Raw genomic sequence first — 219,199 nt, forward strand, 5'->3', positions numbered from 1 at the left:
AGGCCACCCAAGATGAAAACTACACCATGGAAGAGTCCTACAACCCGGTATTTGAGGCCAATCCCTTTATCAATGGACTCCTCAACCAAAATGTGAGGAAGGAGAAGAGTACACCCTCGAACTTTTGACAATAATTCAAGGTCAGCCAGCCACCAAGAAGACCAGCACCATTCATATTCTGGTTTTGGATAAAACACCCGATCTTGCCTACGTCATAGAACCCTTCCTCCCTCCAAGCCCACACCCCACTACACCCTTTAGCAATAACGTAATCATTAACCAAGTTCCGAATCAGTAATCTTTCTTCCCAATTTAGTTTTAACAAAAAAAGCTGTGACGTAAGTAGCTATGGGAGATAACAGTGCAACTACGAGGTACCGGTGGGGGAAAAGTGTACTAGTAATGTAGTAATGTCCTGGATATACTGGTCTGTTAAGTGTTATTGCTTTTCATATGCTCATGCAAACACTGTAATAGAGTATTAATGTCCCAATGTACTGTAGCTTGTTTTAACTTACCGTAATACTAGAAGTGGTGCATGTGACGCTCTCTTAAAAGCTGACGCTGCAGCAGTGATGTTCCCAAGCCAGCGTGCGTAGGGCTGGGGGTGGGGAAGGGGAGTGCATCTAGGTATAAGTAACATCTCTCACACCAAACAGGAACTTTCCCACAGTTCACTGCAACCGGCTCTTTGAGCTCTGGTCAAGTGAAAAATTCTCTAAGTTATACCTTGTCTTACAAACACCAAACGCCATTACATATGCACAAGGTCAATAATTCCTCTCCCCCCCCCCCCCATATACAGAGTTGTGCTTCTGCATATAGTATCTATCTGAGATGAATATTGAGCTCAACAGAATTGATCCAACAGAATAAACATCTGCTCTAAAACTGAGAAGAAAAAATTAGAATAAAAAATTCAGGGAATCCCAGCAGCAGATAAGACAACTTGGGAAACTGCTCAGAGACTCTATGCATTCATAAACAGTGATAAGGGATTTTTTTGTTTCTGATGGGAATATATGTAAAATGTTTCACCGAATTAAGTCTCAGGGATTATCTACACTGGCAAGTGAAAGCGCTATAACTTGCTGGCTCAGGGGTGTGAAAAATCACTCTTGTCCCCCTCCTCCAGCGCAGCAAGTTGGAGTGATTTAAAGCGCTAGTGTGGACAGGCTCGTCTCCCAGTGCTCAGAGCTAATCCCCTCGCCGAGGTGGATTACCAGGAGCACAGCGCTTTGAAATTTGTAGTGTAGACATAGCCTCAGTAGGTTAGATCAGACAAAGAGAAGCTGCCTGGATGTGCCTGTGCCTTTAAGAACCCAGCCCTGGGACGCCGATGCTGAGAGGTGCTGTCTGTGAGAGGGGAAATAAAAAAGCCCCTCTGCCCCCGCACCGTTTTTGCAAACGCTGGTGTCTCAGTCACACTGGGGTAATTGCTACCCTCTCTGCCCCTGACTGTGGTGGGTTTTGCCCTTGGTCACCCTCTGCCAGCGCCTCACCCCAAACTTAACTCCTGCTCCTCCACCCCCAGCCCTGATTTTGCCCTTTAGCCCCTCTCCTAACCTTGCCTCCAGCTGCCTGATCCCCCCGACCAGCCAATTTCCACCCCCTGCTCAGACTCTGCCCCCCCATCCGATTCACCCCCTTTGCCACTTTTTAAGCCCTGTCAAAAGCAGTCAGCAGAATCCTATGGGTATAAGGGCAGGGTGAAGGGCAGTGGCTTCAGCAGCTGTACTGAGCATGCTCAGTACGCCGTAAGTCGCACATTTCTACCGGAGCAGTGTCCTTCGCTACACCGGGGACCAACGGGGCTGCTGCTCCTCAGCCCCCCACCACGCTGGGGGGTTGCGCTGCCGCCCCTTCCCCTCCCGGCAAAGCCCACCCCGGCTTAGGGAGCCCTCCTCCTCCTCATCCCCGGGGAGCCAGGCAACCAGCCGATGCTGCAGCCCCGGAGCGAGAGAGCAGGGATGGGGATGGGGGAGGGCGGTGCGGAGCCCAGAGCCAGCCGGCGGCCGCATGCAAAACCCAGCTCCAGACTTAGAGTCCGGAGCCCAGTGCTGGCTGCCTGGAAAGGCGCAACTTTTGGAAAATGTGCTCGGAGGGAGCGGCCGCGCCCCCTGCTCCCCCCCAGCTACGCTCCTGGCTGGAGCGCCCCAGTGTCAGTGTGAACGAGGTGTTGCGTTACTGCGCTCTGATCAGCCTCCGGAAACGTCCCATAATCCCCTTAAGTCAAGTGGCCACTCTTGTCATTGTTTTGGAATCACTGCAGGCATGCAGATATGCCCTTTGACAGCTTCGTTTGACAGCCGGCTGCTTATCTGCTCCGAGACAAAGCAACCATTCCTGTGGAATGCTCAAAAACAACAAGGAGTCTGGTGGCACCTTAAAGACTAACATTTATTTGGGCGTAAGCTTTTGTGGGTAAAAACCTCACTTCTTCGGATGCATGTGGAATGCTGTGTGAGAGAGAGAGGCGGGGGGGGGGAGAGAGAGGGTCTGCTGTTGTCTGAACTTACAATACAGCATGCTGACATGCTCTCAGCCCCCCAAAACCCCACTCTTTCTCCCCCCACATACACACAACACACTCCCTGTCACACTCCACCCCCCATTTGAAAAGCACATTGCAGTCACTTGCATGCTGGGATAGCTGCCCATAATGCACCGCTCCCAATGCTGCTGCAAGTGCCGCAAATGTGGCCACGCCAGTGCACAAGCAGCTGTCAGTGTGGACAGACTGCAGCGCTTTCCCTACTGCGCTCTACAAAGGCGGGTTTAACTCACAGCGCTCTACATCTGCAAGTGTCGCCATGCCCTAGATCTCTTCCCGGATGGGTCTGCAAATCAAACAGGGCCTGGCTGACCTCAGACCCAAAGGGACAAACCACCCTGTTACAGAGAGACCAGAAAGAAAGGAAAGGAGACAAACAAGAGGGGAGATGATAAAAGGATACAAAATTACACCCCAAAATACAACTGTTACGGGTTGGGCTAAACCTTGTAATGAGTCGGCTGTGGCTGTTGCCTTCCATTCAGAATAGATGTAAAGGTGCCATTGTAATCAGGTGGCTAGCACCCAAAATCACAGGCACAGGAAAACGGTGAGTCGAAGCTGAATCCTGGGGTTTTAAAAGAGGGGACACCTGGGCTGCAGTTGATAGAGATGATGGAAAATTATTTCTTTAAAAACCAAGGAAATTCAATGCCCCAAACCACTGTTAATGCAGAGTTCTGGTTGCCCAGCGCTGCCCCGTGCCCATCCAGACTGCAGAGAGTGGCTAAACATAGCCCTGTGTAAACCAGGGAATATGAAGTTATGGTGCATGCCACCCCGGCAACACCATGAGCCCGGCTGTAGCACAAGCAGTTAGTGACACTGGGGCATGGTACTTTCACCACACGTCACAGACAGGAAGGCGTCCCCGTCTTGCTGTAGGGGGCAGCAGGAGATCGACAGCCATTTGCTGAGGCGTGAGAAGTTAAGGGAATTCCAAAACTGCTTTTCAGGAGAGGACAGAGCGGCGTTTTGCAGAATCCCCACTGAAACCGGATGCACCTGGCACTCCTTCACAGCGCTATTGCTGGGCATAAGAAACCAGGAGCAGCGGAAGTGCCCTAAAAGTGTGGGGAGGGGGCCCACATGTGTCTGAGCCATGGTCCTGCCCCCACCCCACCCCCCCTCCCTTGAGGCCCTGCCCTCACACCTCCCCTTCCCCAAAGATCCCGCCCCTGCACCGCCTCTTTCCCCGAGGCCCCACCCTCAAGCCACCTCTCCCCCCTAAGACCCTGCCCCCCCACTCACTCCTCTCCAACCCTCCACCCGTCACTCATCCTTATGGCTGGTAAAAAGTGGGAGTGCCATGGCCCCCTTGCCACCCTGTTCCAGCGCCCCTGTAAGAAACAGCAACAAATCGCCAGCAAAGAGAGTTCCTCTGTAGCCAGAAGATACCTGGGAAGTCTTGCATGCGTATGCACACACGCCGGCAGGGCCGTCCTTACCCATATACAAAGTATGCAGCTGCGTAGGGCACCAGGAAATTTGCTCCAGCAGCCAGCCCGATCTCCCGCCCAGCTGAGCCAACCAGGAAAGCTGCCCTCACCCACACCCCACCTCTTCCCACCCCTGCTCAGCCCCGCCCCCACTCCACCCCTTCCCCTGAGCTACATCCTGGGGGACTGCAGCAAGGGTCGGGTCCAACCCCACACTTACCAGGTGGCAGGAAGTGGAGCAACCCAGCTCCGGCCCAGTCCACACCGCCGGCTCACAGCTGCACCACCGGTGAGTGCTGGGGGGTGGTTCCCCCTTGCCCCCCAAGTCCCAAGGCTGGGAGCCAGGCGAGCAGAGCGGAGCGGGCCGGGTCGCTCCACTTCCCACCACCCCATGAGTGCGGGGTCGGGCCTGCCCTACAATCACCGGGCGGCAGGAAGTGGAGTGACCCGGCCCCAACCTGCTCCGCTCCGCTGGCTTGTGTTGGGGGGTGGTTCCCCGCCCCCCAATCCTGCTCCTGCCCCCCCACAGACCTTGGGCACAGCCGCCCCCCCCCCCCCCGTGGAGGCCTGGGGCCAGCCCTCCTCCCCCCCACAGGGGGGGCTGCGTAGGGCACCCCCAATGTCTAGGGACAGCCCTGCACGCAGGTAGTGAGAGCTACAGACAAGCCCTCTCCATTCAGCCAGGCAGGAGGATGTACAAATAATGTTGATGCTGAGAGGCCTAATTAAGAGAAAAGAAAAAAAAAGTGATAAACAAAGCAGCCTTCCCCAGCCCAGAACAAAGGAGGAACCGGAAGGAGAGAGATGTACAAATCCAGAGCCATACACCCTCCCCAATCCGGAGAGCAGCCACGCAAATGCATACCCCGACACGCACGCACACCTGGAGACAGCTGCACACGTTCTTTGGGACTGACGTAACAGGGCACGTTCACTGGACTAAAATAACCGTCGGCGGGTGGCCATCTGGCCTCCCGCAGCCCCTTGCTAACAGAAGAGATCTGAGGAACAGGAAACATCTCTGTATAGGTGGCTGTGGCACACTGATTGCATCATCTTCAGTGCTGTGCATTACCGTCCCTGCGGTGGGGCGAAGGCTGAGCAGAATTGGGCTTTGCTCCCGAGAGTCAAATTATCGGTCGTCCCACCCTGGAGGGTTCGGCGTGCAGCAGGTTCTGGGGATTCAGTGAGGCCTGCAGAAACTCAGCTACTGTGCCAGCCGAACCCACCCCCGCAGCTAATGTGACGGCAGCGCCTGCGAGGGGTTGGGCTGGGTGCCAGCCTGGGTGAGATGCAGCAAATCGCAGCTCCGGGGGAAAGCTGGGGACAGGGCCGACAGCAAGAGAAGTAACTGGCTGGGTGTAGGCGGCTCGTGGCTGTGTGAACTGACTGGCCCTGGCTTAGTGCTGAGTCACTGTCTGTCCTCAGCCCAGACACCGTGTGGGCAGGAACCAGCGTTTACAGGCCTACAGAGCCTCAGCTTTCCTAAATGTCTCCTCCTCCTTCCTTCGCCCTCTGGGAACTAGCTAGCCCTCAGCTGGACGTCGGCCGATGGCTGGCGAATTGCCTGAGGATTTGGACCATGCAGCATGGGGACACCAGGCCAGGAGGAGGGAGATTTCAAGATGCTGGGTGGCAGGGCTGGGTCGGGAATCTGGCCTGCATGCCAACCTCGTCTCCTAGCCGTGCCCTAAGACATATTTCCTGTCAACTCCCTGTGCTGCGCCCTCCGTCTTGAGCCAAGGAGCAATAGGGGGCTGGTAGTCCATATCAGCAGCAGATGCTGAGAGGAGGGAGAATCTATCTAGTCGCCTGTCACTGTGGTATCTGGGCATCTTCTGGCACAGAGCCCTCAGTGGATTCTATCTGTTCTATTTGTACGGTGCCTAGCACCATCGTATCTAGGCACCGAATACAACATTCCAGTGAGATGAATGGGTGGGAAGGCGGCAGGGAGGCGTTCATGTCTCATGAAGCCATTGTTTCAGGCTATCTGCAGACTCAGTGTATGCCTTCACCCCAAGGCCTATCCCAGCCTAGTTATGGGCTGGTGTTACATGGTGGATAATCCGCTGAATGTGAGCTCCCACTGTGATGCTGTGGCCAAAAGAGCTAATGAGATCCTGGGAGGCATCAACAGGCGAATCTGGAGTAGGAGCAGAGAGATTATTTTACCTTTGTATTTGGCAGTGGTGCGACCGCTGCTGGAATCCTGGGTCAGTTCTGGTGTCCACAATTCAAGAAGGATGTAGAAACATTGGAGGGGGATCAGAGAAGAGCCAGGAGAATGATTAAAGGATTGGAAAACATGCTTTATAGTGATGGACTCAAAGAGCTCAATCTATTTAGCTTAACAAAGAGAAGGTTAAAAGGTGACTTGATCACATTCTATAAGTACATAAAAGGTTGTTACAAGGAGGAGGGAGAAAAATTTTTCTTGTTAACCCCTGAGGATAGGACAAGAAGCAATGGGCTTAAATTCCAGCAAGGGCGGACAGTAGGAAAAACTTCCTAACTGCCAGGGTGGTTAGGCACTGGAATAAATTGCTTACGGAGCCAGGTTGTAAAATCTCCGTCATTGGAGATTTTTAAGAGCAGGTTGGACAAACACCTGTCAGGGATGGTCTAGATAATACTTAGCCTTGTGTGCAGGGGACTGGACTAGATGACCTCTTGAGGTCCCTTCCAATTCTATGATTGTATGATTCTAATTATCCACAAATATTTAATAATGGGCTTTTCAGTCTAGCAGAGAACGGTCTTACACAATCCAATGGCTGGAAGGTGAAGCTAGACAAATTCAGAGTGGAAATAAGGTGTAAATTTTTAACGGTGAGAGTATTTAACCATTGGAATAATTTATCAAGGGCCATGGTGGATTCTCCATCCCTGATAATTTTTCAATGAGGCTGGATGTCTTTCTAAAAGCTCTGCTCTACGAATTATTGTGGGGCAGGTCTCTGGCCTGTGATAGCCAGGAGGTCAGACTACATGATCACAATGGTCCCTTCTGGGCTTGGAATCCATGAAACTACGAGCTACACACCTAAAACTTAAACTGACCTAGCTTCGTCGCTCATGGTTGTTGAAAACCTGTGCACCCCCTGCACCAGAGTTAGGTTGACCTAACCCCTGGTGTAGATGTGGCTAGGATGGAAGGCTTCTTCTGTCGTCCTAGCTACCGCCTCCCAGAGAAGAGGATTAACTATAGAGATGGGACAACCCCTTCTGCTGAGGCAGGAAGCATCTCCATTGTGCCACTGTAGCGGTGGCAGTGTAGAGATGCCCTGTGGTGCCATAGCTACACCAGCAAAACCCTGCAGTGTAGACAAAGCGTACACCGACTGAAGGGGTTTTTCTGTTGCTGCGGGAACACCACCTCCCTGACCAATGGTAGCTAGGTCAACAAAAGCATTCTTCCATCAACATAACATGGGGGTGAGGTTGGCATAGGACGTCACTCGGGGGCGGAGGTGTTTCCCATCCCTGAGCCACGTAGCTACGTGAACCGGGCCTGGGGAAGACGACACGGCATCGGTTCACGTTTGGGAGGTTGTTTCGCAGCCTTGAGGGCTAGGAACAGTTTTAACCACTTGTTGTTAAGGTGAAAGCTGAGATTCTACACAATCCGGATCGGCCACATAAGGACCCCAAGGAGGCAGGATCTGTCCCATGGGCCCCGGGTTGGATACTCGTTTTAGAGGGGAATTGTCAGTTTACTTTCTGACAATATATTTTAGATGAAGATTCCCAGCACATCGAGCTCTTCCCTCAGGCAGGGGAGTTTATAAATGGAACGATAGTTGTTATTTTCTTACGATAATTGCAGCACCTTATATCACGTCGCTGTTCTGAGACCGGAACCACTTGAGCTTATTTTTCAAAAGCTCGGCTCTGACCTTAGAAACAGGAGAGGAGAGAGGAGGCCAGGCGGTGGCACAAAAGGAAGGTGTTAGCTACAGAGGAGGAGCCTGGCCTGTTAAAGTGCCCTTTTGCTGTAGTGGGAGCTCTTTGAATTTAGCCAATCACTGACTCATCCAGAGACCAAACCACAAAGGAATTTTGCTTTGGAAAGACACTAGTGATTGCACAGAATCTCAGGTGCAGATATGGTCAGACAAGGACCTTTAGAACTGGCCCCATCTGACTCCACATCTCTGCTTCCTGCGAGACTCCCTATCCCTCACACAAACCAGCCTTTATTCCCTCTTGCTCCGCAGAACTCCTGCAGCGAGCTAGAGTCCGGCTTGCTCAGACACCACTGACGCGTTGGAGACGTTCTGGTGGCTGTGGGAGTTCGTGGCAAAAGCAGGGGGCCTGGCTGGATTTCCAGATCTCCCCGTGAAGGCTGAGGTGCCAGAAGTGGAGCGATTTAGATCTGGACTCGTTGAAAGAGAAGAAAGCTGCACGGTAAGTTTCTTCATTTGCAGAGAGATTTGCATCTCTTTTTATTGCGGAAGGCTCTGCTCCTGGATTCGCTGCCCGTCCCACACCCGCTTCAGTCCCTGGCAGTTTTGTATGCACAAGGAATGCAGGGTTGACTCAGAAATGGATCCAGTTGGAAACAGCCACATTGGCACCTTCCCTGATGATGATAAAGTGAAATTCCCCCTCCGCTGCCAGCGAGATCAGGGTCTATGCCGCCCTTCAGTTGGGGACTTACTGGTTGCATAGGCTTTGTGCTGGCCCTGTCCGGAGGGGTGAATTTCCCCCTGAAAGAAATGCAAGAGCTAGAGCTTTGGTGAGGTTGTGATGTTGTATGATTAAAATATGACCCTCGATATTATTGTTGCTACCACTGTTATATAATCTTATCTGGGGTACATCACGTAAGGTATCAATGGAAAAGTTACAACCTATCACATATGATTATCCAGTTTGGATGCATGTACCACTTTTGTATCTAGAGTTATGAATATTGACTCTATACCTGTATTTCAAAACACAAGGTAGTTTGCATCCGGTCTAGGCAGCACATTGTGAATGGGCCGTTCAAGGTGATGGCTATTAACAAACACAATGGGCCATGGAAGCAGCTTCCTGCCTGGTGAGCCTTCCTGTGGCTGTTTTAGCCAGTCTATGGGTATTGGCTGCTCCTATGACTCACCGAAACGTGCAAGGGCATGTGCCTAGCTCGTGTGACTCAACTCTTGTGCCTGTACTTTCCCACAAACTGTGCTAGGAGCTTTGTTTGGGACAGTGACGTTCCCTCCACCTGGGAGAAGGTATAAAAAACCCTGGAAGCATCTCCAGTTTGCCTTTTTCCTGCTCTGATCTCTGGACTAAGGACTTACGCTAACAGGAGCATTACAACTAGTGGACTGAAGACTTTCCAAGTTCTTTTGGAAGTTACCAGAGACATTACAAGCCAGCAGTGTTGTACAAACTTGATCCAAGAATTTTGCAAGGAGTGTATGTATTTGTTTTCCTTGACCATTTTAACCAGGGGGTCGGGACCCCTGAGGGGGTTGCGAGGTTATTACATAGGGGGTCGCAAGCTGTCAGCCTCCACCCCAAACCCCGCTTTGCCTCCAGCATTTATAATGGTGTTAAATATATAAACAAGTGTTTTTAATTTATAAGGGGGGTCGCACTCAGAGACTTGCTGTGTGAAAGGGGTCACCAGTACAAAAGTTTGAGAACCACTGATTTTAACTCTCTCCTCTATCTTTTCTCTTATTAATAAACCTTTAAATATTAGCTACTAAAGGATTGGCAACAGCATGATCATTGGGTACGATCTGATTTATATATTGACCTGGCTATGTGGCTGATCTCTTCGGATTAGAAGAACCCTTTGTTTGATGAAATTGGTTTTAAATAACCACTCATCGTGAAGTCTAGTCTGCGGGTGGTGAAACAAGGGCTGGAACGCCTAAGGAGACTGCACGTCTGACTTCTTGTTGATCAATGGGGTGAAACAGAAGTTGACTCTTGTTACTGGCTTGGCGTAGCTTATGGAAGAATAACCCCCCGTTTGGGGTGGGTCTGCCCCATTTCTCAGCAGACAGAGAAGTGCTGTGATGCTGCTGGAGGGTGGCGGCTCAACCTCTCTCTCTCCGCTGCTCGCACACCCTGTCCACGCTACACAGCATAGGAGGTCATGGCTCCGAGCTGATACTGACGAATGCCCCAGCCATGGTGTAACAGGGTTTGGACATGCCTGTGTGGATGGGACAATGTTAAGGAGCTGTGCCCTGGGCCCAGCGGCGTAGCCAGGGTTGCAGCCGAGGAGGAGCGGTGGAGAAAAAAGGCACCGGTGGCATGCGCAGGGGCGCCCTGCTTCCCCATCTGGAGTGCTGTCCAGGGCACCGAGACCCCCGGCCACGCTCTCAGGGCCAGAGTCCCGGCTGGAGCGCCGGGAACCTGCGGCCCCGCTGCGCCGGCCAGAGCACCGGGAGTCCGCGGTCCCGTTCCGCCGGCCGCCCAGAGCACCGGGAGCCAGTAGGCCAGCCCGCAAAAGAAAGAAAAGAAAAACCCGGAAGCAGCCGAGGGGGGTGGGGGTGGGCAGGGGGTCAGTGCACCGCTGCTGTTGCTACTCACTGACAACAACAAAAGAAGTCTCCTCCCCCGACTGGAACTCGTCCATCTTTCCTCTGGCTCGGACCGCAGCCGCTCATGCCGCCAGCCTGTAGCGAATGCCCCATCCCCTGATAATGGCGGAGGAGTTATCAGGGGACGGGGATGGGGCGTTTGCTACAGGCTGGCGGCGTGAGCAGCTGCAGTCCGAGCCGGAGGAAAGATGAACGAGTTCCAATCGGGGGAGGAGACTATTTTTTGGTGTTGATGAAGTGAATAGCAACAGGGAGGAGACAGCGGAAGGACCCGGAAGCGGCACTGAGTGAGGCCCGGAAGCGGAAGGACCCAGAAGAGACGCCGAGTAATTATGAAAATTAAAAAGGCGCCACTTTTGGGGAATGTGGTCAGGGGAAACCCCCCAGCTACGCTACTGCCTGGGCCTGCTTCCAGGGTCCTTACTGGGATTACAGAGCAGCTCCTTTCAGAGGGTGCGGTCCTGTCTACACAGGCAAGACCAGTCCATGTTACAACAGAATCATGCTGTCCCTGCTCCCTTCTCACCCCGAGAATTATCCCAAGCAGAGCTTCCTAGAAGCAGGGAGGCGAGAAGAGCAGGAGATTCACTTGAGTTCACTATGGACCCTGCTGTGTCCATCTGTTAACCAGGGAGGTGCTCAGAGGCCATGGTGACGGGCACCAGTACAACCCCCATGGACACAACACTGCTGGGGAAGGTGCTGAAACATAGTAATAGCTGTAGCGTAGCTGGGGAATATAGGTCTGCATCCATACAGGCGTAGGGGTCAGCGGGGCACCTGAACTGGAGACCTTCTGCTCCAAGAGAACAAGTCCCTATCGCTACAGCAGAGGAGGAGTTCCATTCACTCCATTCACTGCCACTTATCCTCGCTGCAGCCAACTACTAGCGCTATCCAATGCAACACGGCAGTATGTGACACTGACACCCATATAACAGCTGATACCCACTGCAGAGAGCTATCTATCCTCATCTACTGAGGCGCTGCCGTAAGAAGTTACCAAATAGCGTTTCAGCAGAGGACTGGGTAGAAACTAGACAAACTCTTCCATCCGCTTAACAAAACAGGTGAAACAGGGATCGGTGGGGCCAGCCTGGTTCCCAGGAAGTCTTGCTTTACTTCCGTCTCTCTCTGGCATTTCCCCTTCTCTTCTGTCCTGCCCACTGCTCTTGGTTTGTAGTCTAAACCACTGAGGATCCTACTCCTGGCATGTCAGAGGAGCGACTCTGTGACCAACACTTATGTCATGAAACTCACAGGCCTCCTCAGGTCTCACTCAGGCAATGCTCCATGTGCGGGCTTCATGGAGTAATTTGGTCCATTGACTCCAATGGGGGCGTTATTGGCCTGAGGTCTGTGTCGCAGAGGGGGGTGGTCCTTTATGGGAGCTGGATTTAGCTCCCCACCCTCGCCTGGCACTAGCCAGCTGTCTCCCAGGTGGTGGATACAAGACCAAAAAGCAGCCTATGTGAGAGCTAGATGGTTGGTGGGGAGGTAGGAGATTCTGGGTCAGTGGGCTTGCACACCACCTGGGCAGGGGCGGCTCCAGGCACCAGTGCACCAAGCGCGTGCTTGGGGTGGCAAGCCACGGGGGGCGACCTGCTGATCGCCATGAGGACGTCAATTAGGCTGCCTTCGGCGGCATGCCTGCGGGAGGTCCGCCGCTCCCGCGGTTTCGGCGGCAATTTGGCGGCGGGTACGCCGAAGCCGCGGGATCGGTGGACCTCCTGCAGGCATGCTGCCGAAAGCCGCCTGACTGCCGTGCTTGGGGCAGCAAAATACACAGAGCCGCCCCTGCATCTGGGGGGAGGACCTTGCTGGGGATATGTGCTATATAGAGAACAACAGATGCCTGGTCTACACTGCAAAGTTTGACTGGTAAAACCTGATTTACTTTGGCACATTTTTGCATACGCGCCCCCTCAGTTTTGAGTCCTGTCAGGGAAGCCCTGACCTTTTGCCAGGGAGCTTCTCCCCGACGCCCGCACACCCTCGGTCGGCACTGGTCTACCAGTGGATCGTCTGTCTGGACGCTGCATTACCCGTACCGGTCAAAACTGTCCTCCAGGAACAGCCCCACAATGCCCCTGTCCTTGCAACGAAGACCACTCTGGCCACAGTTCTGAACTCTGCGGGCCAGGGGCCACCGAGAGAAGAAGCCCAAGCCCGTTTTAAAGTCCCCAGGTACTGTTGAAATGTTTCTCTTCTTGCCAGCCCACCTTGGCAAGCACGCAGGGCTGGCTCCATGCAACATTCTGGCTAAACCTCGTAGTGCCTCCTGGCCCAGGAAAGAAGTCCTGGATCTCCTCAGTCTTTGGGGAGAAGGGGAAGTACAAGCATAGCTGCCGAACCACAGAAACAAAGGTGTCCATTCAGACGTGTGCAGAGAAGGGATGCAGCAGCGGGGGTATGGTCAGATGAGCACCGATGCTGGGCGAAGGGGAAGGAGTTGTGGCAGGCCTACCAAAAGGCAAAGGAGGCCAATAGAAAAGCTGGGGCTGCCCCCCAGATCTGCCGTTTCTATGCGGAGCTGGACGCCTTACTTGGTGGGACCCAGAGGAAGGAACCCCAGAAGTGCCCAACGATGAAGAGCTCGTCAAGGAGGGGGCGCGATGGCTGCAGACCCCCTGGAGAGCTGAACCTGGCCCAGATGAGCCCAGAGGAGGAACCCATTGCAGAAGGGGAAAGGAGCTGAGTTTGGGTGTTTAATTCATGGCTTTTTTCAAACTACAGTATGGCCACATAGGGTGACCAGATGTCCCGATTTTATAGGGACTGTCCCGATATTTGGGGTTTTGTCTTATATCGGCGCCTATTACCCTCCCACCCCCGTCCCTATTTTTCACACTTGCTGTCTGGTCACCCTATGTTCACAGGCTGCCTTGAAGTTCCTCCCCCTCTCAAAACGGGTGCTGAATGCATGTGGCCAGGGAACAAAGGAATCATCTTTTGCATAGCTGGTTTCTTAGAACATGCATTGCCAGTCATAGGTGTTGTACTTAAAGTACTGCACAGGATCTTTTCAGGGGGAATAAGGCAAAACGCCACATTTATTAGTAATACATGTATTCATTAACACTGTATCATATGCATATAATATATTACACTTACACTCACACACACACACACAAACCCATTCCGTCTTGTTGTTACCAATTATTTGCTCCCCTTAACTTCACTGGCCAGGTGAGTTAGATGGGGGAGGGGGTGGAGCCGGGCTTCTGCCGATCCAGATCGATGCTCCCATGTTGACAAGACGAGACCCGGGGTCCTCTGCAAGACACCTCACTTTTATAGCAGCTTTTCTCTTATGCAAATCTATACCAGATTCAAACTCTGTGTCTGTGTCCATTGGTCCTTTGTGCTGCTTTCTTTTGAGTGTTGTCCCAATACTGCAAAGAGGGTGTTTCCAAAAGAAGGTGCTTGCTTCTAACCCCCAAGGCCGTCAGTATGTCTGCTTGTCTTTAATGAGCCCACTTGACACGTTTTATTGTTCTTGGGTCTGGCTCCCAGCCCCTCTCCAACAGTTGAGGCTGTCTGGAGGTGCTGCCTTCCATGCCTTGCTCATCCACACCTCATTCATTCAACAGGGCAATTGATTAAGAGTGGGGGGGGGGGGGGAGAGCTCTTGTTCTACTGCTAGCAAAAAGAAATTTTTCTTCTATCTTATTCTATCCTTAGGGGCTATAATATTATACCAAGGGCAATGCAAAGTTTCTAAATGAGGCTTTGATACAAAGTTCCATGAAAACAGAGGTCACACGTGGGTAGACCCACCACAAGGTTATATGAAGAGGCACAATGTAAAGTCATATGAAAATTATCAGAGATTGATCTACATAGGCAAAACAGGAGAGCAAATATTGCAAGCAACGCATCAACATTTACAGCTGCATGCTTCAGGCAGGGACAGCAAAGAGAATTCCTGGCCACTTAAATCGACGCATCGCCAGGAGAAAGAGAACCATACTGAGCATTCACGGAAAATACATAGGAAATTAAAAAGAATTCTTGCAAGCAGTCCAGTAGCTGTTCACTCAGACCATCTGATTGATTTAAAGCTAAAAGTACACAGCAAACACATATTGCAAGTATCAAAACGTGCAGTACATTGGTTCAAGTCCAAAACAAACTCCTCGCATGCTGGGCTTGAAATCAGGAGTAGAAGGAAGCAGAGGGGGTTTGTGGCTGACTCAGGGCATTTGGCTCTGAAGTGGCCTGCAGGGCTAGGCAGTGGTAACCTCCCTTCTTTTCCGGAGTACAGCGCTGATCTTGCCAGGGATCTCCCATTAGTCATCTGACACCATTTTGATGAAGTTTGCAAGCAGGCAATCTTTGGCCTTGGCTACACGTGAGAATTCACAGCGCTGCCGCTGTGTAGTCGCGCCGCCAGCGCTGCGAGAGAGCAAGCAAGTATTCCACTTCTCCGAGGGGAATAGCTTGCAGCGCTGCGAGCGAGCATGCAGCGCTGCAAGCGTTGATTACACTGGTGCTTTACAGCGCTGCACTCGCTGCGCTCGGGGGGGGGGGCGTTTTCACACCCCTGAGCGAAGCAAGTTGCAGTGCTGTACAGCGCCAGTGTAGCCAAGGCCTTTGAGATTTGCCTGAACGTTTCTCGGCAGGGCTGCTTTGTTTCTTCCACCCCCATAGGCAACTTTCTCACACCGCCCTGCAAGGAGTTCCACCAGCGCTAGGAGGAGTGCGGCCGCCTATGGCACCCACAGGAGTGTGTACTGGCCAGAATCACCACTGCCTGTAATACGTTTGGCAATATTTACCGCGCTGTCCCTCCAGTTATTAGCTGGGATGCCTAGCCGCCCCGCCCCCCCCCCACACTCCTCAGGGTTACAGGTTTTGAAAAGTGCCCCCTATGCACTCACCAGGCTGGGAACTGCTGACCTGTCCTAAAGTCAGCGGCTCTGAAGCTAGCCTGATGCTGTTCATTGTTTTATTAAGATCTTTATGGGAGCCTTTTAGGAAGATTTTTCTCTCTCTTTTCCTATCTGCCAACTCTTTAAATCTAACAATGTCTGTCTGGCCTGTTGTTAGCAGTGGCCTCAACGGAGGTACCCCTTCTGCACCTGCTGAAAAACTGACCTTGAGCAGAAGGAAGAAGACAAGGTCAAGGAAGGGCATGTTCGCCGGTCACCTCTGGAGCTCTGAGTCGGGGACAATCAAGATGTATTTATTTGGTCTTGCAAGACAGCCACGCAACCTCCAAAACCGTTAATCGACAATTCAGATGCCAGCAAACTACCGTTGAATCACGAAAGGATACAAATTAACACAAAGCAGCACACTGCCTGAGGATGGGGCACGGTCAAAGCACAAGGCCTTCTTCAACTGCCCAGCGCCACAATGGGCCCTTGAGTCACGGCTGTTCAAAGTCAGCAGACGGCCTTTCCACTTCCCCCCACCCTGCCAGCGACGGTTTCCCCCTTTGCTTTACGGATATTATGTAAAACACACCGTGCAGCGACAACCATCGGGATATTTGCCTTGGTGAGATCCAGCCTGGTTAACATCCTTACCATCTACCAAATGCACAGTACACTGTCATCCTGAACCTGCTCGGACGCCGATTAAATCTCTCCTTGTTGCTGGCCCAGTGCCCACTGCAGTTTCAGGAGCTAGGGAAGCAAAGGGCGGGTTAGGTTCCAGGATCACTACTGGTGTTTCAACCCCCTGACCAATGCAAATGTGCCACCAGCGAAGGGAGCCAAGTGTGCACATGCTCTCGTGATATTGCAATGCTGGCAGTGGTAAAACATCCTGGCGTAGACGTGGCTTTGATCGATGTGGAACTGTGTCTATGGCTGAACAATAAACGCATCCCTTGGGAAAGGCAATGAAGTGCCTGAACTGAGCAACCGCATCATTACAAGAGGGTAACCCGTGTCCTCACTTGTCTGTCAAATCCGCCGTTTAGCTGTTGAGCGTGTCAGGGCAAGATCTATTCTTTTCAGGGAAGTGCCGAGAACTGTTGTGGGACCTGTAAAATAGTTCTACACTGAAATCATGCTTGTGCCGTGAACCCACAAAAGCAAAGAAGCTTCCCTCAAGCTTCTCTGTATGGTAGGTGAAATAAGCCAAACCATGCCAATGAGTATGGAGGACACTGGAGGCCCTACCACCAAATGTCCTTGCTCTTGTAGGTTTACATTATAGTGAACATCAGCTCCTCTGTATTCAATTTCCCTTTATTTAAACTTTCAGCAATGTCATTGAGTAAAACTATAACAAGTAAAGAGCATGTCTTGGAATAAATAGAAGTATTACAGAGCCCCTGAATGTATCACAGCTCCCCAACTGCATTCCACCAATGCTGGAGACAGTCACATGGAACTAGGTGTGACAGATATTGCAACACCAAGCCGTCTCTCTAGATTAAACTGATGATTGGGTTGATGTCAGACTGTGTTCTCCTCCATGGGGGAGGGTAACCACAACTTCTACAGGAGCTAAAAACAGTCGAGGGTGGCTACCCCTGAGTCTGTAATTGACTCCTGAGAAACTCCAGCCCTGGGGTGGTTTGCATAGACTGATTCAAGCTGTGTTTTCCGGAGACTAGGAGACGAAGAAAGGGGTTTGGTATAAAAGTACGAGCTTGAACTAACTCGAGGTCTTCTTTCTGCACAGCAAACGGACAGGACCAGGTTTTTAAGGTCAGGCTTGACAAAGCCCTGGCTGGGATGATTGAGTTGGGGGGATTGGTCCTGCTTTGAGCAGGGGGTTGGACTAGATGACCTCCTGAGGTCCCTTCCGACCCTGATATTCTATGAGGACCTTCTGTCCAAGGGGGGCCCAAGTCTTGCAGAAGGGCTGGAAAGACTTTACCAGGGCACCATAAAACTGATGGTGACTCCTGGTATGCTTAGTGTGTGTTTAAATCTGTTTATTGTTTTTGTTAGGGTTAGAATGTGCTTGCTTAGAAAGAGCTGTGTGGTGACTCATCACTGCTCTTCATAGCCCTTGGAGAGAGAACAAAGTACAGGCGCTGGACGTTGAGCAGACTGGCTTGCTGGGGATATCAGTGTAAGGCCAGGAGCTGTGTGGCCTTAAAATCCCTGGTCAGAAGGGTGTGGAACAAGGGTCCCTTCCCAGAGACAGGTGATGGCTGGAGACCTGAGACCTGACCGGGCTTTCCTGGAGTGGACCACTGAGGGGTGGATTCAGTTACCCTGAAACTGTGACACTAGGTTTTAGCGTTCTCCTTCATAATGGAAATAAATGGTAACTAAACCAAACCAGAGGGGTAGCCGTGTTAGTCTGGATCTGTAAAAAGCGACAAAGAGTCCTGTGGCACCTTATAGACTAACAGACGTATTGGAGCATGAGCTTTGTCGCTTTAAACCAAACCAGTTGAACTGCATTTGTGAGAATACAAAGAACAACCCGTGTTATATAAAATCCAGCGGAACTCTCAAGTAATCCATCTGAAGTGGGACTGAAGCATGAGCTCAAAGATCAGCTACCTGGACGGCTGTCAGTACTCAAACTTCTCATCCAGAAAATCCGAGTATTAGCGGTTTTCACTGACTTTGTGTAGACAGCAAATACAGAACACTTGAAGTTTGTATTCAGTATTGGGTTACTCGCATTGCTCCTCAGCCCTCAGGAGAAGGCAAATCTCACCCTGGTGATCTAAGTTACTCAAAGACCTTTTCTGTTTATCCGGGCAAAGAGCATCACATATAGCAGTGTGTTTACAGCTCTAGTGCTGACGCATATGATGGGTCAGAACCCACCCACCTGTTCCTCCTCCATTTCCTTGACAGAATTAAATGTTCTCATGTTACTTTTATTTATATATGTGAAATTTACTAGCGTGTAAATTTATTGCATTAAATTTACTAGCCAAGAAGGAAGGGCCTGACTTTTGTCTTGCTCTAAGAGCTTGTCTATAAATTCACCAATGAAGTCCCCAAAGCATTTATATTTGTTACATGACCAGATCATGTGCAAGGGTATCAGCCTGGGGCTAGAACATTCCAGACAGGCAGGTGGCTCCCATCCCATGTGCTTAGGCTATTTATATGTCATGTATGCTATGTTTCAGAAAGCACTAACGGCATTAGAGGAGGGTTTTGCATTTTGCACCCGCATGACCCTTTGCATCTTGAAAATCTTTTTCTGATGAAAAAGTCTGCTTAGAATTGAATAGCAAAGGTCCTGAGGAAGGACACCTGGATTTGTCCTGTCATGATTAACATGTAGCAAGTAAACTGAAGAAATGTGGGCTTGGCTAAACTACCATTAAGTGGATACATAACTGGTTAAACAACCGCAAACTAAGAGTAACTATGAATGGAATGATGCAGGATTGGAGGGAGGTCTCAAGTGGGGTTCCACAGGGATCTGTTCTGGGTCTGGTGTTATTTATCATCTTTATTAATGATCTGGATGTAGGTATAGAGAGCAGACTGATCAGATTTGCAGATGACACAAAGCTTGGGGGGGTTGCCAACACTTTGGAGGATAGAGTTAAAATTCAAAGGGATCTTGATAAATTGGAGATCTGGATTACCGACAACAAAATGAAATTCAATAAAGACAAATATAAGATGCTCCACTTAGGGAAGAAAAACCAAATGCACAAATACAGAACGGGGGATAACTGGCTTGGTAGCAGCTCTGCTGAGAAGGATCTGGGAGTTGTGGTGCATCAAAACCTCAACGTGAGTCAGCAATGCGATGCAGTTGCAAAAAAGGCAACTGCAATTTTAGGTTGCATTAACAGAGGCATAACATGTAAATCACGGGAGGGGATAGTATCGCTCTACTCGGCACTGGGTAGGCCACAGCTGGAGAACTGTGTCCAATTTTGGTCACCAGTGTATGGAAAGGATGTAGAGAAATTGGAAAGGATTGAAAGCAAGCAACAAAGGGATGGAATGCAGCCGTATGGGGAAAGGCTGAAGAAACTGGGTACGGTTAGTTTGGAACAGCAGAGATTAAGTGGGGACATGATACTGGTCTTCAAATACCCAAAAGGCTGCCATAAAAAAAATGGAGAAAAGTTGTTCTCTCTTGCCACAGAGGGCAGGTCAAGGGGCGATGGGTTCAAACTACAGCACAGCAGATTAAGAAAAACTTCCTAACTGTACGGCGACATTCTGATCTCACATCAGTGTAAATCCAGAGCAGTTTCACTTATGTCAGTGGTGTCATTCCAGAGTTATGCCTATGTAGCAGGTCAGCATCTGGCCCTAAACGAGACAGAGCACAGCAAAGGCTGACAATAAATAATTGGAGGTATGGGAGACTGAGAATTATAAAAGTGAAACAAGAGTGAAGGTTATTGCTACTTCCTGTTTTATGTGGAGCCAGATTCTGCCATCTTTCCTCTGAGTAGTCACTGTTGACTTGAGGAATAAGGTCTACTTATATGGTAGAATAGGATACACTATAGGATATACTAAAGAATATTCCACATGAAATCTATCCCTTTGTATTTATAAGGAAAGGGGCCAACATTTTCAAAGTTAGGCACTTAAATCCCGATGTGATTTAGGACACTTAACATGGGGAAATAGATTCAATGTGTGTAATGACCCAGCCACTCCCAGTCTCTATTCAAGCCCAAGTTAATGGTATCTAGTTTGCAAATTAATTCTAGTTCAGCAGTTTCTCGTTGGAGCCTGTTTTTGAAGCTTTTCTGTTGCAAAACTGCCACCTTTAAGTCTGTTACTGAGTGACCAGAGAGGCTGAAGTGTTCTCCTACTGGTTTTTGAATGTTATGATTCCTGATGTCAGATGTAAGTATCCTCACACCTTCTTGTCAACTGTCTGGAATGGGCCATATTGATTATCACTACAAACGTTTTTTTTCTCCTGCTGATAGCTCATCTAAATTAATTAGCCTCTTAGAGTTGGTATGGCAACTCCCACCTTTTCATGTTCTCTGTATGTATATACATCTTCTTACTATATGTTCCATTTGATGCATCCGAAGAAGTGGGCTGTAGCCCACAATAGCTTATGCTCAAATAAATTTGTTAGTCTCTAAGGTGCCACAAGGACTCCTGTTCTTTTTGTGGATACAGACTAACACGGCTGCTACTCTGAAACCTGTCTATATGTAGCTAGGCTCACATGTTTGTGTACATTTTGTAAACCCAGTTATTTGGAACCCTCTCTGCCTTGGTAGTGTCTACCTATTATTTTGTTGTGCAAAGAGCAATAGACACAACAGTTATTTAGCTGGAACACGGTATGGCTGTCCCTGAAGAAAAGGGCCGCCTCTGAAAATTGGCTGCAAAACCTTTGACATCATCCCGCTAGTCATGACTATGGGAGTTTCCTTCCATCTGTTTAAGTCTGAACTTTAGCTGTGTCTGCTCTTCTCTAGTTTGGGTTCTACGGATAAGACGCCTCCGAAGTACAATTTTTATTCCTTAGTACGGTTTGTGAAACCGAGACGGATCCACTGACGAGCCCAGCCTTGATCTGAGGGTTATTCAAATTATTTTTATACTCTGAAAATGTTGAAAAAGCTTTTATTGTTTGGATGATCTCTAGTGTGTACGTTTACTGTGTTTAACAATATATCTGGTGCATGCAGGATTATTTCATGAACAGTGTAGCACAATGCGATTCTCTGAAACGTATTACTGCCACTCCCAGTGAGTCCAATGAAAGCATGAACAGAAAGAGTGAAACAGAGGACATACTTTTCCATAGCCCGGGGGGGGATGAAGAGGATCAGAAAGAGACAACAACCCCATCTAATGTGTAACTGAGGAGAATATCCAGACAATACATTCCATTCCCAGCCCATTACAAAGGTTTTTCCTCATGGACTGGGCCACTCCACAGACAAATATTATTTTTCCGTCTCTAGTCACTCTGGAGGTGTGGAACAACATGAGAGATCCCACCAAATAGCTAGTGGAGATTTGTGGCTCATGTCTTCTTAGCATGAAACCTGCCTGAAATTCATGGATAGTCATGAATCTCCCCTTTGCTAACAGAGGAAAATCCTATCCAGCTGAAACGCTGGCTTGTTGATGGATTGGCAGAATTGTACCTGTTGTTCCCATCCAGTAACTGACTGACCCCTAAATGTCCTCTAATTCTGCCTCACCCACACGGAACACCTGCAATCACCAATGACGTCTAAGACAAATGCCGTACAAGGGTGGTAAGATTAGAATATCCGCGGTGTAAGACTAAATTTGATCGCGGCATGAGAAGTTTAAGCAACTCTATGCCACAGCTCTCAAGGAGACCAAGAGAACCTTTTTCTCCGCAGCCACAGCTGCTGCAAAATGTCAATCAGTGGAAATGTTTAGGATACTGCCCCACTTAAACAATGCAGATTGCCTTCCATCAGTCTCCGATTCAAGGAGACTCCTGCTGCAAAATGCTCTCACCCTACTGGGGGATGGGGGGGAGATAAAAATCTGAGATAGTTTTTCCAGGCCTGAGGAAACAACATCAGAACAGTGGGCTGTGAACATGACATCTACCTTGAGCTTCTGGGATGGATCCAGGAATAGAAGGCTGTCCACAGAGCCCCAGATGGAACATGATGCTTCTCAGAATTCAGCCCGTTCATTCTCACAGCAGGAAGTTGCTGAAACACAGAAGGAGATCCAAACTACCACAAACTGACCCATGTTCTTCCGGGCTGGTGAAGGCCCTGGTGCTCTGGATTGCCTTTCTACCACAGACAGTCAATGTCTCCTCTTAAGAAACAACCTATTACCCACCCTAAGACACGCAGTAGTCGCAAGGACCATCACTCACCAGCTATCACCCATGATCTAAACTCCATTTCTAAGCAACGTAATTGAGAAAGCGGCAAAGAGCTGGTTCCTTCTGCTTAAGTGGACCCCATCTAATCAAAATAGTCTCACATCACAGAAAGCACTCTGTTGCTTCGTTAATCAAAACAATCTTTTTATCTACAATGCTGGCATCTCCCTTTGTTGGTCCCCACTATCAATGTGCTCCTTTCTTGCCACCAGAAAGATGTCTTAGCTCATAAGCACTGACCTCATCGTAAGTTCTCTTTACAGGCCTCGCAAGTGATTTCTGAGTCCACATCTTCTAATTTTAGTTAGCAATTGCCACCTTTCCTCTCATCTCTAGATTACTGATTCAGTCTTCTGCCAGGCTCATAGTGCTGAAGGACTGTTACCAGTTGGTTGGTTGGTGGTCTCAGTGCATTATCTAGCAGATCGTTTCTGTGATGTGGACACCTGTGAACACAGATGGGTCTGCTGTTGGCAGTTTCAGTAGAGATGTAAGGACGGAATAGGTGAGAAAGACTGAGCTATTCTCTCAGTTCATACAGTGGTCTTTCCAGGTCACATTTGAAACTCATAGATGGGGGAGTGAGGGAAGCTTACACTGTCTATGCTCTACCTGTTCTGTAGTAAATGGGAAGCTTCAGGCTCCAGAACTTCCAATCCAGCATCTTTCATGTCTCAGCCGAAGGTCACATAATTCAGCACCATTCACGAGCACTAAATTCACCTAAACAGTTGTAATAGAATAATTTTTAGGAAGGAAATAGGTTTAGATTATAAACTTCTCAAGGTAGACAAGAAACCTGTCCTGTGTTCCGTACAGCATGGAGCATGTTGTGAATTCTCAACAAATACATTAATTTATGGAATTATCTTCCCCAGGGGCTTTTCCTCTAAGTTCCCAAAGAGGAAATTCTCGATTTCAACCCCTTTTTGTTTGTTTCCCCGGTTCTTTTTTTTCTGCTTTCTTTGTAATTTTGTATTCATTGATTTTTGTCTTTGATGCAGTGCAGCGAGCCTGCAAAACTTCAATGCAAGCAGGAACGAACAAGCTACTACCCTGGTAGTACCCCAACCTAGACCCCTCAACAAAATTAAAACACTGGCAGCTGCTCTAAGATCATTACAATGAATAAAGGTTACAAAAAACTACTGTAGCTACCAAAGGAATTTCACAACCCTTTCATAACTCAATTTTGGTTATGGGTTATTTCTTTCTTTCTTTACTTGATTATTTACTCTTCATGGACCAAGACTCCATGTACTAGGTCAGTAGCTAGACCACCTCAGCCCACTATCTAATTAACTCTCACAACAAAAGCTGGATCGGGCCTGGTCAGTACTTGAATGTGTTCTTTTTTTTTTTAAAAGTCAGGTACTGCATGACATGGAAGTTGTAAACATGCTCTTCCTTCTAAGAGTATTAAACGACATGGCATCAGGGCCACCGTGACACAAAGCCGAATTCCTGAACACTCATGCTAAAGGTCAGACTAGACTTTTCACAAGAGGAGGTTTGTTAGCCTCATAGACTGGGCAAAATATGAGCGTGTATAATTACATTTTACTTTTCTCCATTCCCACTGCAAGTTCAATTGGACATTCGAGTCTTCTTTCAATTGTTGTGCAGCATTGCAATGCATTGTTAAACAGCCGCCACCTTTAATGTCAGAGGTGGTTCCATTTTAGTGGCGGGTGAAGTGATTTTGCTGTGTGTATCATCTCTAAAGCAGTGGTTTTCAAACTGTTGGTCGCGACCCAGTACTGGGTCGGAAATGTAAGACACTGGATCGCAGCGGCTCTGGTCAGCATCATTGACCGGGCCGTTAAAAGTCCTGTTGGCAGTGCTGCCCGGCTAAGGCAGGCTAGTCCCCACCTGTTCTGACACTGCGCTGCGTCCCGGAAATGGCCAGCAGCAAGTCTGGCTCCTAGATGGGGGGGGTCACGGGGCACCACACGCTGCCACCGCCCTGAGCACCGGCTCTGCACTCCCATTGGCCAGGAACCGGCCAATGGGAGCTGGGGGGGGGAACAAGTGTCTGCAGGCGAGAGCCACACAGAGCCGCTTGCGCGCCGCCATCTAGGAGCCGGACCTGATGCTGGCCGCTTCTGTGGCACAGTGCAGTCTGCAGTGCTAGGACAGGCAGGAAGCCTGCCTTAGCACCCCCGCTGCACTGCTGATTGGGAGCTGCCTGAGGTAAGTCTGCACCCCAACCCCCTGCCCCGAGCCCCCCCAAACCCAGAGCCCCCTCCTGCACCCCAAACCCCTCATCCCCAGCCTGAGCCCAGAGCCTGCACCTCCAGCCCAGAGCCCCTCCCACACCCCAAACCCCTCATCCCCAGCTCCGTTGGGTCACAGGCATCAAACAATTTTCTTCAACTGGGTCGCTAGAAAAAAAGTTTGAAAACCACTGCTCTAAAGGATTTTATAGAGAGAGAATATATTATGCTAAGTATATAGATAATAGAATATATTATGCTAATAAGGGCTGACTTTCACCTTATTTAAATCTCAATTTTTAGCCATATCGGGGGGGGGGGGGGGGAGGAGAATCATGAAAAGCGTAGCCTTTATGGTGCCACAAGCCATAAACCGTAAGAAATATCATTTTAGTGCTCATCTTGCCATGCGCTATGGGTGAGACATTTTTGCCCAATTCTATAAATGCACTCCAGTATACGGCCCCCACTGCTCCCAGAAATCCACTGAGTAGCCCCTAGAAAGCCTCAGCTGTACTGAACCGGTAAATAAATTATCCAACTAGCAGTGTAGAAACAATGGCTAAAAAGTGTTACCACTTTCCCCAGTAATCCGGAAAGCGCCATCTTATCAGGCAGCAGGCAGATAAGATGCCCTTTATCTGTGGTGATGGGAGCAAGGACAAAGCGCCTTGTTATTCAGAAAGTGACTTTTAAAATTGGGTCACTCGTCTGAGCTGGGACAAGAAGGGTGTCATAAGGAGGAGGGAGAAAACTTGTTCACCTTAGCCTCTAAGGATAGAACCAGAAGCAATGGGTTTAAACTGCAGCAAGGGAGGTCTAGGTTGGACATTAGGAAAAACTTCCTAACTGTCAGGGTGGTTAAACACTGGAATAAATTGCCCAGGGAGGTTGTGGAATCTCCATCTCTGGAGATATTTAAGAGTAGGTTAGATAAATGTCTATCAGGGATGGTCTAGACAGTATTTGGTCCTGCCATGCGGGCAGGGGACTGGACTCGATGACCTCTCGAGGTCCCTTCCAGTCCTAGAATCTATGAATCTATGAAGAACAAGACACTCCTTGGAATGTGGATAAGGAGCAGTCCCAGATGAGTGTCAGGCAAGGCCTAACAGCTGGCAGAGATTGTTTTTTGACTAATAGAGCAGACAACGCCCAAGGGGGGGGGAGCAGTCCCCAGGTATGTATATGTGTGTGTTTCAGGGGATTGTTGGGCAGGACTTGGCTGAAGGTACAGCCAGGTAGTGTGAGTTGAGCAGGGCAGCCCCCAGGGGTGCGTGTTTGGGGCATGGGAGCTGGGCAGAAGGCACAGCTAGGTGGGGTTGTTCCAGTGGTGGTGATGGAGGAGGACTGCCCCCAGTTACGTGTGTGTTTGGAAGGTAGGGGGCTGGGCAGCAGTGAACTGAGGGCACAGCCAGCTAGGGGGATTGAGCAGCGCCAGAACAGCCCCCAGGTGTGTTTGGGGATGGGGGGGCACAGCCAGGTGGGATGAGCAGGGCTGGGGAAGAGGGCAACCCCTAGAGGTGTTTGGGGGTGTGGAGCTGGGCAGGTGGGTTTTAGCAGGGCAGGAGGGCCAGGGCAGCCCCCTGGAGCGTTTGGGGGGTACAGGGTACAGCCAGGTGGGAGGAGCAAGGGAAGGAAGGGTAGCCCCAGATGTGTTTGCGGAGCAGGGCCAGGGGTGTGGGGAGGGCAGGCTGAGCAGGGGAGGAGCTCCCAGGTGTGTTTGGTGGTGGAAAAGCTAGGGGGGTGGGACGGGAAAGGTCAGAGGGATGGCAGTCCTCAGGAGTGTTTGGAGTGGGAGCTGGGAGGATGGGATGAGCAGGGCTGGAGAGGCTGGGCAGGCCCTAGGTGTGGTTAAGCAGGGCTGGAGGGGCTGGGCAGACCCCAGGTGTGGTGGGGGAGGGAGGGTTTTGAGCAGGGCTGGAGGGGCTGGGCAGGCCCCAGGTATGGTTGGGGATGGGGGGGTGGGGTTGAGCACGGCTGGGCAGGCACCAGGTGTGGTTGGGGTTGAGCGGGGCTGGGAGGCCCCAGGTGTGGTGGAGAGGGGAGGGTTGAGCAGGGCTTGAGGGGGAGGTTGAGTAGGGCTGGAGGGGCTAGGCAGGCCCCGGGTGTAGTTGGGGAGCGGGGGAGGGTTGAGCAGGGCTGGACGGGGAGGGGGGGTTGAGCAGGGTTGGACAGGCCCTAGGTGTGGTTGGGGATGGGAGGGCTGAGCAGGACTGGATGGGGAGCGGGGGTTGAGCAGGGTTGGACAGGCCCCAGGTGTGGTTGGGGATGGGAGGGCTGAGCAGGACTGGACAGGGAGGGGGGGTTGAGGAGGGCTAGAGGGGCTGGGCAGGCCCCAGGTGTGGTTCGGGATCGGGGGAGGGTTGAGCAGGGCTGGACGGGGAGGGGGGGTTGAGCAGGGTTGGACAGGCCCTAGGTGTGGTTGGGGAGGAGGAGGACTGGATGGGGAGTGGGGGTTGAGCGGGGCTGGGCAGGCCCCAGGTGTGGTTGGGGAGGAGGAGGACTGGATGGGGAGTGGGGGTTGAGCGGGGCTGGGCAGGCCTCAGGTGTGGTTGGGGATGGGAGGGCTAAGCAGGACTGGACGGGGAGGGGGGGTTGAGCAGGGCTAGAGGGGCTGGGCAGGCCCCAGGTGTGGTTGGGGAGGGGGGGAGGAGGAGGACTGGACGGGGAGGGGGGGTTGAGCAGGGTTGGACAGGCCCAGGTGTGGTTGGGGAGGAGGAGCAGGACTGGACGGGGAGGGGGGATTGAGCAGGATTAGAGGGGCTGGGCAGGCCCCAGGTGTGGTTGGGGATCGGGGGAGGGTTGAGCAGGACTGGACGGGGAGGGGGGGTTGAGCAGGGTTGGACAGGCCCAGGTGTGGTTGGGGAGGAGGAGCACTGGATGGGGGGGGGGGGGGTTGAGCGGGGCTGGGCAGGCCCCAGGTGTGGTTGGGGATTGGGGCTGAGCTGGACGGGGAGTGGGGATTAGCAGGGTTAGAGGGGCTGGGCAGGCCCCAGGTGTGGTTGGGGATCGGGGCTGAGCTGGACGGGGAGGGGGGATTGAGCGGGGCTGGGCAGGCCCCAGGTGTGGTTGGGGATCGGGGCTGAGCTGGACGGGGAGTGGGGATTAGCAGGGTTAGAGGGGCTGGGCAGGCCCCAGGTGTGGTTGGGGATCGGGGCTGAGCTGGACGGGGAGGGGGGATTGAGCGGGGCTGGGCAGGCCCCAGGTGTGGTTGGGGATCGGGGCTGAGCTGGACGGGGAGGGGGGATTAGCAGGGTTAGAGGGGCTGGGCAGGCCCCAGGTGTGGTTGGGGATCGGGGCTGAGCTGGATGGGGAGGGGGGATTGAGCGGGGCTGGGCAGGCCCCAGGTGTGGTTGGGGATCGGGGCTGAGCTGGACGGGGAGGGGGGATTAGCAGGGTTAGAGGGGCTGGGCAGGCCCCAGGTGTGGTTGGGGATCGGGGCTGAGCTGGACGGGGAGGGGGGATTGAGCGGGGCTGGGCAGGCCCCAGGTGTGGTTGGGGATCGGGGCTGAGCTGGACGGGGAGGGGGGATTAGCAGGGTTAGAGGGGCTGGGCAGGCCCAGGTGTGGTTGGGGAGGGAAGGGGGGGGGGGGCACAGGCAGGTGGGATGAGCAGGGCCGGCTGGGCGTGGGGGCGGCTCTAGGCCGGCTGCCCGCCCGGGGAGGTGGCAGGCCCGGTCGGGGGGAGCCGCAGGGCCCGGGGAGGGGGGTTATTCGGAGGACCGGGCCGTGGCGGGAGGGATGCCGGGGCTCGGCAGGGCCTGGCCCTGCGGAAGGGGGCCCGAGCAGGAGGGGGAGCCTCCTTCCCGCCTCTCAGAGCGGGTCACTTCCGGGTGCGGGGGACAGGTGTGGCGGTGGCACCGGCCGGAAGTGCGCTGGGGGCAGCCGGGGGCGGTGCCGGAGGGGGGGGGGGCTGCGCCCTGGCTGCGCAGCCGCGTATCCGCGCGCTAGGCTGGCCGGGCCTGCAGGCTCCGCGGCGGCCGGGCGGGAGCGCTGTGCGGGCGGAACGCGGTGCGCGGGCTGCGCGCTTCCGGGGGGCCGCGTTCTGGGTGACACCGCCCCTCCCGGTAACGGACACGGCCGGGCGAGGAGATGGCGGCGGCCTGGAGCGGCGGCTGCTGAGGGGCTGGAGCCGGGCGCGGAGCGGCCTGTGCGGGACCCGGAGCCATGGAGGGCGGCGGAGGCAGCGCGGGGAAGCCGAGCCTGCAGCTCGTGTACCAGGCGGTACAGGCGCTTTACCACGACCCGGACCCGAGCGGCAAGGAGCGGGCGAGCTGCTGGCTGGGGGAGCTGCAGAGATCGGTGAGCGGCGCGGGCCGGGCCGGGCGGGAGCGGCGGGGAGCGGGCCGGGCGCGGGGAGAGCTGCGGGGAGCGGGCCGGGCGCGGGGGGAGCTGCGGGGAGCGGGCCGGGCGCGGGGAGAGCTGCGGGGAGCCGGGCGGGCCGGGGGGGGAGCTGCGGGGAGCGGGCCGGGCGGCGGGGCAGAGGTCGGGGAGCGGGCCGGCTGGGCCGGGTGGGGGGGCGGCAGAGATCGGGGAACGGGCCGGGCGCGGGGGGGGGGGAGCGGCGGGGAACGGGCCGGAGGGGAGCGGGGAACGGGCCGGGCGCGTGGGGAGCGCTGCGGGGAGCTGGGCGGGAGCTGCGGGGAGCGGGCCGGGTCGGGAGGAGCTGCGTGGAGCCGGCCGGGCAGAGAGCGGGGAACGGGCCGGAGGGGAGCGGCGGGGAGCCGGGCGGGACGGGCGCGGAGGGAGCCGGGCGGGACGGGGGTTTGGAGAGAGCGGTTGCCCGAACCGATCGGCTGGGAGCGGGGCCTGGGGAGATCGGGCTGGGCCATGGCGCCGGGTGATCTCGCCCAGGGGGATCGGGCGGGGCCTGGGGAACGGGGCGATCGGGGGGAGCCCGGCAGCGGGGCCGGGCCGGGCATAGCGCTGGGGGAGCTCGGCGAGGGGGACCCGGGCGGCGGCGCTTGGGCGGCCCCGGCGGAGGGCTCGGGGCGGCGAGTTCGGCCTTGGCGCTCCCCGAGCCTCAGCGCGGAGCCGGCTGGTGTTGGGGGCGGAGCTGGGGCCGGGCCCCGTGCGCTGGAGGCGGCCTGGCAGCAGGGCTAGGCCCGTGCGGAGGCCTGTAGTGCGGCCGGCTGGAGGCCGCGTGTTGCGGGGAGGCCGGGATCGGAGACTCACCGCCTTTCCCCGGGGTCTGGCTCCCGCAGCGGGCGCCGGGCCGGGGGCGGGACGGTTACTGGGACTGGGTTTCTCGGGTCCACACCACGCGAGTGCGGAGGGCAGCAGGCCGGGACTGAGTGTCTCTGCCGGGCGGGGACAGATCCGGGGCTCGGTCTCTCCCCACTCCCAGAGAGAGGGAGGGGGCTCCGGGCCCTCTCAGTGGTGGGGTGGGGGCGAGCTGGCTCCACGTGGGAGCCTTGGGCACTTGTTCTCCGGTGAGATTCCCGGCTGGCAGCCTGTCCCGGGGCTCCGGGTGCCGAACCTCCTGCTCGCCAGCCTGGACTAAGAGCAGTCTCGTGTTTTCTGGTGCGTCCCCGGATCCGAAAGGGCTTTATGGAGTCACAGGGATCGCTGCAGCCATCTGGGGTGGCGCTAGACCGCAAACAACCCTGAGCTCACGCCTGCCGATCTGTGCCTTAATACCAGCTCTTTGGGCATGGACATGGCACTATACCCTGGCCAGTGCGGACAAGTCCTCACAGTCTGGCGACTGTAACTTATATGATCGGAGTCCAGGCTTCTTGTTGTTGCCTTCAGGAGTCCCAAATATTTGGAAGGAAAGAATCTCTTTGTTCCAGAAAGAACGGTGCATATTTTCTCCTCTTTTCTGTGTTGTCTGAAGTGAAATCAGGGATTTGGTGTTGATACTGCTTGTTCTGTAATAATGCTAGTATTTGTGACACATTGTACATTTTTGTAACAGGAGTTAAGAACGTCATGTTAAAGTATTATACTGACACACAAGCATTTTTATTACATTATGTCATACCAGTTAAAATCTGATATTCAGGAGCAGTTAATAAAAAGTTTTGCTAATATGCAGGTTGTGGTTAAAAACAGATAAAATGTATAGTTGAAGACATACAGTAAAGCAAACTAATGTTTGCTTTGTATTCTAACAGTTCGGATTATCTTACAATTGTAAGAAAGATTTGATTTTTGCATCTGTCACTACAGGCAATTTTCCCTGCCCTGATAGCAAGATAAACAGACATGGGTCACAGCATATTACTTTAGGAGTCCACCCCAGTACTTTTCCAATTCGAAACTCCAGTGTAGCTTGGCCCTGTTGAGCTGCTGTGAATTGTGGCAGTAGGGGGAGACTTCATTTCCTCTATTGATTGCTGTTGTGGTTTTGTCTTAATTATAATAGTTTACTCAGTAGCAGAGATGTCGTCTTTTGTAATGGCTTTTTTTAATCTATTAACAGATCTGTTCTTTATAACATATAAAAATTGCTTTGTAACTTAAATAGAGAGAAACTTAATATACACAATTATAAATTGGCCCATGGAAGTCCCTAAAAATGTAAAAAGAACGGGAGTACTTGTGGCACCTTGAGACCTGCTACCAATACCTGTGGTATTGATCATGTATTGTATTGTATTGTGGTTGATGCTTTTCTACTCTGACTTCCTCTTCTGTCTTGTCAGTTTATAGTGTTGGTTAAAGTCTTTCATTATCTCCTGTCTAGATCCAAACTTCTGCTTTTCTTACATTTAGATGCATAACCTTTTATTAGTTCTATTGAAACTCTGTGCAATATTGTGATTTTTTTTCTCCTATTTTCCCAATTTTAATATCTTGTTGTTTAATTGTAAGTATTGTTGAAGGGATTCCTCTCCCTCCCTCAGTATTCGGAGAAAGTTCTCAAACTATCCAGTTTGATGGTGAGTGGTGACCTTCTTCCAGCAACCCCCAGAAAGTTCCACTAGGTTTCTAAATAGGGTTTTGTTTTTTGTTTTGTTTTTTTTCCCCCCTTCTCCCCTGTAAAATTCCGACTTGGTGAGTAAATTTTTCTAGGCTTTCTTTTCTTTCAAAAACGCTCTGTTGAAACAGAAAGGCCTGCTCTTCCTCCCCGAGCATTCACAGGGAAGCATACTTCCTTAACGGGGGACAGGAAAGGCAGACTTTCCTTCTTTTGCACAATCTTTGCAATGTCTGAAAAGGAGGAAATGTGAATGACAAATTCTTGAGTTTACATTTTTGCTGGGATTATAAACAGCCCTTCTTTTGTGTTGTGTGATAAGATGCATCAATTTGACACTGCTTATTTGAGTCCCTTCTCCCCTTCCGAGAAGTATTTGTCTGGGCTTTCTTTCTGGCAACTTCTTGGAACGTGTCTCTGTATCTAACATGGCAGATCTAATGGCAATTACAGGCCACATTTAAGGACCTTGTAAGTGACATGTTGGGCAACTCTCAGCTAATCAATAAGTTTGGAGAACTATTTCCTGGCTTCTGAATCTTCAAGGTCATTGATGCTAGACAGGGCCGGACAGTGTTACAAGACATTAGTCAGAGGTCTAGAAGCCAATATAAAATGTTGCCAGTCTTGTCGTGGTTTAAAGATATTGTCTTGTATGCACCCAATGCTTCTTCCTGGTTTGCGAGGGCTGGGAATGGGTTAGAACCATAGAAATATAGGGCTAGAAGGGACCACCAGAGGTGATCAGGTCTAGCCCCTGGAGCTGAGGCAGGAACAAATTAAACCTAGGCCATCTGTGAGGGGTGTTTGGAGGTTTTTAAGAACAGATTGACCAATGATGGTGAGTCCACAGTCTCCTTTGGAAGCCTATTCTAGTGTTTAACTATCCTTATAGTTAGAAAGTTTCTCCTAATATCTAATGAATCTCTTTTGCTGCAGCTTAAGCTGATGACATTTTGTCCTACCTTCAATGGACTTTTGAGTTTTGCATGATCTTACACAGAAAGGCCACTTCCAGTTCACTCAGCTGCAAAATGGGTACCTGATCCATCGGGTTAGGGCAGTCATAGGCAGTCGGATGTGATGCTGGCCACATTGTACTTGTGTCGTTGTGTACTGTTGGCTATGAGACTGATGTTCCTTAAACGCATCAGCCCAATGAGCCATTGGCTTGGGGAAACTTTGACTTGACTCTATTACAGCATGTGACACATTTGAAGACTTGTTACCAGGTCCCCCCTCAGTCATCTTTTTTCAAGACTAAATGTGCCCAGTTTTTTTTTAACCTTTCCTCCTAGATCAGGTTTTCTAGGCCTTTAATCATTTTTGTTGCTTTCCTCTGGAGTCTCTCCAGTTTGTCCACATTTTTCCTAAAGTGTGGCACCCAGAACTGGGGACACACTACTCCAGCTGAGGCCTCACCAGTGCTGAATAGAGTGGGCCAGTTACCTCCTGTGTCTTATATAGAACACGTCTGTTAAAACGCCACAGAATATTAGCTTTTTTCTGAACAGCGCCACATTGTTGGGTCATATTCACTTTGTGATCCGCTATGCCCTCCACCAGATCTTTATCAGCAGTGTTACCCCCTGGCCAGTTATTCCCCATTTTGTAGTTATGCATTTGATTTTTTCCTTCCTAAGTGCTTATCTTTATTGAATTTCATCTTGTTGATATCAGTCCAATTCTCCCATTTCTCAAGGTCGTTTTGAATTCTAATCCTGTTCTCCAAAGTGCTTGCAACCCCTCCCAGCTTGGTGTTATCTGCGGATTTTTATAAGCAGACTCTCCACTCCATTATTGAAGTAATTAAAGAACATATTGAATAGTATCGGGCCTAGGACTGACCTCCTAAGTAACCCCACTAGATAAATCCTCCCAGTTTGACAGCGAACATTGATAACTACTCTTTGAGTACCGTCTTTCAACCAGTTGTACACCCACCTTATAGCAATTTCATCTCACCCACATTTACCTAATTTGCTTATGATAATGTCACATGGATCTGTGTTAAAACTCTTATCACATCTACTGCTTTCCCATATCCGCTTGGCCCATTTTGTAATCTTTTAATAGCCCCATGTCTCTGCTGGGGCCTGTTGTAGTGAGGTGATATTTTTAACTCAACAGACCAATATTCTAATTCAGTGGCAAAAAAGCTATATTCATAAAGAGGTGGTATGTTGACCTGTTACAGAGCGTTCAGTAAATCTCAAACTTCTGAAAATCAGGAACTTCACAGTTAAGGATGCCCATGCAACCTTAACCCTACCCTTTTTCAGCAATGCTCTAATGCATCCCAGTAACACACACACCTTTACTCTGCCAATGCCAGTTGCTGAAATGTGCAAGCTCTTCACCTCCTTCTACAACCCATTCACTCACCCTCAGGATTCCTTCTATCCCCCGGAGCTGACAGTAGCCGATGGGGAATTATTTAGATATGCTCCAGGTGCGGTCTGCGTGGTACGTGTACCCACACTAAATGGTGGAGGCATTGAAATGATGCATACTGGATCCTGAAGGTATACATGCTGCTCTTTCCCTTGCCCACTCACATCAGAGGGTACAAAACATACATCTTTTTGTATCAAGCAATGTAGGTTATTACATATTTATTACGGTCTCCATTGCATAATATTTGTATCCCATAATTTTTGTACCTTTTTTCAAAATCCCATAAACCCGCGGCACACTCCTCACTCTCTGTCGTCTGACAGAAGCATGGAGCCTGCACAACTCTGCACTATTGTCATGAGTGTAACAAGCAGAGGACGCACAATCCTGAAGTATTTGCAGAGCCGCGAGAAGAACTGAGTGGGTGGGGAAGGTAACTATTTTTTTGGAGGACAGGTTGCCATGGGACATAACAAGAACCAAGTCTAGGTTGTTAGTGTCATTCATGGAGCAGCTGCAGATGGCGCGCCCCTTCTGGGCCTGAGAAACAAGCACTGACTAGTGGGATCGCATCATAATGCAGGTTTGGGCTGATGAGCAGTGGCTGCAGAACTTTCGAATGCATAAGGCCACATTCCTGGATCTGTGTGCCAAGCTTGCCCCAGGGCAGGGCCACCAAAATGAGAACTGCCCTGACAGTGGAGAAGTGAGTGGCAATTGCACTGTGGAAACTTGCAATGCCAGACTGTTACTCGTCAGTCAGGAGCCAATTAGGAGTTGGGGAATCCATTGCGGTGGTTGCTGTTTTGTAAGTGTGGTGGGCCATTAAACGCCTCCTGCTATGCAGGACTGTGACTCTGAGCAGAGTGCAGGATATAGTGGATGGATTTGCAGCAGTGGGGATCCCGAACTGCAGGAGGGGTGATAGACAGCACACACGTCCCTCTGTTGTCACCAGACCACCTTACCACAGCATACATAAACAGAAAGGGCTATTTTTCTATGGTTATGCAACCTGGTGGATTACCAGGGATGTTTCACCGGCATCAATGTGGGCTGGTCAAGGAAGGCATATGATATTCACATCTTGAAGAATACAGGATTTTTTCAGAAAGCTGCAAACAGGTACTTCCTTTCCTGACTGGCGGATTACCACTGGCAATGTTGAAAAGCCAATAGTGATTCTGGAGGACTCAGCGTTCCCCTTTCTCCCTTGGCTCATGAAGCCATACTCTGGTCACCTTGACAGCACCAAGGAAGGATTCAACTACCAGTTCAGCAGGTGCAGTATAACAGTTGAAAGTGCTTTTGGTCATTTGAAGGGACGCTGGCGTTGTTTACTCACAAGATTGGACCTTGGTGAGAAAAATATCCCAGTGGTTATAGCTGCCTGCTGTGTCCTGCATAATATCTGAGAAGCAAAGAGGGAAAAGTTTCCGCTGGCAGAGGAAGTGAAGTGGCTGTTTGCTGAATTTGAATAGCCAAATACAGAGGCTATTAGAACTCAACGTGGAGCTATGCGGCTCAGGGAGGCTGTGAAAGACTATTTTTAACAGTGAGCCATGGTAACAGGTATTGTATACTGTACCTGGCCCTGCTCTTTTTATGGTCTGGTAGGAATTGTGTGGTGTTGCTGTGCATGTAGGAATATAACATTGTCAAAGCACCTATTAATTTTGTTTGCGACTGATCCTATGAGTTGTGTGCAGTAACAGGTAATTGGTCGCTTTCGGAACTGCCGAGCACTCAGCAGCGTATGTTGTGAACTAATAAAGATGCATTATGTTCCAAATAATAGAATTTTATTCTGTAAAACAATCTGCACAAAAAAACCCCAAACCCCATGCTGTTTTAAAACAAATACATTAAAAGCTTTATAAATGTTGAGAACCGAACCTATGAAGGGGAAAGAACACTCATGTTCATGTAGCTACACAACTGTGGCTTTCATGGGTCAGTGTATGTGAAGCTGTGATTGTCTTTAATGTCCCCCAGGGTGGAGTGGTGGGAGAAGGTCAGTGACCCCTGATGCCACATGGAATATGGAGGGAGGTTTAGGGTGGTCCCGATACTGAGTTTTTACAGTGGGCTGCAGAGGGACATGAGCCTGGGGTTGTTGAACGTACAGGTCCCCCAGAGCCTGCAGCATCTGTGGTTTGCTGCCTGAGAAGCCCTGTTATGTCCTGGTGCATCTCCCTCGGCTTTTCATGCTGGGACTTCTGGGTCTGTCTTCTCTCCATTCTTGCCTTCTCCAGGCTGTCCACGATGTTCATCCTCCAGGCCCTGTGCTCACAGTCCAGTGCAGCACTGGCTTGCAAGATTTCGTTGAACATGACATCCCAAGTCCTCTTCTATCTCTTCCTTATCTGGCTTGGGTGCTCCATGGGTGTGGAGAACCCCTGAAGGCCACAATGGCAGCTGGTGCAGATAAAACATACAGAGGTACCATTGTCACTCTGTTCACTGCCAAACTCACTCCTCAGTGCTGAAAACTTTAGGCGAGCCAATGTTCTCACTTCTGCTTGGGATTGCTTGTATATAGCACCTGTTGCAGCACCAGCCATGTTGAGTATGGCCCCCTCGGGGTTGGGGCGATGAGGAGGGTATTCCCTGGTTGCATGAATCTACTAGTATAGGACATTGACACTGAATACTGGTGCCATTTTCCACAGGTGGGGTTGATTTTAGCTGCTATCTCACTGCTGAGGGTAACACAGGCAGAGCTATTGCTGGTGTCCAGAAGCTGTCTGGGCCCATATGCTGTTAGCCTGTGTATAGAAATGGTGCCTGCTGACGTTATTGCAGAGTGGTGTGGGAGGAAGAAATAAATAAAGCAGCCCTCCCTAGAAACCTTTGGCAGAGGATTGCAGAGTGCCTTCAGCAAAGTTTCATCAGTCTCACAGGAGGATTCAAGGGACGTCCCTGTATCCATAGACAAACTGTTCCAAATGCCCTTTTCTCTCCCGCCTAATTCTCTAGCAGATATCAGCTCTCCCTCTTGGTCGTACCACTACCTCTCGAGTAAAATTATTGAGTCAGAAATGTGTCCTGCTACTTTGGGGGCACCACCCCTGCAATTGAAAATTTACACTTACCCAGGGTTCTTTTGCCTGCATCAGGCTCGCCCGTGCCCGACTGGCTGGACTGCGGCGGAGTCAAAAATAGGTCCTGGCTCGCTGCACAGCTGGATTCCCCCAGTCATCTGTCCCCAAACTCCTCTTCTCATCCTCCACCACATTAACGAAAAGACACTCTTAAGATGACGGGTGAGAGCTTCTCCTATTGGCTTAGTTAATCCACCTCCGCAAGAGGCTGTCTACACTGGCGCTTAGGTTGGTAACTATGTTCAGGGGTGTGACTTATTCACACCCTTGAGCGATGTAGTTATACCGGAGTAATTCTGTAGTGTAGACGTCAGTCAGTTTAATGGGGCAATTTGCAGTTACATCGATGGGAGACCAACTGAGTGTAGACACATGCACAGGTAGGTCGCTATAAACTGCTTTGCATTGATCTAGCTTTATAGTGTAGACCTGGCCACAGGATGATGGAGAGAGTCCTCCTTTACACATCCATCTGCAGCATTGGAGGCTCTGAAAGGTGCGAAATGGTCTATTCACCTCAATGTGCTGTTCTCAGCTCAATGAGAACACCCTATGGAGGTGAACACAATAGCTCTGAGACTGTGACCTGCTCCATTACTCTCAGTGGGTGTTCCCGTCCCCGTCCTGAGTGCTTGAGTGCCTGTGATATGCATGAAGTATACCCGTTCTCAGCTCCTCATCCAAAGGGGCAGGACTACCCCAGATCCTGACTCACATGGGGGGCAGGGAGGGGGTCTCAGACCCTCCCAAAAGGGTGAGCCTTCCCCCAGAACCTGGCTGGCTCACATGAAGTGGGTCCAACCCTGGTAGGTTCTGGCACATACATGGGGGGCAGTGAGGGGACTCAGACTCCCAGAGAGTCAGATCTGAGCGCAACATGAGATGGCAGACTGGGGCTGATAGGTGCCGCTGCCTCTATTCTCCCCGCCACTGACTTCCATGTCTCTCTTCCCAGTGTCCCACCCCTCCACTGTCTCTAGCCCTAGCCCCTCCTTCACCTGAGCCCCCAGCCCCTCTCCTCTCCCCTACCACCCTTCCCATTTCTCCCTATTCCCCCACTCCGCCCCGTAATATCACTCCCCTCTCAGCAAGCAGTTGTGTCCAATTTCCCCCCCCCATAAATACTCCGATTCCTCACAATAAAATTGCCACCCATGACTCAGATCATAGCAACATCCCGCCAATCAGTCTAAAACTCCTTTTGTCTTGGGTGGGGGCTTATGATTAATTTATGTTTAGTTTTGTTAATTGAAGGGTGAGTTCATGCCCATCAGTCTCAGAGGTCTGATTCATCCGGTGATTAGCACCTTCAGTTTAACAGGACCAGGCAGAAGCAGGAAACTGTTATTGGGGAGGGGGTCTGTAACTTGGGAACCCCCTCGGTCAAATGACCCCACATTTGGATCACTAATGCTACCCAGGCCCCCTATAAGGCATGCCAAATTTCAGAGCAATCTGGGTAACTGATTGGATTTTAGAGAATTTACAAGAGTTAATCTTTAAAACATAAAATGGCGGGAATGGAAATCCTGTAACCAATTTTCTGTATTGGCGCTTGCACAGACAAAAATTTACATTTGTCTTAAATACCATTCTCAGTTTGAGTCCCTCATAGATTTAGTGAGTGCCATGGGTAAAACTCAATTGACAGACTGATCTCTGGCTCGGGGGGGAGATGGGGACCCACCTAGAAACTTTTTGAAAAATGGCTAATTTTGTGGGGGGAGGATGTAATCTCCGCAACCCCTAGTTCACATAACCTCAAAATTGGGTCATTAAGTTTACCCTGCACCTTTCTGATACACACAAGATTTCAAAGGACTCCAACTAAGGACGTTGATTGCAGAGGACTTGGAAAGGTGGATCTTTACGCAGAAGTCGTGACACAACCTTACCTACAGTGGTACTGCTGCATTGACTTTGGCTTGTAGTTGGTTCTTCTCTCCTGTGTGGTCCTTCCTCCCCCAAAGTCCTTGGCTGCTGCTCAGAGTTTCCAAGGAATAGCCGTGCAACTTGAGTTTCTGGTAAGTTTTACAGAATTCCAGTCCGTTTTTACCACTTCTTATGACCTAGGCAGCAGTTGTAGACTTGACCAGTCTAATAAATCTTGCTGCTCCAGATTTTCCATGGGCTAGTACGTTCTCAAGCTTTTGTGACAGAGAACAAATATTTTCCTTGTTAACTTCCTGGGAAGTAGTGGGACGAAGCCGAGTTCCTAGTTATCTCAGAGACATTCCAAGCTATGACTATTTCCACAGGTGCTGATAAGTGGAACATTCAAGTAAAAGGATTAATCAAATTTGTGGAGTTTGGGGTAACTAGTAACTCTCCAGCTGAAGATCAAATGGGCTACTTTCCAAGCGTCTGAGGACTTGCACTTAATTACCACAAAATTGAGTGCAGCCTCTCGCCGGTATTGTAACAGTTGCAGCCTATGGAGACAACAGGTCCCAGTATGCACAGTGCCTCTACTTGGATTGAAATGTAGTGTTGTATACCTGTCATCTTTGCAGGCTGCACCTCCTCACTAACGAGAGGATGGCAGCACCCAATGCGCTTAACAGTGAGAGTAACTAACAGGGTGGATTTGATTTAAATCACTAGTCAGGAAGACTCTATTTAATTATGGTTTTCTACATAAAAGTGCATTCTTGTTGGTTGTTATAATCTTAATACATATTCCTCACAACTCAGAGATAGATGTAGGTTTGTAGAAGGTACACCCTATACATTTTTAAACAGTGATTTATTTTGAAAACTTTTCAGATTAGTTTTACAGCTATATCAGAAAATGAAAGATTGGTTATTTCATTTACCAAAGGTAATTGAAGCAGATATTTATGAAGTCATTGGGAGGTGAACTATCTCCAATTTAACAGGTTAATCATTAATATTTGGAGGATTTTCTTGCCATGCTGTATTAGGAGGAGAATGTCACCAGACAGACATTTAAATTGTTTTATTTAACTAAAACAACGTTAAGTATTCTGGATTTTTTTCTTCAACAGCAAACATATAATATTTTAACAAAACAAGCATATGTCCCTTGCTTCTCACATGTATCTCCAGGCCTATTCCACCCCCAACAATCTTCTATTCATTGAACTTTTTGAAACTTTGCACTTTTTAGAGAGAGGTAAGAGATTGATTCTATGTACACAAATTGGCAGAGGGACAATAGAGTTGAGGTCTGTTATTTCTCACCTCTATAATTTATTAAAAAACATTTTTGTTGTTAACAAGCATGTTACTTCTGGAGAGACAAATCCACAGTTTGAGAACTGCAAAACTAAGCGTCTCTGAGCACTTTCTATCTATCCATTGGGTAGATAGATTATTTAGGTTAATCTTTCTATGCAGAGGCCCCTGGAACCCCATAAAATTGGGTCCCTAATCCATGAACTATTGGAACTCATTTACAAAACTTTTCTTAAACATGACATGAATATATTGTCTCATATTATATAATTAGAATTTCTAATCCCTATTCCATGATGAGATATCTTTCAGCCATAATGTATCTTAATTAAAACCATCTTTAGATAGTTTTTTCCTCCAAAAAGCATTTTATTAAAAAAAATGGATTTTTTTTTTAAATAATTGTTTTTTATCCACCCTGGTAATTAATCATTGTAATCACTTACCAAGGGCTTTGGTGGCTTCTTTGTCAGTGATAATTTTAATATCAAGATTGGATGTTCTCCTAAAAGATCTGCTCTAGAAATGATTTGGGGGATGTTCAAACATCAGCCAGAGAAGTGTTTAGATTTGCTAAACTTGTAAGTACACAATCAGATGCTTTTGTCGGGTGAGCTGTATTAAACTACTACATCTCTACCCTAGAGGGCTGCGAACAATCGGAGGGCACAGGCTGGCATGTTATGGTACAGTACAAACAGAACAAGTACGGTGTGTGTGATGATCATTACAGATGGATTTTTGACCTGTGTTGAATAAGGCTCATTCAGGCGTTGGAGCAAAATGGGAAACCGTACAAAACCAGAGTGGGCATGCGTGACTAAAAACAGTTGAGAGAAGCCCATGGAGAGCTGCCTTCTCTCAAGATGACTTATTGAATTTTGGGACCGGAAGTCCCTGAGGGCTGCACCACTGCACTAAAGATAACGACATCAGCCGGCTGACTGCTTTGTAGGCTCTGTAGACTATACTATATTTGCCCCCGAATTTACAGAAACTCTCATCGAGAAGTGCAGGGAGGGCTGTCAAATCTCCTACTCAAGGCTTCTCCCTTCAGGATGGGCGTTATCATCTGGTCCCATCCCTGTTGTAAATTTGTGATTTCGGCCCCAGCCTTGTTCCAATTGGTTATGGTTCAGATGTGCGTTTATCTGGGTTTGCCAGGTTGCCTGGTGTAATAAATTAGTGGACCACAGTTTTCCTTTTTAGCCTTTGTTGTCTTCCTTCTCTTGCTTAATTTATCGCTCTGTAACTATTCCCTCTGCACTACTCCCCCGCCCCCAACCTAAGTTACAGTCACTAAAAAACAATCCATAGTGACTGAACAAGCAATTTCTCTATGAAACATACTGCTCAGACAGTGGGGCAGATAGGATTTCTAGCAAGACGATTGATCTACTTCAAAGAATCCCTTTTTGGTTTATAGAGAAATAACTCTTCCCATCTCATCTCGTGAGAGCTCTTGTTTCATTGATTTCAGAAATCTTTTTTTCCAGCTTTGGACTATGCTCTCTGTTTCGCGTGTTGTTGTGCAAATGTTTTCTTTAAGAACCTAGCCCGTCTGCAGGTTAACAGCACTGCTGGCTCTGTCGCTTTTTATTAATGCAACCAGGCTTGATGCTTTCAGAGAGAGAGCGCACACACGCGCGCGCGCGCACACACACACACACACACCCCTCCCGTGGAAAAAGTTTGTAGGAGACACCTAAGCTGTTCCTCAACACGGTAAGGTCTTGGTCCGGTGAATGGATTGGGGTGGAATTAGTTTCCATTCAGAACATAGCGTGTCATTAGTCTAAACTAGGGGTTCTCAACCTTTTTTTATTCTCCCCCTTTCCCCCCCAACATGCAATAAAAATTCCACAGCCCACCTGTGCCACAACAACTACTCTGCATACAAAAGCCAGGGTCAGCATCAGGGGGTAGCAAGCAGGGCAGTTGCCTTCAGTCCCATGCCACAGGGGCCCCCACAAAGCTACATTGCTCAGGCTTCGGCTTCAGGCCTGGGTGGCAGGACTCCAGGCTTCAGCCCCAGGCGGTGGCCTTCTGCTTTCTGCCCTGGACCCCAGTGAGTCTAATTCTGGCTCTGCTTGGCCAACCCCCTGAAATCTGCTCATGGCCACCTAGGGGGCCCCGGACATCTGGCTGAGAACCACTGGTCTAAACCATTCTTTACAGCACTCCTCTTAACTGCCAGTTTGAGAGAGGTGAACTTTGTAGCAGGGTGGATTTGATTTAAATCAAATTGATTTAAATCACTAGTCAGGAAGACTCTATTCAATCATGGATTTCTACGTAAAAGTGCATTCTTGTTGGTTGTTATAACTTGATACATATTCTTCACAACTCAGAGGTAGATGTAGGTTTCATTTTTAGAAGGTACACCCAATACATTTTTTAAGTGACTTATTTTGAAAACTTTTCAGGTGAGTTTTACAGCTATATCAGAAAATGAATGATTGGTTATTTCATTTACCAAAGGTAATTGGGAGGTGAACTATCTGCTTCAATGACTTCATAAATATCTCCAATTCAACAGGCTAATTATTAATATTTGGAGGATGTTCTTGCCATGCTGTATTAGGAGGAGAACATCACTAGACAGACATTTAAATTGTTTTATTTAACTAAAACAACAATGTTAAGTATTCTGGATTTTTTTCTTCAACAGCAAACACATAATATTTTAACAAAACAAGCATATGAATTTTTGAATTTAGTTAAACATTCAAGTTTTTTAAAATCAGGTTTGTTTTTATTAAAATTGTTTTTAACTAAAATAGTTAAAATATTTTAAAAAACCCACAAAAATTAAATCGACTAGATCAGCCAGGTCAACATGAGAAACTTAAAATATTGGCTTCTGCTGCTAATTCAGTCGTCTTCACCTTTATTTTCCTGTTTGTTCATAATCTGGAAAAGAAAAACCAACTTTCCTGCTTTTTCAGGTCCCAAACGATTTCTCAATTTGGAATGAATTAGTCCAAAGGAAGAAAATATTCTTTCTACACCGGCAGAAGGAGCCACTTCTGTTAAAAGCGAGATTAGCACTTCAGCAGTCTCTGAATCCAAGTGCTTAAATGACTTCCACCAGTTCACTGGTGTGACTTTCTTTAAAACACCATCAGCAAACATCTATTTCTTGAATGGTTCTTATTCCCAAACTGGGTCTCTCTTACAGACTGCTGCCATTGTAGGTTTTTGCAGAGGGACAATAGGGTTGAGGTCTGTTATTTCTCACCTCTATACATTATTTTATTTATTTATTTTAAATCATTTTTGCTGTTAACAAGCATGTTATCTCTGGAAAGACACATCCACGGTTTGAGAACTGCAAAACTAAGCATCTCTGATGGTATCTTCTAGACTGAGCACTGAGTCCCATTTGGTAGATAGAAAGATTAACCTAAATAATCTATACAGAGGCCTATGGAACCCCATAAGATTGTGTCCCTAATCCATGAACTATTACAACTCACAAAACTTTTCTTAAACGTTACATGAATATATTGTCTCATACTATAGAATTAGAATTTATCATCCCTATTCCATGATGAGATATCTTTGAGCTATAATGTATCTTAATTAAAACTATCTTTAGATAGGTTTTTCCTCAGAAAGCATTTTATCAAAAAAATCGGATTTCAATCAAAAAAATCATTGATTTTTATCCACCCTGCTTTGTAGTTAGATAGATCTACTTTGTTCTGACATGTGACTTGTCCAGGCCACAGAGGGAATCTCACTGCTTTAGTCTTCATTTCCTCTGTGTTAAAAGGGAAATAATAATGTCCCCCTCAAAGGGGCAGGATGGTGTTGAAAGTTAATTAATCCTCTGTTAACAGTAGTAGTATGACCTCCTCCAGCTGCCAATTTGTGGCTTGAGGAATAATACGTCGCACTCTTCAGCACCTCCATCCAGACTTCCCAAGTGCTTGATAGATGTGAATGAATTAAATCCTATAATAGCCCTATGAAGTCAAGTGCTATTGCCACGTAACAGAGACACTGAGACACAGGCAAAATGACTCCCCAAAGTCACAAGAGGTCAGTGGTGGCGCTGGACTAGATCTCTCATCTGATTTAACGGGCCTCCTTCTCAGAAGAGGGGAGGTAGGTTTTAACTAGCTATGGACTGTCTGGGGTGGGGGTTGTTTGTGTTTAATAAGCAGTACTAATCCCTGGCATAATTATTGGTGGGTTACACACACTCAGCTCTTATCAGGCTGTGTTGTAAAAGAGGGTTTAGTCGATTTCAGTGGTGTTGGCAGTTTCAGAGCTGTGTATAGCAGTGAGTCATGCAGCGGCAAAACACTTTCAAATGGATGGTTCATCTCGCATGGGTTGCGGAGTGTAATAGGAGGGTTTAGAACACGCTAATGAAAAGCTTGCTGAGCTGTGGCTGCAGAACATTGACCACCGTGAGCATCCTTTTGAAAATACCAGCATAAAGGTCTCTCTTTGGCCTCTTCTGTACAATTCACCTAGAATTAGGTGGTTAGACGGCAAATGTTCCTCCACCATCTCCAGACTAACTGCAACCTGTTGCAGCTCTTCCAAAAGTCCCATTAGGAGTTCACCTGCCTTCCATCAAGTTGCAGTGATGATCTTCCTGAAACCAGAACCTTGTTTTCCCATGCGTGAGCCATTCTTTTCAGGTGACGGATCTGAGGAACTGCTCCAGATTGAGGTGTCAATAGAAGTTTTGAAACACGTTGATAAATTAAACAGTAATAAGTTGCCAGGACAAGCTGATCTTCACCCAAGAGTTCTGAAGGAACTCAAATGTGAAATTGCAGAACTACTGACTGTGGTATGTAACCTATCGCTTAGTAAAGCCTCTGTACCAGATGACTGATGGATAGCTAATGTGATGCCATTTTTTTAAGAAAAGCTCTGGAGGCGATCCTGGCAATTACGGACCAGTAAGCCTAATTTCAGTACCAAGCGAACTGATTGAAACTATAGTAAAGAAAAGTATTATTAGATACACATGAACATGGTATGTTGTGGAAGAGTCAGCATGGCATTTGTAAAGGGAAATCATGTCTCACCAATCTACTAGAATTCATTGAGCATGTGAACGAACGTGGACAAGGATAATCCAGTGGATATAGTGTACTTGAAATTTCAGAAAGCCATTGACAAGGTCTCTCACCAAAGGTTCTTGAGTGTTTTTTCACTCCCCTGAGCAAGAAAGTTGCAGCGCTGTAAAGTGGCAGTGTAGGCAAGGCCTTGGCTGTAACCACTCAAGAAAGAGATCTTGCAGTCATTGTGGATAGTTCTCTGAAAACATCTGCTCAATGTACAGCAGCAGTCAAAAAAGCTGACAATGTTAGGAACCATTAGGAAAGGGTTAGATAATACAGAAAATATAATACCACTATATACATCCATGATATGCCCATACCTTGAATACATGTACAGTTCTGGTCACCCCATTTCAAAAAGATATATTAGAATTAGGGCTGTCAAGCGATTAAAAAAAATTAATCACGATTAAACGCACAATATAAAAAAATCGTGATTAATAACAGTTAATAATACCATTTATTTAAATATTTTGAATGTTTCTACATTTTCAAATATATTGATTGCAATTACAGAATAAAAAGTGTACAATGCTCACTTTGTTTATTTTTGATTGAGTATTTGCACTGTAAAAAAACAAAAGAAATAGTATTTTTCAGTTCACCTAATACAAGTACTGTAGTGCAGTCTCTTTATCCTGAAAGTTGAACTTACAAATGTAGAATTAGGTAGAAAAAAACTGCATTCAAAATTAAAACAACGTAAAATTTTAGAGTCTGCAAGTCCACTCAGTCCTACTTCTTATTCAGCCAATTGCTAAGACAAACAAGTTTGGTTACATTTGCAGGAGATAATGCTGCCTGCGTTTTGTTTACAATGTCATCTGAAAGTGAGAATAGGTGTTCACATGGCACTGTTGTAGCCGGCGTTGCAGGATATTTATGTGCCAAAGATTCATATGTCCCTTCATGCTTCAACCACCATTCCAGGGGATATGTGTCCATGCTGATGATGGGTTCTGCTCGATAACAATCCAAAACAGTGCGGACCAGCACATACTCATTTTTATCATCTGAGTCAGATGCCACAGCAGAAGGTTGATTTTCTGTTTTTGGTGATTCTGTTTCTTTAGTTTCCGCATCAGAGTGTTACTCTTTTAAGACCTCTGAAAGCAGGCTCCACACTCTGTCCTGATCAGATTTTGGAAGGCACTTCAGATTCTTAAAACTTGGGTTGGTTAGAAATCTCACACTGGTACCTTCTTTGCGTTTTGTGAAATCTACAGTGAAATTGTTCTTAAAACGAACATGTGCTGGGTTGTCATCCAAGACTGCTATAACATGAAATATATGGCAGAATGCGGGTAAAACAGAGCAGGGGACATACAGTTGTCCCCCAAGGAGTTCAGAGACAAATTTAAATTAATGCATTATTTTTTTAACGAGGGCCATCAGCATGTCCTCTGGAATGGTAGCCGAAGCACGAAGGGCCATACAATTGTTTAGCATATCTGGCAAGTAAATACCTTGCAATGCAAGCTACAAAAGTGCCATGCAAATGTCTGTTCTCACTTTCTGATGACATTGTAAATAAGTGGGCAGCATTATCTCCTGTAAATGCAAACAAACTTGTTTGTCTTAGCGATTGGCTGAATAAGAAGTAGGACTGGGTGGACTTGTAGGCTCTGAAGTTTTACATTGTTTAGTTTTTGACTGCAGATATGTAACCAAAAAAAATCTACATTTGTAAGTTGCACTTTCACAACAGAGATTGCACTATGGTACTTGTATGAGGTGAATTGAAAAATACTATTTCTTTTATCATTTTTACAGTGCAAATATTTGTAATCAACAATAATATACACTTTGATTTCAATTATAACACAGAATACAATATATATGAAAATGTAGAAAAACATCCAAAATATTTAATAAATTTCAATTGTTGTTCTATTGTTTAACAGTGCATTTAAAACTGCGATTAATCGCAAATAATTTTTTTGATTTAATCGCGTGAGTTAACTGCGATTCATCGACAGCCCTAATTAGAATTGGAAAGAGTACAGAAAGGGCAACACAAATGATTGAGTCTGGAACAGCTTCCATGTGAGGAGAGACTAAAAAGATTGGGACTGTTTAGCTTATGGGAATTTTTAAGAGCAGGTTGGACAAACACCTATCAGGGATGGTCTAGATCAGGGGTCGGCAACCTTTCAGAAGTGATGTGCCGAGTCTTCATTTATTCACTCTAATTTCAGATTTCGTGTGCCAGTAATACAGTTTAACGTTTTTAGAAGGTCTCTTTCAATAAGTCTATAATATAGAAATAAACTATTGTATGTAAAGCAAATAAGGTTTTTAAAATGTTTAAGAAGCTTCATTTAAAACTAAATTAAAATGCAGAGCCCCCCAGACCGGTGGCCAGGACTCAGGCAGTGTGAGTGCCACTGAAAATCAGCTCGCGTGCCGCCTTCGGCACCCGTGTCATAGGTTGCCTACCCCTGGTCTAGATAATACTTAGTCCTGCATTGAGTGCAGGGGACTGGAATAGATGACTCTCAAGGTCCCTTCCAGTTCTATGATTCTATGAAAGAGATGACTGGGTGTGTGTGTGAGGGGTATGATAGAAGTCTATAAAATCATTAATGGTGTGGAGAGAGTGAGTAGGGAAGTGTTATTTACCCCTTCACATAACGCACGAACTAGGGATCACCCAATGAAGTTAATAGGCAGCAGGTTTAAAACAAACAAAAGGAAGTACTTCTTCACACAACATACAATTAACTTGTGGAACTCGTTGCCTTGGGATGTTGTGAAGGCCAAAAGTATAACTGGGTTCAAAAAAGGAGGATAGCAATTGATGGACTTGTAAGCCAAGATGGTCAGGGATGCAAGCCATGCTCTGGGTGTCCCTAAACTTCTGACTGCCAGAAGCTGCAACTGGGTGACGGGGATCACTTGAGAAATTGCCCTGTTCTGTTCATTCCCTCTGAAGCACCTGGCCCCGGCCACGCCTCAGAAGACCGGATAGTGGGCTAGATGGACTGTTGGTCTGACCCAGTCTTACTGTTCTTATGTTCTCAATCTTCCCTCTGAGTTGAATTTCATGATATAAACTCTTAACCCAGCCAGCAAACACCTCTGAAATGCAAGCACTGTACCTCTGAGTTTATAGTAAAGAGCAGCGTCTCTTTACTGGCCCTTTTTTATTAATACCATCAAGCAGTTCTATGGGAATCTCCATCCATAGAGCTCAGAGTACTTGACGCTGAGACATAGAGAAGTTGTCTTGCCTACGGTTGCACAATGAGTGAACGGCAGGGGAAGGAATAGAATCCTGACTCCTAGGTGTACATCATTATACATTGGGTAATTATGACTTTGTGGGAAGAACTCATTGAGGGAGAGAAAAAACAGAAAATCCTTTATGGTCTCCCCTGCCTACCTCACTCCCTTTCTTGTGACCATTTGAGAACTTAACTCTCTATTGCAGTCACTTAGGGTACGTCGACACTGGGGGAAAGCGAGTCTCAGAGCTCAGGTCAACTGACTCGGTGCTTCAGGGCTAAACATAGCAGTGTAAATGTTCCATTTTTAGCCCCATAGTGCAAGCTCGAGTCTGTTGACCCAGGCTCTGAGACTCGCTGATGTGGGATTTGGTTGGTTTGTTTTTTCCCTGTGTAGGGCATCAGCTTGTGTTGAAGCTGCAACATAGTTTATGAACCTGGAATAAGAGGCTTGTTTCGTGTCCGATGGACTATGTAAAACAACAAATCCAATCCCCCGGGTGTAATCTGATTTGTTCTGTTGGTTCAATAATAAAAATAACTGGCTCTTAGCTGTGAGCCACTTCAACTTTTTGTTGACCATCAGCCGCCAACACCCTGCGAGCAACTTTTAGAGTTTCAGCAACATCCTGTATATACTCAAAGCAGCACTTACACTGATCAAGTGCTTGCCTATCGGGAGGAATTTTTTTTTAATAATGCCGGGTTGTAACACTAACTGGGGAAATAATTTGCAGTGAATAATTTGAGTTTTTAAAATCTTTTCCATTCACAAATTGTCTTTGAGCAAATTAAAGGTTTCTTGGTATTCATTATTCTAAATGATCCTGAATAACTTTTATAGTTCTTGGTTAGCTTATGCATGAGTATTGGATATTTGACTTGTGTTGGTTGGTTCCAATGGGTGCACAGGCCCTGCTGGTTAAGTGCAACTGAGAAGTCAGGATGAGTGCTTGTTTGTGAATTCAAGCTTATTGGCTTACTTTCTGCCATCTACTGAGAGACGTGATCACCGGCTTATTGACTAGAATCCTTATGGGAAGCAAATTTGTTTAATATTTTAATCTGTTTATTTTGGCAATTTCCCAGGGAAAAACTCATTTAGGACAGGGTACTGGTAAATACTGGCTTAAACCCGGTTTAAATCAGGAAGCTGGGAAAAATAATTGCATCAGTGTCCAGCAAGCGTAGAACAAATCTTTTCAAGCTTTGGGTACATCCATTCAAAACTGAAGAATAGGCCGGTCTATCCGTTACATGAGAGAGTTGGTCTTCTGCTTCAAAATGCTGTATGGCCAATGGATCTGGACTGCTATCTGCTACTCGGGGTGCTTCTGATTGCTTAATGCTGTCAAGCCTACAACGCTGCATTATTTGTCATTTTCCTATGATCAAATGTTTTGACTTTGTTTATATAATTTTGAAAACTGTCATTACTCATATTACATGTATAACTTTCTTGAGAAGATACTGAACCAAAATATATAGAGACTTTCTCATGTTTAATATTCTATTTACATACTAGTATTACACCCACTGCAGTTTTACTTTTTATTGGCACAACCTTAAATCAATTTATTATTTGAATATGTAATTAAAATGAAGTGTAATGTGTGCATTAATGAAACCGTTTTTAAAATAGAAAATGCCGTAAACTGGGACTAACTAGTTTTTCCCAGGGTGGTAAAAACCACCTCTGGTAAATACTATGCCATCCCCGATTTGCCTGGTTCTGTGTCTAGTGAAAATAGTCGTCCGTCCGTCCCCCAAAAGGTATTTTAGTCAGCATTGTGCTTCTCTGGTTATTTATTTGAGCTGTTCAAATTTGTCCACCTGCTCCTTCCTTCAGAAGTCACTGGTTTGCTTTTTCTTTCAAACTACAACTACCACTTATTCCAGAATGTGGGTAGGCAATTAGCTAAGGAGTGTCTTATAAGAAGTTTGCTTTCCACAACCCTCAAGACTTCCTGTGCATGGCCTTGATTTGCTCACCTCTAAGGAGTATTCCAACGTCTTTAAACCACAGAATGCAGAAGCCACTGGGCCAAAAAATCTGCATCACATGTTTTGAGTTAAATAAAAGATTATATCTCCTGGAGGTTTTGAGTTTATTTTTATCTATATAATGCAGATGTTATGTGTACTCGATCATTACTTATTTGATAAATGTGTATTTCAGAATAGGAACTCCACCTTGGAGGAGTCTGTTTTATTGCTACTTGGCTAGCTTCCAATATGCGAAAACAAGTTCATTAAAATAGTGTGCAATATATACCAGCAGCAGAGAACTGTGTTTCCAGGTATCCGATGTTCAGAAGATAGTGTGGATTGGTTTGTGATTAATGCTGGTTAACGAACACTTTTTTTTAAAAGGGTGACATTAAACGTGGGTTATAGCAGTATAGTTTGATTTACTTTATTCTTTCTAGGCTAACTCCAGTGTAGACTTCCCCTCTCCCTCCTCCACGTTTTCCTTCCAATCAACTAAAAAGATAGTGATGTATGAAATTTAGGCTTTGTAAACACAAGCATTTTACAAAACCGATGCCATTGGAAATGATTCCATGACTATTTTTCAAAATTCCAGTAGAAAGCTTTTTGAAGGGGGGGGGGGGGAATTCCCCTGTAGGTTTTTGCAACCCGAACACTAGGAAACCTATGAAATATACTGGAAACAGACTGTCAACAAAAGTGAAACTGGCTAGTTTCTTTTCAGTGTCTAAACAGAGAGAAATGGAGAATGTAAACCGTATAAAGTGTGGGAAATAAATATTGAAAATGCTTCTATTGTAATATGCTGCTAGTGGAAGTAAATACAGGGGGGTTAACCTGATAGTACCCCTTTAAGATTTTAATTGGAGAGGAAGGCTTCTGTGTTTTCAATCACTCACTCTGAGCTCAGTGCAGATTGGAGCCAATGTGCCAGTCTGTCTCTTTCTGCGTGTGGGAGGCTTTGTCCAGCAGAAAACAAGGCTGCACTTCCGTTCCTTACCCAGCCAATCAGTGGGTTCCTCAAAGATGTGAATGTAGAAATAGATGCGTGGGGGTTATTTGTGCATTTTAGAAATGAAATTCACATATGTCCGTGGCACAATGCGGATACCTGTTTCACGCTTATCTTTGTGCTAATGCAGTTACAAGTGTATTAGGGTTTTAAAGGGTTGTATCTCTGATGTTTATTGGTTTGTTGTTTTTTTGGACAGAAGAGGAAAATACGGTTCACTGATGATATCTTTAGACGTTGCGTCGTGTGTAGGTGGCTTTGAGGAGCCACAAGAATTTTTCCTCTTATTGTTTTCAATCTCTTACCTAAGGCAGCCTTTTTAGATGTGGCTCCTCTAAGAATTAATTCTAAATCACACAGCTCTTATATATACCGCTGCGTCTGCCCCCTAGAGCTGTGGATTGTACCAGTCCAGGGAGCGAGGCCTTGTTGGAAGATTGAATCTGTTTAGGCACTTACATCATATCATAATGTCTAAGTGCTTCCCAAGTATTTAAAAATAGACCTCACAGTACCTCCCTCTCTCCCTCCCTCCCCAATCTCTCGGAGAAATAACCTGATCAGTTTATAGGCTGTTATGTGGAGGCAAGAGTGGGCATGTTGTGTTTTTATAACGCACGGAGGGAAAGCAGAGTTGAAGCGAGTTCTGAAAGCAGCGAGGTCTCTGTTTTTCTCTCTCGTGGGAGTGAGTGCAGTAGTAGAGGGCCAATTCCTGTGGAGTCTCAACTCTTGTGGCATCCTTCTAATAGACACCTTTGTTCTGGTGGAATGAAGCTCTCCTGGGAGGCCATGAATATGGAGGGAGAGGCCATCTCTGGCAGTTAGGACCGATCTCCTAGATCAGGGGTGGCCAACCTGAGCCTGAGAAGGAGCCAGAATTTACCAATGTACGTTGCCAAAGACCCACAGTAATACGTCAGCAGCCCCCCATCAGCTCCTGCCCCCCAGCGCCTCCCGCCCACTGGCAGCCCTGCTAGTCATAGAATCATAGAATCATAGAATATCAGAGTTGGAAGGGACCTCAAGAGGTCATCTAGTCCAACCCCCTGCTCAAAGCAGGACCAATTCCCAGCTAAATCATCCCAGCCAGGGCTTTGTCAAGCCGGGCCTTAAAAACCTCCAAGGAAGGAGACTCCACCACCTCCCTAGGTAATGCATTCCAGTGTTTCACCACCCTCCTAGTGAAATAGTTTTTCCTGATATCCAACCTGGACTTCCCCCACCGCAACTTGAGACCATTGCTCCTTGTTCTGTCATCTGCCACCACTGAGAACAGCCGAGCTCCATCCTCTTTGGAACCCCCCTTCAGGTAGTTGAAGGCTGCTATCAAATCCCCCCTCATTCTTCTCTTCTGGAGACTAAACAATCCTAGTTCTCTCAGCCTCTCCTCATAAGTCATATGCTCCAGACCCCTAATCATTTTTGTTGCCCTCTGCTGGACTCTTTCCAATTTTTCCACATCCTTCTTGTAGTGTGGGGCCCAAAACTGGACACAGTATTCCAGATGAGGCCTCACCTAGTCAGCGCCTCCTGCCTGCCACAATCAGCTGTTTCTCATGCTCAGGAGGCTCTGTGGGGGAGGAGGAGGAGCGAGGGCATGGCAGGCTCGGGAGAAGGGGGGCAGGGGCCTTGGGGGAAAGGGGTAGAGTGGAGGCAGGGCCTGGGGCAGAGCAGGGGGTTGAGCAGTGAGCACACCCCGGCACACTGGAAAGTTGGCATCTGTAGCTCCAGCCCCGGAGTCGGCGCCCATGCAAGGAGCCAAGAGCCGCATGCGGCTCCGGAGCCACAGGTTGGCACCCCTGTCCTAGATGGCTTTGAATATCAGGCCTTGGACTGGATGTGTATGCAACAGGGAGCCAGTGCAGTGTGACGCACCAGGGTGGTAATGTTATGGCAACCTGTGTGTCTAAGCAGACAAATGATTGCCAACAAGTTGGCACTTCTGTGGGTGGATGTGGCTTCATTCCTAGCTATTGGTTGGAATAATACTGCCTGGAGGTCATGAATGCGAATCACCATCGCCAGATCTGTGCGTGATTAGACAGGGTGCTATTTTTCTGACCAGTTAGAGAGAGAGGATGGCACTTTTTTTTGCCACCTTGGCTATTTAGGCCTCGCTGTGGTGTGTGGCAGAAGGGGTTACTAATCTTCTGTAGAGTTTGCAATCTGATATTGCATTGTCCTGCTCATGTATTTCCAAACTAGAAAGTGAAACTACACGGCTGACTACTAGTAACCAGTTGAAAAGTAAATTTAGATTTTACTGTTTGAAGGTGTTAAGGTTGCAGGTAGTCTTTTTAACTTTATGTATTTTAATCTGGCAGCTCATTAAAATTGAGAGATGGTATTGCCTCTTTGCGAGCAGTATTATGTCTTTGTATGAATATGGTCTCTTGGTTCTCCAGTCCCCTTATTTACCCTTCTCTTGTTGTTACAGCCACGTAAATCTCGTATTTCACGTTGTTGCTAAATGTCACGCTTCAAATGGTTTGGTTTTTTATCTGTCTTCGGAAGCTGGTTCTTTGAGACAAAGCCTGTTGGGTGTGGATCTTCAGAACCTACTGGTGAGGCGGCTGAAGCGTAAAGGCTGCACTTACTCCCTTAGTTCTCAACTCTTACTATGTCTGTTGTGAAATACTGACCCAACTATGATGGAGGTACTTGCAGGGACCAAACAAAAATCTTTTACACAAGCAAGATTATGTATAACTCTTAAAAGATTTATTGAAGAAACCAGACCTGTAGCCTGACCAGTCTTAACCTTGATAGGTGCAGATTTAACCAATTATTTGAGCTTTGCGTGTAAGACTAAAGAACATTATCTTAACCCCTTTCCTCTCTGTTTTGATAAGACTATTTTAGACTCTTACATTATGAAGCCACTTTATTTTTTTAATGTACTTCCTTTCATTTAAAGTAATCCCAAAGGGTGTTCTAAATAGTTCAAACACAATGCTGGGCTTGGTTTCCAACCTGAATAGAACAAGAAAAATCTCTCTCTCTCTCTGGTGATGAAGACTGCCTCTGAGGTGGGATACGACAGATGTTAAACAACAATTTTATAGAATAGTTTGGGCCAGGGAATATTACCTGTTTGAAACTCAGTGGGAATGTATGGAGTCAGAATGTAACTTCCCACGTTATTTGGTTAGGATACCTGGGTTACCATGATCGTGATAGTGGGAGAACCCAGCACTTCTCATCTAATCCTATGTACTGGCCCGTTCATTCCTACAGCTGGACCCATCCTTGGGAATCTAGTCAGGAGCAGAGCGTACGTGTAGGTGAGAGGGAATGCTGAGTCTTTATCATCACAGCTTCAAAGCAGGCTGCATCTGTGACTTGCTACATGGTCCCGCCTAGGGGTGCGTCTTCATCCTTCCTGAAACCCACGCCAGAGAGCATCCACCGTCTGCAGACAGGCGCTAGGACCACTTAGGAGAATCCTGCTTCCACTTAGTAATGACTCCATTGCATTGATATGCCAGCCTCTGTCCCCAGACCGACTGTAACCTATAGGAAGCTCCCAGTTCCCGTGACCTGAGAGATGGAATGGTTAAAGTTGGAACCCAAACATCCACTGCAGTTTGGTGATTTCAGCCATCTCCCCTGGAACGACTTCGGCTGCCACGTGCCAGGGAACATTGTCAACTCACATTTTTTCAGACTGACTAAATTTTAAAAATTCCGGTTCCTGAAACAGCATCCTCTGTGCCCCCAAGTTATTGATTTAAAAAAAAAAATCCATTACAGTTTTTATACAAGGATTTCCTGCTCTTTTGTTTATACGGGCCTGTGACAGAGTGGCAGTAGCCTAGGGCTGGCTCCCCACTCTGCAAGCTTCCCTGCAGGGGCCAGATTGGGGGATAATTGATTAGGACTGGGTGATTAACCAGTTAACAAGGAGATTCAGCGCCTCAGCTGGGGATGGATATAAAGGGTTGGGGTAGGGGCGCGGATGGACGGAAGGACAAAGAAGCCCAAGACCCTCAGCAAGGTGAGATCTCTCACCCTCTGTCTATAGCAGACATTGAAGCTTGGGAAAAGCCTTGTGGTGATGGGACACAAAGCTATGACATTGTAAATACATCTGAAGAAGTGAGGGTTTTACCCACAAAAGCTTATGCCCAAATAAATCTGTTAGTCTTTAAGGTGCCACCAGACTCCTTGTTGTTGTTAATAAAGTACACTGTGGTGAGCTTCCGTAAGAGTGTGTGAGGACTGCTTGCAAAGGGTGGGAGGGCACGCCCTGTGACAGGGTCTCCTTAGTGAAATCTCTTTCTCCCTAGCACTCACTATACAGTTGGTTTAGTGCAATTCACAAAGTAAACAAGTGGAGGTGGACGCTTTCGCTGATTGCAGCATTCTGAAATGTTTGCGGCTATTGTAGGTAGAAAATTGTGACACACACACACACACACACCCCCAGTTGCTGGGGGTCTTTAAGGTCTTTCCTCACCCCTTTTGCTGTTGCATAGTTACATTTCAGTTTTGTTTCTGTTCTTGCTACAGTGTTTCCAAAAGTCTCTGTGTTAAAATATTGCCTGGGAATCCAAGGAAACCTGCTGAGATCTGTCTCCCCGATGGAGCCTACTGTGGAGGGTTTATATAATTTCTAGATGTACTGGAGTTAATTCAGGTCATGATGATGCCTCATTTTAGCCCATGTCTGAACTCGTCTGTACAGTTAACTGTCAATCATGCAGTAGGTTCTCCAGCCTTTGTGCAATGGGTCCTGAGGTAAGACCTTCTTGTGATCCCTCCCAGCATCCCAACCCCTCTCACTACGCAGTTCTCAATATATTTAATTCTGCAGATGACCGAGAAGGGTTCTGCTGACCATTGGTGATCCATGGACTGCAGTTGGTAGATCTCTTCTTATAGGTTACCCTGGCATGATTAGTCTAAAATTATTTAAACTCTCCTTGTCCAAACTGGGCTGGGGGGCCACGCTATCTTACAGCTGTGTCTATAAACACTGGTCAAGCATGATTCTATTAGAATCATTTTGGAACATGTTTTGCTGGTTCAAACAGTGGGCAAGGCCTTTCGTATACTGAGGCTTTGGTGATAGCTGGGTTTATGAGAGAGAATGCCTGTAGCAGATTTTTGTCACAGATGTACATAGCAGCTGGAAAAGAGGGCCTGAAAGATCAAGAACCTGCAGACAGCAACGACATCTGGTTTAAGGGAGGCAGCATGTGAGAGGGCCATAAATCTCCTCCAAAATCACTAGTAATTGATTCAGGCCTGTTCAGTTCCCTTTGAAAATGAGCCTCTGTGGGCTGCATGAGCATGTCCACCTGTGGAAGCAGTCTGCCTTCTGAAGGAGCAATGGACTTTGGTCTCGGCGGCTTGCCACGACTGCAGTGGGACTGCGCATTAAAGCCTCTAGAGCAAATGCCAGTTTTGTGTTTGAGACAAAGCTCTTTGGGCAAGTGCACTACCCATGGAAAGGGAGGGGAGACCTGCATTTAGAATGAAATTCAAGTCCTACAGAGTAACGTTTCTTAAATCTACAAAATCCAGAGAAGTCAAAGCAAAGGATGAAACTGTCCTTAACTCAAGTTGTGTGTAGATATTGCAGCTAATCAGGGCATGTAAGATTCCACCCGCTGTCCCCCTTAGGCACAAAGGGGTGAATTTGAAGAAGTTTCAGTATTAACTCCTGATTTCCAGGTGCTTCTGGGTTTAAATCTTTATTTTATTTTTGATGCAAATTTCCTTTGTTCTGGTATTTAAAGCAACGGGGAAATAGGTGCTGAACAGAACCCTGTTTGTTCGTAACTGTGCCCAAAGTAATATTTTCAGGCTCCTTTATCAAGCTGATTTTGATTTGCCATTAGTCTCATGTCTGTGTATTGTTGTGAATATTCAGAAAGATGCAGCTGCTGCATGTGTACTGCTTTCTGGGCCAAAATGCCTTTGAAATATATCAACATGTTTTAATATTTAGGTTATAGACTCGGGGGCTGGTGGCTTGTAAAGCACCCAGAATGATCCTTGCTGTATTCAAATCTTGCTTTGCGCAAGAGTACAGAACTGTGTGTCAACCAGTTGAGTTCTAATCTCAGCCCAAACATTGATTTGTGGCCTTGGGAAAGTCACTCCATTTGTTTTCTCACCTATGAAATATACTGGCCTGCCCTCATTTGGTATCTGCAACAGATCACTGAATCACACGAGGGAACAGGATGACCGGCAACTGAAGCTCCTATCTGTAATGTATAGGAAGAAAAGGTATGTTTCCCTACGGGACTTCAATCTGGAGTGCCAGTACTAAAACATTCTAGGGATTTCTAAACCTTATACATGATGGTTTTCTGAGTCAAAAAGTTTTGCATCCAACCAAGGGAATTCTGTATTAGACTTCAGCTTGACAGTAAAGAAAAACTGATCAGACCTAAAAGTTAGTGGTAGTTTATGTACAAATGATCATTTTTCATTAATGGCTTGGATAATGGAGTGGAGAGTATGCTTTTAAAATTTGCAGATGACACCAAGCAGCGAAGGGTTGTTAGCTCCTTGGAAGACAGGATTAGAATTGAAAATAACCTTGAAAAATTAGAGAATTGGTCTGAAGTCAACAAGAGGAAATTCAATCAAGACCAGTCCAAAGTGCTACACGTAGGAAGGAAATATCAAATGCACAACTACAACCAGGGATATGCAGAGGTCTTCCAGGGGGTACAACAACTCATCTAGAGATTTGCCTAGTTTTACAACCGGCTACATAAAAAGCACTAGCAAAGTCAGTACAAACTAAAATTTCATACAGACAACGACTTGTTTATACTGCTCTGTATATGATATACTGAAATGTAAGTACAAAATTTTATTCCAGTTGATTTATTTTATAATCCTATGGTAAAATGAGAAGGTAAGCAATTTTTCAGGACTATTATGTGCTGAGAGACATTTCTGTATTTTTAGGTCTGATTTTCTAAGCATGTAATTTTTAAGCAAAGTGAAACTTGTGGTACACGAGACACATCAGACTCCTGAAAGGGGTACAGTCATCTGGAAAGGTTGGGAGCCACTGGGCGAGGTGACAGGACCGCAGAAAAGGATTGGGGGAGGGGTTATAGCGGATCACAAATTGAATTTGAGTCAACCACGTGGCGCAGTTACGCAAAAAGCTAAGATCCTTCTGGGCTGCATTAACAGGAGTGTTCCATGCAAGACCCAGGAGGCAATTGACCTATTCTACTTGGTGCTGGTGAGCTTCAGCTGGAGTAGTGTGTCCAGTTCGGGTGCCACACTTTAAGAAAAACGTGGACCAATTGGAGAGAGTCCAGAGCAGAGCAACAAAAAGTTTAAAAAATCTGACCTATGAGGGAAGGTTAAAAAGACTGGACATGTTTAGTCTTGAGAAATGAAGGCTCAGGGGGGACCAGATAAGTGGGTTTTTTGTTTGTTTGTTTGTTTTCCAAATATGTCAAAAGGCTGCTACAAAGAGGACAGGGATCAGTTGTAGGACAAGAAGTAATGGGCTTGATCTGCAGCAAGGAGATTTAGCTTCGATATTAGGACAAACTTTCTCCCTATAAGGATGTTAAGCTCTGGAACAGGCTTCCAAGGGAGGTTATGGAACCCCCATCACTGGAGGTTTTTAAGAACAGGTTAGAAAAATACTTGTTTGGAAATACAGGAATGGTCTAAGCTAGGTGTACTTGGTCCTGCCTTAGCTCAGGCACTGGACTGGCTGACCTCTGGAGGTCCCTTCCATCCTACATTTCTGTGATTGTGTCTTGTAATGTGCGAATAGAATAATATCCAAACTGGCTGTATATATACTTAGTGCATTAAAAGGGCCAGTTTCACAAAACTGAAAACAATTGAGCCAGATCAGTTGTTGGAAAGAATTTAAACAGAAAAATGTGAATGATAACTGGGCACTGTATAAGAACATTTTAATGGATGCCTAAAAAGCCACAATTGAGAGAGAAGGCCTCTCTGGTTAAACAACCAATCTGGTTTATGGGGAAGTGAAAGCAACTACAAACAGAACATATCAAAATGGAAGAAAGGGGAAGTTGATAGTGATGATGAATATAAATCCGAAACTAGTGATTGTAGAAAATTGATAAGGGAAACCAGGAGAAATGCATGGCCAGCAGAGTTAAGGAAAATCAGTTTTCTTAAAAAGTATATTAGGAACAAAAGGAATAAACACAATAACAACCAGGAGTCCGGTGGCACCTTAAAGACTAACTGATTTATTTGGGCATAAGCTTTCATGGGTAAAAAATCTCACTTCTTCAGATGCATAGAGTGAAAGTTACAGATGCAGGCATTATATACTGACCCATGGAGAGCAGGGAGTTACTTCGCAAGTGGAGAACCAGTGTTGACAGGGCCAATTCAGTCAGGGTGGATGTAGTCCACTCCCAATAATAGATGAGGAGGTGTCAATTCCAGGAGAGGAAAAGCTGCTTCTGTAATGAGCCAGCCACTCCCAGTCCCTAGTCAAGCCCAGATTAATGGTGTTAAATTTGCAAATAAATTTTAGTTCTGCTGTTTCTCTTTGAAGTCTGTTTCTGAAGGGTTTTTTTGTTCAATGATAGTGACTTTTAAATCTGTAATAGAATGACCAGGGAGATTGAAGTGTTCACTTACTGGCTTGTGTATGTTACCATTCCTGATGTCCGATTTGTGTCCATTTATTCTTTTGCGGAGGGACTGTCCGGTTTGGCCAATGTACATGGCAGAGGGGCATTGCTGGCACATGATGGCATATATAACATTAGTAGATGTGCAGGTGAATGAGCCCCTGATGGTGTGGCTGATGTGGTTGAGTCCTCTGATGCTGTTGCCAGAGTAGATATGGGGACAGAGTAGGCAGCGAGGTTTGCTACAGAGATTGGTTCCTGGGTTGGTGTTTCTGTGGTGTGGTGTGTAGTTACTGGTGAGTATTTGCTTCAGGTTGGGGGGTTGTCTGTAAGCGAGGACTGGCCTGCCTCCCAAGGTCTGTGAGAGTGAGGGATCATTTTCCAGGATAGGTTGTAGATCGTGGATAATGCGCCGGAAAGGTTTTAGCTGGGGGCTGTATGTGATGGCCAGTGGTGTTCTGTTATTGTCCTTGTTGGGCCTGTCCTGTAGTAGGTGATTTCTGGTTACCCGTCTTGCTCTGTCAATCTGTTTCCTCGCTTCCCCAGGTGGGTATTGTAGTTTTAAGAATGCTTGATAAAGATCTTGTAGGTGTTTGTCTCTGTCTGAGGAGTTGGAGCAAATTCGGTTGTATCTTAGGGCTTGGCTGTAGACAATGGATCGTGTGATGTGTCTTGGATGGAAGCTGGAGGCATGTAGGTAAGTATAGCGGTCAGTAGGTTTCCAGTATAGGGTGGTGTTTATGTGACCATCACTTATTTGCACGGTAGTGTCCAGGAAGTGGATCTCTTGTGTGGACTTAAAAATTATATCGACCTAGCTATATGTCACTCAGGGCTGTGAAAGATTTTGCTCCCTGAGCACCATAGTTAGGTCAACCTAACCCCTGGTGTAGACATGGCTAGGTCCATCGAAGTGTGGGGCGCTTGGAAGGGAAAAGGATTCAGCTCTCAGGTGTAGGCGTTACTGTAGCGTAGTCCTGTAAGCGAACATAAACAGTGCGGTAAAACAGAACCATGCCAAGCAATAGGCATTCTGCTGCTGATAATGTAGAGCTACAACGCACAGTATTCTGGGCACAGAGCTGGAATGCTTTCTGGGCCGTGTGGCTCCTCGGATGGGATGGCTGGGTGAGCAGTCTGCCGAGGGCATAGTTAGCAGCAATGGCTCGTGCAGTGTGCAAAATGAGAATGGGGTTTGGGGGGAAAGGGGGAAAGAGTTGGCCTTCTACCTTGTGCCAATTTTAGCACACTGGATTTATTATAGGGATGTAGGGAGAAGAGGCAGTTCTATTGTTACTGCATGCTGGCAAAGAACGATCTCGCTGTGTTAAAGGAGAGAGTGCATTTTGAGCTCCTACACCAAGCTAACTACGTAGACAAAGTTGTAGGTCTGATTTCCATGACTCACTCTGGAATGATCATAACCTAGCCTAGGTTTCCTATACTTTGAGGCTTGACGGGACCATTAGATCATCTAGTCTGACCTCTTGTACATCACAGGTCATTTATATTTCACCCAGTTTCCTCCATACTGAGCCCAATCACTTGTTTGGCCAAAACACATCTTCTAGACAGGCGTATCCTGTCTTGATTTAAAGACCTCAAGAAGTGGAAAATCCAGCACTTCCCTAGGAGGTTTGTCCCAATGGTCAATCAACCTCGGTAAAAAATTTGGCTTTTGTTCTGCCTTTCTCCACTAGATCACAGAACCCTTTTGGCACCTGGTATTTTCTCCTGGTGGAGGTACTTATTCACTGTAATCAAGTCACCTTTTAATCTTTTTGATAAGCTGAACAGATTGAGCACGATACCGTCATTTTCTTTGGCCCTCAAATAATTTTTGTGGCACCCTTTCCAGTTTTTCAACATCCTTTTTAAAATGTGGGCCCCAGAACTGTACACAGTATTCTGGTATCGGCCTCTCCAGTGCCACAGAGAGAGGTATTATCCCCTCGCTAGTCCTGCTTACTGCTTCTCTGCTTATACATCCAAGCGTCACACTGGCCCTTTGCACCACAGCATTGCACCTGGAGCGCGTGTTGAGTTGCTTGTCTGTTATGATTCCAAGACCCTTTTCCTATTGGTTCCTCCCCGGGGTCCAGTCCCCCATTCTGTAGCTGTGGCTTATGTTCCTTGTTCCTAGATGCGTCGCTTTGCACTTGGCTCAGCTGTATTAGAACGCGTGTTGTCGGAGAGGGCCGAGCTTACTGGGACGTCCGGATCGCTCTGTAAGACTGCCCTGGCCGCCTCATTGTTTACCAAGATGGCAGCTTTTGTCATTGGAGTGTGAGCTGCATTCCAGTCTCGTTTGCAGATCTAAGAGCTAATATTACTAAAATATTTTCATATCCTTTCTGTTCCCTCTCTTCCTCCCCTAACCCCGTGACATGGCTTCATTTAGCTAGCAACAGCTCAGGTGCAGTTCTTAGTCGTTTGTGAAAGTTAAGGAAATGTGTTGTAAGGCCCAGCTGGGATCCTGAAGCTGTAGTCTGGAAAGTCCCAGGTGACTGCAGCTTCAGGCGGTACAGTGAATGGTGGTGATGGTGGATGGCCAGCATTGCCTTTAGCAGCTGAACTGTAATTTAGCCCCTTTACAAGAAATTGTCTCACATCTGGCAATGAACGCAGCTTTAAGAACAGGAGTGGAAGTGCAGTAAGCATTGCATGTTTAAACCAAGGTCCATTGGAAAAGCTGATTCTCCATTTAATCCCCAAAGTAGCCTTCTAACTGGAAATACTGACGTATTCCCATGTCAGATGTATGATCTGTTCTTTCACCTTGAGGTGAAGTTGGTTGATGTTGTCCTTGAGCCTGGCATCTTTGTGTAACCAGCCTCTGCTAGGTGACTGATGCTTTGACAGCAACATATTCAGAAGGGAGTCCCCAGTTCAACACTTCTGGCGATAGTCTTGCTAAGAACAAGGGAGTTGTAATTGCAGGAATTCTGGGTTCTTCTTTTTGCAAGCTTGATGCTTAAACTTGTGGAAAGTCCATTTTGTTTAAAAAGCCCTGCCGATAAATGTTTAGCTAATCTGAGTTCTATTCCATGTCTTTCTCTGCTTGATTGCAATGTTCCAATTCGCCTTTAGGTTCATGCGTGGGAGATCTCAGACCAGTTGCTACAGATCCGACAGGATGTAGAATCATGCTACTTTGCAGCACAGACCATGAAGATGAAGATTCAAACCTCGTTCTATGAACTCCCCACAGATTCGCATGCTTCGTTGCGGGACTCTTTACTGTCCCACATTCAGAACTTGAAAGACCTGTCACCCGTCATTGTAACTCAGGTAAGCCTTGTGTTACTCCTGGTGGGGGGAGGAAAAGGAGCATTTCTCAAGGCAGTCGCATACCACCTTTCCGTAATAAAGGATGAATAATTCGGTGTCTTAATTAGATATGCATTGTGGACATGTTGTAACATTAGCACCGCTGCCCCATCAAATCCTCTGTACAATAATTGCTGCCTTCTTTAGGAGAAAGGGCAAGAAACAGATGCTGCAAGTAACGTTTAATCATGACTAAAGTTTTTCACTGCTGGCTTTCAGAAATCCAGCATTCGTGCTCCCTGGCTGTTCCTCGTTTAGCGTGGTGCAGGAAAATCGGAGAAAAGGAAAATCAATGTCCTTTAGACCCAGTCGGAGCAGTTTCTCCATTTATAGGCTCAGCTTAGTTTATTTCTTGTCCCATGGTCAATTCGGCAGTGATTCAGCACGTTAATACATTATTTTACCCCTTTCTGTGCTGCGTTGGGAGAGTGATGGGTGGAGCAGCTATGCAAGGATCTTTTCCCTGCTCAGCTCCAAAAACAACATTGAATTACCCATCAAATCGCCCTCAGCGACTGGAAGCTCTCTGACGTGAGGTGCTACCATTTCCCCAGGGCTGTGTTCATCTCAGATATTGAAGAACTAATTATTCCTTTGTGCCGTCAACTTAGCTCTCCTGCGTGACACTGCAGAGCACTTGTCACCACATCCCTGTGAAGTCCAAATCAGCCTCGCTACCTGTTGGTCCTCGATCAGCCTGCAGAGTCTCATCCTGCACTGGTTGAAGTCAATGGGAATTTTGCATTTGACTTCTGTGCGGGCAAGGTTGGGCCTGAATGAAAATTGTTTATAGCCGAGGAACTGTACATTGCTTCTGATTCAAATGAAATGCAAATAACCTCGCAGTGCTAGTGAGGAGACTGGCTACGTTTCTAGGGAGCAGTGGGTATGATGCAGCCTCCGCTAGCCAACCTGAGAGAAGGTTTGCAGCCATGGACAAGACACTGCAGTTTGCAAGTGGGTGGGAGAGTTCTGGCCAGTCTGACAGGTGAGTTGCAGGCCTATGACCCCTCAGCCTGAGGAAATGACTGTTACCTGTGACTAAATGATGTGCCCAGCAAAAGTTATGTAGCCCCTTCCTTCCTGATGGACTGGTGCATTGGGTCATGAGTATTCTATTGCTGCTTACACACCAGAGAAATAGTCCTCTGGCTCCTGGATACTGAGTCCTGTGGGATTACCATGAGATCTGAGGGGTCTGGCTTTACTTCACAGAGGGTTTGACTTCTCCCATCTTCTCCTGGTGGTGTTGAACAGAATCTGGACGTTTTTCTCCCTGTCTAGCAGTACAAATTGGCCATTTCATGTTTTTAGCACTGGTCTTAGTCTTGTTCCTTTTTTTTTTTCCCTCCCCCACGTTTTAGCTTGCATTAGCAATAGCAGATCTCGCCCTACAAATGGCTTCTTGGAAGGGCTGTGTACAGACACTGGTGGAAAAGTAAGTATTTGTTTTATATCATTACGCTTTATTGAAATATTAAACGTACAAATCACTCCACTCCTACAAGACTTCGCCTACAAGAATGCGAAAAGAAAGGTAATGATCTGAAAGCACAACTGCACTTGTGTGCACTGATACAAAAGAGTTGGAAAAGTGCTAGAAAAGAACCTTTTCGTGACTGAAAATTTAAGTGGCTCCTGATTCTAACTGAATTATCGTAGTGAAGTGTTCTAGGTGAAGTGAGTGGCAAGTCGGTTTATAGACATATCTGTGATTGAAGCTGTGCATGCTTTTTTAGGGCTCCGGTCTAAGCCTTCCTCAGCTCCATTTCTATATTGCTTTACAATCCCTTTCTCACATGCGTAGCTGGCTTATCCTTCTGGTTTAGGGTTGATCAGGAGTCTCCAGCCAGTCAATGCTGCATCTTAACTGGTTGCAGGGGTAGCTGGTTAGTGTCGTGAGACATTCCTTTCACTTCCTGCTAGGGCTGAGTACTGTCACTGAGCAACTGGAGCTCAAAGCAGGAGCCCCGTCCAGCAACACTTGTCACTGCATGAGGCCAGCACATACACATTGCGCTGTCCTGAAATGTTGCAGGTGCCGTGCGAAGCTTCTACTCGACAAGGCCCCTGCAATGTGAAATGGAGATTGCATGATGCCATTGTTGGCTCTGTGCGTGCGTGTGTGTGTGTGTGCGTGCGCACGTGTGATAGGACTTGAGTTGTTGTATTTGTAGAACAAGAGATTTTTGTCATCCTCCTTGACAGGCACTTCCGACTACGGTAGGAGAACTAAACCCCAAACCTGGGTCAGTAATGCTCATTTATTTCGTAGCCTAATGTTTGCTTTTGACGTGCATCCAGATGATGTGTTTTCGGACAACTCTGTCCGGAATCTCTTTCAGCGAGATTCCTCTCCTCTCCCGCTGTGGTGTTAAAGGTGCTTAGACACTCCCGGAGTTGGATATTGTGCACGTTGGCAAGCCCCTTTCTTCTCCGTGCCGTTTCACTTCTTTGCCCCTCCGTCTGTTTCAGGTACAGTAACGACGTGACATCACTGCCCTTTCTGCTGGAGATCCTCACAGTGCTGCCAGAGGAGGTTAATAGCCGATCTTTGCGCATTGGCGCCAACCGCCGGACCGAAATCATTGAAGACCTGGCTTATTACTCCAGTACAGTGATCTCCCTTCTAGTAAGTAGATCGCCTGGAATGCAGGCATGTGACACATCAGTCTGCTCGGGTGGCATAGGACACAGTCTGAGACTATTTTAGATCTAGCCCAGATTGGAAGTGATCAGGCAGCGATCAGGCCTCCTAACAGCTGCCAGTGTGAAACTAGTTGCTCTCTTCCATCCCTAGTGGATGAGTCCAACAAAAAACCACAGCTGGCCCCCAACTGTAAGCAGTAGGCCAAGGATTGAGTTTGGTCATGGAGCCTTAACTACCCCTCCAGCTAGTCAGGATTTGAGACACAGAGAGGGGCCGTTTGGGGAGGAAACTGGCACAGAACAAAGAGTGGCAGTGCTTAAAGGCCTTCAGTCTCCTGGGCTGTCAGTCCAGCAGCCCTCACTGGCACTAAATGCATTTAGACATCAGGCCCTACTTGAATCGCGGCTGGGCTGTGGACAAGCTCTGGAAAATCAGGGACAAGTCATCATTATTATTATTTGCTGTAATAAGGCCCGTTGTTGTTTTTCCACGGTCAGCCGCCCGTGGCTGAGAGTGGGGACTCCTGCTGTCGAAATTGTGGTGGAAGCCTAATATTGCGGGGTCTGCAATATCGTGAATTAAGTAGGACCTTCTTTGTAGATCAAAACAGATGAGGGATCCCAGACCATTCGCTTATCTTATTTTAATATACAAGGAGACTGTGGCAGAGAGAACCTTTAACGTAATTCTAGAATGAGAGGTATTGATTTGTCAGAATAAGAACCTGGGGATTTACGGCTACCTAAAGGCCATCTTTTTTATCTTATTTTTACCACGAGTTCTTTCTTGACTTACCCACGCCCTTCGTGCAATGTAGTGTCCCGTAGAGTTCACCCAAAGGATGAGATATGGTGGCAGATGGAAAAATCAGCACCCACAGGTGAATTTCTAGTTGCTTTCCCACTGGTGTGCCGCTGAGGAGAGTTGGGGCTCACCAGGGAGCTAACTGCTTGAGGACATTGGTGCTCAACAAGGCTTGTGACTTGGGTTTGAGGGTGAAATGAATCAACCCGTCTCCAAAGCAGTTCACAGAGATTGAAAGGAGCTGACTAGAATATATCCAGCCCCACTCCACTCGGTCAGTGTTTTCCCAAGGATGCTTTACTCATTTCCGACTAAATTATTTGAACTAAATACTCAGGAGAGACCAATCTGGACCCCCCTCCTCCCCCCTCCAGGCTGTACTGAAGTACAGCCCCCATACACATTAATGCAGAGCTCCTCATTACTTTTTACCATTTCACATTGCTTATTTAAATGGGAAATACAACGTGCCCCCCAGCTGTGCATAATAAGGCTGTTAATATCCTAGAACCCCAGATGGAATTGCATTTTGATGTATTATAATTATAATAGATGGTAACAGAAATGATTTTTTTGCTTTGCAGCCCACGCTTTCTCTGCTTCTCTCCTTTCGCTGCCCTGCGCATCTGTGTGTGCTTTGCTCTCTGTTGCCCAAGCTTTTCCTCCAGCTGCTTTCCTTTTGCTTCAGCTCTGCTGGCCATCATTTTTCTCATTTTCATAGCTGCTGGAGTTGGAACCGATCTGTTAAGTTGCATAGCTCTCTTCTTCTCCACCCTCAAAACCACCTCTCGCTTAATGCAGGTTCATTCCCCAGGGTGCCTTCAGCGCTCGTCGAATCCAGTTTTGAATGACACCAGTGATGTGGGTCGCCACTTCCTGTGAGGGAATTATCCCATCACCTGACCAAGCTCACCCTAAATTTTCCACTACTCCTAGTTACAGAACTTCATAAGATGTCAAATTCAGGAGTGGCAGAAGCGCCCTAAAAGTGAGGGGGACACTGAACCATGGTCCTGCCCCCAATGCCACCCACTGCCCCCCAAGGCCCCGCCTTCCCTCTTTTAAAAGTGCTAAGGCCCTGGCCCCTCCCCCACCCCATTCCGGCGCCCCGGATCAAATTCCCTTCTCAGTTTGATGCTACACCCTTGGTTATTTGCAGACAGTTATGGTCCCTTCTAGCCATTGTTTAGCTGTGCCATATGTAGAATATTTAACCTTACTTTGTGAATCAACACTCTTGCCCATTTCTAATTCCTTTTGTTCTCTGGATCCCCTCTAGCTTGTTTGTATCTTTCTGATTGCTCAGAATTGGGCATAGTATTCTGGGTTGTGCTCTCAAGCCGTAAAGAGGCTTCCTGCAATGTGATGGGGTACTTCTGCCCAAAAGCATCTCCAAATCATATGAAGCATATTGCCCTTTTTTGCTATCCTGTAACAAGCACCTCCAATTCATTGTCCAATATCGTCTTGTGTTTGTCTTGACTCCCCTGCTTTCCATATCTCTCCTTTGTTAAATCTCACTTTATTTTCAGCTCATATGTCTTCAGTCTAGGTCCTTGTATTTGTGTCCTTGTTGCTGCTTGTAACTTCTCCCCCACACTCTTCATCCCCAACTGTTTAGTTTCATGTTTGGTTAACATGCTGGTTGCTTCCTTTTTCCAGATCATCAGTGAAGATGCTAAATAATTACTCCTGGGGGAATTCTACATCACTGCACATGCGCAGAATTCATGTCCCCTGCAGATTTTTGTTTCCATATAGAAAAATGACTTCTGATGGGGAAGCAAAGGGAAGCTGCAAGAGTGGTCACACGCCCCTCCCTGGCAGCATAGGCAGGTCGATTTGAGCTCCTGGAGCAGCTGGTAGAGACGTAAATCTCTGCAGGGACGGCTTGGCAGTCATGCATGTGAGAGAGAGAGAGACTCTGTCCCTCTCACTTGCTATGGCAGCATGCTTGGCATGGAAGAGCAGGGCATTGGGGTGTTTCTGAGGAGGTAGGCGTGGGGCAGGCTCTGTCCCCTCAGGCAGAGCAGAATGTAGCAGCCTGCCTGCTTAGTGAATTGTTCCCATTGTCTTTGTGAATTCCCCAGGAGTATAAAACAGGTGTAAAAGTTTTAAGTCTCCTTTACATTGCCAGAGTGGTGTAAAGGACAGTGTGGCCTTAGAAATGCTTATGGTGCTTTAGTGATTAGAACTGAACTAAATTTTTGGACTGAAAACAATTCCTATCAAAATGTGCTCCACGAACTGTTTGCTGCTGACCTATTTGGAGATGGTCAGTAGCCCATATAAATCATGAGTTGGAGTCCCCAGCCCACCCTTGCTCTTCAGTTGCCTGTGATGTAACACTGAGCATATGGCTGCATATATTTGTTGTCTAATAACTAGAAATAAAAGGTCAAACCTAGCTACATTACTGGGTGGGGGAGCGGTGTTGGGGATTTTCTCCAATGCTCCCCACAGCCATTCTCCATCCATTGTATTGTAGTTTAAATAAATTACCAAAACAATTTAAACCAGCATGATTGTATTGAATTATTTTGACAAATAAAATATGCACCAGGAGTATAAATAATATTGGTGTTAACCTGGTTCTGTGGTATGACCCGGTACCGCACTCAACTCCAGTTTATTACCTTGCTGTCCAGAATTCCTCATTTTCATGTGTTCAAATGGCTTCTGAAGTTTAATTCTTTTCTCTTAAAATTTAACGGGGAGCTTAACGCTTAGTTTAAAAGTTCAAAAAGGCTGCCTCCATACAAACGTATTGCCGAGAACAGGAGCAGGGGAGGTTAGGAACATGGGGTCAGACCACACTGTTCCAATCAGTTAGGTATCCCGTGTCCAGTGGTGGCCAATATCTAATGCTTCAGAGGCAGATCGATTATGTGTCTGCTCTTCCTCTCTACCCTTCCCCCACCCCAAAAACAAACAAAAAAACCCAAAAACCCCACAGCATACAGTGCACCTGCATGTATAAGGATGGCCATGGAGAACATGTTCCTAATTTTGCCAGTTGCTTTAATCCAGATTCTGAAAGTCTTTCAGACTTTAAGGTCAGAAGGGACCATCGTGATCAGCTAGTCTGACCTTCTGCACCTTGAAGGCCACAGAACCTCACCCTGGAGCCTGTACCAGACTTAGCTGGTTTAAGTTCCAACCTAGTTTAAAGCCTAGGTTCTATCTTTATGGGTCTGCAGAGATGTTACCCCTAAAACGTTGTGCTGCTTTTTCGCTCTAGCCACCCCGGGCACTTTCTCTGTGAAGAGAGAGAAGCCGGCTGTCTGACTGGTTAATTGGTTAGATGAGCAAGCTCATGTCTCTCTGATTGCTGATTAGTAGAGATGATGTGGGAAGCCGGGGTTAGTCAAAAGCTGATGGTGGATCATGACCAGGCCAGCTGGACCCACTGGTAGAATCTCTGAACATGTTCCACCACCACGACCCTCCCGAAGTCTGAAAGGAAAAGTGGCTTTTGGCAGCACAGTGGCAAGTCTCTGGTGATAGCTGCTGATGGTCCGTCTGCAGATACGTCTGCTGAGAGGAGATCGTGGCCAGTGATTTCTTGGGCCAGCCTGTCATTTGTTGGCTTTGCCAGGCAGACTGCACCCATGTGTTTGGTTTGCCTGGCGTGTTTAATGGAACTTTGGGGGCCATGATACGTAAATTCATAAATGAGCACTCCAGTGATTGGGACTTAGTGTTGCAGCAGTTGCTCTTTGCTTACAGGGCTGTACCACATCCCAGTTTAGGGTTTTCACCATTTGAACTTGTATATGGCCGTGAGGTTAAGGGACTATTACAGTTGGTAAAGCAGCAATGGGAGGGGTTTGTGCCTTCTCCAGGATCTAACATTCTGGATTTTGTAAACAACCTACAAAACCTCCTCCGAACCTCGTTAGCCCTCGCTAGAGAAAACCTAAACGATGCTCAGGAAGAGCAAAAAGCCTGGTATAATAAACATGCCAAAGAGCGTTCCTTCAAAGTAGGGGACCAGGTCAGACAACGCAAGTTTCCTTTGCAAAGTCTAGAGTGGGCATTTTAATGGGCTGCCTGAAGAGCAAAAAGAAATCGGGTGTCTGTCTAGGATTTAACTTGTATATAGAACTCGCGTAGGATTTAGCTCAGATATTTTTTTTTAAGTTACTTATATTTAGGGGTCTACCAAATTCTTCGCAGCTGTGAAAATTGCATTATGGACCATGAAATCTGGTCTCCGGCCACCCAGCTCTGAAGGCAGAGCAGAGAGCGGCGGGCGCTGCCCTGGCGCCAAGCTCTCAAGTCAGCCCGGCCAGCAGCCGCTGCTTTCCGCTGTGCCTTCCGAGCTAGGTGCCCGGGCAGCGCAACCCCCAGCATCAGCACAGAAGTAAGGGTAGCAATACTGCGGCCCCCTAATAGGCTTGTGACCCCCTTTTGGATCTGGGCCCCTAGTTTGAGAAATGCTATAGGAGAAGTCGCACAATTTTCTTCAGGGATATGTAACACCTCTGCAACATTTTCTATTTATGCCGTGACCAACCCATGAAATTTGTGTGATTTCTCCACGATCTAAGTAGACCCCCTACTGTCTAATAAAACCTCTGTCTAATAAGAGTCCTCGAGAGGCTGTAATAATGTACAGAGCTACTAGCCTTCTGGACTAGACTGTCAAGTGAACAGTAAGCATGACGCTCTTGATATGGAAAGCTGTGAAACTTGTAGGCTCCATTCTCCCTGGAGATGGGATGGGCCAGGGTCCGCTCAAGCCCTGACTCGGCAAAACATGAGGCTGTTTTTCTAGCTTAGCACAGCAAGGGCCCCCTTTGGATGGGTCCTGGCAAACCTTGTCAGTGGGGTTGCTGATGGACAACAGAAGGCCCCCTCCCCCAGGGCTGAGGGCTCCGAGCCACAGTCAGAAATAACTCCCCAGTTTCTTACCGCATGATAGTGTAACGAGTGTCCTCAAGTGGGCCCGAACGCTGCCTTTTACCTTTCAAAGCCCTCCCCGCGAAGCTAGCGATGCGAGTGTATTTTGCAGCAGTGAGCGTAAGGAAATCTTAACTTGAGACTTGGCAAACATGAAGCTCATTAGGGCCGGGCTTCAGCTATCTTTGAGACAGGACCCTGCAGGAAATTGATGTGCCGTGGACGGGTGAACAGATTCCAGGCTGCTTTTCTCACCATGCGCTGTCACTGCAGTTGAAGTCAATTGACGTGCTTGGCTCAGTCCCTAGATCACGTGGGGGGGCTTGTCTATTTAAGCAGGGCGGAGGTGGGGGGCGATGTCTGAAGTCATCTCCTATCTCGTGCTTGCTTCACTTGTCCTGCCAGACTGACGTTCTGGGTATGGTACGTGGCTCGTGTTTCTTGCCATGCGCTTTTCTCGAGAGGCTGATTTTAGGCGTGGGGGTGTCATTTAGTGATATAGATGAGTCTCTTCATGTTGACACTGATGGGGGCGGGAATTGTGGTTTTAAATACAGTTCGTCCCTCAACGATCACGTCATGGATGCTGCGTACCATGAAATGCTGATCCTCTCTGTTCACGGCTTCCAGAAACATGTTGTACACAGGAGGGCGTCAGTTTCATGCTTGTGGAAACGAACTGGTAACTTTGGGTCTCTAACCAATTCTCCATCCCTGCCCTTTCTCCCCTAGATGACCTGTGTGGAGAAAGCAGGTAACGATGAGAAGATGCTGATGAAAATTTTCCGCTGCCTGGGGAGCTGGTTCAACCTGGGAGTTCTGGATAGTAACTTCATGGCCAACAGCAAGTTACTGTCCCTCCTCTTCGAGGTGCTGGTGAGTATTCGCTCAGGCCATTGAACGAGCTTCTCTCTGCCCGGGAAGAACGATGGTCACTTTTTACCAGGAGAGGAACAGCAAAACTTTGAAATCAGTTTGGAATCCCTGTGCAGATTTGTTGTAAACATTGGCGCACTAGGATGATCGCTCATTGGTGGCCTGCATGCAGGTCATAAAGAGAAGTTTACTCCCCTTCCTGGGCCCTTTCCTCTGTCTTGAGTATGATGCCCGACCCATCTCTTAGCCCACTGTGCTGCTCGCTGTGCACTAGGTCGTCCCCTGTGCCCCAAATAGCACTGCTTGGTGCCCCCCAGATTTCTAGCCTGAAGGCTGTCAAGAACTGGCAACTTGGAGAAGTGGGTGTCAACAGGAGCACAGGAATCTCTTAAGAGCAAGAGTCCAGTTCTGGCCAAGCCTCCCAGCAGCCAGGAACTCCCCGTCTTCCCTTGCTCGTTGCCTTCTAGTGGCACTTGGAAAATCGGGTAGGTCCCAGATGACTAACACTTGGTAACATCGAATTTCCTCAGCTAAAGAAAAAAATACTTTTTAAGTGCTTCCTCTGCCCTCATGTCAGGTCCCGAGTTCAGGATTCCAGTTCTCTGGAACCAGCTGCTGCTATTGCTGACCTGAGATGTGCAGAGAACGTGGGGAAACGTTCTTGACCAGAATGCTGAATCCTGAACTCGGGACTGGACAGGGAAGTGGAGGAGGGGGTGATGCTTATGTTCTCTGTGAATTTCCAATCTAATCCTATTCTGTTCTGCGTCAGGGACCGTGAAGGCGAATGACGAAGGTTCTTTGTGAACAGACTGGGATGAAGTTAGCCCCAAGCACAGCATGTTGAAGGGGAGGGTTGAAGATGTCATTTTTAGCCTTAACTGAGCAAAGGGCTGTGGCTCATGGAGTTGGGGAGGAAACCTCACTCCATTTCTCTAGAGTGAAATAGGCAGGGAAAAGAGCAACTCAAACAAAATCCTGGTTTTCTGAGCTGCAAAGGGATTATTGGGGGATTGGTAGGTGACGGCCCCTGGGCCCAAAACACAACAGACGTAGAATGCGAATGTAAGATCTGTTCTCCAGTTTGGCTGCATACCATAGGGGAGGGAGAAACCTGCACCACCTTCAGGGTCATCATCCGTCTCAATCTCTAGCTATTCAGATAGTGAAAAGAACCATGAATTTCTTGTCCTGCTGCATTTGAAAGTCCTTGATCTGAGCGGCATGAACATTTTCAAGGACACCTTCTCGCCCCCTGGACTCCATTATTCCCTACAGCTGCATTTCTGTCGTAAGCCCTACTGCCACAATCCTTCCTCTGTGTAGCTTGGGATTCAGCAGTTCTATCCCCAGATGGGTCACGAAATGGCTCACTGTACTGTTCCCAGTTATAGTACATTGGGACAGGACAGGACTGGCATGGGAGTGGGGTGGCATTGGATTGCAGAAACCTTGTTGGTCATGCCGGATCCTGTAATCTTGGCAAACCCAGTGGTTCTACTTTCTGGCAGACAATACTTCTGAAAAGACGTTCACAAAGTTCTAGTAGATCTGGTCTCCTATTCGCACAGTCTGGCCCATTCATCATCAGTTTTCTCAACTTCTATTAAGAGGCTACTTTGTCTAGTTCACTGGTGTGTCAACTTTTCCTGTCATGCCCCACCCCCCTTTCCAGTAATGGAATCTGTCTGTGCTTCCCCCTCCATTACTAGCACAGGAGTTTGGGCTGACCGAGGAGCTGGGGCTAGAGGCAGAGTTGGGCTGGGGGCAGGGTGACCAGAGGGAAAGTGTGTGAAAAAAGAGCCTATGTAAGAGAGAGCCTCCAAAATCGGGACTGCCCCTATAAAATCGGGACATCTGGTCACCCTAGCTGGGGGTGGAGCGGAGCTGGGGTGGGTGGCAGGGGGCCGGGCAGGGAGTGTGGGGGCTGGCCTGGACCTCGCCACCGAACGCCCCTCCCCCCCAAACGTTCCTCTGTGCCCCTCTAGGGGGGTGCACCCACAGTTTGGGGACCACTGGTCGAGTTGTTAGAGCACGAGGCTGGGAGCCAGGGCTCCTGGATTCCATTCCAGCTTCTGTCACTGATGTTCTTTGTGACCTGAAGTAAGTTTGACTTCAACTTCTGTCTGTTTTCCCCATCTGCGAAATGAACATTGCTAGCAGTTGCTGTTACTGAACACTTCAATTAAGGCTGAGTTCAAGGTTTTATACTAATCTCATTTTTAGGTGCTCATAACTTTCTCCATCATATACAAGGTGGGCGAGATAATCTCTTTTGTTGGATCAACTTCAGTTGGTGAGAGAGAGAGAAGCTTTCGAGCCACACAGAGCTCTTCTCCAGGTGTGGGAAAGGTACTCCCAGTGTCTCAGCTAAATGCAAGGTGGAGCACATTGTTTAGCATAAGTAGTTATGCTGGTCCCTTAGAATATGCTAAACAATCTGTTCCACCTTGCATTTTAGCTGTGATGTTCAGAGTACCTTTCCCAGACCTGAAGAATCGATGGCTTGAAAGCTTGTCTCTCTCTCACCAACAGAAGTTGGTCCAATAAAAGAGATTACCTTCCCCACCTGGCACCTTTAATATCCTGGTATTGACATGGCTACAACACTGCATCCATCATATACAGGTCTTCCAGGCTGAAATTTACCATGCTTAAAGGTGAATTGTTTCGTAAGGCTTTGAGCAAGGTGCCTTTAACACTTGTTTGCATTATGCAAGTGTTGGAATAAAGTTCTCTCCAGCCGCACGGGATTTAAAATATTCGAACGTTGTTAACTTTCCAGGCTAGAAGCATAAAACTTGGCTTGGTTTGTAATCCTCATCAAAGAAACAAAATTGGCTGTAGATTTTCCAAGTTCTGAACATGTAAGTTAATATTTTGCTCGTGCACAGTACAGCGTTTTTATCTCTCCTTTTTCTGACACCTTTAACTTAGAACAGCTAACTCAGGAAAGTCTTTCTCCATATGTGTGGAAACCCCAAAGTGCTCCAGTAAAACAGGAAAATTAAATGCAAAAACTCGCATTAATACAACATGAAGGTTGAAGAGCTGAGCTAAGCACACACAAGTGGTACAGGTTTCTCCTGCATTGTTTGCTCAGACCCAGAGGTGAAAGTATAAGCCGGTCCGGTATGGTGTACCGGCAAGAGCCAGTACGCCGTGCCGGACTGGACCGGCTTCCGCGGTGGTGATTTAAAGGGCCCAGGGCTCCAGCCGCTGCAAGGAGCCCTGGGCCCTTTAAAGCGCCGCCGGAGCTCCAGCAGCCGGGCTCCCGCAGTGATTTAAAGGACCTGGAGCTCCGTGGCAGCCGGAACCCCGGGCCCTTTAATTCATCCCTGAGCCCCGGGGCTCCCAGCCGCCTCTGCGGCTGGTAACTCAGGGTGATTTAAAGGCCACACCTCTTCTGGAAGAGGCCATGCCTCTTCCGGTTGAGACCACACCCCTGCTCAGGACTCCGGCATACAGGTAAGTCCTTTAGGTTACTTTCACCCCTGCTCAGACCTGTTGCATGGATGAGGTATTGTCTCATGTTTTATTATTGTGCCATTATTAAATGGGTAACTTGCTTTGCATTTGTTGCACGATACAGTCGAAGCAAACAAAAATGCAAATCAAGGTTCCCATTTAACACTGGAAAGAGGAATAGACAGCACTTAATGCAGGAAACAAGTCTGAGTTAATGTTGCAGTAGAAACTGTTCTCCTCTGGGGTTTTCTGACTTCTGAGTGCTCAGCTTTTCAGCCTGCATGTGACATTCATGCTAGTTTTTGCAGTTAATTCCTCCCTCCCCTTCCTTGTTCACCAGGGATTGTGCTGCTTAATTATTTAACGTTTGCAAAATGCTTAAGGATCCCCTTATGAAAAGGCATCTATAGGTGTGCACCAGATTACTGCTATTCCTTTGTTTCCTCTCCTCTTCGCTGTCTCCTCTCTCCTTCTTTGTACACCAGCCCTGTCTCCTTTCCTAATTGCTCTGTGCCCTATGGGAGCTATTAAAGCTTCTGTGAAATGAGCCTTGCACAATGGCCATGAATGTTTACCGGGCCGGGGCACCCTAAGGATAATAAAAGCAGTATTTTATTCGCACTTCAGAGGGGTGTGTCCCCGTTCTCCCCCACCCAAGGAGAAAGGGGCTAGTACAATTTTTCCATGGTGCTGAGATTTCAGTCATTCTGTTCCACCTCTTTGTGCCGTGTAGGGAAGCCAGAAGGGTTCAATGGAGGCAAAGGTCCTTTGCCCTCTGGGTATAGCAGCAGGCTATGCAGGGCTGGCAAAGGAGGTGGTGTGGGGAGAGCTGTGTACTAAGAAACGTGCCTTGGTATTTGGGACCAAACAAAAGCTTCGTTAGGTGCAGCCTCATTTATCGCTCCTTAGTCACCTGGCTCCTTTCCTCCCCTCCTGTCCCGCAGCGACAAGACAAGACGTCCTCAAACCTGCACGAGGCCGCCTCTGACTGCGTGTGCTCGGCGCTCTACGCCATTGAAAACGTGGAGACCAACCTGCCCCTCGCGCTGCAGCTCTTCCAGGGAGTCCTGACGCTGGAGGCCGCCTATCACATGGCTGTGGCCCGGGAGGATTTAGACAAGTAAGCAAATGAGCCTCGCCGATAATTAACTGTCAACGTGTCTGTTGAGCGCTATTCTTGGCCTCGGCCGTGTTTGTGCAGCGCTCTGGAGTGTCGTGTGCAAATGATGGCTTACGGAACAGAGACAGCTGAGTTAATGACGCTTTCCTTTGCCGGCAGTCCGCCAGCCTGGAATTGCCGGGGGCGAGCAGCCCGAGCTTGGGCAGGCAGGAGGGAGCGTTGCATGCGCGCTGGTGCTTTCCCAGCTCTTCTTTGCTCTTATCAAAGGGCAGCAGAAGACGTGCCGCTATGCGGCTCTCGTTGAGGGATGAGAGAGAGTGGAACGGCTGAGCCTTGGAGCACTACAGCCTGGCACTTGTCATGCCTTCCATCTCCGGAGTTCTGTACCGACGTCAAGGAGCCCCTCTTGTTGGTTTTATTATGTTAGCATCTAGCTGCTCCAGCCAAGATCGAGGCCTCGCTCGGCTTGTACAGTGCCTAGCACAATAAGAGGGTTTACAGTGCAGATGGACAAGACAGAATAAAGGGTAAAAGGAGAAACAAAGGCAAGAGAAGGGAAGTGAGTTGGCAGATCTCTTGTGGCAGTACTCGCCCCCCCCCCCCCCCCCGGGGGGGGCGGCCAGTGTTCCTTGCTACCTCCCTCTGAAGTCAGCACTATCAGAGGGGGAAATGGAGGTGAAGAGGGTAGTGGCTTTCCATGGATCACATCCCAAATCACTCCTAGAACTAGCATTATAACTCCAGAGCGAAACTCCCAGTCCTGTGCTCAGCCCACTAGGCCATGCTGTCAGTTACACAATGCTGTGCTGTCGGCCCTCGGGACCTGAGAGAGGGCAAACAGGGAGACTTTACGTTCTGCAATCAGCCCTCACTGTCTCTATGGTCTTGGTTTTGATCTTCCTCCTTCAAACAGAATAGCAAAGCTGGTTAGTTTGAGGACAGGTTTTTATTTTTCAGCTCAGCCCCTCAAATTGTTTTCTAAAGATATTTTAAGCACAGCAATCCTGTCTTCTAACACAAATTGCCTCGCTGTCTGAAACATGCTGCTGTAAAATTCAAGGCTGATAAAGCTGGTTCACGTACTTGTGTATCATATGATGTCGCACAGTCCCTCCATTCTGGTACTGTATGTCCTGTTCTTGTGCTGAATGCATCTGAGGCTGATTTTGGTCGACTTCTTGGGATCTGTTTGCAGCTGTGGAGATGGTTTTCATAAACTTTCTCCTGAGCCACAGTCTCGTCGTTGTCCTGGGTACGTATTAAATTTTCACTCTGAGGAACCTTATTTAGACCAGCAGTGGTCTTCACTTTCATCAGAACATCCTGGAATCCATAAAGGGAGAGGCAATTCTTGATGTAGTCCTAAGTGGAGCACAGGATCTGGTCCAAGAGGTGAATATAGCTGGACCACTTGGTAATAGCAACCATAGTGTAATTAAATTTAACATCTGTGTAGAGGGGAAAATACTAAAACCCACCGCAGTACCATTTGACTGCACAAAGGGTTAACTACACAAAAACGAGCAGGCTAATTAAACGGAAATTAAAAGGAGCAGGCACAAGTGAAATGCCTGCAAGCTGCAGGGAAACTATTTAAAAACAGCATTATAGAGGCTCAAACTAAATGCATTCTCTCTTCCTCTCCCCCCCCCCCCCCCCCCGAACAGTAAAAGGACCAAAAAATGCCACCATGGCTAAACAGCCGAGTAAAAGTGGCAGTTAGAGGCAAAAAGGCAGCTTTAAAAATTGGAATCATAGAACCAAAGAATATCAGGGTTGGAAGGTCCTCAGGAGGTATCTAGTCCAACCCCCTGCTCAAAGCAGGACCAATCCCCAACTAAATCAAGCCACATCCTACTGAGGAAAATGGAAAGGAGCATAAACTCTGGCAAGTCAAGTGTAAAAGTGTCATAAGAATTGCAGAGCAACTAGCTAAAGACACAAACTAACAGCCGTTTTTTTTAAGTACATCAGAAGTGGGAAGCCTGCCAAACGCAGTGGGGCCACTGGATGATCAAGGTGCTAAAGGAGCACTCCTGGAACACAAGGCGGTGGCAGCGAAGCTAAATGAATTCTTTGCATTGGTCTTTTCTGCAGTGGATGTGAGGGAAATTCCCACACCTGAGCCATCCTAGGTGACAGATCTGAGGAACTGCCCTAAATTGAGGTGTTTTTGGAATAAATTGATAAATTAAACAGTAATAAGCCACCAGGACCAGATGGTATTCACCCAAGAGTTCTGAAGGAACTCAAATAGGAAATTGCAGAACTACTAACTGTGATATGTAACTTATCACTTAAATCAGACTCTGAACCAAATGATTGGAGGACAGCTAATGTAAACCCGATTTTTTATTTATTTAATTTTTAAAAAGCTCCAGCGGTGATCCCGGCAATTACAGGCCGGTAAGCCCAACTTCAGTACACGGGAAATTGGTTGAAACTAGAGTCAAGGATTAAATTATCAGACAACTAGATGAATACAATATGGTTGGGGAAGAGTCAACACGGCTTTTGTAAAGGGAAGTCATGTCCCCTCAATCTAGTATTGAGGGCTTCAACAAGCATGTGGACAAGGGGATCCAATGGATATAGAGTACTTAGACTGTCAGAAAGCCTTCGATGTTTCACATGCCAAAGGCTCTTAAGCAAAGTAAGCAGTCATGGGATAAAAGAAGGTCCTCTCCTAGATCAGTAACTGGTTAAAAGATAGGAAACAAAGGGGAGGAATAAATGGTCAGTTTTCACAATGGAGAGAGGTAAATAGTGGGGTCCCCCAGGGGTCTGTACCGGGACCTGTGCTATTTCACAAATTCATAAACTGTCTGGAAAAGGGAGTGAACAGTGAAGTGGCAAAGTTTGCAAAGGGATCTCACTAAACTGGGTGACTGGGTAACAAAATAGCAGATAAAATTCAATGTTGATAAGTATAAAGTAATTCACATTGGAAAACATAATCCCAGCTATGCATACAAAATGAGGGTCTAAATTAGGTTACCACTCAAAAAAGGGGTATTGGAATCATTGTGGATAGTTTTCTGAAAACATCCGCTCAATGTGCAGCAGCAGGAAAAACAAAAAGCTAACAACATAAGGAACCATGAGAAAGGGATAAATAATAACACAGAAAATATCATGTTGCCTCTATATAAATCCATGGTACGTCCGCATCTTGAATGCTGTGTGCAGGTCTGGTCGCCCCATCTCAAAAAAGATACATTAGAATTGGAAAAGGTACTACAGTGAAGGTCAACACAAATAATTAGGGGTCTGGAACAGCTTCTATATGAAGAGAGATTAAAAAGATTGAGATTGTTCAGCTTAAAAAAGAGATGACTAAGGCGGGAATGTGATAGAAGTCTGTACAGTCATGACTGGTGTGGAGAAAGTGAACAGGGAATTGTCATTTGTCCCTTCCCATAACACAAGACCCAGGGGTCACCTGATGAAATTAATAGGCGGTAGATTTAAAACAAACCTAACGAAGTACTTCTTCACACAAAGCACAGTCAACCTGTGGAACTCGTTACAGTGGGATGTTGCGAAGTCTGGAAGCATAACTGGATTAAAAAAAGAATTCGTTAAGTTCCTGGAGGATAAGTCCATCAGTGGTTATTAGTCAAGATGGTCAACAATGCAACCCCATAGTCTGATTATCCCTAAACCTCTGACTGCCTGAAGCTGGAAGTGGACAACAAGGGCTGGATCACTCGAGATTGCCTTGTTCTGTTCATTCCCTCTGAACATCTGGCTCTGGCCACTGTTGGAAGAAAGGATACTGGGCTCAGTGGACCGTTGGTCTTGACCCAGGAGGGCCATTCTTAGTTCAGATTTTGTTAAGCACATAACTCCCACAAATCTCATGTTCTTCAGCACATTGTAACCCCATTTCCCTGAATTTGGGGGGTGAATTAGAAACATCTCTGGATAAAAAGGCAGCTGAAATGGAAGGATTCAGTGTACTCCCGCCTCCGAGATGACTGCTTAGTTCAGTGGTTCTCAAACGTTTGTACTGGTGACCCCTTTCACATAGCAAGCCTCTGAGTGCGACCCCTCCTTCTAAATTAAAAACACATTTTTATATATTTAACACCATTCTAAATGCTGGAAGTGAAGCGGGGTTTGGGGTGGAGGCTGACAGTTCGCGACCCCCCATATAATAACCTCGTGACCCCCCCGAGGGGTCGCGACCCCCAGTTTGAGAACCCCTGGCTTAGTTCATGTTAGCTTCAGGAGGCTAATGCTGTACATAAGTAGGAGACACTTTCTCCCTGTGTGTGCGATATCACTGGGTATTTGCATGCGAAACATGACTTGCTTCACTTCCTTCCACAGGGTTCTCAATTACTGCCGCGTCTTCACTGAACTCTGCGAGACGTTTCTGGATAAAATTGTTTGTACGCCAGGCCATGGGCTGGGGGACCTGCGCACGCTGGAGTTGTTGCTGATCTGTGCAGGCCATCCACAGTATGAGGTAGGATTCAGTGGGTTACTCGCTCTTCTTTCTCAGTCAGATCTGCAGAAAGCTTTTCTTTATAGCCTAGCAAGCGTGGGCAGGTTTCAGATCCCATTCCCTAGTGGCCTTGAAAGCCTTGCTCCGAATTTGTGGTGCAAAAGGTATTGTTTAACTCGTCCGTGATGGGATAGACAGCCCCGAGGCAGCCTCTCCCGATGGAAGAGGTACGGGAAAGTCCCTTGTCCGTTTGCTTGAAAGCATTTTAAACCTCTCATGTGCTAGGAGCTGTATCTTGCTTCCTGCATCTCCTCTGTGCAACAGTCAGTCAGGGTCAGCCTTAGGGAAAATGGATTCCTAGGTGAACTTGTATTTTGGTGCCCCCTGCTGCCTCCCTGGGCTCCCCACTTCCTTTGCCCCCAGCTGTGCTGCCTGCTCCCTGACCCATTGCCCCAAGCTCCCTTCTGTGGCCTCACACCCCAGGCCTGCCTCACTCACCACGGCACCCTGGGCAGTTGCTCACCCATAAGACTAGCCCTTGTAACAGTCATGGGTTGGGTTTTTGGGTTTTTTTTTCAATGTTCCACGTAGCTAAATTTTCTCTGAGGCTTACGAGGTAGCGGCGATTTCTTGCATTTCCACCCAAATCAGATGAGCGATCTCCTCTCCCCTCACTTCCCCCCGGCACATTTCTGCACACCACCTGACACTCAGAATAGCAAAATATCACACGTAAGATGTGGGTTTTCCCCTTCATTTCCCCCGATCTCCCACTCTTGGGATATCCCCTGGGACAGTTTGATTAGCTAAAATCTTGCTGACCGCTCCCTAGTTGGATTTGCTGTGCCTCTTCTATTCAGATCTGTGTTCAGGAAATGTGCTCCCATCCAGAGGCACCGATTTACAGATTGGTGCTCGTTACATGTTGCACTAATACATGGTCACCAGCCAGCCCTGGTTTCAGAACTACCTAGACGCACGTCACTTTATTTGGCATGTAGAACTTTACTGATGGAAGAGTCAAGCCTTTAAAATTAGTCACTTCACGTAGAAAAGTTGAAACTGGGCTGACTGGGTTTTAAGTAGGCTAGGGTGCCGTTAACCTCTAGAGGTGCGGGTTTTGAAACGCACAGTAGTCCCTTCGGCCGTATCTGCACACAGACTGGGTACCAGGATAACGGTCAGTTGGAGGGTGCCTTTTTTTGGCTGATAATTATACTGACGCTGCCCCTAGTATGGACACGGTTATACCGACATAAAGCATGCGTCTACTCATACAACTGTGTCCACACTCAGGGTGCAGCGCTTTCACTAGATGCAGCTCCTGTGTGTGGACCAGGCCTTGGGATGCGAGTCACATTCTCTTTCCATGGTTATTGGTGTGAATCATGCCTGAGCGAGGAGGGGATGGAAGTTACTGTTTGACAGATGTTTGACCTACATGAAATGAGCTGATGACTTCAACTGAGCTCCTAGTGAACTCTATGCAGTGCTGCAGGACACACTAGCAGTATCTGCAGAGGTCTGAAGCCAGGAGGCTGAATTACTCTTTTCCTCGGGGATGGCTCCCTAGGCCAGAGTACACCCAGCGTGGGGACATCTTCACTGTTATCTGCAGGGTCACTCATCCAAACCCTGCCCCGGCACTGACTGGTTTGATTTTTAAATCAACTGCTTAAACAACAAGCAAAAAACGCAGGTTTGTGAAGCCGAAGGAGCTGCTCATGGCTTTGTTGAGGCTGCAGGTGTCAGCGTGGAGCTTCTCTGCTGCGATCTAGGCAGCCTTCTGACCGACTTTCCGCACTAGGAGGATGGGGGCAAAATCCTGTCTGTGAAAATGACGAATGGCTGTTTTTCCTCTCCCAACAGGTGGTCGAAATTTCCTTTAACTTCTGGTACAGACTGGGGGAGCATCTGTACAAAACGGACGATGCAGTCATACACAGCATCTTCAAAGCCTACATCCAGAGGCTCCTGCATGCTCTGGCCAGACACTGTCAGCTTGACCCAGACCACGTAAGGCTGCGTTCCGCTCTCTTCTGTTTCCTCCCCTGTTCCAGTAGGCTGCTGTGGGTATGGCGGGGGCTGGTGAAATGCAGTTCACCTTCCCCACGCGCTGATTGTCAGTAAGGAGCCAGGCAGGTAACTAACGGCTCTGCGGTTAGGGATGGAGATGAGGGCGTTGGGCGGTAACGAAAACTGCCATATACTTAGAGAGCCTAATCTGACATCCCCTCCCTTCAGCAAGCCAGCTTGTGTTCCAGCAGAGAGGTCTGGCGGCCGTGCTGCCCTTGAATGAATCTCGGGTGGGCAAGTGTGTGATGGGGGCGTGGCTGGCAGGTCTCATTTTTGCTTTTGCCATCCTTGTGTCCAGTGTTTGGAATTGCAGGCTGAGGACGTTCACCTGACCGTCCTCCCCTCTGGTCACTGTCTCCCTTCTTGAAGGAGCCCTGAGCGGCTTGGAATACTTTGTGCCATCCCCGGCTATATTCCCCCACCTCCTGGAGACTTTGCATTGGTCTGAGAGCTCCATTTGCGGAGCTCAGGATGGGGAGAGGATCCGGCCTGTTAACGCAGGATGTGTGGAGTGGGCCGGTGATGCAGCGGGGCATCGCTTGACATAATGTTGGTGCTCCTGCTTTCCATCCCTTGAAATCCCCTTTGCCCGAGATGGCGAAGAGGATCACATGGTTTAGGGTGGCTTAATGTAATAGCTTGTCTGGCCCTTCCCTTGCTCTGTGGGTGAATTAGGATCTGGAAGTCCCCTTTGGCTGCTGTAACCCCAATTCCTCCAACCCTAAATCTCTGCTAGGAGGGTGTCCCGGAGGAGACAGACGACTTCGGGGAGTTCCGGATGAGGGTCTCGGACCTGGTGAAGGACTTGATCTTCCTGGTTGGATCGGTGGAATGTTTTGCCCAGGTGAGCCCCTAGTGATGCCGCCGCGGCTCCGGATAAGTTGCCTCGGAGGGGATTCCGTTACCTTCAGCGTGTTTAGCACGGCTTCACGCGCACAGGATGATGTCAAGTATCAGGGGGTAGCCGTGTTAGTCTGTATCTACAAAAACAACAAGGAGTCTGGTGGCACCTTAAAGACTAACAGATTTATTTGGGCATAAGCTTTCGTGAGTAAAAACCTCACTTCTTCGGATGCACCAAAGTGCATCTGAAGAAGTGAGGTTTTTACTCACGAAAGCTTATGCCCAAATAGTGCATCCGAAGAAGTGAGGTTTTTACTCACGAAAGCTTATGCCCAAATAAATCTGTTAGTCTTTAAGGTGCCACAGGATGATGTAATGTCCATATTCTATGAATGGATTGTTACCCTGAGATCCCATGTCTTCTCCTTGTGGCGGGGTTGGCTGCTCACCTCCACCATGCTGGCCAGAGTCAGCTCCTGGGTTGCCACATCCCCTACCACTCGCTGTTAGTTCAGAGCCCGCTCCAGCTCCCAGTGGAGCACGTACTCTCCCCCCTTGACAAAATGAAGGAGATCTCATACGTTCACCACTGTATGGTCTGGCTGGGCCCCACAGGCCATCTCTCAGGCCCCTTTCCTCTCTGCTGGCTGAAGCAATGCTGCGCTGCCCCTCCGGGCATTCAGCAGCGAGGACGCTGCAGTCACTCCCAGCTGTGTGATAAAAGCTGGTTCTTGGTGGCGGGGTGAGATCGCTGAGTGGGTCTCGTCACAGACCTCAGCACGCTTCAGGCCTCCTCAGACCGCGGCGCTGACCGTGAGAAATAGATCAGCCTTGGTGCAGAACCAGGCTCCAGAGAGCGCTGGGAAAGTGGTTTAGGAGGATGCAAACAGGTAAGTTCTGCCACTTCCCGAGGAGCGGTGCTACCCTGCTGCTGCCCCGGCTTTCTTAATCCTCCTGTGTGACTGACTCTCTCTCTCCCCACAGCTTTATGCTACCTTGAAGGACGGGAACCCTCCCTGGGAGGTGACGGAAGCTGTTCTCTTCATCATGGCCTCTATAGCCAAGAGCGTTGACCAGTGAGTATCAGGCCCTGCCGGCGTCTGGGAAGATGAGCGTAGGGGCTTTTCCCGTTTGTTTTCGGGGCCCTGGCTGCAGCTGACCAGTTTACTCCTGGGGGAATTCTGCACCAAAACAGCCACAGTTCTGCATATTTTATTTGTCCAAATAATGCAATATAGTCACCCCGGTTTCATTTCTTTTGGTAATTTATTTAAACGACCGTACAGAAAAAAAATCACAAGAACCGTTCAGCATTTCCTGAACGCGTGAAAGTTAAGTTACAAACACTTGGTAACCAAGACCCTGCAGTCCAGTTCTAATCCTGGATTTCCATTTCAATCACATGACTTTTAGTTTGCTGTTTGGTGTTCTGTAAAGCAGACTGTCACTGGAAATTGCTCAGACTTTCACACGTTTTGCTAATCATTGGCCTGCATTTTTTTTTTAATGGAGAAGTGAAATAGATCCTGAGCTGTAATCTAATCCCATTGTGCCACTCTGGCATAGAGGGGAAAAAAATCGAGAAAGCACATGGCTCTTCCTAGCTGAGGATTCCCTTAGCATCATTTACAATAAGGCTCCTTTGCACCACGCTGGCAAGGGAAAGGAGCCTGAATTGACTAGGACTAGGAACAATTCACTAACGATGGGAACATTAGCAGCCTGCCTGCTTAGTTGTTACATTTCTGCTCTGCCTCAGGGACAGAGCCTGCTTCACCCAGCCCTACGCCTCCCAGCCCAGGACACAGCACCGGCGAGCGAGAGGGACAAAGTGAGTCTCTCTCACTGGTTCGTACAGGCACGCGCCCAACCCCACCCCCTTAACAGTGCACGCACGCCCAGCCTCCCTCCTCCCCCCAGGGTGATCTGCTCTGCTGCCCGGGCTGCCCTGGAAGGGCTGTGTGTTCCCCACAGATTTCTTTGCTCCCTCATTTTTCTGTGGGGGAGCCAAGAAATCTGCGGAAGGTCTGAATTCGGTGCCCCCACAGGGGTGCAGAATTCCCCCAGGAGTACCAGTTGCCAAGATTCAGGGACGGCTGAAAATATCCTGAGCAGCTCCGAGTTGCTCTTGTCTGTAGCGCTTGAGACGCTGGCCCCCTAAGCAGCGAGTAGGGTTTACCCGCTAAAAACGCAGGTCCTGCGAGCTCCTGCAGAGACCTTTAGTGTGCTACAGGACTCCTCAGTCGAGATGTGTATTACTGCTGATGTGAAACGTAAGTGACGAGCCCCAGATACCTCGGTGATGGACTCCCTCCTTGTGTCCTGTCAGGGCCATGCATCACCCGGCCTCTGCCTTCATTCTCCCCATTCTCTGGTCTCTTTCCCAGCCCCACTCCTTAATGTTCCCTCAGCCACTGCCCCCTGTGCCATCCGCCAATGCCCTCTGCTCCTCAAACCCCTCCCAATGTTACTGTCTGGCTTGTGGAAGGCGCGGAGCTCTTCAGGGCAGGGAACGGCTTTGTAAAGTACTGATTCAATTGCAGCTCGTATCCCAAGTCTGTAAAGTGATATTGGGGCATCCCCTGCTGACAGCGGCCCCAGGAGCCGGAAGGCCACTGGTAGAGGGGAAGGGAAGGGGCTAGGAATTCCGTGACTGCTCCAGTCGCTGGAGGCTGGCGCACTCTGTTGTCTGGTTGTCCGGGATGTCTGGACACCAGACGACTGAGTCACAGAGGACTAACAAAACGAGGGGGGGAGAATAAAGTAAGCGTTGGCAACAGTATTGACCCGACAAGGTGTTCGAGTTTTGCCGGAACAAATCTATCAGGGCTCTACAGGACAGGTGCGCCAGGGAGGTGGTGGTCGATAGTCTGTTGCCGGCAGATTCACTGGCTCAGACTGCCAAGCCTCACAACTCATCCTGCTGCTGCCCTTCCCCTTTCTAACGTCATTCCCCTGTAGAAGAATGATGGCGGTTTCTGAGAGCTCGACCATCTTGTTGCATTGTGTTTCTGCACAGGGAAGTCAAGTCTATTCCCGGGTCACTGACCCGTGTTCCTCTGAACATGGCATGTCCAACCGTGGCTCCTGTTGGTCCCTGATTACTTGGTTAACAGCTCAAAACACAGGCACGCTGCTGGAGTGAGACGCCTCCACCAATAGGGCTGAATTCCCTTCTGGTACCACCAGGAGGCACACTTCCCCTAGTTCATGGCATAGCTGATGGAACAGGGCAGGATAAAACAGCTGATGTCTAGGGCTGCTGAGTTGGATTCCTTGTATCTTAGAGATGCTCTTTGTGTCCCAGGGAGTGGGGGCGATGGAAGGGTCCTGTGTGCCCTCCAAGTAGGAGCCCCACAACGATCTTGAGTGCGAGGGCTACTAGGGGTTAATTAGGAATGCCTGTTGAACTCCTTGCTGAGTGTTTTCCTCCCTGTCTTGCCCCATAACCCTGGCTCTTCCCAGATGGCTCTTCCGGTTCACTCTTCTTCAGTTTGCTGCTCTTTCTTGCCGCTAGTATTCTGGAGCTTGGTGGTCCTCTCCCCTGTCTCTGGATCCCCATTGTAAAGCTTGGACTGAATCCGGTTTTAGTGCGGAGTATTGTTAAAGATACTGTGCCCCCTGCAGGGCGGTGTGTCAGAATCTCTATCCAGGCTCCTCGGGAGCGCCACGGGGTTCCTCGATCTATCTGGTACATTCAGCCTTCAGATAGCAGAATCGATGGAACGAGCGGTTTCTTGCTTGGGAATAGGACTGACTGCGCCAGACGCTGAGTAACTGCCGTCCTCTGTCCCCAGGGAGAACAACCCGACGCTGGTGGAGGTGCTGGAGGGGGTGGTGCGCCTCCCCGAATCCGTGCACACTGCTGTCCGCTACACCAGCATAGAGCTGGTGGGAGAAATGAGCGAAGTCGTGGACAGAAACCCTCAGTTCCTGGGTGAGTCTAGCTGTTGACACTGGCTCAGTTTCTGCACTCCAGCTGGCTTCCCTCTGGGAAGCGTTACCTCTCCGAGGTCAATGCAGGACAAATAAACCAGCGTGCCACACAGAGTGAGGCAGCAAATGGAGCTATCAGTCATCTGTATAATCCAGTGCCGTCTTGTGGGTTTCTTCTCTTCTCAGATCCTGTGCTGGGTTATTTGATGAAAGGTCTCTGTGAGAAGTCACTGGCCTCGGCTGCCGCCAAAGCTATTCACAATATCTGCTCAGTATGCCGGGACCACATGGCTCAGCACTTTAATGGCCTGCTAGAGATCGCCCGCTCCCTTGACTCCTTCATGCTGTCTCCAGAGGCTGCTGTGGGACTCCTTAAAGGTATTTACTCACCACTGTCAGGACGTAATGCTTAGCTGCAGAAACGCACTCGATGATATTGTGAGGGTCACCTAGGGGGTGTATCACAGCCCCCAGTGTCACGCTACAGTTGACATTCTCAAATAACAGTGAACTCTGACCAAATCACTTTTGGGCCTGACATTTTCCATGCCTATTCTTGGCCCAAAGGTGATTTTTTTTTATATATATATAATATATATATTTTATATATATAATTATATATATATATATATATATATTATATATATAATTATATATATATAATATATATATTATTTTAAAGAAAGTTGGATCAGAATTTGTTCAGTTATGCTCAGCTCTGAAGAAGAAGTAGTAGAAAAATACATGTTTTCTGCTTTAAAACCCATTGCCACACTTTATTCAGCGACTCTGAAGGCTGGCTGAACATTGAAATGTAGCATGACAATATTCTTAAGTACCGATGGGACCACATTTGAAGCTAGTTTGATGATGGTTCTGAGTTCATGGAAACTGGCTTCTGCTCATGCAGAGTGGAAAACAAAGTTTTTGCACTTCTGGAGACAGACTGATTTGCACTAGTGCCGTTCTTAATGTTCATTCTTCAGTGCATGTCAGTAGCCGCCAACTTGCATTAAGGTCTTCAAGCAGCAAGCTGTCTTTCAGAAGTACAGTAAAAGCTTTGTTATCCGGCATGTTGGGGGAACAAGGGGTGTCAGTAAGTAAACAATTCCAGTTAACTAAGAGGGAGTGGGTTTGGGTGTTGGGAGGGGGCTCAGGGTTGGGGCATCGGCGGGAGGGCTGTGGGGCATGGGCTCTGGGAGCAAGTTTGGGTGCAGGAAGGCAGGGGGTTGGGGCATGGGAGGGGATGCGGGGAGCCTGATCTGAGTGGCACTCACCTCGGGTGGCTCCCCGGAAGCGGCGACATGTCCCTGCTGCTCCTAGGCGGAGGCTTTGTGCACACTGAGCGCTGACTCCAGAGCTACCATTGGCCAGGAACCATGACCAATGGGAGCTCCGGGGGTGGCGCCTGTGGGTGGAGGCATGGCTAGGCAGCTCTGTGCGCTGCCTCCGCCCACAGGCACCACCCCGTGGTTCCTGGCCAATGGGAGCTGCAGAGCCGGCGTTCGGGGCAGGGCCGAGCAAGCAAGCCTGCCAGCTCCACACCAACCAGACTATAAACCAGACTTTCAGTAAGATCAGAAATGCCAGTTTATAGAGCTTTCCAGTTGGTAAAGTGTTGGCTAACACAGCTTTTACTGTACTTGCTTATCAATGCGTGTTGTTAGCTGTTTAATTGCTTGTGCATCTGTAACGTGACTTGGGTTAAAGATTTGTAGGGCCTTGCATCTACATTTTTTTTTTTTGAAGAGTTTCAGGCAATCTTAGCACTTGCACTGCCTGGGGGGTTTTTGTTTTCTTTAAAAAAAACAAAACAAAAAAAACCACCACATTGCATCAAGGGACTTTGAATACTTATGAATTTTGATACCAGACCATTAAATGGCATGGTTAGGAAAAGGCAAAGTGAAGATTCTCACCGCACCTGGTCGTGTCCAAGAGAGGTAATGCTGTCCATGTTTTTCTGGTTTAATAATCAGTTTCCTATTGCCGCTTGCACTTGTATTGCTTTACGTTGTAAAACACATGCCGGCAAACTTGCAACGTGTCGCACTTGGCTAAAACGACTGCTGCCGTTGCATCCTTCACTTGTGCATTTCCTGACTAGTGCCTGACTGCATCCTTCGTGTTGCATTAACACATTTTGCATATCGTTTTATGTTTGTGCTCTGAGTACATTTTAGGGTAAGATACTGTTGTTACCCCTGGCCCTTACAGCAATAGGCAGTGATGGGGCAATGCAAGTGTTCTTTGATTGTGTACCGACTGTAAGACGCCTAAAATGCTGTAGTACACGCTTTTACTTTTTTTTCCAGAAGTGTGTAATTTTCCAGGATTATTGCTAGTAGGCTGAAATATAAAGAGATTTTACTACATAATGACATACAATTTCTGAAAGAGGTTTATCTGCTACACTGGTATGAATGTTGACAGAAATGTGTTTTGTGCCTATTCCAAGCTCAGTGGTGCATCGTGCTTTTCTTTTCAGGTTACAGGTGTGATTTGAGCGGGGTTGCTAGTTTTTTCATTCCTCTAGGTTCTTCTCTTCTCCAGCACACCAGCATCTTTCTTCTTCCATCACACACATCTGTCTCAGTGTCTGATCAAAATGAAGCAGCAGCACCAAGTTGTGGTATATTCAGAGGAATGTGTTTTATCTGAGGGGTAATAATTTCATGTCCAGTCAGGACATGTGGATATTAGACTTTTTTTTCCTGCTGTGTATAGGGAGATTTTCAGTTGACCTGCAGCAGCCGGGTCCCTGTGGGGAAACTTGTTCATTTAGTGTCTGAAACTGACTAAACTTCCACCCCACCTCCCTGAATTCTTTTCCTCTTGCGTTCCAGGGACAGCATTGGTTCTTGCCCGGCTACCCTTGGAAAAGATAGCGGAGTGCCTCAGCGAGTTGTGTGCCGTTCAGGTGATGGCGCTGAAAAAGGTACTTTGGGGCATCACAGTTGCAGAACTTCCGCCTTGCTCTGCCGCTGGATTGGTTATGCTGGTCTGCGGTAGGAATTTTCTGTGTTGCTCAGTAGAAAACTTCCACTGTGGCTGCAGCGTTCTGCCAGTTCCATAGCACTGAGCCACTTACTGTTCTGAGCATGGGGAAATAACGTGGGACAGGCGAGAACGTGAAGCAAGATCTGAAAATATCGCCTCACAACTTCCACTGGCATATGCGGCCGTAGCTCATTGAAGTCAGTGCAGCTACACAGATTGACACCAGCTGAGGACCTGATTCAGAGAGGAGCATAGTAGCTTAAACCGGTGTAAGAACCAGACTTGCAGAATGCTTGAAAATGCTGCAAATACATGAGCCAATTTGCTGGTAGCCTAAGGGCTGTATCCAATGTGCATGAAATGTAGCCAATTGCAGCTTCCGTGCATCTTCAGTATGGAGCAAGTCTCCACATGTCAGATCTCCCAGCATGCAGTGCTTCATCTTGATTTGAGCTGCCTCTGCCGTGATCAAGATGGAGCGTTGCATGCTGAAATCTGTAGTCTTTATGGACTGTACCGCTATAGTGGAGATGATGGTGTCACAGGCCACTTACCGATCCCTGAAGTATAAGTAGTCCATGATGCCTTTTCATTTGGAGTCTTGGCTAAAGGAAGGTAAAAACTGGGAAGTGAGGGAAGGGGCAGCTAAGTAAGATTGCATGGGATGGTCCCATATGTTGTTCCTAAAATGACCTGCCATTTTGGAGCCAGGTGGGCTGAAAGATTCCACAACAGACAGGGAGACAGAGTTAAGTCTGGTGTGCAGGTTGATGTGCAGAAGTTAGTAACTTGAGAGGAACGCTCGCCAGCTGATCAGTTTGTCTCTTCCTGGTACGGCTCTCCTTGCAGCTGAGACTCGTCACCACTCAGATCTCTCCCTTCAGACTCATGGCGTGATTCTCCCCACTTCTGGCCTACTGCCTCTGTCTAGGAACAGAAGAGGCGTCTGCTCTGCGTTGGCCAGAACAACGGGAGGCTGAGGCATGAGCATTTCTTGTGAGGTGTGAAAGAGGCAGAGTTTACTTTGTGTTCTCGGGGCAATGGCCATTCAGAACGGAGCTCCTTAGGGTCACTGAAATCTCAGCTGATTTTTGCTTATTTCTCCAGCTGCTGTCTCAGGAGCCAAGCAATGGCCTGTCTTCAGACCCCACTGTGCCCCTAGATCGACTGGCTGTCATATTTAGGTAAGAAAGGCGGGGACTAATGCAGACTGTGCTGGGAGCTCCTGGGTAAGCCTGTCCTGCTGGGGGCTGGGTGGGGCCTGCTGATCTCTCTAGATCAACTTAAAAACCCTGAACCAGCCAGAGGTTCTCATTTACAAAGGTCTGTAAAAACAATACATTCTTCAAGTGCGCTCGGCCCAATGTTGTTCCACTGTGGGTATGCATGTATCCAGGTGCCCAGAGTCAGAGTTCTTGAAAGCAGTGTCCGATGGTCTGCACATGCGCCCTCGCTGTCCTGTGCCTCCAACCCAGGAGATAAAGGGCGAAACAGACCAATCGCCTCTCCAGTTCCTTCTTGTAGTAGGAAGAGAGCCTGAGACATAAGCCCTTGTATCAGAGGCCTCGTATGAGGCAGGACCTGCTCACTGAATCTGGCAAGAACAGGGCTGATATTGCAGAAATACACATTCCTAAGAAGTGCTACACACAGAGCGATATCAAGGATGGTACAAAAACATCCCCCAAGGATAACAGGAACACACTGACCCCTCCTAAAATATAAGCTCAGGATAACAGTATGTAATAAAAATGTTTTAATTAAGCCAACATGTAGAAGGTGATGGGTGATAATTAGCCACGTCAGGGGGCAGTACTAACTGGTTTGTGTCAGGGTATAAGATGTTAGTCTTTAAGGTGCCACCAGACTCCTTGTTGTTTTTGTAGATACAGACTAACACGGCTACCCCCTGATACTATCTCAGAAGGAGTGTCTTTGTCCAGCCAAGGGGGGAATAGAAAGTCCCACCATTCACTGAGCGGCGTCCATTGTCACAGGCAGACATGTCTCAGTCTCCTCAGGGGAAGTTCCCGTTGCAGCAAGGTTCGCTATCTGCCGCTCTTTCCCTCGTCATACCTGTGAGGAGCAGAAACTTCCTCTCAAGCATCACTTAATGGAGAAGGTCCTGAGACTGCAGTCAGGCCCCAGTTGGGGGACATCCCAGACATTGGCCTGACTCCGCAAGGGGTGCGCCTCCTGCCGTAAAGTCCGACTTCGGAGCGAGGGAATGAACTCCTACAGACCCCCTGCTGGGGTCTTGTTGGGTGGGCCGGGAGTGCTCTCATAAGCACGAGAGCAAATCCTCCTCTAAATCCACTTCAAAGCAGCCAGATAGAACCCTGCCGAAGTCAAGCAAGTCTTTCTGCTCAGCCCGTGGCATGAGCAGTCTCGGGGGCATGTTAGGAAGGGCCACAAACCCAGGGCTCCATTGGCACCAGACCACTCTCTGCCGGCAACAGTGCCTCTGGTACCAACTAAGCCTGAACTGATGGCACTGGCAAAAGGCAACCATAGAGAGCCCTAACCACCAACAGTACTGGCTCTGCCTCACCCAACTATGGCACAAGCTAACTCCTCTGGCTCCATTGGTTCAGGCAGACGGGCCGGCTCATATTCCAGGGCAAGCAGAATCTTGCGCTACATCTAACATTTTTGGTCTCCCTGATCCCCAGTCTCCATCACCATAAGGTCCTTCCCTCATGAGGGAGATGTTGACTCCACCAGGAGATGCAGTTTGTGCGAGGACTCTGTCTCCCATTCCATTGTCCAGGTACAGTTTCCCTCCAGTGGAACCGTCAGTTCGGCCAATGGATTGAGAATCGGCATTTTCTTTCTTGGGAGACTGAATCACCCGAGGAACTGACATCTCTTCCTCCAGGGCACACCTTCCTAGACAAGGGACCCAGACCAGTCTGGAACCAAGGCCCATCTCATTACCTACCTCAGAACCATTGGTACCCCATGTCATAGGGACCTCCACAACCCCCATTTGACCCCTCTTATTGTCTGTTCTGGAGTCCCGGGGACCTGGACCATCTTCCAGAGTCGACATGATCCACGAGAGAGTCAGTCCACCCCTCCTCTGCGAGAGGACAGCCAGAGCTTCCTCTGACCCCATGGAAGAGCAAGTTTATGAGCATGATCTGGTGGTACCAATGGAGACTGTCTTCATCTCTGGATGAAGCAGTCACTCCGATACCCATACCCCCCGCCCCCACCCCCCAATGATCGCAAGCAGTTCCAGGCCCTGTTGCGTAGGGTTACAGAGGAGCTACAGATCTCCCTGAAGGAAGTGTAGGATCCTCAACATAAATTCCTGGATGTTCTCCAAACATCTGGATCCAGCTGAATAGAACGTCGTGTTACTGAATGAGCTAGAACAGTCCGGCATGCCTCAGCCACTTTCACCCCTTCCTAAGAGGGCAGAAAAACACTATATTGGCCCAGCCAAAGAGGTGGAATTTCTCTGTTCTCATCATGCGCCTAATGCTTTGGTTGTCCAGACTGCCATAGAGATATCTAGACAGCAGCATCCTAGACTTACTCTAGTCAATACTGAGGGTAAATGCATTGATTTTATTGGGAAGGAAGATCTTCATTTCTATTAGCCTTCAGTTCAGAATAGCCAATTACCAAGCACCGTTGCCAAAGTATGATTGCCTGAACTATTCCAAATTCCTGGACTTGGACAAGCTTCCACAACATGATGAAGCTCCGTTACGGGCTCTCGTTGAGGAAGGCAAGTTGGTTGCCAGGCCCACTCCTCAATCAGCAGTAGGTGCAGCACTGTGAATCATGTCTTATGCTTTGGGGATACCCAAAAAGAAGGGTGGCTGGAGACCTATCCTCAGTCTGTCAACTCAGCCACTTTTATTCACAAACTGAAATTTTGCATGGTCACACTGGCATCTGTGATCCTATCCCTGGAAAAGGGCTTGTGGTTCACGGCTCTCGATATGAAGGGCACGTGCTTTCACGTGGACGTTCACCCCACTCAGATAATGTCTTAAGTTCATGGTGGCCCCCGACCGTTTTCAATTAAGAGTGCTCCCATTCGGTTTTGCTACTACCCTTAGGGTCTCTAACAAGTTCTTTTTGGTAGTAGCAGCCCATATGAGGTGTCATGTCTGTCTCATTGCCAAGACACATCAAGAAGCTTATGAGTCTATTTCATCAGTGCTTCAACTCCTGTCTTCCCTAGGGGTCAGCATAAACTCAGAAAAGTCTGTCGTCACTACAACGCAAACTGTAGACGTCATCTGCGCGTCCCTAAAGTCAGTCACAGCAAGGGCTTTTCGGCCAGTATACAGGTTCCAAGCGGTGAACCACCCTCGAACACCAATCAGAATGTCTTTCCGTTCTGGGGCACACGGCTTCATCTTCGCTTGAAACACCGGTTGCCAGACTCCATCTTCGTTGCCTGCAGCCATGGCTCAGAACAGTGTACTCCCCAAACCAACAGTCCATGAACGCCGTAGGAACTCTTCCCACCAAAGTAACATCATCTCCACTATGGTGGAAGTATCCCTACCAGGCATTCATAGGCGTTCCCTTCTTTCCCCCCCCCTCAAGTGACAAGACAGTCACTATAGATGCCTCCCTTTTAGGCTGGGGAGCTCACCTGGACAGCCAGACAGCGCAAGGCATTTGGACATCCTGAGAAACCAGGATGCACAGCAATATTCTGGAACTTGAGGGCAGCCCAACCCTTTCTCATGTTCATTCAGGTATCCCAGCCTTCATTGTGTCAGGCAATATGACGACCGTCTTCTACATCAACAAGCAGGGAGGAGTGGGATCCATTCCTCTGTGTGCCGAAGTGGTCACGCTGTGGAACTGGTACATCAGCAATCATATCACCCTGTCAGCAGTTCACCTTCCAGGAAATCAAAATCCTCTGGTGGACTCCTTCAGCAGGCACTTCGCTATTGGCCATGCCTCTGTGGTAAACAGTAGTTTTGCTCTATGGGGAACCTCCACAAGAGGTCTGTTTGCCTCTGACAAACAAAATGCAACATACACTGCTCCAGACAAGCCCTAGGACATTGCTCTCAGGGCAATGCTCTCCTTCTGTGGTTGGACCATCTGAATTCTGCCTTCCCTTCCTTACCACAAGACCCTCTCATCACTCCCAACTGGCCCAGACAATTATGGTTCCTGAGTCTGCTATGCATGTCATCTCGACCACCGATCATCATTTGGCCCTTTCTGATCCGCCCCAGGAGAAGGGCGGAATCAGGCTCCCCAACCCCCCTAAGCACTGCCTCTCAGGGCGTGGTTTTTGGATGGGCACAAATTCTAGAACGTTCGTGCTCTGAAGCCATGCAAACAATCCTTACCAATGGTAGAAAAGATTCTACTAGAAAATGGCGCATAGCCAAGCGGAAGCATTTCTTTATCTGGGTGCAACAAAAACTTCTTACGCCCAGAAGCTCCGGGTATTCCCCGTATTCTGGACTGTCTTCTTTCCCTCAACACAGTGGGTCTTTTCCATCAACTCTTTATGGGTCCACCTGGCAGCAATCAGGGCGTACCACCCACCTTCCGATGGTTGTTCAATTTTCACTCACCCACTGACTACCAGATTCTGGAAGGGTCTAATCCAAACCTTTCCGCCAGTAAGGAAACCTGTTCCTCAATGGGACTTGAACTTTGTTCTTTGGGTCCTCACTAGGCCTCCCTTTGAGCCCCGAGCTACACGTTCCATGTCTGTCCTACCCATGAAAGTTGCATTCCTGGTAGCCATCACCTCAGCCAGGAAGGTGGGTGAGCTCAGAGCACTGATGGCGGATCCGCCTTATGCCAGGTTCCATAGACACAGTTTCATTGTGTTTACATCTTAAACTCACCCCCCCCCCCCAATCCGTTTGTTTCACCTGAACCAGTCAGGCCACTTAACTGTGTCTCTTCCAAAACACCACACATCTGAAGAAGAGAGAAGACCCCCCCATCCCGTTGACAAGCCTTGTCCTTTTACCTGCTGTTTATCACTGTAGCGGGAAGAGTCCCAGGTCAGGCGTGTCTTCTGAGGCTCTCCAAATGGATCTCTGGCTGTATCTTACTCCCTCGGCTCTCTAATCTTCCTCCCCCGCCTGGGGTGAGGCACACGCGACAAGAGCGCAAGCCACATCAATGGCATCACTTCAAGTAGTGCCTCTGCTTGTCGTTTGCAAAGCAGCTGCGTGGAGTTCCTTCCACGCGCACCCCGAGACATGCTTCAGTGCAGGACTCCCGCTGACGCCTGCTTGAGGACAGCAGTCCCTGAAACCGCTCTGCTGCCTGCATCCTCATGCCCCCCTCCAACCTTGAGTCCTGCTTGTCACTCGCTGCCAGTGGAATACAGACAGGGACCGGCATGTAAAGAAGAGACAGTCACTTACCTTAGAGTAACTGGAGGTTCTTTGAGATGTGTGGTCCCTCTCTGTAGTCTGCTACCCACCCTCCTTCCCCTTGGCTTCAGAGCAGTCTTGAATTAGCCGTAGGGAAGGAACTGGAAAAGCGGTCAGTCTGCTCGGCCCTGTGTCTCCTCAGTTGGAGGGGACCAATGGCACCTGCATGGACCACGAATTCTCTGACTCTGGGCGCATGGAGCGCGTGCGTGCACACAGTGGACGACAGTTAGGGACCACACATCTCGAAGGCCCTCCGGTTACTATAAGGTAAGTAACATTCTCTGCTATGGAGAGGACCAGATGGGCTCCTGTGGACCCCATCCCATAGTTACTCTATGTAATGCCTTGCCTTTATCACCTGGTTTCCGGTTCGAGTACCGCCTCCTCAGCGGTGACTCCTTCTGTCTGCGAAGTGTGCAGTACGCAGTGGGTCTGCAGCCCAGAGTTGACTCTCACTGACCCTCTTGTCTATCGTCTCGTCAGAGAGGCTAGAGAGACTAAATTCCCCCCCCACCCCAGGTGGTCTTTCCAGATGTGGGAAGCTTATTCGGTTTGTGTTTATGGTGTACCCATGCAGCAGGGGGTGGGGGTGAATGGAGGCCCTCCCTGGTCAGGGCTGTCATCTGGGCATGTTTCATCAGCACTGAGTTAACACCGAATAACTTGTATGTTTAAAAAGGCACTGAACCCTTTCGTTGCTTTTCCCAGGCATACCAACCCCATTGTAGAAAATGGCCAGACCCATCCGTGCCAAAAAGTCATACAGGAAGTAAGTGAAAATCGGTGCCAGGCCTGGGGCCATCCTTCTCCGTACGCGTCTAGCCAGGAATTGGGGTGTCCCCATCACTGAATGCTCGGAGCCGATCCGGTCTCCCCAGGGGCAGCTTTGGGCTGGTGAACAGTCACTGCTGGCTTGTCCCTGTAATCAGAGAAGAGGGGCTGCTATAAAACTGCGGGGGGGGGGGGGCGGAAATTGGGCATGAAGAATCAATGGGCTTGTATCCTAGTTGCTTTCACTCCTCTGCTTGGCAAATAGAGGAATTAAGGCAAACCTTGAGCAAAATGTTCTAGTCCCTTCTTTGTCAAGTGCTTTGAGATCCATGGCTGAATAGCTGTGTGAGAGCCACGGTTCCTGGGTACGCGGGAAAGAGTCCATCCAGGAGGTGCCCACGGCTTCAGTTGCCTGGCAGTTGGGTGGTGTACCTGAGAGTGTCTCTTGCCAATATTGGGGACTATAGGGACGCAGAGGATTGTAGTAAATGGGGTGGTTGTGGGGTCCCTCCTAAATACTTTGAACCCTCCCTGTTGTCCTTGCTCAGATCTGGCCGGTCCTGTCGGAGACCCTGAACAAACATCGTGCCGATAACCGCATTGTGGAACGCTGCTGCCGGTGCCTGCGCTTTGCTGTCCGCTGTGTAGGCAAAGGGTCTGCGGCCCTGCTGCAGCCGCTGGTCACGCAGGTGAGTGAGCCTCGGGGGAGATACTTCGTGGAGGAGCAGCTCGTCCCGTTGGGATTTCTGGAATCCGTGTGCGCAGAAAGCGAAATCTCACAATTGGTCAGTTGGCTGAGCCCCGAGTGAGATTGACATTGAAGCCCCAGGTATAGGGCTCTGTCAGGGAGGAGACTGGTCCATTGAGTGCAGCACATCCGGCATAAGGAGTTCTGACTAGCGTGAGGCGGTGGAGACAGCTCCGGCTTTGCTGGCCCCCACAGCATGTGAGGCAACAAGGGGATCCTTTAGCTAGCGCTTGGCCCTTCCCGTTTTCAGAGTGCTGTATGAACCTGAGCTGAGTACAGCAGCGCAACAACTCAGGCAGCGCCCGGGCTGCGATCCCAAGCTGTGGGGAATTGGGCCAGGCTGGCCCTTTCCAGGGGAGAATTTCTCCCGTGCTGCAAGTGAATCGCCACTGGGGTCTGGAAGCCTGGGCTTCCCGGTGCTGGGAAATGCACCTGCTCTGTAAAGCGCCTGGCTGGGGCCAGCTGACGTCGGCCGCGTGTCTTGGAGCTGGAGTGAGTTTGCTGTGTCCTTGGCAGATGGTGAACGTGTACCAGGCGCACCAGCACTCCTGCTTCCTGTACCTCGGCAGCATCCTGGTGGACGAGTACGGGATGGAGGAAGGCTGCCGGCAGGGGCTGCTAGACATGCTGCAGGTAGGTCTCCCGAAGGCACGTCCAGTTCCGTGCATGAACGGTACCCGCTCCGTGCCATCCCACATGGCTGCAGCTTTTGAGTCCCTTTTTTCCCCTCTGTGCTTTCCTCATTGAAAGCCGGTGGGACTTCATCTGCCAAGGGTCGCTTTTGAAAATGGGTCTTAAGCTCCTAAGTCACTCGGATGTTCTAGATAATATTTCTGCTGGGCTGCCCCTGGGACTCGCCCCCGTTCAGCAGCTGGCGCAGCTGCATCCCTTGGTGCAGATGAGGACGTTGGACCGAGCTTGCTGTGGCTTTCCCCAGGGCGCTTCTGTATGACCTTTGCCTGATGCTCACGGTGCTCCCTACCTGACATGGGGCACGTCTCCCGCCCTGAGACAGCAGCTATGTGTAAACAGAACGCTTTGTTTAAATGCCCTCTTCTCTCATGTCGATTGGCGTGGTTAGTGCCAGTGGCAGGGATTGCTGTGCTACGCCAAATGCCCAGGCAGTGAAAACCAAACCAGCCCCTGCCCCACCTGAAATTCCTTGGTGCTGGCGGAATGGGAGAAAACCGCCCTTCGGCTCTGTTCCCGGCTTGGGCCCCCTGGGCTGGTAAATAAACTGTGGATCCAGCGCAGGAAATCAAAACACCCGGGGGGATAAGGAACTGATTGCGCTTCCAAGCCCATAACGTTCCTTCTAAAAGCGCAGCTCGCTCCTTGATCTAGGCACTGCCAAGCTGCGACTGGCCCCGACCCAGCATCTGAGTGCTTGGAGCACTGGACGAATGTTGAGCCTTGCTGTCTCCGTTGTGCAGGAGAATAGAGCGAGGTACCGGCTTGGCCCGTCACCCAGTGAGTGTCCCGCGCAGCCTCTGCTGCTGGCCAGCGAGTGACCGAGAAGCCAGGCCTCCGCCAGCTACAACTCGCTGGTTTGTGGGGAAAGCGGCCGCTCATGGCTCCCCCCCGGTCTAGGTTCAGACACGGAGACTCCGCTTTGCAGTGAGGGAAGCTGAGCCACCGTCTGCGGACTGGCCGTTGGTGCTGTGAGCTTTCCTAGGAGCTCTGGGTTTGGAGCAGCCTGTCCTGCCGGCCGTGCTGTCAGCTCAGCAAACGCCAAACGGCGTCAGGGAGTTCCCTGCCCCGGCGTTGTTTGAGGTGCCGAGGGGATGGAGACATTGGGCAGCCAGTCACCAAACCCAAAAGCCACATCACCGGACTCTTACTGCTCCTCCCAGCTTGTGTATGGGCAAGGAAGGGACCGTCCTATGGCGTAGGCCCCACGGCTGCAGTCAGGACACCAGGGTTTGTCCCAGAACTGTTTGGCCTCGGATGAGTTTCCTGTCTCTAAAACAGGGAGACTGATTCCTGCCGGCCTGAGGCTAAGTTCCTGTTTGTCAAGTGATTTGAACCCCGTAAATGCAAGGCGCTTTGTAAGCGTGTGGCTGGTATTACCGCTGGGAGCGCGGGTGAGGCTGAGTGATGCAGGGAGACCAGGGAAATGGGGAGAGAGTTAAACGACCAGGTGCTCTGCCTCCGCTGGTTTCACTTCCATCCGGATCTGGGAGCTCAGACTTTTGTAAACCACCAGGCACCACCCCCACAACAGTGCCTCATTGTAATCCGAAATGCTGGCAGGCCGCAAAGTGAGCAGGCGCCCCTGCCCCCTTGGCTTGGCTTCCCTCCTTTCTCTGCCTACACCCCAGGATGAACTCTGTGTCTCGTGCCATCTCTAGAGATCACGGAGTTCATGAATTTAATTAACGATCCATCCCCTTCCCCCTTCTCCTAGGCGCTGTGCTTGCCTACCTTCCAGCTCCTGGAGCAGCAGAATGGCCTTCAGAACCACCCCGACACCGTGGACGACCTCTTCCGGCTAGCCACCAGGTAACCGCTCCGCCTAAACACGGATTGCTGCCTTGCGTCCTGAGCGCTCCCTCGGCTGCCTTGTGTCTGGCCAGTTCTGCTCCTTGCGCAACGGGCGGCTGAGTGCGTGGGTATGCGCGTATTGCTTCCCAGGCAGAGGGAGCTTCCATCGTCAATAACTCCTCCTCTTCCTTTGGATTTATAAGCTGTACAAATGGCGCACGCACGCCCGTCCCCTTACGTTAATGCTCACAGTCCTATCAGAACGGCCTTGCCCACTCCACCCACGCATCGAGACTCATCAATAACAATCACAAGAAAGCCACCTTCATGGCACGTCCTCCAGAGTCCCCTGCCAGCCCGGGGCCCCTTTGTAGCTGCTGTAGGTGCTTCGGCTGCAGTGCAAGATTTGGAAGTGGTTGGGACTTTCCTGCTTCCCCGTTACTAGAGTTCCAGCCGTGGGCATTGAGGATAACTTGGTCTCCAGCAGGGGGCAGTGCAGTACAGCTTGCAGTCAGGATGCTGCCTTCTGGGGCCGACCTGTCAATCAGGAGGGCGGGGGGAGCTGGAGGCCCCTGGGTCTTGCTGTCACTAGCGTTGGAGGGAAGGGAATGTCTCTGGGCAGCACGGAAGGGACACGGCAACCCTCTGAACCCCAAAGCTGCTGTGTCCTTGGGGCGTCCGTCCAAGCCAGCCTGCCAAGCGAAGCTGCTTTCTAGCTCGCACGGCGCTGATCTCTCTCTGCTCTGCCCAGGTTCATCCAGCGCAGCCCAATCACCTTGCTCCGCAGTCAGGTGATCATTCCCATCCTGCAGTGGGCCATCGCCTCCACCACCCTGGACCACCGGGACGCAAACTGCAGCGTCATGAAATTCCTGCGCGACCTCGTCCACACCGGGGTGGCCAATGACGTGAGTGATTCCCAGCGTTTCTTCTCCTAGCTGTGGGGGGAAGGGCGCGGTGGGGTCCCAGACTGCCCTGCCCAGTCGGCTCGGAGAAGCTGGCTGTTTCGGGTATTGCTTTGCTCGTTGCATTTATCTGTATTGCTCTTGGAATTGCAGCTGACAGATGAACCATTCAAAGCCAGGTGAGATTTGGACTCCCACCTGCCCGTGGGGAGCCCCAGCCTGCGGTGCTGTTCCCATGTTAACCAGACCAGCAGGGTCGTTCACCCAGCGCTCTGCTGGAGGAAATGCGTTGTAAGGTGTTCCTAAGGGTGAAACGCCGCTGGCTTGGTCTCTTCTCTTGGCCCCTGGACCCGCGAGGCTGGTTCCTGGCTCTCACTCAGGTCACAGGCAACAAAAGGCCGGTTGTTTGTCGCTGGGGTCGGGACTAGTTGGCGCCAGTGTTAATGCCCTGCCTACGCAAGGCTGCGCAGATGCCACCTGGCAGCACAGGAACCCATGGTGCTGCCTATCCATCTTCTGGTCTGTCCTGCCTGTTGGTCACTGCAGCGAGTTCTGCCTCGATGAGCAAACGGCCCTGGGAGGTGGGAAGGTGCCCCAGGCCACCCTGCTGGGCAATGCTCACTCGGCCCCTCTTCCTTCTGCAGCACGAAGAGGACTTTGAATTGCGGAAGGAGCTGATCGGGCAAGTGATGAACCAGCTGGGCCAGCAACTTGTGAGCCAGCTGCTGCACACCTGCTGCTTCTGCCTGCCGCCCTACACCTTGCCCGACGTCGCCGAGGTGCTCTGGGAGATCATGCAGATCGACCGGCCGGTAAGGTTGGCTCGGCCGCCCTCAGAAAGAAACCGTAGTAGAAGTAGAACGCGTGACTGCAGTGAGCCCGGTGTTGGCACTGGGAGACCCTGGCCTGCCGGGGGGATTCAAGGGATGCGATCGAACGAAAGGTGGAGCTAGCGATTAGCAGCTGTCAGAACATCAAGGGTCAATTTCACCAGGCTGAATAAAAAAAAACTTGTGTCCTCTTCAGTTACAGCAGTGAAGATTAGCGCCCACCCCCTACTCCCCCTCCCTCAAGTGCTCCAATCCCAGTGCTTTTAGCTCAGTGATTCTTGCTAGCTGGCTTGTCCATCTCTCTACTTTGTCCCCACTCCTTCCTGCTTCAAGACTTGTTTCAGATCCTATCACTCCACCCTCCCTCAGAAGTTGATTCTCCGTTCTCAGCCAGCCCAGGAAGCTTGCGCTCCTGATGTGCCTGAGGGCTGATAGCCGCTGCAACAGAACGCAATCCTTGCTCAACCCGAGTTGAGTCTATCCCTGCTGGGTTGTGAATCATTCCGAGCAGTATCTGGGCACGTGCAGGGTTCGGTAGTCACTTGGAATGATTCATTCCGGCAATACAAAGACATAAAAATGAAACTTAAAAATAGGCCCTCTTTCCTAGGCTGCCTGGGGATGCAGGGCCTGCCAGCACCTGAACCCAGAACTTGGTCTAGATTTCTTTTTGCAGCAATAAAATGTTTAACTTTTTCCTTCCTCCCACGCCAGACATTTTGTCGCTGGCTAGAGAATTCACTGAAGGGTTTACCAAAGGAAACAACCGGAGGAGCCATCCAAGTGACGCACAAACAACTTACGGACTTTCACAAGGAGGTGACTAGGTGAGTGAACTCCACGTTGGCAGGATGCCCTTGTTCACAAAGGTGTTACCATGAGTCGTCCCCCCGCACCTCTCTAGGGTCAGCAACAGACCTGCCACTGGGCTGTTCAGTGTGGCTGTCCACTCTATCGTCCAAGGCTTTAAGGCCAGAAGGGACCATCGTGGTCATCTAGTCTGACCTCCTGCACAGCGCAGGCCACAGAACCCCACCCACCCCCTCCTGTAATAGACCCCTCACTCTGGCTGAGTTTCTGAAGTCCTCACATCATGGTTTAAAGGCTTCAAGTTACCGAGAATCCACCATTTACTCTAGTTGAAATCAACAAGTGCCCCGTGCTGCAGAGTAGGATGAACTACCCCCCCACCCTGAGGCTCTCTCAATCTGACCTGGGGGGAAATTCCTTCCTGACCCCAAATCCGGTGATCATCTGAATTGTACTGCAATGGCTGCCAGAGGTGTCCCTTACAAAGAACTAGCGCTTCCGCTAAAGCCAGCGCCCCAGGAGTCTGCCCTGGTGGTTCTTGTGCTGAGAGTGCTTTGTGATACGTGCAGACTCTTCAGCTGATAAAACCCAGGGGTCAACCTAAAATCCTCCTTTATTACGGAAAGCTTTAAATGTAAACGTAGACTAAACCTGCCCCCCGCTGTCAGCCCCTGCACTTCTCTGGGTCCCCGAGGCAACCAGGAAAAGCTCTTACAGATGAGCAAGACCATGAAGCATCAGCCGACGGGGGTAATACTTCTAAACGATATAGCCCGTATGCATGCATCCCGCTCCTGTGATCTTCCATTTACAAGTCAGAGGGAGTCTGCAGCTGCCAGGGTTAGGCCAGAGTTACTGCAGAGCTCTGCGTGCTCGGCTGCACCATTCCGGTCCGCTAGCTCCTGACCCAGTCACTGTCACTTACAACACAGATTGTCCTGAGTCTCTGCCGTGTTCTGTGACTGTCAAAGGATTGATGCCTGTGATTCGGCTTCTCCGAGAGGCTGACTCAGTGGGAGCTGTGATTGCTCAGCCCCTCCGAAAATAACGCCCCATGTTTGAAAATGTTGGCCTTGATGTCTGCTAGAACTCTCTGCAAGTGGATGGCTCCCGTTCTCACAAGCAGTGGAGGTGTCTGATTACTAGGCGCTGAGTGGAGATGCTGCTCTGCCGTTTGGGTAGCGAGGACAATCGTTTGGAATAGGCAACGGTTTCTCTTGGTTTTAAGAGAACGCTTTGGGTCAGTGATCAAGTCCACGGCCTGGTATCCCTTTGCCGTGCTCGTCTTTGAGAGATTACTCTTTGCGTCTGTGACCCATGCAGCTTTCAGACATTTGGGTAGCTTCAGTGTCCTGCTCTAGCACTAAACTCTTCAAATTTGTTGAGGGAATCAGTGATCATGTGGATATGGGGGATCCAGGGGATGTAGCGTACATTAAGGGTTCTCAAACTGGGGGTTGGGACCCCTCAGGGGGTTGCGAGGTTATTACATGGGGGCTGCGAGCTGTCAGCCTCCCCCCCAAACCCCACTTTGCAGCCAGCATTTATAATAGTGTTAAATATATTAAAAAGCGTTTTTAATTTATAAGGGGGAGGTTGCCCTCAGAGGCTTGCTATGTGAAAGGGGTCACCAGTGCAAAAGTTTGAGAAACACTGGTGTACGTGGTTTTTGACGAGGCCCCTCACCAAAGGCTCTTATGGAAATTAAGCTGTCCTGGGCTAAGAGAAGGTCATCTCCTGGATCAGTAACGGGTTAAGAGATTGGAATAAATGGTCAGGTTTCACAATAGAGAGAGGTAAACTGTGGGATCCCCCAAGGATCTCTACTGGGACCCGTGACGTTCAACATATTCATTGATGATCTGGAAAAGGGAGTGAACGGTGAAGTGGTAAAGTTTGCAGATGATACAAAGTTACTCAAGATAGTTAAGTCCAAAGCTGACTGTGAAGAGTTACAAAGGGACCTCACAAAACTGGTAACTGGGCAACAACCTGGCAGATGAAATTCAACACTGATAAGTGCAAAGTAATGCACATGGGGAAAACATAATCCCAACTACACCTATATAATGACCGGTTCTAAATTAGCTGTTATCACTCAAGAAAGAGATCTTGGTGTGATCATGGCTAGTTCTCTGAAATCTTCAGCTCAACGCTCAGTAGCAGTTAAAAAAAAAAAAAAGGCAAACAAAGTGTTAGGAACTATTAGGAAAGGAATGAAAAATAAGACAGGAAATATCAGAATGTTGTTATATAAATCTATGGTATGCCCAAACCTTGAATACTGTGGCCAGTTCTGGTCACGCCATCTGAGTGGAACTGGAGAAGGGCAACACAGATGATTGAGGGTGTGGAACAGCTTCCATACAAGGAGAAACCAAAAAGACTGGGACTGTTGGGTTTAGAGAAGAGATGATTTAGGGGGGTTATGATAGAGGGGCTATAAAATCATGACTTAGGTGCAGGAAAAGTGAATAGAGGAGTAATTTACCCTCTCCCATAATAAAAAAAAACAAACAAACTAGGGGCACCCAATGAAATTAATAGGCAGCAGGTTTAATGCAAACAAGAAGGTGGAGGGGGGGAGTAGCTCAGTGGTTTGAGCATTGGCCTGCTAAACCCAGGGTTGTGAGTTCAATCCTTCAGGGGGGCCACTTAGGGATCTGGGGCAAAATCAGTAGTTGGTCCTGCTAGTGAAGGCAGGGGGCTGGACTGGATGACCTTTCAGGGTCCCTTCCAGTTCTAGGAGATGGATATCTCCATTAATTTATTTATTGACATTTAAATTTATTTAAAGTCCTTTTTCACACAACACAACACTCATTGCCATGGGATGTGTGATGACCAGCAGTATAACTGGGTTCAAAAATGAATTCGATAAGTTCATGGAGGATAGGTCCATCAGTGGCTATTAGCCAAGGTGGTCAGGGATGTAGCCCCATGTTCTGGATGACCCTAAGCATCCGACTGCCAGAAGTTGGGAGGGGAAGATGGATGGATCTCTGTAAAATTGCTCTATTCTGTTCACTCCCCCTGAAGCTCTAGTACCGGCTACTGTCAGAAGACAGGATACTGGGCTAACTGGGCCATCGGGCTGACCCAGTCTGGCCGTTCCTATGTTCTTAAACTGGGCAGTTCCATTCTGGTGCCCAAATTGGGCAGGGAAGGGGGGGTTCAGTTGGTTATTGTTCTAAACCAGCCACACTCCAGGACTGATTGTTACGTGCCCCTCACCGTGGTATCTGGCTGTTCTGTGCTGCATTTCGTCAAGCACTCTGGTTCCTTAGGGCTGGTCTACACTGGGGGGGGATCGATCTAAGATACGCAACTTCAGCTACGTGAATAGCGTAGAAGTATCTTAGATCGATTTACCTCAGGTCTTCACGGCGCGGGATCGACAGCCGCGGCTCCCCCGTCGACTCCGCTACCGCCTCTCTGGTGGAGTTCCAGAGTCGATGGGGAGCGCGTTTGGGGATCAATTTATCACGTCTAGACGAGATGCGATAAATCGATCCCCGATAGATCGATTACTACCCACCGATCTGGCAGGTAGTGAAGACATACCCTTAGTGCCCTTCAGCCCTGCCTAATTGGGCAGTGTTGGGAAATAACCGGAGGTTGGAAGGAGCTTGTTCCCTGGAGGCTTCGTGACCCTCCCCCCATTAACCCTTTGATTTCCGGTGATCCGGATCACAGCACATCCCCCCAGAGTGTCAGAGGAGCCCCCCGGGTTACAGCACAGGGCTGGCGTTCAGCGACCAGGGTTCTGGTTTTAGTGCCAGTGCAGGTGTCTCGGGACCAGGTGCTCTCGCCCCTTCATCGTGGGGGGGTCCCTCCGCCAGTGCCTGTGCAGCGTATCTGGGCTGGGTTTTCCTGGGGGGAGAATCGGCTCTTGAATTCCCAACCCCCTGAAAGCTCTGTACAAACCGAGGCCGCGGTCTGTCCCGCCAGTGATCGGGAATGGCAGAAAGCCCCCGCTGGGGTCTGGAGTCCCCTCCTTTGCCATCGCTGAACAGGTTTTTCTCCTCTCCCGTCAGTCCATGCAGTGTGTCACAGAGGAGGGGAAACCGCAGGGCGTTAGGTGACTGGCTGCCCTGCTCCGAAGCAGGGTGAGTTCTGGGATTCCTTCACAAGTCTGGACATGGCCCTCAAACGCTCACCTCAGGCTTCTCTGCCCTGTGACTCAGCCGCTCCAGTTTGCATGGGCTGAGGGCTCTGCCCAGGCCTGCACATGGGCGTTGTGTTCCTCCCCAGCGGTAAAGGGGTAGATCAGATCAGCACGTCCCGGCCTGCTCCTCCAGCTCTTTCACACCCTTGTGAAACTCCAGCCTTGTGTCTCCGTCAGTCAGAAAGTCAGTGGCCCAGAGTGGGGCCAGGGCCCTTGTCATTCTGGGATTCCATCAACGCCCCTTCTCAGTTCTCTGTTTTCCTGCTTAGCTTTCTCCTCTCTGCAGCCTGGCCCTCCCAGCCCTTCTTGGGAGGCAGGTGGCGGCGTTCCTACCTTGCCCTTGGGAAAACCTGAGCCACTCACGCCCGCGAGCTCCCGCCCCCCAGTGCTGTGCTGGGACCCCCACACAATCGCACGCAGCGTCTCCTCGCTGAAACCCGGTCAGGCCGCCTGAGCGTTCAGAAGGGTCGGTCAAGTTCCGCTCAGCGGCTGTGACGCGGCTGGCTGCTGTCTGTCTCGGGGGGAGGGGGGTGCCTGAACAGGCCTGACTTCCTGTAGCGTCTCCCAGCTTCAACCGGGACCCTCCCTTCCCCTAACAGCCACCCTTGTCTTTCAGTGCTGAGGAATGTAAACAAGTGTGCTGGGCCCTGAGGGACTTCACCCGGTTGTTTCGATAGCTCGCGCGCCCACTCTGTGCCTGTCTCCAAGGTGAGTAGGTGCTGTCTGGTCATGCTCCAGGTCTGGGTGGACACCTCACAGCGAGGACCCCCTGGCCCCCTCTACTGCCGACTTTGGGGGGGCAGGGTTGGGGCCTGTAGTACAAATTAACCTGTTGGTTGCCAGCGGGCGATAAGAGCGGTAACCCTGAGAAATGCCAAGAGGTGGTTGGTTGTGAGACTCCTGGGTCACCGAGGTAGAGAAGACAGCCTGAGGCCCATGGATTGAAGCGAATCCATCCTAGACCATGTCTGGGGTGAAAAGCTGGTCGATGGCAAATGTCTGGAAACCCTCGACTTCAGACGCAATCTGTGCGCCGTGCCCAGGTCCCAGCACGCTAAGCCCATCCCCGGACACTGGCTACTAGGTGTTGCACATGTAACCAAAGGGAGTAGCTGCCTCGAGCGTTTCTCTGGCATGTGCTGTGGACCCAATGCACGGCCAGGGGCAGATGGACAAAATCACCCAGCACCCTGTGGGTGCTGGACTCCTGAGGCTGTTTGCCAGGCCAGGCAGGGGGGCGGCTCTCTGGGAAAGCAAGAGGCTTGCTGGGCCGCAGAGCGCTGGCTGGTGGGAAGCCAGGATGTCTAGCGCGATGTGCGCGCGATGCGGCACTGCTGACTTGGGAGCTGCCCTCACCTGTTGGCACCCCCCAGCTGTTCGCTTCAGCAGCGATTTCGTCTGTAAAGGGCCAGTGACAGCCGGGGATAATGGGGTCTTTCACAGCTGGGCTGTGCGTTCCCGTTCAACCCAACTGGATGCGTCGTCTTGACCTTCTGAGGGCAGCTTGATTGTCAGTATGAAACTGAGGGAGTTCCCAATGGATGGGTGACAAATCAGCTGCACTCCTTGGTCTCCGCAAATAGACCAAGGTCTAAATCCATCCTCCTCGAGGTCAGGAGCGAATCCTCCTCCTTTCAGGTCAGGAGCGAATCACGTTGGCTAGGGGGCAGGCTCGGGCATTGCTCCTGCCCACGTGGCTACAGAAGCTCACCCCAGGGCGGCTGTTCACCACCACTCGGTTAGCATTGGAAAGACAATAAAAGCTTTGTTGAGTGCCTTTGGTGCCGCTTTCAGCCTCTCGGCTCGGTCGCAGCCGTGTAATTCCACGGACTTCTGTGGGGTTACTCTGTATTTACGGCACTCCATAGGTTCTAGGTCGGGGTGGGCAAACTACGGCCCGCGGCCAGATCCGGCCCCTCAGGGCTTTGGATCCAGCCCACAGGATTGCCCCGCAGGCCCCGCACTGCTTTCAACACCGGCTGGCCCAAAGTCCCTGTGGCCCCCGGGCCTTTGCCTCCAGGCACCGCCCCCCGCAGCTCCCATTGGCCAGGAACGGGGAACCACGGCCAATGGGCGCTTCGGGGTGGTACCTGGAGGCGCAGCAAGGGCATGCGGAGTCCTCCCCCCACTGCCCCTCCCCCAGGGGCTGCCGCACTTCCTGGAGTGGTGCGGAGCCAGGGCCAGGGCAGGTATGCAGAGAGCCTGCCCTGGCCTCAGTGCATGCCACTGCCCCCCCTCCTGCACCCCGCCCCACAACTCCCTGCCCTAAGCCCTCTGCCTGCACTGCGCACCTTTCCTGCACCCCTACCCTGAGCCCCCTCCTGCACCCCAAGCCCCTGCCCTGAGCCCCCTCCCACACCCCAACCCCCTACCCTGAGCTCCCTGCTACACCCCTCCTGCACCCCAACCCTGAGCCCCTTCCTGCAGTCCGCACCCCTACCCTGAGCCCCCTCCTGCACCCCAACCCCCTGCCCTGAGCCTCCTCCCACACCCTGCACCCCCTTCTGCCCCAATCCCTTGCCCTGAGCCCCTTCCTGCACACCGCACCCCCTCCCACACCCCAACACCCTGCCCCGGCCCTGCATACAATTTCCCCACCCAGATGCGACCCTCGGCCCAAAAAGTTTGCCCAGCCCAGCTGTAGGTGGTGAGCTCTTCTGGGCAGGTGGGAGCCGTAAATCGCCTTGGTCTGGGGATACTGACTCTGCCTTCTGTCCCCCACCAGGAATGTCTTTTTATTTAGAAGACAGGAAATAAGAAAACCAAGAATGTCCCACAATCAGCAAACTTCATTGTGGCCGAGGGCTTTCACTCACTCTAGTGTGTGCCGTCAAACCCGAAGAGACGCTTCCCCGCCAGGACAAGCCCGTGAAGTTACTGTTTGTGAGGGAGAGGGCAACTCAACGTACTAAAGATGGCTGCAGCCGGACCTACAGCATTGTAGGGGCAACGCTGCTTTCTTGATGGACTCGCTTTAAAAAAAAAAAAAAAGAAATAAAAAAAACAAACAAAAAAAGAGAGAAAAGAAACAAGAATGGAAAAAAAAATTTGCCTGGTAGCAAAACAAAAAAAAAACAAAAAAACAAAACAAAGTAGAAAACTTTCTGTGAAATGAAAAATAAAATAAAATTTACTTAAGGAAAACGTGGGGATTAAAAATACAATACCTAGCAACACCAATTGTCTGCACTGGGAGGGGGGAAGGCACCCAGGTTTTTAGCCCACTTCCAGAACTCCGAGCTTCCTCCACTCCCCCCCGCCCCCCCTCTAAAAGAACAATCAGGAGGAGTTGGGTTCCCCCGTGCGGCACCGTGGGGATCCTGCTGTTCGCCCCTGTGGAGCGCTAACCCACCCCACCCCGCTCTCCTTAAGCCAGCCCCCCTAGCTAAATCTGATCCCATCCATCTGTCAGCCTCCTGGAGGAGAATCAGCCTGGGATAGACTGTTATATATTATATATATTTTTTTCTTTTTTTAGTTTGTTTTTTTTTTAATTTGGTTTTATTTGGGTTTTTTACCATGAGGGGGAGAGAGGAGAGGGCTCTAGAGGTCACAGGGACGGGGCTGACTATTTTACTCAACAGATTTGGAAACTGCTCACTGGGGAATCTTACATTGACAAGACCTGAGACCCTGCGCAGGCGTTAGAATTGAGCGCATGCTGTTCCGTCTGGTGTTGTAGCCATCTCGAGAACAATACAAACAAAAAACACAAAAAAAATAAATTAAAAAAATTAAAATGTGGGTTTTGTGCCTCGTGTCTCTGGCTGTTGAACCTGTCTGCCCGCCTCCTGGCTCAGAAAGCCGGGGAACAGTAGGATCTGTCAGTGTTCTTCAAGAGACAGCAAGACAGCGTTACCCTTAAGGGTAGTACCAGTGAAGGCTAGTTGTAGTAACCTGTTGGAAGGGACTATGCGAAGCGACGGGATATTAACTTTCTGTGCTTTAGTCACTAGAGTTAATCCCAGCTTAACCCTCTTCTCCGACCGGCTTCTCCTACTGGAGGAAGAGAATTCACTTCTCCCATGCACCCTAATTGGCCCAGTAGCATTCGCTAGCCTGCCGCTATTACTGTGATCGCTTTATAATCCTAGGTAGTACCTTAGACATTACACCAGGGCATCCTACTTCACACTAACGCAGGCCAGGTCTGGTGGGAATTGCTGGATTTTATGACTTAATAAGTAAACGATCAAAGAGGATCAGAGTCAAGGTGCTTTTTATTGGCCAGCAATGATCTGCTGAGCAGGGCGATGGTGCGTGACCTATATTTCATTGCCTTCTGTTGTGTAAAAGCAGCGCCTTCAACGCCCCCTCGCTGTAACATTCGGCTAATCAAAGCGAGCTGCGGTGTGAGGCTCGCAAGCACCATGTGAGCTTACCGTGCTGTGTGGTGGTGAGCAAGGTTCTCCGCTGCAGCCAAAGATCTAGTTAACAGATACCGCAGCCTGTAATTGCTTAAAGGATCCTGATAAAGGTTTATAGGCTAGGCCATCGTGGGGGAATAAGCCACAATTAAATACAATCCAAACAACAAATCTAGAGCTCTTCTCCTTGACGCTTGCCTGCAGGGCCATATGGCTGGAACTGCCCCACCCCAGCCCAGGGTTAAAAGGCAGCGAAATTGCCTGGCTACGGGCTTTTATCTTTAGGAATCTTACAGTCTGCGCTCGTGAGCGGTTCCCTCAGGTGGCCCGCAAGGGGTATCATCCACCCAGTGTTGGGCAGCACCAGGTGGTGCTCATTTGCCACTGACTTTGCTAGGATCAGGCTTTGTAGCACGTAATTTCAGAAAGGGGAACGACACAAAAAGGAGGAGGTGAGTGAAACAAATTAAAAGGTTCAGCACCAAAAGTAAAATCCCTGCAAGCTGCATGGAAACAAAGACACCGTAATAGAGGCTCAATTTAAACGTATCCCCCAAATTAAACGAGAACCAAAAAGGACCCCCTGTGGCTAAACAAGAAAGTAAAAGAAGCAGTGAGAGGCAAAAAGGCATCCTTGAAAAAGTGGAAGTTAAATCCTAGTGAGGAAAATAGAAAGGAGCAGAAACTCCGGCAAATGAAGTGTAAAAATATAATTAGGAAGGCCAAGAAAGAATTTGAGGAAGAGTTAGCCAAAGACTCAAAAAGTAACAGCAAACTTTTTTTAAGTACATCAGAAGCAGGGAGCCTGCGAAACAACCAGTGGGGCCACTGGACGATCAAGGTGCTAAAGGAGCACTCAAGGACGATAAGGCCATTGCGGAGAAACTAAATGAATTCTTTGCATCGGTCTTCATGGCTGAGGATGTGAGGGAGATTCCCAAACCTAAGCCATTCTTTTTAGGTGACAAATCTGAGGAATTATCCCAGATAGAGGAAGTTTGGGAACAAATTGATAAAACAGCAATAAGTCACCAGGACCAGATGGTATCACCCAAGAGTTCTGAAGGAATTCAAATGTGAAATTGCAGAACTACTAACTAACCTATCATTTAAATCAGCTTCTGTACCAAATGACTGGAGGACAGTTAATGTGACACCAATTTTTAAAAAGGGCTCCAGAGGTGGGACCCTGGCAATTACAGGCCAGTAAACCTGACTTCAGTACCGGGCAAACTGGTTGAAACTAGAAGAACAAAATTGTCAGACATGTAGATTAACAAAATGTGTTAGGGAAGAGTCAACATGGTTTTTGTAAAGGGAAATCATGCCTCACCAATCTACTAGCATTCTTTGAGGGTGTCAACAAGCACATGGACAAGGGTGATCCAGTGGATTTAGTGTACTTAGATTTTCAGAAAGCCTTTGAGAAGTTCCCGCACCAAAGGCTCTTAAGCAAAGTAAGCTGCCCTGGGATAAGAGGGAAGGTCCTCTCATGGATCAGTAACTGGTTAAAAGATAGAAACAAAGGGTAGGAATAAATGGTCAGTTTTCAGAATGGAGAGAAGTAAATAGTGTTGTCCCCCAGGGGTCGGTATTGGGCCCAGTCCTATTTAACCATAAATGATCTGGAAAAAGGGGTAAACGGTGAGGTGGCAAAATTTGCAGATGATACAAATCTACTCAAGATACTAAAGTCCAGAGCAGACTGCGAAGAGCTACAAGAGGATGTCTCAAAATTGGGTGACTGGGCAACAAAATGGCAGATGAAATTCAATGTTGATAAAAGCAAAGTAATGCACATTGGAAAACATAATCCCAACTATACATATAAAATGACGGGGTCTAAATTAGCTGTTGCCACTCAAGAAAGATCTTGGAGTCATTGTGGCAGCCTCTATTTGCCAGAAGCTGGGAATGGGTGACGGAATGGATCATTTGATGATTATCGGTTCTGTTCTGTTCATTCCCTCTGGGGCACCTGGCGTTGGCCATTGTTGGAAGACAGGATACGGGGCTAGATGGATTAGTCTGACCCAGTCTGGCTGTTCTTATGTTTGCCCTGCTCCCCACCCCTCCACCAGCCAAGGAAAGGTAACCAGACCCTCTGCACTAAAACCTGCCTTGACCATGAAAGATTAGCGTGGGTCTGACCCCACCTTTACATGCAATTTGAGCCAGACCCAGGTCTGTGTACCAGGCACCCGGCTGTCTAGCTGCTGACACAGGAACGGACTGGCTGGCAGGACCGTGTCGTGCTCCGCTGCGGGTTTGGTACACAGGGCCGTGTACTTGGCACGACACTCTACCTGAGGCAAGGTGAGGAGAGCAGCGCCCAGACGCAGCCGGCACAAGGGGATTCTGCTGGAACACCTCCGAGCCTGCTGGGAGGGGAACCTCTGAGCCCAGCTTCCAAGCAGGGGCCTGGCTCAGAGGAAGCGCTGGTGCTTGGCACCTTTAAAACTGCCCAGGCCAGAGCCCCGGGGAAGGGAACGTGGACACAGCTGGGCCTGCTGGGGCTTTGTTGGAAGTCAGGCAGCCTGCGCCTCGGCCGTGACTAACTCGGGGGGGAGCGGTTACTGCTGAAGCTACGACCCAGCGGTTACAAATGGTCAAGACGGGGCGAAGCTGCCAGGCAGCGGCTAAGTCGTTAAAGCTTCAGGCTCCCGGCTGGAACGAACAGGGGTTCGGCTCCCAGCTGGCCTGGCTCTGCTGTAGAGCGTGACCCCAATGGAGCCGGGACCAGCAGGGGCCCTACCCCCAGTCATAGGGCTGGAGCCATAACCGGGGCGGTTTCCAACACACGCTGGTGTACGCTAACGGCCAGGCCTGCAAACGCGCCCCGGGTGCCGCCTCATGCAGGGCTCGTCAGCCCCGGGCGGAGACGCTGTAGGCCTGTGGGCCCAGCCGGCCAAGCCCCACGCGGGCCCTTAGTGCTGTGATTGCTACGCACGTCAGAATACGATCTTGGGCCCTGGCTGCAGAAACGTTTCAGTGAGCGCAGGAGCTCGGGGCGGGGCAGTTCAGCTTGTGCTGAACGCTCACTGGGCCGGCTCCTTTCCTGTCCTCCTGATGGGGAACGTGGGGGGAGCCCCCCACACACACACACACACGGGCGTAGGCAAGTGGTTGCTTTTATTAACAGCTGAGCACTTCCCTTGCTGCGTCTCTGGGCCAGGCCAGTTCCTGGGGGCCGTGACGCCAGCTCCCGGATACTGTGACTCCTTCACGCCCGCAGGCTCGGCCGGGCCTGTCCTTTCAGCAGGCCCCAGCACCTGCTGCCCACCACCAGGCAGTTCTCGTAAGTGCCCAGGGCGGTGGGTCTAACAGTCTCTTTCCTCCATCGCAGGCCTTGCAGTGCTCTGGCAAGGTGGGGCCTGGCCCGCAGCCTAGTGTATTCCCAGCAGGTGGTGGTGTGGGCCAGCCTCCATCCATCCCTGCAGGAAGGGTCCTCTCCCCCCTGCCCCTTTGGGGTCCACAGCTGGGAGGTTGGTGTGGAGCGGGCAGCTGAGCCGGGCACCCTGCGCCGACAGATCCAGCGGAGCATCGCCCTGTAGAGGTCAGTTTGCCTCGTCTCCCCCTCCTCGGGGCTGGCGTGCACGGCCAGGCTCCCCCGGGCGCCCGGCAGGAGGGAAGGGAAGTGGGTGAGTGCGCGCGACGTGCCCACGTCCTCACTGCTGCATGCCGCTGGCCTGCATCGCCCAGGGGCCCGGGCCTGGCTCCAGGTTCGAGGCCGGGTGGGCCTGCAGGCTCTGCTGGTTTTGCCAGAGCTGATGCAGCTCCTTGAACTGCTCCACCATCTTGTCTTTCAGGTCCGGGTGGGAGATCTGGAGGCGGATGCTGTCTGCCGACCAGGAGAGCTCCCCAGAGAACATCTCCAGCAGGATGCGGGCGGCCACTGGCACGACCTGGGCGGCAGACAAAGAGCAGGCAGGAGCTAGCCCGCTCCCCTCTGCCCCTGCACAGCCTCAACCCCCCCACATCCTGGGGCTGAGTCACCCAACCCCTCTCTGGAGTCCCTGCTCCCAGCACGTTATCTTCTCTCCACCTGCCCCCTGCCGGGTAACAGCCTACTCCTGCTGCTGCGTCTCCACCCCTCCCGGCAGGCCAGGGCTGCAATTAGGTCGTAAGCTGCACGGGGCAGAGGCCTTGTTTAGCACTGTTCAAATATCTGAGCTTGTCCCCGGGAGGGGAGTGGCGGAGAGGCTGGCGGCACCAAGGGGCCGGCTGAATGAGGGAGCAGCGAGGAACCGGTGACCGAGTTTCCCGGCCAAGGACTGATCAGTCACCCGGCTCCCAGCCCGAGATGCTCTGGTGACCCCATGCTTGGGAAGGGAATCGCACCCACCCCTGGCCCTCACAATCCCCCTTTGCAAGCTGTAGGCATCTACCCATCCCAACCACTCGGCCTTCCCTGGGGGCCCATTGGGATCTGCTGGCTCATGCAGTCCGGGGCTCGGGCAGTCTGACTCCCCGGCTTGGAAGGGCCACAGTTCCATGGCTGGCGTGTCCCGCTGCAGGCTGGGAAGGAGCAAGGGGGGAGATGGGCCCAGCGGGGAGAGGGTGGAGAGTCCTTAACAGAGCCAAGCCAGCAGACAGGACCCCAGCTAGCCCAGTCGTGAGCCCTAGGCCCTGCTCCCAGGGGCGAGAGCGGACGTGGAACCCTTACCTGGACGGTGATAAGTTTCTTCTCCTTCGGCTTCTGGTCCGGCCACTCCTCTCCGAAGCAGAGGAAGATTTCGAAGGGGGGCGGCGTGCTGGTCTGGCCCTTCTGGAACAGGATGAGCCCTAGAGAGCCCCACAACAGACACGGCATGAGGGGCAGGGCCCCCGTGGCATTTCCAATGCCCTTCCCTCCCGAGCATCTAGCGACACCCCCCCAGCCACGTGGGAGGAGACAGGGCCAGAGGAGAGGGGCCCTAGGGGACTGGCAGCCAGGGAAGCTGGGGGCAGAGAAGCCATGTGGGGAGGCCGGGGCTGGGGCCGGGGAGCCAGGATGTGGAGGGCAGGGCTGGCCCCCAGCCCCTCCGCTCACCGTTGAGGAAGTTCTCCAGGCTGAAGAGTTTGATCTTCCTCTCGCGCTCGATGGGGTTGGGGCCGGCCCGCTCGCCGGCGCAGGGCCCCGTCCAGAAGACCTTGCACTGACACAGCCGGACGGCGTAGATGTCTTGGCCCTGCAGCTCCAGGATGAGGCCCCGGTCCATGACGTCCAGCAGCTGGTGGGTGTAGAAGCGCTGCTTCTCGTTGGGGATGTGCTCGGTGCTGGGGAAGCGCACCTGCTCCAGCGTCACGGGCCCAAAGAGCTCCACCTGCTCGTGCGTGGGCTCCAGGCTGCTGTGGAACAGCCGGCACCCGTGGGGGTTGCTGATGGTCAGGGAGCTGGCCTGCCGCCCGCGGTAGTGGAACTTGAGCTCCAGGTCGGTCACTGGCCGCGGGGAGAGCGAGACAAGCCCGTTAGCCGGGGGAATCGGGCGGGAGAGCGCCCGGGGGGCCCTGATAGTCCTGTGCTACCGTCACGCCGCTACCTCCCCCCACGCTTTCCCCCCGGCCCCGCTCCTGTCGCGAGCCGCGCACCGGCATGGCCACGGCGCTAGGCGCTGTCCAGACCTAACGGCATGCAGCCCCCGCCCCGGAGAGCTCGCAGGCCCGGTGCCCATGCACCAGACTAGAAGGGGCAGTGCCAGGACGCAGCGAGGGCGCGCTAGGCGCCGACGGAGAGGGCAGCCCCAGGCTGAGCGGGATCTTACGTGGCAGCATGTGTGGGCTGATGAGCAGGTCTGGGATGAACTGTTCCATGGGCTGCAGAGACACGTCCCCGGGGGGCAGGTTCTGCAGGCTGCCCGGCCCCTCCAGTGGCATGCTCCCAGCCGGGCTCTGGGCGGGCAGCTCCCCTGCTGCGAAGACACCAGCGGCCGGAGGCGCCGACACGTCCGGGTGGAGGAGTTCCCGGGCGCCCAGCGGGGGGAAGGAGCCGTTCCCGCAGGGGTTGGGATACGGGACTTCCTGCTTCGGCCACACGTAGGAGGGGAGCGGCTCCACGCCCTGGCTGGGATCTGAAAGCCACCAAAACACACTGGCTCAGGATCTGCCCGTCAGCCTAGGGCCCTGGCATCACCAGCCGCACCCAGCTCCAACCAATGATGCCCAACACCCAGGGCTCCCTCGGCACACGGCCCCTGCTCTCCGGCAACCCTGGTGCAAGATCCCTCCCCCTCACGGAGAGCAAAGGGGAAAACAACTGACCCTTCCGGCTGGGAGCTGGGTCCTTTAGTGCCCCACATAGGATCGAGGGTAAAAGAGGGGCAGCCCCCAGCCTGGAGTGGGGTCTCGCTGTGTGAGCTGAGCCCCCGGGGCACTTTGGAACCTGGAACCCACTGCTTAGGGGACAAACCCAGCCCGTGACCGGGGGAAGAGGGGGAAAACCCCGTGTCTCTCCCCACAGCTTTCAGGCCCCCTCTGCCCCACCTTGCCCCGATCGGCTGGAGGTGGCTTGGGCACAGAGCAGGGGGAGCCCATGGGGCTGAGCCGGCAGCCCCTTCTCCTCCCCTGTGGGGGGTCCAGGTGGGGCAGGGGCAGAGGGGGCAGGCGCAGGAGGGAGGACGGTGTCGGGAGAGGGAGGTGCTCAGAGCCCCGTGGAACACACGAGGGTGCTTACGTGGTAAGACTCTGCACCAAGCTTAGCTGGCCCTGGGCGGCTGGGCTGCAGTGACCCCGCCAATGGGCCGGGGCGAGGCCGAGAGACGCCCTGGCTAGCGTCCCAACCCACCAGCTGGATGAGATCACCCCGCTCCGCTGCTCCCCCTGGGGCCCCTCACAATCCCCGGCCTCAGGCCACACCGGCACCTGGCAGCCCCACTGGCCTGTCGCAGGGCACCCGAGGGATGGAGGGATTTAACCGGGCAGCAGAGGGGCCTTGTCCCCGGGGCTCGGTAGATCGGGGAGCAGACTAGCCCTGCAAATCCTGCTAACCCCATCCCCACATTGCCTGGCGCCCCGGACTGCCCCCCACCCCGCACTCACCCGCTATCGTCAGCGTCGTCATTTTCTGCAGCTGCGAGAGAGACAGGAGGCGCTCGGTTACTGGGGGAGGGACAGACCCAGGGAAGGGGACAGAGTAGGGCGGCCAACTTTCTAATCGCACAAAAGCTAACAACCTTGCCCCATCCCTACTCCGAGACCCCACCCCACCCCTGCCCCCGCTCACTCCATCCCCCCTCCCTCCGTCGCTCGCCCTCCCCCACCCTCACTCACTTTCACCAGGCTCTGGGGTGGGGCCAGAAATGAGGGGTTCAGGGTGTGGGAGAGAGCTCCGGGCTGAGGCAGGGGGTTGCACTGTGGAGGGTGAAGGCTCCGGCTGGGGGTGCGGGCTCTGGGGTGCGACCAGGGATGAGGGGTTTGTGGTGCGGGAGGGGGCTCAGGGCTGAGGCAGGGGGGCAGGGTGCAGGAGTGGGTGCAGGCTCTGGGAGGGGGCTCAGGGCTGGGGTCGGGGTGCAGGTTCTAGGAGGGAGTTTGGGTGCGGGAGGGGGCTCAGGGCTGGGGTGCAGGAGGGGGTGCAGGCTCCAGGAGGGGGCTCAGGGCTGGGGGTTGGGGTGCAGGAGGGGGTGCAGGCTCCAGAGGGGGCTCAGGGCTGAGGTGTAGGAGGGGGTGCAGGTTCTAGGAGGGAGTTTGGGTGTGGGAGGGGGCTCAGGGCTGGGGCTTGAGGTGCAGGAGGAGGTTGGGGTGCAGGAGGGGGTGCAGGCTCCAGGAGGGGGCTCAGGGCTGGGGCAGGGGATTGGGGTGCAGGAGGAGGTATGGGGTGAGGGCTCCAGCCAGGGGGCACTGACCTCAGGCGGCTCCTGGAAGCGGCCGGCATGTCCGGCTCCTTGGCAAAAGTGCGGACAGGTGGCTTTGCGCGCTGCCCATTCCTGCAGGTGCCGCCCCCTCAGCTCCCATTGGCTGTGGTTCCTGGCCAATGGGAGCTGCAAAGCCGGCACTCCTGTTGGAGGCAGCACGCGGAGTCTCCCTGGCCGCCCCTGCGTCTAGGAGCCGGACGTGGCAGCCGCTTCTGGGAGCCACGCGGAGCCAGGGCAGGCAAGGAGCCTGCCTTAGCCCCGCAGCACCGCCGACTGGACTTTTAACAGCCCGATCGGCAGTGCGGACGGAGCTGCCAGGGCCCCTTTACGACCGAGCGTTCCACTTGAAAACCGGACTCCTGGCAACACGAGGGCAGTCAGCCCATGCAGCCGAAGGGATTCCTGCACCCCAAGGGCGCGGCAGCCTGCCCAGGGACTAGCAGACCCAGCGCTGTTCGGCAGGTGGGGCGAGCTCAGCTTTCTGCCCTGGGTTTTCAGGGGACACTCAACGGAAAGCTCTGGCAGCCTGCGAAGTGTGTAATGGCTAGTAGCCCGCCTGGCCCTATTGCACCAGGGGCACGGTACTCACAGGCCCTGTCTGGCACCCACACCCACACGCAGGCCGGCTCCGCCAACCCCCTCACTCACCTCCTCCTCCTCTTCGCCCGGGCAACAGCTGTGATCGTCCCCGGCCAGCGAGTCTGCAATGGAGACGGGGGGAAGGGGGAGGGATTAGCAAGTCACACATGGGGGTCACGTGGCCCATTGGCTGGGGGAGTCACGGGACCCGTTTGCTGGGGGGGTGTCATGGGGCCTGTTAGTTAGGGGTGAGGCTGGGGTCACAGGGCCTGCTAGCTGGGAGGGGCGATGGGGCCTGTTTTCTGGGTGCAGTGTGGGTGTCTGGGGTGCGTCAAGGGACCTGTTAGCTGGGTTGTGGAGACTGGGTCACAGGGGCTGTTAGCTGCGTGGGGTGAGGGTGTGGGGGGGTCAGGGGGCTGTTTTTTGGAGGGGGCTGGGGTGTGAAGGGGCCTGTTCGCTGGGTGGGGTAAGGGTGTGAGGGGGTCGCAGGGCCTGTTAGCTGGGTTGCAGAGGGTGGGTCAGAGGGCCTGTTTGCAGGGTGGGTTTGCTGGGTGGGCAGTCACAGGGGCTGTTAGCTGGCTCGTGTGAGGGTGTGGGGGTAGGGTTGCCAACTTTCTAGTCACACAAAATTGAACACCCTAGCCCCGCCCCTTCCTGGAGGCCCTGCCCCTTCCCTGAGGCCCCACCCCCCACTCACTACATTCCCCCTCCCTCGGTGGCTCGCTCTCCCCCACCCTCACTCACTTTCACTGGGCTGAGGCAGGGAGTTGGGGTGCAGGAAGGGGTGAGGGCTCCGGCTGGGGGGGGTGCAGGCTCTGGGGTGGGGCTGGGGACGAGGGGTTTGGGGTGCAGGAGGGGGCTCCAGGTTTGGGGGGGCTCAGGGCAGGGGCTCGGGGCGTGGGCTTACCGGTCAGCGGCGCTAAGGCAGGCTCCCGGCCTGTCCCGGCTCCGCGCTGCACCCCGGAAGCGGCCAGCAGGTCCGGGCCCTAGATGCAGGGGCCAGGAGGCTCCATGCGCTGCTCTCGTCCGCAGGCACCGGCCAATGAGAGTGCGGAGCCGGTGCTCGGGGCGGGGGCAGCGCATGGACACCCGTGGCCCCCCCGCCTAGGAGCCAGACCTGTGGCCACTTCCGGGGCGCAGCGCGGAGCTGGGACAGGCAGGGAGCCCGCCTTAGCTCTGCAACGCCGCCGACTGGACTTTTAACGGCCCAGTTGGTGGTGCTGACTGGAGCCGCCAGGGTCCCTTTTCGACTGGGCGTTCCCGTCGCAAATCAGACACCTGGGCACTCTGGGGGGGAGGGGTGTCATGCGGGCTGTTAGCTGGGTTGCCGGGGATGGGTCACGAGGCCTGTTTGCAGGGTGAGTTTTCTGGATGGGGTGTCATGGGGTTTGGTAGCTGGGTGAGGTGAGAGTGGGGGAGTCACAGGGCCTGTTAGCTGGGTTGCAGGGGCGGTCACGGGGTCTGGTGTTTGGAGGGGGCTGGAGGTATCGTGGGGCCTGTTTGTGGGGTGTTTGTTGGGTGGGGGCACAGGCAGCCCCCCCAAGCGCTGAGGGGCTCGCCAGGCGGCCCCTGCCCAGCCTCTGCAGCTCTGAGGTGGGGCTGCCAAAGATGGGAAATAGACCATAGAAGCCTGGGTGGGGGTTGGGGGGTTATCCTCCCTGCCCCCCCCCCCCCCCGAAAAAAGGACCCAACCCTCATTTCTCCCAGGAGCCTCCTTTCCAGGCACCCTGCTTGTCCCCCAGTTCCCCTCCTCCCCCGGCCCAGTCCCCCTTACCATAAGAACATAAGAGCGGCCATACTGGGTTGGACCAAAGGTCCATCTAGCCCAGTATCCTGTCTTCCGACAGAGGCCAATGCCAGGTGCCCCAAAGGGAATGAACAGAACAGGGAATCATCAAGTGATCCAGCCCCTGTCGCCCATTCCCAACTTCTGGCAAACAGAGGCTAGGGACACCATCCCTGCCCATCCTGGCTAATAGTCATTGATGGACCTATCCTCCATGAATTTAGCTAGTTCTTTTTTGAACCCTGTTATAGTCTTGGCCTTCATAATATCCTCTGGCAAAGAGTTCCACAGGTTGACTGTGCGTTGTGTGAAAAAATACTTCCTTTTTTTGGTTTTAAACCTGCTGCCTATTAAGTTCATTTGGTGGCCCCTAGTTCTTGTGTTATGAGTAGTAGTAAACAGCACTTCCTTATTTACTTTCTCCACACCAGTCATGATTTTATAGACCTCAATTGTATCTACCCTTAGTCATCCCTGTTCCAAGCTGAAAAGTCCCAGTCTTATTAATCTCTCCTCATACGGCAGCCGTTCCAGACCCCTAATCATTTTTGTTGCCCTTTTCTGAACCTTTTCCAATTCCAATATATCTTTTTTGAGATGGGACAACCACATCTGCACGCAGTATTCAAGGTGTGGGCGTACCATGGATTTATATAGAGGCAACATGATATTTTCTGTCTTATTATCTATCCCTTTCTTAATGATTCCCAACATTCTGTTCACTGTTCTGACGGCTGCACATTGAGTGGATGTTTTCAGAGAACTCTCCACCATGACTCCAAGATCTCTTTCTTGAGTGGTAACAGCAAATTTAGACCCCCTCATTTTATATGTATAGTTGGGATTATGTTTTCCAATGTGCAGTACTTTGCATTTACCAACATTGAATTTAATCTGCCATTTTGTTGCCCAGTCACCCAGTTTTGAGAGATCCTTTTGTAGCTCTTCGCAGTCTGTCTGGGACTTAACTATCTTGAGTAGTTTTCTATCATCTGCAAATTTTGCCACCTCACTGTTTACCCCTTTTTCCAGATCATTTATGAATATGTTGAATAGGACTGAGCCCAGTACAGACCCCTGGGGGACACCACTATTTACCTCCCTCCATTCTGAAAACTGACCATTTATTCCTCCCCTTTGTTTCCTGCACTCTACCCCGATATAACACAGGTTCGCATACAAGGCGGTAAAGCTCCGACATGCTGCTCTGAGCAGCGTGTTAAGGGTGCCGGGCCAGGCCGGGGTCGAGGGTTCAATAAGGGGCAGAGGGTCTTGGGGGCGGTCAGGGGCTCTCCCCCCCCGAGGGCCTGGGGGGCAGGAGCTGTGGGAGGGCACTTTTGGGGTCCCCGCAGTCCCAGAGTGGCCCGGGGGATTAGCAGGGGGCCAGGAGCAGCCCGCTCCGCTTCCCTCGCTCCGGCCGCAGCCGTGTCGCTCGGGGGAAGGGATTCCTCCCCCCCCCGCAGTCACTGGCAGTGGCAGAAGTGGAGCAGCCCGGCCCCAGCCCACTCCACTCCGCCAGCTCCCAGCCACGGCGCTCCGCTTCCTGCCGCAGGTGAGTGCGGAGGGCGTCCTTTCTCCAACCTCCCCACACTCACTGGCGGCGGGAAGCAGAGCGCCGCGGCTGGGAGCTGGCGGAATGGAGCGGGCTGGGGCTGGGCTGCTCCGTTTCCAGCCGCTGCCAGTGAGTGCCTGTCAGGGGGCCAGGGGTCGGAGCAGTCAGGGAGCAGGGGGGTTGGGTAGGGGGGGGTCCTGGGGGTGATTAGGGAGGGGGGTCTCTGGAGGGGGCTGTCAGGGAACAAGGAACGGGGGGGGGGGAAGCAAGTTTTATATAATGCGGTCTCACCTATAACGCGGTGAGATATTTTGTCTCCCGAGGACCGCGTTATATCGGGGTAGAGGTGTAACTAGTTACCAATCCATGAGAGAACCTTCTCCCTTATCCCATGGCAGCTCACTTTGCTCAAGAGTGGTGCAGGACCTTGACCCAGGCTTTCTGACCGTCTAAGCACACTCTATGCACTAGATCCCCCTTGCCCGGGCTGCTGGTACCTCCGTTGGGCTGGTGGCCCTCGTACACCTCGTAGATCTTGTAGGGCTGCATGGGAGTGTCCTTGGTGCCGTCGTAGATCAGCTTGAACTCGCGGCTCTTGTTGAGGGCGCAGCGCAGGTTGGCTTTCCACTTGGCTGGGTCTGGCTCATCTACCCCTTCGTTGTACTTGCCGGTCTCCTTGGCCCAGGCCTGGGAGGTTGGGATGCAGGGGGTGGTCACAGACATAGGTCAAGCCCCAGCCCCAGTGCTAGGAGCCCGGGAAATCCAAGCTTTCGCCTGTCCGCTGATGAAAGATTCACTCCTGAACTGCTCTGTGGCTAAGCGGTGACAAGGGGCAGCCGGGGGGTGACCCAGGGAGAAGGCAGCTCGGAGACGCCTTCCCGACAGAACATGTAATTCACTGGCAGGCCAACACCAGGGCCAGAGCCACCTTCTGCAGTGACACCGGCTGGCATAAAATGCCACGGGCTTCCGGGCCTGTCCGACAGCAGCACATCACCCTTCCGCCGCTGCGTCCGCAGGGCAGTTCGAAGAGGGGTGCGGACATCACGCGTCCTGCTGCGAGGCGGGTGTGATCGGCCCTGTTTCATGGGTGAGGGGAGGGCGGGGGAACTGAGGCCTTTTCAAACACCTCAAGAGACGGCTAACTGAGCGGCCTGGCGGCTAGTCCCACGCAGCTAACAGGGTGCATTCTGGGACACCGTCCCGTGAGCCTCCCCGCAAGGGGGCAGAGGGACCCATGGTCTGCTCCAGTGCGTCCCAGTCGGGGGTCACGTCACATTGTGCGCGTGACCCAGCCAACCCCGTTCCTTACATGTCAGCTGGGTGCCATGTGCCCCGAGGGGTACCCCACCCCAGCCTGGCGTCCCACGGGCCCCTGGGCGCTCACCTTGAACACGGTGTTCTCGTCGTCCTGCGTGGGGACGTGCCGGGTGGCATGGCGCCAGGGGATGCAGAAGAGCTTCCGCTCGGGGTTCACCCACTGCAGGCCTGGGTACTGGTTGCTGTTCACTTGGGCGATGAGCCAGGGCTTCAGGCGGATGCGACGAGGATGCGCGTTCATGGCGACTCACGGGGCTACGCCGGCCACCACCCTGTGCACTGAGAGAGAGGAAGAGGCTGTTACGGGGCCAGGGATGCAGGGGAGAGGGCACAGCTAAGGGGAAAGGAATGAGGGAGGGGGAAGGGCAGGGATAATAATAGGGGGGGAAGGCAGAGTCCACCCTTCCCCGTTTTTCACAGACTCACAGATCTGTCAGGCTGCGAGGGACCTCGAGAGATCACCAAATCCAGCCCCCTGCGCTGAGGCAGGACCAGGTAAACCTGGACCATCCCTGACTGGGGTTTGTCCAACCTGTTATTTTTTCTTTATTCAATTCAATTTTATTAAATCGCCTGTGACTAAGGCGAAGATTTTGTCCCGGTTATTATTTGTAAAAATCACGGACAGGTCACGGGCAATAAACAAAAATTCACGGAAGCCGTGACCTGTCCCTGATTTTTACTGAAAATATCAGTGACAAAATGGGGATCTGTGGGTGCCCACACCACCTGCAGCGGGTCAGCTGCATGGCGACTAGGAGCTCCAGGGGTCCCCATCGCAGATTGTGGGTCAGCGCTCCAGGGTCCCCCATCGCCCATGGCTGGGAGCTCGGGGGTTCCCCCACCACCCGCGGCAGCCAGGAGCTCGGGGGTTCCCCCACCACCCGCGACGGTGGGAGTTGCGGGGTACCCCCACCACCCGCAGCGGCGGAAGTTGCGGGATTCCCCCACCACCCGCAGCAGCAGGAGTTGCGGGGTACCCCCATCGCCCACAGCGGCAGGAGTTGCGCGGGGTACCCCCATCGCCCACAGCGGCAGGAGTTGCGCGGGGTACCCCCACCGCCTGCGGCAAGCTTGGAGCTCTGGGGGCCGCCAGAGGCGATGGGAGTACCCTGAAGCTCCCCACCACCGCAGGCTGAAGTCACGGAGGTCGCTGGAAGTCATGGATTCCGTGACTTTTGCAACCTCCATGACTAAATTGTGACTAAGTCTTATCTATGACACATCTGCTGCGAATACAAAAGACAAACCTACAAATCTAAAGTCACCACAACATCTATATCCATGTTTCTCAACCTTTTCGATACCATAGACGGGCTTGCTGCCTTCCTAAACTGTGTCAGGGGATCTCAGAGACCGGCACCGGTCCACGAACCGGTCGGTGAGAAACACTGATGTATATGATCCATTAAAAGTCAGTCAGAGCCTAATAAAAACTCCCTTCTTCAGCACAATACTAAAAGGACAAACATTGCCACCGTTTTGATTACTACCAGGGACTGAGAAGAAACTAAAAACATTATCTTTGGAGATGGTGATCAAAGCTCGTTTCCTATACAAGAGGTAAAATTCCGCGTGCTCTCATAAGCTGGAAAATTCGACAATCCAAAAGAGAGCAAGCTAGATTCTCCAGCACTCCAGATTTACATGGGCAAAACCGAAAATGGGAAGGAACGTTTCGACAGCTTGAAGGACAGCGGTTTCCATGGTTTGGCATCTTAGCTGAGTCTGTGCCTTAAGCAACGGGGGTTTGAGAACTCATTCAAATATAGTTCAAAGACATGGGCCATCTTCAAAGGAGAAAACCAAAAGGCAAACTTGGAATCATGAATCATAGCCAGATGTTCTTCTGGGGGATGGGCTGTCATGCTCTGTCCGAGTAGCTGATTACATCAATTAAAAGATATCGACAATAAAGTGAGTAGCAGAAAAACCCAACAGAGTGTTATGCCAGGTTGTTCCTCCATCTCCTGGAGGCAAAGAAGGGGCAGTTTATAATCTGGAAGAGGACAGATTTTAAAGCAAAATGTAAGAAAATCAATGCACGCTGCTCTACTACTTACAGAAAGAACACCCAACTCGGCATGTAAAAACGAGGCAGGTGTAGACTTTGGGAGAAATAAAAGTCTGTTAAAAATATTTTTTTGAAGAATCTCTAAGACCAAAATTTGTCCCCTTAACCAAATTTCAACCCCATAGACCATAAAATAAATAAATAAATAAAATCTGCAATATTATTTTTGCATTAAAAATTCTTAGTGCCGGGGGCAACTCTGTTCCCACCATATGAGCGTGTAAAAAAGAGTAGAGCTAAGGGCCTTTTGGTTTAAGCCTTTATGATAAGGGGACCAGTGGTCCGAATGATAAAACTTTATCCCTAACTCAGGCTAGATCTACACTACGGGGGGGTGGGGGGTCGACCTAAGATACGCAACTTCAGCTATGTGAATAGCGTAGCTGAAGTTGCGTATTTTAGGTCGACTTACCTGGCTGTGAGGACGGCAGCGACTCGACTGCTGCCGCTCCGCAGTTGACTCTGCTTCTGCCTCTTGCCGCGGTGGATTTCCGGAGTCGACGGCAGAGCGATCAGGGATCGATTTTATCGCGTCTTCACTAGACGCGATAAGTCGATCCCCAATAGATCGATTGCTACCCGCCGATCCGGCGGGTAGTGAAGACGTGCCCTAAGTAAAAGCAGAGACTTGTTCCACAGGGTGGCTTCCACTCAATTTGCAGGGGAGTTCGTCCCCAAAATCATGATCTTGATCTTATAATTAAGTTACAATGAGAGTTACCATGAGAGGGAAAACAAGATAATAACTGGAGGAGTTCGTGATCAAACAACCCCGTCATCAGCATATAATGACACTGGGATAGGTCGACCCTTAATTTGTGGCGGAGAGAAATTACCTTCCGTTAAAACATCCACCACTTTATTAATACGTAAATTAAAAAGAAGAGGAGCTAGAAGGCATCCTGGGCGTACTCCCCTAGAAACAGGGGAAATGTTGAATTTAGTTCTGACCCTAGCCATATTGCCCTGGGCTAGGGCCTCCAAACGAGTCAAAAGTCTCAGATTGTTACCCATCCTTCTTAACATCAGTCAAAGTTTGCCTTGATCAATAGAACCAAATGCCATCTTTAGATCTATGAAAGCAACATACACTCTAGTACCCTTAACCTCCATAGATTTATAAATCATATAGGATAAAATAAAGCAATTATCAATTGGGGCTCTACCAGCCCTAACACTGGACTGCTCTGCCTGTAAGAAATTAGCCGCGAAAGCCCATATTTCAAGTTGAGATATTAAACATCTCGAGTAAATTTTCCCTGCCACATATAACCAGCTAATAACTCTCTATGAAGCAGGATTCTTTCTAGCCCTATTTCAAAAATATGAACTATAAGACTGGATATCCAGACAGAACCCATCCAATATGGTTAATGATGGTCAATCATTTAGCCAAGACTGGGGAGAACCAATTAAGATTTTTCTGAAAAACTTCCCTCAGGAGAAAATCTTCCCCTGAAGCTTTTGTCCATTGTTGGGCTAAACTAAATGACTGCAATTCACTGTCCATTTCGGAAGGCCGGAGTGGTAAATCCAAGAGAGGGTTCCCCATTGCACCAGCTATGGCAGAAGTAGATGAATCACTAAGGCCCGGGCTTCATCATGAATATGGGGCTTCTCAGCTGGAGTGTATCTACCAGCGCTAAAGCTGCCATCTTCCAAAATGTAGAAGAATTTTTAGGTTTCGCTTCTGCTTCAAAATCCTTCCACAAGGATCTAAGATATTCTTGGGCAGCATGTCATATAATAAACTTTTATATCTTCTTCTGGCCTCTACTACATCCTGAAATAAATTAGGAGAGGGATTTCATCTTACCCTCCTAGCTACACGCACGAGAACAGACTTTTCCTTCACCGTCCGCATCAAACCAAGTGCGCAATCTCTGGAAGCATTTAGAATAGCTAAAACCAAAGTCAACTTGTTTAGAGACAAATGGTTGTACGGACTTCACCAGCAGCTCATATTAGTCACAAATTTGAGAGGAATTCTCAGACTTAATAACTATGTCTCTGAGAGCTCTAACACGCGAGTCCTCCAATCTCCTCAATGATTGGGCATGAATGGCCGGGGTCCATTTTAGTCTTTTACAACCGCTTTGGTCCACAGGGGTAATTAAAGCCGCCTCTTCACTCATCAGAAATACAACTCTCCCTAGAAAGAGCACATCAGTCGTAACTATAGAGCAAGGCTGGTAGGTCACTAGCCTGTCTCTAAAAGCCTCCAGTGACGTGGATTCCACGACCTCCCTTGGACGCCTGTTCCAGAGCTGAACTACCCTGAGAGTTAGAAAGTTTTTCCTAATATCGAACCTAAGTCTGCCCTGCTGCAGATTACGTCCTTACTGCTTGTCCTACCGTCAGTGGACATGGAGAACACCTGATCCCCGTGCTCTTTATAACAGCCCAGAACAGACGTAAAGACTGTTCTCAGGTCCCCCCTCAGGCTTCTTGTCTCAAGACTAAACAGACCCCGTGTTTTAACCTCTCCTCACAGGTCAGGCTTTCTAAACCTTTGATCATTTTTGTTGCTCTCCTCTGAACAATCTCCACATCTTTCCTGAAGTGTGACACTCAGCACTGGATACCGGACACCAGCCGAGGCCTCGCCAGTGCCGAGCAGAGCAGGACAGTTACTGCCCACGTCTTACATACGACGTTCCTGTGAACACGCCCCAGAAGGATATTAGCTTTTTTCACAGCCGCCTGACACGGCTGACTCATATTCAGTGTGTGATCGACTGTAGCCACCAGCTCCTTTTCAGCAGGGCAACCACCTAGCCAGTTATTCCCCATGTGGACAGCCACACTCAGGATAGGTTGGGGAAAGTGCACGGAGGTCAGGCTCCAGGCCCAACCAGTCCTCGGCCTCTCTGCTGGGACTGCCAAGGAGGGGGCTGGTTGGTGCCAGCTATGGGGGTGTTTTCTGATGCAGACACCTGCTCGTTAGGAACTGGGCAGAGAACCGACAAATTCATCTCATGTAGGCCACCAACCAGCCAGCAGCTGCTGCCTTCCAGATTCAGGGCAGTGCCCTCGCCATGAGGGGCCCATTCCCCACCCCCAGAGACCCTCCCAAAATGCCTGCCCCTCCTGCACACACACGATGTGAACCGAGACGCCCCTTTCTCCTCTGAGCCCAGAGCCCCCTTCCCCTCCCCACTTCGCCCAAGTGACTGCCGCTCCAGCCATCCCATCCCAAACGCAGCCAGCGGCCGCTGCCTCTAGGTGGCCCATGGGACTACCAGCGCCTGCTTGTTTGCCTTCCCCTGCTGCTTGGGCCTCCACTCACACCTCCTGGCCAGCTGGGACAGCTCCTGGGGTGGGGGCGGGGTGCCGGATGCGATGGGGGCTCCAGGCCCCAGTCCATGTGGTGAGGGGAGGGGCATCCCGGCTGAGGAGACACCCTGTCTCAAATTATATTTGGGGCAAAGGTCAGCTGGGATGGCAGCTCGCGGTGGTGCTGCAGGGTGGGGTTCTTATGTGGGGTCTCCTGGCTGGCTTCTGTTGGTGGGGTCCCAGTTGGGGTAGGTGCCATGGGGGCTCCCCCAGTGCATGGGGTTGGGCTGCTGGCTCGCAGGAGCAGGGGGCGCACGCTGGGGCGGGCGCAGGGGTTGCTGCGCTGTATGAGCCCTGGGGCTCTGGCAGGGACGGGCTCCATGCCACCTCTCTCCCAGTGCACTTGCTCAACAGCTTCTCCTTCCAGTCCCGCTTCCTCTTTCAGCCCCTCCTGCAGGATACCGTGGGGCACGTACACGGCCTTGTTGCTGAGGACGCAGAGGAAAAAAACCCAACCCCGAGAGCCAGCTGCGAGGCCTTTCGAAACAGGCCTGCGGCAAGAACCCCGGCCCCGGCCGCCCACGGCCCCACACAGCAGCTGTTCTGCGGCGCGACACACCGGCAGGTTGCTAAGAGGCTGCCTGCGCCCGAGGTCCCCAAGCTAGCACTGCACTACAGGGCACGCTGGATTAGGGCCTGGCCGCCTGACAGATCTCAGACAGGAGCTGTCAACGGGGAGCCAGCGTCGGATGGGAGGGTTCCCAGCAGGGCGCGGCCCGAGGCCTCACGCGAGTCACTGTTTTCCTCAATGAGCTGGAAGTCCACACACAAATCGCTCCTGGTAAAGTCTGCGGCTGACCCGCAGACGGGCGCGTGTGTCAGGACGGGGACGGGGCAGTCCGACCGAGCCATCCGGATCGCTTGGGAAGCTGGACCCAGGCAAACAAAACGTGTGTACAAGTTCCACCTCGAGGAACAAGGAACACAGGACGCGAATGGGGACCTGGGTCCTCGAAAGCAGAGGCTCTGGGGTCACAGTTGCTAAGCAACTCAACAGGAGCTCCCAGGGCGACAGAAAGGCGAATGCGATTCTGGGATGTATAAACGGGAGCGATGCCTAGGAGCAGCGGGGTGATTTTACCTCTGTACCCGGCCTTGGGGAGACCGCTCCTGGGACCCTGAGCCCCATTCTGGGTGCCCCAGAGGGTGCAGAAAAGAGCCACAAAAATGACTGCGGGGCTGGAGAAAATGCCTGACAGCGAGAGACTTAAAGAGACCGACGATCTATTTAGCTCATCGAAGGAAGATGTAGAGGCGACCCGATTTACAGTGTGTGAGTGCCTGCAAAGGGAGCAAATACCAGGGTCTCATGAAGCCAGACAGCGCGAGAACCACTGGCTGGAAGCGGACGCCAGACAAATTAAAATCAGGTACAAACGGTGACCAGGGAGTGTGGTTCACCACTGGCACAAACTACTGAGGGATGTGGCAGATTCTCCATTGCTCGGGGTCCTCAGAGCCAGCCTGGGAGCCTGTCTGGAAGATTTGCTTTAGCCAAACACAAGCTATTGGACTCAAAACAAGGGTAACGGGGTGAAATGTAACCGCCCGTGATACACGACGGGCTAGGGGAGCTAATGTGGTTCCTTCTGGCCTTCAACTCCTTGAATCTATGAACCTTCTCACACAAAACAAGTCCTGTTCAAGATTTAAAAAAACAACAACAACAACAAAAACCACTGTTTCTGTAGGTCCTACAAAAAATACAAAAAAACCCACACCACTCTGCATGAGCTCCCCCGGCTCCCTCCCTGGCTTCACAGCTACCAAGTGGCAGACCCCGGCTACAGCGTGGCTGATGCGGGGGCAGTGCCAGGAGGCCAGGTTCCTCGCAGCTCTGGGATAACGGCGATGCCGGGAGGAGGGAGTTGGGCGCTGGAAATGGAGGAGACACAGCAGAACTTTTCCTCTCCCCCCCCCCCCGAAGCTTCTTCGGAGAGAGGATTTCAAATAAGCCCGGGGAAAGGAGAGAAGAAAGCACACGTGGGCAGGGGAGGTGGCCGGTGGGGCCTGGGAGGAGGGGATCTCGTTGCGGGCTGCCCCCGCCTCCTCCCCTTTGCTGCCAGTGCACAGCATTTCCTTCGCTCTCTCTGAGGTGAATGCCGAGCCCAGCTCTGTGCAGTCTGCACCCATGGGAGCAGGTCACCGGGTACGGGGCACGCACCGCCCTGCCCTCGGGCCCATCGACGCCTGGAGGGTGGATGCGGGGAGCGTTGAACAGCCCTGAGCCTGGAGAAGAGACAGTCACGGCGCGGGCTGCACACCTATTGCCCCGGGGGGGGTAAGGCCAGGCCCTGAGGGAGGACGATGCCCTATGAGGGACCCACCACGCCCTGGTCTTTGCAGAGCGGGAGGGTCTCTAGGCTGGGCAGGGAGGCCCTGTGCTTGCTGCAGCTTGCCCGAGCCGGTGCCGGCAGGGCGTGGGGCGACACACCAACCACGCGTCTCCTGTAGACCTGCCGCCCACGGGCTGGGAGAGGAACCCAGCCTGGCCTGCCACTCCCACGCCCTCAGGCAGCTTGTCAAGAACCCTGACACAGGAACGGCATCCCGTCCCCTGGGGAGGAGAGCGACAGATACCCACCTAGCCCAGGGCCTGGGGAGAGCTCTTAACTCCAGTCCAGTATGATCTTAGACACCCCACACGATGGGGAGCCCCTTCCCCCGTCTGGCACAGCTCCCTGGTGGGTGCTGACCGCACCCCCGCACAGCCCTCGGTCCCTGCGGGGTTCTTCACAGGCTGCTCCACGTGTAGTTTAATCACTCACCCGAAGTCCAGGCCCCGGCTCTGCGCACACAGCTGTGACCTCCCTTGCACGGCATACCTTGCAGTTCTCTCTCTCTCACACACACCCACACCCACCCTCCTCCTCCGCCTCCCCTCCCATGGCACCAGTTTGAATCCAGCCTGGGTTGGAGGAACCAGACGGTGATTGGGGGCCAATGTGAAATTAACCGGGGGGGGGGGGGGGGGGCAGGTTGTGACCACTGGGCCTACAAATCTACCCTAATTGCGATGTTCGCTCTACACCGCGAGCGTAGAGTCATCGTGTAAAACAACCGCCGTGGATGGGAACAGGCGCAAGAAAACCAGACAGAGAAACTGGATTAGTCTATACCCATGTCGCTGTCATCCCAGGAGTGTGGATACGATGCTGGTTAAAAACAGAAGATGTGGAACCGGAAATTGGCAAACCAAAGTTGGTCTGTCGGGTATTGGGCCTAATTAGTGGACAGAATAATGCGGGGGCGGGCTGTTCCACCCACCACTCACTTCTGGGGTCCTTAAAGAGAGAGACTCTGGGGAAAAAGGACAGACAGACAAGCGTCACCATCCTGGCAGCCACACCCCCACCCCAGCTCCTGGGACCCCAGACTTCTTAGTGCCAATCCTAACGGATGTCCTGACCAGGCCGGGCCAGAGAGAGGGACCCAGATGACACAGCCGCCCTACCAGCTCCAGCTGCAGGCCATCCACCGCCTGGGATGAAACAGGACCAGACATGAAACAGCAGACACAACGGCTCCAGCTAGGGTGAGCAGATAGCAGGTCTGACAAATCAGGATGGGGATGAGGGTAACAGACACCTCTATAAGACAAAGCCCCAAATATCAGGAACGTCTGGACACCCGAGCGCCAGCCCATCTCAATGGATAGAACTTCTCTTCTCCCACAAAGGGCAGTTACCACCATCTTTGGTACCACCTAAGGGCAGGTCAAACAAGGGGAGTTTCTTCTAAATCTCCCCCCAGCTAAAGGGAAAGGGGACACGGAAGGCTGTGAAAACGAAAGCCTCACTTAAGAAGTTACATTTCACAGGCTCAAACTAGTTTTCTCCCTTTTCCATACCTTTAGCGAAGGCTAACGGGATGTGGGATGTTGCGTTTGCCATGGTGCGAGGCAGGCATAGGTCTCTGCCCACCAAACTCGGGACCTTTTTGATGCTGGACAGTGACTGGGTTACATTAACTTCTTTGGCCCGTTTGCTCCCTTGAACTCAAGCAAGCCCAGGTTTCTTTTTGGCCCCTCTCTAACCTGAGAGGAGGGTCCATGTTAGGATATAGATATCCAGGCCTGTCTGTAAAGGCCGATACTTGAAGAACGTAGGTGTGTTTTTATCACTTAGCTAGTTATAAAGGTATAAAAGAAAGAATTAAAATCACTGTCTGCCGGTGTCAGGGCCTTTTTTCACCGTGACAGTCTGAGGTCTCTGGCTAAGCAGCAGGGGCGGCCATTAGCTCGGAAGTGAACGGTCACATCCTCCCATCCCAAACCAGTCCCATGGAAATCAGGCAATGTGGGGCTGTTAGGAAGGTGATCCGATCGATCACCTCCAGAGAAAGGGAAGAGCCTAAAAGATTGAAAGAAAACTTAGTTTAATAGCATCCTGTCTGGCAAGAACTTACTTATTAATAGCTGGGGTGTAAAATTCTTATTTTTGTATTGTTTTATTACTGTAGTCTTTACTTCCCTATTGTTGTCTGTATAATCTCCGTCTGGTTTGGTGATTGTTTCTGTCTGCTGTATAATTAATTTGGTTGGGTGTAAACCAATTAAGGTGGTGGGATATAATTGGTTAAATAATCATGTTACAATACGTTAGGATTGGTTAGTTAAATGTCAGTAAAATAATTGGTTAAGATATAGCAAAGCAGAACTCAAGGTTTATTATATATAGTCTGCAGTCAATCAGAAAGTAAGGGGGGAATGGGAACAGGGAATGGGGGTGGGGGAATTGGGACCATGTTTTGCTAAGGGGGGGGAATGGGAACAGGGACACAGGCAAGGCTCTGTGGTGTCAGAGCTGGGAAGGGGGACACTGAGGAAGGAAACTGGAATCATGCTTGCTGGAAGTTCGTCCCAATAAACATTGAATTGTTTGCACCTTTGGACTTCGGGTATTGTTGCTCTCTGTTCATGCGAGAAGGACCAGGGAAGTGAGAGGGTAAAGGAATAAGCCCCCTAACAGACCATCCAAACAGTGTCCAGCTTCACTTCCTGTCTCAAACTGTTCTCCAGCATTGCTGTGCACTGTGAAGCAGTTGCCACATTCCACCCCAGAATTGGCTGCTTTTCAATGGTGGGTGTGCAATTCCTGATGTATTGGACAAGACTCTGCCATCTGTCCTCCTGTTGAGTAGTACCTTACTCATCAACTAGCCGCAGGAAGGTCTGTGGGGCAGCACGCGGCGTAAGGCACCCATCAGCAAGCGTCAGAGTGGCAGAATGTAGGCTATTATTATTTTATTCCCAAGACAAACATTTGATTTCCCAAGAATCGAGGTTGCTCAAGCACGTTTCCTCTGGACGCAACCACTGCAAATCCAGCGAAACCACTGCTGAGTCGGCGCTCACATCCACCCGCAGCCCAGCTCACGTGCCTGGCCGAACACACCCATGGATCCTTCCCCCACCAGCAAACTCCCCCTCAAGTCAAACCACTCCCCGGTGCACATCTCCACTCCCAGCGAGATCAAGGCATGTGTTCCACAGACATACATGCGCCAGTCATGTCAATCGTGTGTTTTTTGCAAGTGAAGGAGGGGGATGGGCCCCACTGACAAGCACTGTTTTTATGGACATAGTTAGGGCCCTACCAAATTCGCGGCCATGAAAAACGCGTCACCGATCGTGAAATCTGGCTTCCCCCCGTGAAATCTGATCTTGTGTGCTTTTACCCTATACTATACAGATTTCACAGGGGAGACCAGCGTTTCTCAAATTGCGGGTCCTGACCCAAAAGGGAGTTGTAGGGGGGTGTCAAGGTTATTTTAGGCATGTTATAGTATTGTCACCTTTACATCTGCACTGCCTTCAGAGCTGGGCAGCTGGAGAGCAGCGGCTGTTGGCCAGGAGCCCAACCAAAGGATAAAAATCCATTTAAAACACTGGATTTTTTTAAATTTATATAATTTTTTTTTAAATTACATAGATCATCAATTTAAAATGTAATTTATGTTAAGGCCTAAATTTATTATAATCTATCATCATTTAAATTAAATACAAAATAATAATATGAAGCAGTACATGTTTGCTGCCAAGTTTTAAAGAAAGTCAGACCACTGAACTGGTGGAAGTTGCTGGTGAAGCACCTGGAACCCGAGTTTGCTGAAATTCTAAACTACCTTTTGGAAGCAGCAGCCCCTTCTGCAGGTACAGAGAGAACAGTTTCTTCAGATCAGCTTATTCAGCTAGGTCAGTTCAATGACTACTAGTTCCTTCAAAGTTGAGACCAATTGGGAGTTGCAAAAGCAGGAAAGCTTGTTTTCCTCTCCCAAACTGTGAATAAAAACTAGGTGCGAGAGGATGAGCTTTACTAGTTCTAAACCCTTGAAGGATTTGGTGACTAGAAACAATTCATTCATAAGAACATAAGCACGGCTGTACGGGGTCAGACCAAAGGTCCATTCAGCCCAGTATCCTGTTTACTGACAGTGGCCAATGCCAGGTGCCCCAGAGGGAGTGGACCTAACAGGCAATGAGCAAGTGATCTCTCTCCTGCCATCCATCTCCACCCTCTGACAAACAGAGGCTAGGGTCACCATTCCTTACCCATCCTAGCGAATAGCCATTAATGGACTTAACCTTCATGAATTTATCTAGTTCTCTTTTAAACCCTGTTATAGTCCTAGCCTTCACAATCTCCTCAGGCAAGGAGTTCCACAGGTTGACTGTGTGCTGTGTGAAGAAGAACATTCAGTTCACTAACTGCAGATACTTCCTTTCTTTTATAAATCAGTTAGTTTTAAATGCAAAACATGTTTTGATAAACTTTTTGATCAACTGTTTTTTCTCAGGTATCCAGCAATTTTAAGGTAGTTTAAGGAAAAAAAAATAAACTGTGTTTTTGTGCATTTTTAATTGAATCTGAATTCTCATCCAAGTTAAAACTTAATCATTTATTGTATAAGAAATGCTTCATTCCCCATTTTCTAATTGAATACAAATGTAAAAATTAAGAATCTGAATAAATGTATCTCAAGCTGCATAATTACTTAAATAAAAGACGTGTCTAGCTATAGCGTATCCTCCTGGTTATCAGAAAGAAGCCCCAAATTTAACACAACGGCTGCAGATGTGTTTTAATGGTTACCGACCAATGAGAACTGACCTGTCTTTAGGAAAATAAAAAGTGCAAATGCAAAACATGATTAAAATTGATTATTTAACTCCAGGTTTCCTCTTTGTAACAGGGCAGGTTGATTTAAATCAGCAAATGTAGTTCTTGTCCTGGTTTCTGCAGGGAAGGCGCTCTCAAAACAGCTGACTACCCAGAGGAAAACTGACTCATAGACTTTAAGGTCAGAAGGGACCATTATGATCATCTGGTCTGACCCCCTGCATGCTGCAGGCCACAAAACCGTCCCTACCCCTTCCCTTGACTCTGCTGATGAAGTCCCCAAATCCTGTGTTTTAGTGACTTCAATCGGCAGAGACCCTCCTGCTAGAGATCCCTGCCCCATGCTGCGGAGGAAGGCGAAAAACCTCCAGGGCCTCAGCCAATCTACCCTGGAGGAAAATTCCTTCCCGACCCCAAATATGGCAATCAGTAAGACCCCGAACAAGTAGGCAAGAGTCTCCAGCCCGACCCTCATTGGCCATTATACTATTTACCTGCCATTCCTCGGTATTCCTCAGCTAATATGACTACCCAGAGCGCTGTCAGTTACCAGATGCAGCTTTCCACATGGAAATGTCCCGGTTAGACTGATGTTGTCCCTGTAATACTGGGCATTTGTCACTGTGCTGGGCGCTAGGGTCGGTCTGGACTTCACGGCGACAGCAGGGATGAGAACGGCAACCGAGCTGTTGTGAAAACACGACAGGCCCGTCACGAGAGCGACTGTGAGCGACAAAAAGAAGAACAGGAGTACTTGTGGCACCTTAGAGACTAACAAATTTATTAGAGCATAAGGCTGTAGTCCACGAAAGCTTATGCTCTAATAAATTTGTTAGTCTTTAAGGTGCCACAAGTACTCCTGTTCTTCTTTTTGCGGATACAGACTAACACGGCTGCTACTCTGAAACCTGTCATTATGTGAGCGACAGACACAGAGGAGTAGGGCGCGCAGTTCTGATCCTGTCCACTGAGTGCAGCAGTGCTGATCCGCACACACACTCTGGGGGCCATTACAGCAGATAGTCCTGAGCAGGAGAAGGAAAGGAGCTGTGTCGTGAAATTTGCTATGGCCTGGATCCTCAAAGGCTGAAGCCAATAGGAGTTAGGCACCGAAATACCTTTCAAGATCTGATCTAAGTTTGCCAGGGTAGTAATTGTCATAGTGCAGTATGAGAAGTTCCTGATGGATGGAGAGGGCAGGTAGATCTAGTGGGGAGGGTGCTGGGAGACCTGGATGCAATTCCTGGCTCTGCCAAAGACTCCCTGTGTGACTTGGGCAAGTCACTTAGTCTCTCTGTGCCTCAGTTTCCCATGGAGATAATATCGCTGCCCTGCACATGAGCAGTTCCACTGACTTCACTAAGTTTCCTCATATGCTTAAAGTTAGACGCTCGCCTTTAAGTTCCCTGCTGAACCAGGCTCAGACACGACCTCGGGTTCCTTTCTTAGAACTCTGTGCCTCTCTTCTCCTTTAAGACACCCTCGCTTGCCCCGCTCTGCTTGATTAGAACCTGCTGCAGCTTCCGCTCAGCCCCAGTGGCCAGAAAACAACTGGCTGAGCTCGTCCTTCCTGGGACGCAGGAGCAGCGCTGCAGGTAAGAAGAAAATGGGGAAACCCTCGAACGCGCCAGGTGCTGTACAAAGCCAGAACAAGACAACAGTCTAGGAGAGTTCTCTCGGTCCCGTTCTCGGGAGAGCTAAGAACGCAGGAGCAATTTAGAAACTTAAAAAACCCAAACTGTTACGTGCCATTCACCACACGCGCACACACCAGTGGCGGATTTCCACACGGGCCAACGGGGCCCAGCCAACTTGGGGCCCCTGGAAAAATCTCCCCCTGCCACAGCACCGGGGTTGGAGGAGCTCTTGCTCTCTGCAGTGGCCCCGGGGCACAGAGTTTCTCCGGTCTCTGGGCCGCGGGTGGGGGGCAGAGAAAGGAGTGAGTGGGGGCAGGGCTGTGGGGGGAAGGGGTGGAATGGAGGAGGGCTCTGGGCAAGGGGGTGGGGCTGCAGGCAGAAGGGGTGGGGCAGGGCCACAGTTCCAGCACCAGCCCAGGAGACCTCAATCCACCTCTGACACACACACACACACACACACACACACACACACACAAGGAATCCCCAAAGCAGAAAGGGAGCTGACGATGAACAGGAAAAGCGCTGCCCCAGAGTGTGGACAAAGGACAGAAACCTACAAACACCTGGCCAACGTGGGCCTGTCGCAAACCTTTCGATGCTACTGGAATATAAAGAGCTGCTATCTCCTGGATGGAAGCAGGCTTGCTTGACTGCGTGCCATAGGCCCTGTACTGCTGACGGGTGCATATCACTAGCCCCATTGTACAGAGGAGGAAGGTGAGGCAAGGAGTGGTAGATGCCATGCTTAGCTACTCTCAGCCGGAGCTGATCTCAGCTAGGAGTCACTCTTTGCAGAGCTCTCTTCACCCCACAGATGTCAGGCAAGGGAACTGGGCTAATCGATGCCAGCAGCTGAGGAAGGGGGAGTAGGAATTGGGGTCAGCTCTGTGCAAACACTGCTGTGGTCCAGTGTGTCTGGCATCCTGTACCTAACAGCGGCTGGTGCTGGTTGCTCCAGAGGACCTCAGAACTAGTCCTCATGTCCACAACCATGCATTTCCCATGAAACCTCTTCCTGACCTCAGTTTACGCCCTGACGCATGAGGATAAAGAGCCAATAAACAGACTCTAGACTCGCAGCAGAAACCGGCAGGCCAAGATTGAAGGGCACGTGCAGAGGAAAAGCACAGGAGCCTTCGCCTTACCCAGTTCCCGCCTCTGTCTTTCAGCTCCGGAGGAAACAGCACTTCACAGCTCTTTAAACAGCCTTCCTCCGCGATATTCATGCCCTGCCGGGACTTCACAGTGCCGCTACTTGAAAGCAGAACTTTGCTACCCGGCACCACATGACCGCCCTGGGGGATGACAGGGGACTTTCCAGGCTTGTGAGGATTCTAGAAATAATTTAAGTTGCACTCTTAAAAAACAGGTATCTTTGGAAAGAGTTTAAAAATACTTAATTGGCCGAATATTTGTGGTAACTGGCACCAACCCACCAGTAACAGGCAGAGCAGGGCACTGGCTGAGCTAAACAACTGGGAACAGAAAAGGTCACCAAGTCACACCCCTCCCATTAGGGAAGGGTTAGACGGGCGCACTGAGAGACAACAGACCTTTGCGTTGTTGCTGTTGCTTTAAGAAATATCTGGTCACACTCCCTGCTCCACATCCAGCCAGCAGGGGGCGCAGTATTTTGCTAGCCACTCCGGCACCAGGGTAATTACACGCACAAAGGCGTCACAGAGGTCAAGTTACCAAGAGCACGTTCTGGAGGAGAGGTGTGTGAATCCAAGTGTAACTGGCTACTCGACACGGTGCCGAGAGCCGGTGCTCGGGAAAATGTGGTGCAGCTCTTGCGTTTTGCAGGACCAATAAAATTTGCCGTGCTCTGCGAACGGCTTCCCAGACGGCTCTTGGCACAGAGCTCTGGCCGGGTGCGGTGGGCTGGCTGCCGCACAGGGAGCCGGCACAGTGGAAACCAGCCTCGGCCCACACGGAAGGGGCTAGGAACGGTTGGTAAGAGAGGCCGGTGGGCAGCTGCTAAGAGAAGGAGTTGACGAACGCTGGAGAGTGCAAAATACAACAACAAAACCCTGGCCAGCCGGGGACGTCCTCAATAGGCTGCAGCCTGTGTGCATCTGGAACATCACAGCACCGCAGGGATAGCACCCTGATCTTACTGCTCCACAACGCCCCATCCGTTCAGCTAAAGGAGACCCTCCACTCGCTGTTAGCAGTGCAAGGCCTAGGACACATGGACAAGCGGTTCTGATTCCATCCAGCAGGGGGCAGTGGTGCACACACACGCTAACCAGTTTGTTCCAGTGCAAACCCGCATCCAAGGGCTTTGCTGCTCAGAGCGGCGTGGCGGGCAACTGGCCTCCTGGGCGTCCCTTTGCGTCGGACGTTTGCCAAGGGCGGCCCTGCCCAGTTGGTCAGACACCTGCCCTGGGAGTTCTCGCCGCATGGCGGGGAAGGGAAGTGGAGGTTTCGAATCGGCGCTTAGTCACAACCAGAAGGGAAATGACACACGATAGGTGAGTCAACGTCCCCTTTTCGCCAGCAGAACCTTTCCGAACTCCAGCACAGAACGCTCTCCAGCGCCCCGTCCAGGGGTCCGGCGCTGCCGGCAGCCCAGCAGGAGCAGACGACGCGGAGCCCAGCCGGCAGCCCGAAGCAGGGGGCGTGTAACCATGGCCAGCTGCCAAACGCAGGAGAAAAATCAGCCCCTTTCCCAATATTCCAGCTGTGACAGGCCCCGGCACAGCTCAGAAAGCAGCACGCTGCCTCGAGACACGGTCGCCAAATCTGGGGGCAAACCTGCATTGGCTCCAGTCAGAAGCATCCCTTCTAAACCAGCGCAAAACAGTGGTGCCGCTGCTTGGCTTCTCCCTCTCACCGGCCTGCCTCCTTTCTGTATCTCTTCAAGCTCTGAGCCGTCCCTGTTCTGCATCGGTCGCGAGATCCCCATCCCTGCACCACTGGAGAGACGCAGGAGACCTTGTTTCTCATCACGGAGACAGTCACACCCCTCCCGGAGCAACCCTTTAGAGGAGATCTCTTCCTCCTAAGCGCATCTATGATCTCGTAGCCTAGGCCAGAAATATCACCTGCCTCTGTTCCACAGAGCCAGACGTCGTCCTTATGCTCCGTGTCTCCTGTCTCTCTCCTTTTCCTCCTCTTCTGCTCCTTTCTAGATCTTTCTGGCCAGCCAGGTAATTGCATAACTCACCATACACCCCACACCGCCCTAACAACACAGTCACTTGGGGGCAGCTGCAACTGCCTTGCCCACTGGGTTTCTGCCTGGAATCGCCTGCTTTCACCCAGGGCATTTCTGATCCGCCCAGGAGAGCAGGCAGAGGGAAGCTCTGGTTTGCTGGCAGATGGATATTGTTACAGCACCGGGACCCGGACATTTTTGGAAAGCCGGGGAACCGAAACCATCAAGGCAAATAAATTACATTGAGAAAACAGATTCAAGTTTCCAGTTCTTCCATGCTCTCCGCACACAGTTCTCAGTCCCGACCCGCAGCCCCCTGCTATCCCAGCCCTGGGCTCCCCGCTTCCCCAGCTCTGCCAGCACCCCTCACTCCCGACCCCCCCTGCTATCCCAGCCCTGGGCTCCCCACCCCCAGCTCTGCCAGCGCCCCTCACTCCCGACCCGCAGCCCCCTGCTATCCCAGCCCTGGGCTCCCCGCTTCCCCAGCTCTGCCAGCACCCCTCACTCCCGACCCGCAGCCCCCTGCTATCCCAGCCCTGGGCTCCCCGCTTCCCCAGCTCTGCCAGTGCCCCTCACTCCCGACCCGCAGCCCCCTGCTATCCCAGCCCTGGGCTCCCCCCTTCCCCAGCTCTGCCAGTGCCCCTCACTCCCGACCCGCAGCCCCCTGCTATCCCAGCCCTGGGCTCCCCCCTTCCCCAGCTCTGCCAGTGCCCCTCACTCCCGACCCGCAGCCCCCTGCTATTTCAGCCCTGCCCCCAGCTCTGCCAGTGCCCGTCAATCCCGACCTGCAGCCCCCTGCTATTCCAGCCCTGCCCCCAGCTCTGCCAGTGCCCGTCAATCCCGACCTGCAGCCCCCTGCTATCCCAGTCCTGGGCTCCTCACCCCCAGTTCTGCCAGTGCCCCTCACTCCCGACCCGCAGCCCCCTGCTATCCCAGCCCTGCCCCCAGCTCTGCCAGTGCCCCTCACTCCCGACCCGCAGCCCCCTGCTATTCCAGCCCTGCCCCCAGCTCTGCCAGTGCCCGTCAATCCCGACCTGCAGCCCCCTGCTATCCCAGTCCTGGGCTCCTCACCCCCAGTTCTGCCAGTGCCCCTCACTCCCGACCCGCAGCCCCCTGCTATTCCAGCCCTGCCCCCAGCTCTGCCAGTGCCCGTCAATCCCGACCTGCAGCCCCCTGCTATCCCAGTCCTGGGCTCCTCACCCCCAGTTCTGCCAGTGCCCCTCACTCCCGACCCGCAGCCCCCTGCTATCCCAGCCCTGCCCCCAGCTCTGCCAGTGCCCCTCACTCCCGACCCGCAGCCCCCTGCTATCCCAGCTCTGGGCTCCCCTCTCCTACAGCTCTGCTGATGCCCCTCACTCCCGACACGCAGCCCCCTGGGCTCCCCACACATTGCTCTGCCAACAACTCAGTCCCAACTAGTAACCTCAGTTCCAGCTCTGAAGCTACCAGTCCCCCATAACTGTGGGTTTTTCTTTGTCGGGGGGGTTCGGCATAAATGGGGCCAGGAATGATCCTCAAGCCCTTCCCCCTCATGACCTGGGATCCGTTCTGCATGGTGCTTAGTGAGCGGTTGGGTTTCCTGGTTGAAGCAGAGCGCGAACCCCGAACCCTGGGCGAGATTTCTGACTGGCGCTGGGAGCCAGCCAACATTTGCTCGGCGCTTTGGAAATGTGAAGTGCTCTGTGTGTGCCGGGTAACGAACACGAATTGACCGAGACAGTAAATACTGGCAGAGCCACAGGCAGCCAACGGCAGCACGCCCAGAGTTTCCGCAATCACAGGTTCGAATCTCGGCACGTCAGGCTTGGCCCCTCAGCCTCCCCAGGGAACGGAGTCAGTGCACAGATATTAACGAGACCAGGGGTCAGGAGCCGGAGTCAGGCTCCAGCAACCTCCGGGAGTGCAGCTGGCCTGGAGTCGGCCGCCTGATTGCGGGAACAGAGCCCCGCAGCAGCAGTTTGGGGGCTGCTCACAGCATTCGCCCAGGGCTGCGATAGGATCTGTGCCTGCGGGTTGCCATTCCCGCTCCTCCCTTGCCTCGCCTCACTGCAGGCGAGGGTAACCTGCTCTGACTCCCAGCTCCGATGTCTGCCTCTGGCTCTGCCCCGGGGCTCCAGTCCCGGTCACCAACTCCTGCTCTAACCCCTGGGCATGACCACCGCGTCCTGGTCTCCGACACCGTGGCAGGTTTCATAAGAGCGAGAAGTTACTCCAGTCACCCTGGCCACGGGTTCCCCCCGCACCTGGCTGCGCAGCCTGGCTGGCGGCATTTCGGTGGCGCCCCCTAGGGGCAGCTTGTGAGGGGTGCTGGGACGCCGCAGGATGAAAGGTGTCTGTAACAGGGCGGGGAGGGGGGGCTTTCGTGCGGACCCAGCCTGTTAGGAGCGTTCGAGTCCTGCCAATGCGGCTCAGGCCAGGCTGACTCAGTAGGGCAGGATCCGCTTGCTGACTCCATCCTCCCTGGCTGGAATCGGGTGCAGCTGGAAGCTTAACTGCCTAGGCAGCACCCAGAGGAACAGCCAGGGAGCAGGGCTTGATCAGACAGGCAGCTCAGGTCAGACAGGCACTGCAGGAAGGAGCAACAGGGTCTTGCGGGAAAGCAGGCCACAGCTGCAGGTGCAGGGTCCCCAGGCTGGGACCCGGAGCGGTGGGTGGGCCCGGGTCCCCCTGCCGGCCGCTGGGGAAGTGGCACCGGCTGGGCAGTGAGCAGGAAGACTGCCAGAGTCCATGCGTCAAGAGAGACTTTGGTACCCCTGGAAGGGGAAGCGTGCAATGACCTGGCTGGAGGGGCCAAGGCACGAAGAGGGAACAGAGGGTGGGAGGGACGCTGCCAGAGGAGGGCGCAATGCCTGGCCAGAGCTAATCCCCAGAGCAACCAGGAGGCGGCGCCAGTAGTGGCGAGTGGACCCAGTGTCAAGGGGGCACATTTGGAGGCCAGCTGAAGGCGCACATGCACCGAGCATGGCCTGGGGGAATGGCTCGGGTCACTGGGTGGTACAGATCAGAGCGTTTTTTTCTCAAGGGGAGGACAGCTTGCTGATCACGGAAACCTGACGGCAGCGTCTCTACCGGCACACGCTCAGGGTCCTGTCAAACGCACTGGCAAGTCTTGCGGCCAAGCCCACAGATGGCTGCAGCGAGAGACGTTCTCCTTAGGCCACGGCTCCAACACAAAATTGTGTCAACCTAACGTCCGTCGGCATGCGACTCCCGCGGTTATTCAATTGCTTGTGCGTGTCCACGCGTGGCTCCTTGTGTCGGGATGTGCGCCCTCACCGGGAGCGCAGTATCGAGTCGACTGTCAGCGTGGGGCATCGGGGGACGGCCCCTGAAAGCCAGTGACAGTCGCGTAAGCAGCATGGGGAGGTGATGGGACTAAACGGGTGTAGAGAGGCACTTACGTCTCTACAAGCAGCTGACGTCAGCCTAACCGCGTCGCGTAGACCAGGCATTAGCTTGCTGGTTTCAAATGGGAGAAGAAGTTACAGGTCCAGGATGGGGGGGAAAAATATTCCTCCGGGCCAACCAGCAAGCAGAGATTTGCATGTGCTATCTGATTGGCTGAGAGGTGACCAATACTTTTGCTCTGGACGGGCTGCAGATCCGCGCATTGCAATTCGAACGTGATGGCTCTTCCTCCCACTACGGCAGCTTCCCCTCCTGCTCTCTTCCCGCCTTTCTCCCTCCTGGGCAATTTAAGCCTCTGCTGGTTTCATCACAACTGGATCTCGGAACCCGGCCAGTGACATCACAGGGGTTGCTACAGCAGCAACCACAGATGTGACGGGCAGACGGGTGAAGCAACCGGCATGTGAGTAAAGAGACGAGAGCCACACATTTGCAAGCTGGTTCTTCCTCTGCAAGGCCAAGCCCCACGGGAAACGAAAAGCCAAGCTCTCCCTGGAGCTCTGCCCCATTGCAGAAACCAAGTAAGGAAACAAAACCATCGCTCCCGAAGTGAGCTGGTGCCATCTACAAGGAGAAACGCCATCCTCGCTTATCTGGGCACCATCACTCATCCCCCCTCTAGGTCTCAGGCAAGCAGGGCTCAGGTGTCAGACCTGCTGCTGTTCCAGTCCTGGGGCTCCCTTCCCTTTCTTCATGCAGCGCTCAGTCAACTTGTGGAACTCCTTGCCTGAGGAGGTTGTGAAGGCTAGGACTATAACAGCGTTTAAAAGAGAACTGGATAACTTCATGAAGGTTAAGTCCATTAATGGCTATTAGCCAGGATGGGTAAGGAATGGTGTCCCTAGCCTCTGTTTGTCAGAGGGTGGAGATGGATGGCAGGAGAGAGATCACTTGATCATTGCCCGTTGGTCCACTCCATCTGGAGCACCTGGCATTGGCCACTGTCGGTAGACAGGATACTGGGCTAGGTGGACCTTTGGTCTGACCCGGTACAGCCTTTCTTATGTTCACAGATGTGCTGATGCAATACCCCGTTAGCCCAGCCTTGGGCCCCCTCTGCCCGTGCACCTCAATCCAGACCCTTGCTCCTGCAGTCCTGACCCCAGCCACACTCAGCCAATGCACCTGAGCCCACCAACACCTGTGGCTGCCCAATTCCTCTCCATAAGGACCTCCGGCGACCTCCCTTTGCGAGTGGAAGGCCTTGATTTTCCGTTCCGCGCACCCGCCCACCTCCTACATTTGACAACAGGCAAATTAAGCACAAAGAAAGCAAGAGCCACGGAATATGTCAGCAAAGTAACTTAACCCCCAGCTCGCCCCATGTCCACACACAGGCATGCAGCAGGCTGGGGGGGGCAGCCCTGAGCCTGCCAGGAGGCTGTTTCTGGAAGGGGGAGGGGATGGAACCCCCAAATCCCTCCCAACTGCATCATGTGTGTGGGATTTGAACCCCGGCCTTCAGAGAGGGTGCATAAAAAACAAAGTATAAGACCCAGTCCCCGCCTCCAAGATCCTACACAGCAGAGCCACGCAGTGCAGGTGCACGGGCCCCTGGTGAGAGCATGGAGGAGAAGAACCCAGGGACGACTGGTGAAGGAACAGGGTTTGAGGGAAGGACACTGGGAAAGAGGAAAGCAAGTGAGTGGAAAGGAGGCGGGAGATGCAGGCAAGACAGGGCTCTGTAGGACCTTGGCCAGAGCTCAGATCTGCTGAGATGAAAGGCTAAGCTTGCAAAGACTTTCTGCCATCCGGCCCCTGACTGATCCCCGGGTGCGATCAGGAACTGCCCCGTTAGTATTGCCAATGAGACGTCTCATGGGGACTTCAACGCTGAAGTCGCAGGCACTGGCGCTTGCTAGAGACCGGATAGTCAGCTCTATGGACCCATGTTCTGATCTAGGCTGGCGAATTGTATGTTCCTGAGAATAGGACTGAGGGAAAAAAAAAAATACAGACGAGAGAGAGTCTCCCAGCAATGCTGGTTACATAACATAAGAACATAAGAAAGGCCGTACCGGGTCAGACCAAAGGTTCATCTAGCCCAGTATCCCATCTACCGACAGTGGCCAATGCCAGGTGCCCCAGAGGGAATGAACCTAACAGGCAATGATCGAGTGATCTCTCTCCTGCCATCCATCTCCATCCTCTGACAAACAAAGGCTAGGGACACCATTCCTTACCCGTCCTGGCTAATAGCCATTAATGGACTTAACCTCCATGAATTTATCCAGTTCTCTTTTAAACGCTGTTATAGTCCTAGCCTTCACAACCTTCTCAGGTAAGGAGTTCCACAAGTTGACCGTGCGCTGCGTGAAGAAGAGCTTCCTTTTATTTGTTTTAAACCTGCTGCCTATTAATTTCATTTGATGACCCCTAGTTCTTGTATTATGGGAATAAGTAAATAACTTTTCCTTATCCACTTTCTCCACATCACTCATGATTTTATATTCAGAGAACCTGTCTGCCCGGAACCCAGAACACGCCACTCCACAGTCCTCCAGTGGGGGGGGGGGGGGGGTTCCACTTAAGCTGCTCCCAAAACAGCATTACTAGGGGCTAGAGCAGAGGGCTGTGACCCTCATCCTAGAAAGCTGGATTCCATCCTCAGCCACCCTCAACCCCACGCGGAGGTAGGTAAGATAACGGAGTGTCTGTCGCACTCAGACCCTCAGGTGACGAGTGCTGTGGCGTGCAAAGCACCATCAGAGTCACAAGAGAGGGTGGCTCTTTGTTGGGTCCAGGCAAAACCCTCCCATGCAAACCAGCTCACACTCTACTGCCACTCTGGAGGAAAAGGCATCAGGCAAAAATTCCCTTGGAGGCTCTACTCACAAAGGTGGGTGGCGATTTCTCAGCCCCCCAACTGGCCAGCATCCCTGGTACCGTATGAAATTCCAGACAGTCATCCTGTTCGCGCCAGCAAAGATTAATGCTGCTGACATTTATTGGAAGCCCCTTTGATTCTTCCCGTAAACGAACATCTTGTGCACATGTTCATGATCGCTCTGTTTAAACCACACCAGCTACTTCGTTCAGGAGTAGCCAATACCCTCCAACGGAACATCAAGTGTAATGTTATAACAAGCCTTGGTTAGTTTACGAGATCACAGAATCACAGGAGTGGAAGAGACCTCGCGAGGTCATCTAGTCCAGTCCTCCGCACTCATGGCAGGAGTGGGTATTGTCTACTACTGTATTTATCTTCTCCCAAAACTAAATGATCCCAATCTTTCCAGGCTCTTCCCCACGTGGAAACCCACGGAAACAAGCCCCGGAGGTGGCTATGTGAGGAAAGGGCAGACTGGCTGAACTGCAGCTAGCAGAACCCAAGAATATATTTGTGTGCCTCATCTATTTTTCACAGTCAGTTTAGCCTCTCCAGGGCAGATTTTTGTTCTGTGTTTGTACATAAGCTAACACAGTGTGGTCCTGCTCCCAGATGGGGATTCCTAGGCATTATCAAAATACAGCAGTAATAATGGCATACTGACAACTTCTTTTTAAATTGACTAACTTCCAGAGAATTCCCATTTCTGATGGAGTCAAGTAGCAGAGGGGTAGCCGTGTTAGTCTGGATCTGGAAAAAGCAACAGAGAGTCCTGTGGCACCGTATAGACTAACAGACGTATTGGAGCATAAGCTTTCGTGGGTGAATACCCACTTCCTCAGACATGCGTCTGGGTATTCACCCATGAAAGCTTATGCTCCAATACATGTTAGTCTTAAAGGTGCCACAGGACTCTCTCTTGCTTATTTCTGATGGAGTTTCCTTTATACAGTCTGACCTGATTTTTTTTCTAAATTCCTTTATTAAAAAAGGCTACGTTTCTTTTCAGCAAGGAAAACACCAAGCAACTAATTGACCGTGAAGAGGAACAATGAAACTGACTCTATAAAGCCCCGGTAAAACGCCACGTGACAAAGTGCAAAGACAGAGGTTTGCTTTTCTGCAAACATCTCTCAGGTTTCCTAATCTCATGTGCTACTTGTAACTATCGTAGGGACAACATTTTCAGATAGATCCGGTTTTCAAGACGACCGTGTCCCTTTAAATTATTTCTTAAAGGAGGTGGAAGGCGGAGAAACCAACTTCATTAACTCCAGACTCTTGAGTTTTATCTCAATCCTTAAATCTTGATTCTGACCTGACCACAGTCTGTAGCTGGGTGACATAGTAACAGGTTGTTATTTACAACCCCTTCCCCCACCTGTTAATTAAACATGAACAATGATCTTGCAAGAACAGACAGACTCCACTCCCACATAGCCCTGCTCCCAGGTCTGAGCGGCAATTAACCATTCATAACCACATTGTTCTAGTCGGTAACAGCACTGCAGACACCAGGCCGAGATAAAAAACACAAGATCCACTACATCACTATCAATTGCTGCCTGGATGTTTCTCACTAGCGGATCCTTCATAAAGTTAATGTGCAAGAGACAAGCGGACTTACCTAATGTAGGTTCCCAGAACGGAAAGAGAGAAGAGGCAGCCCCAGACTTATTGGAAGCCCATGGAGGTCTGGCTTTGAATTCGAAGTCAGAGAGGGGAATTTGAAACGCGGGTTGGGGTTTTTTCTAACTTCAGTCTGTGAAATAAAAAGAAGAGAGACACTTCCTCAAATCATCAGAAATAGACATGGGTTTTCGGCTACCAAGCGTGAAAAATCCATAACTTTGGGAGGAGGAGCACGAACAGCCTAGCCATGTCGGTAACAGCCCCCTTCATTTCATATCGCAAGTAACCCCCAGAGACCTCAATCAGGGCCCAATGGTGGTAGGTGCTGGACAGACCACGCATCTTGCCTTGCCTTGGAAATCTTGCAAGACCAGATGCTCGGTTAAAAGGAAGGAATTCACATGCAAGCAACCAAACCCCAGGCAAGCAAGAGTGACACCCAATTTAGTGTGCAGTATTAAGCCTCTCACTTTCCCATAGGTCTGTGCCTGTGACTCAACCCTTTATAAATACCTAGGTAGAGAGAGGGAACTCGGATTAGCTGTTTTGCAGATGACTTCAGACCTTTGTAATAAAAACACACATACATTTCAGACAATGCCAGCTACCAGGGAATCTATAGTGCAATCCCTGGGAGCAACGAAACCTTAACAGCAGCTGTCAATTAATCCTGGCTTTCCTAGGCCATTTTATCCGAGGGAGAATTGTCCAGGAGAGCCTTGGAGGACTGGCCTCTGAAGTTTTGCAGGACTGTATACACTCCCCTGGGAGATTATATTAGGGCCACATTTTTCAGACTTGGGTGTCTATATTTAGACACCCAAATCCACACTTAAGCAATTAAATACGTTTCCTTATTCGGGTGCCTAGACACATATGTAGGTGTCTGGCTAGAAGCACCCAAGTTTGAACACACACATCCACACACAGGTCCCTTTTTCAGTGTGTGACTCAGGTCTTCCTGCCCCTTTCTGCTGCAGCGGCCTGGCTTCCCCCACCCTCCAGACGTCATTCTGGGCTAGGGTTTTGAAAGGAACAGGGAAGCGCGTTGTTAAAATGACCAACTCAGCATCCTGAACCGGCCTCCAGTGTGCCGCCCTGCCTGGGTCATTGTGTTCATCATTTCAGCCTCGCTGAAGGAGGGGGATCTCCCCTTTCGCCGCCTCGCTCCTGTATTCGAGGGATGGGTTTATTATCACAAGGAGAACTGGGCTCTGGGAGGGATGAACAGTTAACCCTGCTGCAACTCGTCCGGGAGCATGGTGAGCCACCTAGGCTGGTATGCTGCCTTTGGCAACGGCCAGGGCCTGTTGCTTTGGAGAAAGGTAAACACCCCACCACCACTATCTCTGGGCAACAGCCATTGATAGGAGAAAACTATCCCGCACTACTAGTTCTAGAGAGGCTAGGTGGCCAGGCCTAGGACATCCAATCTCGCCACCCTCAGCCAGTGCAGGATTGGGGGCTGGGTTTTTTTACTGTCAACGACGGCTTTTGTTGACTGCCCGGATCTCGCTGTCACAGAGTTTCCCCCATATTCATCCTAATTGTCACTATTTTAAAGGGAGGCTCCCAAACAAAAGGTCCCATTTGCATTGTTTTTTTTGTTTTTTTTTTTAAGAAATCTCATCTCCTGGTTCCTAACAAGCCCCTCGATTGTTGGCACTGAGAGAGTTTTAAAAGTTGTTATTCATTTCCAGTTTGTTCGCCTCAGCCCAACCAATGCCACTCGTCTATTTGCTGTTTGTTTCGAATTCAGTGCCACGCTCTGCCTCTCTCGGGCGGTGGACTACAATCCTTGCAGGGGAAGGTTAAAAGCCTGATGGGGTTTCCTAATTTTGTCTTCATCGTCGCATTGAAAACTCCTTTGAAAACTCAATAAAACCTACACTGTCCGCCAGGGTCTTTATTAATTTAATTCTGTGACTCCTAGGTATTCGCCAGCGGACTGCCCGCTAGCTGTGTGTCAGCAAGCCTGGAAAATTAGCTTAACGTGGAGAAAAAATGTTCCTCTGGGGGGAATTGGGGAATGTGGGAACATGGCACACAGAGGAATAGGCACAAGGGGGAATAACCCAATTAAAACTCTTGCATTGGCTCTGAGAAGTTGGTCTAAAAACCCGCCCACAGTGCGGTCTCCTGCTACTCTCCCCACTTCCGCTCTTCATCTAGCATGGGGCTCTTCTGGGCCCGTCTCCACGGCAAGTCCTGCTCTCCGGAGCAGCCTGTGCTGCACGCCAATGGCAGCAGGAAACCTTTGGTCTTTATTCCCCACCCGCCATTTGGGGGGCGGGAGCTTCCTGTTGTTTGTACACAAGGGGTTTGTGTGTAGACACAACCCCGGAGAGACAGAGAGAGTGTGTACATAAGCCTGCACAGATAGTGTGTAAACTTACACACAACTCGGCAGGGGGAGAGAGAGAGAGAGAGAGCGTGTGTGTGAGTATACACACAACCCTGCACAGAAAGAGTGTGTACACACACACACAACTTTGCACAGAAAGAGTGTGTACACACACACAACTCTGCAGAGGGAGAGAGAGAGAGAGAGAGTGTACACACACAACCCTGCAGGGAGAGAGCATGTGTGCGCTGGTGTGCCCACACACGACCCTGGAGAGCAGAGCGCGTTATCTCGGGGAGGAAGACGCTGGCTTGAAGAGAAGTGAGCCCATCTGCAAGGTTTGTGTTTCCAGCACTCGGAGATAAACCCGCTTGTGCCGCACCTCGCTCGGATTAGCTTGAAAAAACAATAGCGGCTGGATCAAGAGCTCTGCGCTAATGACACCGGGGGTAGGGGGCTGCATCAGCGCCCACCAGCCCCTCAGCCAGGGACCCACCTGCTTTCGGTTTCTCTCTCTCCCGCGAGCACTTTATGGTCCCGGTCCAGGAAACTTTTCACTACAATAATTAAAGGCGCCATTCCCTGGGCACCTGTGCCAGCCCCCCACCTGTCGGAGCTGACCCTGGGCACATGAGGAGCTGGCATAGGGAGGGGCTGACCCTGGGCAGGGGCTCACACAGGGGAGGGGCTCAGGGGCTGGCACAGGGCAGGGGCTCAGGGGCTGGCACAGGGCAGGGAGGGGCTTGGCAGAGGTGAGGGGCTCAGGGGCTGGCGGAGGACAGAGGAGGAGCTTGGGGCTCCCCCGGCAGGGAAGGGGCTGGCACAGGTGAAGGGCTCAGGGGCTAACAGAGGGCAGGGGAGGGGCTCAGGGGCTCCCCCAGCAGGGGAGAAGCAGGCAGAGGGCAGGGGAGGGGCTGGCACAGATGAGGGGCTCAGGGGCTCCCCCGGCAGGGGAGGGGCTGGCAGAGGGCAGGGGAGGGGCTGGCACAGGTGAGGGGCTCAGGGGCTCCCCCGGCATGGGAGGGGCTGGCACAACGTGAGGGGTTAAGGGACTGGCACAGATGAAGGGCTCCGGGGCTGGCAGAGGACAGGGCAGAGGCTCCCTGGGCAGGTGAGGGGCTGGCACAGGTGAGGGGTTCAGGGGCTGGCAGAGGACAGGGCAGAGGCTCCCGGGCAGGGGAGGGGCTGGCACAGGTGAGGGGCTCAGGGGCTCCCCCGGCAGGGGAGGGGCTGGCACAGGTGAGGGGTTCAGGGGCTGGCAGAGGGCAGGGGAGCGGCGGGGACGGTCTGACCGGGGCTGGCGCACTCGGGGGGGGAGTCACGGTGCCCCGGGGAGGGGAGGGAAGGGAAGGGGCAGCCCGGGGGGTGGGGGGCGCTGCCCCCAGGGGCCAGGCCGCTCCGGAGGGGCAGGGGGCGCGGCCGGGACTCACCCTGCGCCGGGAGGCTCCTGAATCCTCCTGCCGGGCTGCTCCCCTCGCTGCCCGGGGGCCGCTGTCAGCCGGGCCGGGCTCCTGACTTCGGCAGCAGCCGCCGCCCCGCACTTCCGCATGGCGGGGCCGCCCCCGCCGCTCAGCCGCGCCTCCCTGCCGGGCTTCCCAGGGGCCAGCCCCGCCTCGCCGCCGGGGGAGCCCCGCACCGGGGTCAGCCGCGGAACCCCTCACCTGCCCGGGGAGCCCCGCACTGGGGTCAGCCGCGGAACCCCTCACCTGCCCGGGGAGCCCCGCACCGGGGCCAGCCGCGGAACCCCTCATCTGCCCGGGGAGCCCCTCACCTGCCCGGGGAGCCCCGCACCTGGGCCAGCCGCGGAGCCCCTCACCTGCCCAGGGTCAGCCCTTCGCCGCCAGGGGAGCCCCGCACCTGGGACAGCCCCAGAGCCCCTCACCTGTGCCAATCTCTCTCCCTAGGTATCCTGCCTTGTGCCTCCTGTTGATCTATGCCAACCTCTCACCTGCCCAGTACAGCTGAACTGGGCTGACTGAAACATGAGTTTCACCTGGGTGGGGGGGCTATTCCCTGGATGGACAGCCCACCCACTCCAGCCCCTCATTCGATGACAAAGCTTCTCTTGTGCAGCGCTTTGTGTGCCTGGGAATCCTGGCCTTGCCAGCCCTCCTCAACCCTGGAGAAAAGGGCTTCTCTTGGCCAGCTGTTGACCCGTCTCTTCCAGGTACCTTCCTCCAAGCTCCTTCCCAAGTGGAAACCTATACGTGGCTCATTGGCATCACACCCTTATTAGTAAACCCAGCGAGCCCAGGTGGGCTTGGGTGAGTCTCTCCCATTGGGATAACACTTCCTCAGGGAAGTTGTATTGCATTTAAAATGAGCTTTTCAGGAAGTGCAGAAGCTGCCTACAAGGAGGAGAAGCCAGCCAGCTACCCGGGGACCAAATGCCCTGAGATTTACCAATTGGTCCAGGGGCCACCGTTTAAGAACAGCTGTGCTGCAGCATAACCCAATGGGTGCTCCAGGGAGATGCTCTGCTTCGGAGAAGTTAAGCTGAGGTCCCGTCTTCCAGCTGGTGTCCCTCTCACAAGCAGCTGTCCAAGATCTTGTGGCACTTTTTAGAAAGAGGAAGGAGCCATACAACTGGTGGCATTTTTAAGCACTGGCCAGCCATTCTCCCTCGGCACTGGGTGTGAGCTGTTGTTGAGCCCGGTCTGAGCCTGAAGTGCGTTAGAGAGGACCCAGTGGGTGCTGTGTCCCACCCACGCAGCAGTCACCTGGTGAAGTGAAATTAACCCGATCAAGTTCTTTTTAATCCTGATGTCAAAACGTAACCGCAAAATGAGATTTCCACGCCTGCCATCCTACACAAAGGGGAATGGAGTGATATCCCTCTCTGCTGGCTGTTCAGCATGTGGCAGGGATCTGGGGCTCAGCAGAGAATGGAACTAAACCAATTTCTTCACTCCGTCTTCTTTCCACACTTCCCTGCAAGACAAGACTCCCCTTGGAACATACTCCTCTAAAAGCAACAAGCTGGAGCTCGGTTCTAACGAACGAAGCAGAATTCTGATTGGCACGGTTTAAAATAGTCCCGCCTCTCCCCAAAGAGTTTTTGGTAGGAAATGGTAGGTTTTTTTAGCTAAAGCATTTTTGAAACTGCTAACCAGGAGCCTCCAGACACCCGGATTCCAAGAAACCACAGCTTCAAATTCCTGCAGGGTTCGCCTAGCTCTTCATCCTTCCAGCCAAGGTCGATAAACGGATGAGCTCCATGCAGTTTACTGCATGAAGGTCTTTCCGATGAGACCTTGAGTGCCAATACCCTGTTTGTTCTATGTGTGTATTCAGGATTCCACGGCACTTTTCATGAGTAGGGTTTTTGCTCTAAAGTCATTGGTCCAAAATTCTCTCTGTTGATCGGTGTCCCAGATTCCTGACTCACTTTCACAGCAGGGCGGCTGTATTTCAGAGCAGGATATTCCCAGCTATTCCTGCTGGTATTGTAGCAGCAGCAGCGAGAGGGTTGCACAGTGTTTCCACACACCAAACCGCTGTTGTCAGTCACTTGTAAATATCTGAAACCAATTGAAAAGTTCCACAGAAATGTAAAATATTCATTTATTTGATTTTATCAGCTTCGCCTGCATGGGTGAGGCTGAGCAGGAATGGTATTTAATTTGGATAAAAGGTTGGGATTTAGCCCAGGGGATCTCTGACAGTACCTGAGCTGTTCCACAGTATTGTGTCAATGAATTTAGTCATCAAACCCATTCCAGCTGCTGAGATAGACACATGAAAAAAACCTCCCACACAAGCTGCAAGTCTCCAGTTTCCCCGTAGACAGGGCCGGCTCTGGCTTTTTTGCCGCCCCAAGCAAAAAAAAAATAAAAACCTGTGGGGCGGCCGGAGCCAGGGTGCAGAGGGACTCCCTGCGCTGCAGACGTGCCCCGGCTAGCAGGGGGGAGAGAGCGGGGGGAGACAGAGAAGGGGGGCGGCCAGGGCTTCAGCGGGGCGCTTGCCACGCGCCCCGATTGCTGCACCGCCTGCCGGGAGGGCTCCGCACCGCTCCGGTCGGCGGGGAGGGAAGGACGCGGGCTGCCCTGCCGGGCTTGCTACAGACCTGGCACCGGCTGGGACAGATGGAGCGCGCAGCCTGTTCCCAGCAGGGCGCTCCCCTCCTCCGCACCGCCGCCCCCTACAGGGCAGCTGGATCGGCGAACAAAACAAAACAAAAACAAAAAACAAACAGAAAGCGGCCGTGCCGCCCTAGGATTGGGCGGAATGCCGCCCCGTAGAATCTGCTGCCCCAAGCATGAGCTTGCTCGGCTGGTGCCTGGAGCCGGCCCTGCCCGTAGAGATGCTAGAAATACTAGACTGACAATCATAGACTTTTATCTCCTCTTTTTCAAAGGTAATGTTGAATTTAACATAGATATTGGCTTGGTGACAGGGAATCAGGACGCCTGGGTTCTGTTCCTAGCTCTACCGTTGACTTGCTGTGTGGGTCATTTCTCCTCAACATGCCCCCTTTTACTCATTTCTCAAATGGGGGTGATGTAAAGCACTATGAGGTTCACAGATTTTAACACCAGAAGGGACTGCTATGATAATCTAATCTAACCTCTTGTGTAACATGGCCGCAGAATTTCATGCTGTGATTCCTGTATCAGGGCCAACAACTTGTGGTTTAACTAGACCAGGGGTCGGCAACCTTTCAGAAGTGGTGTGCCGAGTCTTCATTTATTCACTCTAATGTAAGGTTTTGCGTGCCAGTAATACATTTTAATGTTTTTAGAAGGTCTCTTTCTATAAGTCTATAATACATAACTAAACTATTGTTGTATGTAAAGTAAATAAGGTTTTTAAAATGTTTAAGAAGCTTCATTTAAAATTAAATTAAAATGCAGAGCCCCCCGGACTGGTGGCCAGGACCCGGGCAGTGTGAGTGCCACTGAAAATCAGCTCACGTGCCGCCTTTAGCACGCATGCCATAGGTTGCCTACCCCTGAACTAGACAGAACCTATCTCCTCTTTAAAAGATGTCAAATCCTGATTTAAAGACTCTAAAGCAGGGGTCTCAAAGTCCCGGCCCACAAGCCGTCTGTGGCCCGAGAACCTCCCCACTGCGGCCCGCAGAGGAGAGATGCATGCAGCCATGCTGCGCTGGTCCCCACAACTCCCATTGTCTGGGGGAGAGGGACAGAGATACCATCACTAGTTGCCGGGCAGAGTCAACCATGAAGGCAGCATCATTAGTTGCCAGGCGGAGTCAGCCATGGAGGTGGCATCACTTTTTTCCACAATTAATATAAACAAGTCAAAATACGGAACACAACTATCTGATGCACCCCTTGGTGCAATCCTGGAGGTTTCAACTGCTCAGTCCCTGAGGCCAAGCATCAACAAACCGACAGAACTGAAGCGTTGCCAGGTGTCTGGCAAACACTAACAACTCTCTGGCAGGCAAAGAATTGTATAACGTTGTATGATCGTTTTATTATTTCTAAGAAATTCAAAATAAAAAATACAATATAAACGTTTTCTGAACACCATCTTCAGTCACATTATTGGCCTGCTGAGAGGATTTGAGGACTGGCACTGGCCCTAAAGTAAATTGAGTTTGAGACCCCTGCTCTAAAGTGTCCAGTATTTATTTATTGTGATTATTTAACAAATCCATAATATTTTGGTGTGATTGCTGGCTGGGACACTAAGTGGCATGTAACTAAGTCATGTGGGAGAAATTAAACTGGAAAATAATTAGTCTTGGCAGAATTTAACTATTTTATAATTTTGACTGATATCAATGTTTATTTTTAAGCATTTTTTTTAGATTTTTCCCATTTAAATTTTCAGTTGTGGGAAATTATGGGGGTGTGGGGGGAGATCAGACTAAGGACACTAGACACTGATATTCAAAAAGGAAAAGCTTTACAAACTGTTAAAACACATTGTCAAAATCATGTCAAAACATACAAATTAAATATCCTTAAATCAATAAATCACACCTGTTTACTATTCATACGCTAGTCCATTCGTAACAAGCCTCATTCAAAATTCTAAATCACAGAAAGTTCTCAAGCAGCATTTTTCTTACATTGCCTGTCTGTACATTTCTATTGTTATTGATGAAAATATTTTTGTTCTCAGTTTGGGTGTGTACAGGGAATTTGAGGTTTACCAACATCAACTAATAAAAACCAAATCCTTCCACACCTAGGAATAATGAATTAAAAGTTACAGGATACAAGTTACAAGGCCTAGATGTTTGGGGACCTCAATTTGACACAGCCATCAGACTAGAGGATGGATACATGCAGTCAGCCTGGTTGGGGGTCTGTGATATGATTAAGAATAATTCACTTCATGAGGATTGCTGCTCATGTCATATCCCTTTTCTGTTTTTGGTCCTGACTTTGCAGTCCTACCTCTAGTTTGCGCCCTATTTCAGTGTCTGGTTATTGACACCTGGGGTATTTAGATTCTGGACTTGGGGCCGGAGCCTGCATCAGTTAATATTAATGGTAACATCCCTACTGACTTCAGTAGGGCAGGGCCTTGATGCGTAGCTGGCGTGCAGTAGTTCCCTGAGGGCAGCTTCCCTGGTGAACATCACCAAGAGTGCCATGGCTCCAGGCGTCATCACGTCAATCCAGCATTACAGGGATGGGCTCTGCAAGTGTCAGTGCTGCTGCCACATGCTGGTGGAGCGTGCGCATCACATCCACTTCCTGTCCAGAGAGGGTAACAGCCTGATACTCCCAGCAGCTAACGGAGCTGCTCCCATAGCTCGAGTGAGACAGGTCTGGGCTGAAGGAGCCAGGCTGCAGTGCCACCAATCCTGGGATCTCCCTACCCCTGTCCTGGGCCCAGGACCCCCAAGTCCTCTGGCTGTGCCTGTGCCCTCCCCAGCCTTGCACCCCCAGGCCCTGTAGCTGGGCCCTGCCCCCTCCTGACCCTGCACCCCCCGTCCTGTACCCTGCACCTGCCAGCCCTGTCCAGCTCCCCCAGGCCCTGTAGCTGGGCCCTGCCCCCTCCTGACCCTGCACCCCCCGTCCTGTACCCTGCACCTGCCAGCCCTGCCCAGCTCCCCCAGGCCCTGTAGCTGGGCCCTGCCCCCTCCTGACCCTGCACCCCCCCCGTCCTGTACCCTGCACCTGCCAGGACTGCCCAGTCCCCTGCCCAGCCCCCCCAGGCCCTGTACTCCTCAGTCCTGCCCCACCCCCCTGGGGCCGGTCCCGCCCAGACCCTGGCCAATGCCGAGCCGCGTACCCACCATGCACCTGGGCTCTCGCTCGGAGGCGGGGGGGATGCAGCGGGGAGCAGGCGCCTCCCCGGGTTTCTCTGGGCCGCCAGCGAGGGCCATGAAAATGTCCGCGGTCCCTTTAACATCTGTCCCCGCCCCTCCGCTTTTCTCCGCTCCCATTGGTTCGCCTCCTGAGATCGCTCCGCCCCCTTCACCCATCCCGGCTCAGCGATTGGCCGCCGCGGGTTGGTCACTTCTCACGGGGAGCCGCCTGGCGCGGGCGGCCGTTGGGAGCGGACTGGAGCTACGTGCGGCGGTTACCCGGCAGCCCCGCGCGCCCCTCGCCAGCCAGCGGCGACAGGCCCGTCCGCAGCCCCGCCCCCACCCCATAGACAGCTCCTCCCCCACAGGCACAGCAAACCTCCCCGCCCCACAGCGCCCCTCCCCCACAGCAACCCCCCCAGACAGCCCCGCCCGCAGCCTGTCCTGACAGGGCCCCTCCCCCCCAGACAGCCCCGCCCCCGGCCTGTCCTGACAGGGCCCCTCCCCCCCTAGACAGCCCCGCCCCCAGCCTGTCCTGACAGGGCCCCTCCCCCCCAGACAGCCCCGCCCCCAGCCTGTCCTGACAGGGCCCCTCCCCCCAGACAGCCCCGCCCCCAGCCTGTCCTGACAGGGCCCCTCCCCCCCAGACAGCCCCGCCCCCAGTCTGTCCTGACAGGGCCCCTCCCCCCCTAGACAGCCCCGCCCCCAGCCTGTCCTGACAGGGCCCCTCCCCCCTAGACAGCCCCGCCCCCAGCCTGTCGTGACACTGCTCCTCCCCCATAGGACTACCCCAATCTCTTCACTCCCACTGCCCCTGGCAGCTCCAGCTCCTCCCCCGCTCCAGACCCCCGCATCCCAGCTTAGATCGCTCCAGGCCCCTTCCACTTCCTAGGCCTGCCCAGTACCTGCTTTTGCCCTCTCGGGACCCCTAGCCTCTTAGCCTCAGCTTCAGCCCCCCCCCCCACCCCACCCCACCCCATTTCCTTGCTGTAAATCCTTCCTCTGGAGCTAGGCCCCTTAAGCCCCTGGAGATTACCTTCTGCCCACTTCAGTTGCCCACCTACAACCCCAGCTCCATGCCCTTCTGCACTTCTAGGCAGCTACCAGAGACTTCCTGGGAGGAAGCGGAGGCCAGGCCTGCCACATGGTACGTACCCCCAGGAATAACCTTCGCAGGAGTAGCATGGCATTTGGCTCTCGGTTTATGAACTGTTCCCATGCATGGGGGAACGCTCTCATCTGTGACTTTAAAATAGGGGCCACAGGGACGTCAACCGCTTCCAGGAGCAGTGCGGAGCCTGGGCAGGTAGGGAGCCTGCCTTAGCCCTGGGTCCCCGCTGCACCGCTGACCAGACTTTTAACAGCCCAGGCAGCACCGCCACCAGGGTCCCTTTTCGACGGGGCGTTCCGGTCGAAAACCAGACACCTGGCCCCGTCCCTCTTCCTGGATCTCTGCCCTGTGGGTGCGATGGTGCAGAACTCTATGATTTGGCGTGGTGCTCATTTTCTGATGCCAGTTCACCCCACTGAGCTGGGAGTCCAAGCAAACCCCAAACCAAAACGTCTCCAGAATAACCCAAATTTTGCTTGTTTTCTAGTGGAAACACTCAGTCAGATCTAGGGCCATGTGAGAGTTAGTACATGTTCACTTCACGGTTCACCTGCATCGTTGCTGAAGAGTCTGCCAAGGATTCAGGGTTATGGGGAAAGCAGGAGAGGTGGTGTCTGTATACGGGAGAAGGGATCAGCTCACAAAGTTGGTTCGCGCACAGTAATGAAACTGTAACTTGTTGTCCAAAATCCTTCACCTGAAATAACTAACTGATCTGAGGAAATAGTAGTAGCTAGATTTGGAAAAAGAGAATAAGGCAGAGGGTGTGACATCTCTTACTGAATCAGTTCGCTATTGTTGCATTATATGGCCTATGGTATTACGACCCATGCAGTCACTTCCAAGTCTGCATTATAATTCGTGATGCTGATTATTAGTATTAGTGGCAGCAGAGTGCTTCTCCAGGATCATTGAAGTGAGTAGAGGAAGAGTGGGGAGTCACATGGAAAAGCAGCCAGAAGTGTTTTAGGAAGGTGGCAGCTAGTGGTGGCAGACCCATTAGGGAGCTGCCTAAAGAAGGTGAATTCAAGGTTTACCCATTCCAGGGCTGCATTGACAGCTTGTCATGAGCCTCTTGGCTGCATTTTCTTTTAAGTGCAAACCATGATTACCCTCATCTTTAATACGGAAGTGTGCCCACGGAGACTACGTATCTCAGCACACAATGCTCAATTTTAATCGAGCAGGTGGGTACTTGTGTTGAGAAGAGATGTATGTTGGGACCCTGTCTCCAAAGGCTGCACTTCCATGTTAAAGGTAAAAGTGACTAGTCAAGGGAAAAATTTATAAAACAGCTAAGAGATAAATGGAGATATACCTATCTCATAGAGCTGGAAGGGACGCTGAAAGGTCATCAAGTCCAGCCCCCTGCCTTCACTAGCAGGACCAAATACTGATTTTGCCCCAGATCCCTAAGTGGCCCCCTCAAGGATTGAACTCACAACCCTGGGTTTAGCAGGCCAGTGCTTAAACCACTCATGCTGTGGGCTGTCCCCTGAAGACATGGACAGAATATCTCTGAGATCCCAGGTTCCAGTTTGTGCTTTAGCTAACATGGGTTTGGTTCAATAAAATGGCATCACACTCGCTTGCTTTTAATCACAGGGAACATTTCTGAAGTTGACCTGCTTGAGGGGACTCATATCGGGAGAAGCTCCTAGTAATTCCCTTCTCTTGATGTAAATGTGAAATCTTTTGGGATGGGTTTTGATAATGATACCACTTATTTTCTTAAAAGAACTTTCCAAAGTGAATTTTGTGTTGGTGAAAGATTGACAGCCTTCTGGCTGATTGACAGCCCCAGTGAATTGCTGGCCTTTTCATCCTGAAGAAGAGCTCTGTGGAGCTTGAAAGTTTGTCTCTTTCACCATAAGAACAGCCAGACTGGGTCAGACCAGTGGTCCATCTAGCCCAGTATCCTGTCTTCTGACAGTGGCCATGATCTTCCTCTCTGTTGAGACTGCCTACAAGGGGACTAAATAGTACCAGTAGCGGTGGTGTATTTTGTACTGATTCCTGTTCGCATCAGTGATTTGCTGTTTAAAGGCAAAATCCAGTCCCCTTTGCTAAGAGCTCTGGAATATTTTGTGTGTCTCCTAGGTTGTCCTCTGGCTTCCTACTGTGCCGGGAGAGGCTTATTGAGCAGTGACTGGGGAATGAGATGTGGCTGCTGCCAGGATAGTTTGTTGCCAGTGTCCTTGGTTGACTGTCTCATGGCAAATCTGTCGGTTCCAAGCTGCAGCCTTTTTAGTACATTTTGCTTCATGAACTGCTGGGTTGGGAGGACTCTTCTGAGCCTCAATGAGAATCCTCCACCCAGACTTGACACAGGCTGAGGGCTATACCCCTGTTTGGGAGGGGAGCTCCGAGCATTTGTCAGCTTCACAGATCTAGTCAGACTTGAAATGTGGGAGCAAACTGCCAGAGTAGGTGGAGAATAGAAAACCACAGGTAGACTGGTCCTTTAGACTTGATGTTCTGAATGGTGCCATGCAAGTGCACTTTGCCCCTTTTGGAGCTAAACAGACCTCTGTCCCGAACAAACATCCTGTTACTGTGTCTCACTATAAATATTGACAGCAGCAACAGTGGAGCATGGAACTAAGGTTCTAGAGAATGGGTTTCATGTCCACCTACTCCCACCTCAATGCAAGCTTCCACCTGTCTTTCATTTAGGTCAATAGCATCCATTTGATGGAGGACTGGAAGAAGAGGTGATAAGAAGGTAGCACAGGTTAGTTTGGAAGGAGGAAATGAGGGAGAGAAGAAAGATGTGAGAGTTTGGGGGCTGGGGAGAGTTTGGGAACAAGAAGGTGAGCAGGGGCTGAAAGGGCATTGTTTCCATTGAACAAGGCATGTTGAAGGGATCTCTGTGGAGCTGCTGTTCCCTCCATGGAAGTGTCTGTGCCCCTTACAAGTTGTGCCATGCTGCTCTTTTCAAAGCTACTCAGAAATTGGAGCTGGAGAAGGCCTGTTAGAGCATCCAGCCCCTCTTCCAGCCCATGCGGGATTGTTTCCTGTGGCACATTTTGTTTTTAGTGTTTGTCCAGTCTTAACTATAACAACCCCAGGTGATGGGGTTTCTACCACTTTCCCTCTGGAGACTCTTCCACAGACTAAAAGATTTTGCTTTCATGCATTTTCTCCTTCTATTCAGCCTGGTTTCCTTTTCTTAATTCCATCCCCTAGTTATACCCTCTTGGGCACTTTAAACGATCCCTCTCCGTCTTTGGTAGTGACGTCCCTCAGGTGCTTATGGACCTTTCCATGTGAATCCTATCGCCTGGCCTTCATTCAGCTTTGTTTCTTTTCTCCTTCAAGCTTGTCACTCTTTCCAGTAAAAGAGAGAAGGAAAGTATAATAGAAACGGCATTAGATTTCTCCCTTTTCTTATATACTTACAGGATGATTAATCTGATATCTACATATCTGATTGCTCCCTATCAACTGACCTGCAGCCCCCCCCCCCCCGAATTCTTAGATGAGAATAGGCTACTGTTTAGTGAAACTTTCCAATAACTGCCAACTTCAGGCAAGAAAATGTCGGACTTGGCTGCATTCTCTGCAAGGCATGAATGTCTGTGGGGGGAGGCAGGTTCTTGCCACTTTACACCTTGTCGGTTGGTAACTTGAGGCACCCCAAAACATGTTCACATCTATAACTTTCCTCCTTCTTGTCCCTGTTTCTGTTCATTCAAGTTGGTAATAAAGAGTGGGCATGCAAGCACAGTAATCGGCAGTCTGCAGTGGACTGCAAACTACTTTACCTTATGGCTCTTCCTTCAGAGGACTGGGATGATTCCTCTGACTGGCTCACATCACATCAGATACTTTGATAACTTAAAGGCCGGATCCTGCAAGGTGCTGAGCACTCTCCACTCTCATTGAAACGTCTTAGTATCAGGCAAGGTTGAGTGATACGTTCTAGTTCAGTGAATTACTCCAGATCCCATTTGCTTTGGTTGTAAATCAATCACCAATGGTTTTTCTGTCAGCACTGGGATCTGAAAATCTAGACCTCCTTCTTTCGCATGGCTGGCATAGAGCAGCAACTACAATTTCACCTGAAGTTGATCGAGCCAAATGGCTACATCAGGAGTAGCAGAATTTATTGCAGTGATGCCTCCTTCATGTTTATAAATTGGGCGGTAGGTAGTGATATGTTCGATGGTCTGTCATGGGGAACCACACTCACACCACCAGGGTGTCCTTGATTTTCCATTTGTGCATTAGATGTCCGGGTCTACCGTGGTTGGTTTGAATTCGGTTCAGAGTTGACCAAGATGACCGTGGAAGGTCAAACCCAGGAACCAATCTAGACATGCGCATGTGCCTCTGACTTCCTCACTAGTAATGAAGACAGTAGCCTTCACAGGGCCCACTCTGTGAAGTGAGAATTCAAGACAAATGCCATCAACTCGGCAACCGAACATCGCTCAGCAATCTCCTGGTCATCAGAGCAGCAACTCAACAAATCTAGACATGCGCATGTGCCTCTGACCTCCTCGCTAGTAATGAAGATTTTGCAATAGGTACCACAATGATGGGCCCTCCCAAATAGGCTCTCAGCTGACAGGCCTTCCAGCTTTGTGTGGGATGCACAAGGCAGATCAGAATCCACCTCTCTCGGCCATCACTGCATTGTAGTAGTTGGGAGAGCAGTTTGTGTTAGCAAATTGAGCAGCTACCGTGTGACTCAGAGATACACAGGAGAAGCTTGCTTGAGTAAGAAGGAAACTTTTAAATATAGCTGCTTTTCTGACTCCAACCACAAACTTTCCTTCCAGTTTTCACTAATTATGATAGTGATTTCTCTTCCACATTGTACATAATGACAGCATCTTTCACCATGTACAGTGCAAAAATGAAATGCAGTTAGCAATCCATGTCTGGCCTTCTAGCTAGGTAATCCAGACTTGAAAGCTTAAAACAACACAGACTTCTATTCATATCAGTCAGGTTTTCACATTTCAACTCTATACCTTTTACTTTCATGTATAATTTATATTTAAGTCAATTAACTAGTTTATTTGTTAGCTAAAGACAAGTTCTGGTGAGTGTATGGAATATATAATTACTTACCATCCTTGCAAAGCATACTTGAAATGATTAAAATCTTCCTGAACATTGCAGGGTTAATATCTTATTGGTCAGCCTTCGCTGTGGTCTTATATCTTTGATATCTGGTATGGCAATTTTCATGCAGGAGGATTTCAAAGCATTTTATGGACCATAAAAATAGCAATTGCTTCATGACTTCCCCACGTTGAAATGCAGTTACCTCCGTGATGGAAAGCAGCACCACCTGTTTACTGGCCGCAGCGCTGTGCAGCGGTTTAGGCCAGCAGCTGAAGAAGAACACCATATCCTGTTGAAACTACACAGAGATGTTAGAAAATCAAAATGTAACTGCCTGAAAGTGGAGTGGGCTCTGACCTGGACACCTCCTTCTGTATTTCAGGACATAGATGCACTGAGCAGTCCTTGGGACTGTTCTTGTTCTTCTTCCAGTTGCGAGGAGGAGCCATATGGAGGGCTAGCAGTGTCGGAACTCTTGGTAAGATTTTGACTGCAGCACTTGACTTTAATTGGTGCTCAGGGATGAAGTCCTTCATTCAGGAATTATTGGGAATCCTAAGCAATCAGTGACTCTAAAGAAGCAAGGGGATAATGCACAGTGAGCTTTTTATGGACTGGAGAAGGTGAAGTAGGTGGTAGGGAGGCCAGGGAAGAGGAGGAGTTGTAGAGGTCGATATGGGAAATAAAGGCCTGGACATGAGCTCTTAGCTGCAGAGATAGAGAGGTTATGGAGGAAGAAGTGGCAAGATTTGGATAGGACTTGCATATGTGAGGAAAGAAGAGAGAGGAATGAAAGGAAACTCCCAGGTTATGGGCCTGAATGAAGGTGAGGGTGGGGATCGCGCCAACCGTTCTTACAGAGACTGCAGGGAATGGCGAGCATTTGGAAGGGAAGATCAGGGGAGATAATTTGGCCATGGTAAATTCAAGCTTTTCAAAACACTTCAGTGATACTAAATCTCGCAGCATACCAGTGAGCTAGGGATGGACTATCCTCCATATTTTACAGGCTGGGGAACTGATGCAGGGTGAAGGGAGTCATTTACTCAAGCATTACAGTGAGCTAGAAGCAGAACTCAGGAGTTCAAGGTCCACAGTCACCTAAGACCACTAGGCCAGTCTTTTCTACAGGAAGGACTTTTTGGCGCAGTCATGTGGATTAGTTTGTGGATTCTAGTCTCATCAAGGATGTAATGGAAACTCCATCACCTGGGGCCCTTAAAACTGGACAGAGCACCAAACCCTAGGAAATGTGTACTAGAGATCATTGGTCCCAGGAGATGGGTGATGTTTAGGAGAATTTGGGGCCTCTGCAGGAGGAGCAGGTGCCTAAAGTTGACCCTTAGGTGAGGAGGGAGGGGAGTCTAAACTGCGTGATGTGGAACTTCGTCTCAATGTAGTAAACACCTGCGCTCCCCGTATGGCCCGAGATGAATGTTCTTTCCCCATCTGTAACCCTAGCCAGTTCCTTGGGTGCTGTAATGTAGCTCAAGGGAAGGAGAGCATGCCTTGTTTTAAAGAGCAATTTTATATTGGTGTCTTCACCGTGATGCAAACATTTTGGTTACCAATATGAGACTGTTAATGTCCTGCATCTTTCCCAAGGCTGGTGCTACCAAGTCCTTGTGCAGTCAGGAAGAGGAGGGATGTAAAAAGCAGCAGAGCCATCAAGGGACTGGAGCAGGAGTTCCACAGCAGGATGGGTAGGTCCATCCCCAACTGGCACCACCCCAGACTGGGAGATTTTCTTCTGCGCGGGTTTCCTTCTCGCTCGACTGTATTTGCTCTTACCATCAAGACATGTTACTGTGACTGTTCCCCATCCCTCTGGCCAAGGAGGGTTGGACACATTCACTCCAGAGCAGTGCAGCTCCTGAAATATCCAGAGCAACATGAGGACTTCGCTCTGTCATTGCTGCTGCTGCTGTTCAAGTCCAATCCTGGTTCCTAGAAGACAAGACAAGAGGAATAAACTCAAAAGGGGCAGAGAAAAGAACAGCAAAGAGACAAAATGCAGTTTCTGGCTCTGGCATTGACTCTCACTTGCAGCCTCACTGCTGGAGAAACACAGACCCAGAACACTGTCTGGTCAGCCATTCAGAGTATGCTTACACAGCAAAGAAGGCTTTGTGGCTGGCCTGTGCCACCTGACTCCAGCTCGTGGGGCTTAGGCTGCGGGCTGTTTCCGGGCTCCGGCTGGAGCCTGCGCTCTGGGACCCTCCCATCTCTCAGGATCCTACATCTGCGTTGCAAGCCAAGCCAAGTGGTCTGCACAGCAGTGAAACAGCCCCGCAGCCAGAGCCCTGCGAGCCCAAGTCAGCTGGTACGTCTAGTTGCTGTGTGGAGATACCCTCAGAGACTTGGCAGACTTGTCCCAGCTTCATGCTGTTTGAGGCATTGCATGTAGCTGCCTTTTTTGCTCACAGGCTTACAGCAGAATTGCAAAATATGCAGCCTTGGCCAGCTAAGCCAGACTCTTATTAAATAGAAGTAAAAAGGAGAGGGAGGGATGGGAAGGTGAGGAAATAAGGTGGAGAAGGAAAAGAACACACGCGGGGGTGGGGCATGTGACAAAGTCTGACATCGCAGGCGGTATTTGGATTTAGCCAGTAGAAATGGCAATGTCATCTGGCTCCTTCTCTCTGGCCTGGTGTCTTGGACTTTAAGGTCAGAAGTGACCATCATGATCATCTAGTCTGACCTCCTGCACATCGCAGGCCACAGAACCCCACCCACCTCTGTAACACACTCATAACCTCTGGCTGAGTTACTGAAGTCCTCAAGTCATGATTTAAAGACTTAATGTTACAGAGAATCCACCATTTACACTAGTTTAAACCTGAAAGTGACCTGTGTCCCAGGCTGCAGAGGAAGGCTAAAAAAACCCAGAATCTCTGCCAATCTGACCTGAGGGAAAAATCCTTCCCGACGTTAAATATGGTGGTCAGTTTACCCTGAGCATGTGGACAAGCCCCTGGGAAAGAAGTCTCTAGTAACTCAGAACCCTCCCCATCTAGTTTCCATCACCAGCCATTGGGGATATTTGCTACTAGCAGTTGCAGATTGCCTACATGCAATTGTAGGCAATCTCCTTGTACCATTCCCTTTATAAACTTATCAAGCTCAGTCTTGAAGCCAGTTAGGTCCGTGTCCCCCTCCTTTCCCCCTCTGTTGGGAGGTTGTTCCAGAACTTCACTCCTCTGATGGTTAGAAACCTTTGTCTAATTTCAAGCCTAAACTTGTTGATGGGCAGTTTATATCCATTTGTTTTTGTGTCCACATTGGCACTTAACCGAAATAACTCTTCTCCCTCCCTGGTATCTATCCCTCTGACATATTTATAGAGAGCAATCATATCTCCCCTCAGCCTTCTTTTAGTTAGGCTAAACAAGCCAAGCTCTTTGAGTCTCCTCTCGCAAGAATGGTTTTCCATGCCTCAGATCATCCTAGTAGCCCTTCTCTGCACCTGTTCCAGTTTGAATTCATCTTTCTTAAATGTGGGAGACCAGAACTGCACACAGTATTCCAGATGACGTCTCACCAGTATATTGGAAGTGTTAGTGTCGTTTTACTCGTCTCTACTGAATATACCTCGCCTGATGCATTTTAGGATTACATTACCCTTTTTCGTGGCCGCAATCATGTTGACGGTTCATAGTCATCCTGTGATCAACCAGCACACCCAGGTCTTCTCTTTCTTTGTCACTTGCAACTGATAAAAGCCCCAGTTGATAGAAAAAATTCTTCTTGTTAGTCCCTAAGTGCCTGACTGCACTATTACATTTTATCCCATTTCTATTACTCCAGTTTTCAAGGTCATCCAGACCTTCTTGTATGATATGCCAGGCCTCCTCCATGTTGACAATGCCTCCCAATTTTATGTCGTCTGCAAATTTTATTAGCACAATCCTACTTTTTGTGCCAAGGTCAGTAATAAAAATGTTAAATAAGATTGGTCCCAAGACCGATCTCCGAGGATCTCCACTAGTAAATTTTGTCCAGCCTGACAGTTCACCTTTTAGTATGACCCATTGTAGTCTCCCCTTTAACCAGTTCCTTATCCACCTTCCAATGTTCATATTGATCCCCATCTTCTGCAATTTAACTAATAATTTCGCATGTGGAACCATATCAAATGCCTTACAGAAATCCAGATAGATTAGATCTACTGCATTTCCTTTGTCAAAAAAATCAGGTTTTTTTCTCAAAGAAGGAGATTGTGTTGGTCTAGCATGATCTACCTTTTGTAAACCCATGTTATATTCTATCCCAATTACCATTTACCTTTATGTCCTTAACTACTTTCTCTTTCAAAATTTGTTCCAAGACCTTGCATACAGTTGAGATCAAACTAACAGGCCTGTAGTTTCCTGGATCACTTTTTTCCCCTTTCTCAAAAACAGGTACTGTGTTAGCAATTCTCCAGTCATAGGGTATGACCCATGAGTTTACAGATACTTTAAAAATCCTTGCTATTGGGCTCCCAATTTCGTGTGCCAGTTCCTTTAATATCCTTGGATGGAGATTATCCAGGCTCCCCAATTTAGTGCCATTAAGCTGTTTGAGTTTGTCTTCCACCTTGGATGTGGTAATTTCTACTTCCATATCCTTGTTCCCATTAACTACCCTGCCACTGCCCCTAAACTCTTCATTAGCCTCATTAAAAACTGAGACAAAGTATTTGTTTAGGTGTTGGGCCATGCCTAGATTATCTTTAATCTCCACCCCATCCTCAGTGCTTGGCAGTCCTATTTCTTCTTTCCTTTAATTACTGCGTCGGCTGTGTGCCAAACTAACTTAGGTGGACATAATTTCCTTTGCAAAGCCCAACTCTACTTAGCTCTTAGCAGTTCTCACTTTATCCTTAAACTTTCTAATCTCCAAAGGGTAGCTTTCCTTGCTGATCCTTCCCATCTTCCATTCCTTGTAGGTTTTCTGCTTTTTCTTTATCACCGGTCTGCAACCCTTCCCCATGAATTTTTTCCCCTTTCTTGGGATGCAGGCAAAGTTTCTGCAACTTTGATTTAAAGTAATTCCAAGCCTCCTCCCCATTCAGATCTTTGAGTTCTTCAGTCCAGTCCATTTCCCTAACTAATTCCCTTAATATTTTAAAGTTTGCCCTCTTGAAATCAGGGACCCTACTTGCAGATTTGTTTTTGTTTATCCTTTCATTCAGTTTAAACTGAATTAGCTCATGGTCACTTGAACCAAGGTTGTCCCCTACAACCAGTTCTTCTATGAGGTCCTCATTACTCACCAGTGCCAAACCTAAAATGGCATCACCTCATGTTGGTTCGATGACTGTTTGATGAAGACATCTGCCAGCTATCACATCCAGGAAAATCTGGGCCCTACTATTACTATTACTAGGACTTGTCTTCCAATCTATATCTGGGACGTTAAAGTCTGCCATAATCACACAATTTTCGATTGTATTTATTTCATTAAAAATATTAACAAGGTGTCAATCCATATCCAGATTGGATCCGGGGGTCTTTAGCATACCCCAAGCACTATCCTAGAGTAGCCTCTGGTAGTTTTCTTTCCCCAAGTGATTTTGACCCAAATGGACTCTCTTATCCATTCCATCACTTCTCATTTCTTTACAGTCTACCTCATCATTAACATACAAGCTGCTCCACCACCTTTATCTTTATTTCTGTCTTTCCTGAACAGCACATAACCTTCATTACCTGGACTCCAGCCATGACTACTATTCCACCATGTTTCTGACATCCCTATCATATCTGGCTTCACTTCCTGCACCAGTAGTTCTAGTTCTTCCATTTTGTTACCCGCGCTATAAATGTTCATTCACTTTTTACAGTTTAACTCACAATTCGGGTAAATTTGTAGGCCCGGTTAGCACAACAGCTCTCATCTGGGGAGGTGTGGGAACTGAGCCATAAACTCAGCATTTATCAAGGGGCTGAGTGGGGATCTGCTGGAGACAGTGCAAGGACTTCACCATAAGGTTTATGAGGTGTTGCCTGGCAAAATAGCATTCAGTCTGTATCCCTGCTGTACACGAGAATTCCTTCGTGTGTGGATCGTATGGAAGCATTGCAGCACCAAATACAGAGAGCTTCTCTTTGAAGGACCATCAGATGTTAGTGTTCCAAATTACCAGTACGTGGCCAACTGTCTTAGAATTTTTTTACACGGCCACAAAATCCAGACAGCTGATTTTTTTCCCCCTCCGGTTCAAATATCTTCTTAATCTGCACAACTAGATCACAGGTTTCCTGACTGGGAGTAGATATCATCACAGATCATTTAGGCTTGGCTTTTAACCCTAGGGGAGGGAAACTTCATCTGCATGTGTGTGGCCCTTTATTTTCCTAATTAGACTTTTAATCTCTACAGTTCATGGATGAATATTGCTTTCACCCACTCGCAAGTGTCCAGAGCCTCTGCTGAGGGGGAGAGCCATCTTCAGGCACCAAAGAAAAAGGTGGCAAGCAGGAGTGTGGACCAGAAGAACCCTCCATTTGAGGACTTTAAGGGAACTTTGATAGGTAATGTCCCCAGAACTCTCCTGAAGATGAGGTCGTAGGGTGCCTTTCAGGTTCTCTTTGGGACTGTAACAGATCACTTTATCTGCTAGAGGGAAGGGCAGGTTTGTCATTATTGGGTTGTATTCTGACTGGCCTGGAGAACAGATCTCATGTTCTGTAGTCATTTGGAGTTGTCTTCCAGTCTAGCATCTTCCTGACAGGGGAAGCTGAAGAACTGGATGGGACTGGAGCTGGGCCTTGCTGCCTGGAGAACGCTCCCGTCTGAAGCCCAGTGTATGTATTCAGGCTGCTAGCCCTTCACGTTGCTGCAGCAATATTTCTATTTGTAGCATGCTAGTCCATCACAGCTGGCGCAGGTCTGTCTGCCAGAGCTAGAAGTTACACCTGCAGCTCCAGGGTAGACACACCTGGTGAGGCCATCAGGCCTGCACCTTGCTTGCCCACAGAAGGTGCAGCAGAGACAAGTATGGTAGTCCTGTCAACCCTGGCCTGCCGAGTCGAGCTTGCTGCAGCTCCGCTCTCCCTTCCCCCAAGCCCCACTGCTTGAAGCCTTTGTTAAAGGATCTCAACTTTTTATGAAGCTGGTTTCTTTAAAAAAATACAAATCTTATATCAGTGAATTTTACCAGCTCCCCACCAATCTGATGGGCTGGCCCAGCGCACATTGGAGTCATTGGCACTTGCAGATGACTTCTGCATCAGACACAAATATAACCCCCCACTAGCGTCAATGCACTGGTCTATGGCCGTGCTCTTCTCAGCCTTGTGCATATTCTACCTTCCCAAACCGCCCCAAGATTAGCACAGGTCAACCTGCGTGGCAGGTTTGCTTGGCCTGAGCAGATTCTCGGCAGTAGCTGAGGAGTAGGGGGATGCATTGGTAGAGCAGTGTGGGGACGTAAGAGCAGAAGGGCTGTGGGCCAGGACTGAGGGACGTCAGAATTGCTGTGTGCGTGGGGAGCCCAGGACTGGAATAACTTATTGATTTGGAAAAAAGGGATCCTGTTCTATTCAGGACTCATTACCGTGCCATCTCTGGGGCATCTGAGTGACCTGTGGCTTGGCTCAGTAGACGGTTTACTTCTTGTACCTGTTTTCCTTAATTTCTCTTAGATCAAGACCCCAAAGATGCTAAATCTCATCAACATTCCGTGAAGAATCAGAGAGCCTTTGTTTACCAGCCCAGCTCAACAGAACACGCTCAAGGTAAATAAAAACATCAAGAAAACAAGACAAAAACACAGATACCCACCCAGGCCCCTGCCAATCAAAGGGATGATTGTGCCTGAAGGCCTTCTCCAAGAACCGGAACCATGCTTCGCATTCTTTATTCTGGGTAAAAAATATTCCAGCTCTGCTTTTCTCTACAGGATCTCTCAGTTTGCTGGATCCTGTTGCAGAAACATGTTAAAATTAGTAATTAACCAAACCTCTGAACTCCAGTTGCTCCACGTCTGTCATCGGAAACCGCGCTGGAGCAAGAGGAGTGCATTTCGAGCTGAGTGAGCATGTTCTTCCACAAGCAGCTATCCTGCTCTGAAATGTACTCGGCATCTGTAAGGTCTGAACAAAGCCGTGGAGGGAAAGAGCACTTCCACTTTGTCTGAAAATCCAGTGGACTCAGGAATTGTCCATGGGCAGAGACAAGCTAGCAACGACCACCCTGCCTGAATGTAAAAATCGTATAGAAGTTGGGATTGGTGCAGAATGGCAGCTAGTGAATTAGCCAGTTGGTATCCTAGCTACTTCTCAGTTTCCAAATGACTGTGTGCTGACCCTTTCTCAGGCCAATTGCATCAGAGAGCGGAAGCCAGCTTGAAAATAGAGAACCAGGTCATGTTGTATATTTGGCCGGGGACTTTTTCTGGGTGAGATGAGAGGAAAGGGAGATTCATCAATGAATAAATTGGCACAGTAAAGGGGTGCGGGTGGGGGAAGGTGGGTGGCTTAATTCATGAATGTTGTCAATGCCCTTTGCCAGAACGCACTGGAGAAAGGTACAGCTGTCCTGTCTCTGCCCCCGTGAGCATCATCTCAGTCCCGGAGAGATGCAAAGATCCGTTAGAGGCAACTCAGAGTATAGAGAAATTGATGCTGGGGCGGGAGGGTTTGATATGTGAGAACTAGCCCCGGCAATGCCCAAGGGGTGGAAACACACTTCTGAAAGTTGAACGACTCCTAGACAGGGCGGTACCTGGCGTTAGAGTGAGGAGTGAACAGCTGCCATCTAATGCAAGGATTTGGAGCAATCAGATTTTTGAATTGCTCCGCTCCAGCTCCGGGCATAAAACCTACTGGTCCACGCTCCAGCTCTGGGCTCCACTCCAAAGCCCTGGTCTAATATTGTCTGACTAGTAGGTAACCACCTAATAGTAAAAGATGATTGCTTTACAGTCTGATACCATCCCCTATCTGGGGAGTGTGTCCTGGCTTGGTAGGCGGTGGACCATAGGCGCCGACTCTGTGGGTGCTGCGGGGCTGGAACACTCACAGGGAAAAATTAGTGGGTGCTCCGCACCCACTGGCAGCCAAGCTCCCCTGGTACCCACCCCCTCCTCTCCGCCTCCTCACCAGAACACACCGCGTCCCTGCTCCTCCTCCTCCCAGCGCTTCCCTCCCACCACCTAACAGCTGTTTGGCAGCGCTTAGGGCTCTCGGGGTGGGGATTGGGGACATGGCACTCTTGCGGGAGGAGGCGGTAAAGAGGCGGGGCAAGGGTGGGGACTTGGGGGAAGGGGGTGGAATTGGGGCAGGGCGAGGGTGGTGCAGGGGCAGCCAGGGGCAGGGCCAGGGGTGGCGGGGGGGGTAGGTGGGTCGAGCACGCACGGTGCCGACAGGAAGTCGGCATCTATGGGGTGCACTAGATGATCCTCGGTAGAGCTTGTACTAAATTCTGTCCACTGACTCCTTTCTTATCCATTCAGTCTCCTGTCTGTGCCCTGAATGCCTCTTCATTGCCTCGTACTGTTTACTTTCCAACAGGAGATCCACCACCACTGGCTAAACTGGCCGTAGCACCAGCTGAAAAAAGAGAGGCGTGTGACAACTCAGAGGCTCCGTCTGAGATCAAAAGTCCGAGGCAGATGCAGCCCCTTGCCAAGAGCACACAAACTGAAGGTAACTTGGCCCGGGCCAGGCACGGTCACTGCGTGGGGGACGGCTGTATGTTGCTGCTGACTGTATCAGTTTGCAATTTGTATGTGAGTGGGGCTGGCCGCCAGGACTCCTTGGTTCTATTCATGACTCAGCTGCCGACTCCCTGTGAGAGCTAGGGCAGGTCACTTCACCTCTCTGCCTCATCTGCCCGATCTGTGAAATGGGGCTGAGGATACTGGCCCAGCTTTATAAGTGCCAAGTATTATTAGATCATAGGTTCTTCAGGGCAGGGAGTGTGTGTTTGGACCATGTCTAGCACGTTGGAGGCAGTACCTGAATTCAAATGGTATATTGTTGCTCTGAGTTGGAGGACACAGAGACATTCTCCAAAGATGCATTAGGTGCCTGCAGCATGCTCCATGCAGGAAGATGTGTTCTCTGCCCCAAGCTGCTCACAGGCCAAACAAGTCAGCTGTGAGAGGCTTTAGGCAACTGGCGGATTTTCTGATACCACTAGCATAGTCAGCAGGTCTTTCCATGACTGAATGGTCCAAGCCAGGCTTTCGGGAGTTGTGTAATGACACTTGGCAGCACAGTCTGGAAGCTATAGAGTCAGGGAAAACCACAGGGGCTGTCTGTGTCCAGCCGCCTCAATGAAGAGTCCCCTTTGTACTGATCGCAGCCTAGTTCTGCCTCTTTTCTGTGGCAAGGAACACTGCACAAAGTGAGGCGTGGTAGAAGTGAGGGCGAAGGAGGGATTTGAATGAATTTGGGTACTGGGGAGGGGCGTTCACATGCAAGATGCAGCCTGGAAAAAGGCAGGAAGAGCAAAGGGGCTGGAGTAGGAAGAAACCTGCTATCACCAGCTAAGGAAGAGCTGCTATGTCTCTGGTGAGAGAGGCCTGTGCTGCCCAAGGTGTGTGATTTAGCTAGCGACATCGGGAGCTGTATGCAGCAGGTGGATAGTGTGACTTCAGCATGATGCAGCCAGCCAGCTGGGCTGTGGTTTCAGGCAGTCTGTGTCCACGGGCAGCATCTGATAGGTCATCGAGGTGCTGGTAGAATGGGAGGCTGGCTGAGCTCCCAGCTGCTGTGAAATCTGATTCCTGACTCAGCCAGCTGTTGCTTAGGGGGGAGCTACTGACTTGTCTGTATTTCTTTTTCCAAAGAAAACGAGGAAAAAACCTGCAAGCCCCTCCCCCCTCGAGCCCAGACTTCATTGGCCACAGCATCTGACTCTAACGCTCCTCTTTGTTTCCTTTGCTGGAATATTTGTCTAGAATCCTCTCCAAACCAGACCCAGCCGCCCTGCTTCCCAGATGGCAGAGGGAACAAGAACAGCTTTGGGCTTGAGAAGAGGAACTCTCCCCCTCCACTGGGAGGAGCAGGAAGGAAGTGGGCAGAGGGCTCTGAAGTGGACCGTGAAGAGGAACTGAAAGAGGTAATGGACCATCTGTACCCACTTGCGTGGAGGCCACCCAAAGCCTTCTGTAGCTTCATGTGTCAGTTCCCAATTGAGTACAGCACAGGACTCTGAGAGTCCTATTTCGATATATATGTGTCTGAGGCAACCTCCCTGTGCCTAGCCACTACAGCAGGCCCTAGATACATCCATGCATCCATAATGTAGTGCACAAATTAACAGTAGTGATCTATAGACGTGGCCAGTGCTTGTGTAATTGATTCCAAAATGGTATGTTTTAAATATCAGTATCCCTCTGTGGGGCGCAGATCCACAGAGCCAGCTAGACTGGAGAGCTGTATTTTGTAGAGCTCAATGGTTCTCACATTGGTCTCCGGTCTCCTGTTACAGCAAGGCTTCAAGCGGCGTTGGAGCCCCGTCGGTGAATACTTAACTCATCCAAAAAGCCTCTGGAGACTCTCAACTCTGCATCCTGTGCAGCTGCTTCATGGCCTCTGCAAGCTGTCCGGGGGCATTCTCTAGGAACCTCTGGTTTTTATTTAGCCTTTGATCAGCTCCATCTGTTCTGCTCTTGTGTTTCAATCCCTATAATGGAAGCAGTCGGCTGCTGGAGTGACAAGTGGGAGAGAAAGCAGAGCAGGGTGTGTTTGGTGTAAACGCCGCTGCGATCGAATTGGCACATGATGCCAAAAGTGGCCATGACGGCGAATGCTCAGTAGGAGAGACCCCGGCTGCAGAAGGCTCTGAAGAGGTGAGAGCCAGGCCGGCCTCAGGCTGTGATTGAGGAGCCAGAGAGCTTAGTTTACAAATCAATAGATGATTTTTTATTTTCTCCCCAATAGCTAGTGCTGCAAACACCTACCTAAACACTGAAAAACTTCTGCTCTTTGTATCCTCCCTGGTAACTGAGCAAGCAGCTAGGCGGTGGGCTGGGATCCATCTCCTTCTTGAGCTTCGTTTTGATAATGTAAATTGATGGAGCTGTTTAAATCTCTCGCAGTCCGGCATTTTTTCCAGGTGATCGTGAAGAGTGAAGTGCTGATTATTATTTCATAGTGTTCTTATTTATTATCTGTTTTACGGTAAAGCCTGAAAGCTCAGATCAGGTTCAGGTAGATGCTATGCCAAGAGCTTTCAATCTAAGATACTTTTCTGAGTGTGACTACCCTGGGATGCTGTGATGAAGTGGGAATGTTCTTAATGTTTTCTCTGAATACGGTCTGGGTGCCTCAGTTTCCCCTATGCATTTCTGAAGTATCTAGGTGGGGGGATCAGGATGTGTGATTGTTGCAGAGCCCAAGAGGGCCAGTGTGATGATGTCTGCACAGAGAATGGCTGACACTCTGTCTCCTGGCAACTGATGGCCTGGGCCCCTCCTCTGCAAAGGTGCCAACTGAAGGTGTTGGAGAACAAAGAGATCAGGTGACCTGGCCCGTGAAAGAGACAAAGGCAGAGGAGGGGCTGGAGAGTTTCAGTTTGGAGCTGGCTGGGATCTAAGCTCCCTGCCCCCACAAGATGGACCTGACTGAGGGGGTTCTGTTTGCACCTACAAGCTCTGTTTTGGACTGTGTTCCTGTCGTCTAATAAACCTCCTGTTTTACTGGCTGGCTGAGAGTCATGGTGAATCACAGGAAGTGGGGGATGCAGAGCCCTGACTCCCCCACACTCCGTGACAGATGCCTTCAACCAGCCCTTGAATTGTCCTGTCCCCACTCAGGCTCAGCTCTAACCCCGATATGAAAGTGCCTCCCCGTAAAAAAATGCGGAAGCCTCTAGAGAGGGGCCGCTCATCCTTGTGTCTTTTGTTCTGCAAACTCTTTTGGCACTTGATCAGCCCAAACTGGGATGTTCCTCAACCCAGGACCTCTGTTGTGCTAACAGAATGGAGATTAGAGGTTTGGCTTTCATTTCTGAAGGGGATTTTGAAGAGCTCTGTCTTCCGGAAATGTCTGCTTAGTTAATAAAATTCTCCTTAGGAAGAGGTTTAACCACTTGATTACCTTCTACTTGTGTCTGAGGTTGGACTGGAAACCCTGTCTGGTTCTCTGCTGTGCCTAAAAACTCCTTTTATCCCAAAGCTGGGTGTGTCTCAGGATAACCGCACAGTTCTCGCCAAGTCACCTGACTTCTGAAAACTCCAATATTTTGTGTCTCTGTGGCACTCGCTCAGCTGAGACAACTCTGTCTAGAGGCCCTGGCCAACCTGTGATGGTGATTAGCAAGCTGCAAGATCACTGTCCGATCTATGTTCAAGGGCTTTTGCCCCCTACTCCTAAAAGTTACGTCTGAGCATATGCAAAGTTCTGCCCCAATGCAGTCTGTGGGCCCCGTATTCAGGCCTCCACACCATTCTGCAGGGCCAAATCATAACTTGGATGTGTTTGTACTTTACCAAGTCCCTTGCAAGCAATACATTGGACCCAAACTTTTGTGCCCCATCCCTGACCTCTCGCGCGCATGCACTTGCTTCAAGGGAGCTTTGCTGCTTGGGCCTGTCTTTATAATAAAGTTCATCCAGCATTTTGGTCAGTTGGTTTAAAAGACAACAGAGCAGAAAAAAGCTGTGCTCTTGGAAGTGAGGAATTGAGTGGCTTAGGTTGGCATTATGTGAGCAGGCGCTATGTAGTGCTAGCTGTCCCAGCACAGCTCTGCCCATGCACCTCTATCCTGGTTTGGAGCTCGTTTGTGTACAAGTCAACTCCGGTAGAGCTAGTCAGTGCTCGGTTGCTATAGTGATGGGCACTATGGCTAACCCTACAATAGGAAGGTACATTACCCATGCCTGTTCGTGGACAGTAAAATCTAGCATTGTTGCACATGCATTTTTTCTTTCCCTCTCACTTAGGGACCACATTCTCTACTGGTATAAGAGGGTACCACTATATGAAGCCAAAGCTGGACCATCTTATGCTAAAGGTGAAGCTGGCATCATGCCATCCTATATAGGGCCTCAGTTCTTAAATGACATAAGAATGGCCACACTGGGTCATACCAATGGTCCATCGAGCCCCGTAACTTGTCTTCTGACTGACTGGGGCCAGATGCTTCAGAGGGAATGAACAGAACAAGGCATTTGTCCAGTCTAGTCCCAGTATCTGGTGGTCAGAGATTAAGGGACTCCCAGAGCATGGGGTTGCATCCCTGACTATCTTGGCTAATAGCTATTGGACCTCTTCTGCAGGAACTTATTTAATTCTTTTTAAACCCAATTATACTTTTGCCCTTCACAACATCCCTTGGCAATGAGTTCCACAGGTTGACTGTGTGTTGTGTGAAGAAATATTTCCTTAGGTTTGTTTTAAACCTGCTGCCTCTTACTTTCAGTGGGTGACCCTGGTTCGTGTGTTACGTGAAGAAGTAAATAACACTTCCTGGTTCACTTTCTCCACACCATTCGTGATCTGACAGACCTCTCTTCTATCCCCCCTTAGTTGTCTCTTTTCTCTGACAGTTAGAGTTTGTGAGGTACCAGCCCTTCCTTGAGGCTTGTGGTGTTTTGCTGCTGAGGGTTGGTTTTTACAACCCTTCACTGTAGAGGACTGGGATACAAAGCCTTTCGCTTGTTGTGACTGGTTCCCAGCCAACCCAGCGTGGAAGTTGCCATCCTCACGGCTGTCACTTGGGTCTGAAGTGAGCTAGTGGATCTCAGTCCTGTTCCTAGTGGGCAGGTGGGTGCCCCCATGTAAACCCCCAGCATTGACCGTCACAGCAGAGCAATCAAGAACTGAATGAATGACTGATACTAGACATAAAGCATGTTATTCGTGGTTAGGAGTGGTAATAATAGACCCCTGAGCAAGGAGAGCTTCTAATGTTGCCAAGAGTGGCCAAGGGTTTGAGTTTAAGGCCAGAAGATGACCATCTGGTCATCTACTCTGACCTCCTGGCCATTCAGTTTCCCCCAGTTTCCCTTGTATTGAGCCCAGTGACTTGTATGGCTAAAGCTTATCTTCCACTAAGGCATCCAGTCTTGGTGTGAAGACCTCAAGAGATGGAGAATCCACCATTTCCCTTGGTAGTTTGTTCCGGTGGTCATTTGCCATTAGTACATTCAAGGAGGGGTTGCTTCCCCAGAATGATAGTTACTGGGGAGGATTTTGTGCTTGATGAAATCTGTATTACCTTTTTTCCACCATCTCCTGAAGTCATGCTCTTGCATCTACACTGCCCTTTATAGGGGAGACTTCAGGTCTATTTTGTCTAATTCTACAAAGAACCATGTACAGCATGAGTGTGTTCTTCAACAAGAACAAACTAATGAGCTTATCAGGAGGAAAAAAAGCCATCCAAAAGCACAGGAATGCAAAGAACTTTTCTCTTCCAGAAATTGTGTTAGAAACAGTCCTTGGGTTTTGGATAGAGTGAAACAGTTTGATATGTTTTATGTATACTCTTGTATCTTCTCTTTGACAGCTTGCTTGGATTAACTATGGGTTCACTACGGAGCCAGTGTATAGAAAGCTTGATTGTCCCGTGGAGGAAGGAGTTAAAGTGAGGACTGTAACAGATGTTAGTTATAAAGATGACCCGTAAGTGAAATGCTTGTTTCTCTTCTTGCTCCTAGAAAAGGCCTCTATCCCATTGTTTCCCTTTTCTGTGGACTCGTTCTCCCATTCCCCTCTTCTCAGGGCATTTTTGATTCCTAAATACTAGGAGTTGGGCATCTAGTAGGAAGTTCTAGGCTGGGATGAATTTTGGTGACTGCAGCAACATCCCTTGGTATGCGATTTTCTCATATCCCCCAAACTAATTAAGGTAGACCGGGTCAATGAGTCAGAGTGGGTAGTGAAATCAAGCCCCTTTCCCTCTCAGGGAGAGAGGAGTGCAGTGTTGCTGGAGGCACCATCTTTCAGATGATGCATAACTTATGTCCTGACCATATGTGGTGTCACACCCCTAGATGAGCTCCCTTCCTGAGGGAGGCTGCTGTCCTGCACCCAAACCTTGGGTCCCACAGGCTTTTGGCTTGCAAGGGCTTGATGAAGTTTAGGTACTGTCTCTCTGGCTTTGAACCTCTAGTCAGGCACTACAGGTGCAGCCCCCATGTCTGACACCCCTTTTGGCAGTGGGGACCCCTTGGCCCTGAAACTAGCGCTGCTCTCCCCAAATTCCCCAGTAGCAAGTACTTGCTCCCAGAGTTCCACAAAAGCTTTGGACCCTCTGGTTTGTGGAACTATGGGACAGTCTGAGGCCTGGTCTACAATACAGAGTTCGGCTGATGTAAGGCAGCTTACATCAACCGAACTCCGTAAGCGTCTACACTGTAACGTTGCTCACGCTGATGTAAGTTGCCCACTAGACTAATAACTCCACCTCTGTGAGAGACGTAGCACTTAGGTCAATGTAGTTAGATCGATGCAGTGTCCATGTGGCCATTGAGTTGCTTACATTGCCTGTCAGTGCCCCACGATGTGCCACTGAAGTTGGTGCAAGCGCTCCTGGTGAGGACGCACATCACCAACAGAAGGAGCGCAGTGTGCGCTGATTTAATTACTGCTGTAGCTGTAGGTCGACCGAACTTAAGTCGACTTAATTTTTTAGTGTAGGCGCGCCCTGAGCAAGCAACACGCAGACTCTGCAAAGGAGTTGCTAAACACACACACTTTCATTTTATTAGAGAGAGCACAAGAGATACACAGATCTATAAGAAACAACAAACACCTGCATGCAAGGACCTGCCTCAGTTTCCTCACCCTTCCAGAGGATCCTTCAGGTTTTAGTCAGTGTCTTCCCAGGGAATCCCAAATTCTTCTGCACCCCCTCTCCTGCTGCCTAGTCTTCTGCTTCTGGGCTCTCTCTGCTCAAGCACTCACAGAAGCACTCTGGCTTATAAGCAGTTTGGTCATGAGCCCCAGTGTGAGACCTTGGACCCCAGCTGTGATAGGTTCACCTCCATACACCCTTTGTTTTAGAGGGGGTGGATCTGATAAGTCATTAGCAAGTCAAAAGTCCTTCCAAGGAGTCTCCATTGTCCTGCTAGGACAACTGTTGATGGTCTGTGAAGTTTGTCCCATTCAGGGCAGAGGCCTAGTCCCCCTCCTTTTAACACAAGAGGTATAATGCAGCAAACAACCCCCATAAGGGTGTATGTGTAAAATCCAACTGGAATTCATAAGTGCACACAGACAGATTCCCAGGCTGTTCCAGTCACATCTGGGTTCTAAAGCCGTAGAGCACTTCTCGCAGTAACAGGGGTATTAATCCTGCTGTCCCGGCCACACCCCAACGTGGGTTATCGTATTTTTTCTACCTAAGGCTGTGGCTACACTAGCAGCTGTAGAGCACCGGGAGTTAAACCAGCCCTCGGAGACCGCAGCAGGGAAAGCGCTGCCATGTGTTCACACTGTCACTGCAAGCGCACTGGCGTGGCCACATTAGCAGCTCTTGCAACGCCCCAGAGAGCAGTGCATTGTGGTAGCTATCCCAGTGTGCACGTGGCTGCAGCATGCTTTTCAAATGGGGGCGTGGTGGAATGTGACAGGGAGTGTGTTGTGTGTATGTGGGGGCAGAGAGTGTCAGCATGCTGTCTTGTAAATTCAGACAGCAGTGGGAGGAAGGGGGAAACCCTGACATCAGCCCCCACCACCCTCCTCTCTCTCTCTCTCTCTCTCTCACACACACACACACACACACACACACACACACACACACACACACACACACACACACACACACACACACACACACACACACACACACACACACACACACCCTCTGCAGCAGCAGCATTCCACAGTAATGGTTTGCTTTGTCCCGGAGCCGATAAGCGGCCGGCTGTCAGCAATGGAGCTTTCAAAGGGGATATCCGCACGCCTGCAGCTGAGTTCAAAACAATGACCAGAGTGGCCACTTGACTTCAGGGGATTATGGGACATTTCCGGAAGCCAGTCACAGCGCACTAATGCAACACATCGTCCACACTGACACCCGGGCATTTCAGCCGGGGCGCAGCCAGGGACGTCTCCAGGCACCAGCCGAGCAAGCTCGTGCTTGGGGCGGCAGATTCTAAAGGGCGGCTTCCCTCCAATCCTTTTTTTTTTTTTTTTTTTTTTGCGCTTTGCCTCTCCGGCCGCCCCACAGGTTTGGTTTTTTTTTTTTGGTTTTCCTCTTCGGCCACTCTGTAGGGGGCGGCGGTGCGGAGGAGGGGAGCGCCCTGCTGGGAGCGGGCTGCGCACTCCGTCTGCCCCAGCCGGTGCCAGGTCTGCAGCAAGCCTGGCAGGGCAGCCCGCATCCTTCCCTCCCCGCCGACCGGAGCGGCGCAAAGCCCTCCTGGCAGGCGGCGCGGCGGGAGAAGCCGAGTGGCAAGCACCCCGCTGAAGGAAGCCCTGGCCGCCCCCTTCTCTCTCTCCCCCGCTCCCTCCCCCCCAGTAGCCGGGGCACACACTGTGCTGCCCGGGGCACGTCTGCAGCGCAGGGAGTCCCCCTGCACCCTGGCTCCGGCCGCCCCGCACGGTTTTTTTGTTTTGCTTTGCTGCTCCGGCCTCCCCGCAGGGTTGGTTTTTTTTGTTTGTTTTTTGTTTGCTTGGGGCGGCAAAAAGCCAGAGCCGGCCCTGGGCGCAGCAAGCGTTGTGCTTCTCGTGGAGGTGGATTACCAGAAGCACTCCAGCTGCAGTGTCCAGGCGCTCTAAGTGTCGTGCCACTGTGGACACTGCAGAAATTATAGTGCCCGGGGCTGATTTAATGCGCTCTAACTTGCAAGTGTAGCCAAGCTCTAAGAGTAGGTCTACACTAGAAACGGGACGGTGGTACAGCTGCAGCTCTGTAGCATAGGCATTTACTATACTCACTGCAGCGCCTGGAGGGGGTTGTTCCGTCCCTGTAGTAGATCCACCTCTCCGAGAGGCAGTAACAATGTCGATGGAAGAATTCTTCTGCCAGCCTAGCAGTATCTACAGGGGGGCATAGGTTGGCTTAATTGCATCGCAGGGACTTGATGTTTTTCACAGCCCTCAGCAATGTGGTTAAGCTGACGTAACTGTAGTGTAGACCAGCCCTCAAACTTCACCGGCACTTTCAACTGGAAAGTTTTGGGGTTTTTCCCCCCCCCCCCATTTCCTGCTCTAAATTCTTGCTGCGTTCTGTTAACCAGCTACCATGATCCACCCCAGAGAGGTGACCACAGCAGTGTCTGAAAAAGGGGCCGGCAAAGCTTTGAGCTCCAGGGCCTTCCATGTCCCATCCAATCGGCAATCATTCCTTCAGTTTGTATTTTGCCAAATTGTACCTTCAGCAGTGCAGACAAAGGTGATTGAAAGTGTCGTTCTCCTCTGGAAAGCGACTGTAAAAGTGGTAACATACTACACAACAGGGCTGCTCCTTTTGGATGTTCAGACTTCTGGCTGCACATTTTTGTGGTGCTTTTTATTTTTACCAGTGTGCTAGGGACGAGCAAGCTGGAGTCTTTTCCTTCTCAGGTGTCAGCCAGGAATTGTTTGCTAAGTTCCAGACAGTTACACCTGTGCAAGCAGCTAAAGGAGTGGCCCAGATGTCACTGAAAACATAATTCGGCCTGTAGAACCGTTGGGGGGGGGGGGCACATGGGATGGAAAGAGCCCAGCTTGACTCTGATATAAGGGAACTTTGCACAGCTGGTAGTTGCGGGGAGGGTGGGAAACATCTTTACTCATAAACTGAATACACTGTGAATCACTGAGGGACAGTACCGTGGAACTCTCCCCCTCCCCCCCCGCCCGCTCACTTTTCAGATAATCACCATTAAAGCAGATGTTTGTTAAAGCTAGTCAGAAAAACCTTTTGGACAAAAAATTCTGTGCACAGGGCCTTGCCAGAGCACTTCTCTGTTTTGCCAGTAGAGGGCACACTCCCCTCCATGAATATCATTGTCTGTGGCCATCCTTGTGGTGCCCTCCGCATATAGCTTCCCCCCAGTCCATCCAAAGTTCGTGTGCAAAGCTGTGTGTTGGTAATGGTGGCTCTGGAGCCTCTGGGGTGCCCGTTCTGACAGCTCTCAGTGTCAGACGTCAACGCTGGGGGTGTTCACTGTGTCGCTTTTGGCTCTTTCAGCCGCATGTACTGCTTTGACTATGGGAACAGACGTTATTACCAGCCTAAGAAAGATCACGAGCAGGCCTACATGATGAAGCTGGCAGAAAGGTAACCGGCACTCGCTGTCCTGTGGGAAGTCCCCGCCTGCAGCTGTCTCGAATGATTTATTTTCCCTTCTAAAATGAACGAACCGTTGACTAGTGGCCCTGAGAATTGCACTTATAGATTCATAGATTCTAGGACTGGAAGGGACCTCGAGAGGTCATCGAGTCCAGTCCCCTGCCCTCATGGCAGGACCAAATACCATCTAGACCATCCCTGATAGACATTTATCTAACCTACTCTTAAATATCTCAAGAGATGGAGATTCCACAACCTCCCTAGGCAATTTATTCCAGTGTTTAACCACCCTGACAGTTAGGAACTTTTTCCTAATGTCCAACCTAGACCTCCCTTGCTGCAGTTTAAACCCATTGCTTCTGGTTCTATCCTTAGAGGCTAAGGTGAACAAGTTTTCTCCCTCCTCTTTATGACACCCTTTTAAATACCTGAAAACTGCTATCATGTCCCCTCTCAGTCTTCTCTTTTCCAAACTAAACAAACCCAATTCTTTCAGCCTTCCTTCATAGGTCATGTTCTCAAGACCTTTAATCATTCTTGTTGCTCTTCTCTGGACCCTTTCCACTTCTTTGGTACGGTGAAGGCAGTAGCAGTGCAAGGGTGTCTTCTTCCCCAGCCCCTTCCCGCCGGCCTCAACTCTGCCCTGGAAAGGTAGGGAAATGTATGGAAGAGACGGGAAGTCATTGTCCTGCTCTGCTTGGCACTGGCGAGGCCACGATCAAAGGTTTAGAAAGCCTGAGCTGTGAGGAAAGGTTAAAAAACTGGGCCTGTTTAGTCCTGAGACAAGACGACAGGGGGGATCTGATCAGTTGTTCTCCAAGTCCACTGAAGGTAGGACAAGCACTACTGGGCTTAATCTGCAGCAAGGGAGATTGGGGTTCGCTATTAGGAAATCTTTCTAACGCTAAGGGCAGTTAAGCTCTGGAATAGGGTTCCTAGGGTGTTTGTGGAATCCCTGTCATTGGAGGTTTTTAAGAACAGGTTGGCCAAACACCTGTCAGGGAAGGTCTAGGTGCACTTGGTCCTGCCTCAGTGCGGGGGGCTGGACTTGACTTCTCAAGGTCCCTTCCAGCCTGACATTTCTATCAAAGGCAGGCTGGGGGAAGGGATTCTTCAAGCTCCGCGTTGGCCCCTAGTTTGGCTAGGTGGGGTTTGGGGGTCATTTTACTCTTACAATAGTTCTATGTCGACATAACATCCAGGGTAGAGCTAGCACGATTCATTCCCAAAGAGCCACTTGGTCTTTCCGGCCAGTGTAAGAACCTTTGTTTCCTCTCCGTTTGGCAGCTCTGAGAAGGTGATTCAGCAACACCTGAGGGAATTCTTTGGCCTGCTGAGGATCTTGGTGAACGTGGTCCTCATTTTCCTTATTGAGCTGGTCCGCTTTCTCGGCAAGTCAGTGTTCCAGGTGAGTAGTGCCCTTCCCAGAGCTCCACTGGCCTCCCTGCTCCTAGAAAGGCACCGCTGGTAGCAGCCTAGGAGGATCAGATTGTATGGTAGTGTTCCTTCATCATCGATGCTGGGTATGACCATGACACTGATTTAACCTTACATTCCTTGGTTAAATCTAGGGACCGAAATTGCTCTAAACATACCTAACTAATAAGCAATTTAGTAAATCCAAACATTTAGTAACAAAACATTTACAAGCATTTGAGCAAGATACTTACAAATGGGCTAAACCCAGGGGTGCGTAGACCCGTATGGGTCGGCTCCAGCGTGGTCAGGCAGGTATTTGCAAAGAACCCTTTAAGAGTTTACTTTTCTATACACTTTAACAACCAAGCGATGTCATTGTCAACTATCGGATCTTAGCTAAGGCCAGATGAAAGAATTTCTTATATATCCAATTATTTACTGCACCTGGTACCCAATTAACTGTGTTTTATTTCTGTTACTCTAGCCCAAACCTTAAATAAGAGAACACCGGTATTTCAAACAGTCACTATAAGTTTAACACACTGGCTGTTCTTTCTTGTGACCTCATCCTTTTTGGTCACATGCCTTTGGCCTATCCCAACTCAATTTAAAACCATAGTCCACCCAGACATAATGTAGGACTGTATTGGTAGAGGTGGGCACACCTTCAGTCCTCTGAAGGAAACAGGATGTTCTCTAGAACCTTCCTAGGAGACTAGAACTGATACTACAGGGGGTGACTTTAGGTTTGTGGGTGGATGAGGAGGAGAAATGGAAAACTCCTCAAAAATGAAAGTCCTGACTCTGCTTTATCAACATGGCTTCTTTTAAGTAATTGCCAAACTCTAATCAAAACATGCTCTTCTGTGCTCTTTGGGTATGCATGAGAGGGCTGGATTCTGTGTGAGTGAAGCAGTGTGGCTGGTGGAGCCTCTACCATCTCAGTGGGGAGAGGTTTTCCTTGAGCAGACCCTCTTGCAGTAGATCTTCTATGAGGGGTGTATGTATCCCTCTTTCTCCTTCTATAAGTGCTGGTTCCTTTGTAACCAAGCCCTAGCCTAAAGAGTGAAGTCAACAACTCCCAGCGGAGGGGGCGAAGTAAATGGGATCCAGAGATACGTTGGCCTTCAGGGAGCACAACTTACTTTTCTATATAGAAAAGAGGATAACCCCTGTAGAGCCCCTGGCTTCTGAGGCCAGTGGCCTTTGCTGCATAGCCTCAGGAACGTTCTCAAAGTCTGAGACGCTTCTGGAACTCCTCGTCCCTTTGAGAGAAGGGTGTGTTCTAGGAATTGGAGGGCTCAGGGACCTCCAACATTCGGCTAATTTTACCTGCATGGTTGGTTTGGGGAACCAGAGAAATTGATTCATAAAAGAACTGTCCATCTAAGACAAGCAAACAGGCCTGCGTGGAAGCTCTCCCTGCTTTCCAGAAAAGGAGTTAAAGGAAGACTAGTATCTTGATCCGCCAGGTTGTCTAGACAGTGACATGCAGATTAGAAAGAATCGCACAAACATTAAGAAATTCTCAAACAAAACCCTGCAATCGGATGATTTAGTTGGAGTTGGTCCTGCTTTGAGCAGGGGTTGGACTAGATGACTCCTGATCTGACTCCCTTCCAACCCTGATATTCTATGATTCTATAAATCCGTCACTTCCCCAGATACCAAAAGGTGCCTCTGCTCAGTGAGCAAAGCGGCTCTGGAGGGTGGAGGCCCAGCCGTTTTGGAGACAGATGAGCCAAAGCTTAAGAAAGGGTTGAAATTTCTCAGAGTCAAGAATGGAAAAATGTTTACAGCACTAAGAATAAAACTCCCGATTCCCTTGCAGTACTTCAGTCAGATTCTACCCTGGGATGAAATGTGTCCGGTAAAGAGGATCAGCTCCTTTTGGGGGGAATTTGCATTGAGGGGTTGAAAACCAGACTTGTAATGGGAAGCTGGTTTTCATCTTAACCCCTAGTGCGGTTACCAATGCTCTATAATACCTGGGGAAGTTTCAGCTTTGTTCTGACTTTGGATTTTTCTGATCTCTAGTACACAGAGGCTACCGTTTTCTGTGGTGGGGAGAAATGGAGATTTCTCTACTGTTCTCTCTGCCCTTCAATCTCTTGGCCTCTTCTGGCTGCTGTCCCCCTTCTCAGCCTGGAGAACTTCCCTCCAGCCTGAGCTTGTATCTGGATACCGTCAACCCCAATGGTTGGTCTGTTAACGGGGTCCTTGTTAGTGGACTGCCCTGCACGGATTCTTCATAAACTCAGCAGTTCCACTGCACACAGCCAGATACAGTACATCCTGCTGGCTGGTGAATATATTCAGCAAAAACAAGCAACTAACCAAAATCCATCTTCTCTCTCCAGGTCTTGGTGGTGGGCCTGCTGACAACAGCAGGCGATCACATTCTTAAGCCCTTCTTGGTCGCCGTGTTTAACAGCCTCCTGCAGCCCCTGCTGCTATTCCTGTTGAATGTCCTTTGCAGTGTCCGGAACCTGACTTACCCTCTCATCGACATCCTGAAAGGCATTTGTTTGCAGCTGGCTGTGGTGCTTCAAGCCTTCAGATTAGTAGAAGTCAACATACAGTCAGAGACCCCATTAGCTCAGAAGGTTTAGGCAGGAGACCAAAATCCCTTTGGCAGGCAATGAGACCAGATTCACTCTTTGGATGCTCCTGGACGTCTTTCCAGGGGCACTATCCCGCTGGCAGCTTGCCAGCAGCCTGCGCCAACACACAGCAGAGTGGAGCAGAATGTAGCCCTCTTCATCATGACAACATGGATGTGGCCTCCAGACACTCCGTCTGAGTGCCAAGCAAGACCACCATTGCATGCTGGACCCCTAGCAGGCCATGCAGTCTGCACTGGGTGTAGTCAAGCTGAGGATGACCATGTTCTGACTACATTAGGCAAAGAACTGTGCTTGCACTCTGGGGACCCCTGCTCTAACCCCTCCCAAAGGGGGTTGTAATGAGCCATTTGAAATCCTAATGCATGGGAAGATTGACAGTGGCAAAGGGACCCTGATGGCAGAGTGAGGTGGGTAGTGATGGTTGCTCTGGAATTGGCCTCCTAGGGGAGGGAAGAAGGGAGAGACCCTTCCTCTGACAGCTCTGACAGAACCGTGTGCAGACCAGGGCAGGCGACCACCCAAACAGGAAAAACAAGTGTAGCTGGATAGTTCTGTCTAAGGCACTGGACACGAAGCACAGCTGGGCCTGTCTCTAACTCGCTAGTGCCCAGTACGACCTCCCTGTAAAATAAAATTCTACAACCTGGACACGGTGTCTCGAACAAGCTTTTATTCCTCCTCTCCCCGTTGTGAAGTCTGTGCCTTTCACTGGGAAGTGACATTGATACCACTGCTGAGACTGGATTGTCTCCTGCATGGCACCCCCTGACAGTCGGAGCCTAGCTGTAGGAGTCGGGCTTATTCAGGGACCCACCAAATCTCGTCAGACCTGCTCTTGCCGGTGGTGAACCAGCGATGGCTTGCTGGCCAGAGCCGCTGGCTGGAAGCCGGGCTGGTCCCCTGCTCCTCAGGGAGAAGCTCCGTTACTTCCTTGCTATGTTTGCAGGAGTGGGAGAGTATCGCTCTGAGGAGAGGAGCTGTCAGCCTTTTCCCAGCCCTCTGCGGCCAGTGAGACACATTGTAGTTTCTGTGCTGAGCTGTATTCATCGCTCCTGTCACGGGTGCCCAGGCTCAGGGCCCTGGCACCGCTCTCGGGGGGCCCTGACAGGACCCTGGGGCAGTGTGACACCCCTCAGGGCACGTGCTCACCAGGGCAAGCCCCCTTGGCTACAGCACCTCCTGGGTCTGACCTTGGAGCATTCAGCCCCCCTGTTCCACGCTCCCCACAGTGAGTCACACGCCCCCAACGGGGCCACGCACCCCACCTCCGCAGCCAGCACTGACTCCCAGCCAGGGCTGGCTTTAGGAAGTGCGGGGCCCAATTCGAACATTTTCGGCGGGGCCCCGGCAGGGATGACTAAAAAACAAAAACACGTAAAAAAACCTCTTTCATTTCTTCCATGTATTATTTACTTTCCATAACTATATAAATAACAACAAAATTATATATTACATACCTTGCTGGCTGGAGGCAGGGCAGGGGCTGACTGGAGGTAGGGTCTGGCTGGAGGCAGGGCAGGGGCTGACTGGAGGTAGGGTCTGGCTGGAGGCAGGGCAGGGGGTGCGGGGCTGGCTGGAGACGGGCTGGCTGCGGGCAGGGGGTGCGGGGTGTGGGGCTGGTGCGGGCAGGGGGTGCAGCAGGGGTTGGCTGCAGGCAGGGGGTGCAGCAGGGGCTGGCTGGAGACAGGCTGGCTGCGGGCAGGGCAGGGGGTGCGGGGTGTGGGGCTGGTGCGGGCAGGGGGTGCAGCAGGGGCTGGCTGCGGGCAGGGCAAGGAGTGCGGGTGTGGGGCTGGTGCGGGCAGGGGGTGCAGCAGGGTCTGGCTGCGGGCAGGGCAGGGGTGCAGGTCTGGTGTGGGCAGGGGGTGCAGCAGGGGGTGGCTATGGGCAGGGCAGGGGTGCAGGGCTGGTGCGGGGAGGGGGTGCAGCAGGGACTGGCTGCGGGCAGGGCAGGGGTACAGGGCTGGTGCGGGCAGGGGGTGCAGCAGGGGCTGGCTGCGGGCAGGGCAGGGGCTCCCCTGCTTCTACCGCCCCAGCCCCTTACATAGCCGCGGGAGCCCCGGGGAAGCGGCGGGGATGATTAAGGTCAGGCTTGACAAAGCCCTGGCTGGGATGATTTAGTTGGGAACTGGTCCTGCTTTGAGCAGGGGGTTGGACTAGATACCTCCTGAGGTCTCTTCCAACCTGATATTCTATGATTCTATGAAACTGAGGCACACGCCATATTCCATGCAAAACATTAAGAAAGTTCCCACTTTGTCACAACCCCTGTATCTGTTGTAGGGGTCGATCTCCGTCACGGGGGCTGCGGCTTTGGATTGTGCAGGAATGCGGATACCCTGTGGGGGAAACACACAAACTCCAGGATCTTTTTGTTTCACTCGTAGGGAGCAATTTGTGGGGGTGAAATGGCCGGAGAGCTGGTTTCCTCACGCTCTTTCCACCAGCTAGGAACTGCACTACCAGGGCTTTAGTCCTAGAAAAGGTTCTTGACCCTAAAAAAGCTTATGGGGAAATATAACCACACAGACAGCTACGCGCCCTCACCCAACTCCTGACTGACCTGGAGCCTGGCAGAGCCACAACTAACACACTGCGCGATGCAAAGGGATTCAGTCAGCACCACACTTCCGCAATCACGGTCTTCTCTGGCAGTCTCGGTTCTCAACCTGCAGCCCACGGGCCACTTGCAGCCCATGTGACATCCTCAGGGCCATAGAGGTAGTATTGGATGCAGCCCACAGAACACATTGTGGGCCACATGCAGCCCACAGTGGTAAATAGGTTGAGAACCACAGCTCTGGAGTGACTCCTGCAGAGAGCGGGGGCGGTGCAGTGGCTGAGTTGCTAACGCAGCTGTGTTACTCCCTGGGACTGGCTAGAAGTGAGGTGCTCTGCAATCTCGAACCTCACCCTATGTCAAGGGGCAATCGTTACATTCGGCCATGTCAGATATCAGAGGGGGAGCTGTGTTAGTCTGGATCTGTAAAAAGCAACAAAGAGTCCTGTGGCACCTTATAGACTAACCGATGTATTGGAGCATAAGTTTTTGTGGGTGAATACCCACTTCGTCAGATGCACGTAATGGAAATTTCCAGAGGCAGGTCTAAAGATGCAGGCAAGAATCAGTCTTTGCAAATGAGCTTCTGTTCATTTGCAAATTTGACACCATCAGCTCAGGATTAAACAAAGACTGTGAATGGCTAGCCAACACCTCCTTTGATGTTCACACCTCAACTGCTAGAAGAGGGCCTCATCCTCCCTGATTGAACTAACCTCGTTATCTCTAGACTGATTCTTGTTTGCATATTTATACCTGCCCCTGGAAAGTTCCACCACATGCGTCTGAGGAAGTGGGCATTCACCCACGAAAGCTCATGCTCCAATACATCTGTTAGTCTAGAAGGTGCCACAGGACCCTCTGTCGCATTCTGCCATGTGTCTCTCTCAGCTGAGTCTCCCTGCAGAGTCCCACCAAAGACCTTTATAAACTAGACACACAAGCTGAGCTGGACGCATGAGTTGCTGGAAATAGGTTCTGATTCATTGGGCCCGTCTTTCTGTTCACAATTTGTCCATGACCCAGTACCGACTTCTACTCATAAATAGTTGGCACTGAGCTTACGCACACCAATGGCAAACAATGGATTACTTGCCAGCGGGTCCTGGCCACGGCTTGCTCTTCATGGTCTGTGACTGGTCACCTAAATCACATGGTATTGCGAGTGCTCCCTGAGCGGATGTCTGCAACGTTTTAAACACAAGACGAACAAATGAAAAACAGCAAATAATGGGAGACAAAAAACTTTCCAGTACGAGTTTCCAGATGATTCATCAGTCAAGCTAAAACCTGTGAAACTTGCAGGTTTCATGAACAAACCCGTGGTGTTCTGAACACTTGTGAATAACAAATACCTTTGGGTTTGCTAAAGTGCCTAAATGTCGTAGTATTAAAGTGCATCTCTGTGTGGCACGAGGAATAGCCCCAAAGCAAACTTGCAATTTGTATTAACAAAATATTTGCAAATCGCTCTGTGGTGTTTGGGCAGGGGGGGAGGGGAGGTCATGCCTTTAAGGGCTGAGCTCCCCAAGCAGAGAGTCTGGGCGGGGTGCTGGAAACGCTTGTTGTCATGCACCAGAGGCTGCCTGTTGGAGCCCAGTGCAGAATAAAGCAGATCTTGAAACACAGCGGGACCACTGGACTCACACACTGATTATTTGGCCCGAGGAATCACTTCACCGACTGATGCAATACAGTCACTTCTGGGGTGGAACATGGAAGCTGTTTAACACTGCACAACAACAGTTTAAAGAAGGCCGTGAATAAGAACCCTGTATCCAATTGAGACTTTTGGGAGGTAGCCTGCAATTCCTGGAGCAGGGCTGTCCGAGGGGGAAGGGGAGGAAAAAACACAGCTAACCCCTCCGCTCTGATGAAAACTGCTGGGGGATCTCTCAGGGCCTTGAGCAGTTCCCTCTGAAAGCCATCAGCAGTGATTTCTCAAATCCCATCCACTCTCTCGTCTCAGCATCCCTGGCCTATTGCCAGGTCACACCACTGGGACACAGTGACCTCTGCTGTAGAAGGCGAGGAAGCGCAGCGTCAGGCCGAGAAGCTTCCATGAGCTGCACCGTGGGCCAGGGCTAGTGGGAAGCCAGAGGATGCTGTGATGGTTGCCCCAGCTGCATTCCTGGCTTGGGAATATCTGGGATAAATACTGTCGACTTCAGCCCAAGTTTCCAGACCCTCCTAAGTGACTTACGCTTCTCCATGTCTTGTAACATTCCTGCTACACAAAGAACAGGAGTCCTTGTGGCACCTTAGAGACTAACACATTTATTTGGGCATAAGCTTTCGTGGGCTAAAACCCACATCATAGGATGCATGGAGTGGAAAATACAGTAGGACCCTATATATGTACACACAGAGAACATGAAACAATGGGTGTTGCCATACTAACTATAACGAGAGGAATCAGTTAAGGTGAGCTATAATCAGCAGGAAAAAAAAAACTTTCATAGTGATAATCAGGATGCCCCATTTCAGACAGTTGACAAGAAGGTCTGAGTAACAGTAGGGGAAAAATGAACATGGGGAAATAGAACAGGAGTACTTGTGGCACCTTAGACACTAACAAATTTATTAGAGCATAAGCTTTCGTGGACTACAGTTTTTACTTTGTGTAATGACCCATCCACTCCCAGTCTTTATTCAAGCCTAACTTAATGAATTCCTACTACAGAAGAGAGATTCCTGCCTTTCAGCGACCGGCCTTTCCTCTTCGACCTGAATCCAGCTTTCACCCACTGCTTCTCCACTCCAGCTGTGTTCATCATCAGATCCTGGAATGTACTGTGGGGTCTGGCTGAGGTTAGCATAAGGGAGGGATAGCTCAGTGGTTTGAGCATTGGCCTGCTAAACCCAGGGTTGTGAGTTCAATCCTTGAGGGGGCCACTTGGGAATCTGGGGCAAAATCAGTACTTGGTCCTGCTAGTGAAGGCAGGGCGCTGGACTCAATGACCTTTCAAGGTCCCTTCCAGTTCTAGGAGGTGGGATATCTCCATTTGACACAGAGCACCACCTTGTGGCTGAACAGTATAACACACTTTAGCAACCTATTACATCTGCCCCTGTAAATTCTGCCTTCCCACCCCACACAATATTTACACTGTCGCGCTCTCTTTCAAGTTCAGTTCGGATCAGGCTGGTAAGTGTCTCTGAATCGTGCTGGTTTTCTAACTTCACGACCCGAATGCGTAACGACTTGGTCATCTGGCCGGCTGCTAGTGGCAATGACTGGCTGGGGTCGGTTTGGAATCCTTGAATCTTTGGCGTCTTGTTCTGCACCTACAATCTGTAGCGTTTGGCCTGTTGATTGTTCTTTCTCAGTAACAAACTGCAGATGCCGACCGTGTCTATTTAACTCTTCACTGGCAGTCTCAGTCACATGAGCTGGGCGCGGAATTCTTTTTATTTTACGACAGCTGCAGTTGTCCATCCCTTCTCTCCCTCCAGTTTGACACAAACACGGTCACCGGGTTTGAGACCCAGCAGTTCTCGGAGTGACGTCTGTTGTAAAAGCGTTCATAAGCTCTTGTAGTGGGACTGCTCTCTTCATGTCTGGAGAGAGGTTCTTTGCCGAAGTTGGAACAGTAGTTCTGTTTTGTCTTCCCATCGGTGTTACCCGCACAAAAGTCTCTGTTACAGACACTCTCAGGGGCAGCGAGTTCCATGGGCCCGTGGTGCCCGTGCTCCACCAATATGAGAGCACGGGAGCCCGGCTCCACCAAAGTATGGGGCCGGATCTCTCCCCCAGCCCCGCCTGCCGCCCCCAGGCAATTTAAAAGGACCCGGGGCCCCCACTGCCACCACCAGCAGTGCAACGGGGCGAAGGCGGCTTCCTGGCCACCTGCTCCGCTTCCAGAAGTGGCTGGCACGCTCCTGTGGGTTGTGTCTATGTGTCTCCGCACACTGTCCCCACCCCGAGTGCCGACTCTGCCCAACCGCAGCAATGGGAGCTGCGGGGGCGGTGCCTGCGGACAGCGGTGCGTGGAGACCCCTCCGGCCCCCCCGCCTAGGAGCGGCTGCTACAGGGGGGTGCAGATTGCTTTTGGGAGCCGCCTGAGGTAAGCGCTGCACTCCTCACCCTCTCCCACACCCCAACCCCCTGCCCCAGCCCAGACCCCACACCCCAACTCCCTCCCAGAGCCTGCCCCCACACCCCGTCCTCCTGCCCCAGCCCAGACCCCACACCCCAACTCCCTCCCAGAGCCTGCCCCCCGCACCCCGTCCTCCTGCCCCAGCCCAGACCCCACACCCCAACTCCCTCCCAGAGCCTGCCCCCTGCACCCCGTCCTCCTGCCCCAGCCCAGACCCCACACCCCAACTCCCTCCCAGAGCCTGCCCCCCGCATCCCGTCCTCCTGCCCCAGCCCAGACCCCACACCCCAACTCCCTCCCAGAGCCTGCCCCCCACATCCCTTCCTGGACCCCAACCCCCTGCCCCAGCCCAGAGCCTGCACCCGAACTCCCTCCCAGGGCCTTAGGCAGGTGGAGGCGGGGGCAGCGCACAGGACTTGGACCCATTCTGGGCAACACCAAAAATTATACAAACCTGCCACCCCTGCACACTCTGGGGAACCCACCTTTACTCTTCCGTGGGCTCCAGGCGTACCCGTGTCAATGTAGGCCCCACCCTTTCCCAGTTCCTAGGGCTCAGGGCGTAATCGTCTGTGGGTTTACGGGGTCTTTTCCCAGTGAAAAAGCCTTACACAGCAATAGCTTTAACCTCTAGTTATTAACAGTCACCACATCAGAATGCACACACTGAGCATACAACGCTCACCACTCCCATAAGGCAGATGAACTTTTCCTGCTGGCCAGTCAGGATCAGGTCATCTGGGGACTCCAGTTTCTGCGCAGTGTGATTGGCAGGGTGCTGTGGTCTGGCAGCTCTGATCTTTGGGGCTGTGCCCTGGAGATGGTTCCAAAGAACTTCCTTTTGGACCCCAGTTTATAGAGTGAAACTGGAATCCTGCACCTTAACCAGTCATTTTACTGAAGTATTACTAAACAATTTTCTAACCATTCGTAATATATTGCAAAACAATTCTTTAACCAATCAGATCCCACCACCATAGTTGACAGAAACAATCAAAGAACCAGACAGAGACCAGACAGATCAACAATAGAAAAGCGGGGACCATAAAGACAAAACAAAGAAGTGAGGGATTTCACAGCCACCACTGATAAGTGGTTTCTTGCCACACTGGATGCTGTCACACAAAGTTTTCTTTAACCATCTTAAAATCTGTTTCTTTATCTGGTGATAGTGGTGCTATTAGGACAGGATCTCCTTCTTAGCAGCCTGATATCACATTGTTTGAATGGAATGTGAGGATGTGACTTTCTGCTTCTTGGCTCACGGCTGCTGAAAAAGGCCTCACACCTTACATCAGGAGCTGGGCCGGACTATGTCCAGTAGCCGCCACTGGAGTCGATCTGTAACTCAGAAGAGCAAGGAATGGATCTTTCTGCGGTAGGATTTTCTTGGCTGTCTGTGCAGCTCTCTCAGCCTCTCCGTTTGCTTGTGGGTATTATGATCAAAAGCATATTTTGTTTGGAAGGACTTAAATTCTGCTGCAGTGAACTGTGGTCTGTTGTCACTCGTTGTTCTGGAATACCACAGTGAGCAAAAGAGCACTTCGGTTTCTCAGTAACACTGCAACATTTTATGTCTTTCAAGTACATTATTTCTGTATACCAGGAAAAATAGTCCACTATGCCCAGGTAATAATGTCCCCTGAATTCAGATAAATCTGCAGCTAGTTTCTTCCAAGGTCTCTTTTCACCGCCCACAGGGGTGTTTGCACACTGTGTGGTTCAGCATTGTCTCTTACGTGGATTGGTACTGGTTCTCCTTTCCAACGTCCAATATCATCAAATCCTCCATCAAGTTCTTCCACCTTTCTCCTTAGCCCGATCATGGCTGCCACACGACGGCTGAGGAGGTTGGCGGTCTCTGATCCTTTGATCGCAGGTACTCTGAATGCATTGCTTTTGTCTTTCCCTGGTGAACTGGCCCCTGGGGTTCAGAATACCTCCAGGGCTAGTCAGAGCTGTGTCAGGTGACTTCAGCGCTGGGAGAGGTTGAAAGTGATTGTAAGTCCCTTCTGAGATGATCATCAGGTCAGCCCCAGAGTCAATTTTAAAGTAAATAGTCTTGCCAGAAATATTCAAGAGACAAAGTGGGTGAGGTAATATCTTTTATTGGACCAACTTCAGTTGGTGAGAGAGACGAGTTTTCGAGCTTACACAGAGCAATTCTTCATGTCTGGGAAATGTATTCAGGGTGTCCCGGCTAAAGGAACAGTCTGTTCCACTTTGTACTTAGCAGTGACACTCTGAGTACGTTTCCCAGATGTAAAGAAGAGCTCTGTGCAGCTTGAAAGCTCGTCTCTCTCACCAACGTAAGTTGGTCCAATAAAAGCTATTACCTCACCCGCCTCGTCTGTCTAATACCCCAGGACGGTCATGGTTACAACAACATTGCCAGGAATATTCAGTTTCACTCTCCAGGCAGGCTCTATATCATCACACATGATAGATCCCAGAAACAATGGCTCTTGGTTGCCTGTAATATGAGTCAGTTGTCTGACTGCTTTGGTGTGGCAAACAGCTGCAAAATGTCCATATTTCATGCAGTTATTACACCATGTGCCGCTGGCTGGACATGCATCATCTCTTGGGATAGGACCTTTTCCCCACCTTGTGCATGCTAGAATTTGTCCCTCTTAGCCCGGGCGTTCTCTCTCCTTGCCTCCGGGGTTTTATGATCATGACTTTTAACACTCAAGTGTCTGTTTATAGCTTCTAAGTTAGCTTCAGGCTTTTCAAATTGCTCCTGCCTTTTGTTCTGTTTGGCTAATTCTGACTGTTTTGCTCTCTGTATAGCTGTGACTAGGGTTAATCTCTCTTCATTTGTAGCTGCTGTGAACATGGGCGGCGAGTTCTATGGGCCCGTGGTGCCTGGGCGCCCAGGCACCACGTGTAGATCAATCTCTGATAATTTTCATATGACTTTACATTGTGCCTCTTCATATAACCTTGTGGTGGGTCTACCCATGTGTGACATCTGTTTTCATGGGACTTTGTATCAAAGCCTCATTTAGAAACTTTGCATTGCCCTTGGTATAATATTATAGCCCCTAAGGATAGAATAAGATAGAAGAAAAATTTCTGTTTGCTAGCAGTAGAACAAGAGCTCTCCCCCCCCACACACACACTCTTAATCAATTGCCCTGTTGAATGAATGAGGTGTGGATGAGCAAGGCATGGAAGGCAGCACCTCCAGACAGCCTCAACTGTTGGAGAGGGGCTGGGAGCCAGACCCAAGAACAATAAAACGTGTCAAGTGGGCTCCTTAAAGACAAGCAGTGGCAGTGGCGGGGAACCAGAGTGCATAGAGGAAAGTGTGGAATTAATAATAATAAAAGCAAATGTAACTAACAATACAAATGTATTAATAACAAAAATTAACAACAAAATGACTATTAGAGAACCTAACAAAAAATAAACCTGATGCACTGGGAACCAAAGTTTTTTGGACACAAGTGGTGATTGATAAGTTGGATGGAGATGGGGGAAGTAGAGAGAGGAAAAGACATTTGCCCTGTCTAGTGTAGTATCCCCTCTTTTTCTGGACCCAATGCTAGCACAGGACACCACTAGAGACAGACACAGAACATGCAACACAGAACACTGAACACAGACTTTGTCATGACACTATAACCATGGTATTTTATAACTCTTCAGCTGGTACCAGCTCTCCTGATGTTCTGGTTCAGAGCCTGAAAGAGAGAAGCTTGGAAACAAATTAGCACAGTGCTTTCACCCTGGCAGAACCTGCTTGGTCTCTGCCACAGTGTGTTTGGTACTTGGGGCTGCACAAATGCTAATTAAGTGGTGCATTTCTTGTGAGTGTAAATCCTCCCTTTTTCTCAGTAAAAGGGCGTTAACACTTCATCTAGAAAAAAAAAATTGTTTTAAAATCTCCAGCCATTTTGCCATGGCCTGGAGATCTGAGGCAGAAGCAGGCACTGTTGTTAATTGTTTCAATGGCATTTTGGCCCTGGGAGGAGGAATTTACCCAAATATCCCCCTTCCCAATCTCCAGAGGGGTCCCAAAGGTCTGCCCCCTTCTGGGGTCTTAAATGTTTCTTCTCCTGATGTTACTGCTGCTGTAAGATTTGAGAGTGCTGTTTTAACTTTTTGTACCCAACCTGTTTTCAGTTTCTCTATCTGTTGCTTGCCTGGGCCCAATCCTGCTTTTTTTAATAAACAGTTTCTTTCCATGGGCACAAGCCTTGTTCCACTACCAATTTAGCAAGGAGGGTGGGCTTTTCAACTAGCCCCCACCCTTCCTGGTTCCGTTTCTTAAACATTTTTTTCAAAATTGTGAAATTACCACAATATTACTTACAAAAAACAAAACAAATAAAACAAACAAACATAAACCACACTACACTGCCCAAACTCCTATATTCTTCAGAGTTTGGTTTGACAGAACAAGATCTGCATCTTATGTTTTTAACCCACTCTGGGCCAGAGGGAGAGACGCTAAGCTTCCCTCTGTATTACTCGGTCTGCTACCACCGAGGGTTCATACACCAATTATACAAATCCTTCCCCGGATTAGATCCTTCCCTGGATCAGAGTGAGAAACACTAAGTTCTCCTCTTTAGCTCAGTCATGAACACAATTTAAACCTAAACTCCTATATCCTTCAGAGTTTGGTTAATTAACTGACAGTTTACGCTCTTTTTCCTATAGTGCCAGGCTTGCTAAAGCTGGCGGTGTGCACACCAGTTTTATAATAACTGTGGATTCTATGCTTGCTCCCCCTTTCGCATTCTCCACCAATAATGTTGTACTTAAAGTACTACACAGGATCTTTTCAGGGGGAATAAGACAAAACGCCACATTTATTAGTAATACATGTATTCATTAACACTGTATTATATGCATATAATATATTACACTTACACTCACACACACACACACACACACACACACACACAAACACAATCCGTCTTGTTGTTACCAATTAGTTGCTCCCCTTAACTTCACTGGCCAGGTGAGTTAGATGGGGGAGGGGGTGGAGCCGGGCTTCTGCCGATCCGGATCGATGCTCCCATGTTGACAAGACGAGACCCGGGGTCCTCTGCAAGACACCTCACTTTTATAGCAGCTTTCCTCTTATGCAAATTTATACCAGATTCAAAAAGACGGTTACTCACCGTTGTAACTGTTGTTCTTCGAGATGTGTTGCTCATATCCATTCCATTAGGTGACTCCCAAGCCCAACTTAGGTGGTGGGGTCGGAGTGAGACATTGCTGTGTGCAAAACCGCTGATCCGAAGGCAGCATCGTCCCTGGACTGCTGCACTAGTGCATAGTGAGCTGTAAACGTGTGGACTGAGGACCAAACCGCAGCTCTACAAATGTCCTGGATCGGAACTTGCGCCAAGAAAGCCGTCGAGGAAGCTTGGGCCCTCGTGGAGTGAGCGGTGAGGTGCGGTACTGAGACACCTGCCAGGTCGTAGCAAGTCCGGATGCAAGACGTAATCCAGGAGGATAGGCGTTGTGAGGAGACCGGTGAGCCTTTCATTCGGTCGGCCACTGCGACGAAGAGTTGCGTCGTCTTTCTAAAGTGCTTTGTGTGGTCAATATAGAAGGCCAGGGCCCTTCGCACGTCCAGGGAATGGAGACGTTGGTCCTGGCGAGTGGCATGTGGTTTGGGATAAAAGACCGGGAGAAAGATGTCCTGGTTGACATGAAATGGAGAAACCACCTTAGGGAGAAAGGCAGGATGTGGACGAAGCTGCACTTTATCCTTATGGAAAACTGTATAAGGGGGCTCGGATGTAAGCGCCCTGAGTTCAGAAACGCGCCTTGCTGAGGTGATGGCTACGAGGAAGGCTGTCTTCCAGGATAGGTACAAAAGAGAACAGGTGGCCAGTGGCTCGAATGGAGGACCTGTGAGCTTGGAGAGAACCAGGTTGAGGTCCCACGTCTGAACGGGCTGACGTTGTTGTGGGTACGTCCGGTCTAAGCCCTTGAGGAATCTAACGACCATCGGGTTAGAGAATACCGAGGACGCGAGTTCCCCTGGGTGAAAGGCCGATATAGCAGCCAGGTGAACTCTAATTGAAGATATCGCCAACCCTTGCTGTTTTAGGGAGAGGAGATATTCCAAAATGAGAGGAATGGGTGCCCGCAACGGGGACGTGGCTCGTTGTTCGCACCAACAGGAGAACCGCTTCCACTTGGCCAGGTACGTGGTGCGTGTTGAGGGCTTCCTACTGCTCAGCAGAATCTGTTGGACAGAGTGCGAGCATTGCTGCTCTGCCTGGGTGAACCATGGAGCAGCCACGCCGTGAGGTGGAGTGATTGCAGGTCGGGGTGACGCAGCCGGCCGTGGTCCTGCGTGATGAGATCCGGATACAACGGAAGCGGGATCGGTGTCTGAACCGAGAGTTCTAACAGTGTGGTGTACCAGTGTTGTCTCGGCCACGCTGGAGCGACCAGAATTACCTGTGCCTGGTCTCTGCGCAATTTGAGCAGTACCTTGTGGACCAGAGGAAACGGAGGGAAGGCGTAAAACAGGTGGTCTTTCCAGGGAAGGAGAAACGCATCCGAGAGGGAGCCCGGAGCTCGACCTTGTAGGGAGCAGAACACGTGGCACTTCCTGTTGTCTCGGGATGCAAACAGGTCTATCTGGGGAAACCCCCACCTCTGGAAGATGGAATGTATGATGTCCGGACGGATAGACCACTCGTGCGTCTGGAAGGACCTGCTGAGTCGATCCGCTAGAGTGTTCTGGACTCCAGGGAGGAACGATGCCGTGAGGTGGATTGAGTGGGCGATGCAGAAGTCCCACAGGCGAATGGCCTCTTGGCATAGAATTGACGAACGTGCTCCTCCTTGCTTGTTGATGTAAAACATGGCCGTGGTGTTGTCGATGAGAACTAACACACATCGGCCACGTAGGAGGTTGAGAAATGCCTGGCACGCCAGTCGTACCGCCATCAGTTCCCGAACATTGATGTGCAGGGCTTCTTTTGGAAACACCCTCTTTGCAGCATTGGGACAACACTCAAAAGGAAGCAGCACAAAGGACCAATGGACACACAGAGTTCTTCTTCGAGTGCTTGCTCATATCCATTCCATTAGGTGTGTGCGCGCCGCGTGCACGATCGTCGGAAGATTTTTACCCTAGCAACACCGGCGGGTCGGCTGTGGAGCCCCCTAGAGTGGCGCCTTCATGGCGCTGAATATATACCCCAGCCGACCCGGCGCCCCCTCAGTTCCTTCTTACCGCCCCTGACGGTCGTTGGAACTGTGGAGCGCGGCATAGCTGTCCTCCACTCTCCCTAGCTTATTTTGTTGTATCACAGTTATAGTTATAGTTATAGTTCTAGTGTTTGTAGTAAATTAGTTAAGTAGTTTTAAAGTTGTTCTAAGTAGTCCAGGGGATTAAGGGGGTCGTCTCCGCCTTTCTCCCCCGGCCGCGGGGCCGGGCTCATGCCCAACGCTCCCGGCTTCAAGCAGTGCGCCTCCTGCGCTAAGCCTATGCCCACGAGCGACCCGCACGACTCCTGTCTGAAGTGCCTGGGAGAGTCCCATCAAACAGATAAGTGCAAGATCTGTAAGGCCTTCAAACCAAGGACTAAGAAGGAGCGGGACTTTCGGCTCAGGCAACTCCTGATGGAGGCGGCACTTAGCCCGGACACTCCTTCTACGGGCCAGGCCCCGGCGCCTAGCACCTCGGTGCGCAGTGCCCCGGCGGCACCGGCTATGACGACCACGCGAGTGGCATCAGACAAGCCTCCCCGGCACCGGACCTCGTCGGCACCGCAAGCACAGCAAGTGCCTCGGCGCCGGTCATTATCCCCAGGGCATAAAAAAGCCCATAAGTCGGGGACATCCGTGCCGAAGACGCCGGCTCCCCCAGTGCCGGGGGTAGAGCCGCGTCCGCCGGTGGAGCAACGAAAACAGGTGCCTCCAGCACCGTCGACTCCGGCGCTGAGGCCGTTGAGTCCGGTGCAAATAGCGTCTCCACCGAGGCCGGCGGTGATACAGTGTCTCCCGTCGACTCCAGAGACCTTCGCGGCGGCGAGAGACTTAATAGCTCTCACGGAGCCGGCACCGCCTCAACCACCGGCACCGACTGCACCGTTGACTCGCCCGGTCCAGTCGAGGGGGAAACCTGCCTTGATGCGCCCTCCATCACAAGGGCTGGAACCTCGGCACCGATCCAGGTCCCGAAGCAGGTCCCCACGCCGCTCGCAGTCCCGGCACCGAATATCGTCTCGGCACCGGTCGTACTCGCGGCCAAGATCTTCTTCGCGGCACCGCTCTACGTCTCGGCACCGATATGATCGTCGGCACCGATCAACGTCGAGACGTAGTTCTCGGCACCGCTACGGTCGACGCTCGACGTCGAGGGGCCGCTCCCGGCACCGGGCATACTCCAGGTCCTCGTCGAGGTCCAGATCCGACTCCCGGCACCGACGAGGTCATCGGCACCGGTCGCGGTCCCGGCACCGATCGCCGGCACCGCGCAGAGATAGATCATCTCCGGACCGGCACCGTGCGGCACCGCAGCCCACGGGGATCGTTTCATCTCTCTCGGCACCGCCATGGCCGTCAAGATCGGTGTCTCGCTCCTCGGAGGACCTGTCGAGATCGGCATACCCCCCTCAAGGGCAAGCCGAGGAACGAAACTTGGGCCATTGGCAGGACATGGCAGAGGACCACTCTCATGGACCATCTCACTGGTCGTTTTGGACCCCGTGGGCGTACCACCAGGAGCAAGGGGCTCCAATACCATCGACCTCTCGCTCGGGTCACTCGGTCAGAAGGGCCCCAGAATCCACCATCTCTCGGCCTCCGCCAGGAGGCATGGAGGCTTCCGTGTCCACGCCACACGACACCATGGACCCAAGTGCAGGTGATGCTCCGGCCCAAGAGCAGGGGGATCAGGACCCCCCCTTGGATCCAGTACCACCGGAGGCATCCTCCTCCTCCTCTCCGGATGAGGCAGTGGCGGGCACTTCATGTACGGGTCCCCCTCCGATAGATCTTCGGGCTCACCAGGATCTCCTGCGTAGGATGGCCCGTAATATGGACCTGCAGGCGGAGGAGATAGTGGAGGTGCACGACCCGATCGTGAATATCCTTGGAGCGGATGCCCCATCGAGGGTGGCGTTACCCCTGATCCGCACGATCCAAACGAATGCGGATACGATATGGCAAACTCCTGCCTCTATTCCACCCACAGCGAGAGGGGTGGAAAGGAAATACTTTGTCCCGTCTAAGGACTATGGGTACTTGTATACCCACCCCCAACCGTGTTCACTGGTGGTGGAATCAGTGAATGCACGAGAGCGCCACGGCCAGCAGGCTGCAGCGCCTAAATCAAAAGAGGCTAAGCGGCTCGATCTGTTTGGCCGTAAGGTTTACTCAGCCGGAGGGCTACAACTTAGAGCGGCGAACCAACAGGCGCTACTGAGCCGCTACAATTTCAACTCCTGGAACTCTATGGGGAAGTTTAAGGAGTTGATTCCCCAAGAGTCCAGGGAAGAGTTTGGAGCCATGGTAGAGGAGGGCAAGAAGGTGGCTCGGACCTCCTTGCAGGCCTCCTTGGACATTGCAGACTCAGCTGCGAGGACCCTGGCTTCGGGTATCGCTATGCGCAGGATCTCCTGGCTTCAGGTTTCGGGTTTGCCTCCGGAGCTGCAGCAAACCCTACAAGATCTGCCCTTTGAGGGTCATGGATTGTTCTCAGATAAGACGGACTCTCGCCTGCAGAGCCTCAAGGACTCGAGAACAATCATGCGCTCCCTGGGGATGCATGTTGTGGGCCCTCAGCGCAGGCCATTTAGGCCGCAGCCTCAGCGCTTCTACCCCCCCCCGCCTCGTCAGAGACAGGACTCGGCCCGGAGGCGAGGGCGAGGTGGTAGAAGAAGGTGGACCGGCCCTCAACCCGGCCAGAACCAGGGGCCACCTAGACCACCTTCAGGCCCCAGGCAGAACTTTTGAAGGTGCGGTCGAGGACGGCGCCCCAGTCATCCCCCAGGATCCAGCCCCTCCTTTCGGGATCGCCTCTCCCACTTCCACCGTGCTTGGTCCCTTATAACTTCGGACCGTTGGGTCCTCCGCACGGTGGAGAGGGGATACGCTATCCAGTTTTCTTCTATTCCCCCCTCCCACCCCCCTTCCCCGTCCCTCTTCAGGGACCCTTCTCACGAGCAACTTCTTATTCAGGAGGTTTCTACGCTCCTGGCCATGGGGGCCATAGAGGAGGTTCCGATAGAGTTAAGGGGCAGGGGATTTTATTCCCGTTACTTCCTGATCCCCAAGTCCAAAGGAGGTCTGCGGCCCATCTTGGACTTGCGCGGACTCAACAAATTCGTAGTAAAGTTGAAGTTCCGCATGGTCTCTTTGGGGGCCATTATCCCTTCCCTCGATCCTGGAGACTGGTTCGCCGCCCTCGACATGAAAGACGCATACTTTCACATCTCAATTTACCCACCTCACAGACGCTTCCTGCGATTCGTGGTAAACGCGGTGCACTACCAATTTGCAGTCCTTCCCTTCGGCCTATCCTCGGCCCCAAGAGTGTTCACGAAATGTATGGCTGTCGTGGCAGCGTACCTTCGTCGACAAGGGATACAGGTGTTCCCGTACCTAGACGACTGGCTGGTACGCGGTCGCACCAAAGAGCAAGTTCAAGCTCACGTCCACATAATAGTGCACACATTCAACGAGTTGGGCATCCTGCTCAACAAGGACAAATCCACTCTGGAACCTACCCAGAGAATAGAATTCATCGGCGCAGTTCTAGACTCCAGACGTGCACAAGCCATCCTGCCAGACAACCGCTTTGGCACCATCACGAGCCTCATTCAAGGGCTCCAGGCCTTCCCAACTACCACGGTGAGGTCGTGCCTTACCCTGCTGGGTCACATGGCTTCCTGCACGTACGTAACCAGGCATGCCAGACTTCGTCTTCAGTCTTCTTCTCAGTGTCTTAGGCCTTGGCTACACTTACCCGGTAGTTCGGCGGCGAGCGATCGAACTTCTGGGTTCGACTTATCGCGTCTAGTCTGGACGCGATAAGTCGAACCCGGAAGTGCTCGCCGTCAACTGCGGTACTCCAGCTTGGCGAGAGGAGTACCGCGGAGTCGACGGGGGAGCCTGCCTGCCGAGTGTGGACCAAGGTAAGTTCGAACTAAGGTACTTCGAACTTCAGCTACGTTATTCACGTAGCTGAAGTTGCGTACCTTAGTTCGAATTAGGGGGGTAGTGTAGACCTGGCCTCAGTTGCTTGCAGAGTAAGTGGGGTCAGGAGAAGGGCCCAGTATGTGCCCGCTCTGTCTGTTTTAGACCCTCAGTCCATGTGCTTGGGGAGCACAAGTCCGGGCATGTCTGGGGGCATTGCTGAGTCTCCAGGCCAGGCTGAGCAATTCCTCTGGTGTGGCCTCATACAGGTGAGCCATTGAATTGTATCGCCCTTGCTGCACAATGGTTGTAGATGTGTTGTTTGAAACCCTGCCCGGGTGTTGGTTACTTTGCCTGCTGTTGCCTCTGGGGAGCTGATATCTGGCTGATTCCCCAACTTACAGCATGTTTTACTGACAACCATACAACACAATTCTCATCACGTCATATGCATCAATGATACACATACATGGAGAGAGAAATGACTTTCAGCAGATCATAACCTTTCCCGACACCTTACAAGGCCTGCTTGTAAGATTAGGATTATATGAACATGAGGAATATGGGGGTTATAGGGCGTTTCCACAAGGTAAGAAGAGCAAAAGCAAAGCTACGATTGTGGTCCATGTTTACAGTTAAATATGTACCTTGTGTTGTAACAAATGAATTCATGTACAGATGGCAACGACTTTGTGTAATGCTATGCAAGCTTAACAGATTGTCATCAAAATGCACGGCACCCTCTGAGGACCTGAATGTCTGGAGGAATCAGCGTTGCTAATTATTCATCGCTGTGAGTAAAATGAGCGCAGTGAGTTTTTAATTTTTTCCTAAATCTTCTCATGCCCTCCCAGGAGGATCCGCCCTCCAGTTTGAGAACCTCTGGCCTAGATCATCCCATGTTGATTCACATATGGGGGGGAGGGGAGCCATCTGTGTGCAGACCTTCTAATTTCTGTGAGAAACTAGGGGGAGAGTGATCTTTCTGGACATCTGGGATCTGGCACTTTGGGCAGGGGTGAAAGTAACTTAAGGGACTTACCGGTACACAGCACCGAAATCCTGAGCAGGCGGGGGTGTGGGACCGTGTCCCTTGGGCAGAAGGGGTGGGGCTTTTTAATCCCTGGGCCCTTTAAATCGCTGCCGCTAACACGGGACTCCAGCAGAATTTAAAGGGCCCAGGGCTCCGGCAGCAGTGACTGGGAGCCCAGGGACCTTTAAATTGCTGCTGGAGCCCTGGGGCTCCCGGCCGCTGCTGCTACCCTGGCGCTACGTCAGCGATTTAAAGGGCCCGGGGCTCCGGCTTCAGTAGCGGTGGCTGGGAGACCCGGGCCCTTTAAATTGCTGATGGAGCCCTGGGGCTCCTGGCCACCGCCACTACCCCAGGGCTCCGGCAGTGGGGTTCTGGCAGCAATTTAAAGGGCCAGGGGCTCCGGCTGCTGCTGGGAGCCCAGGGCCCTTTTAAACTGCCCGCCTGGGGAAGCTGCCCCCTGCCGGTATGGTCAGCTGTGTACCGGCTCTTGCTGGTATGCCGGGCCGGACTGGACTGGCTTACTTTCACCTCTGACTTTGGGACATTTTTTTCTGTGTTTGTACGGCAACTGGGGCTCCGAGGCGCTACGCTAACACGAAAATAATACTAAAATCTGGGGCTCTCTTGTGACAAGACATGATGATATTGCCTGAGATAAGGCATGGTCAAAGAATCCAAAGCCCTCTCTCTGACACCACCTGCATAACCACATGTTTACCTCCACAATTCGATGGTCCCTACGCGGGCCTTTTCCTTCAACAGGGAGGGTGGACGAGAACACGACTTGCACTCAAACTCCTTTATCCTTCTTCCCAGAGCCATATACTCTGCAGTGACCCGCTCAAGGTCATTCTTGGCAGTATCATTTGTACCCACATCCCCAATAAAATAATACCGTATTTGTCAGCATGATAAGCCATGATCTCTCCACACCAGCAGCCTAACCATTGTCAAGATTTTTGTAGCCATCGCAGAAAAGGTGAGTTGCAGTGGGGGAGATCTAGGCTGGATATTAGGAAAAACTATTTCACTAGGTGTGACGTTATTGACATAAACTGTGACCGTATAGATCATTGTTGCAAGCAAGGGCATGTAGTGGCACCCAGTCTTGTACAAAGGAGGTCAAGTAAGGTGTCTATGGCAAGGTTATGATTTGCTGGTTATGATTGTGCTATCTGTGTGCATGTATCGTTTTTGTATTTAAAGTTATAAATATTGGCTCTATACCGGGGTGGCCAACCTGTGGCTCTGGAGAAGTTAATATGCAGCTCCTTGTATAGGCACCGACTCCGGGGCTGGAGCTACAGGCGCCAACATTCCAATATGCTGGGGGGTGCTCACTGCTCAACCCCTGGCTCTGCCATAGGCCCTGCCCTGATACCACTCCACCCTTTCCCATCCCCTTCCCTGAGCTTGCCATGCCCTCACTCCTCCCCCAGAGCCTCCTGCAGGCCATGAAACACCTCAGGAGGTGCGGGGAGGGAGGGGGAGGTGCTGATCGGTGAGGCTGCCGGTGGGTGGGAAGCACTGGGAGCGGGTGGGGGGAGCTGCTGGGGGGCCGCTGACTTATTACTGTGGCTCTTTGGCAACGTACATTGGTAAAAAATTCTGGCTCCTTCTCAGGCTCAGGTTGGCCACCCCTGCTCTATACTGTCTGTATTTCAAACTGCTGCTCTGCTTCTGGGTGACACCCCAGACAAGTTGGTGTTAGCTCTGCCTAGCCTGCTTGATGGCCCATTAAGGACCATCAGCTACACAACTGACCCATTGAGAGAAGGCAGATACCTCTTGTGACTCAGCAAGGCATGTAGGGTTAAGGTTAGGGTTAAAACAAAGAAAGCACAAGCCACACGGCAAAAGGACTATAAAAGGCATCATCATCATCTCTATCTTGTCTTCAATCCTGCTTCTTACCTCTGGAGGAACTGTGCTACAAAATGAAGCTCTGAACAATGGACTGAATGACCCATCCCAGGTGTGGATGTTCCAGAGACTTGATTTGAACCTGCAGTTTATTCCATTGCTGCTGCAAGCCTGAACCAAGAACTTTGCCATTACTGTATGGAATTGATTCTATTTAACCAATTCTAGCTCTCATCTATATTTCTTTCTTTTTATGAATAAACCTTTAGATTTTAGATTCTAAAGGATTGGCAACAGTGTGATTTGTGGGTAAGATCTCACTTGTGTATTGACCTGGGTCTGGGGCATGGTCCCTTGGGATTGGGAGAACCTTTTTTCTTTTACTGGGGTATTGGTTTTCATAAGCATTTGTCCCCATAGCGAGTGGCACTGGTGGTGATCCTGGGAAACTGGAGTGTCTAAAGCAGTGGTTCTCAAACATTTGTACTGGTGACCCCTTTCACATAGCAAGCCTCAGAGTGCGACCCCCCCTTATAAATTAAAAACACTTTTAAAAATATATTTAACACCATTATAAATGCTGGAGGCAAAGCGGGGTTTAGGGTGGAGGCTGACAGCTTGCGATCCCCATGTAATAACCTTGCAACCCCCTGAGGGGTCCCAACCCCCAGTTTGAGAACCCCTGGTCTAAGGGAATTGCTTGTATGACTTACAGTTAGCCAGTGGAGTGAGACCGAAGTCCTCTCTGTTTGGCTGGTTTGGTGCTTTAGAAGTGGAGAACCACCAGCTTGGGCTGAGACTGCCCTGCTCTAAGCAATTTGTCCTGAATTGATACTCTCAATTGTATCCCACCAGAGGCAACATCGTTACACTAGGAGGGTGGTGAAGCACTGGAATGGGCTACCTAGGGCGGTTGTGGAATCTCCATCTTTAGAGGTTTTTAAGGCCCGGCTTGACAAAGCCCTGGCTGGGATGATTTAGTTGGGGTTGGTCCTGCTTTGAGCCGGGGGTTGGACTAGATGACCTCCTAAGGTCTCTTCCAACCCTAATCTTCTATGATTTCTTTATACTCCACCATCTGTCTGGATCCACCTGTTCTTCTTCTAGGAGTGTCCCTGTGGGTGCTCCAATTTAGGTGTCTTGACACCCTGCACTTGTAATTGGTGATTTGTGGTAGTAGAGCCCAGTTGGGCCACGCACGCACAGTAGCCGTCTCACGCCTCTCCGAGTGGTTACATAGCAGTGCATAGCCAACCGTCCACCCAGTTCCTTCCCTACCGTCTTTGGCTTGAGTCGGAGCAATCAGCAGTGCCCTCTCTTACTTCAGAAACAATTGATAGTGGATTATTCATAGTGGTCATGTTAGCTTGGTTGTAATTAGCTTCCCTATCCCTTTGCCCGACTCTAATTTCTTTAATTTCATTCAGAAAATTTTTTTCCCTTCTACTCCCCACTCCGCCTGTCCGACAGGCATACAGCCTTAGCCTCAATGTTTTTCTCTAAGGGACCGACTCTGTCAGGCATGCCAGGCTCACCTGGTTTTAAACGCTGCCTGACCTGCAGAGTCTCCATACCGATCTCTGATGGCCATACTCAGTGTGTCCGCTGCCTCGGCGAGAAGCACATTACTTAAAAGTGCCCACGTGGCAGAAAGCTAACAGCCAGGAGAAGAAAAGCCAGGGATCCAACTGAAGTGGCTCATAATGGAGAAATCCCTCAAGCCAGCCTCCGACCCTGAGTCCAGGTCACCCCCTGGCCAACGGTCGCCAGTGGCAGCTTCTGACATGGGCTCTGCTCCAACAACGGCTGCCAAGGAGCCTGTTCCAAGGCTACAGAAAAGCGGTCGCAGACATCCCTGCACCAGGAATCGCCCAAAAGAAAGCGATCTCCTACTGAAAAATCTGCCCTGGTACTGACCGCACCGAGAGCACCGGACCATGAGGCATCAGGAACGTCCGACACCGAGGGTTCCCGACGAGCTAAAGACCCTATGCAGGCAAGCTCTAATGGCAGTTCACCCACTAAAGTGAAACCTGCCAACTCGGCACCCACGGAGCCGAAGATCTCAGCACCAAGCGGTATAATGGCACCACCTGCTGTACTTGTGCCACACAGCCATAAATGCTTGGCACCAGCAATTTCAACTCATGCTCCCGCGTCATCCACTATGCCATCTCCGGCACCGAGCCTTACGGTACTGCAACAATTTATGAGGCATGCGGACCTGATAGTGGCTTCAACACCGGAATCTCCTCTACGTGGCACCGAGGGCACCCCATCCAGATCGATAACAAGCCAGCTGACTACTCCCTGCAGCTCAGCCCCTACTATCTCCAGGGATGAGAAAGAAGAGGATGATGCAGCAATATATACTCCTCGCCACTCCCCACCCAAGCCAGGACCATCTCATCACCCACCACCCGCGGATATACGAGGATGGTATGGGCACCGCCCCCCCATGCCATTCCCACCTAACTGGTCATACTGGGGTCCATGGGCAATGTACAGGGCCCAAAACCGCAGGCCCCCTAGCCTGTGTAGGTCCAGAACAGCCTGGTCCCCTTAACCAACTGTCATGGCACCCTCAGAAACACAAGAGGAAGACACTGAGGAACCTGAGGACACAGCCAAGCATGACACTTCGCCGCCTACTCACCTCTCATCTTCGTCCGCAGATGAAACCATAATGCCACCGCCCCCTACTATGGGGATGATTTCAAATCCTTTCAGGACCTCTTCAAAAGGGTTGCTGAATCCCTAGACATTTCAGTGGCACAGCTACCAGAATTCCAACATAAGTTCACGGACGTACTCCAGGCATCCCCATCGGCAAAGATAACCCTGCTGATAAATGATGCAACTATGGAGCCTGCAAAAATAATCTGGCAGCCTCCAGCTACTGCACCACCCTTGTGTAAGAGGTCTACAAAAAATATTATGTGCCAGCAAAAGGAGCTGAATTCTTATTCACATACCCCGCACCAAACTCCTTAGTGGTAAAGGCGGTCAATCAAAGGGGAAAATACCACCAGTCCTGAACAACCCTGTGAAACCCTGACACTCCAATATTCACCACTGTCACGTAATTAGGATATGTCTTATACAAAGTACGCCTTCTGAGGTATCATTCTAAAAGTCTTGATCTGCTAGACAGTAATATCTCATTGGATTGTATGTGCTATCATCCTATATGAAGTTATGAAGTTTGTCTATGTATGTGTTGCTGAAACATGTCCTAAGGTTGAAAACACCCACAAGCAGCCTTTCAGGTACGACCGCAAAAAGGCCAAACAATGTTAATGGCTTATTGAGGCAACGCACACAAGCACAAGGATTACCCCGGGAACTGTGTACAATAGAAACCTCTCAGAGATAGCACTACACAGTGGGAACTGTTTGACCCAGGTCACAGCAAAAGAGCTTTCCAGCAAGTGGGGAGAAGATATAAATGAGGGAAAATTACATTATGGGGTGACCTCACTCTCCCTACAACACACCTGGAAACACCTGAGGAACAAAGACTGAACTGTGGGAAGGGGAAGTGATGGTCCCAGGCTAGAAGGATCTTTAGCCTGTGTATGAAAATCTGGGGAAGCTCAGGCACCTTGTGCCTTAAGAATCTGCTAGACTGTTTATCACTCAGGATGAGAATTTGCTAATTTATATCCTACCTATCTAATGTGTTAAGCTGAGTTTGCAGTTTTTGTATATTTACTAAGGTAACCTGCTTTGTTCTGTTTGCTATCCCTTATTATCACTTAAAATTTACCTTTTGTAGTTAATAACCTTATTTCTTATTTATACCAAAAACCAGTTTGTGCAACTCATAACTTGGGGGAAAGGGGGGAGGGCAAAAAGCTGTGCATAACTCCCTCCACATTGAGGGAGGGGGCGATTTTTATGAGTTTGTGCTGTGCAGAACTCTCTATACAGCACAAGACAATATTATTTTGGGTTTACACCCCGAAGGAGGTGAACACGTGAGTGCTGGGCAATCCCCTAGCTGAGACCTCCCACAGAGAGCTGATCGCAGGCTCTGTGTGATTCTATAGCTAGATGGGTCTCTACCTGTGCGTGTGCTGGAAAGGGGCTTGACAGCCGGTCACAGCAGCACAGAGTGAGGGAAACCCAGGCTGGTGGGACAGGCGGGCTCAGTGGGACCGCAGCACATCTGGTGGCACCCTGAAAAGGGTGGTCCAATCCATCACAGACCCCATATGATAAGGAATGCTAGACCTTTTCGGGCTGAAAACTTATTCCTCAGCTACGCTTCAGTTCCACATAGTGAAATATGCTGCCCTGCTGGCCAAATATACGCACATTTTCCAAAATGTCAACTTTTATTGAAAATTTACCAGATGACAAAAAAGAACAGTATACAGCAAACATTTCTGAAGGGTCTCTCATCACCAGGATGGTCCTCCAGGCCTCCCTTGACTCTGCAGACACAGCAGCATGATCCATCAGAACATCCATGGTAGGGTGACCAGACGTCCCGATTTTATCGGGACTGTCCCGATATTTGCTTCTTTGTCCCACGTCCCGACCAATGTTTGATTGGGACACTGGACAAACAAGAAATTTTGCCCTCCCAGAGGGACTCTCACCCTCCCCGCTGCTCCAGCTCTGTCCCCTCCTTCCCCCATTGGCTCCTTCCCCAAATCCCTGCCCTGGCCCTGTCTCTTCCCCAACCACGCAGCATTCCTCCTTCCTCCCAGGCTTGCAGCTGCATGGCGGCTGGATCCTGGAGCTAGTGAGTCAGCTCCAGCACCTGGGCAGCGGGCGGGGAGGCAAAGAGGGGCTGGCAAGGGAGGGAGGGAGACGGGGGGGGCTCAGCTCTGAGCCCCCTGCCGCGCCAGCCCTGCAGCCCGTGGGGCAGCGCAGTGGGTCCGGGCGGGGGCAGCACGGAGAGGGCAGGGGCCGGGTGGGCGGCACGGGCCGAATCCCTGCTGCTGCTGGGGAGCCCCGCGCCTCTCCCTCCCGCTCTCAGCTGCACTGCACTCCAGGGCTGTGGCTCCTTCCCGGCGGGACGCGCCTCCCGCCCCCCACCCTCTCAGGGGGGAGGCACATGCTGGGAGGGAGGGGGGAGGAGGAGGAACGCGATGCACTCGGGGAAGAGGCAGGGCCGGGATTTGGGGAGGGGTCCAATAGGGTGGGGTCTGAGACTGGGGCAGGGCCAGGGGGCGCGAGCACCCACCAGCACCAACGGAAGTTGTCGCCTGTGATGACACTAAACTGGGAGGAGTGGTAGATACGCTGGAGGGTAGGGATAGGATACAGAGGGACCTAGACAAATTAGATGATTGGGCCCAAAAGAAACCTGATGAGGTTCAACAAGGACAAGTACAGAGTCCTGCACTTAGGATGGAAGAATCCCATGCACTGCTACAGACTAGGGACCGAATGGCTAGGCAGCAGTTCTGCAGAAAAGGACCTAGGGGTTACAGTGGATGAGAAGCTGGATATGAGTCAACAGTGTGCTCTTGTTGCCAAGAAGTCTAATGGCATTTTGGGCTGTATAAGTAGGGGCATTGCCAGCAGATCGAGGAACGTGATCGTTCCCCTTTATTAGGGTTACCATTCGTCCGGATTTACCCGGACATGTCCTCCTTTTTGTGCTAAAAATAGCGTCCGGGGGGAATTTGTAAAGCACTCACAATGTCCGGGATTTCCCCCCGGCAGAGCAGAGCGAGCGGCTGGGAGGGCTGCAGGGAAGTCCCGGGCTGGACTCAGGAGCAGCTGTAGAGGAGCCGGATCCGCCCTGCATTCTGAGCCGGCAGCTCCCTTGCAGCCCAGTCCGGCAGCACTGTGCAGGGCCAGGGACCGGGTTTTGTTGTGCAGGGCCAGGGACCGGGTTTTGTTGTGCTGGGGAGCTCAGCCACGTGTCCGGCTCGGCTGCACGGAGCCCAACACTCTGTTCTGAGCAGCAGGGTAAGGAGGTCAGGGGGCAGGAAGGTTCTGGAGGTGGCAGTCAAGAAACGGGGGGGGGCTTTTTGGGGGGAGTGGAGAAAGTTTTGGGCAGTCAGGGTACAGGTAGGGGGTAGGGTCCTGGGGGGCAGTTGGGGGGGGGGTCTTAGGAGGGGGCAGTTAGGGGACAAGGAACAGGGAGTCTTAGGTAGGGGGTGGGGTTCTGGAGGGCAGTTAGGAGCAGGGGTCCCAGGAGGGGGCAGTCAGGGGACAAGGAGCAGGGGGGGAGTGTTTGGGAGTTCTGGGGGGGGCTGTCAGGTGGCAGGGGTGGGGAGATGGATCGGAGCAGTCAGGGGACAGGGAGCAGAGGGGTTTAGATGGGTTGGGAGTTCTGGGGGGGGGCTGTCAGGGGGTGGGGAGTGGTTGGATGGGGCGTGGGAGTCCCAGGGGTCTGTCTGGGGGTGGGGGTGTGGATAAGGGTTGGGGCAGTCAGGGGACAAGAGGCAGGGAGGCTTAGATAGGGAGTGGAGTCCTGGGGGGCAGTTAGGGGCAGGGGTCCCAGGAGGGGGCAGTCAGGGGACAAGGAACGGGGGGAGGGTTGGGGGTTCTGGGGGGGAGGGAAGTGGGAGGGGCAGGGGCGGGGCTAGGGCGGGGCTCCTCCCGTCCTCTTTTTTTCTTGCTGAAATATGGTAACCCTACCTTTATTCGACATTGGTGAGGCCTCATCTGGAGTACTGTGTCCAGTTTTGGGCCCCACACTACAAGAAGGATGTGGAAAAATTGGAGAGAGTCCAGCGGAGGGCAACAAAAATGATTAGGGGTCTGGAGCACATGACTTTTGAGGAGAGGCTGAGGGAACTGGGCTTGTTTAGTCTCCAGAAGAGAAGAATGAGGGGGGATTTGATAGCAGCCTTCAACTACCTGTAGGGGGATTCCAAAGAGGATGGAGCTCGGCTGTTCTCAGTGGTGGCAGATGACAGAACAAGGAGCAATGGTCTCAAGTTGCAGTGGGGGAGGTCCAGGTTGGATATTTTCGCTAGGAGGGTGGTGAAGCACTGGAATGCGTTACACCTAGGGAGGTTTTTAAGGTCAGGCTTGACAAAGCCCTGGCTGGGATGATTTAGTTGGGGTTGGTCCTGCTTTGAGCAGGGGGTTGGACTAGAACCTCCTGAGGTCCCTTCCAACCCTGATATTCTGAGTGTAACTTCGAGATCTCGGCATCCTAGCCGCCTGGACGTCAGAATACAACAATGGCTCTGCGAAGCAGGGATGTCTCACAAACCCACGCGTGGGCGATGGATCCCCGAATTCTCAAATCCGTATTCAAACTACGGGGGCTCCCCACCA

General features: G+C 50.8%; 3 protein-coding genes and 1 long non-coding RNA gene across 19 annotated transcripts; 2 read left to right on the forward strand and 2 right to left on the reverse strand.

Moving 5' to 3' along the window:
• Positions 1-13,553: 13,553 nt before the first annotated feature.
• LOC101940135 (uncharacterized) lies at positions 13,554-29,834 on the reverse strand. Of its 2 annotated transcripts, XR_010589218.1 has the most exons (5): positions 29,704-29,834; positions 22,923-23,033; positions 22,551-22,756; positions 22,022-22,128; positions 13,554-16,180 (listed from the first exon to the last, which is right to left on the reverse strand). It is a non-coding gene; the product is annotated as an uncharacterized LOC101940135 (long non-coding RNA). The 2 variants fall into 2 exon arrangements; XR_010589219.1 differs by lacking the exon at positions 22,551-22,756.
• TNPO3 (transportin 3) lies at positions 28,437-111,798 on the forward strand. 4 transcript variants are annotated; one of them, XM_065551741.1, is made up of 24 exons: positions 28,437-28,830; positions 63,176-63,376; positions 64,780-64,853; positions 65,891-66,047; positions 72,507-72,650; positions 77,063-77,238; positions 81,574-81,712; positions 83,561-83,707; positions 84,504-84,611; positions 85,595-85,686; positions 86,370-86,441; positions 88,408-88,547; positions 88,733-88,924; positions 91,393-91,484; positions 92,654-92,730; positions 98,647-98,707; positions 99,258-99,398; positions 99,974-100,090; positions 101,865-101,959; positions 102,693-102,849; positions 103,491-103,658; positions 104,391-104,503; positions 109,271-109,362; positions 111,380-111,798. In XM_065551741.1, the coding sequence occupies exons 1-23, from the start codon at positions 28,696-28,698 to the stop codon at positions 109,329-109,331; spliced, it is 2,859 nt and encodes a 952-aa protein (XP_065407813.1). In that variant the 5' UTR covers positions 28,437-28,695; the 3' UTR covers positions 109,332-109,362; positions 111,380-111,798. The 4 variants fall into 4 exon arrangements, with proteins under 4 accessions (XP_065407813.1, XP_065407816.1, XP_005281352.1 ...); XM_005281295.5 differs by lacking the exon at positions 28,437-28,830 and adding an exon at positions 30,192-30,331; XM_065551744.1 differs by lacking the exon at positions 86,370-86,441 and having other exon boundaries at positions 28,440-28,830.
• Positions 111,799-112,871: 1,073 nt separating this feature from the next.
• Positions 112,872-160,988, reverse strand: IRF5 (interferon regulatory factor 5). Of its 9 annotated transcripts, none has more exons than XM_065551782.1 (11): positions 160,862-160,988; positions 156,036-157,153; positions 151,284-151,418; positions 126,155-126,366; positions 125,265-125,454; positions 121,499-121,551; positions 120,039-120,069; positions 118,766-119,071; positions 118,054-118,443; positions 117,688-117,806; positions 112,872-116,926 (listed from the first exon to the last, which is right to left on the reverse strand). In XM_065551782.1, the coding sequence occupies exons 4-11, from the start codon at positions 126,326-126,328 to the stop codon at positions 116,690-116,692; spliced, it is 1,500 nt and encodes a 499-aa protein (XP_065407854.1). In that variant the 5' UTR covers positions 126,329-126,366; positions 151,284-151,418; positions 156,036-157,153; positions 160,862-160,988; the 3' UTR covers positions 112,872-116,689. The 9 variants fall into 9 exon arrangements, with proteins under 9 accessions (XP_065407854.1, XP_065407861.1, XP_065407848.1 ...); XM_065551789.1 differs by lacking the exon at positions 156,036-157,153 and adding an exon at positions 151,802-151,852 and having other exon boundaries at positions 160,855-160,982; XM_065551776.1 differs by having other exon boundaries at positions 160,855-160,982.
• A 291-nt stretch (positions 160,989-161,279) lies between these two features.
• LOC101949252 (uncharacterized) lies at positions 161,280-191,913 on the forward strand. Of its 4 annotated transcripts, XM_065551807.1 has the most exons (11): positions 161,280-162,013; positions 167,439-167,534; positions 168,662-168,759; positions 173,423-173,574; positions 174,688-174,780; positions 176,557-176,691; positions 177,951-178,111; positions 182,507-182,622; positions 187,118-187,207; positions 188,507-188,627; positions 190,999-191,913. In XM_065551807.1, the coding sequence occupies exons 1-11, from the start codon at positions 162,011-162,013 to the stop codon at positions 191,248-191,250; spliced, it is 1,317 nt and encodes a 438-aa protein (XP_065407879.1). In that variant the 5' UTR covers positions 161,280-162,010; the 3' UTR covers positions 191,251-191,913. The 4 variants fall into 4 exon arrangements, with proteins under 4 accessions (XP_065407879.1, XP_065407888.1, XP_065407883.1 ...); XM_065551811.1 differs by lacking the exon at positions 167,439-167,534 and having other exon boundaries at positions 161,598-162,013; XM_065551816.1 differs by lacking the exons at positions 167,439-167,534; positions 168,662-168,759 and having other exon boundaries at positions 161,597-162,013.
• The last annotated feature ends 27,286 nt before the right edge of the window (positions 191,914-219,199 follow it).

Source organism: Chrysemys picta, chromosome 1 (assembly GCF_011386835.1).
Source record: "Chrysemys picta bellii isolate R12L10 chromosome 1, ASM1138683v2, whole genome shotgun sequence".
Classification (NCBI taxonomy): Eukaryota; Metazoa; Chordata; order Testudines; family Emydidae; genus Chrysemys; species Chrysemys picta.

What these genes read in the sequence shown, in the direction of transcription:
- IRF5 (XM_065551782.1), bottom strand. Translation starts at nt 126,328, where the DNA reads ATGAACGCGCATCCTCGTCGCATCCGCCTGAAGCCCTGGCTCATCGCC. An exon ending in ACGAGAACACCGTGTTCAAG is followed by an intron (nt 125,455 to 126,154) that starts GTGAGCGCCCAG and finishes CCAACCTCCCAG; the next exon opens with GCCTGGGCCAAGGAGACCGG. An exon ending in CGGGCGAAGAGGAGGAGGAG is followed by an intron (nt 120,070 to 121,498) that starts GTGAGTGAGGGG and finishes TCTCTCTCGCAG; the next exon opens with CTGCAGAAAATGACGACGCT.
- LOC101949252 (XM_065551807.1), top strand. An exon ending in CTTTAAGGGAACTTTGATAG is followed by an intron (nt 173,575 to 174,687) that starts GTAATGTCCCCA and finishes AATTTCTCTTAG; the next exon opens with ATCAAGACCCCAAAGATGCT. An exon ending in GTGAAGAGGAACTGAAAGAG is followed by an intron (nt 178,112 to 182,506) that starts GTAATGGACCAT and finishes TCTCTTTGACAG; the next exon opens with CTTGCTTGGATTAACTATGG.
- TNPO3 (XM_065551741.1), top strand. Translation starts at nt 28,696, where the DNA reads ATGGAGGGCGGCGGAGGCAGCGCGGGGAAGCCGAGCCTGCAGCTCGTG. An exon ending in CGGTGGAATGTTTTGCCCAG is followed by an intron (nt 84,612 to 85,594) that starts GTGAGCCCCTAG and finishes CTCTCCCCACAG; the next exon opens with CTTTATGCTACCTTGAAGGA. An exon ending in ACACCGGGGTGGCCAATGAC is followed by an intron (nt 102,850 to 103,490) that starts GTGAGTGATTCC and finishes TTCCTTCTGCAG; the next exon opens with CACGAAGAGGACTTTGAATT.